The sequence below is a fragment of the Etheostoma spectabile genome, chromosome 8 (assembly GCF_008692095.1).
Source record: "Etheostoma spectabile isolate EspeVRDwgs_2016 chromosome 8, UIUC_Espe_1.0, whole genome shotgun sequence".
NCBI classification, from domain to species: domain Eukaryota; kingdom Metazoa; phylum Chordata; class Actinopteri; order Perciformes; family Percidae; genus Etheostoma; species Etheostoma spectabile.
Genome location: NC_045740.1, coordinates 21,642,789 through 21,871,868, shown reverse-complemented (window position 1 = coordinate 21,871,868; position 229,080 = coordinate 21,642,789). Strand labels below are relative to the sequence as shown.

Below are 229,080 nucleotides of genomic sequence, written 5' to 3'. Positions count from 1 at the left end.
TTGCTATCAGTTTAGAGTATTTGCAGAGAATGCTGCTGGCGTGGGTCCACCCAGTGAACCAAGTGAGTATATAAAAGTATGTGAAGCAACTTACCCACCTGGTCCACCAACCAACCCTAAAGTGACAGACTATTCCAGCAGTACTGTGTCTCTGACCTGGTCAAAACCAATCTATGATGGTGGAGCAGACATCAGTGGATTTGTAATTGAGATGAAGGAATTAGCAGAAGATGAGTGGATCACATGTACACCAAGCACAGGTGTAGAGGGGACAAACTACACTGTGAAGAGACTGCGAGAAAATGCAGAGTACAATTTTCGTATACGTGCGATGAATTCTGCTGGAGTTGGAGATCATGTGGATCTACCTGGGTCTGTGGTAGCTGCTGAAAAACTGGAGGCCCCTGAGATTGAGTTGGACACTACTTTAAGGAAGATTGTCAGTGTTCGAGCCTGTTCCACGTTACGACTCCGTGTCACCATCAGAGGAAGGCCAGAGCCTGAGGTTAGATGGTCAAAGGAAGGTGGCACTGTCAGTGAGCGTGCTCTAATTGAGGTGACAAGCTCCTACACAGAGTTATTGATTGAGAATGTCAACAGAAATGACACAGGAAAGTATGTGTTGATGGCCGAGAACTGCATTGGCTCTAAATCAGCATTCATCAATGTCAGAGTATTGGACTCTCCCAGTGCGCCAACCAACTTAGAGGTAAATGATGCAAAAAGGAACTCCGTGTCCATCTCCTGGGAAGCACCTCTCATTGACGGAGGAGCAAAGATTTTGCATTACATCATAGAAAAGCGAGAGGAGGCCAGGAAGGCATTCACAAGTGTCTGCAGCAACTGTGTGAGAAACTCATACAAGATTGACAATCTCCAGGAAGGGAGCTTCTATTATTTCCGTGTTCTGGCTGTGAATGAGTTTGGCACGGGACTACCAGTAGAGACCACTGAGGCTGTTAAAGTGTCCGAGGCTCCTCTGCCTCCTGGCAAAATCACACTCAGTGATGTTACTTGCAATAGTGCAAGACTCTCTTGGGAGAAGCCTGACAATGATGGAGGAAGTAAAATCACACGTTATATCATAGAAATGCGGGCTAATGGAGATACACATGGACAATGTGTTCAGAGAGTAAAGCCCTGGAAGTAACTATTACCGGGCTGGCAAAGGGAAAGGAGTATTTCTTTAGAGTGAGTGCTGTAAATGAAAAGGGGAAAAGTGAGCCAAAGTTCCTTTTGGCACCTGTTACAGTAAAGGATACTAGTGTTGAGCCCATTATTAACTTGCTTTCCAATGCATTCAGTGTGAAGGCAGGAAATGTTTTAAAGATTGACGTTCCATTCAAGGGTGTACCACCACCAACAGTAGCCTGGAAGAAAGATGGCAACTTGCTGAAAGAAACAAGCAGGGTAAATGTGCACACATCTGACGCATTATCTCAAATCATCATCAAAGATGCAAGTAGAATAGATGTTGGCGTTTATGAGGTGACCCTGACCAACTTGACTGGAACCACATCTGCTGAAATCTTTGTTAATGTTTTTGAAAGACCTGGCCCACCAAGTGATCTCAGTGTGGTTGAAGTGAGTGCTGACTTTATGTCTTTGTTGTGGCAGCCCCCACATTATACTGGCGGATGTCAAATCAGTAATTATGTCGTTGAGAAGAGAGATACAGGCAGCACAATATGGCAGAATGTGTCAGCAACACTCGCAAGAACATCTATCAAGATTTCCCGTCTGACGCAGGGCACTGAATATCAGTTTCGTGTTGCTGCAGAGAATCGCTACGGCAAGAGCCACTTTGTTGAGTCTGAACCTGTTGTTGCACAGTATCCCTTTAAGCCCCCTGGTCCACCAACCAATCTCTGTGTTGTTAGTGCCTCAAAGGCTGTCATGGTGGTGGCATGGAGCAAGCCAGACAGTGACGGTGGCAGCCCTATTATTGGTTATCATATTGAATGCAAAGATCAAAGCAGTATTTTGTGGACAAAGTTAAACAGAAACCCAGTGAATGACATCCAATTCAAGGTAACAAGTGTTGAAGAAGGTCTGATGTATGAGTTCCGGGTCTGTGCTGAGAACATGGCTGGTGTTGGACCGAGCAGTAAGGCTTCTGAGCCTGTAGCAGCAAGAGACCAGTGTGATCCCCCATACAACCTTGCAGTCTCCAATATAACTAACAGCTCAGTTTCCCTCTCCTGGGACAAGCCAGAATATGATGGTGGGGCTAAAATAACAGGGTACATTGTTGAGCGTAAAGAGCTGCCAAATAGTTGCTGGCTTAAGTGCAACTTCACCAACTTACTGGACACCTTCTTGGAAGTGAGTGGCCTAACAGAGGGTGAACAGTATGAATTTCATGTGATTGCAAAGAATGCAGCTGAGATGTTCAGTGCGCCCTCTGAAACCACCGGACCCGTTACAGTACAGCATGATGTGGAGCCACCCAAAATTATCTTGGGGGACAAATTTAGACAGGTGGTTGTTGTCAAAGCAGGAGAAAACCTAAAAATAGATGCTGACATCTCTGGCCGCCCCAACCCTACAGTGCTTTGGTTAAAGAATGGTAGAAATATCGGCACAAAGGGACGGGTTGAGATAAGTGCAACAAAGACGCATACCTCTCTACTTCTCAGAGAATGTGTAAGAAAAGACTCTGGACAGTATATTCTGACCCTACAGAGTGCAGGTGGTTCCACATCTAAGACTATCACCTGCAAGGTCCTGGACAGGCCTTGCCCACCTGCTGGACCTCTAGTAGTGTCTGGACTTTCAGCAGAGAAATGCACCCTGTCATGGGGACCCCCTAATGAGACTGGCGGTGCTGAGATTATGCACTACATTGTTGAAAAGTGCGAAACCAGCCGTGTATCCTGGACCCTGGTGTACGATGAAATGAAGGCTACTACCTGCAAAATAAGCAAGCTACTCAAAGGGAATGAATACCTGTTTAGGGTGAGAGCAGTGAACAAATACGGGGAAGGTGAGACTTTGGAAAGTGAGCCCATCAAGGCCACGGATCCCTTTACTATCCCATCTGCTCCAACTGATGTTGAGGTCACCAGTGCAACCAGCGAGGCTATGACTATCTGCTGGAAGAGACCTGCCTCTGATGGCGGAAGCCGCATCAGCGGTTACATCATTGAGAAGAGAGAGAAGCAGGGTGTCCGCTGGGTTCGTTTTAACAAGAAGCCTGTCTATGACCTACGAGTCAAAGCCTCTGGGCTGCACGAGGGATGCGAGTATGAATTCAGAGTCTTTGCTGAGAATGCTGCTGGACTAAGTGAACCCAGTCTCCCGTGCCCACTCACACTGGCAGAGGATCCGAAGTTTGTCCCTTGCCCTCCTGCAAAACCCATCATAATCGATTCATCCAGGTCCTCCATCACTCTGTCATGGAACAAGCCGCTGTTTGATGGTGGAGCACCAGTAACAGGGTACAAAGTTGAATTCAGAAAATCAACAGAAGAAGACTGGACTGTAGGAGTTCATAACACAGATAAAACAGAGTTTACAGTAACTGGACTCACATCAGGGACGGAATATGTTTTCATCGTCAGATCCATAAACAAGATTGGCAACAGCGAGCCCAGTCCTGAATCCGATCCTGAAGTGGCCATGGAGAGAGAGGAGGAGCCCAGGTTTGATATTAGCGCAGACATGAGGAAGACCCTGCTTGTTAAAGATGGCAGCTCCTTCACCTTGACCGTGCCTTTCACAGGCAAGCCTGTTCCTAGCGTAACATGGGACAAAGCAGATGTAGATCTGAGAGTCAGAGGAATGATCAACAGCAGCAGCTCGGTCACCTCTATCACAGTGGAAGGAGCAACACGCGATGACTCCGGCAAATACATAGTCAAACTGCAAAACGTTGCTGGATCTGCCTCATTGACGCTGAACGTGAGGGTTTTGGATTCACCTGGTCAGCCAACTCACGTAGCAGTTAAAGACGTGACCAAGAACTCTGCCACCGTTACCTGGGACATCCCTGAGAATGAGGGTGGAGCCCCTGTCAAGAACTACCTCGTAGATATAAGGGACATCAGCAGGAAAGGGTGGACAAAACTCACAGACAAATGTCACCGACTGTCCTACAAGGTCTCTGACTTGGAGGAGGGAGGAATCTACTTCTTCCGGGTCACCGGTGAAAACGAGTACGGGATTGGTGTTCCAGCTGAGACCAAGGAGGGAACAAAAATGACAGGTAGGCCACAATCTGTAAAGACTACATGAATACAGAAAGATGAGAGCTGGTATATTTTGTATAAAAATCTGCATTTTTGTGATGGGATTAGAGCATTTAGATATCTTAAGCAGTTGTAAGGTTCTTTCACTTTTTGTAGATTGTTCTATTTCCTGCATAAAGACTAATTCTTTTATTTGTTTTTTTTTTCAGATAGAACCGATTGGGAGACAAATTCAGAAGCTTAGCTCGTCTTCTTACCAGGCTGGAAGTAGCCTCCTCCTGACCATCTGTCAAGATCCTCGATTTCTCACATTCAACCAATGTTGTTCAGAAAAAATCGTAAGCGAATGCTCTGTGAATTAATGCATTACAAGAAGTTTTTTACAGTTTTTTTTTTGATTTATTACATACAGAATCTATTTAAAACGTTTGCATCAGGTTTGTTTACTAATAAGCCATAATAATGATATATTTTGGCATAGAAATTAATATTTATGTTGTTATCTTTTATTTTATATCTATGAATTACGGCCTATTTATAGAAGAAAATACATAGATTTCCTGAGTTGGTTTTTGTGGTTTAAAAATAAAATAACTACAAAAAACAATATGCTGTGTTTTGCAAATCTATAATAAAATAAGGATGTTTAGAACAGTTACTAAAGTCTTGATTTAGATTTTTTATGGGATGATGAAAGGTATCCTAACACTGGATGGCATGAAGAAAAATATAAAAACAGAAAAGCAGAAATAGTTTTACTGTTAAAAATGTAAAATTTGAGGAAGATCACTGGATTTCACTTATTCCCATTTTGATAGGACTACAAGCCAAGTGACATCATTACTGTGTGTTTAGCAATATCCTAAGTGTTACACACTACCTGGATATCCAGCAAAAGAACCCTCCTGGAATAAAGTTCTTAATTTAAGCCTATGAAGAGTACTTCCTATACTTTTTTTTTTACATTTTACTGCCCATTATAAGTTTTACTTTTATTATTTTTTAAGGAAATCTTTTATGGAACCTTTTTATCTTGATGATATACTATGGTAGTTATTATGGGTGGGGAAAAAAATCGATTCTTAGATGCATCGCGATTCTCTCTAAAACGATTCAATGCTCTATTCTGATAAGTTAATATTTGATTATTAAAAATATAGAAATCACAAAACAGAGTGACCGAATGAGGGATAATGGACAAAAACTAGGAGTTTAGGCAAAAGTGCAGAAAAACAAATACAAAAATATCCCAAAGGAAAAAAAGGGGGAAAAAAACATTTTGTATAAATACACATGATCTAATAAGACATACATAAAATTAGGAAAAACACAAAAAGGCTATCATCTATCACATTACATCTGACCACCTCATGTTTCATCTTCTAAGAAGCCCATTGTCCACCTTTAAAGAAGAATTCTAGTCAATTTCAACATGTGATTGTTTTTTTTTGGTTTTTTTAATTTGTAGCGCTGTCAGTAGCAAGACAAATTAAAACAATTGGTGCAGTCTGCACCGTGTTATCCTCCTGCTAGATTTTGCACCCAACAGGCTTAAACAGGGCAAGTTTTAAATGTGTTTTTAGCCTCTAAATATGCTTAAAATGTCATTAAAAGTGCCCACCCATGTGCAGTTATTCCTTCCAAGTGAACACAGTGAATCTGACTGAAGTAGATGTGACAGAAAGGTATGAAAGTTGTGAAAATCGACAAGTGTGGACTTCACCGGACAAAAACGGGAAATAAACAGGAAATAAACAGAGGTATGTGCACTGGCTGAAGGAATAACTGCACATGGCTAGGCACTGATAATGACATTTTGAGCATACATAGTGGCTAAAAACAAGTTAAAAACTTGCCCTGTTTAAGCCTTTTGGGTGCAGAATCTAGCAGGAGGATAACACAGTGTAGACTGCACCGATTGTTTTCATTGGTCTCGCTAATGACAGCACTACAAAAAAAACAGAGCTACTGTACACGTTGAAATTGACTGGAATTCTCCTTTAAGCACAGAACGACTAGCCTCCAAAACAAAAACCTCAGTAGAGAAAACATTTCATTAAAACGGGTGTGTGACAAATACTGTAAATGTCAAAATCTAACAAACTCAGATTTACATGTAGGCTATATTTTTTTTAAATCACGCATGGAAATGTACATAAAAACATTGTTGCATCGAGATGCATCGATAAATCGGCTTAGAAGCAAATCGTTGGCCTTGGAATCGCAAGAAAGAGATTCCCACCCCTGGTAGTTATAGGAAGGGGTGGTGGCACTTTTGGTCATTCCCCCTGAATATCTTGTTTTCTGTCACCTCCTTGTTAAATAGAGGACCCAAATTACTTTTAAAAAGTAGTTCAAGTCATCAGTGGCTCTAAAACTGGGAACAAAAACTAAAGTAAGGAGTCATCATAAGGACTTTATCTTTTATTGTTGGTACATATGAACTGTCAAAAGGCCTAAGCATAACACAGGTTAGTCCTCGATGTCACCTGCTGTCGCCCTTTAGTCATGATAACACATGTTTGCAAGTGCGTCACTATGGAAACAGTTTAGTAGGTAATACAGGAAAGAGAAGGAACCGGAAGTAAGCCATGTAAACCAACTAACTTGTTTGCTGCTTGTTCGTAATAGTTCTGTGGGCAACTCTTACAACAAAAGTACATTTCTGAGTCGACATTTTCAAAATGGGAACTACAGCAAGTCAACTTGGCAAGGACATGCTCTCAGAATATCAAGTAAGTGCCCAAAGCAAAGTCTCCAAAAGCAGATACGTCGTAATGGGTGTTGTTAACTGGGTGGCTAAAGTTGAGAACGGTTGTTTTGGCTACGTAAGTTTAGTTAGTAACCAAGCATAACGTAGCTATCGTAGCCAATTGTTTTAAGACACAAGAAATTTCTAGAACCTTGTCATAAGTATAGTATAATTAACTTTCGGTCTGCAACGTTAGTTGTAGCATTTCCTACAACGTAGCTAGCTAGGGTAACTAAACACAGCGCTAATGGCAGCTAAATTAAATTGTAAACAAGTCATAGCGTCAATCAATATAGTGAAGGCTAACGGAAATGCTCATATCACTTGTAAGACCATAGCTAGATGTGTTAACGTTATAGGAACTCAAAAAAAGTCATTTGCATGTTAATCGGTGACTTGTCATTCTAACAATACTGACTTTTACTTTTAGGAGCTGACATTCTTGACAAAACAAGAAATTCTTCTGTAAGTGATCAGATGTATGTCACATTAACAAACGTGTTACCGGTAAAAGTATTGCGATAAACCTAGCATTGCTGCCGTGAATTAACGTTACGCGCTTTTTTGTCTGTTTAGTGCCCACAAGAGATTCACTGAACTGCTAACAAAGGATGAGAAAGACCTTCCAAATGTCAGAATACCCACGGAGAGGATTCTCACTCTGCCAGAGCTCAAGGTAAAAAAGCGATTTAATAGTCGAAATGTGATGTTATGTTTAGGCGTCGTTCTCATAGCATGACTAGAATTGTCCGCTGCAAAACTGTACTGACCCTTGTACTTGTTACTGTCACAGTCCAACCCTTTCAGGAAAAGAATATGCCATGTATTCTCAACCTCTGAACAGAAAGATGGAAGCCTCACATTTGAGGACTTTCTGGATCTCTTGAGTGCCTTCAGCGACTCTGCTACTCTGGAAATCAAATCCCACTATGCTTTCCGTATATTTGGTAAATAACGTGTTTTTTAAAAAGTGAGCTGGTTATTGATGATAACGGGAAGGCTATTGATCGGTGTAATAAGCATAGTGGTATTTTCAGACTTTGACGATGATGGCACTCTTGATTGCGGTGATCTGGAGAAGCTGGTAAACTGCCTGACCGGTGAGACGGATGAGACGAGACTAACCACCGAAGAAATGAGACAGCTCATCAACAATGTGAGTTCATGGAGGCTTCTGCCCTTTGAAGATTTACACTAGATGGTTAAAACAGCTTGGTGCACAGATGTGTCAGTGTAACGGTTGTTTCCTTTGTATGTTTTTCAGATTCTCGAAGAGTCAGACATCGACAAGGATGGAACCGTGAACCTCTCAGAGTTTCAGCATGTTATTTCAAGGTCACCAGATTTCGTCAGGTGACTAAATCTAATTCTCGCCGATATATGCGCTTCACTCATTAGTTTGGTTCACTCCTAACTGCTTCCTCTTTGATTTCTTCACAGCTCTTTCAAGATTGTGCTGTGAAGACCTACCAGGCTGTTTAAAAGCATCACCCTTTAACTCTCTTATGTTGTTTAATTTTCAGTCAATAATTTTAAATATTTGCCTTAAATTATATCGACCTGTGGATTTTACTGCCTTAACTATTTTATGCATTGTTTGTGAAATATAAAACCTGTGATTTTTTTAAATTTCTATTAGGAAAATTAAAAAACATTTTCAAAAACCGCTCATTCAGAAAGTTTCTTTTTGTTATACACACAAATTAAAATAACTTGTAAATTACAAAATACATTTAATTCAAAGTCTTGTATTTGTTTTGATAATTTACACTTCCTGGAAACTGTCCATTATCCACATTCATAGTATTTTTAAGACTATGCTACTTCCTCCTTGACGCCAGCAGCAAAAGTGTTCCATGCCCCGCACACTACATCAACCACACGCATCTGCTGCTCCCTGAAGAACTCCACCCGCTGGGGCTCATCTGAACTGATAAAAGTCTGGTGTCCAAGTTGGCCATAGTCACCTGAAATTCAGGTAATAGAAGACATGATGGACAGGGTGAATTCAACATCACATACAACATAAGGTGTGCTCTAAGCACACTGATTAATTAATTAAAAAATGTAACGCATTTGCAACAGATTCAAAATCTGTTTAGGTGCCAGTTTATCTCCAAATTTAAACTTACCCCAGCCCCAAGTGTAGAGGTCCCCTGTGGCTGAAATGAGAAAATATGATAGAGGATAGATTTGCCAAGAAAACGTGCATCAATATACACCTATTGTCAAGTGCAGATCCTTACTTGTCACTGCAGCTGTGTGGCGGCAGCCACAGCTGACTGTCCTGATTTCACATGATGGAGTGACATCCAGCAGAGCTGGGAATGCCTGGATCGATATGAATACTTCTTCATGTTTCTCTTCCTCTGGCTCTTCAGTGGGAGTTGTGCTGGCATCTTGGCATGGTGCGCCTGTCCAGTACAGTTAATGATGCAGTACTTGCTACTTACAGTTAAGGGGGTGGTTCATTGATATCCAATAAAGCAAATTTCCCACACTTCAAATGCTATATATAAATTGGGAATTTGTATTTTGAGATATTGACTGTAGTTCACCAAGTTAAACAGAGCTTGATGGCCTTTAGTTTATGGTGCTTAAAGTGTCTAAATACATTGAAAAAATACATTCACAGGGAACCCAATGGTGAACATTTATTTGCCTGTTCAGAGCTTGGCATCCTTTATAGATGCTGTGGAAATGCTCACATTGAAGTGTGGTGCACTGTAACATGCCACACCAAAAACAATGCAGTTCAGTAACAGAAAAGTATTTGGATTGATAGATAGCACTATGGGTAATGATTGTGTTTGTTGATGAAATTTCCCTTACCTGCTAGTTGGCTACTTTGCTGCAGTAGTGTTTTCCTCAGACCTTGTGATGGAAGTCCGAGCTGGCCGCTATTATTCCAGCCCCACACATAAAGATCTCCCCCATCTGAAGAAAATGGTTATTTAAGGTCACTTAATTGACACCTGATTGAGGCCATAACTATTTGTATTCACTGCCAACATCTTGTATGACTTACCACTGACACAGACAGTGTGCCAGCCTCCTGTAGCTATGCAGCTCATGGGCATCCCCCAGAGTGCCTCCACTGCCCTGGGCTCCTCCTCAGAAGTGAGGCCTCCGTGTCCCAGCTGACCGTGGCTGTCAAAGAAGCACACAAGAAAGGTCAAGATATGCATGAGGATGTTAATGCTCAGATTACCAATGAAGACATACGTGTGAGAAGTAGGTCTACCTGCCCAGTCCCCAGGTGTACACAGCTCCGGAGGCAGTGAGAAGGATGGCATGCTCTGCACTCAGTGCCAGACTCTTGGCTCTCAGGTGTGGTGATAAGAGACGGTAGAGGGGCGGTTTCATGGCTATGTAACCCCCAGGGACTAATGGGAGATTCACAGGGGGTCCTGGAAAGCAGCAACAAGTGGACTATTTAGCCACTTATTATATACTTACATAATACTTATTGTAGCTGTCAAAGCAGATACCAGAGCTGTGTGGTTTTAGTTTCATGCTCCATGATGGAGTCTGCTCTTTCTTCTGCAGATCCCAGGACTCAAGTCTGTCGGAGAAAGCGAGGGTCAAGTACGATTCACTGACGATGGCATCTTTACAGCCACGGCTCTCTTTCATAGGCTTGCCACAGGACTCATTGGAGACGAAACCCGCAAGGCACGCACAGCTGTCACCTAGTCACAGACAGAGAGCAAGGTGAATACATGAGTCTTATTCATATAGAGTGACGTCTTCTATTTATGTTACAATAAGAGTGTCCAACCAGATGTGTTGTATATCAGCTAGACTTACCATCCAAATGCAGTGATGCTCTTCTACTCCAACTTGCTCTAATTTGATAACCAGTCGTCAAGCAGCAGTCACTTGTGTCTACCTGGTTGTCAAGCTCTGTCGGAGTACTCACTTTGACTTCATTTACAGCGTCGCTCCACACTCCTTTAATTAATTCCTCGTGGACACATATCTGTCCAAATGCGTTAAAACCAAACCCGAACCACCGCATCGGAAAGGCTTTTACCTCAGTTTGGTTTAACGTGAAAATGCCGAGGAGTTTAAACCATGAACTGTTGAAAGTAGCTAGCATTAGCTCCTGCACTGTTGAGAAGCACCAGACTGCAATGCGCATGCGCTGTAGAATAGTCGCACCATTACTTGACAGTGAAGATGGGTGAACTCAGCAGAGACATGACAATAGTGAGGGCAGTACATAGGGTTTATTTCTTTGCCCATGTGTTCAGTGAACTAGAAAACGACCAACGTACAATTAAGACACTGGGAATGTAGTGGAGTGATAAACAGAGAAGCACACGATGTGAATGTACTTGTTTTGGCCTGTTTAGGGCAACTTTTATAAAAAAAAACGACTAGAGAATGCTTGTATTGCTAAAAGCTGCTGAATCTCAATTCCCACTAAATAGAGTAGTGGAAGTAAGCAATGGAAATGCATTGGAGAATGATATTGACAAAAATAAAAACATTTGAAAATATCAATGAATGGCAATATTAAGTAAAATATATATAAAGTAGCCTGATTGGACATACACATACACTTTTGTTGCTGGTCCATGAACATACAAAATTATAAAGATAAATACAATGAGTGCAAAAGTAATGTAAAACAGCAATCCACTTCTGTGAGTATCTGCTGGCTTTTATGTACTACCCTTCTTTCTTTTCATTAGTTTTTATTGCCTTGCAGTTTTTAGTTAAGACCCATTTCCCGATTTATATATTTTATGTCTTGTACTTTAAACCGTAATACGATATTACTGGAAGCTCTTAAACACTACCAGAAGGCACATTCACACGCTGCGGCTGTGTTTTCAGGGTTCCGTTCCTTTGCCCTTCCCCCCCCCTTCCCTGTTCATAATGATGTTGTACTCCACGGCCTTGTCCAGACAGTTTTGAGCTATCTTTGAAACAGGCTCCGACGTGCCCTCTCCTCCCTTTGCCAACACAGAAAGAATCTCCAGAGCTTCACTCTCCATGAGCGCCTCGGCCAGACTCTTCTCCGCCTGCATCATGTTCTGAACTATGACCACTCCGCGGTGGCGCAGGTCGGATATTTCACAGAGCAAAAGCGACTGTATAATCTCTAGCCAGTGGGTCGTCTGCGAAGAGAGGACAACAGGAAGAAATGTAAGCTAAAATGGAATAATGGATCAACTGTATTATCCCACAGTGCTAAGCTGAAGGCTGTGTGGGGACAGTGACGTGCTGCCGTGCTCTGCTTACCGTTCCTGGGATGCGGGCGCAGAGCTCCGGCTGCTCGGCGGTCAGCATGGCCAGAGTTCCCGCGGCAGCTTTCCGCAGCCTCTCGTCCTCCTCGCCGCTGTAGAGCACGAGCAGCTTCAGACGATCGTTCCCTGTGGCCAGGTACAACTTTTGCACCTGAGGACCAAACAAACACTTTTACTTGTGCTTTTCAACATGTGTGCCATACGATGTGTCACTATGTCATTTTCTATATATAAAAATAGACTTAGAAAGCCCTGCTGTATAAACTGTGTGATTAAAGATAACTCTTAGAAACTGTTTTTACTTTAAATATGGCAATTATTTCTGTTTATTAAGCAGGGGTGTGCAAAAAAAAAAGATTCCCATTTGTATTGCGATTTAAGTTCTACAGATTCCAAATCGAATTATAGAATTCCAAAAATCTATTTATATTTTTTTTGTAATGGCATGTATTCCATCACATGGGAGAAGTATCTATATTTATTTATTTATATATATTTTTTTTTAGAATCGTTTTTGGATCAATAAATTTATTTTGAATCAATCTTGAGCCTAAAAATCAATATTGAATCGTGACATTTTCTGAATCGTCCGCCCCTACTGTTTATTGACATGTATTTCTTTTTATCTACATTTGTGTATGTACTTTGGTTGAGGTTTTATGAGCTGTATTTTCACCTCTATTTTTGTATTTCTTCAATGTAATTTGTTTTTGAAATTCTGTGAAACAAATTAACCTAACTAAAATCACCTATGAACATGTGTCTTACCTCTGTGCTTAAAACCAGATTACACATGCACTCTGTGGCAGAAGCTCGGACCAGGTCGTGCTCCTCAAACATGTAGCCTTCAATTTTTGGGACTGCCTTCTCCTTTATGATCTTTTGTCTGTGAAACAACAAACATATAAGCTAAAACTTTAAATACTGATACAAAACTATACTGTCACAATAAAAGATATATATTTATCTAGAAAAATGACACATTCATCTGTAACTAGATTTATGTTCCCTTTTATAAGGAAAGTAGATTTGCCATGTGTAAAAAAGTAAAACTACAGAATTTAACTTGAACTATTGGTTTCTGCATACTTGAATGTAGGTCATGCCCCTTTCCAATGGACTGTGTTTTGTAATGCATTCTTAGGAAAGACTCCCCCTAGTGGCCAACCTGAGTCTTTCACTGATACCAGCCAGGTTGGTGAGAGCCATGAGTGCCTCGAAGTTCTGCAGCAGGGTGCATTCAAGACTCAGAAGACTGACAAGGGGGCGCACCATCTCATAGATCTGACAACAGAAAGCAGGACAAGGTTCATTAGGATAAGTTCTTTAGGTTTTTTTGGGGGGGGTTTTGTAACTAAAAGAGGCTTTTTCGTCACCCTTTCTCCTGGGAAGGCAATCTCTGGGTTAGATGTGATGGTTATTTTTGCCAGGGCTTGTGCTGCTTTGATTTTACCTCCATCTGTGTTGTCGGATGCCAGTGGGATCAAAGCCTATGGAGAATACAACATAAATCATGTAAACCCCCCTAAAGCAATGTGTTTAGATCAGTGTGCAGGCTAAACTAAGTAGATTAGTCAGGTTGCTCTACCTTTCCTCCACCCTGTGCCACCACTGTGCCTCTGTCTTCCTGTCGTTCCACCAAAGCCAAGAAGACCCTGCCGTGAGAAATGGCATTAACAGAAAATCTACAGAGAGAACAGTGAGTGAAAAAGACTTCCTGCCATTTTCCTACCTGGCGATACAGTCCCGACAAGCGTCAGTGAGGGCAGGACTCTCCTGTTTGACCATACACACCAACGCAGACACCACACCAGCCTCCAGCAGCTTCATCAGTCTTTTCTCCACATAGGAAGGTGCATCCTGAAAAAATGGAAAGACAGACAGATTCATGTAAATAAATCTCTCAAGAAAAAAATATGCATGTCAAAATATTTCCAAGAACACCCAAAGAAACAGGGAAGCAGTAAAGCTGCTGTGCAATATTGAAGTAATATTGTGTGATGTTTGTGTGCTGTAAATGTAGCTTTACATAAAAACATATAAAATGGTACCTTGGGGTGCTCCTCAGGCACATGCTGCTTTGCATACTTGGCCAACTCCACCATCTGAGGGTCTGGCTTCTCCACCTCATAGCTGTTGGTGCAGTTCACTAATGTGGAGCCCACAGCAAAGAGCACCGTCTTATCCTCAGACTGCAGGAACACAAAGAAAAACTGGGCTGTCAAGGTGATCCAAGTCAACACTATAGAAATGTTTGTGTGTATTCTTACAGTGGGGGTTTTGAAGACTAGACAAAAATAAATAAGACAAAGATCACTAAGATGCTCTTCTAAGGGGAATCTGACTTCATAATTGCCCAGTATTTTCCATGTGTCATTAAAACCTCCAATTACAATTAACAGTCAAACCTTTGCTAGCTCAAACATGGCCAGGAGAGCATTCTTGTCTTCAACTAAGTCCTCCTTCACATCAGCATCAAAAGTGAGGTAGGCGAGGCCTTCCACAGACCACCGGCGGGAGGTCGGGGGCAGAGACTCATTACACAGCCACCTAAACGAGAAAAAAAGAAACAGCTTACTTCTTAATTTACATCCAAGGAACCACTCGTCATCTGTTGTTTTTAAAACCAGGTAATGCATCAACGCGGATGAGCCTTAACACGTTTCTCAGGTTTAAGATTCAACACAGGCGAACGTACTTCCTGCACTGCTTGGCGAGCTTTAGCGTGGACCCCTCTGCAAACTGCTTCATGCTGAAGTCCGTCCCTCCTGCTGATCCAAGCTTGCACAAGCCCTGCGTAATAACCATCAGAGCACCATGGATCATTTATTTAGAGAGGTTAATTTCTTCTGTCTGAAATGCATGTACTGTTCTTGCTTTGCTGCAACACTTACCACCAGGGCTCTCACACGTATCCTGTCATTCTCGCTCTTCTTGTAAAGGTCCTTCAGGAGCGCCACGCCGTTGGCTGTGATGAAGGAGGCTCTCTTTGCCTTGCCTGCCGCATGGATAAGAGTCTCCACCGCTACCTGCTGGTGAGTTACATCTTCGGAAGCACACAGAGAGATCACTGCATCCATCATTCCTGACATCTCCAGAGTTCTGTTACCCACGTCGCTCGGCCCTTGGAGGAGCACCGACACCGTCTGGATGGCTCGCAGCTTGCCGGTTATGCCATGTCGGCTAAAATGTTGCCTGCCCAGAAAAAAAAAAAAAAATCAGATTAAAAAAAAAGAAATAGGAAAACACCACTTTTGTGCTCATGGCTACAAGGATTTTTTTTTCATGTTCATAAGTCATTTACTACTACTACTGAACTGCAGATAAGAGGGGCCATCCCCACTTCACTACACATTACATCCTTATCATTCAAATATGCATCTTGCACAGTACTTTGCACTATTACTTTTTGCACTTCACATCCCACTCCGTGTATTTTTGTATATTTGTATTTTGTATATTATGTATTGTCTCTATTGTACAGTATGTGTCTATGTCTATGTATAGAGAGTTAACACCTACTGAAGTCAAATTCCTTGTGTCTGTAGGTATGCTTGGCCCATAAATCTGATTCTGAGTTCACTACTAAGCATTAGTAAGCATTGGAAATTAGTTTTGATGGTAAACTCACTGTACATATTCTTCACATAGCTTGTTGAAAGTCTCCCGCTCTGTGTCGCACTTCAGGTCATCGTAGAGTTTGCTAAGCAAGACAGAGCAGCTCATGTGGGAGTTGTCTGTAAGTGGTGGTCCTTCGGAGAGCTCAGGCACTGTCCCGGCCACCTCCAGGATTTTCTTCAGTCCTGCAGGTGAACAAGGAGTTCATTAATCAGGCTAGAACGATGCAAAATAAAACTTGTGACAGAATATCTTACGTGGGCTTGGGATATCCAAGGCTATGGGAACATTTCATTTGAAAACATAACGTGAACATTTCCTTCCCATGGTTGCGAAACTGTACTGGAAATACTGAAATGGGTAGGTTTGGCAGAAGATTTATGTCTGTTTTGTATCCATCATAGCATAAACATGTGACCCATTCTACATGATGTGCAGGTTTGTTTCATACCCTGGTCTATCACCCATAAAGTGAGTGAGTTATCTGGGTTTTTCAAGGACTTGCGGGGAACTTGTTTGACCAGGAGGTTGATGGCGCTGTCTCTGCCCGGCCCTGACACCTTAGAGGCTGGCATCATTTCCAAGAGGTGGCGTAACATTGAGCGTAGCTCCTTGGAGGGTTCTGTGGTAAATTCACAGTCAGTTACCATTAAAAGAACAGCACAGAAAGCTGATACACACTGTTACAGTGGCTTGAGAAAGTTTACACACCCATGCTGAAGTTGATTAAAAAGAGGAAATAAAAAAAAAACATCTTTTGGAAATTGATCTTAATGCCTTAATTCAAAACATTTAGAAAAATCCACCCTTGTAAGGGCACCAATTTTCTTTGTGACTGAATAATGTATTGTAAATAAATAAATGTTCTACCTTAAAACACAGGGGGCATATGTATACACACCCCTATGTTGAATTCCCATAGAGGCAGGCACATTTATATTTTTAAAGGCCAGTTATTTCATGGATCCAGGATACTATGCATCCTGACAAAGTTCCCTTGGCCTTTGGAATTAAACTAACCCCATGTCATCACATACCCTTCACCATACATAAAGATTGGCATGGTGTTATTTCAGTTAGCTTAATAGCTGGTTTAATTTGCATTGAGAGATGATTTTATGGAAAGTAGGCAGTACAATGCTACAGTATTCATTCACAAAAGAAATTGGTGTCCTTAAAAGGTTGGATTTTCCTATTTTTTTTTAATTAAGGCATTAAGATCAATTTCCAAAAGATGTTGTTTTTTTTATTCCTCTTTTTAAAATCCAACTTTAGCCTGGGTGTGTAAACTTTCTCAAGCCACTGTATGTGCCATGTTTTAAAAAAATAAAATAAAATAGATTTGTTAGTGGTGAACTTTCATGTGTTGCCAACTCCACATATAAACATGATCAGAGGCCAAACTCACCAGGAAGTATGGCTTCATCTTTCCCTCTGATCTCTTTTTTCATGCCCTCCGTCAGAGCCTCAAACATCACCTGCAGCAGGTGGCAGGCAGCCAGAGACACAGCGGAGGCTACAGATCCCATTACTGCACACAGCTGCTCCATTCCCAACTCATTCACTATGGCCATAGTCTGGCAACAAAACAGTGGATGTCAGCAGTTAAAAGCAGTAAAGCAATTCACAAGTGTTATTAGCATGGGAAATATAGTCTCTGACAAACATGGATGTTGATATGTTGCAACATATACTGATAAAGTGTGCTACGGCAGAAATGCATTAAAATTAAAAAGGAACAAAATACAAATATAGAGGGCCAACACTTCCTGTTGTGTCTATGTTTTCCTATGTTTTTCTATGTTTATCTAATTTTTACACGTACTCTGGACTGATGCCCTGTGCATAACCCAACCAGGGTCCTCAGAGCGGAAAGGACAACATCCTCCTGCTTTGACTGAAGAAGTTTCTGAATCAGCTTCACTCCATCGTTGCGGAAGATCTGCTCAGCTCCTGCGTCTTCTCGAGATAATACCACAAGATTCTGAGCAGCCTGAAATTGAATAATGGATCACTGTATTTTGGTGCGTTACAACTTTACAGACAGATACAGATACAATGAATAAAAAATAAATTAAAAAAAAAAAAAAAAAATCACATAAAAAATGACAGCAGTTTGTTATGTTCCTGCCTCATGAGTTGCCCTTACCTTTTGTCGATCCGAGTCTTTTGCGGATGCATCTAAGAGGAGGGAGAACATTTGTTGCACACGAGCATCTGTGGAGTTTAGCTGCACCGACTACACGGTTAGGAGAAGAAATCCTTATTTAGCAACAGTTTCATCAGGGTACGGTTTAAAGTACAAGACATAAAATATATAAAACTGACCCTTAATCCACTTTATTAACAAAACAACAACATATCACCTTATGCTGAATCTGTGCTCCAAGCTGTCTGAGCAGATCCTGGAAGGCTTTGTTTTTGGGCTCCAGCTGGGCACACCTCTGAGCATCCAGAAACGCCTGATCAAGCCGACAGAGTTTCTGGAAAGCCTGAGCTCTCCGGAACCTGGCTTTCACATCACCTGGGTCAGTATCGAGAGCTGAAAAGAGTGACCGACATGACATTCAGTACAACAATAGTACATACTGTACATCTTAATCCACTTTGAGTGACGGTTCCTGCAAAAGTACAGTAAATCGCTTTTACCTAAATGTGAACCATACACACTTAGTGTACTTAACAGCAGCTGTAAATAGTTTATTCTACCAAAGATAAGACAGTTGGTGTGTGTTGAAAGTTATTCTCAATTAAAATCTTCACCCAAGGGTCTATAGAGCATCATGAGTATCTCTGTCATTGAGAAAAAAAAAAAGATGTTGTGTTTGGTTGTATTGATAGCTAGTAGATTGATACTTTATTGACCCCCAATGGTGAAATTCAAGGTCCCAGTGGCTTAAAGACACCACACACAGCATACACATACATCATAAACAGGATGATAAAATAACCAATCCACATGAATAATAAAGATAATAAAAGAATAGATAATAAAAGAAAAATCCACAAATGTACTAAAAGATGAATAAGCATGAGACGCTTGCGGTGACAGGGCAGGGACTCTGACCCTGGGATTCAGTATGCACGGTAAGGAGCTCTATGAGAGTGTGTGTCATGGTGGTGGTGCAAACAAGTCGAATGGTGCGAGGATAAAGTCTAGAAACCAGCATTAAATATGGACAACAAAAGAGAATAATGTAGACATAGTACAATAAAAAAAATATATAGCAGTGCAAGGATAAAGTTAAAAAAAGATATATTTATATAATATATAAAATATGGGCATTAAAAGGGAATAAAGTAGACAGTAGGATAGACATATATCAACAGGATAGATACGTATCACATATATTCAGGTGAAGTGTCTCTTAATTTAAACTAAGATTAAAAGGTGTCTTTGTACTGATCTATGAACTCTACTTTAGCTCACCTTTGGAGGCATCAGCCTCGGCCTTGCTGTACTCCTCCTGTTTCAGGTAGCAGGCAGAGCGGTTTCGGTACAGAACAGCACTGTCTGCTTTGCTGTTACTCAGCTTTAATGCTTTGGTGTAGCAGCAGATAGCGCCGTGCATGTCTCCTGCCTTGAAAAGGGTGTTCCCCTCCTCCTTCAGGGCTGTGGGGTCCTGGGTTAAAGAGAAGGAAAAAAAACATGACAGAAATGCTTCGAGTACATTCTATCTGGAAGAAAATGAAGCTAAAAAGCCTACGTAGCTAATTGCCGTACCTTTTTTTCTTCACTCACACTCATCTTCCAGATGTAATACACAATACAGCGTTACTTAATGTGGAGAATATGTAGTTTTCTTTTAACTCTAGCTAACTCTTGGTCCCTAACACTACTAACTTCTGAATAACATTTCACATCTTTGCTACGCTTCCGGGTGTTCGGAGCACGTTGATGACGTTTGGGTAATGGCCCCGCCCATCCCGACACGCACTATTACCATAAAAGGAACGGCGTCTGTCTCCATCCCTGCCTCATTTGGTTACATTTTCGTTCTGTGGCTTTCTTCAGTCAGAGGCGATTGATGATCTTTGCTTTAGTCCACACAGACACAGAGGGGTTTAAAAAGTTCCTTATGATGAAAGACGAAAGCCAGCAAGTCAAGGTTTTGATGCATTCAGCTGTAGGAAGTATTTTATTGTTGTTAGTGGTCTAAATGCTTATATTTATAGATGGTTAAACCTCAGCCATACTTTACAAGCATATTTTATGAATGTTGTTGGTTATATTTTCTAAAAAGCCTTGCTTCACAAAGGGTTAAAAGGTGTAACTAGTTGCTTTAATACATTTTTTTGTAAAAAATTTAGTAAAGTTTACAGCTTAGCAGCTGACTAAGCTAACATGTTTTGGCTTACCAGATTGTGAAATATTGCTTTGACTGGTTGGCCAAATCCGTTCATAAATAGCCTATTTAACATTGACAACTTCAGATGGATTTAAAACCGTTTTTTTACTTTATAGCAGCAGACATGAAAGTGAGAAACTTATGAGCAACTGGATTACCAACATTTATATCTGCACTGTTAAAGGTGTCCTGCCATACATATTTTATGACTTTGTGGTAATGTCTGAAGTTCTACCATGGACTCTGTAACATTTTTTTGTGGAAAAATATGCCTTGGTTACCTTGTTTCAAGCTATTATAGTGTGGTATTGAAAGCCTGCAGGAAGCTTGATTTGTACAAGTTCTTAATTAATTCAATGAGCTACGCTGCTTTACTCTGATTGGCGAATGTTGGAATTTATAATGTTATATGTGCTTAAACATTGTGTGTGATTTGTATTATACATTATACATTTAAGCCAAAAGGCAAAAGCATTATTTCAACATAAATGATGACATGTTGGTCATGCATTAAGTTTGTTGTTCATGTTTTAAGTTGTTTTGCAATAATTCTGTTCTATACTATAAGATGTTCTGGTACATTCCGTTATAATCCAGCTCTACTAAATATGTCAAAAGCGGGTTTGATGGTTTGGGATGCATCCTGTGTCTGGTTGTGGTTCCTCTTCCCAGCCCAACTAAAGGGCAGCAGGTCATGTTAGCTTTTCTCTGCAGGTCCTGAAAGGGTCATAAACTTTCAGTCACATTCCAATTGGAAAGATAGCGAATAAGCACACAAACATATCACACAACTGTGACCTGGAGATCCCACCCTTAGTGAATAAGGCTAGGGGTGCAAGAGCCAAAGAGCCAGACAAAGAAAGGGGAGAGCTGTGATAGCTTAATGTATGTAACTTTGTCTCTAGGACATATCCTACGTAGTAAAAAGGATTCACACATCAACATCTGAGATTCCGACTATTAATTGACTGAACCCTGAGACCAGAGCGGGATTTAGCTCGAACATTAACAGCTAGCAAATGAGAGCCCGGCTGTCAGCATCCTTTAGTGCAACCAAGGGGTAAGCCTCTCCTCTGTAAGCGTAGCTTCTATGGCGCCATTTTAATGCTACGAAGCCATCACCTGCCGTTAGCATCCCATTCACTGCCATTCATTTTGACGTCACTTTGACAGTGAATAACTTTATATCTGAAGCGTTTAAAGATTCTATTTGTCTGTTGTTTTATTCTAAAGAAACACAACAATGTATATAAGGCTCCATTACCTTGTATCTCACGTTATGGCTCAGTAGCAGATGTTTTTGTAAAAATAGGCTCACAATTGTGTCATAACCAAACGACTTGCTGTCACATAGTCGACAAATCACCGTGTTGTCAGGAGAAGCTCGCAGACAGTTTCGACTCACATTAGCTGTCCATCCATCCATCCATCTTCATCCGCTTTATCCGGTATCGGGTCGCAGGGGCAGCAGCTCCAGTAAGGGACCCCAAACTTCCATTTCCCGAGCCACATCAACCAGCTCCGACTGGGGGATCCCGAGGCGTTCCCAGGCCAGGTTGGAGATATAATCTCTCTACCTAGTCCTGGGTCTTCCCCGGAGCTTCCCCCAGCTGGATGGCCTGGAACACCTCCCTAGGGAGGCGCCCAGGAGGCATCCTCACCAGATGCCTGAACCACCTCAACTGGCTCCTTTCGACGCGAAGGAGCAGCGGCTCTACTCGGAGCTCCTCTCGGATGACTGAGCTTCTCACCCTATCTCTAAGGGAGACGCCAGCCCCCTCCTGAGGAAACCCATTTCGTCCGCTTGTACCCTGGATCTCGTTCTCTCTGTCATGACCCAGCCTTCATGACCATAGGTGAGGGTAGGAACAAATCAATCTCACGCTCAATGGTTCCCTTGCAAACAAGACCCCAAGGTACTTAAAATCCTTCACTTGGGATATGGACTCATTCCCTACCTGAAGAAGGCACTCCATCAGTTTCCTGCTGAAAACCATGGCTTCAGATTTAGAGGTGCTGATCCTCAACCCAGCCGCTTCACACTCGGCTGTGAACCGATCCAGTGAGTGCTGAAGGTCACAGGCCAATGATGCCATTAGCACCACATCATCTGCAAAAAGTAGCAATGAGCCCACCGAACTGCATCCCCTCCTCACCCTGAGTACGTCACGATATCCTGTCCGTAAATATTACAAACAGGATTGGTGACAAAGCGCAACCCTCACCTGGAACAAGTTCGACTTAATGCCGAGAACCCGGACACAGCTCTTGCTTTGGTCATACAGAGATTGGATGGCCCTGAGAAGGGACCCCCTCACTCCATACTCCCGCAGCACCTCCCACAGTGTCTCCACCACCCCGGTCTGCCACTCCTTAGGCACTGTCCCAGACTTCCACGCAATGTTAAAGAGGCGTGTCAGCCAAGACAGAGCCTCTACACCCAGAGCTTTCAACATTTCTGGACGGATTTCATCCATCCCTGGGGCTTTGCCACTGTGGAGTTGTTTGACTACCTTTGCAACTTCCACCAGGGTAATTGACGACAATCCCCATCAACCTCCAGTTCTGACTCTACCACAGAGGACATGCCAGCTGGATTTAGGAGTTCCTCAAAGGGCTCCTTCCACCGCCCTATTACCTCCGCAGTTGAGGTCAACAACGTCCCATCCTTACTGTACACAGCCCGGATGATTCCCCGCTAACCCCTCTGAGTGGCGAGCGGTTTTAGATTAGATTAGTTTAGATTAGATTCAACTTTATTGTCATTACACATGTATAGGTACAATGCAACGAAATGCAGTTAAGAGAGAGCCTCCGGGCCGCAGCTATTCGCACTCTGAAAAGGATTTATGCAGATAGCAAGATAGAATACAAGACATACAAAACATAATGGTACATGTTGATACGTGAAGGAATTTTATGTGGTGACTGGGGAGAATGGGAAAAACAAACAAAAAGAGACCGAGGCAGTCAGACGGAAGCAGGGGGGGATAGGCGAGGGCATGTATGGTGTGGAGTGAGAGTTGTGTGTGTGTGTATGTGTGTGTGTGTAATATGGAGCCTCAGACTGTCCAAGTTGTTAGAAAGTTCAGTTCGTTCGGCCTTGCATGAGGAGATAAGACAATGCACAGGAGTAGATAGCAGTCCAGCTGCAGTCTGTTTACCCGCTCAGGTGAAGGAGGGGGGGCATAGATCACAATTTCAATCCCATTTAGATTGATTCGGCGAAATTTGACCAAATCAATGTCCGTCAATCAATTCCACTCGTCCTCAGCTTCACATGTGCGTCCAACTCATGAAGTGCCCTCTGCGCTTCCCCAGACCGGTCTGAGATGTTACTAGACAGTTCACTGGACTGGGCAGCCCTCAGAGGTAAAACCTTCTTCCTCTCAATCACTCCATGTAGGCACTCTTTAAGTTCCCCAGACAGGTTGTGGGTAAATTTGCTGGCGGCTGTCTTACCAATTTTCTGATAGGTCAGGGAGACTCCAAGTCCGACGATCAGGAGTCCCACCAACAGAATTCCAATTATCCAAATAACGTCTTCCACATTGAGAATGTCCAGACAGACCTCTTGCCAATTCTCCCAGGAATCACGAGCGTAGCCTGCAGGGAATGTCCCACTGAGGCAGATCAGCCCACCCGGTAAGGCATGCTTGGGTGAAAAAATCTTGTCAATAGCGCTGACCAGTTAATCAATTCCATGTTGAATGTTCCAGGAAAACAGCAGGCAGGGAACAAAGAGAAAAAGAAAAAGTTCCATAAAAGAAGGTAGACAACTAGAAAAGGAGCCAAGCTAAGATAAGAGGGGAGAGGAGGAAAAACACGACTGCTCTCGCCAGAAGCAGGAAGAGAATCCAGAAGCACCTTGGTGCCGACCGAAAGTCCTACTCCGTGCTTAGTCCAAACTTCTCCCATACATTAGCTGTTTAGGTTTAATTACTAATGTTAACTAGCATATTAGTTAGCAATAATTAGCCAGTGCCTATGTTATCTCCTTACATACAGTATACCTACGCTTTCTGTCTCTGCTGTTTGGGAATGATTGAGATTTCTCTTGGCACAGCTACCAGAAGACTTACAACTTTCAGACAGGTTGCTAACGTCACATCTACGTCGTCAAGCTCAGTTGGAGGCTGCGCAGTAACGCTCAGCCATCACGGAAATGTGCTTCAATTACGCGTCACTGGTCTCCGTCCAGAACAACACGATCTGTTGGTCCATTTCTTTAACTGTCTATAAGCGCAACAGGGCGAGTTCATGAATAGTAATGAGCTCAGGCAACATGACGTCAGACTGACCAGCTTTTGTAATTGGCCTGATTTCTCCACTTATTTCTTTTCAGTGGCTAGAGTTAAAAGAGGAGGTAGCAGTTTATTTTCACATTCACGACATAACACGAACACATATGGACCTAACATATTTCAAATTATGCAAGTAAAAATGGTTTTGTGTGGCAGGGCAAAAAAAGTATCAGACCGAAGTTATTAAAGTCTCCCGAACCTTCTTTACGTGTGTGAAATGAGTTGTGCTGCTCCTGAGTTTGTGAACAGTGCATTCACAACAATGTCTCCATTTAGGTCAAAACCACAAAGAAAATGTCCTGGTATGGTATTTTCTTCACCTGAGGGACTCACATTACCAAGACAGCCAGGCACTATTGTTGTGTTTCCTCTGTTGCTACGGAGACAAGATGGTTCCCTTCAGGCTTTGTGCTCAGATAGACCTGTTAAGACTCTCAAGTTACCACAGCAGCTTTGTGACTTTAGAAGAATATCCAGCACGGGCAGTTGGTTTATATTTCCTAAGGGCTCGGCTTGTTGACAATATCAACAGGATCTCCACGACAGCACCAGGGACCCAAAGAGAAGAGTCCCCATCTGAAATCCAAATCCAAACAAGCTGTGTAAACATTTCTTTCTAATAACAACTTTGTTTTGTGAATATGCTTTCAGAACAGGATTTTGGTCGAACTTTGTGGTACCAAACCCTTTTTTAAATCTGGAAATAACACTTAATACAGCTCAATCACACACAGAATTTCTAATAGTTTTGTAGATCCCCTGACAAGTTATCAGTCTTATAACTAAAGCAAAACCAAACAATACCATATGTTCCTCATGTCCCGCACAATCTGCTTATTATTTATTTAAGTGTCAGCTAAGCACCTGTTTCCATAAACATAAAAGAGTTGTTGCAGTTGTGACTGCATGCAAAGGATCATTAAGTTTTCCACACGGGGCTTCTTAGGTGTCGTTCACCTGCACAGTGGTGTTGACTTCTCAACACCACCAAAGTTACATTTAAGCATGATTTCATATATCCTTCTATAATATTCATGTATTACATTCACATTATTCATTTACTATGTTTTTGTGTTAAATGACTTCATTCAATTCATTTGTGTACGTGTCCTCCCTGAAAGCAGAGTTGACGGCTGTCTGTTGACTCGTCATCACCCATTGAAGGCCGGTGCCTTGTAATCTGAAAGATACAGATGTCCAGAGCTATGTTTATTGATAAAGGGTGCAGAGCTGGGACATTTTCTTCCTGTATGTGACCAAACAACACCAGGTTGTCTTTTGCAGCTAAGATAAACGACCGCTAGAGACTCTGGGGCATAGGGGACAGACGCAGAAAAGACATACTGTATAACAGCTCCAACTTTAGGGGTCACATAGTCCCTCTCCAATAACGTTATGAAACTGCATGCTGTACAACTTTATATTAACGTAAAAAGCCCACTCTACTCCCAATTTATAAAGATCTGTAGCATGCCAAACACTAAAGAATGGAAAGGAAGTCCATCATGGTTCAAACAAGTTATTATCCCACTCATCTTTGACTGCTGGACATTTTCAGTATACCGTCCATGAAGGCGCAAGTTGTCATTTGCTGTCAATGACAATTATATATAACTGGATCACATAGTTTTGTAAATAGGTTGAACACGGAGCTTTACAAATGTTCACTCCTTGTATATCTATCGTGGGCTAAACTATTTTATATATTTAGCCCACTTTATCCTTATGCTGTCATCTAATTCCTACTTTAACACATCACACAATCACCCTGGGCGTTGTCATTATAATCATATAATAATTCAGTAATTTATAAATCTGTGTTGCATTGCAGACCCTCATCCTCTAGTCTAAATAAAATGAAAAGTCGGTGCATTTATTTTACAATCTGCTGTAGCTATTGGCCAATCACCAACTGATAAGCAGCTCCTCTCTTCCCAGAAGCCTTTGCAGCAGCTCAGTTGTGCTAGCTGCTAGGCTAACTGGTTCAGTCAGTTGGCGATCTGTCAACCTGCAGCTAAAAGCACACACACTGCTGGGCTCTACCTTCCGGATTACACTCATTTGATGGGTAACGTCAGATTTTTGTATTTCGTTTACAAAGAGACAGGGTCCCAAGCTCGTAACGTAACATGAGTGTTAGCCGAGGTTGAGATGGACAGTCAATGGTTAGCCAGGAAATATCAGCCACGTATTGGTTTATTAGTATCCAATACTTGCAACCGTCTGTAACGTTAACGATAAACACCGTCCAGCACAGGCTTCTCACGGATGTCAAAGAACAGGTTTGACTGCTGTTCACCTAGATTTATCATTAATTTACAGCCCTAATATTGACGTTGTCGGACTCTTAAAGCTAGCTCGTAAAACAGTCGAGCTGATGTGGTAACTTGATAAATGAACCTCTAGCTAGCAAGTGGCTAAAGCGCTAGCTTGTTACAGCTGCATATCCGTGATATCTGACGTTAGTTAATGTTAAAGGGTTATTAAAGTTCGGCAGAGCACGTTAATGTGGCTAAAGGGTTACCACGGGTTGCATGTATTACTAGCTGCCGTGTATCTTGAGTTTTCACAGGATAATGTCCAAATTCAGGTATTTTAGTGCTCTTAAGTTTGAAGCACCGCAGTGTTGCTGGCTAGCTGCCCAGCGATAGCTGACTAAAAGTCCAATCCAAGTGAACCGTTAACAGAGGTGCCAGCCGTTGAGTCAATAACCCCAAGAATTCTGGTAAGGGATATTTCATAGTTTAGTGGAATATGAATATTGATAAATATTTCCCCTGATGCTACAATGCCATCATGTGAGCATCTTGAGATCTGGTTCATTTACATTTTGTCACGTACATGTTGAGCTGTAGTCTTCTGTCAGGCACCCCAGCTTACAAAGCCTTTCTTGTTAGATACATGTGGCACATATCATCTAAGAAATATTCGTCTTCCTTCTGACAGTGTGGCTATTTTTCAGTCAGGCTTAGCAAATGTAAGTGGCAGGTCATTATCCCCACTCCCTGTGGTAAATCGCAGATAGTGCCAGCCTGAAAAGTGAGCGGATTATGATCGTGTTGGATTTGCACTCGGAGGTAAACAAGAACACCTATTAATGCTGTGGGGAAACGCAGGCCACTGTGTTCAGCTTGACTTCCCCCTCCCCTGTTGACTTGTCGGATCAAAAAAAAAAGTATCTCACTCTCCCTCACAGTTCCTTTCACTTGCGCTTCTTGTCTGTGACAGTTCCTCTCTGGAAGGCTGAGTACATATATATATATTTTTTTGCATGCTCCATCCATTAATCTCAAATTTTCCTAACAGCTGAAGAAGACCCTTTGATGTTATTTCAACTTGCCACTTGGGATCGAGGACAGCCACACTGCCCATTCTGCCACAGTAGATATGCTGTCACTATGCTACTGAGAGAAGAATGACATTTGTCTCGTTTTAATTCCTGGAGCTGCTTCGGGCAGAGTTGAGGCTTAATTAAAAAGCTGCTGCTCTAAGTCAAGTTGTTCTTTTTCTCGGCCTACTTCTTTGCACTGCCGCAGCCTAAAGTGCAAACTGTTATGGCATCAGAGGCCAACTGAGCAAAAGGGGACTCTGGTTGTTGTGGACGATCACACGGTGCCGTGGGAGTAGGGACTGGACCGGGAAACCAGGCCCAACGTTACACACATCATGCAGGAACACTAGGCTTCCTGTTTGAGCCCCTTCTGTGTGGCATTTGTTTTTTTATTTTCCTGCAGTCTCATCGGTTTGGATGGTTGAGCACAAGGGCTACTTTGAAGGAGCCCACCGGTGGCTGTGGTTTAGCCAAAGCTGACAGACTGTTTGCCAGCTATTGCTGATTTAGTACCCTCGTCCACTGCTGCCACTTGCTGTAGCCCCCTTGGTTGTGGTCTTCAGTATGGTGAGTGGAGGCTGGAGGCATCGCAGGAGTGGAACTGAACCATTCATCCAGGTGTAGCTGGCTATTTTCTTTTTTTTTCTTTCTGCGCGCTGAAGGATTGCATTTCAGTTTTTAAAGACATTTTTCACTCTGTGCTGGAAAAAAAAAAAACTGTCAAGATAATAAAAAAAAAAAATTCAAACCCCAGAAAGACGACCGCTCCAGAAGAGGATGAAGTTGAGGAAACAGGTGACAGTGTGTGGAGGGGCCATATTCTGTGTGGCTGTGTTCTCACTGTATCTGATGTTGGATCGAGTCCAACATGATCCTGCAAGGCGACAGAATGGCGGAAATTTTCCACGGGTAAGAATAATTGCTGTAATGGTGGTGCATCATATCATGTGGGAAAACCATGTTCTGCTGTCATTTCTGTTACACTTATTTTTGCATGATAAATACGTTATTCTACACTTCCATATCCGTAAGACAAGGCTTAATATGTATTCTTTGAACAAATATTTAAATGTTGATGTTGTGTACCTATTGTTGTGTAGATATCTTTAGAGATGATTAATCTTATACTGCTGTATTATTACCTTGGCTGAATCTGAAGATTTTTCATTCCAGATCATCTAATTTCTAGTCTTAAAACTGAAGTTTGTTCACTGTAACAGGGAAGATCGATGATATATGTGTGTCTGCATCGTAGAGCCAAATTTCAGTTCTGCAAAACCGGATAGAGCAGTTGGAGCAGCTCCTGGAGGAAAACCACCAAATCATCAGCCACATAAAGGACTCTGTGATGGAGCTCACAGACACAGGAGCTGTGTCTCCCAGCGGCCACCTGCCATTCAGAAGTGCCAATGGTTCCTGGGTCCTACCGTTCGACGGCCGTCCCACTTTCCTTGCTGTCAAGCCCCAGGATTGCCAAGCTGCTTTAGGCAGCCATGGTCAAGCAGACGTTCAGGTGAGCTTGCTATACTACTAGTCCCCCCCCCCCCCCCCCCATCATAACTTATTTTTGGAGTATGTCTGGTGAGCAAACAATAAGTTTATATTTCATTTTAGATGCTGGATGTGTACTCCATTCTCAAGTTTGACAATCCTGATGGCGGCGTGTGGAAACAGGGCTTTGACATTACTTATGAACCTGATGAGTGGGACAATGAACCGCTGCAAGTGTTTGTGGTCCCCCACTCCCACAATGATCCAGGTGAGTTGAGAGCACAAGACACACAGCAAAACGTTTTGGGAAGTTGTATAGGTCTTGGTGCTTGTCCAAAAGTCTGTATGTCTGAACACGGCACAGCAGGTTAAAAGGATCTCGTCTGTAGACGAGCTACTGTGAGGCCTTACGTGAGTGGGATGCTCTTGATAGGGTTGCAGAAATCATTCAAAACTTGATGCACTCATTCTAATTATTATTAGCATAACGCTGACATGATTGACGGTTTAGCCACAAACAATGGAATTAGGAAGATATTGGCATTGGAAAGCTCTAGCTATATATAGTTTGGGATTGGCTGAGATTTTATTTCCGACTGACATCTCCATTAAACTTTGTTTTTTAGCCTGTCACATGCTTGCTAACTTGACAGTTGTTGATATGTTGACAGCCTGCAGGCACCTGCAAATTCTGTCCTTCAGCAATGTGAATTGGCGTCATTTGGCGCTTCATTTGATTATACTCTGCTGCAGTCTTTGGCTGCAACATTCAGTGTCCAGCATATGGTTAGCTCACACTGAAGGCAGGGGAAAGCAGGTGTACTGGTAATAGGCGCAATTCACTAAATGCAAAGAAGGGTTTTTAAGAGCTTTAGTTAACTGCGGGTTAGCAGCTCAAACAATGAGTAACACTGCAGGAAATAGTCCTGTCGCTCCCAACTGACTATGAGCACTTAACTGTCGCCATTTCTGTGGCATCACTTATAATTCTGCATTACTGCAGCATCAGAATGCAGAACTTTGATCTACATAAAATATATTTGACTACAATATTTGAGATAAATATTTCACAGGAGTCTTTGGTATTCAACGCTGTTACGCACTTAAGGGGCAGAGGAAGTGCTTTTTATCCACTTTCTTTGAGACCCCTCTGCTAAATAGCTTTCTAAGGGGAACGGCTCAACTTAAATAAAATATGAGTTTTATTTTTGAGTCTCTTACCTGCCCTGTCTTCTGGTCAGCTACGTAAAGGGATGGATCGTCCAATTTGTAGCGACCATCTGTTTTGCCAACTGTTTTGCAAATTGCTCAGTTTTACCTTCTTGTCTTGTTAGGTTGGGTGAAGACTTTTGACAAGTACTTCACAGACCAGACGCAACATATTTTGAACAACATGGTGGTGAAGCTGGCGGAGGATCCTCGCAGGAAGTTCATCTGGTCTGAGATTTCGTACTTCTCCAAGTGGTGGGAGAGCGCAGACATACAAAAGCAGGAGGCTATGCGAAAGTGAGTCACAGTTTAAAGAAGCGCTCCGTTTGGACGTTTTATTTAACCTCCTAACTATTGACAACTAGTGGAGATTTCCTGAGTACAGTATTTCACACGCTGGATAGTCTCTGCTGGCAGATTGAGGTTGCTCTAAAAATAGCTGGTTGCCTGGTTAATGTGACTCTCTTTCCTAAGGGTCAGGTTATTGGGACCTTGCTTTCTTAATCCTCTCTGTTCAACAGACTGATCCTTGGAGGACAGCTAGAGATTGTCACAGGAGGCTGGGTTATGACTGATGAAGCCAACGCCCACTACTTTGCCATGATAGACCAGCTCATTGAAGGACATCAGTGGCTGGAGAGAAATCTAGGTACACCATCACAAATGACTCCTTTCTCTTTGCCTCTTTGCTTATATTTAGACAAATAATGCTTAAAGGTTTAAGATGCTCTTCTCTCTGTGAAATGTTAGGCCTTTTGTCATCACCCCAATTATTTTTGCTACTTTTTAAGAGCAGTTCAGTTAAATTAAGGTTTGATGGTGAAATCTGAGCTTGTCATCCCACATGCAGCCCCTCGCTCAGTGGGTGATAAAATATTTTGTGCTGCTCTTACCGCTCCCTGCTGAGGGGAATGTTTTTCTAAAAGATGCATTCCTTCCTTTCTTAGCATAAGCCTGAACAACTTCCTTCCTGCATGCTGTCACAGGTATAACTGCTCGCAGCGGGTGGGCGGTAGACCCTTTCGGTCACAGTGCTACCATGTCCTACATACTGAAGAGGGCCAACCTGACCAGCATGCTCATCCAGAGGATCCACTACTCTATCAAAAAACACTTTGCCTCCACCCGCAACTTGGAGTTTATGTGGAGGCAGGCCTGGGGTGAGTGGACCAGAGCCAGCAATGTCGTCTGATTCATGTGATTATCTTGTCTTTGCTAAGCTCATTGCAGAATGAGTCATGCCAATTGTCATAGCTTTTGAAAGACTTTGTGGCAGAACAACCAGTGCCTAAAAGCCTCAGAAGTGCTCTCTTTGCTATTATTTCTCAGTAAATTGGACATCTGCTGACAATTTACTGTCCGTCTGCACGTAATGGAAAGATCCTCTGATATTACACTGTTAGATATTCTCAATTTGTGGTGCTCAGTTCCTTTGGGGATGTCATTACACTTTTTGCTGCTTTATCCAGAATGACTTTTGACAGTCCCCAGAGTACGCTGTAGGTGGGAACTTCAATTGCCAACAAGTTTATGAGCACTGGTGTCTGTGAATCACAAATACCACCTTAACTCAGGGGAGAACATGCCTTATAAGTGTATTTCATTTTGGTCTTTTGAGGCTGCTGTCAACAATGTGTGTCTCTTAAGCTGGTGTTTTGATTTTTACTTTACTGCTTTGACAGACACTGGATCGAACACAGATATCTTTTGCCACATGATGCCGTTCTACAGCTACGACGTGCCTCACACATGCGGGCCCGACCCAAAAACTGGCCAGTTCGTTTCAAGGGTTCCCGGGGTCGATAAATGTCCCGGAAAGGGCCCCCAAAAGTGGGGTAGAGGCAAGTAGCAGAGAGGTGAGCATGTGGGGGGTTTAAATCTCTATTTTTGGGGAGTTAAGTTGGGTTTTTCCGTATTTCTAGAACAAATTAGGATACCCCCTTTAGAGCTATCTGTTTTAATGGGTGAATGGGGAATTTTGGGAAAAGCCTGACATGGACCCTTTTAATTATTGGAAGGGCACCATTGCTCCTTTAGGGGATCGGGGTTGTGATTTGTTTCAAAGGAAAACAAAAAAAGCCAGAGCGTTTTTTTTCCCGTCCAGAATGGATGACGGTTTAGCCGACCTAATATGTGACCGAGATGCCGGGCGAAATCGCTGTAATTGTTTTTTGCGATATATGTTTTAGGTATAGGAGTGAAAGACAGCGATAGTTTATATGGACGTCAGCCAAATTTATTTTTAAGTATTTTTAAACTTGAAATCATTTTACAAAGCAAAAAAAAGCCAAAAAATTTTTGTATTTCTGGTCTTAAAGGCAGGACAGGTGGTTTCTTTGTCTTGCAAAGAATAAAAAATTTTAAGAGGGGTTGGGCTTTTGGTTTAAATTTTTAAAAATAATAGATCAAATTTAATACAAAAATGTTAGAGCGGGTTTCCCTTTCCTTGTTTGTCCCCCAAAGAGCACTGGCAAAGAATTTTTTTAAAATTAAAAAGTCCCGCTAAGGTGTATCTTGGTTAGTCTTAAAAACCAAAGGGCGGGGTAAAAAAAATCCAAAAAAATTTGTTTTCTACAGTGGGATGTAAAACTTTTAAAAAAAGGGACAGCCTCCCCAAAGTAAGCATGAGGTTTGGGCATTTATGTCTAAATGTTTAACCCTTTTAAAAACACACACAACCCCACACACACACACACCCCAAAAACACACACACACACAAAAACCAAAAAACACCACACACAAAAAACACACAAAACAACAGGGTTGCCCAAAAATCTCAAATTTTCTGGCTAGTCCCCTTTAAAAAAAAACCCAAAAATTGAGTTAAAACCAAAAACAGCCGAGAGGGTGAATGAACGGGGGGGGGGACCAAAGGAAATTAGATAGTGGGTTTAGCTTTTGAGGGGCCAAAAAAAATTTTTAGGGGACATTTTTTCTGGGCTAATGGAAAAACCACCGGGTTATTTGATCCTCCACTTTTCCAAAGGGCCTAGTGATTCCAAAAAAACAGGCGAAAGCAAAGCAGGGCAGATAGGATGCCAAAAAATGTGTCCCCTCAATTTTTTCTCCCCCCCCCCCCCCCCTTCTCTTTCTCTCACCCTTTCTCAATCAGGGCACAGCTGCTCCTGGATCAGTACCGTAAAAAGTCCAAACTCTACCGCAGCAAGGTGCTTCTTGTCCCGCTGGGAGATGACTTCCGCTACGACAAGGCGCTCGAGTGGGATCAGCAGTATACCAATTACCAGAAGCTGTTTGACTACATGAATTCTCACCCAGAGATGCACGTACAAGTGAGAAAATGACTTGTCAACTGTCAAAAAATTGTGTTGCCAAATGTTTTTTTTGGGTGCGTCTTCTTTTACTGTTTTTGTTCTTCTCAGCGTACGCTGTACCAAGAATCTCAATGTACAACCATTCTTGTGATAATAAATCATGCAGTGGTATCTTAACTTGCTGACAGAACAAATCATCTGTCACGACTCGATGTTTGGTTGAGAAGATGCTATGTAAGATGAAAGGCGCCTGCATTCTAATGAGAAATGTGTATTTTCTTTCTCCTTTTCTTCTATATTAACAATGTGTCATCTGGCTGGCTGCTCCACCAGGCTCAGTTTGGGACTCTCACAGACTACTTCAGCGCCGTATACAAAGCACACGGAGTGGCCCAGGGATCCAGACCCGCAGACTACCCAGTGCTTAGTGGAGATTTCTTTGCTTATGCGGACCGGGAAGACCACTACTGGACTGGCTATTTCACCTCTCGGCCCTTTTACAAGAGCCTGGACCGTGTAATAGAGTCACACCTCAGGTGGGATGGATTTAATCAAGCCTAACACCCACAGCCTGCCGTGTATTAGTGATGCTGTACTGTACATGTTTATGTAAGGGAGTTCTACAACAGGCCATGTTTTGCATTGCAAACAAGATGTAGGTGTGGCATACTAGGTGAAAGAGAAGATTTGTATCTGCAAGATCCTGTGTCAAATTAAAGGCACAGTCTTTTTCTTTGATATTATTAAATAATACAAAATTGTAAAAAAAAATATGGATATGAAAACACAACAATAAAGTAAGGCGCAATCCAAATCCAGACACAGGATTCGAACCTGGTATTACTCCCAAATGCATAGCCTTTTTTTGACATAAACTAACACTCAACCACACCTAAATTTAGTAAGATTTTTTTTTTTTTCTCAAACCTATCAATGAAACAAGTCTGTTATAAAATGTTTGCTTTTTCATATAGAGTGTATGTCAAACCTTTTTTTTAGTTTGATGTGTGAACATACCTTTAGTTCATATGGTCGCCCAATTTATTGATTGGGCCTTCCCTCCTGTTTAACTCTGTTATGAACAATCACAAATGAAGCTATTAAAAAGGTCTGCGTATAACAAACAAGTGTATCCATATAAGCAAGTTGCATGAATTCCAGAATTAAATTTCAGTGGTTAAGATTATTTGTAAACTCTCTTAATTAAAAAAAAAAAAAAAAAAAAAGTCTTACATTTAGGGGTTTGTCAATTTCCATTAGGGGGGCAGAGATCCTCTACAGCCTGGCGGTTGCGTATGCTCGGCATGCAGGCATGGAAGGGCGCTACCCGGTCTCAGATTATGCCCTGCTAGTTGATGCGAGACGCTCGGTTGGTCTCTTCCAACATCATGATGCCATCACTGGCACTGCAAAGGAGAATGTTGTCATTGACTACGGCACCAGGTAAGAATCTGGGGGTTTTGAAGAAAAAAAATTGACCGTATGGATTGCATAGATTTTAAAAATGTAAAAATCTGTGCCTCCTCTTAGTAATCTGCTTTCTCTCCGGCTGTTTTTAAAATTAGAAATTGACTGCTGCAGTCAGCCGTTGATTTGTCCTCCTCCTCCTCCCTAGATTACTGCGTTCACTCCTCGGTCTGAAGAGAGTAATCATCAATGCTGCTCATTTCCTGGTGATGAAAAACAAGGACTTTTATCGCTTTTACCAGACGGAGCCCTTCCTGGAGACAGTAAGCGGAAACGTGGAGGGACACGTCCATCACTGTATTATAAACTGTTTGAATACTTGCACAAGGAAGGAACAAAAAAAAAAAAAAACGTTTCTCAGTGTGTTTATATACTTCCTTTTGTAGGATGACAGGCGTGCCACTCAAGACTCCCTGCCTCAGCGCACTTTAATCGAGCTGGACCCAGCAGGGCCGAGGTATTGTCTGCATCCCCTGGCGTCTTTCATCTCCTCTGCCTCATACCCCAGCCACTCCTCGGCCATACTGTGCTTCTGATTGCTTTTTTCCCCTTCTCTCTACCAGGTACCTGGTTCTGTTTAACCCCATCGAGCAGGAGCGCCTGTGTGTGGTGACTGTGTTGGTCAACACGGTCAAGGTGCGGGTGCTTACTGAGGATGGACAGACCCTCCCTGTGCAGCTGAGTGGTCAGTGGGGCTCTGCCAGTCAGATGAGTGCAGAGGTGTTTGAGGTAAGACGCAAGACAAATGAATTCGGCACGAGCACAGCAGCAGTGTCTGCACAGTTCTCCATCATTGTCCACACTGGATCTGTTATAGTCTTGTGCTTAAGTTGGGAGAAAATAAACCTCGCAGGCACACCCAGTTACATTGTGTGTAATGTAGGCACCAGGTTTTGACAAGGAAGTAGAATGCATTCATGAAAAATATCTATTGTTCTGCTTCTAGGAGTGCAGTGCTAAATCAGAGTATTCTTTTTAACTTTCTCAATGTACTATTTTTGTATCTTACTTCGAGAAAGTGAGTAGGCCCACTGTTTTCTATTGTGAAGACCTTTGTCAATGGTCCATGATTTTTGTGAATGAATTCTACAACACCTTTTAATATTTTTGTCCTTTTATCTGGACTTATTGCTCATATTGTGTATTAAATCTGCATTAGTAAAATAAAGCATCCCATTTGCTGCACCAAATCTCTATAAATTAATTTATTGTACCCACACATAATTCTCTCCACCCACAGAAAGTAATGCATTTAAATGTGGCAGAGAATTATAAACATGCACACCACCTTTCATCGCATTTTAATTACAGCACACTGTTGCTTATGTCGAAATGCTTTTAACTTTTAATGACCGGGTTGTGGTCGACACTCCCCATTCAGATTTAATAAGGGAAATGAAGCCAGCACTCTTAAGTTCATTTATTCATATCCAACTGTTGTTCCAACCTCCGTTCAGGCAACATTCATGGTCCGTCTGCCGCCGTTGGGCCTGGCTGTGTTCCATCTTTACGACTCAGCTGACTCGCCCATGTCGCTCCGCTCTGACACCCTGCTCCGGCTGTCTGATCGGGGCGCCACTGCTCGTGCCGCGGACCCGCTTCCTGTCCGCTCCCAGCAGTCTGACCCACAGACCTTCTACATCAGCAGCCAGTCTCTCACTCTGGGCTTCTCTGGAACCACCGGCCTGCTGGAGGTTTGTGTTTTTTCATCAGCTCTTACATCAGTTGACTTTCTAAAAGGACTTGCATGTCTGTTTTTAACTTTGATAATTTTGCAGAAAACAACCTGGAGCTTGATATCTCGACAAACCCTGGCTGGTTGATCAAAGTGAACATAGCATGTCTTGATGCTACACAACCATCCTTTCATCTCTTTTCTAAAAATGATTCTTTATGGCTCTCTCATCTGCAGAGCATCAAGCACAAGGATGATCCTCAGGAAGTGAAGGTTCAGATGCAGTTTGTGGTCTACGGCACCCGTCCCTCGAAAGACAAAAGTGGAGCTTACCTCTTCCTGCCTGATGGAAAAGCAAAGGTATTCTCTCAGTTGTTGTGTTTCAGATGTTTTCTTGCCTCTTCGAAGGCTTTGGTAGAGTCCCCCTTGTGTATTGTGTCTTTGTATCATGCTGGGGTGCTCGGGGCGGGAAGACAGGCAGACTTCTTCTCAAAGCCAACAGAGTGCGAGCGCTTAGCCTCCATCTTGTATTTACTCACTTTTTCTCCTTCAATTTCTCTCTCCGTCATTCTTCCTCTCCAGTTTTTTTAGCACAAATTCTGTTCATGATTCCACTCTCTTGCTTCATGGTTGCAGCCGTACAACCAGAAGGAGCCACCCGTTGTGCGCGTCGTGGAGGGGCCTCTCTTCTCGGAGGTGGTGGCGTACTACCAGCACTTTCAGCAGACCATTCGCATAAACAATGTGCCAGGTATAAATGGAACACAACTGCACAGCGGAATCTGTTCCAATTGCCTTTCAAAAGCTTTTTATCCTTATTTAAAATGCTCCAGATGGTACAATACAACAAGGGCCAATATGTCTGACAATTTAGAATTTAATTAGGTACTTCTTTCCTGTGAGGTACCTATTTTTTTTTTACTTTAAGCAGTTAAATGCAAAATACTATTTGGAGTTAGCTTTTATCATATATTTTTTGTCATTTTTAGATTCACTTCCTTCTGCGGCCTGATCTTTGATTCTCTATGGTTTTGTATTTTCAGGGGTGGAAGGGTTATCTATAGACATCGCTACGACGGTGGACATCAGAGATCAGACCAATAAGGAGCTGGCAATGCGACTGGTCACTGACATCCAGACCGGAGACGTCTTCTACACGGATCTCAATGGCTTCCAGGTCAGTCCCACCCTGGGCATTAGAGAGGAATAACTGGTTTTTCTTTGTACACTGTCAGAATATACCAATACGTATGTCTGTGCGTATTGGCTGACCTTCTTGAAACTGAGTGTAGTGGCATTTTATTCCTCTCAAGAGAACCATCCCTGACCTGAAGACTTCCCATCTTTCCTAGCGCTGTAAGTTTGACATATTGAGTCATCCTGTGTTTGACCTCTTCTTGTAGATCCAGCCTCGCCACCACCACCTCAAGCTTCCCCTGCAGGGCAACTTTTATCCCATGTCCAGCCAGGCGTACATCCAGGACAGCACTCACCGCCTCACGCTGCACACGGCTCAGGCCCTGGGTGTCACCAGCCTGGAGAGTGGTCTGTATTTGTTTTGTATTTATTTATTTATTTATTTTAAAACATTTTATGTAATGTGTAATTTTTCTAATGAAATGTATCTCTGAAGTGCAATCTTCTCTCTTTGTCTACCGTCTCTAGCCCTGTATGGAATAGCATTGAAGCGCTTATCTTTCCCTCTTGTTCCTCGAGAGGTTTTCACAGAGCGAACAGTGCATACTCTCCCAATAATGTAACGAGCTAATCCTGTTGTCATTGTTATGTGAATAATGGAGACGTTTGAAAACGATGAATAGCTCAAAGTGCTTAATCTAGTATGTTTACATAAACACTCATTTTCCACTATTATTCCCAATATGACAAAATTGATACAGGTCATCAATCAAAACATCACATTTCAGGTTGGATATTCTGAGTAAGGCCTTTTTCCAAATATAACATTTTCCTTTTAAGACGTGTGTTATTCGGGTTTGAGAAGCATTCGTTTGAAATGAATACAGTGCATTTGGGATATGCGTATCAATCTGGGTTTTTACCACAGTTATGGCATCTTGCCTGTTTACGGCTTATGGTCAGCGCTGCGCGTTGCTATGGTTGCTGTACACAAACCAACCAGCCAACAGTTTGCAAGGCTGCAGACCTGATGATAAGGAAAAATACAACTACTTTTAAACGTGATCAAAGCCGGGGATATTAACAGGTTGTTGGATATGCGCACACATCGCTACGGCGACCTGTTTGAGAAGCTGGTTGAAGGACTGAAAGAGGGACGCTGTGAAGAACAAGTCGTATTTTGCACAGCAAACCTAACGTTACATCCAATCGGGAATATTAGTGGAATATTCACTTTCATTAGCCATGTAAACAGCTCAGTCGGAATATGGTCTTGTTGTTGTTTTTTTGTTTTTGTTTTTTTACGGAAGAAGGGCAAAAACCGGAATCTGATGTGCATGTAAACGTAGTCAGTGGCTGATGCCTGAAGGTTCGGTACACAGGCGGTGTAATAGATGCCGTCCTCCTCCCTCAGGCCAGCTTGAAGTGATCATGGACCGGCGGCTGATGCAGGATGATAACCGGGGGCTGGGTCAGGGCCTGAAGGACAACAAGAAGACGACCAACCGCTTCCGACTGCTGCTGGAGAGGAGATCCATGGGCAACAAGGTCAGTGACGTGACAGCCAAGGCGCTTATTACAGCTGGGTGAGTGCCCTTGAAGTTCCAGCAGACCACACGTGTCTCTGGGCCTGCTGAATGACTCTCATTCAGCTCTGTGCAATATAAGAGTGCATGTTCATTAACACCTTTTGTTCATATCTTTTGTCAGTACTCATTACCACCCCGTCTGTCTTTTTGTTTTCCTCTCCACTAACGTTGTTTTCCTTTTCCCCCCCCGCTCCATTACCTTCAGCATGATGGCTTCTTTGCCAAATTCTCGTCCTTGTTTCAATCTTACCTCTCCAAAATCTCAAGCGATGGAGTTCCAGAGGTAATGTTGCCTTGGTAACAGTGAGGATGCTTGTTAGTCCACATCATTGTCTTTGTTGTAGCTCCAGTTCCTATTTTTGTTTTGCTCCCCCCCCCCATCCACCTCCTAGCCGTAGCCAAACCGCTCCATCTTTACGACGGCGCCATTGAAAGCATCAAATGAACTCATTGATCAAGTAAATGACTACACCTCGGCAGGGAACGGACAGCCTTGGTAGCAGTTTTATCACCCAGCAAATATTTGTTTAAGTGTCTTTCACATATCTTTTTATATTTTCATGTTTCATGTTCTTAACTTTTGCAGTAGTTTGCTCTATTGATCATTGCTTGGCAAATTCCATACCAGTGAAACGTACTTTAACAATAAATCTCATTCGGATTCTGATGGTACTTGGGAAGAAGTTGCTCTGGCAAAACATTAAACCTCATCAAGCAATGCTCTTAATTTAAAATGACACCCCAGTGCTGTAGCAAGCCTAATATAGATTGATTATTCCTGTGTCAGTCTGGACTAGAATTAGAACTATCCACCTCGTTCTCTGACTGGGTGGATGAGGCCTATTCCTCCGTAGTTTCTCTAGAGTCTCTCTAAACGTTAATCTGTCACTTAACGCCCCGTGGCACAAATCTGTCTCCTCCCTCTCTCCAGATTATGGACAGTGCAACAACCAGCTTCCCGTCCATACTCAGTCACATGACCAACACCTTCCTGAACCACGAGGTCTTGGCTCTGCCCGTCCTGCCCAAAAGACGCGGCGTCCCTCCGCTGCAAACCTTTGCCCCTCTCAAGTCCATCCTCCCCTGCGACTTCCACCTGCTCAACCTGCGCAGCATCCAGAGCCAGGTGACAACCACAACATTTATTTTGGGTGTTTTTGTTGTCTTGACTTTGTAATTGACACAAGTCCCCCCCCCCCCCCCCCCCCCAACTCCCCCAACCCGTGTGAGCAGCAGGACCCCAACTCTCCGTCTCTGTACACAGCCTTGATTCTGCACCGTCTGGCGCTGGACTGTGGCCTGGAGCTCAGAACCTGGGCTTCAACTGCACCACCACTCAAGGACAGGTCAGGGTAGACACCACACACACACACACACACCACACACACACCACAACACACACACACACACACACACACACACACACACACACACACACACAGAATTAAAAAACAAACAGAAGAAACCAGTGGGCTTTATTTTCCACTCAGCTCTTAATCCTTTTTGCATGAGCGGAGATTTGTTAGCTTTTAAAATAGTAACTAAGTACCTCACTTGGATACCACTATGTTTATCAGACAGAGTGATATTTTACATACAAAGCTTTTGATCAGCTTAAAAAAAATGTATAATAAATTTTATATATAGTATATAAAGCGGTTAGCTCCACGTTGAACATTTAATATGTATAATAATATAATAGTATAACACTGCCTGTGGCCGTTCTTCATTAGGAGTACTTTTACTCAATTACTTAAGGTCATTTCGTTGCTAATGCTTCTGTAATTTTACGTAAGTGAAATTTTGATTGCAGGATTTGTACTTGTAATGGAATATTTTTAAGTGTGTTATTGCTACTTTTGCTTATGTAAATGGTCTGAATGCTTGTTCCACTTCGGGATTTGTTTTCTCCTTGCTATAATCTAATGTTGATGGAAACTGAAGTTTCCTCATCCCACTTACGGCAGCTTGTTCAGTTTCTAACGCCCTGGGCCTCTCTCTCTCTCTCTCTCTCTCTCTCTCTCTCTCTCTCCAGCTGAGTGTGTCAGGACTGTTTAAGGACCTGGACCTGCAGCTGCTCCAGCCCATGTCCCTGACGCTGATGCACTCCAGCGCGCCGCTCGCCAACGACTCCTCCATCAGCCTGGATCCCATGGAGATCTCCACCTTCAAGCTCAAACTGCACTAAGAGCCATCCAGACTAAAAGACGCAATAATTAAAAAAACTGAACAGACTCTTTGGACCAAGAACCAGACCCACGTCTGGCAACAGAGGGAGGGGATGGGGGGGGGGGGGGTATGGTACTCTCTGTTTTGTCAAGCAGAACTGCAAGCACTACGGTTCCACTGTAACCGGACCGACTGCCCAGCAGGGGGCAGGAGATCGCGGGGTACTGTGGACGTCTCCGAGAGCAGAGCACCCGGTGGACCTGCAGTCGCCCGGCCCTCTTTTCTCGGAATAAAAAATAAGGTCTCTTTCAAGAACTTGGCCCTTTTCTATTTTTGCTCCATCCGGGGTGAACTACGAATGAAAAAAACCCAAATGCGGGGGGGGGGGGGGGGTGGGGGGTCGGGAGGGTGGGACTTTTCAATTTACAAGCTTTATTTGGGGTCTGGGTTTATATTTGGGTTTTTTTTATAGTGCAAGAGCACCCCCGCGGTTTTTTTTTTTGAATTTTCAAATTATAAAGATTGACAGCTTGAATGCAGAGAGAGAGGAGAATGTTGGTCTCTTTCTCGCTCCGACAGACCCCCTGCGGTCTTTTCCTTTTGTCTTGGTCGGTCGGTCGGTCCTGGTGGGTCTTTTCTTTCGGGCGGTTTTTTGTTGGTGTTTGTTGTGGTTTGGGGGTTTTTTTTTTTTTTTTTTTTTTGGGGGTTTGGTTTTTTGTGTTGGTGGGTTGTTTGTTTGTGGGGTTTTTTTTTTTTTTTGTGGTGGTTGGGGTGTGTGTGTGTGGGGGGGGTGTGTGGGTGTTGTGGGGGGTGTGGGGGTGTGTTGTGTGGGGGTGTTTTGGTGTGTGTGTGGGTTTTGGGTTTTTGTGTGTGTGGTGGGGGTTGTGTGTGTGGTTGGTGTGTGTGTTTGTGTTTTGGGGGGTTTTTTGGTGTGTGGTGTGTGTTTGTGTGGGTGTGGGTGGGTTGGGTTGGGGGTGTGTTGTGTGTGTGTGTTTTGTGTGTGTGTGTGTGTGGGTGGGGGGGGGTGTGTGTGTGTGTGTGTGTGGGGTTTTTGGGTGTGTGTTGTGTGTGTGTTGGTGGGTGGGTTTGTTTGTGGGGGGGGGGTGTTGGGGGGTTTGGGGGGGGGTGTTGGGGGGGGGGGGGGGGGGTTGGGGTGTGGGGTGGGTGTGGGGGGGGTGGGGTGGGGGGGGGGTGTTTTTTTGGGGGGGGGGGTGTGGGGGGGTGGTGGACAGGCACCTTTTGGGCCATTCCTAAATTTTAGGGGGATCAAGATCATTTTTTGGGGCCTGTGACAACGCGGGGGCATACGTCGCAACAAAGGGGCTTTTCCCGTTGAAGTAGGAAAAAAGGAAACTTTAGTTACCCAAAATTTCAAAAAAAGTTTTTTGGCTCCAGATTTTGATTTTTGATCTCTATCTAAATTGCCACAAAAACATTTTTCCTATAAAAAATTTTGAAAAAATGCCCAATTGTCTTTGTAAACAATTGTTTTTGAACAAAACATCAAAACCCTTTCCAAAGTAAGTCACCTGTTATTTCAGAAGCCAAAAAAATATTTGGGAATTTTTGCACTATATCTGCCGAGAACAACCCATCCACTGAACCAGAATGGAATTACACTTTTTTTTTTGTTCTTGCTTCCAGCAGCTGGCCTTTCCAGAAAAAGCGTCCGCGTCACTCTTGATAAACAGCCCTCGCTGTGAGGCAGTTTACTGGAACTACTTTCTACTCCAATAAAAGTACCAATTCCATACTATATACCGGTACTGATTCTAAGTGACAAGTATACAAAAACAGCTCCTTGTGCTGTTGATGTACGAGATGAATGCATTTCACATAGGGAAACTGAAGGTGCTGCTGTGGGTGGTGCTCCAGGAACACCCAGAAAAATAAACCAATCCCTTGCTTTGTCTTTTTTTGTAATTGATAATATCATTCTAATGTCACAGGTTGGTTGCCAATTGCATCATTTTCTGTTTGTATAAAACAGTAAAGTACACTAACTACAAAAAGGTGTAATCTAAAACATAGCACATCTAACTAACTAGTATGGAATTGGGACACAGTAATAGTCGGAGGGACTGCTGTATTTGTATATTTGGTGTGAGCATAGAAATCTCGGCAAGGGATTTCACAAAACCACGACACATCAAACCAAAACTGTACCCTTGTCAATATACCATTTAGGAATTAATTTGTAATTTGGGTGTACTGATCCTTTATGAAGAAGTCGTATTAAACCGTACACGCAGATAACCAACACAGAATAAATAAGTTTCCTCAAATGAGCTGCAGTTTTTAAAAATAAAACCCATTTGAGCTCCACAGTGCTTCTTATCCCGAGGCCTTCTTCCTGGTGCGTATCTGCCTCCACAGCAGCCGTGGTGGATGTTGTCATCCATGGCCAAAGCTATGGCCTGACACCCCCGCAGGCAGCCCACCTGTGTCACACTTTGTACTGCACCAACGCAACCCCCCCCCCCGGGTCCCATCACTGAACCAGTCGTCCGGATCGTACCACAGGAGGTCTGCTGCTTTGTTGCTCTCCTCTGGCCTGGTGTCTGGTCTTCCATAGCTCAATTCATTCCGCTTTCTGCCGCTACTGTGAGCACTGCAGATCCCCCCCCCCTCCTCCTCCTGTTGCTGTAAGACCAGACTTCCCTGCATCTTAAAATGCACTTTCTCCTGTTGTCTAACCTTGGCATAACCTTCTCTCCTGCTGTTTTGGTGTGTCTGAGTCTCTGTATAAATGTCTTTGTCTTTTTTCTTTTTTTTTTTTTGTATGTGATCACAGTTCTAGAACTGGTTTTGTTTGTTCAGAGGTAATATATGAAGGCAAGCTCTCGTCTGGATTTGCTTATTCATGATGGATTAAAGCTACAGTAGAACAGAGGAGATGGGAATTGAATAAAGCTCAAAATGCAAAGATTCTTTCTAAATAGCTGCAATTTCTGAAATTAATTCGACTTCTCTTTTAATGCACTGGTGAAACTGCTCTATTTTGATGCTGTTCTTTGGTCCAAAGAGGTGGCCTGATCCTGGATCAGTAGGGGGCAACATTGAGCCAGCACAGCAGCACAGCTGTCAGACAGACACGTCTCACTTTCAGACTGTCCAGTGCTACACTTATACATACATTGAACAAGGTGTCAGTGCAGAAGCTCACGCTTTATATCACATGTGGTTAACAGCAGCGAGTTTTCATGTTTCCATGTGTACACTTCGGTGAAGGGAAGGGTGGCAGCGGTGAGCCGGCGGTGGATATGATAAATGTTTCTTAGGTCACGGTTAATAAAAATGGATCAGGAACCCAGAGGAAGAAAACAAGTGTGGTGGCAGGGACGCCCGAGGCCTGAGAGGGATCAGTGCATGTGTGGAAGCTGAAAGGATGCTGCTGTGTGTGTGTTGTGTGTGTGTCTGTAGAGGCACCCTGGGGACACACTGCATTTACTCTGCTGGTGCCAACCCTTCTGTGTGGAGAGGAAGGCAGAACCAACAGTCGGCGATATCGCAGAGCGTCAGACTCCCAGCGCAAACACACAAATAATGTTTGACCAGCTGGAATAATGCGACTGGAGCCTCAGTCCAATTTATGGGAATGTGAAATCAGCCAATGGGGTTTGGATTGGTTGGTGTTGTTTTAATTAATCTAATATTTCTTGTTGCCAAGCCTTGTTAGTGGGCAGCCTTGTATAAAACATGACGGCTAATTAACACAAGCTAAAAGGGCATACATAAAAAAACAATATTTGTATATGTATGTATGCATATATATCTATATTTTTTTTAAACTACATGAGCCAATTCACACACATTTATCTTCACACATACTGCATTTATAATGATGCATGCGGGGGGCACTGCATTGTGCAGCCAGTTGTCCCAGCTGATCTAATTATGGGCCCCAGGATGAATGAGCCCTGTTACCTGTTTGTGTCCATGGTGTTACAAAGGGCTGCTAAGGAACAAAGCTGCTACCAGCTTCCCTTCACTGTACATTCATTTCAACTTTAAAGGGCCGCCACATTGAAGCTTGAGAAGTTTCTTAACCCTCATGTTGTCCTCGGGTCAAACTGACCCGTTATCAATGTTGTTTTTGAACTACCCAACTGTAATTACTCAAATTAACATGATTGATTCCACACAACGCTGTTTGGCAAGTACAAATGATGAAATTTGGGGTGTCTTATTCAATTTTACAGCATTTAAAACATTTTAAGTGGTTTTTAAATAGTATTGAGTAAAAGTTGACATTTTCCAGTCTGTGATTATCCATTAACATATTCCTTTAATTTTAGTCTAAAAAAAAAAAAATCCAATTTCTGCTTCTGCTAACTCAAAACATTAGGTATAATTTCCTAAAAATGAGAATTATGGATCATAAGTTCCAAAAACAACAGTAAAACTGACGTTAATAAATTAGTGTTACGTAATGTTAAATGTCAAAAAAAGTGACTAACGTTAAAAAAAAGGGACAAAAACGTAAGAAAAAGTTAAAAACATTGATTAAAAAGCATCAACAAAAGTGCTGATTTTTTGACGGGAAGACAACCCAAGGGTTAACGTGTTTTTGGCAGCACGCTCGTGGTTGCTGGACGGTGGGGAGAGAGCTGGCACCCTGCCAAAGCTACACGCCCGGAGTGGCGGGAACACGCTGCTGCCGCGGGACACAGCCACGAAGAAGGGACGAACCATCTGCTCTCTCGGGTGGCGTTTGATGTCTGGCTGACTTTAAAATGCATAAAAAACCCTCAAAGTTTTCAAATCTGGCAGTTAAGAAACAAACAGTCTACCTATGCAACAGCCAAAGTCTTTTTTTTTTTTTTATTCCAGCATGAAACTGATTTCCACATTAACGTCCATTGTCAGATAAATAAAAAAAGGCTATAAAACAAAGATAGAAAATGTGACACAAGATCTCGTCATTACTCAATCACCGGAACGATTCTGGCCTTTACACCCGAAGGCTTAGACCCAACGTGCATAGCAGTGTGGTAGTCCACGCCGGTGTAGAAGAAAAATAAAGCATGTCATTTTGTTTTTCAACGTAGGCCGCTCGCGATGGAAAGGGAGAGGTTACCCTGATGAAGACGTTCTGGGAGAGAAGCCCCAAAATCAATATATGCTCCGTGGGGAAAATGAAGAGAAAAGGATCTCATTTCTTACCAGCAGCAACCAGCAGGAAAAGTATTGGAAAGGTCAGCCAAACAAAGTGTCTTTTTTTTAATTATTTTTTTTATTTCTTTCAAAAACAGTGTTACTCTACTACGAGTCAATGAGATTTGATCTATGCTCGGGTGGTAATACCCAGCGGGACGTGTCATTATGCCGTACCAGCACACTGCAGAAATCCTCAATTTAAAGTTTTCTTACTATCAATGAACTAATTCACACCACCTGGCCCACAATCTGCCATAGTCTGATAAAAATATAACGCTGATTTATTAGACGTGTGCCTGTGCTGATGGCCAGGTGTTTGTGTTGGGGACAAATCACTCCACTGGCTCAGAGCACCACTCCACGTCGAGCTCCGCCGGTTGTATAACATTCCTCTGTAGTTCTCGCGGCGCTTTGAGAAGTCGGAAACATTAACCATGATGACGTCATCATTTTAGAAGATTCTGATTGGTTATTGGGCTCGACATTTCTTTTTCCAGAAGCTGGGGGTGTGGCGTTTGAAAGATATGGCCATTTACAGGGCAGAGGGGCTCTAATGTAAGAGGCTAGTGAGTTGCATTATGGGAAATGCAGTATTCAGGTTTTGGGGTTTCTGACCTATACTTGGGACTAAAGCCAGGATACCTCGGTCCTCGGTCTCTGCTGCTTTGATTTTGACTGATTTGTCTTGTAAATAACCCTTTTAACAAACTGGGAAATGTCAAACAGGTCAATAAAGTAACAACCAGAACAGTTATGCAACGCCTGAAATTGGCGACAAAGAGTCAAATGCATGATGAATACATCTGACATCAAAATATTGTATCAAATAAGATAAATTAACAAATGCAAATAAATACATGAAAAAAACTAACAATTGACTCTTTAATGCATTCAGATGGGTGCTGATGGGACAGTAAGGCCTGTGTTTTGTGGCTGCTCTGAGCCTTTATGTATCAGCTCCACCCGGTCAGGTCTAAATGCTGAAGAGACCCGGGGAGTCACGGCGTCAGACACAACAACAGCACATTCTGCAGACTCGGCTAGATCGAGCTCTGTGTCTTGATAAAAGCTGTCCTCTCGCCGTGACCGTCCACTTCCTCGCTGTCTGATTCAGACTGGTAGGCCATCACGTCCTCGTCCCCCCACACAGTGGGGATCCCCTTGTAGCATACCCGGGCCTTCCTCTCCTGTCCTTGGCCGAAGCCAAAACCGAAGCCCACCCGCACCCCCCTTGTCTGTGAATACACAGAGGGCAGTTTGGTCCTCCAGCCCAAAAAAGCCCCACCTGAGCGCATCTGCAGCAAGAGGAAGACCCCGACGAAGGCCGCCAGGATGAAGGCACAGCCGAGCACGGCCATGACGACAGGCAGCTGACTGGACGGAGCTACGCCGAGCCCCGGAGGTTCTCCGCCGTCGTCTGCTGCTGCTGCTGGGATCCCCCCCCCCTCTGGCTGCGCTTGCTCACCCTGGACTTCCCCAGCTAACGGGGATTTGCGCTGGACCTGGCTCTGGTGCAGGCAGGAGGTGAGAACCAGGTGGCTGTGGGGCGGGCAGGACAGGCAGTCTGTAGGCCCGCTGCCTGAGCAGGTGAGGCAGGCGGGGTTGCAGGGGAGGCAGGCCTGGACCGAGGACAGGTCCACCCAGTTCTCCAGCGAGAGGTTGAGGAGCTGCGGCCCCGAGGTGAAGCCGGGCGGACATAACTTCACACAACCCTGGAGGAAGAGGGAGAAGCCGGGGCTGCACTCTGGATGGACCGTGGGAGGAAAGCAAAAGTTAAGTCTCATGCATCCACAAATAACTTCACAAGTCCAAAAATATATTTACACTTAACCAGAGATGGGAAGTAACGAAGTACAAATACTTATACAAGTGGATGGAAACTTAGCTAGAGAGAAGTCGTCTCTGTCCGTGTTTTAACAGACGGAGACTTAACCAGAAGTTTAACCAGAATCAGCTTTAATCCAGTCCTGATCTAGTTCTCAACTTTCACATAATTTCACTGGAGTTATCCTTATTATTGTTTACGTCATCAATATCATATTCAATCTAAATGAATGGGAATACATCTACTGTACGTTGCATTTGACGCACGACTAAGAAAACTCAACAGATTCGGCATTCTGCATTAATTCACAGCAAATCATTGAGGCTCGATGGCGCTAACGTTAGCACATAGTATGGATGGCGCTAACGTTAGCACATAGTAGTATGGTTGGTGCTAACGTTAGCACATAGTAGTATGGTTGGTGCTAACGTTAGCACATAGTATGGATGGCGCTAACGTTAGCACATAGTAGTATGGTTGGTGCTAACGTTAGCACATAGTAGTATGGTTGGTGCTAACGTTAGCACATAGTAGTATGGTTGGTGCTAACGTTAGCACATAGTAGTATGGTTGGCGCTAACGTTAGCACATAGTAGTATGGATGGCGCTAACGTTAGCACATAGTAGTATGGTTGGTGCTAACGTTAGCACATAGTAGTATGGAAGGCGACATGATTGAAAATGAAGAAAACAGCAAGACATTCCCATCATCCTCAACCTTATCTGAGAGAGATGTTAGAGACAGTAGGCATCAAGAAGGATTCCTGGCCAATGTGCTGGGGAACTTCTTCATTAATGTCTAGGCATTCATATTTTAATCCTTTATTTTGTTTCCAGAAGCCATATTTGAGCACACACATAAATGTAGATTCATTTTTATGTTAGAGGGAAAGATTAAAAATAAAAACTGGATCTGTGAATTCTCACAGAATCACAACTGAATTCATATCTTGCTAGTGAGTCAGAATCTTATTAACCTGGAGTCCCAGTTTGTTTATAATAACCATATATGTTATGTTTTAGGCCTATTGGCAGACATCCATTTAAAATGTAGCCTTTGCCATATAAAGACATGTCCTCCATGTCCACTGATGTCCCTCAGCGGCTCTCTAGTAACATTTGTGTGCTTCAGGTAGCTTTCGCAAGGCTACTTTTACTTTTATACTTTAAGTACATTTCCAAGCCTGTACTTTGTTACTTTTACTTGAGTAAAGTTTAATCAGTACTTCCACTTTTACCAGAGTATTTTTTAACACAAGTATCTGTACTTCTACTTAAGTACGGAAAGTGAGTACTTTTCCCATCTCTGCACTTTACTTGGAAGTTTACTGGAAAGAACTACAGTGTATAGTTTAGAGCTACGATCAATCTGCTGATTCTTTTCTTGATTCATTGATTAATTATTTTCTCTGTTAAATCTCAGGAAATAGTAAATAAATAGCCATCACAATTTCCCCAAGTCCAAAGTGGTCCAAAGTCGGGGGGAGAGAAAATGACAAGCAGCAAAGGGCCGCAGGTCGGAGTCGAACCCGGCCCGCTGCGTCAAGGAGTAAACCTCTATATACGGGCACATGCTCTACCAACTGTGCAATCCGGGCGCCCAACAATCTCATATTTGAAAATCTGGAGCCATTGTCATCATTTTGCATGAAAAGACAATGTAATCGATTATTTTCTTATTATTTGGAAATAAAGAGTTATGAGAAAGTACAGATAATAATATAACTCAAGTGTTTAGGAGTGACTCTACATAGCAGTTGGGCACGGTCTATAAGCAGAACTATTTTAATGACTGGAAAACTGATATCATTTTAAACCCATGTTAATATTCATGTACTGTATACATTACATTTTCTTTTTTTAGCGTATCTCCTGTGAACTGCCTTAAAAATGGTTCATTTACTACAACAAAATGGAAGTTGTTACAATCACAAACATTACAAAGTCCTTTTTCCAGAACACTTCCAGTTCTCGGGCCCTGTGAAAACAAAGTGTTCCCACTAACTCCCGAAATGTAGATTTTAACTATGGTGTCTGGAATGATTAAGAAAAAAAGCGTCTGAACGCTTGGAAACGAGCTTCCGATCTCATCTGCCTTTCAATGAAGGAGTCATCCTGACAACGTAGCACCTCTCCCGGTTTTTAATCTCCCCTGCTGCTCCTTCCTACCTACAAACACCACACTCTGATTCAAACTAATATGACATATGGCAATGTGCAGATTCATAGTGTGTGGGTAAACAAATGCAAACGAGGCTTGTAAATGGATAATATGTATTCACAGCATTCACTTTTCCCAAGTTGAAATAGCCAACACAGTCTGTCCAAAAGCCTGTTTTGTAACTGTGTGCTAGCGCCAATACAAATGAGCCCGTTCCACATCCGTGGCTCCTGTTTAGAGTTTGTGTGAAGCCTGAAGGATCTCACCGATACAGATCTGCTGGGCATCAAAGGTCTTGCAGCTGTTGTTGGACGGCCGAGGGAAGTCAGATGACGAGGGGCTGACGACGCTGGGTCCAGTGCCCCACAGGAAGAGGGTGAACTGACTTAACACAGCTGTGTGAGAGAGAGAGAGAGAGAGAGAGAGAGAGAATTAAGATGTGAAAGAAAATATCAATATATCACCTCTCAGGAATGGAACAGTGTGAACTGGCTGAGAGGAGAATGTGGGGAAGGAATAAAAGGAAACGAGTGATGAGAGTGGACCATATGCATCGCTGGCGGAGAATCAACACCAGCAGAGGAGGAGATGCCTTCCTATCTCATTTCCCTGGCTGAGAAGAGTAAACAAAGCCACAAGAGAGCTCAGAAACGTACGAGTTCCTGCGTTCTTCTTGGCAACATGCTGCCTTTTGCCTTTCGAAAGAAAACGCAGCCCGACTCCAAGAAGAAAAAGTTTATCATCCGAAAGTTGCCAGAGGAATATTTCGCCGTCCAGCTGCTGCAAAGTTTGGATTCAAATATATTTCTGAGAGGGGAACTGAGCAGAGGCTATTTAGGCAAGCATGGAAATATGAAAAGGGGACTTGAGTCGATGAGGGGGCAGTAAATGCCGGCGTGACTGTAGGTTTGATGTAAAGTGACCAGACTGAACAATTATGGTGACGAGTGGGCTTACCATAGTCATGTCCATTAGCTGCTACGTTTTCGATTTCCAGTGTCCATTCCCCCTGAGGATCCTCCCCCCATGAGTGGGTGGTCATGAAGGCCCAGTCGTTGAATCCCTCTGAAGAGAAGTCATTGGGCCTGCAAGAAAAAGGGAGAGACGAGGTGTTTGTGTTTTGTGTTTTTCGGTATTAAAATGCAGAAAGTGTTTACCAAGGAGTATACTTGTGGGAGTATATATGCAGAGATAAAATTGAGGTACAAGCACATTAGGCTTGTGTGTGTGTGTGTGGTGTGTGTGTGTGTGTGTTCTTATTTAACTATATTTGTGGGGTCCAACACCCGGAATATTTGAGAGGTCCCGACAGCTTTGTGGGGCCAAAATCCTGGACCCCACAACTTCAAAGGGATGTTTGAGGGTTAAGACTTGGTTTTAGGATTAGGTTATGGTTAGGGTGATGGTAAGGGTTAAGGTTAGGCATTTAGTTGTGAGTTATGTATGCATTATGTCATTGACGGGTCCCCACAAAGATAGTGCCACGTGTGTGTGTGTGTGTGTGTGTGTGTGTGTGTGTGTGTGTGTGTGTGTGTGTGTGTGTGTGTGTGGTGAGAGAATGAAACACAGACAAAGAGAGATTCATAACATGGCTTGGCTGTTTGTGTACAGTGGTGTGTTTGACTGTGTACCTGGGAAACAGCAAGGTGGAGCGCGTGCCCAGTGGGCTGATGAGATGAATGGCCAATTTTCCTCTCTGGTTGTGGGAGAGAGTGAGGCGGGCCTGGACGTGTTCCAGAGAGCTGATATACTCGGGTCGTCCCCAGCAGGCATCCACGCTCTTGCTGAACACCAGCTTGTTCCCGATGTCTCTGCAGATTTGACGAGCGGAGGGGAGGGCGGTTAATGTTGTGTGGCTGCAAAAACGGACACAGACAATAGCGCTGTGCTACAAATCTACGCGACCGTCCCGGCTCCGAGGAGAATACGAGAACATCTATCAGGCTGAGATGGGTGAAAGAACAGCAAGTGCTCATAATGAGACTAAACCTCATTGTAGCCCACCCACCCACCCACCCCCACACTTCTAACCTCGGATCTGTGAGCATAGTGTGCACACACTGACGCTGTGGTCCCACTGTGGTCCAGTTCTGTGCCAAAGCCACCATGGCACCTGCATCCAGAAGCCCATAACCGTACGAATGACTCACTGTGGAGAAAAAAAATGGCAGACTGGTGGGTGGTGGCAATGAGATCACACCACAGAAAGAGAAATTACTGTCAGTCAACAATCCCCTTTTGACTGTAATACTATGGCATTATACCTTTCTGCAATTATAATGTAACAATGTAAAACTATTTTAAAGGTGTATGTATTCCCAGTTATTTTCTTATCAGAAGGAAGAAAAAGGGTCATAAGAGGAAATGTCAGAAAAGCTCCATTATGCCTGAGCTAGCTGCAGGGTCTAGCACTGAAAATGACGTTTGCAGTGCACTTTGTGTGGTTGCCAAGGACAAGCTGTGCGTTTGTGTTTGTGAGTTAGATAAGCAGGAGACTTCAGCAGGATAGCTGATGTGGGTTGCTGTCCACAGTTTGTGGACCTTGTGTTGTGTAGCTGCTGTCTGGCTCAGTGTGACCGTCTGCTTTTTGTATAGAAGGAACTCTTTCTTTATATTGCACATTTCAAAATGTCTTTAGTTTTCTGTACTGTTTGATTTTGCCTTACATTTTCACTATTACGAATGTATTACTGTATTGTATATATTACTCATCTTTCTTTATCTTATTTGTACATATTACTCATCTTATCTTTATTTTTTTTAACTTTTATATTATACTTTCTGCATGTGTCCTTATTGTACCGTGGGTCAGAGAGAAACATATTTTCAATTGCTCTGTATATCTGGCACAAATTGCAGAATTAACTATGAAGTTGACTTGACTTGAAAAAATTAAGCCATCATAAAAACCATAAAATGTAAAATGTTCATTTCTTTCTCATCTTTTCTCAAAGAATAACACAGGACAAGTGATTTACAGAAAAGATATGTATGCTGTAGCAGACCAACACACCTATAATCCTGGAATGGAGACAAAATTACCAAAATTGGCCCAATTTTTTTGTGGTCATGCGGGCAGACCTGAGAGCGCACACAGCGGAGATGCTGAGATCTTACACAGAGCAGGGAGTTTATACTTGAATGAGAGGTTGTGATTTAGTGTTATTATTTAGTTTTATTATACTCTATATATTATAAAATGCATGTGTTTACAAAAACAACCTTTTTGGTGCACAAAATGTCCCATTGTGCGCTCAGAATAGAGGGACAAATATCACACCATATAATACCATCTGTGCTTGATTTGGACAAGCCAGTCTCTACCTCTGCGTCCCACTCCGTTGGTCTTCCAGTCTCCGGCGCTGAGGTGTCCCGGCCGGGACGTTCTCACCACCAGGTGCTGCATGTCCCTCCAGGTCAGGTTCATACTGCAGAGATAGAGGAAGGAAAGCAGAGTAACTGCATTGACTTTCTGTCATGTAATAGCCGAAGCTATTAGTTTCTACATTATGCGCATTATGAGAAAAGCCAGGTTTCGCTGACCTCAACTGTACAACAGTACAGAAGAGGAAATGTGAGGAGCTGCGGGATATGGAAAAAGGTCAAGAGTCTGTAGCCACACCTGAAATATGATCCACCTGAGCATATACAGTGAAGACAGCCATACATTTCTAAAATATTATACTGAGATATAGAGGAGGCCCTGAGGGATCTATCAGTGAACTATAACAAAGGTATGGGCTCACATTATGGTCTTAACACGGGTGTAAAGCACCAATATTAAAAGTACATCATAACCTATTGTGATGAAAGGTCAGGGAACACAATAAAAAAAGAGTATACAACACTGTGGAGGACGGTGTCTAGACTTCTCTGTAATGATAGTTTCTAATGAGGTCTGGGATTGGGCTCTGTGGTGATAGGCCTGGCAATGCCAGACTGGGGATTCTGGGATGAGGTCACCTTCCATCACAGTAGAAGCCCAATAAAAATGTGACAAAAAAAAATTAGATTTATCAAGAAGTACAGCAGGGAAGCATTCAGAGGAAAAGCCTTTGAGTCACCAATGTGGAAATATCAAGCCATGAAACACACTGCTTACTGAATGAGACAGATATAGAAACACAGAATTGCACTGTTGCACATCACTCAGCATCAGCATTCACATCTCACATCCTTTCATGTGTTATTAATGGACAAGATTCCCCCCCCCACTGTCACCTCAGCCAAGTATGAAGGGGAAAAAAATAAAATAAACGCCAGAAAGCGTCTGCCTATTAAATGATTCCATCTCTGTGAATTCCAGTGTGGTCTCAGTCTGATAAACTAGCTAGCCTGTTATTACTGCTGCCTGTCAGGAGGGATGCGGAGGGGGTGGATGGGGGGGGGGGGGGGGGGGCTGTCTCTACTGTGGTGTTAAAAGTGAGAGATAGCCTTCGTGGTGTAAAACTTTAGGGGTCTGTCATCCAGTGTCCTTCTCTAATGATATCAGAGGCAACAGTGCTGAGATAAACCAGGGACTTTGAGCGTGTATACCTCAAGTGAAACCGGAGCTGTGAGGTAACGCCGGATTGGATTTTGACACCTGTCAGCTAAACGCTAATGTGGAATGGAAGTGAATTACGCAGAGTGGAGGACGGCTGACTGATAAGAGGGACTTAACACACAGCAAGATATGACTGAAGATAGGAACATAATGGAGAACACATTAGCACTGATGACAGAAACTTGGATTCTGACACCTGGAGTCCTGAGTAAGCGATAACGAGAGACATTCTCCAGTTTAAAATCTTCACTGCCGGCCACACAGATATTCCGATGTCTGTGTGGGCTACAGCTGCTGATTTGTCTGGCTAATTAACTGATTATTGCTGAGGAAAATAATTATGGGCTGGATTCAGGCGAACGCGACTCCCAAAAGCGCACACCCACACACACACACACACACACACACACACCACACACACAACACACACACAACACACACACACACACACACACACACACACACACCACCACAACACACACACACACACACAAAATTAAATTGTCAATCAAATTTAATTTAAAAAGTGTTATGGTTACAGGAGGAGGTTTTGTCGTTCGCAACTCACTTGGCCTCCAGAGCCAGAGCGATGATCCCAGCAGCCAGCGGGGCAGAGGCAGACGTCCCCGTGTGAGAGTCCGTGCATTTTTGCCTCAGGTCTGTGGTCACCTTGGAGACAGCAGAAGTGAGATGAGTGCATAGAAATACAGGTTAGACACAGTTAATATGACACATTGAGTTTCCCACTCTAGCATGAGTGAAGTTCACGGTGAGTGAGGTTAGGCCGGGGAGACCTAGAGACAATGGGAGCTCTGCCTGCATCAATCATCGGAGGAGGAGGAGGTAGGTTCAGTCTCAGGTCTGTGGATCCCTGCCAAAGGGTCACAGCAGGGAATGTCAGCCAAATCAGTACAGTTAGGTTGGGTGGCGATATGACAAAGTATCTTAACACTCAGGGTACACCTCTGCTCTCAAACTCTGCTCAGAAAGCTAATGAGACATGTCTGGGTCACCATGGAGACACGTCCGAAATGACAAGAAGCCAGGGCAAGGCGAGCTATGAAGGTCAGGGAGAGATTCTGGGTTGGCAAGATTTGGCCTGACCAATGACTACAGCCTATGGGCCTGAAAGATTGTGGCACTAAGTGGCCATTAACTGTGGAAAGAAGTCTACGTGTCAGAGGAATGAACAAAGGGAGGTGTCTGCACTGTTAGATATAACAGAAAAAGTCCAAAAGTTCATACAGAAAAAGTCCAAATAATTGATGGTTTCCTCTTCTCCAACGTGAGGATTTCCTGCTTTTCTCAGTTCTCTATCATTCTCAACTGAATATTTTGGGGTTTCAGTTGGTCGGAAAAAACAAGCAATCTGACGACATCACCTAGGAACTCGTGATGGGCATTTTTTTCCACTGTATTCTGACATTTTATATTGAATGATTAATAATAAAAAAAAAAAACATCGACCAATTAACCAATAATGAAAATAATAGCTGGTTGCAGCCCTACATTGACTTCTTTTTGGAATTTTTTCAAAAAACTTTTAACTTTTTAAGTTATAAACCTAGTATTTTCTAAATACCCAGTAACACATTCCCAGCGTCTCAACAGTAAATGAGTTCCCGTTAGAACAAAAACAATACAAAATCTGACAAAGTCAACGTAAATACTAGTTCTGGATCAAAAGAGGCTGTGTGAACTCACTGATACAACAAATGGCAGCTTCTGACTGCTAAAGCAACAATACAAAAAGTTGCTGAAAATATTAAAATGACTTCAATTTCATCAATCTGGCGACTTGTGTTTGCTCGCCTGCAGCATATCTCTGATGTATTTTGGAGGGAATGGCAGATTTATTGTTGTTTCATGTTATTTTATGTCCCTGCGGCAAGTCTTTCTTCAGATAACAAGCACCTTGAGGGAAGAATGTGGCACCTACTGTCAACTTTGCTCACTGTATTTATGTATCAGTCACTCTGATTTTGATGCCTATTTCTTGTTATTTGCAAAAAGACGAGATCCATGTATATGTACATTCGAAGAGTTAATTTTTTGGCAACTTTTGGCAAAGTATGAGGTGTATGTTTATTTTTGCACAGATTTTAAGTACAAAGACAATCCTACACAAAATCTGAGATGTTCAAAGTTTGAGTGTGCATGTACACCTACTATCTGTTTCTCCCCCGGGTTTCCAGAGCTGAAGGTGGTAGCGAGGGTGGAAGAGCAGGGCTCGCTGTACCATGGCACGTTGCCGGACTGTGTGGTGCTGCTGATGGAGAGGGTGTAAATGCTGTTGGTGTAGCCGTCACAGTTACAGCTGTCCTGCTCTCGGCCACCATTACCCGAAGCCCACACAAAGATGGAGCCCTGTCCGTCACGTCCCTGTGGTATAGAGACACACTCACATATACATAGGCGGGCACGGGATAGGTTTAGAGAAAGAGAATTAGCAAGAGGCGGTTGAAGTGTGAAACATTGCCTTTGACAAAGACGTTTGTCTCACTGCTTAAACGCCTTGTCACTTATGTGCTTTCGTTCAGAAGCAGTAAACCGCTGTAGGCACAACTCTTATTAATACATCATAATGCCAGGTGAAGTATTGCTGCAGAACATCCGATAACAAACACAAGAAATGTAATTACAAAATCTACTCAAGCTGAATATAATTCAGGGGCATGATAAATGACAACATGATATCTGGCAGTGAGACTGCCAGACTGTATGTTCCTAAAATACACACTCCGTATGAGATGTACATTTATAGTCTAGTTGGGTTTGAAACTTTCCAGCAGAGAAACAAAGGGTGTCGTTTTTCAACCCAGGAACACCACAAAGATTAGATTGTCCTTTTTGTTCCAAGACACACAAATCCTTTTTTTATGCATTTGTCTCCAGCTGATTAGATTACTGCAACTCCTTAATCGCTGAGATGCCCCAGAAATCGATGGGCCGCATTCAGCTTGTATAAAATACAGCTGCCAAGGTGTTTAGAAGAAGTTGTAGAAGAAGTTTTGCACATTTTCTCAATTGTGGCCTCCTTGTACTAGTAACCTATGGCCTTTAGAATCGATTTTTTCCCAGTTTTACTCCTTATTTTTAAAAAGGCACTAGTTGGTCTGCCCTCTTCCTTCACTGCTGACCTTCTTTCTCCCAATACATGTAGCAGCCCGACGTGTGCAGACCAGCTGTTGTTGCCAGCACCGGGCTGGAGACGGAGACAGAGACAGAGACGGAGGGCAGCAGGGCATCTGCAGTCACGTTTCTGATCAGGGTTCAGACGTGTTTTTAACCAATAGTTTTCCATGACTTTTTGGCAAATTTCCATGACTATGTATTACTGAAAATGTCAGTTGTCATTATACAATAAGAATAAAAATCTATGTTAACGTTTTCCCCTAGAGGTGTAACAATAAAATGAATGACAATGTATGTGGTTCATAGTGGAATTCGTAATATCGCGCCCCGAACAGAACGTTAAGGTTAAGACGATTTTTTTGTTGTTGTTAATCACATATTAGTATGCTTTGTTAAAAAAAATTCCAAGACTTTTCCAAAACTTTCTGGGTCTTTTTTATTTTTCCAAAACCTTTCTAGGCATGGAATTTGCATTTTTCAAATTCCATAACTTTTCCAGTTTTTTCAAAACGTCTGAACCCTGTCTGATGCTCTGGAACAGCCTCTGGATGGAGAACAACCTCAGTGTCCTTTTTATATTCAGTGTTAAAGTCGTACAGACAGAGCAGTCACAGTAGTAGTAGTGTGCACATCCCCTCTGGTGAGCTGCAAGGCAAAAAAGGAACTGGATACACCTGAAAAGAATGGGATGCGGGCATCTGATTCTTTTAAAGTCGTACAGACACACATTTTGAATTGTTTTTTAATTAGTGTAATTTTTACTGTCATGTTTAATTATGCTTTTCTACTTCTAAACAATATATGCAGATGGTACCATTCCTTCTTTGTTAAACCTTATTATCACTTTTGTCTTTACGCAAAGCACTTTTTAAGTGGTTTTGAAAAGTGGAGAGAAAAAAAAAAAAGTATCATCATCATAATTTACTCACAACTTGCATTTCTATTTAGGATTCATTACACCCTGTCATTCACGTTAATTAAAAAAAAAACTCAAACACCATTTTTCATCAAAGTGTAAAAGCATCAGCAGCAGCTAAAAAATAAAACACTTGTCTTCTTCCACATCCAGTTTGAACCAAGTGGGCGACAAAACAATAAACCAAGAAACAAATACTGTTTGGTGAAGAAACAGAAACAAATCTCACACACAGAATAAGGACGCAGCTGATGGTAAGCAAGATTTAACAAGGTGACATACAACAGAAATATACAGTTTTGTCTTCCATCCCTCTCGCTCACCCACAGATACACAAAACTAAACACAAAGGAACATACCAAAAGAAAAAGAAGCATGAATGTTTCGCTACCCGCGTTGTTAAAGTTTTTGTCTTTCTGTTGTGCTCTCTGCCTGCTTGAGTCCGGCCTGGCTGTTAAACTAAATAAAAGTCTTATCACATTATCAGTTTCAGTATTTTGGCTTCACCACCCCAACAAATATAAAGATACTGGAATTTTGGTTCCCTTATCACTGATCCTGCAACACTATTTTCTCTGGCTCTGTTAATCACATTGTAAGCTTCCAAGTGTACAAAGGGACCTAAATTTTATCTGAACAAAGACTTCAAATGAGCTGGTTTTTAAGAGGATTATCTATTTAAGTTTCTTAATGGATTCCTCCATCTCCATCTCACAAATTTACCACAAAAGTTTCCTTCTACCGTATGTGTGATGATGTCTGAATCATACAGTATCACAACACAGGAGGCTTAAAGCCCTTGGTAAAACTCGGGAACCTTCCAGCCCAGTGTAGGACCGGACGCTGCCTTAGCTGCAGGCTGGAGAGGCTAGCTGATAACACTTCGCTGCCCAGAGAACACACGCTAAACCAGAGAGGTCCTGTTGTGCTGCTGTCAGCTATTTCTCCTCACTAACACGCCGTGATTGGTGGAAAATTTCACATTTTGGGATGTGAAGTATGACTCGTTCTATTCCACGGAAAATGTGCGGTTTCATTCACTTATATGCCAATTACTGAGGTCTTCGTATCTATTAACTATTGTTTACTGTAGACTGCTGCTCTGATTCTATTTCCTCCCACTCACATTTATCATTCGGCTGATGCAGCCTGCTGACACATGAGAAATTATAACACCAGCCTTAGATAATTGTCATACTCTTTAATGTCTTACTCTTTCCAACCTTAAAGGGGTAATCAGAGGGTAATTACCAAACTTACCTTGAGTTTGTCCTTATCAAATCCTTAATGTCCTTTGTCTACTTATCTACAGTACAGCTCACAAGATATCTGCCATTTCACAACACACACTAAACTAACAACAATAATTGCTACAATATGATTGTATGGGTAGAAACAGGTTCGCACCTCAGATTTCCTAAAGTTTTCTTTTTGGCATGAGAGAAATTGCTCCATATGTAGCGTAAATGTGTTACACGTACAGTACTCGCGTCTTTGCCGAGGGTTAGATGAGATACCAATACCACTCTCACATCTGTACAGTAAGTATGAGCCAGCAGCCGGGTTAGGTTAAAAGATGAAAATTTGCCATTCTACTAAGGGTTATGAGTCAGAGTATTTCTTGGCTATGATCAGTGACCAGGCTACCATCAGGAGGTCCCTGGTCCTGGTGTTGTGTCTAAGTCTGCTTCCTAATCGATTTGTGCTTTTTCCTTACTTTAGCCTGAGCTCAAACATATCCCTAACACTAAAGACTGTCCTTTTCTGCTATGCTAAACCTCAACTTAACCTTATTTTAACCCTAGGCAGTTATCTCTGTGATGCCTAACCATCATTTATCCTGTGTCCTAACCCTAAGTATGGAGGGCAATGGTGTGAGAAACACTGTTTCAATGAGAAACTGACTTTGACACCAAAATGGCAAGGAAATAGTCTGGCACAGAATGAAATGGCAAATTGTTATTTTTTTCACTGTGTTTTGTGTTCGGATTAGACAAACAAGATATGACATGTAAATTAGTGAGCTTTAAAAGTTTTCTAAACAAAGTATGGCTGGCTTCAGTGTCATTTTTTCCATACAGACATGAGAGCTGTTTCAATCTTTTCATCCATTTTTATGCAAGAAAAGAACGGTTAGCGTATTTCCCCAAATTACACTGATGTGAGTTTGATGGTGATGCTAGAAACAGTGAACAGGGAAGATATTAGTAGATTAAAAGTCAGACTGACTGACCTTGGTGATTCCCTGGAGGAAAGCCTCCTTAGCCAGCTTGGCAGGGCCGTCCAGTGACTTGCCATCGTCCTCTGGGCCCCAGCTGGCACTATAGATGTGGATGTGCTGCGGGTTGAGGCTCAGAGAGTGGGCCTCCACCACGTCTGTCACCTCCCCATCCAACATACGAACTCCTATCAAAGAGAGTGCAGATTAGGCTACCACACTGGAGACGTGAAAAGTGGTGGGGAAAGAGTGACAGAATGACAGATGGAAAAGAGATCGTGAGCGTATATATTTTCGCTTTAAATGGGTGGTGAGGTGTCAAAACCTGAAGGAATGAAAACACAGCATGAGATGACAACCAGAGAAAACTTGTCACAAAAAGACTGAAAGAAATCGGTCGGACCGCAGATTCCCATTTGATCCTCACAAAGAAAAGAAAACAAGAAATAAAAAAACAGTTGAAACAAAAGACTTCAAAGAAAAAAACCACAGACTTCACAGAGTTGCCGTTTTAATGAGTACGCGTACAAAGCTTCGCCCGCAGATGCGGCTCCGATGGATACTCCATTATTTTACCGTCACCCAGCTGTTTGTTGAACCAGGAAAGACTAGCTTCCTAACCCCCACCAAACACACAGAAAGGACATGTTGACAAACCTGACAGACTGCAGGAGAGAAAGAGAGAGAGAGGAGAGAGAGAGAGAGAGAGAGAGAGGCACACATATACACAGGTATATTTGAGCTGAGAGTTTATAGAGCCTTCAACAGACTGGGGTATCCACAGGGTAGCACCGAATGTCACCTTTCATCATACCTGAACGCAACTCTGTCTGAGCCTTTGAAGTCAGCAGCCTCAGATCACTCTTCTGAACATTAATGGCTGTAGAGAGGCGTGAAATGTACAGCCCTCAAATAAGGTCCATTACTGGGAAAGGACCCCCCCGGACCTCAGAGGCAACACAACGACGTCCACATTAAGACTTCAATAATCCATTCTAGATGACCTGCCTGGCCCTGAAGGAACAAACTGAATGCCAAAAGGGATATAGCCAAAACAGTAATGACTCTGTTGGCATGGGGAATTGGTGTACCACAAGTTTGAATACCAAGGAGCATGGAAAAAATTACTGGGCTAAACATGCGGCATAAAAGCCCTATATTTGCTCGGTTGATCATTATGGACGGGCTGCATTGCAGCGGTAACGATAATCGCTGTCGTAACAATTCTCATCAACTTCCTGCGGCTCGACGATTCCTTATTAAGACACTGCTGTGTGAGGTTCCCGCTGCTCCAGCAAGTTCGAGGCAGCAGGTAGGAATGCAGTAATGAGTGTGTTTGTGTGTGCATGTGTGCGTGTGTGTGTGTCGTGTGTGTAGGGAAAACAGATACAGTAGGTGGAAGGAAACGCAGAGTTAGCCAAGCAGGGTCAATTACAGGTAATCACTAATCATTGCTAAGGACACACACATTTAACACAGGACCTCAGGTGCCCAGACAAAGACACACAGACATGCACGCACGCACGCACGCACGCACGCACGCAGGTATTTGGGAGCAAATCCCAGCTGTCTGTAAACAATCCACTGACCCCGGTAACGTGAACAGATTCACAAAGGAGTCGTTTATGAGAACAGGGCCAACGCGCGGCACCGTCGGGAGATGAATGGTAATGAAGACAAAGAAGGAGAGTTATGAGTAACATCTGTGAACGGGACAGCTCAGGGCTCCGCTGAGTCTTGTTGGCTGCCATCATGTCACTGGCAGATTGTTTAGTGACAAACGTTACTAAAAGCCTCCTTGGAATACTCTGCCAAGTGCAAACATTTTTGGGAGACAAAAAAACCCAACACGTTTCAAAATTAATTTACGATTACAGGTTTGATTTGAATGAACCCCTTCGAAGGAATATGTTCTTTCTTAATGCGTATGCGCACATGCTGGTCGCTATATTACTGATCAAACAAGAGCCTGTTCTAAAAGTCTTACTTTGACCTGCTTTTTATGATTATGATGTAAACAGTGGTATGAATAGATGTCCACTGGGGAAGTTCCCTTGGCATCAACATAATACAATAGACGTCACAAAGAACTCAACAAAACACTTGAAAAATTGCCTTTTTATCTAATTGGTGGAAGAAAGAGTTTCAGGCCAGATGCCAAATTAAGGTGGAGTGGGTTATTATATTTGCTCTTTGACAAAAAAAAACAAGGTTCACCCTGTCAACAACTTAGATCTGAAAGTTTCTACGCAAAGCCACTTATTTCCAGAAGGAAAAGCTGAAGGTATTGTTCTCAGTAGCATAAGATCAAGCACAATTCACTGCACGCTCAGGGCAGCACACTTTCACTAAACAGGCAGCCAATCAGTCAGTAAAAGATAGTCAAAGGTCCAGAAAAGAAAAAAAACATTATGGATAGATATATATATATATATATATATATATATATATATATATATATATATATATATATATATATATATATACACACACACACACACACACACACTGTATATATATTACTGGGTCTATAAAAAAAATGTGAAGACGCAGCTAAATCTGTGATTCAGATTTAGGTCCTGGACTAAATAGAGCCTAGCTGAAAGAAATTCATTCCACGTTAATTAGTTTGAATGTGAATATTTCTGTGCATATTATTTCTAATTAAAAATGAGAATTAACTCATTGAAATTAAAAATATTCTTTTTATTGTGATATTATTATATTATTATTATAGTTATAGTGACAGTGGATAGTCAGGAAAGGGGGAGAGAAAGAGAGGGGATGACAAAGCAGCAAAGGGCCACAGGGCGGATTCAAACCTGAGCCGCTGCAAAGGACTCAGCCTACATGGGGCGCACGCTCTTACTGGGTGAGCTAGAGGCTCCAAGAATATTATTTCAATTGAAACATTGTTCCCAATTGAAAATGCCAATCGTCTGCTTCACTCACCTCCAATTTTGGCATTATAGGCCACACCTACACCACACACTCCGTTGTCGGCTGCTGCTGCCACTTCTCCTGCACACCGGGTTCCATGTCTGGGGAAAAAAAGGAGAGAGGAAGATTACAGAGAAACAATTTACACATCAAGGAGGAGCATCACAATAACTCTACCAAATACTGACAGCAGAAAAGCAGCAATTGTTTGTACTGTAACTTCCTGAACTGAGGTGGGCCTTCAAACAATACTGTAGCTGAAGTGATGCTAAAAAATACAGCACAGTCAGAAGAGAAGCATTGACCCAGTGGCCCTTTTGTGACGGATACTTGTGTCTGAGTTTTAACAATAAGAGCCAAAGACCCTGAAATTCCTTTCCCAATGAAAATATCTTTTCATTAGAGGACGTACTTACTCCTTTCATTAGAGTACTTTTCAGAATTCAAGACTTACTTACTCTTTTCATTAGAGTACTTTCAGAATTCAAGACTTACTTATACCAAAGCAGGCAGCAACATAAAATGACTTACAATAAAAAAGTATCAGGGACGCACTAGATATCTTTTTCACACAGGACAAAAAGCACCAACAAGCAAATGCCGGTGTAAAAACTTCACTGTCTGTACTCTATTAGAGTACCACAATTATACATACAAAGGAAAAGGTGCAGTGTGTATTGAGTGAGTGAAATTGTCACTTGGTGATTAGATGAAAAAACAATTTCCCCTACAACTTCAATGAAGCAATATTTTGATTAACGGCTTCATGCGATGAGCGACGGGGCCCTTCAATAATAATCTTCTGCCAGAGTCTGAGCAGTTTGGGTTGTTTCACATGAGAGATTCCCATGGTTGTGTTTCCATCTTATAATTAGTATAGTATATCATAGTTACTGTATATAGTTTGACAGTTGGTAAAAAAGGTAATGTTGCGTACGTCCGTGCACCAATCAGGTTTTAGTAACATTTGTATCATGGACACCCACGCAGGACCCACAGCCCCAATGAAGCAGATTCAATTCTCAATAATAATAATAATAATAATAATAATAATAATAATAATAATAATGACTTTGATTGTTGCTTACTGTTTTGTAAATACATTTTTTTTATTCTAATGAGAAATAAGACAAATGTTCTATATAGCATGTAGAAAGCTTGAGATCTATGAACCTGAGAGGACAATAGTAAATATACATCCACAGTCCTCTTCTGTTAAACATAGACACTTCAGAGAGCCCCTTATTTCACCTCTAGGTTTGACCTCTACTCAATGTCTCAGAGAGAAATATTGGAACTCTTTTCTCCTGTTGTACGCACTACACGGTTACAGGGCACGGCCGCTTTTCAATCTAAAGTAACTGAAGTGAAACCTGAGGGCAAACACCTGTCTCAAACTAACTTCACCTTGACAGTCACTGGCCATCCAAATGAGATATGAGACGTTATCGATGTACATGAATTATTCACAGAGTCCCTCATTAATACCTTCAGGCTTCAACCAGTCTTGAGTTTCAGAAAACAGACAGATTCCCCATGGAGCGTTGTCTAGATGTCAAATCCACCAACACTGCACAAACAAAAAAAAACTCCAACCCTCGCTCCCCCAAAAACGTGCTTTATCAACTACAGATCCGGTCTTATAAAAGACAATGAGAAGTCTAAATTGAAACTTTTATAGCTTTGCATCATTCTAGGCCAAACAAAAAAAAAAAGCCATCGGTAGTGAAATGGATTTCATTTGTTTCATTAACTTCGGGGATTTAAGCGGTGTGCTCAGACTGCAAATGGATGGAGCAGAATGAGCATTTGGCATTTAACACAGGTCATTAAGATTGTCTCCTGATTACAGTGCAGATATCTGATCAGGAGGTGTACAGTACAGTTTTTCACACCCATTTCTGGGATGTGCGGTGTGAATGTTATCAGATCAAAGCTAATTACATCCACAGCTTTTTTTTGGAAAAGCCCCCAAAAAATGACTTCCTTTTTGATCTCCCAACTTCCCCCAATGATGACGCAGAGGACAAAGTCATTTCACAGGGTCAGAGCACAGCTACGCCTCCAGCTGGGATCCTGATTAGACTCTGCGTAGCTCTGTGATATATTACACACCCGCTAATTCTCAGTTTTGTTCGCTTTAAACACATTTTCAGCCGATGATTGCTGCTGTTTTCTTCCCTTTTCTTCTTCTTCTGTCTTTTTTTTTACTAGTTCAAGACTTACAACATCAAACAAGAAAAAAATAATATGGAATAAACAATGTTGCCTCCTAACAAATCATTTATTACATGACCTGTCAAAAACTACAAGCATTAAAGTGATTTTTAAACAAGTAATCAACTGGCCTGACAGGGCATATTTTTCACTGATGGATACGCCCTTACACAAGGACCTTGGCCCAACATATGGCAGTCATACATCACAAATGCAATTAAATGATCATCACTGCTATCAAGAGGTTAAACTACATTGCTTTACTGCTAACTAGCTTGAATAAATGGCAGCAGTTGATAGACAGTTGACGGCTCCCTCAAGAACAATACGTACTCAGGGGTTAAATTGGAACTTATTATGTGGGGAGGCAATTTCTTAGCAGTGGTATGCAGCGGCAGGCAGCAGTTTTTGTGAAAAATCCATCAAACACCATAATGACCCATTAAGCATCAGAGAATCATTGTAATTCACAGGCACAAATCAATCCATTTGTCTGATTATCAAAGAACCCTCTAGCATATTAAAAAGCTGGAGACGTAGTCCACACTTCAGACATTCAGCTCCCAGGTATGCTGATCTCTGTACAGCAGGACATCTCTGCGTGTGAAGTGGCGAGCAGACCTTTAAGGGAGCATCTATTGTTTAATCAAAGCGCTATTAGAGGCACAGACCTGCCTCCTCATTACATCTTAGCTCACCCCTGCGCGCCTAACAATGTCTGACTGACTGGCTACAAGCTTGTCCACAAAAGTCAATCACGTTATTATGTGGCAAAACACTAGAGAGTGGGTGCTGAATGGTGTCTGCCAGTCATTTACAGCCAGAAAAACAAAATGTGTGCAAGTGACTAGTGAGAAGACTGTTTAATGACATAGAGAAAGCTCGGCATGGGTGCTACTCAGGACAGAGCACAATTTCACCCGCTGCATTTTTATATTCAAATGTGCCTGCTTAACATAAAACATAAAAAACAAAAGTAGGAGAGATCTGTATTTGAAGACATACAAAACACTAAGTGCTTCTTCTGTAATTGAATGTAGCAGTGGGTCACTGGTGCACACCATTCTCCATTTTAATGTGTCACGTTCCAGTGCAGGTTTCAATTTCTGAGCTATTTCTCCTCGGAACTTCTACCTTAAAATAATAAATACATCTTTAAGTTAGCACTTGTTGGTTTAATTTGAAGTGTAGGTACATTGTAAAGCAATTTTCATGTCATATTTGCTTTTACAGTGTTGTTAATTTTCTTGAGGTAGAACACTACTGAATAAACTGAGGAAAATGATTCTCATTTGATGATGAGAACACATTCTTTCACTGTATGTTAATACACAAGCCAGGGAGCCTGCGACCATCCACACTGGCCAGAAACACACATAGTCAGCACCATGGCCAGCCAGATGGCTTGGTCCAAAATACTACATGCTTGCAATGTGCAAGCATGTAGTATTCAAATAGCAGCTTCAAATGTTACTCTCAATGTTGTTCAAAATGTTGCCTTTTGAAACAAAGATGCTCTGATTATGTGTCTGGGAAATAAATAGTCTTTTTCTGAATATCAGACCAAGGAGCTGCGGCCACAGATGTGATGCCAGACGGGGGATTTAGCCAAGATGGACAGAGTCAACACAGAGCCAAGGGGCCTGGAAAGACGTTAATTGAGAAGCCGTCCACACCAATATGCAGCTGTTGTGAATACTATCGGCATGTGCACATGCATGTGTGTGCAAATGAGTGATTGGCCTGGATTGAATCCAACTAAACCAGCCAGACAGCTTAATATACCCAGGGAGGATCAGGCGTTCCAGAGCAGACAAAAGGGTTTTAGGGGAAGCCACAGTTCTATCTGTCAAATGTCCATGAAATGAAATGATTTCTGAGACACTTTGCTGAATGCCTCCATTCTTTATCCATTTAAAATAGATTGGAAGAGGTGTCAGACACGACGATTCCCTGGGTCACGCATGAGTGTAGTTTGAAAAGTTAAAGTTTATACAAAAACAAGAAAACACTTTAAAAATAGTGCAGCCCTACGTCGGAGAACAATCACAGTGAATAAATCATTAAAGTGTGAGTACGGAGGATGGCAAAAACAACATGCTTTGTCTAAAAGACCGGCTGTAGAGAACAAATCCAAAATAAAAGGCAGCTGAACTAGAGACTATCTATTCACACAGCCAATGTGACCTGCCGTATCTTATCAGAAGGAGCAAAGGGACAGGGTGAGGTAATGCTTTTATCTCTCCTCCTCAGGACAAGGCACCATATTCGGTCAAGTCATTGCCCTGCCATTCACTGGAGAATGTACACATCACCCAACACAATCTCTCTTGACATGGTGCAATGCAACAAGAGATCATACAGAGTCAATATACTGTACAGTGCAGTTTATTAATGTACAGTATGCAGACAAAGTCAGCAATTATATACTCAAAATTCTACATTGCAAAAACAGCCTCTGCTTATTCGAAGGTGACACACATTTTGTGTCACTTTCAAACAGGAAAACGGGAAAACTATGTACCTTATCTTTTTGAAGTGTGGGTCGAGTTCCAAAACCTAAATTTCCCATAATGCAGCTTGACAGCCTCTTTCATTAGACTCTATCTGCCTCATAAATTCCACTTCTTTCAAACTCAAAACCTCCAGTTTATTACAACTTTTAGAAAGCTCCTCCAGAGCCATGAAAAGTTACTTTATTTTAACAGGCTGAGAAGTAGTAGTCACTGTGATGAATTAACTGAACTCAGATAAAATCGGTGGAGTGCCCATTTGAGCTAAATGAGTAGACCCAAACAATTCAACAACAGTTGCACAGTTCTGTAGGTGTTACTACCAGCAGATGAGTAAGAAAAGCACATTGTTTCTCGAAGCTGAAAGGGCATACGTCCTCATTCAGCACAACAGAGAGACGTGTTCTCTAGCACTGAGAATTTATGTTAACAGATGGTAGATGGATATGATCACACGTACACACTCATATAGTATTTGGGTTGTATAGAGCATGTGTGCTGTATATGCATAATTGGATCTCTCTCTTAGCACAGCTCTGTTGGTTGGTTTATATTTGTTTTTAGAGGGACTAAATAGGGTCGTTTTATTGGAACTGCCAAAAAGATTAGGGTATTTTCTGCTCAGTTGTGGCCTCAGGCAGGTCTGTTCAAATGGTTACACTGGAGTGTGAAGTGGAGATCTCTTTATTGTGTCCTCGAACACAGAGGAGCTGTCTACTGCCTTGTAGAGAAGATAATCACTTTGTTTAAAATTCCAGATTTTCATGTATTGGGTTTGTTGAGAAAACCACCTACATTAAATCATTTTAATTTCTGGCTACTTACATTGATGAGCCCTTTTCTTAATTTTACAATACAATGAGCAGTGGCAAAGAAACACTTTGGAAAAGTTGTCAGTCCATCTTCCGGAAAATATAGATAGACACGGTAACTGTAATAACTATTCATGCCTATAGGCAATCAGAGTTTTAAATCCATCTGACTTACATATTCTTATGTGGGAGTAAACTCATGGGGACATAGAAGGAAAAGAATCTAACTCTACAACGAAGGGGGCCAGAAATCAAAATGCACTTTTTACTGCGAGGCAACAGCTACGCTACTCTGAATACAATTCATCACTCTGCTATATGGAGCAGTATGATATAGAAGGAGGAAATAAACAACGTTAACAGGGCTATTGTGGATAGAATGCCAAATACCCAATCATAAAGTATCTAAAAAGGATAGTTAGGAGAGAGATGTACATTGACTCTGTGTGGGTTACTGAAAACAAACTAAATACAGTCTGTCAATCACTGCAGAATGTTAAAAGTTATAACAGATGGCTTAAAAGTGATCAAAGTAACCTAATTGAAAAAGAAAGTAATTGCTCAACATTGCCTAGCATGTCTGAAGTGGACTATCTTCACGCAGACACTACTGCTTTACCATCCCATTCAACAGTATTCAGTAAGCTAAGCAGGGTAATACTGACTGACTCCAGGTGGTCAGACTGCCACCTCCAATCCACATGGGCATGACCTTGTGGAAATGTTTAGAAAATAATGGCTTTCAATCACACCCAATCCTTTTCTTAAGCAAAGATTTTAGTAGGAAAGCAGACAGGTTTAAGAGTGAGGTCCCTGCCAACATACTCCAAAAAATGTCTGCCTGGCTGTCTGAAAATAAACACGCTGTCCCCGGCAGAATAAACAAGACGAGGGGAGGCAGAATTACATTATTCAGGACTGACAAAGGCTGGCGGGTTTGTAAACAATAATTGATAAACCCAGTGTAAACAGTGGAGGGCATTTATCTACATCGTGTGATGGCCAGAGTAAATAGAGAAAATATATATATATATATATATATATATATATATATATATATATATATATATATATATAATATATATATATATATACACACACACACACACACACATATATACACACACACACACACACACAGTATTGTAAATGTTCATTCATAGGCATTGGGGAACTTTCCATAAGAATGCAATGCTATTAAGCGAACTGAAAAAACACCATGCCTATCTCTATGTATGGTGAAGGCTATGTGATGATGGGGGGCTATTTTAATACCCAAAGCCAAGGGAACTATTAAGATGCATAGTATCCTGGATCCATGAAATAACTGGCCTTTAAAAATAAAAATCTGCCTGCCTCCATGGGAATTTAACATGGACGTGTGTATATTTATTCCCTCTGTATTTAAAAAAAGAACACTTATGTATTTACAATACATTATTCATTCACAAAGAAAATTGGTGTCCTTAAAAGGTTGTATTTGCAGATTTTTTAATTAAGGCATTAACATCAATTTCCAAAAGATGTTTTTTTATTCCTCTTTTAATCAACTTTGGCATGGGTGTGTAAACTTTCTCAAGCCACCGTATGTATGTATGTAGTATGTATGTATGTATGTATGTATGTATGTATGTATGTATGTATGTATGTGCGTATACTGTATATTGTTTTCCTACTGTGCTTTCTCTGTTCACATTGCCAGCAGTCCACCTTAGAGTCTGAGAAAACGTGTGCCAAGAGGTCAAGGCTCAGAATGACAAATGAAGTCTGATAATAAGGCTTACACATGTTTTCTTTTCACCACGGTACACTCACTCTTTACTGTTTACTTGTGTATCTACTGGCTAGAGTGCATGTTATGCATGCATTAGTGGACTGAGAAACAACTGCCTCTATTCAGTACTTCACACACTAAAGTTGGTCTATTTAAAAATGTCTTCTGCTTCTTAAACCACCAAGGACAAACTATAGCTCTTTTGTAAAAAAAAAAAAGCATACTGAATGCTGTTGCTTGAGGAATGCCAATCACACACAATGTTGTGTTCTGAAATATGTCTGCAGCAAAGTCAGTGCAGCGCGGTGCGACCTGCTGTGCCAAACACTGTAACAGAGGCAAAAAAACAGACGACGCAGGAGGAAGCCGTCTTCTTTGATTTGTGCTTTCCTTCAGTCTGATTTGTCCTGTATCACACCCTTGACAACTCAGGTTTATTTCATGCAGTGTGTGTACAGAAGGGTTGTGGATTTGCAGAGCAGAGGACAGGCATTCCCATTTGCATTCACATACTTAAATAGCAAACGTCTCAGACTTTAGAAGCCACTTGTCTGCCAGCGTTTGGTCAACGACACAGTGCCCACAGATAATACTTAATCCCTTTGCCATTTTCTGGTGTTGAATTCAAAGTGGAATGAGACTTATTTTCTATCAACTAAGTACACAAAATACTGCACGATAACACATTTTGAATGTTGTGTTAATAGTGAGGCATATAAACATTTAACCTCGGAGTCTGTAGCGGTCACTTTTTGATTTAAACAATATGGTTAGATAACTAAGTATGAAAGTAAATCAGTTTTATTAGATTTTGAAATTGAAAAGCCATTGAACTTTTAGCAGTGGATATTAATGCACTGAAATCAGGTATCTAAATTTTTTTTGCCTCTACATTTACCATTTAGAATTCAAAATTCATCATTAAAAAATTCAGAATTCAAAAAAAAAAAAAATCAATGTGCCAAATTTAGATGCAAAATACAATGTTTTAAAATTCAGTGTTAACATCCGGGAACCCAAAGAAAAGTAATTTATATTAGGAGTTTGCCGTAGTAGCTTCAGCCAGAAACCATTTTGTCTGCTATTTCATCACTGAATTAACTTTTGAGACATTTTAATGAGAGAAATCAACTGTGTATAGTTTGAATATGAGCAGATACTTAAATTAGTGACCAATTTCACATTTGTTCTATGTTGTCGGACTTGAGAAGCTCCAGCAAGGCGACAGGTGGTTATCTGCCTAACTGGCAAGAAATCGCTGATGAAGGATGAAGATCTTTAAAAAAAATATTGTACTGAGTGCAGTTTTTGGAACAATTTGTTAACATTCACTAATTTTAATGATTATCAATGCTAAAATTTCAAATAGAAAATCTTTACAAAAACATTAAATTTGATTAAATTAAAAGCGTCCTCTGGTGTGAGGGACGTTAGAAGACATCTTTGTTAGCTGGAGTGCTAAACGCGAAGATACTGAGCAGTAGCTGGTGTGCTAACGCGCAGAAATAGCCTTACCCTGAAACGGCTAGGCGGGTAACACTCCAGTCTGTGGAGAGACCGAAGAGTCAAAGCGTGTCAAAGGCAGCTAGCGCTCGACGACGGAGAAGTTAAGCTAGGATAACGCCGGTCTGTAGACAGTTAAACTAGCTAGCATGCACGACAGAGAGATATGCTTCGAAGCGAGAAGAGGTTTTAGAATGGAGTCCACGTTGTAGCGTAAGCTATTTCAAGGTGGATGGACGCACCTGACGCATACACTCGATCACCAGCCAATCAGGATTGGCGTAATGAGATAAATGCTTCTGAGGACTCCGCAGGGAGGCGTATCCCATAGCGAGACATCAAAGCAAATGCTACGAATGAGAACTGTTTGGCACAACAAGGTATTCAGCTCCTCATACTGTATACCAGGCAGCGAGGTGGGACAGGTAAAAAGAAAAAGTGGGATGCCTGTCCAACCTTGACAAATGTCATAAGAAATCAATAATTGAATGGAATGAAATAATGAAAAAGATGTGTCTCTATTGCAGCAACTGGTGCAGGTACATTTAACATTTTTCCCATCCAGTGTATTTCTGCTGAAGAAGCACAACTTTCATGGTCAGAGAAACAAATAGCCATGCGCCAACAATGACAAAGCAATTTGATAAGGCAAGAGAAGCGTGCACACATATCTCTTGGTCTTTCTCAATGCCATCAACCAGATTAACCACCACAGCTCTTCCTTCATCTTCCCAGCCTTAAGTTTAAGTCACTTTAGCATTTGTTTCGGTGGCGATGGGTTGATTTGGACTGAAGGGCACACAAGGATGCGTAGCATGCCAATCATATTCCAAAAAAGGCTGTTGCTACCACTCTTGAGTGAAAAGTCCCTTACAAAAGCTAATAGCTCTCCACAGGGAAGTTAGAGGAACAGAGACAGTATAACAACCTAAAAGAACAAAAATGTAATCACCACATCAAAGCTCGCACCCACATTAAAGAACTGAAAATCGGCACAGTAGTGTGCCGTTCTGATGTGGAATGAATATGATCTGATGTGAATATGGTAGCAGTTATAGACATGGCACAGCAAGGTAATGATCTTTGAGATCTTTTGATGATCAGTTTTATGAGAGAATGTACTGTATAATTGAGTATGACTTAAACTAAACTTTTACTTTTTTAATTGATTTATAGCGATCCGCAAGTTGAAAAATGTTTATTTTTCAATATTTCATTGTTTAGATCAGTGATTGAATTGTATTTATTTAAATCCACACAAAATAATTGGATACAGGATGAAGACATTGTCTCCAGCCTGAATGACATTTCTTCTTTGATGTCCACATACCATCTGAAACTCAAGCTTTCAGGGAAGGGCTCTCCTACCCAAGACCTGACTATAACAATTGAAAACTCTGTGGTAGTCCCCACCCAGACTGCTAGGAACCTGGGTGTGACCCCTGACGACCAGCTCTCCTCCACTGCCAACATTGCTGCAACTACCCGATCGTGTAGATACATCAACATCAGAAGGACACGTCCCCTTCTAACAAAGAAGGCGGCTCAGGTTCTGGTTCAGGCTCTAGCCATCTCACTTCTAGACTACTGGAACTCCCTCCTGGCTGGCCTGCCTGCATGTGACATCCGGCCCCTGCAGCTTACTCAGAACGCAGCAGGTTGACTGGTCTTCTATCACACTACACCGCTCCTCCACTACCTTCACTGGTTACCAGTTGCTGCCTGCATCCGGTTCAAGACACTAGTACTTGCATACAGGGCCACAAAAGGACCAGGCCCAGTTTACATCCAGGACATGGTTAAACCCTACACCCCAGCCTTCCCACTCCACTCTGCATCAGCCAACCTGTTTGCTGCCCCCTCACAGCAAGGGACAACTAAACGAAATCTCAACTGTTTACTGTCCTGGCTCTAAATGGTGTAATGAGCTCCCCATTGACATCAAAGTGGCCAAAAGCCTACACATCTTCCACCGCAGGTTAAAAACACATCTCTGATAATGATGATGATGATGACGAAGATAATGATATTGACCAGATACAGGACTGCCCTCTTGGTGACGGCTTTAGAAATATATAGTGTTCTGATTTAATGACAAGCTGCGGACAGGGGGTGAAATCATTCTTGTTATTCTCTTCTCTAACCTCACCCTCTACGCCCACATCAAACTGACATAATGGTGGAAAAAAACTGAAAACACTGACATGATGAAACACAAATGGATTACCTGCTTGGCCAGACTTCAACCAGCCTTCAACTTAACCTGCACTCCTTTCAACAATATCTGCCAGAGCTGCCAACGCAAGACTACAGAGCATCTAAAAGGATAAACCCAGAGATGAAAATTCAAAAATAAGCCTTGCGTGTCATCAGTACAAATGAACTGGCCTTCATGGCAATGAAAAATGCCCGCCCCCAACAATCCTCTGCTTTTTGTTGTCTTATGAATATATTCATATAATCTCATTGTGAGGGGGTTGTGGGCATTACTCTCTGTTGGCATGTATTACTCTATAGTGATTTACATAACTCATTGGATATAATTTGTCCACAATTCAATCCAAACACTGCAGCTCCAAGCTTTTAGACATACAGACACACCCTTGCTTTTCACACCATGCCCATAAAATGATCCAGTCCGAGATAATTACTTTAGCAATTCCACTGACATGAGTAGTAGTGTATGCAAATCTGTTTTTTTATGTGTGTTTTAATGTGTCCAGTGCAGTTGAGTTCCATGTGTATGAGTCTTTCTGAAGTAAAGGCATGGTGGGGCAGTTGGGGAGGTGAAGTGAACCAGAGGCAGGGAGTAATCCCCTCCAGTAGTGCTTTGTTTCATCAGCTGGACAGAGTGGGATCTACTTTACACTGACAGAAAAGGCTGGGGTCGCTCTGCATGGCTGCTCCGGCTGTCGGCAAGGACAAGAAACAAGGCCTCTGCTCAAAAAAACTGCTGATGCTACTGTAGCCTCTTTTAAGATGAATAAACACTCTTAGAATGACAGAAAAACACAGAAAGTGAGAAAGAAAGTAAGAAAGATAGATAGATAGATAGAACATCTGCAGAGATTCTCATACAAGAGTTTCTATAACCCCATGAAATCTCATTAAAGCTGATTTCGCTTCTCCCTCTGACCGACTGTGCTGTGCTTTGAAACCCCAACTAAGGAACAAAAAACAACAACAAACTACTACAAAAATACTTGGTGGCAGTTGTCCCAGAAAAGAAAAAAAAAGAGAGAAAGAAAGAGAGATTTGAGACAAATCCTGCTGTGCTTTCAGAGGCTGGATGTAGCTTCTCATCTGCTCCTGGGGGATTGGACTAAGGCAGAAGACCATGGTGTTTGGAGAAAGGGGGAAAAGAGAGGAGATGAAGGTTTAGGATTCGCCCTTGCTGGAGCTTTAGTGTTTCATCACTAAATTGGGGCAAACACGTTTCAATGGCTGGAAGGGGAGAGAATGATTTACTGAAGGCATCTGAACAAGTCTTATTAGCAAGAAATAAGGGGCTGGGGAGCTGTATGGGCGGGACCTTGAAATGCCGCTACAGCAGCTCGGCTTGTGTACTGAAGCAAGACAAAACAAGAAAGAAAATAAAGGGAACAATCTTTCAAGACATTGCAGAATGACTGCACCAGTGATTTCAAACTTTATATAATTAGTTTCACAACGTAAATTCTTCAGCCAAAAGCACTGGGCCAAAAGCTGTATAGACTTGGTGCTTTCTCACCACGTCATTCCCTGTCCACTAACATTTAGAGGAGACTAGTGCCAAGTCAAAAACAACAAAGGTTGTTTTGTAAAAAAGAAAAAAAAGAAAATCCCAGGCCAAGTTATTTCTCAGTTCATAAATGCACTCGCTCACTCACACAACTGAAATTGATCAAGTCTGCACATTCTCGCCAAATTTCCATAAAGACTGAAAGCCCGGATGGAATCCTAGTTGTGGTGTTGCCAGATTGCGGCTTTTGCCAAATTACCTGTTCTCATTCCGCTGAGTGTATCTTGGTTGGGGGTCAGCATCTCCATCATTAACGTCATAGCTGGCCTCAGGGTCCTAAGACAAATGGGGACATCAATCATGTCATTTGAACTTCAAGCTCTCATTTAAAATCGTTTAATTTTCCCCTGAAAATGTAATCTGAAATGAGAATGTTTGACTTACGTAATTGCTGACGAGATCTGGGTGGTCTTTCTCAATGCCATCGTCCAGGATAGACACCACCACACCTCTTCCTGTGTAGCCTTGAGCCCAGGCTACTTTGGTATTCAGGTCTTCGTGTGTTGGGTTGGACTGAAAGAGACAAGGGTTTTGTTCAGCTATCAATCTGCTGTGACTGACACTTTTCCAGACGGACCAACAGGAAATGTGTGTGCATTTGTGAGAACAGCTTAAATCAACTGAAAAGACCTACGCACAGAAATGCTCAATACAAAAATAAGCAGCGAGACATTAAAAGGGAAGATCAGAGGTAGTTTACGGACACTTAAAATCTAATTTTCAACGCATCCCCGCGACATGTCTGCCTCCTCGGGCTGAGCTGCTCGGTGTGAGCCTCCTACTGTAGTTAAGCTTTCGTAAAAAAAAAAGAAGACAGACAACCTGTCGCAAGACAGAAATCTTGGTGAGGGCATTTGCCTCTCGCAGAAGAGATAGCAGTCTGTGAAATTTAAGGGGAGGGAGACAAATAGGGGAAGATGGTGTGGTAAAGTGTGATTTGGATGAATAGCATTGGTACAGTGAGAAGTATAAAGAGAAGTGAGCGATAGAGATGAAAGAGATGGTTACAGACAGACATGGTTAGGAATGGAAAAGATATCACAGACAACCTTCTCTGCCCTCGTTTTGTTTTGGATTCCTGCTAATTTTTCTACACAGGGCACGACTCCTACATGTGCACTTCTGCGAGGATGCCGGGATGCTAAGGTCAGTACAGTTCAAGTCCTGAATGTAGGCTTTGAACTTCACTTTCAAAACATATATTTTACACATATTTTAAGTAAATGTTTGCAACTAACAAATAGGGTCGATGTACTAAAAAAACCAAACACTATAAAAGCCCTCTACAGTAAATGTTGAAGACAAAACTTCAGCCCCTTAAACAAAACCTTTTTTTGCTCAAAGCGGCCTAGAGTACTTTATATGGGGGGGGGGGGGGGGGGGAGTCCTCTAAAGATTAGAGGTCTAATGCTGAATGGCAGAGGTGGTTTCACCAGTTCCATTCACTGGTGATTTATGCCTGGGATATTCAATGTTGTCATTAGTCCGTTGTAGTGACAGAGGTTTTGTGCATATAAAAGGGGAAATTGAAGCATCTCCGAGAAAAAGCTGAGAATAACAAAACAGACCGAGCCAGGACGGTTTGCTATCAATGTTTCACAGGGGAGGCAGTTTAGAAGTGGATCTGTCCTGACATTTCATTTCCCATTCAGCCCAGCATCCTGGGATGCATTGTATTATACCTTTTTACCGTGGAAACCCTGAGTTGGAGGTGAAGCTGATGTAAATAAATGGCTACAGGGTTAGTCTAAAAGACAGCAATTCAACTAATCAGACTGACCATGAGGGAATTAATAACTTTGCCACTGCACTAATTAATACATCTTAAATCAGGTATCCTCATAAGCTTCTGCAGAGCTAAAACTATTGACTAATGTCTAGACATGGCTGAACAAGGAGTCTTTCAAGGTTTAATTAAAAATCATTGCAGAGTAGAAACTGAAATATGGACATAACTTTGCTATTACATCTGAATGCAGGCAACCTTTTCGTAGGCTTCAAAATAATATAAAGGCATTCTGAATAGAATACAAAAACATTATAAATCATTACATGTTCTACTGACTGTGCACCTAATTTATTTGGTTGGTAGCATAACACTAATGCTGCTCTAAAACGCTACTGCAAATTACACTATGTGTGCCATTTTACGAATAAAACATATGAATGTTTCAATGCCATAATGCCAGACTCATTGGTTAGGCTTTAAAGATAAAAAAACACCACACACCAGGTACCACTGCTTGGGGAAATCAGGGTCTGTTGGATCTTCATAGATATCCCTCTTCTTCCTTTTTTTCACCACTTGCTGCTCCGCCCACTGGACCTGGGACACGGACACACAGACACCAGACACACACAGACACAACAACACACACACACCACAACACAGACACAGACACAACACACACAGACACAACACACACACAGACACACACGACACACACAGACACACACACAGACACACACAGACACACAGAACACAGACACACAACACACGACACACAGACACACACACAACACACACACACACACACACACACCACACACACCACACACACACACACACACACACACCACACACACACACACACACACAAAATCAAGGTTTACACAGTTATCGCCACATGTTTTTGTGTCATTACTAATTTTAGAAATTGTTGCAATCTCCCACATATTGTAGACATGGGAAAACACGGTCCCAGCTGTGTTCCAAAAGTAATAACTTGAAACAGAGGCAGAGATGTGAAACAAATCTAATTTATTTCATTCCTGAGATGATGAGGAAAAGTGTGCCAGAGAAAGGGCCTTTGAAGTCCTACCGGCTGCTGGGATATGCACCGGATTGGTTGACAGTAAAGGATAATTCCACAAAAAGTAAATAACAGACAGACAGACACACAATTTATATGTTATTTCATAGTTTAGTTTCTAAAAAATTAGTTCTAAACATCCTTGTCTGTCCACTTGCCAGTTGAAATTACTGGTCCACCAAGCGTGTTTGTGTTATTTCATGTCTCTATATAGTTTGACAGGTATGTTGCTTTGTGAGCATAATATGATGATATGAGATACCCATAGAATTTGATATTCATTCAGAGTTTTGCAGATTTATAAGTTTCACTGAGCATTTCATATCCAAGCTGTGAGCTTTTACATAAATGTTAGTAACAGAAGTGTGTGCTAGAACCATCGAGGGTGGCAGTCAGTGGGGAGTTGGGTTGGAGACTGGAAGGTCTCTGGTTCAAGTCCCCATACGGCGTAGCTGGAGAGGTACCAGTTCACCTCCTGGGCACTGCCAAGGTGCTTTTGAGCAAGGCACCGAACCCCCAACTGATCGGGGTGCCTTTCAATGGGCAAGTCCCTCATTCTGACATCTCTCCATTAGTGCATGTGTGTGTACATTTGTGTAATAACAACAGTATGAAAAATGCTGTAATTTCCCCCTGTGGGATTGATAAAGTATATATTAGATCAAATATACAGTATATTATACATTATTAGTGTGAAAGACCTGTGGCATTGCTTTAACAAACTTCACACTTTGTTGCGATTAAATAAAAGGCAGGCAGTTGTAAATTGTAAATTAAGTAGCAGCACTTTCAAATAATAATTGAAAGCTAACTTGGACTGCTACTGCTGTAGTAGAAGGAATTTGCATAGATGGAGAAAAACTAGCAGAAATGCAATGCTGTGTATCGTTATTGTCAGTGATAAATGCATTCTTTGCTGATTTTTGCAGAAGGTGAAAAAACTGATTCCCCGTTTGTGTCAAGAGCACTCAAGTGAAGTGTGTCTAAACTTATGCATTTCCTGTACAATGCTCTGCAGATTCTGACTTGTTATTGAAGCATTTAAATTATTTTAAATTGTTTTTTTCCTTTTCGCTTGTTGCTGTCAGAGTTGTTTTGAGTGGTGAGGCTTTGCTACTTGCTTGATTTTATGCTTTTACAGAAAAAAAGCACGTGGTCTGAATGAGAACATGTTCAGCGCAGCTACTGTGGGTGCTGTAGCTCCTAACCTAGTTGAAAACCTTGCCTCAGAGAATGAAGCCATTAACCTTATTCAAGTGACCCTGGAATAATTAACATTTATTCCATTTCATTACATTTAGAGTACAAGACTCACCTTGTTGACCTGCTGCCCACTGGACACCAAATTACTATCAGAGCTAAATAAACGATAGACGAATCAGATGATCTGGATAAAGCAGCCATCTACTATAGAGTGTTATTTATGTGGCACCTTAATTGAAATGATTAAACGTTAGCACATTCAACTCACAGCGTATTTATACAACGTCACCTTAGGAAAACTGACATTCAGTGTATTGGATGTAATTTAATCCGATCTTTTTAATTATGGAAAAATGTGGATTATTTTGTGTATATATGACTCTGATAAACAGTGACTGAGAAAAACAAGGTTGAATCGATATCTCCCTGAAGACCAAGCCGGTGTTAAAGAGCTAATTTAGAATACAGAGACAGAGTGTAAGCCCCCCCCACTCCCCCGAGATCTGGAACAAGGACAAAGAATAACAAACACAAAGAGATGAGAGACAAGAAGTAGGTCTCAACGTGCTCTAGGTCTGTGATCCGCTTGAGCAATAAACTATTTGCTCCATCTCTCGCAAAGTGTCCTGAGGGCTTTACTGTCTTGTGACTAAGGAGAAGTCATGCTGTTATTGTTTGTAATGCAGAGAGACTGACAGAGAGGCAGCCTGTACTTTGATCTATACATCTGCGCTTCCACAGTTTATTGAGAAAGATGATATGTCTAAGGATAAGTCTGGTGTAATATCATTTTTTTGTTTGTAATTATGAATAAATCCCATGAAAAGAGCAAAACCAACAATGAGTTGATGCAACAGACACTGTCCAAAGCCTGATATAGCGTATGTGCCATTCATCTATATTGTTTTCCAAAGACTCATATGAACACACAGACATCACAGACATCAGTGAGCCACACATTATGATTTTTTCTTGTGAATTACAAGAAATTGAATTACTAAATAATGTTGTTTTTCGGGCCTCTTGAATAATGCAAATAAAACAATCTGAGCGAGACATATCACTCTTGCAGATTTCAGTTAAACTGTTTACAACCCTTGGACATGTGTAACCTGTGAAGAAGGCCACTGCTTTAAACACTCACTATTGCAGCAAATGCATTATTTTCTTCTGTCCCTCCTGTGACTCATGCTGAAATATATAATGTCTTCAGTAGGAACCAGTGGACTTGGGGCACACAGACTAGCTGGGTATTGTGAGACGAAGGAACGCATTATGGTTTTGGTCTTTTCGTGGGATTTGTTGACAATAACAAGAATATAGAATAGCCTTATCCTTTAACAGTAAGGCCCAAGCACATGAAAGTGCTCTGAAACACAGCATGCAGTAAGCTGCGTTGCACTGCGGTTTGTACAAAACCCACAGCAGCCAGCCCGAAACTAAATCAATTCTTTCCCTCATAGAGAAGGTGTGGGGCGTGGAGGGGAGATGACAAATAACCCTCGCAAGCATAATGGTAAAAGCTTATGCAGCTGCCAATGTCATCTTGCCACTGTGTGATTATTCAAAGGGGTTGGTGATAAGCGGCATGTTAGCACCAAGCACAGAGCAGGGGAAAAGAGACAAAGGAAGCAATGTGAGAGACGGCAGCCGGATTACAGAGAGGAAACACTGTAACAAGCTCAAAGCTAAGCATTGACTAATCTAAATCCAACCATTATGTTTTCACTTTCTTTTAAATGTGTTTTCTTTGAACCAGGTGAAGCAGAACCTTTTATTCTCCACTTTTTGAGGGATCACATGGTCACACACACACAGACATATGAATATACAAATGCACATTACACAAACCCACTCACTTGTGCTGTGGTGTTTTTTGGCAGTACTCGTGCTTTGCCTGAGGTTGGTCTGTTTTTGGTTGTGCGGGTGGATAGGTAACCTAGGGACAAACTGTTGCTCTTTAGCCAGAAACTTGACTCCCTGAATAGATGGGAGTTCAAGCAAGTTAGCTCAAACTTCTTCCGTCAAAAATGTTTTTATCTCGCTGGCTCTGTTAGGGCTCCAGGTTTAAATTCAAGACGCCTACTCTCTCATTCGGTATTGCCAAATGGCATAGACATTATAAAAGGCAATCTAGCACACACTCATAGAAGAGTTCATTTTCCATCTACCAGATTAATTTTGCTCCTTGTGAGCCACTTATCAATTTTCCATTGAATGTTTCTTATCAGTCCTGCGGTTTTGCCAACAGTCTGGATTTTATTCCTCACCAATGCATAGAACTGGAAAATCCAGTATAGTACATCATTAAATCCTCTGTCACGGTCTATACTACATCTAATTTGTTACCGATTTTGGAGATCTCAAAGCAAATCTTCTGACCCTTTGAGCGCCACAGTACTTTCCCAGCTCCCAGGCAGACACTTGTGTACCCATATGCCCTCAGAGCCTTCTTTACATCCACTTAGCCTGACCTCTGACACCACTGGCCTCACTGAATGTCACCAGATCTCACAAATGATGCCTTGGGGCTTCAGCGCTTGTCAGACCACATCAGCCCCTTAATCAGCCGGCTTAACTTGGGCTCGGGAAAAGCTAGATTAGTCCCTGGGCTATCCTTGGCAGGCCTACCTTCCTACAGATGGCCCCAGTCTGTTCTCACTTCGCAACGGCCCCCTTTTTAACACCAGTTGGGTACCTCTCAAGATGCTTTTAAATACCGTAGAAGCAATTTTCACTGCTTCCTCAAGTGCTTCCGATGTAAACATGACAGCAGCGTGTTGCCGAGCAAGGTGGAAGCAGCAATAATAAAAACAGAGGCTTTCTGCCGCACTTGTGTGCACACATACCTGTAGTTATCTGCCGCTGATGCCTGGGTTGACAGGTATTCATCTTTTTTCTCACATCAATGGGGAAAATGTTTAAAGCTTGTTTTTTAGTGATGATTTTAACTGACTTAACTAGGGATGTTGCATGATAGTTCCAGTGATCAAACACCCCACCAACATCATGGATGGCAGAGTGAAAGGATCAGCTCATCCAAATAATAAAAAAAACACTGCGAATTAGCATGCAACTGAGGTGAAGAGCATTTTGTTTGTGGCACTCAAAACTGTGTGCTACTGTTTTCAACATTATAAATCTAAAAAACAAATAAAACCATTGACAGTGAGGTTTGTGGAGTATCACTATTTTTGTAACTAGAACCTGTGGGGCATTTGGCCCATTCAGGTCCGAACATTTCCTCCCTCAACAGTTTAGGTAAATAAAGGCAGCCACGGCAATGAACACAGCTTGCAAAAGGTTGAGCTAATTGTAGACTCATACCTGCAAATTCAGAAGGGCTGAAAAAGGTGACACTTCTTTACTACCCCCCTCAACACTACACTTTCAGTTGCCTCTACCATCGGTTTCTTAGCACCAGAGAGCAGGGCAGAAGGCATTTCAGTGGCACCAATATCCGCGTCGGTCCGGTAGTAAACAGTCATTAAGTCAGACTGTACAATGAACACTGTTGACTTTGTGCAATATATCCCATGTGCCATTATTATTACATCTCTGCCTAATTTTTATTTGTGCAATTTTCATGAGTGCAATGTTACTAACTCATGTGCAATTATTGTTTGCTATATCTGACTTATGTGCATTGCCCTTCTACAATACTTTTATACTACCAGTATTTATTTATGCCACAGGAAACTGTATAAGGCATAGTCTATTTCAGTCTTATTTAATGTACAGTGACATTCTTTGTTTGACACTTGTTTATGCTACATCTAAACTTATCTATCTCTGCTCTTGTCTTTGCTGTTTTTTCTTGCAATTTCCCCCACTGTGGGACAAATAAAGGTTTTCTTATCTTATTAGCATTCACATTTAACTAACATTGTGTTGTATCCGTATCCCCAACTATATTTTACTGTGAAGAAGACCACAGTAGATTTTTGAAACTCCCATTTTACATTTTAAAACTCTTTGGCGCTACACGCTTCACGTGGATGCCGTGTTCCCCATTCAAAACGGCGATTTTCGCAGAAAAACAACTACTTTGCAAGTATGTAGACTAAAAAATGTACCATATTACCCTTTATGTTTGTTTTTTAAGTTATCGTACCCCACGCACAAACTGAAGAAGTACAAAGTTTATTTAAAAAGAAAAGAAAGGATTATTTTTATTATTATTTTCCCAGTAGTGTAAGGTGGCTCAGGTTGATGTGCTATGATCTGACATCTGCTGGATTTGATTGTATATGTTCAGTTGTAGAGATGGTCCAATAACATTTTTGCTTCCCGATACCGATCCTGATACTTGCGTATCGGCCGACACAGAGTATTGATCCGATACCAGTGTGTCATATATTTTATTATGTTTTAACAACTGTATACTACTATCCCTGTATGGATGTGATATCATTAATCTTTGTTGTCGGTCTGGCTCAGGTTAGAACTTTCAAGTCGGAACTGTCTTTTATTATCCAGTTTGACAGTCAGTTATAACGGAAAAAGAACATAAACAAACTGTTTTAACGTAGATTTTCTTTAGGGATTTATTGCGTGGTATTGGATCGGTGCAAAAACTACAGTACTTCCCAATGCCAGCGTTTTAGGCAGAATCGGAGGCAATAACGATACTGGTATCGGTATCTGAACATCTCTGTTCAGTTGTAATGAAGTGTGATGTGTTTAATGTGAATGTCAGTGTAGAGAATTTTAACCAAAAGGAACTAACACATTTGTTTCACGAGTTAGAGTTAAGGTTATCTTTCACGAAGGCAGAAGATAAACAACAGGACAGAATATGTTCTTTTTGTCCTAGTCCACTCTCTCTTCTGGCTGGTTTAATTCTCTTTGATTTAAAAAATGAAATCAATATAGTTTTTTGTTTGTTTTTTAAACCTACAATAGAATGACAGTGGATACTGCCCGACAATCTACGTAGGTACAGTGCAAACATAGTATGGATATGGGTCAATATGAAACTGCTAATCTCTTAATAAAAGAAATACTTCCTTCCACTATGTTGGCATTTAAATGCTGACTCAACAACATCTTACACAGAAGTTGAGATTTTGCAGAGCAGGGCTCCAGACTAACTTTTTTTTATTTTTTTTAACTACAACATTTTAGGGGCACAGGCAGAAAATTTAGGGGGGCGCACAACTTAAATCAACCTGCAAAGCAATTTTCACATTTCCCCTGTGTTAACTGGTTTACTGATAAATAATTTGGTAGGGAATACAGAAACTACAATGTGCCGTTTCATTTTAGTTCACAGTCACATTTTAATTGAACGGTGCTTAACAAATGCACATTCAGAAATGTAAAAGTATTATTTTTGTCAGTGTACTGTATTATTGCCTCATACAGGCTCTCCCTTTCTCCTCTATGTCTCTTTTTTAGTTTACACTGAAATAATCATATCTAAGGTGTTTAAACTTCCATGGAACGGGAGTATCTAGGCTTACTGAGTATCTAACACCCAGGGAGCCAGAGAGAGAGGAGCTCACAACACTCACACAAGCACCATTTGTTTTTACGAGGTAAATAGTCATTTCTTTAGCATCCTATGTGTATTTCTTTCTCCATAGAAGCGGTCTCCGCTCTCTGCTGTCACATTTCTACCTCTCTCACCCCAAGTGAGGGAGCAGTACAGCAGCGTGTGGCAAATTTCAGAGCTGACGTTTAAAAATGCAAATAAATCAGTGAATGCACTACAGCACTGCCGAGGTCTATCAACACAGCTCCGCCGACCGAGCGCAAGCCGGGTTGAGACGTAAATAAAGTGAGAGAAAGAGAGGAGGGCTAACGGCACGCTGAGGCTAACTCCTTATCGGCTATTACTACACAGCATTTTCTTTGCCAATGTACTGTCTCAATGTCTTTGGCAAACAAATGGACGATCTTTTGGCTGTGGATCAACACTTGTAAATGTATTATGGATGGCAACATCATGTGCAAACGATAAGTGTGACACCACAAAAGCAAGACCCACGAGTGTAGATGACGTCACCCACATAGTAGGTAGTTGACTAATCACTCACGGATCATCCCCCTCTCACATGCATTGGCCATCTCTGGCAGATTTGCTCTCTCCTCCTTTTTCAACATAAAATAAAAAAATAAAAATGTTATATTTGCAGTTCACACATATGCGAGTAGTTATAAAAATACTCGCTAGTATGCCAGGTATAAATTGGTGGTTGTGCTGTATGCAAATTCAGAACCCGAAATTCAGAATGAAGATGGGACTTAGGGATGGAAAATATTTTTGTTTTTGGATAGCCTAATGAATGCCAATATTCCTCTCTAGCACATTTAATGCAAATAATGATTTTACAAGACAGGAGAAAAAGCAAGGCCAAACATAGAGACCCTCCCAGCTGTTGTATTGTTATGGTGGGTTTATTTAGCAAATTTAGAGCTATGTGGTGCCTCGGATTGGGTCAGAGGGACAGATGGAAGGGCCAGCGAGGACTGAAAAGAATACAGACCTTGATCAGCTGTCATTGATGCTGGCATCCTTTTCTCTTGTGATATACACACTCTGTGTGTGTAATCCAATCTGTCTTTTGGCCTTTTGTTGCCAACATAGAGTGCTGCAACGAGCTGTGTGAGAGGTAACAACTGCCTTACCTGTGGTTCTTGTTGCAGTCTGATGTGCATCCCCCTGTGGCCAGACAAAGCCCTCTTCTCCACGGCATGATGCCTGAAGTGATAATAATCTCCAAAAACCTGCACAAACATAAAGGGAAAGGCAATGAGTTCACCTGCAACAAGGGATGGCCTGGATAACACTCAGTAATCACCAAGGTATTCATGAGCCCTTGGAAAGAGCTGAATAGGGACACATCCATTTGGACATTAAGGTCTAGCATGTTCTGTCCATATTCAAAGCTAAATGGGAGAAAAAAAATCTATTACTGCACTGGCTAGTACAAACCATTAGAAACCATTATTTTATTCTTAGCTGCTGTGAAAGTGCTGTAAATGCCACATGAGAGTTGTTGAACACTTTTTTTTTTTAGTATTTAAATAAGGTGTTACATTTTTCACTAGCCAGTGCTGTGTTAGCCATTTCTTCAGTTAAGGATTTGAATAGAGCACAGAGTCATGTTTCAGATTTGATATAATAAAATAAGCTGTCTATTCCACAGAGCAACATAACCAGAGGAGGTAAGCTGGAAGTGGAACTCTTTGCAGATACTGTAGGAGAAAATGACACATATACACCCACACCCACATATACCACAGAAAAAATCTCAGTTAACACAGTTATCTTCATATGCTATTGTGTCATTACATATTTTCAAAATTTTTGCAATCTCCCACATTGAAAAATTATGTTGATTATGTTGAGGACATCCATTACACAACTGCATATGGATACTATCTATCAAAAATGATTTTAGCCGCATCCATTAGACATTGTGTCACTTCAGCGCAACAGAAGCATTCCTCGTGCCACTTTCATTGTTCCATCATACAGCCGGCTCATTAAAGAGTTTTTAAGGACAAGCAATTGGGTGACAGCTGTCACCAAACTGGCCCAAAGTGCTATATTTGGTCCCCCTTGCTTTCAAGTAGACACAGCAGCCTGCACCTCCCCGAGTCATGGTCAATGACAGTTGACCTGAAAGCTAGATAGAGACTAAATAATACAGACATCCAGAGATAAGTGTGCGGTAAAAAGACAAAAATAACCAAGAAAGGTGGAGGAAGACGAGGAGCAGCCAAGCCACTCTTTACATGGGTATTCACAAGTGAGAAGCCTCCATTCAAAGAGGAAGCATTGCAATCTGTACAGTAGTGCCACTGGGGACTGGCTCACCTTCACAAACCCAGTGGAGCGGAGGAAGAGAGAGAGGGGAGAAAAAGAGGAGGGGTGGATGATGGAGGGAGGCAAGGCGGGCAGGGAGACGCAGGGCTTGACAGGTCGACCAGGCAGGATGGATGTGTGTGAGGACGGAGAAGAGCAGACGCAGCAGGATGGAAGGCTCTCCTGGGGGAGCGGGCTGATTCTGCAGGCTGGCTGGCTGCGAGCAGACCAGACTGGAGGCTGGAGCGCAGAGGCTTAGCATGGCAACACTGGTAGAAAGCTGCCAGCCTAGTGCCAGCCAATCTGACTTCATTTATCAATTATTTCTAATTAAGACATGCTTTTAAATCACTTGCTGTGATAATTTCCACATAAACTGAGTGACCATCCATCTTAAATGACTTAGCGTTGTACAAAAATTATCTGTTATCCCTCGGAGGTCAGCTTGCACACAGTTATGTATAGGAAAGAGAAATAAGGCTGACTTTGTTAGGAAACAGCTCTGCAAAAGGACAATCCTTAAATGAATACAAATGTGGCAAGAGCAGGAAAAAAGGAAGTCATGTGTTCAAATCCAGCATCATTACTTGGCTACCATCTAGCAGATCAATATGCCAAATAGTTACCTCTGATACCGCCTAAAACTCTAGTATCGGTATCGGGAAGTACTGGAGTTTATGCACCGATCAGATACCACATAATAAAGCTCTAAAGAAAATTGACCTTAAAGTAGTTTATTTATGTTCTTTTCCCATTATGACTGACTGTCAAACTGGATAATAAAAGAAAGTTCTACAGTCTTCATTGTTTGTGGTTGTTCATGTTTCACAAAGAGTTTAACCCTGAGCCAGGCCGACAACAAATCACATCATATCACATCCATACAGGGATAGTAGTACACAGTAAACATAAACATAAAATATATGACACGCTGGTATCAGATCAGTACTCGGTATTGACCGATACGCAAGTTCAAGTATCGGAATCAGTATCGGGAAGCAAAAAATGGTATTGGACCATCTCTACCAAATAGGCTGTATAGCAGTTAAGTAATACAGTAAAGGTAATTAATGTATCTTACACCTGGTGCTAACAAGGTGAATTCATGGATACAATCCTACGACATACTGATGTGAAAGATCCTCAATGCTGACCTTACAAGACACCCCGTCTCGAAAATAACTTGTAAAAGGAAATAGCTTCTGAACGATGCAAGATTGAGGCGTGATGAGGGATGTGACCCGAGGAATTAATGAGACCCAGTTTCACATTGATTGCGGAAGGGCAGAAAGCTAATTTGTGCTGCACCGGGGTGGCTTTTCTTTGGGACAGACCTATTCCAAGAGTGCTGATGTCCTCATTTAGACCAAGAGTCTATGGGCCTTGGGAAATTGAAATAGAAAAGTTGGTGTAGCTGCCCATGAGTGCAGCTAAGTCATGCCCATCTCCAGTCTGTACCCAAATTAATCATAGGGTGTGTGCATGTGTGTGTGAGCCAGCTCTGAGTCTGCTTTGGAGGAATACTTCCCTTTACACTCACATCTCATGTGTTACAGTGTTTCGCACCCATCTCCATTTTTTTACCTTTCTGTAACCTTGAGGAAAATCTTTTAACATAATTGTGCTGTTTAGGACTAAAAGACCCAACAATAAAACTACTAATCCAGTCAAGGAAAGGAGGGCTGCAACGATCAATTATAATCCTAATCAATTAACCTACCGATTGTTTTGTCGATTAAGTGGTTAGTCTAGTCTATATGTCAGAAAATATTGAAGAATGCACAAGGTGTCATCCTTACATTGCTTGTGTTGCCTGACCAACAGTCCAAAAGATATTCAGTATACAAGGATATGAATAAATCAACTAATCTTTTAACTCTAAAGGGAAGCGACCGTTATTAGGATGAAGTCAGATAGTCCTGCATTCCGAGCAGTATATAGTCCTTTTACAATAAAAGTCCAAATACCTGTAAATCTAAATGATTTAATATAAGCTCTGTTTTAGCAGACTTTCATTCTGGCTCACAACCGAAAAGCTTTAAAAAAAAAATCTGCAGATTCCATTTGGGTCTGTTAACATCATGTCATGAATCAAGGACAAGCCAAATAAAGCTGATATCCTCTTATGAGTAAGATAGTCATTTATGAATGGCTTTGCTAACTGAAGGCTGAAGTATTTTAGTAAAAATTTATGTTTCTTAGATAGTGAAAACAGTAGATTGTGATAAGATAGTAAAATGTCCTTTGTAAAATCCTGTCAAAGTAGCCCGTAACGTTTTTTAAGATGTAATAGCATAAAGCATAGTAAAATCCTTTTTGCCCCCTTCTTTGAAATACCTGAGCTCCAAGGCCATCCATGAGTGAGATGCTGCTGAAGTCTGTTTTTTTTTGTTGGAGAGTCAAAATTTGACTCAGAATAAATCCTTTTCAATACCAGATGTCAGCAGCATGAGTTATGACATTTTGGTGAACTAGTTTTCACTGATTCAAAGCCCTGATGACACATTAGAAATACATACTTGTGTTACCCTTTTCTTTAACCCAGTAATGCAAAAAGTGGGTATGCGCTATATGCATTGGGTAGGGGCGCCAAAGCAATGGTAAAAAAATAATGATAAAAATTAATTTTTGGGGGGTATTTCATATATGTAGTTGTTGTTGTGCGTTTCTAAAGCGCTGTGAGCGCTGAGCGAGCAGGTAAGAGTAGTGAGTTGTCGTCTATGGAAACAGACGGATAAAGCAGAAAAGCTGTCGGGGGCTGAATATAGAAAAAGAAAGAGGGAAAAGGAGATGCCATGTCAAGGCATGCAACAGAAAACAAGTGGATTGTGAAAGGAAACAGGTAGGATTTAAAGTGTGATATCTGTGCTTGGAGGCTTGCAAACATTCATGTTAACAGTAGTGCTGTCAAAAGATTAAATATTTAATTGAGATTAATTGCACTAAGGTCATAGTTAACTCGCAATTAATCACACAATTTTATCTATTCTAAATGTCCCTTGATTTCTTTTTTCCCTATTATTTTTTCTCATCTTAATGCTCTTATCAACATGGAAATGTGGATTGGCTTGCTTTGTGCAACTGTTTTTTTTATAGAAAAGAACGTTGGCATACAAGTACACCTGTATGCTTACAACTGTAGTGTTAAATTTCACACTAACATTCTCACTTGAATCTCTCACACAATGTAACGCTGTCCATCAATAAAAAGGTGAATCAAATATTCAATCATGAGGTGTTTTAGACTGGACGTGCTGCGATGATAGCTCAGTTCACAACCACAAAACACACAGATCACGTTGGTCTTGTCAGTGGAACATTTGGCAACTTAAAAAAAAATAAACTTTTCATTCAGAGTCTTATTGGCATCCATTTTGGCGTCTCACGCTCGCCATCCACTCCAAATGTAAAGTTATGACGAGCAAGTTTGTGTGGCGTGCCTGTTGTTTTGTTTCCGGTCTAGTTAGATCCGGTGTGGTGATGTAGTTTTTCTATCGTTACTAGTTGTTTTCCAGGCCAAAAAGAACGTTGGTCTTGCAATAAAACAATGTATGCCGTTAAAATGGGTTGGCAATAACGCGTTTAACTGACAGCACTAGTTAACAGGCTAGCTAGTCTTTGCTAACACTGGGAATGTAGCAGCCAAAGGGGGGTTTACGGCTAGTTTAGAATGTGCAAAAAACGATGTTGCTGAGCTGAAAACTGTAAAATATATATATATAAAAACAACATTGTTGCTGCATACCCCTCTGACACTGTTAGTTGCACCCTTTCTTTAACCTAATTAACACTGTATTACATGCATTAAAACTAAATGATTGTCATACTGCTTATAGTTCTATAATAAACCCACTGTATTGATTGGTGTCATAAATTCAATTTATGATGTTAGTGAATTAAAACATATACAGAGGAAAATGAAACCATCCACAGGTGACATGGAGCCGGTGTCCCAGGACCAGCCAAAAAGCAAAAATGTTACTCCAGGTACCGGGAGGAGTGGATTGGGAAACAGTCATGGATCATTGTCGTCTAACGAGCTCTAAACAAAGCCTTTTGCAAAGTCTGCAGGAGAAAATTTGGTCCCTTAAATCTGTCTTATTATGTAATTTAGTGTTTAGCTCCTTAAATCCCCTGTACGGCCACAAGAAGAACTTGAATTCTCTCACGGTTTTTAAAATAAAATAATATATCAACTGAGAACTGTCTAAAATTGAGTTCATCTGATGTAAATGTCAAAAATTTCAGGTTTGTGATTTGAACAGCTTGGAACTTACAAGTGCGTGTGGGAGTCTACGTGTTGTCAGAGTGAATGCAACAGACGGTAAGATCGCTTCTCAAAAGCCTTTCATCAGTCCGAGAGTTGTGTGAAGCATCAAAGAGGCATCAACATTTCTTCAGGCCACTTAGTGTTTCATTTTAGATTTTTTCCACTAATAATGCTTTGCCTATCTTATTTTCTCTACCTACCAATCACCGTTGGACAATAAAAGTTAAAAGACAGTTTACAACAGCATTTTCCAAAGTAGAGGACATAGTACATTTTGCTACACTCAACCAGGGAATTCAAGCCATCTGCTGACAGCGTTATCAGTCAGAGTGGTTGTTAGACTTCAAGGTGACTGAAAGTAATGTCATGGTGTGTCTCCTACATCCCATATTCTGCTGTATCCTGTCCTGGGCTCGTCTATGGTGGCTGCCTTGGTTCTCCATCCGCCAGTTGTTAAGTCAATATTGGCCACGAGGGATTGGCTTCAGATCAGTGGTGCCGAAAACAAAAATGTAGCAAGCTTTCACTGGGCTGTAACCTGATGTTATTTTACATTGCAGTGTGTGTGCATACACGTGTTTAGGCAACTCTCCAATGTCACCTACTGATTTGAAATGAGGGAAAGTTTTCTTTTCATTCTCATCAGACTAGTGGAGATAAAATTACGAACCGCACTTGTTGAGAAATGTGCCTGAGAATTTGTTCCTTGCCAGACACGCTGTGTTTGTCTCAAGTGATAGGCGATGGAAAAGGTACATCATAAAATATAATTTTTCTTATCACTGCACTGAAGTTCTGCAGAGAGAGTTAAAAAAATTCCAATGTTTGGAAATGTGGTGGTGTAGAGGCAGCAGAGAATGAGAGTATGTGTGTGGATTCCAGCAGGCTAATGCACTGATACAGTGTGTATCGGCGTGCGTGCGTGCGTGCATTCAGCATGGGTACTGAATACAAATATTCAGTATACAGCATGGGAGCTTAGAGGTCCACTACACTGATATTGACTATGCCAGACTTTCACATTAAATGTATTCCCCTAAGCTTGAGAAAAGTGCACAGAGGCAAATCCACCTTATTGGAACTGCCGTCAATCAGCCCCATCTTTCAGGGATAAAACACTAGCATCAATGGTTAGCTAGCGGCACAGCAATAATAGTAAATCACTCTAAATTGTGTGACGAATTAAGAACAAAGTAACATTTTAAAGTTGTGTTGAGCAATAGTTCAACAGCCCGTGGTATGTTGTGATTATATCACAGCTAAGGGTCACTGCTTTATTAACCCCAACTCCCTCATCTGCTCGCCCTAATCTGTCTTATTATGGTATTTAGTATTTAGCATGGAAAAATATTCCTCTCTGTCTGCTCTTTCTTGGATTCCCCGATACGGCTGTGAGACAAACTTGAATTCTTTGACTGTTTTCCAAAATAAAATATAGAGTCCGACCGATTTATTGGCGGACAGATGTTATTGGTTGATTATTGATTGATCGGTATCGACATTTAAAATGGACAGTTTTTTTTTTTTTTTTTTTAAATACTCATTCATCAGAATAATTTAGAATGACATAAATGATTCTGATAAATGAATATTTAAAAAAAGTAAAATAAAAACGGGCGGTCAACTGTGTTATGAGCTCTGGCGTTGCATAGTTTGTCCACCAGAGGGCGCTCTACAACGTCCCTGTTGGCAACTTTGATTTTTTTTTTTGTTATTGTGTTTTTGTTAAAAGGATTGTAAGTTTCATATCTTAAGTTTGTATTTTTATACATTTTAATTATCAGAACTTTGATATATTTTGATGGTCCTCTGTTCTGTTGTGACAATAAAACAAAATTATATTATTTTAGTGAGAACTCATAAATAACTACAAATAACTAATGTTAGGGAAATCTGTAATGTTTAAATATACAGTATATTGGCCAGTATATTGGAATATTGGATTTTTAAATGAGTTTTAAATAACCAAATATTTGTATTGTATCAGCCTTAAAAATTCTTTATTAGTTTAGCTATAAAAAAATAACTTATGAACTGAGGTTAATCAGATCTAAATGTCAAGAATTTAAATCTTGTAATTTGAACTAATGTTGAACTTACAAGCGTGCGCGCTCCCCCCTACAGATGTTGGAGTCTAAACAGTCAGCACCTTTATTCACTGCCTGTGATATACGATTCCACTAACCTTGATGGAAAGTGCTAGAGGGCTCATGAATGTTTGAGACACAAACAGCAATGCACACAATGCTCTTCTGCTCCTCTGTACAGTAGAGAGGCACTCAGAGGCAGCTTCTGATGCACATCTGAGATAGAAATGTCAGCGGCACAGCAGAGCTCATTGATTGCTACACAGCCCGCCGAGCCTTTTTCCTCTTTTGCCTTTCCTTTTATATGTTCTCTTTACATGCATTTATCTTGCTTATTCACACAACACATACAGCGCAAAATCCCTTTAGTAATGGGTGCTTCCTCTGTTGCAGCTTACAGTTTACATACACAGCACATGTGCTGTTGTGCCTTGGTACGGTGCGGTATATTTGCTGTGAAGTTAATAAAACCTTTGTGTTATTACAGTCTCCACTGAGCCGCTGGGCTGCCATCTTTTGGTCGTCTAATTTTTGGTCTAATTATAGCTGAAACTCTGGGGTTCCGCTAAGTGGGAGAAAGTCATTATTTTACTCTGAAATAGAGGCTAATTGAGTGTTTTCAAATGAAGGGTAATTATTTGTTTCCATCTTAGCGTGGCTCTTGCATATTGCCCGCCTCGTCTGCATTCCCCAGCTCAGGGGATTTGTTGTCTTGGGAAAAGCTGGGCCACAGAACTGTTTTTGCTAATTATGTGGCTGTATAGCAACTATTTAACAAAATGCCTATGAAGACCATCCCTCCAGTAGTGGTAAAGTAACAAGACAGAGGTGTGAAAACTGATTTGGGCCAATGAATAAATGTTCTTGAATAAATATAAAGAAGAGTTATTAAAGCAATTGTGGGGAAAGCACAAAGATCTTAAGTCTGAATCATGTTGTGCCCGTCTAGACCTATATTCCAATTCCGTGAGAGTAGAACACATGGAATATGAAAGATAGGAGAGAAATATAAGTGAGGCAGAAGAGACAAAAGAGAATAGATGAGTGAATAAGGTAGAAAAACAAAGATAGGAATGGCTACAAAAGGCATGCATCACACCAGACCCTAAGGGAGCCCCTACTGATGCATGACCTTTGACTAAAATTAATATAAAACTAAATTCAAACAGTTCTGTCACAGTAAATGACTACTGCCTTGTAATTCTAATCACTGACGGTATCATCCTCTATGATGCTATGCCTGATTAAACATGTTGGATCTACACTGTATCTCTTATGCCTTGATGCAATGGTTTTAGAATCAGATTAGACCAGAAAATGAAATGGGAGTTTATGAATCTCATGCATTTGCCGTGGACAGAAAAAATGTGGACAAAGTAGCATCCCTGATTCCTGATAATGTATTTCTGTGGTGTTATTTTTCAGAGAAGAGATAAGTGACAGAGCAGGGAGAGCAGGCTAATCATATATATATTACCATATGCACGCATGCACGCACGCACGCACGGGAGAGTGTGTGTGAGAGAGACCTTTTAAATTTTTCAGATTACTTCTTTCTCTTTTTTAATTTAAAATGTATCCCACTGGGCTGATTCTTCAGTCTCAACCCCTCTCCTGGTTCTAGAAATGTGCTAACCAAATTAGTAAACACCCAACACTAACTATGCTTCACCGGAGCCATGCATATCCATGGAGTCAAGGGAGAGTTGAATCCATTGCCTTTTTGCAGTGATCAGCACAGCAGTGGGGCTGGTTTCACCTTGGAATGGTGATATTAGTAACCAAGCGGTTAACCTGCTCTGAGATTTTAGAGCACTGGTCTGTCAAACCTATGGGTGAGGGAAGCTAGGCATCTCTCCACGTAATGCTGCTTTTTCAATTCACTGAGCAAGAAATAAAGAGAGCGAGCAACAGAGGGGAGAAAAAAAAGAAGAGAGCGGATGAGGAATAGACTAACAGATTTAGATGCATTGGTAAACAGAGTATTTGCAAAAACTGGGACCACAAGGGGCCTCTTCCTCTTGCCATGAGGAAAAGCAGGAGAAGACTTGATGATGTATGAAAACAACTTCAGCAGAAAGCAAAGGATTGAGATCAAACTGGGTTAATTTCCAAGCCGCCGGGAGACGGGTAGAGTAAACAGACATTTTGAACAGAACAGCATCAGTACACTTTGGAAGAAGCCACGAAAGCAACGTGCCACCATGGTGAGTGCATCTGACAAAGAACTTAGGCAATGAAGCAGGGCGTTATGCAAATGAGAACATGAAGACACATGAAGACAACAACAACAAAAAACCAGGAGAGTGAATTAATAATAAATCATTGCGACCGGAAATTTTGTGAAATATTGAGTATGTTCCAGTGTTTAGTATTCTAAAGGTGTCGTGCTGGTTAAGCACAACCTGAGAGCTTTTGGCCTTTAGTTTATGCCTGGAGGCGGCATGTCGCCTTGATTGCTATGCCATAACATTTTTAAAGCAATTCTGATCTGACATGAATACCACACACAACCTGCACTTGACTGTCATGTAAAAAAAACAATGTCTCTCTCTTTTTTCTCCTCCTCCACTCATTTATGTCAATAGCGCCCTTGTGCTACATGACTCTGTTTTTACTTGTTGTCAACAAGTCATGAAAGGGCACACTCTCTTAAGGACTAAAAAGCTTGCTACTTGTTAAAACAGTAACTACAGTCCATGAAAAACTGATGTGAAGAGCACTCAATGTGCTGTCCTATTGATTGTTCATAGACTTAGATCAGTCAATCTATCAATGGCTGCAAGCGGGGAAATGTGCAGTATGTGCCCTTTACTTAAAGGGCTCAGCTGATGAAAGTTGGAAGTAGAGCTGGGCAATATATCAATATTATATTGATATTGCGATATGAGACTAGATATTGTCTTAGATTTTGGATATATCGTAATATGGCATAAGTTTAGTCTTTTCCTGGTTTTAAAGGCTGAATTAGAGTAAAGTGATGTCATTTTCTGCATTTTCATACCAGACTGTTCTAACAATTCTATTATTTGCCTTTACCCACTTAGTTATTGTATCCACATTACTGATGATTACTTATCAAAAATCTCATTGTGTAAATATTTTGTGAAAGCACCAGTAGTCAACGCTACAATATTGTTGCGGTTACAATATCGAGGTATTTGGTCAAACATATCGTGATATTTGATTTTCCCCGTATTGCCCGGACTCAGTTGGAAGCACCTTCAGGCATACAGCAAGAAGATGGAACAATACTGCATTCAAAAAACGACATGTTAGAAATCGCCTCACACTCTCACTTAAACATCACAGAGCAATGAAGAAACACCTGTGCGCACATGCACTCACCAAACACACACCGACTCACTCACACCTCTATATCTCGGTCTTCTGCTGCCTCTGTGTGCGAGGAGGTCAATAAAAAAAGACAACTTCAGGCTCTAGCTGTCCCCTCAGGCTCCTTCCTTTGACAGTGGCCTGTTTAAGAGCGCCGGGATTCTGTGAGGCTGCTGGATTATTCATTTGCAGAGTGTAACTCAGACCACTGCTCTTTTCCATATCACCTATGCTGAATTCTGTTGTGCCAGAACAGCCCCGTTCAGGCTTCATCAACCTAGTTTTCAACAACTTAAGTAAATAAGTTTCACTTCCATTTCCATGCAGCACTCGTCAGTTAATTACTTTTATTCTATGTGTCTTTTCCTCACCCACCCCACCCAGCGAGGCTTCAGCTGGTTCCATCTAATAAAACTGACACGTTCAGTGCTTACATTTTATCCTTCTCCTCATGTTAAGAGCCTTATTAAAATCATTCATGTCTTCCTATCTGCTCAGTATAAATGCGGAAAAAACCTGACAGACTCAGGCTGTATGCGAACGTATTACAAATGATCAGAATTATCTACGGTATACTGTGCTGTATGCATTTTTGGACATTGTGAATTCAGTTTGTAGCATTTTACTGAGGTGATGTGATGTTTATTCCTTTTCCTGCCCAGTTCAGCATTTTGATGATTCACCATTCGCTGCAGAGGGTTGAAAGGGGCAGTGGGTTAGATGGGTCATTGGCAATCCAGCAATGCAATGCAATTTTGTTGTCAGGATTGAGCTGTCTGCCCAGATAGGGTCAACAGCCCTATGTGCAAGGCACACCTCTATTACTTAGTCTTTTTGTTATTTTATTAGCTGGAAGCCCATACCATATAAAACGCCACACCAAGCTCATTTTTATTAATGTGCCTGCTTCCTTTAATAATACGTTCTTCAACCTTCATCTAAGAAAATATGCCTTTTTATTCAGATTCTTCTTTGAAAAGAACATAAACTAGCAAAACGATATTTTATTTTTATTTTTTTGAGCCCGTGCATTCTCTAGAGTTGAGTGGACCAGACCAGCAAAGTCTCCTCAAGGGCGTCAGTGTTAAATGATTTCTTTGAACAAGTACTTCTGTCTAAATATATGATACGTATACTGTATGAGATCAAAGAATAACTATAGAGGAGAACTATCTTGACCAATCATTGAGTACCAACCTTCAGCTTTTCAGTTTTGATGCCAAGTGCTATGCACACAATTTAGTCAGCCCTCAAAAACTACCATAGATTTATACATATGTTCATGCTAGAGGTAGAATACTTAAGAGCATTCACTAATTAATTCATTTGTTACATTTATTCTCCTAAAAGAAAGAGAATACTACATATATATCATATTTATATTTCAGTCTGATGTTTACCTTTTAAATCTAATATTTAAGACTTTGGGCAAAGACGTGAATTTTGCCTGAACCATATAAAGTGATTTCTCTGCATCTAGATGTGAGGAAAACAAGATCAAAGTAGCATCTACTTCCACAGATCTATGTCGGAATACATAGTATTTCAATTATATTGTGGTTTGAATTGAAAGAATTGTATTATGTCATACAGTCAAATAACAACCTATTCTTACAATGCTTGCGTACACCAGAAAAAAGATCAAAAAGAAAGACTCAAGCTGCCTCTGTTTGCCAAGAGGGGCCCAGAACGTGCAGCGCCCATGGAACTAGGGGAGCAAGCCAACTACAAGTGGAAGGGCGTGACTTTGAACCAGGTCTCGTTCAAATTCATGAAACATTAAGCCCTTTCCTTGAACTTAAGAAGCACAGACAGTTAAGGACATTGAAACATAGAGTTTAAGAAGCAGGGTCTCTTGTACTGAGAATGGGAGTGTGAGCTTTGCATAGCTTCATGAGCGCCTGAAATAACCTCTGTAAGGGAGCTGGCTTCGTGCCGAAACCTGATGTGATGGGTGAAGCAGGTAAAAGGGCTGGACTACTATGAGTCACTGCACAAATGCTTCAGAAACAAAAGGCAAGACAAGTACAGAATCATATCATCTGTGTAAGCATGTGTACTCGTACTATGATTTATTAATAACATCAAATTAAACTTGTAATCAATATGTGGTCATTAAATAATCTCATCACTTCTGCCCGCTGCGTCGAGGAGTAAACCTCTATATATGGGCGCCCGCTCTACCAACTGAGCTATTTGGGTGCCCTGGGAAGAACATTTCAAACTAAAAAAAAGTGTCACAAGGAAAATCACTGCTGTGTGCATAACGAATCTTGTAAAGAGGTAACAATTAAGGACTGTTGCGCAGTGTGATTGAAAGTTTGCTGTCACTTACTTTAAGGCAGGCGAGAAAGTAAGAAAATACCCGTACGTGCTACCTAGACATACTTCTTATATTTATAGCTTTCCTTATGCATTAGTAAACTCTTGACTTCCACCCACGTTCCACTCCAGAGTTGATTATTTGATCACTTCATTTAATAATTTCACTGTGTTTTTGTTAGCAGGGGCTAACACGACGGTGCTGTTGAGACAGTGGGCAGAATATTTAACGACTAAACATAAATTAAGATATTAAAGTGGTTTTTTTCCCCATGACATTCAGCCAAGCATGGGAAAGCATTGTTATGGTGCTATTCAAAGCAAAACATCCCTTCGCTGCAAAGGGCATGGCATTTACAACCATTTCATCTCAACACAACACAGTGTGATCAGTAGCAGCGAGGATTTACAGACCAAACGTCTATTATCATTTTACAATAAAACCCAAACAGGAGGCGAGAAGATAAAACTAATTGGAAGGTGATTTAGAAAACAATTATTTGTGAGAGGGGACAATAGAGTTCAGGCATGGGAGGTTTTTATTTATGGTGTAAGAGTTTAAAGACATCATATTGTAGCAGGCTTATATAACTAATGCAGTGTGGAGCGTATGCATTTGTGTGGCAGCACTGAAAATGTGAGAGAACACAGCACTTATTATAAAGGACTCTTGTGCAAGGTCCCATAATAGCCTTCATAACAATGATAAATGGCTGAAGCATTCTACAGCAGCTACATCATGCAACTACCACTTTTAAGACTTTTTTCTATTACGCTTAGGAAGGGAGCATAGGGAGAAGACTTTCTGCAAAACAAAACAACAGATTAACATCCTAGGAAGATGGAACCTTAATATATATATTTTTTACCTCTTTTTGTTTTCCAATTTCCTGCCAAGCATCTGTAACACTAGAGCCACAGACATTTTGTAAAGGCTGGATCGAGGCAGCCTGCTGTGCCGCGCCGTTTAATTTTCAATCCTCCTATAACACAAAACAACAACTGAGCTGGCAGAAGAATGCCATTAGGTTTACAATATGATGAACCTGAGGAAAAATTGTTTCAGTCATTCGTTTAATGCCTCTATGGTGCCTTAAAATGAATAGCTTGATAAGGAATCTTCTCAATTGTCATCCCTCAACAACATTTACTCCACCTGTACACAGCTTTAGAGAGGCGACACATCGTGAAAAGCCTGCTATGACTGTAGGGACTGTTTGCCTGATTAATAAATGTGCATCATGCAAGCTTTAATATGGGTTCAGCCGTGCCATTACACATTGTTACTAAATGTTTATGGCATGCATGCATATACTTTTGTCTGGCTAAGTGGAACTACTGCACTGCTGCAATGTGTTGTTTAAAAAATTCAGAGTTCTGTATTACAACACTCCCAATTCGCTCCCATGTACAACATGTGAGATTGGATAGCCTGCAGCCTCCATTGCAGAACTAATGCAGCACAGATGGAGGACAGATGCATGATGGAGGGGGTATAGCTTTACAACAGCCACAAGTGTATACAAAAAATCATCATAAATATTGCAGTCATCTTCCCCATTACAGTATAACGTAGTCTAGACATTTATAGTGCTCCCTATTCTATCTAAACTCTTAATGGGGAGATTAAGGTACTTGGTGCATTACTCCTTATTATGACCATGAAGTATACATCAATAAATGCTTGCCCAGTCTCTGGAATAAAAGCGTAAATCAAGATGTGTGGACATTGTATCAGTTAATGAAAACAGTTTAAAAATAAAATTATGGACAGACCTCTGCACGCAGGAGAGAAAGTAGATTTGGAGTTAAAAGGGTTAGGATTATCATGGGCTAAAGTATTCATGTGAATGAACAAAAGGTACTGCATTGGATAAACTATTACCCAATGGAACCCATTTTCCACAGCCTAAATCACTGTATATCTCAGACAAACTCTTTATCAAGAGCTAAGAGCCAGAAGGTTGTAAGTGCCATTTGAACAAAAAGCCCGTGGTATGTTCTGGGTCAGCTGCTCCATTCTTTCATGTCAGTTTTATTTTAGCGAATACAATTTGAAGAACTTCTGCATCGTTTAAATTTGAGACTGAACTGCTCATGCGGCCCGGCACCTCTGTCTTTGCCCACAAAGGATTGGAAAAGAGAATGAAAATGGAGAGGAACACTGCGAAATTATTCTGCATTCATCCTCTACCTTGAACAGTCATTCTTTGAAACCCGTACCCGCAAAGTCCCACTGCTGAAAAAAACTGAATTCAAGCCACAGTACACTGTGAATGTCTCATGCCTATTTCTCACATACCAGCGATCATGGATCAGTTTTAATACATCAAAATACTTAAAGAGGTCATGTTGCCTTATGTTGAAGTGGAAATGCCTTTGAAATAGGTCTTTCAACAAGACAATGACCCAAAACACACCAATAAGCGAGCAAAGTCTTGGTTCCAGATGAACCAGATTGATGTGATGGAGTGGCCAGCCCAATCCCCGGACCTCAATCCCATAGAACACTTGTGGAGTGAGATAAAAGGTTTTCTGAGGCAAAACCCAGTAATGCAGAGGAATTGTGGAATGTAGCTCAATCGTCCTGGGCTGGAATACCTGTTCACAGGCGCCAGAAGTTGGTCGACTCCATGCAACACATATGTGAAGCAGTTCTCAGAAACAATGGTTATGCAACTAAATATTAGTGCAGTGCTTCAAAGTAAAGCAAACCTTTGAGACATTTCAGTTCACACAGTAAATGTTTTGAGTTTGTAAAGAAAAATGCAAACACTTTTTTGAACAGCCTAATATTCTTTTTTCTTCACTTTCTGAAAAGGTAGAACACAAACCTGATCCCTTTTGGTCGTGTTTTGATTTGGAATTGAATGTGCAGTGTTCCCAATGCATTGATATTATGGAATAATAAAAGCTATTCTAAGGATTTTGAGCATTAATAAAAAAAAATGAAAACACAGTGCTGTTATTCTGAACACAACTGTAGAGATTTTAGAGAGTAACTTTAATCCACATTATGGTTCCATATTACGGTATTCATGAGGGAAATATAAAGATCTATTCTTTGCTTTTATCTTTTAATTAAATAATGCATGATTGACTGTGAAAAACCTCCAGGAAGAAGCCACCTGAATCAAACAGTGCCTGAGTCCGGGAGGTTCAGCTGCCTTGTTATTTCACCATCACTCTCTGTCTTGTCTCAGCTAAATCGCATCAGCCTGCAATTGACCAAGAGTCACGCTTCAGAGGCGAGCCTGATATCTCCAGCCTCGCAGACCTTTTACTTCTCCATTCCGCTTTCCTCATAAGGTCATATTTTTACTTTTACGGCAGCACAAAGTACACTTTGCTCTGCACAACTTTTTTCTCTGGTATCATATCTGGTTTTCCTTTAGTATAAAGAGAAAAAAAGAGAGGGAATAAGCTCATGGACCATGGTCTTGGCCTGTGTAAGACAATACATCATTGTAGAGTTGTATGTGCCAGTTGACAAACTTTACTCATGAATGATGAATTAATAATGAATCCCTAAAACAGGGAACATTTGTATGGTCCAAAAAAAGAGGTTTATTTCCATTCTCTTAAAGACCTTCTGAAGTAAAATGAGAAAAGAAAATGGCATGCTGGTTCTTGATTGCTGCACTGGTCTCATGTGGAACATCACAGTCGTCAAAAAACAGAAATAGCACGTGCATTGAAAATCCATAATTGTAATGCCCTGACATGCAGTGAGATGCATCATTTGGCAGATCTTTTATTATGTAGAGAGACGGATGTGCATGTACCATAGAAGGTTTTCCAAGGCAATATAAGAGCAAGTATATAGGATTTGCTTCAATTCACAGCCAGTGCTCTCAGTATGTTTCTGAACTCGGGGCAAAATACATTTAACTCCAGTATTTCATTACAGCTGGTGTGGTATGGCTGGGCGATATGGAGAAAATCAAAGATCACAATATTTTTTACCAAATACTTAGGCATTGATATTGTGGCGATAATGTATGGTTGACATTTGGTGCTTTCACAAAATATTTTTTACAATTGGATTTTTTTATATATATAATCATCAGTACTGTGGATTTAATGACTTTTTATAACAGTCTGGTAAATTCAGAAAATAACATAATTTTACTGTAATGCAGCTTGTAAAACCAAGAAAAAAAACACTTGTGTCATATTAAGATATTACAATATCAAAAATCTAAGACGGTATCTGGTCTCATATCCCAATATCAATATAATATTGATATATTGCCCAGCCCTATGGTGTGGTATCAATATCTCCACAAATTAAAAGAGTTATAAATGCAATTTATAACATTTAACCGTAGACCCAGGCTGAACATCTGCCCATAACTCTTTTTCATCCAAATGAACTCTGTGTACTAAGCTCGGATTTACATTTCATGTGGTCTTAAAATATTCATGCCAAATTGACTGGCTGCACGTACAAAAAAGAAAAATCCAATGCACTACCCAGGCATCCAAACAGGATGATATTTTATTTGAAATTTTTGCATTTCATTGTTAAATTTCATATCCTGAGTTATCCAAAATATGTAATTTTGTGATAGAGTGTGGGCACACAGCAGATAAAAAAAAATCTAAATTACTTCTTAATAACCTTTCTTGTGTCCTCAGTCATAGTCAAATTAAATTGTTGTTGGTACACTTGTCATTGTGTAGTGGAGCTGGGATAAAAAAGAGCCGAATGTAATACTTTCTGAGCACTAATCTGATACCTCACTCGCCCCTCTGGGTAATCATTTCTCCCCTCACCTGCAACGGCATTGTTTTATTTCTAATTCTTATTTTCATGTACGCCCTTCTTGATACCCCCTCATATTAAATTTCTAATATTCTCAAAGCCAGGATCAGGGAAGAGAAATGTCATCTGACTGTACTGTGTTAGTACAGTCTGTACGCAGAAGTGAGTAACTCTTTGCTAGCATGGCTTGAACAGTCCTGTTGTTTGGTATGCAGTATGCCTAGGTTACTCCCTATGTGTAGAGCCTAAGGCTGACTCAAGGTCTGTGCATTGGTCTTTTTTTAACCAGTGGGCAGGATAATGGATGAGCTCCCAGGACTACAGTAGAACTGCAGAGAAAGACACTTTTTTCAGACATTAAAAAAATGCTCAGTATGTGTGGGCTGCACTCTCTATATATATATATATATTTTTTTTTTTTTTAATTAATTGTCATTGCGACATTAAGGCAGCAACATATTGCAAAAGACACCCAAGAGATTTTTTTGTGTTAGTTAAAAGAAAATATGCAATGTAACTGTTTTTTTTAGTGGTGTCCTTCATATTCAATTCAGTGTTCATTGAGTTCACTAAAAGAATGTTGGAAATTAATTCCCTTCATTTGTTTTAAATTCAACAAGAGATTTGTTGTATGTTAGCAGAAGACTGAAAGCAGAAGAACTGAGTACACTGTTTATTTATTACAAGTAATGTTGTTATTGCATCGTTCAACAACATTATCACATATTTTCCTCATATCGTGCAGCCCTAGTGTGTAGATTGCTTACCCGACATTGATTTAATTTAATTACTCAAGCTGGCAATTTGCTTTCAGAGGGCTTATTCTTATTTTTAGGAGTCTGAGTTTTCTTGAATTCAATTTTGGGAAACACAAATTGATTCAGTAACAATTAAACAAAATAGTTTATTCTACACGGATTACAAATCAGTAAAAGAAATGAGCAACAACTTCTACTGCCCAAACAGGGTTCGGCACACATTTTACTCTGAGCAGTAACATTACTAGCACTGTGCCCAAACAGCAGCAACCTTAGTACAAGTTATATTACTATAATTAGAGTTTTAGCATTGTATATTTTATATGGCAAAAGAGTGAGTAGTTTCATTTCATGTTGATCTTTGCAATTCAAAGTGTTTCATATTGATTGTTGCTAAAACCAGAGTAATTTGATTATTTCTTTTAGCAGATCAATGCATTAAACTGACATCATTTATAATTAAAGCATCGATGCAATGAGCATCCAGAGAAATTCAGAGGCAGTGCTTCCCAAAGTGTTTTGCAGTGATATTGTCTGTGGAGACTCTGACATGATGGAGTTCACAAGCCTGAGCCACTGAACCAAAACAAACCTGACTGCACGTTATGCAGCCGACCTTTAAAGTGTCTGACTATTCTGTGATTTGTGGCTGAATGCTGAATGCCCGGTACAGGCATACACCCTGAAAGTTGCATTTGCTCAGAGTAAAAATATGCAACAGCCAAAGATTTGTGTGAATGTCACATTCAAGACCTGCACACGCATAGATTAGCTCGTATTTATACTTCTAATAGTCTGCTCACATACACAAAGCCCCTCTCCATTGCAAAGGCTCTTTCAGAAACATTCAATGAGGCGACCCAACAAGAAATAAGATCATGATTAGCTGGTGTAGTAAAATAGTAGTAATACCTTTCTGACACGAAAAGACGGTGCCAGAGAAGGGTTGATTCAACATGGGGTGTGGCCTTGACCAGCTGCTTCTTTGCTTGTTTGAAAGCTGTTATGTCTCTGTCTCATAGGGGGGCCAAATTCTCTGGCCGGGCAAAGCAGAGAAAGGAGAGGTAACCTTGCTCCTTATGACCTCATAAGGGGCAAGATTCCAGATTGGCCCATCTGAGCTTTCATTTTCTCAAAGGCAGAGCAGGACACCCAGGGCTCGGTTTACACCTATCGCCATTTCTAGCCACTGGGGGACCATAGGCAGGCTGGGGGAACTCATATTAATGTTAAAAACCTCAAAATAGTCTTGGGAAGGAACTTGTTTTGGTGGAACATTTGAACCCCGCAAAAGAAAAAGCCACATAAATTATTGTATGTTATTATTGTTATTATCTGTTCACACAATACAGTGATGTAAGCTATTTAGATTAGCTGGGTACATGATTAAATTCTCATACCAGTGTAATGTTATTGCAGTGTGTACTTTGTATATAGCAATGCCCACCAATCGGCCCCAAAATGTCCCAGTTAGAGAGTGAATGCCATACATATATTCTTTGTAAATCTTTACAATCATTACTCGAAAGAACCAAGCCGGCCTGGCTTATTGAACGATCTAAATTATCTTCAAAACCTGCCATCCTCAGCATGTAGCTCGCTAGCTCAAACTATGTAGTTTCCCATATCAAAAGGGATTTTTAGAATGGCAACACTAAGAGGGGCTAAGCACCTGGATGTCAGGCTTTATCCAGGAAATATACTTCAGTTGATCCAGACCATCTAAAAAAGGTAACTCAGTCTTACCCTACCTCTTCAAATCAACAAGACAAACTAAAACCTCTTAACTTATCATACTGGTGAAAAAACACCATTCTAACCTTCACAACAAAACAACACTAGGCTTATATTGTATTTGTTATCAGGCTCTTTTATTGTATTCCATTAGAATTTTTTTCAATGGAGGTGAATAATACATGTGATGCACACGTAGAAATGTATAATTGAGTAAATGTAAATTGAGAAAGTGAAAGAGTTCTTCAATAGCTTGATACTTATATGACTCCCAAGATCATGAGAATAGTGTAAGAGCTCTTGGACAACTGGATCCATTGTAATGCAAAAAAAAAAAAATAATAATTTATAAGGTGCTGTAGGTAGGATTGCCAAGATCCAGAACTTAGTCAAAAAATTAGAACACTGACAACTTCTCAGTCCCTCCCCCAAACGGTCTTCCAAGATCCTTCACACAAAAGGGAGAATGAATGCGTATGCATGAGCAGTGATTGACAGGCAGTTAGAAAAATTCTAAATTACCTGCTTCATGCAGTTCTACTCGGGCTGCTGATTTTCTTGAGCCAATATTTGGAGCCGATACTGCTTTTGCGACCTCATTTTAAATCATAAAAATGTAAACCCTGCCACACTGGATTTGTTTTCAGAATCTTTCTTTAAAAATAAGAAACAAATACACAGATCAGGGTCACTTCTGCAATCATCTTACATTCATTTCACCCAAATTATGTGTGAAATGTGCATCATGTGGATCAGTGTACTGCGTATGGTTAACTGTGCAAGGGTAAAAGGCTTTCATCAACATCCACAACACAGCCTTGATGATGCGTTGCTTGCTGACGTGTTATAAGACAGATATAGTCAGGTCATCAGTAAATGTCCTTTGTCAACACGTAATAATAAGTAAATAATTTAAGAAAACAATAAACCTGAAAAGTAGCCATTCATAAAGTGCTCTATTTGTAATTTAAGACTGCCATGGTGCTAGTGTAGTAGGGCAGTGCATGGTCTGCACAAGAACTGGAGCGTCTCCAGCAGCACAGAGCTGCCTGTGGACACCGGTCTGTAAATAATGCCGGGAAAAAACTATTGGCTAACGCAGCCGCCGCGTATCGGCCGATGCCGATACACGTAAAAATACAAATATCGGGCCGATAACTCGCCAGGCCAATAAAATCGGTCTATCGCTAGTCTTTTTTTTTTAGCAAATATGACAGAAAGTTAGTTTTATAAGTCTTACCTACTGCACCTTTAATGTGTGCAATCAGAATTATAGCAGCCAAAGAAGAACACAAACTTGAAAGTGGTGGCTATTGTATCTGCAGTCGAGGCTGAATTACACTGTTGATACATTATTCCCTTTTGTACAAAAGTCAATGCCTTATAAAAGGAAAGTTCCATCTTCAATTTACTCTAAGCCATCCTAAGTCAATAATGGGCAGATTATAAATGTGAGTAGTCTTGAAAAAGACCTCCCTAAAGAAAAGAGACCTGAATGGAGGCAGACAATGCACACGCATGGCTGGCTCCATATCTCAGAGAAACAGAGAGCAGCCTGATAGACTTTATCCTTTTCCACACACTTGATCTATACTGTCTGCTCTTAAAGTCATCCAACCATCATTTACCACGAAAACAACGACCCTCTTTCTAACCGTCCTTCTCTTCCAGTAAAAAACTTGACTGCAAACTTGTTTCCAATGCACCGTTAGTAGAAGGCACAACTCAAATTTTATTGGTCAAAGATTTGTCAAAGCAGCCTTTTGAGTCTGTTTTGAGTAATGCTTTCTGCAAATCTCTGGCACCGCATCAAGCCATTTCTACAAGACATTTTTGGAAACAGCTCAAAGGTCTGCTGCTGCAAGCTCCATATAATGAAGTGGCGTATTTAAATGAGAGACAGCTCTGGGACGAGGAGGCAAACTTCACTCAGATCAGCAAACACTGAAACAAAATGGAATCTAGAGGGCGAAGAAAGGGAGAAGACAACAGAAAGAGGGGGAGAGCACAAAGGAAAGAAAGTAGGGATGCGGGTATAAAACACCACATATACCTGTAACAAAAAAAAAGAGACTAAGCTGGGTCCAAATTGATTTGACATACTTAAACAAATTGATTGAATGCCATGTTACAGTATTTAAAGAGAGAAGAGTTACAATAAACACAGGTAGATAAATCATGTTTAAGTACAAATACCAATTGAAAGAGGATTACTTTTTTTAAATGCTAAGAGGCCTTGAGAACTGTGTGTGTCATAAATGTGTAGTATTGCCAACAGAAATGACCCCGCAATCTCCCAACACTGAGTCAATCTACAGCAAATAAAATGCTGGCAAATTTCTCCATGGCAACCTAATGCCAGAACAGGCTGTAGATTGACGAGCCGGCGGGAAGACATTCACAAATGCTGTACAGTTTGGTGGTAAGACGCTCACGACCCCCCCCCCCCCACACACACACACAAAAGAAAATTTCTTTTAACGCCACTACTCTTTTTAATACGCAATTAACGCGTTGTGTGATGTGGGCCTCAGGTATCTATATTTTGGGAAATCAGGAAGCGATGCAGCAGTAACTTATTATCCACTCTAGGGTCAGACTCCGTAAAAAGTAGCTTCAAAGCTGTCAACAACCGGAGCTAAGCTTGTGGGCTCTGATAATTGGCATGAGTCAATTATTAAAATTGTTTAATGAAAATCAACTCCAGGGTTTGGAAGAAGGAAATAACAGAGATTATAATAACCTTAGTCCAGAGATTTAACGGGGCCGGACAAGGGTCTCAGAGTTAGGAAAGGGGGGCCGTCAATATGTATTTGGAAGGTGATGAAATACTTGAAATGATCAGCATTATTTTGCAAAACTGTAAGCAAATATTATCAGCTCAAGGCTTAAACGCCATGCTCAGCCATTAAATTCAAAATATGAATATGGGCGCTTGTTTACATTGGGGAACTAACAATGGGGGATTAATCACTTCTGCATTATCCAAAAAGATACATTTCAATCATCCAACATGAAGATTTATTGCAGTAACAAAATGTTTACTTATGAACAAAATAAATAATGAACAAAAAGGAAAAAAAGACAAAGAAAACCTTCTGAAAATGACTTGGGACATTAGTCTGACAGAGAAAAAAACAATGAGAAAGAATCTTCTCTTTCTTTAAATAATCTCCTGATAGCATTATAAAGTATTAGGACCTCTGGAGACGCTTTCTATTGGGATTCGTTAGTGCCGACGGCAAGACTTCACAGCTTTTATTCAGAGAGGCACTCCTTATTTTTTCCTCAAAGTCTTGGGGGAATGGAAGACAGCAAATACTGCAGGTGCAGGGATTGCTGCAGAACAGTCTGGCATGGGTTTATGAGTAAAACTAGAATGCCGAAGAGGGACGATAGAAACGTCTCAGAACAGGTATGCACTGGAGGGAAAACAACAGGCAGAGACGGGGGGATAGACTATTACCTTAAAATGAGGACAAAAACCTCAGCAAGCCAAACAAATGAACAGCCACATTTACACAAGAACACACTCAAAGCAAAAATAAGAAAAGAAGCAATGACACTATCTGATACAATCAGCCCGACGGAGCTCGCTTTACAAATAAAACTTGAATCTGAAGTAATTAAACTGTCCTTGCCCGGAAAGCAATTCCTACCCATGTGCATTCTTGAAAGCATCAGTGTCATTTCTGAAACAATAAAATATTAACTCAATCCTGAAGTGCTGCGACCAGCTCACGCAGCCAGATAAGACCAGAGAGAGAGAGAGAGAGAGAGAGAGAGAGAGAGAGAGAGAGAGAGAGAGAGAGAGAGAGAGAGAGAGAGAGAGATGTATTTCATGTGTTTATTTTGTTACATTTCATGCCAATACACCTCATTTGAATTGAATTAAATCAACAAAGACACAGTAAAGGCCAGGTATCATGTGCAGAGTAATGGACAATAGCCTTGTGGCTCATTGCATTCTACCTAGCACAGAGCGGGTGTGTGTTTGGGGCTGTGATAGTATGAAATTGGAATACTGGTCTGAAAAAGAGAGAAACTGCAGCAGGACTATTGAATTATTTCTAAGGAATATTATAGAAAAAATCAGCCAGCACAGGATGACTGCAATCAAACATCACCTCTGCAACACAAGCGCCCGTGGAGTATCTTTTCCGGCAACTTTTGAAAAGTGTCATGGCCGCTGGAACAGACAGTGGGAAGTCGGATAACTTGTGTATTGTTTATTTCAGATTACACTATAGCCAATTTCGAGCTATAAATAGAAAGAGATGGAGATATGGACAAATGGAGATATGGAGGGAGAGAGAGAGGCACTGGCATAAGGCATCTACTCCACAGAGCGGGGTGATTCAGTCTGTCAACACCCACAGAGCCTGCCCATCCTCATTAAAACAATGAGTCTGACTCGGCTCACTAAGAACGCAACGTGACATTTAGCTCTTTACCATGGTCTGGAACTCCCACGCAGACACAAAAGCCTTATCAGAAGAAAAAAGCACACGCTATTGAACCGATTACAGAAAAACAGACAGAACAGGCCTCCGTGACAACATGTAAAATGCTGATGCACACTGGGAAGTCTCCATGACATTTACACTTTAACCCTGGTGTTGATGCAGACATGCAAAACATACACTCACTCAGAAACACAAGCTTTCCTCCCCTAACGCCCACTCAAAAAAAAAGTAAGCTGAAACATTATAAGTGAATCTGCAAATGCATAAAGACGCGCCAAGACAATAAGGCATTTCTGAGCACTGCAGCGGACAAATCAACAGCTACGTGATGATCCTGTAATCACATTAGTGATAAAAATTCCATTACCTCGTGATTATACATCAGAGTTCTTGCTCTCTCCATGTACTCTGTAGAACAACCACCAAAGATGATGAAAAAATGAGTAAGCTGTTTCCCTTATAGGCCCCCAGCCATACAACGCCTTGTTTAACCCATACCCACACTGTACTGTCACAGCATGGGCACGGTGCATAGCCTCTAGATCATCCTTCTCTCATTGCACCCACTCAGGGACTGGAGACTACACTAAAACATATTTGGGTGCCTCTGGGAAACAATGACTGAAGATGTACTCACACAAAATCTAATTTCAGACAGTGGATCGTACTAAATTTTACTTTCAGTCATCCTGCACTGATGCTTTTTGGTTCGTAATATCATACTCTCTTAGCCATCTTCCTTTCTGTGCCTCCCACACGCACTCACAGCCATCCTGCTATCACCACAAGTCTTACTTTTACACTTCATATTTTTCCAATGGGAAATTGTCAATTATCTCAATTATTTCTACCCTATTTCCTACTCTCATAAATTCCTAGTACCCATCCATCATCCTCTTTAAACTGCTATATATTCTGTTGGAATATCTGCTTCTCACATCAAAACTGCAAAAAAGCACACCTGTAAAGGAGACATTCACCTTGTGGGCTGTGGTACAAGGCACCCAGAATCACAGAAAGGTATTGTTGGTTAGCTGGAATGAGGTGATTAGTTTTTTTTTGTAGGACCCACTTTGGGGCTTTACTCCCATTTGGGGACCTGAGCATCTTAATGTCAGATGCACTAAAATGACAAGCTGCCATCTGGCATTAGAGAGTCAGTGACAGCCGTCTTAAAAGACTCGTTCCTGTGACTGCTTCTAGCTCTACTCCTTTGACTCAATCCCAAATTAAACAGAAGGGGAAAACCAAACCATACATCTCCACGTGAATCTAGTGGTTTAACGGACAGAACAGAGTCTGGAGAGGTCTTTGTGGTTTGGGTGAAATGAGGGAAGGAGAGATAAACAGAAGAAAGAAAGTTTTTTTTAGGGTAAGTGATCCCATAAGGGGAGTGTAAAAAAGAAGTGCCTCATTCAGAAGAAGAGAGACACCCCCTCTCCTCCACACGTGATGACAACCACACAAAAGCATTTTTAAGCATTAAATAAATTGTATTTAATATTTAATCCTTGTCTCCTATATAAGTGCATTGCATTTTTTAACGACGGTATTGAAACGGATACGTTGCTATTTTTAAGACCCAGCGGTATACCGTATTACCGCCCAACCCTACTACACACCATTGTGTCCTTGAGTGATTGTCTACTCTAGAATATGTATGTGTGCTTTGTGAGAAGAATATTTAACAATCCATTTTATCCAGTTCACTAATACTAGAGATTGATTCTCCATCTAGAATTCTCAGAGGCAACTAAGAGTAAAGGTAAAAGGGGCCATTACACCCAATGAGCCCAGACTGCTGTAAACCCATGTGACAATTGTTCTCTATGATGACATCAGGTGGACTAAAAACATCTGGCTTTGCACTCCAGACAAAGCTTTATCTGACAAAACAAAGAAAGCAAAGATAAGCCAGAATTGATTTTGCAAACCCTCTCTTTCAGAAAATCCTCTTTATGATGTAGGGGAGAAGCGGGGTGGCAACACGCAGAACCACCTACGCATATTCCTCCGAAGTAATCCAGAAGGCTGTTCACTGGCGTGTGCAGCACTCAGACAGCTTCACAAAGACGCATGCAAATGAAGTGAAGTCTCAAGAGGAGTAACAGGGGTAGAGGGGACCAAATAGCGACTCATCTGCTGAGCACAAATATGGAAAAGCTTAGCATTGGAAGCATTTTAAAATCCAAGGGACTTAACACACCACTGAAAGAACAATGAGTCACTACTACTTCCCCCTCACCTTCTTCTTCTTCTTCACCTCTTCTGACAGTTATTTTTCTTTGGCCTATCTGCAAATTGTATGACACAACGGCTCACTTCATTAAAATGACTTGGCGATACCAAAAACAGAAGCTACAGGGGTGGCAGTAAAACTAAATTACCTACATCATAATTAAATAGAACAACCTTCCTTGAGACCCTGAAATAACAATCTTGTTATTCCTGTCTATTCCAGACACTCCTCCGTAAACACAACCAGTTTGCCAGTGTGTGTGGAAGTGTTGTGTGCCCCACTTAAACTACAAGAAGTGGAGGAGGCCACACTTTTCGCAGTATGCTGCAAAAACAGGATTGCCTGGAGGGGTCATGTCTGGCTCTCTGATGCTCAGCTTTGATGTACAACGGTTTTGAAACATTAGTGTTCACCTACAAGCCGTAGCTGTGTATGGGCACAGCCTCACATGCAGTGATATAGTTAACTATGACAGACGCCTCTTCCATGTGTACAAACTCATTCATGCACGCGCACATACTGTAAGTAGGACTTACATTGCCGTGGTTGATGAAACCGTGTTGCCTGGCGATGCGGTCGGCTTCCTCTGGACCCCCATTGATCTGGACAGCCCAGGTGTTGGTGTAGACCTCTGCAGCTTCAATCCACTTCAGTTCTGCTATCAGGAGGACAAGGGCTGTCCATAAGTGCAGCAGGACCACCCTGGCATCCATGAAAAGGAGAACACTTCACAGGGCAGTCTATCCGTCCGTCTGTCACTGCTTCCCAGGCAGAGTGGTGCTGCTCTACCTTACAGCAGCAAAGTAGAACAGTGTCCTGGAGAGGAGAGGACAGAGCCAGCTATAAACACAAACATGGCCTTCTTAACTGGGTCACTCGGGCCTAAATTACCTACTGCAGATACCATTCAGAAAACAAAACCAGAACTGCAGCAAAAAATAAACAGCACACCCACAGACCTTATCACAACTCACTGACCATTGTCAAACTCAGTCAGAGGAAAAAAACAAAAAAACATTTTCATAAATGTGCGAGGGATAAATATTAGGTCAAAACAGACAAGGGTTCTGCCAAAAACAGAATTATTCTTCAATCCTCCCTCATCTTTTTCAGACCTGAAATGGTAATGTATGATAATGATATACAGTGGGCATGCAATACAGGACGAGCTCCAAGCATACCAGGAGCAAGACAGCAGACATTACAACGCTCGCTCAGAAACTCCTCTTAGTTTTAGGAGATTACAAAATTTAAATTCAACCAACCACTTAATACATATCAGAATGTACTATAGGCTACTCATTTTAATTGAAAAGTATAACAACAAGCATGATAACCATTATTTAAGCCTGTGTTCAAAGGAATAAAGATTTTCAGGCTGGGGTACTGTGCTGGCTCTTTGAATAGAGGCGAGAACACCTGTAAGTCACATATGAAAAGGAAAAGCTGTGTGGTAAGTTAACTGACTCGGAGTGAGAATCAGTCCATCCTAAGAACGATGAAGAGGTGGGAAGTGATGCAGGTTTAAATTTTGTTTTGTTCCCCCAAAAGATGACCCACCAACGCTGCATTAAAAAAGGGGCCCTTTGTGGTCAAAACCCGCTACCTTAAAAACTGTTGGGGTTACGATGACTTTCTGTTTGGGTTTTTTTAGGTTCAAAATGTTTCTAATTTCCCCTTTTTAGCAAGTAAAAGGGGGAAGTTGGGGGTGGGGGGAAAACCCCTTAGAAAAACATTGACTGGTGTACTAATCGCAACAGCAGAATGTTTTAGTCAGTATTCTTATTTTTAACCTGGCAATGAGCCAAAAGTCGAATTTTTCGACCAAGGGGAAATAACAATGAAATTCTCCCCCTGAAAGATGATCTTTTTTTTTTTGGCAAATGACTTTTTTATTTGCGTCCACCTTATTCTTTTGGGTTCAAAAGTTTCGGGAGGTGGGCATTTGCCCGATCTTTGCTCAGCAGTTTGTGGCTTCCAAGGAGATAAACCTTTTTGAATCTAATGACCACATGGCCTTTCCTCTATGACAACCCTCAGGACAAATTAACATTTTTATTACCCCCTTACGGATCTAGCCGAATCATCCATGGTGTGATGAACATTGCAGGCTTTAATGGGCTGCAGACTTTCAGTTAATGTTAATGGATTTCTTAAAAACAATAGGAGCCTATGTCTTCTGCAAGGTAAGGCAAACTGCAGCGAGCAGACTGTACGGCTGTGTTTGTTTTAACCTCGCCCTGGGTTTAAAAAAGTGAAAAAAAAATTTTACAGTGCATTCCAAAGTGGTGTTTTTTTTTTGGGCAGAGGGGGAATTTCCCCTTGCCCAAGTCTGTTCACCTACCGACAGCACTTTTAATATAGATGGCACATAACAACACACAAAAAAACAGCACAGAGACAGTCCAGCCATACTGGGGAACAGTTCAGGAATATGATGACACGTGACTGTCCAAATATGTCTTAAGATGATACTAGCTAACAATTGTACAATAGGACTAACAACATCTTATCCTTTTGATACTCTCAGGAAGGTGCGGTGTATCACATATGTTAAAGCTTGGATCATGACAAAAATAAAATCTCCTTTTAGTGAGTGCTTCCATATTGGTCTCCCGCAGTGAAAATGGGTTCCGTCAAATTACTGGCTCTTTCTCGAGGTCTTGGTTTTTTAACATTAATATGAGTTCCCTAAGCCTGCCTATGGTTCCCCCCGTGGCTGGAAATGGCGATAGTTGTAAACCGAGCCCTGGCACATACTAAGGAAAGCTCATTGTGAGACTGGCTCTAGTGGCTGTACTTCAGATACAGTATTAGGGGACCACTAAGATCTATATAAAAGCGGCTGTGGCTCAGTGGTAGAGCGGTTGCCCGCCAATCGGAAGGTTGGTGGTTCGATTCCTTGCCCTGCAGTCCCATGTCGAAGTGTCCTTGGGCAAGACACTGAACCCCGAGTTGCCCCCGCTGCTGCGTATCGGTGTGTGAATGTGTATAAGTGTTTATCTGATGAGCAGGTGGCACCTTGTACGGCAGCCTCGGCCACAGTGTATGAATGTGTGGGAATGGTGAATGTATCCTGTTGATGTAAAAGCGCTTTGAGTAGTCAATAAGATACATAACATTTACATTTACATAAAAGCATCCAAAAGGACATTTAAGATCCCCCGTAAATTCATTGTCCAAAACAGGAAGAGATTTCAGTATCTTTTACCAAAACAGAGGATGCCCTCGCCCTGCATTCAGCCTCAGCTGTTCAACAGTTGCCCCCTGCTTCCAGGGAGCTACGCATATCCAAACTATTCAAATAAAAGAAGCTCACTTAACACATTTCTGGCTTCACAGTTACATTTAGGAGTGGGTGTGATTGGAGTGCAGCAGGATTGGTGATGAAAACATGACCAAGGGCTGTCACTCTTCCTGTGGTGTAATTCTTCTGAGCTCATTAGATGCTATGCTGGAGTCACAAAAACAGGAGCAGGGGGTCTGCTGTCAGAGAGAGGGCTGGAAGAGGGAGAAGATGGGGAGAGAGCGAGAGAGAGAGAAAAGCAGAAGGAAGGGTGTACTCCTCCCCCACACAGCATTGCAGGAAAAAAAAAAAACAACAACGCCCAAAACACCTCTCAAAACAGCCTGGAGAGGAGTTAACAAGAGGCTGCTACGCTTACAATATACATCAAAGGCCTTAAACTGAGATGCAACTTCAACCTTCAAACCACAGGAGAACCTAAGACTTCAGGATCTAAACTACAGTGAAAACAGAAAACCAGTTGCATAGCCTCTTTCGAGATTACCAGCACACTTGTGTAAGTGCACCAATGGATGTACAGGGGTGGATAAGTGACCTGTGGTATGCTAAAAAAAACACGACAGCTTTGAATCATTAATTGAGCACCGTCTGTTTCAAGCGCTTGACACTCCTTCAAATTTAGCTCAGTATCTCGTGGAGGGGAGGATGGTGAGAAATGTTGCTCAATAGGTCCAATTACAGAACCGAACAGCAGCAGCAACGACAACGACAACAGGTAGTTCCTATCAAAAACACTTTGTTTACACGTTCTGTCAAGACAATTCACAATGAGCAATCCCCTCCTCTGCCTTAGCATTGACAGCTGAGGTGCACTTCATTCATTTTGATATACAATAATATTAGTATGGTAAAATGAATACTGTACCAGTATGTTGCCAATGTAGTTAACAATATGTTGTCTTTTGCTGATCTTTCAGGCTGTGTTATAGCTATAGTATACAATGGCCTAAACAGTATTGTGAGCTACAGCCTGACACACACATCAGTAAGATCTATCTTAGTGGCCAATACTCCCTTATCAGATTATTTTGGACGGCAGTTCTAAGTATATTTTAGCAGGTTTGATCTTTAAGTTTACATTTAAAAGCTGTTTATAATAATGCCATAATTACATTTCAAGTTTACGGTTCATTAGCTTCATATCTTGTGTCTCCTGTTATTGCCATCTTAAAAAATAAAGCATATACTTTTGTTCAACTGTAAAATATGTGGCCTCATGGAACATCTTTGCCACAACTCTTTATTAGCCAAAATTGTGAGATCCTTGACAAAAACAATGTACACCAGCCAGCTCTTGTAAAAAACAGCTCAAACATCCATCTTGGTATTGGCCTCAGAAATCCAGCATTGGTCAGTTGTAGCAGAGTGAAATGATTAATGAATGGCTGACTATCTACTTGGCCATAATTTCCACCGCTGATTAAAACACCAACAGTATAACTGATAATATCACCACATTATTAGTATTATGGCACTGAGTCCAACACATTATAATATTTATATAGCCCGAATCTAGATCTACCTCTTATAACGTGAAGAGTTGGAATAAAGAGAACTGGGATGGAGACTGGAAAGTTGTCAATTAAATTTCCCTACCCGTCTGGAAAATGTGTTTGACCAGAAAAACACTTCCCTAGCTGTACCAGCAACACTGCTTAGTAAAGTTTTCTGCTTAGTAAACAGCAGCAGAAGCCCACGGTTACATGAACATGCAGCCTATGCATTCAGGTAACTTCCACTACGTTAGAATCACTCCGGAAAGACGTAATAAACTTCATGTGACAAGATAACACATCTACTCTTGATGGGGATGAACAGGTGATTTCCATTGGTAATGACAAGTACGCTAAGCCTGTGACAGACCATATGCAGCACCCCAGCTCTATTTCAGGCTGCCCATCCGCCAAATCAACACCCACCATGTGCTCTGGGCTGCTCTCTTACAGAAAGCCAAGGCACAGAAGAGAACTGCAGCATTGGTGAAGTACCCCTGACAGCCAAGCATTCTTTCCTGATAGGGAAAAGTGCTCCACGTTAAGAGTGCGATTGGAAAACCACGACCATTGGCACAGGCCCGGTGTGCTCCATCAGGACAGCGGGACACAGCTGGAAGTGAGCTGTACAACAGTAATCTGAGACACACTTTGAAGTGAGTGATCCATCTTCGCTCCCACTGGCTACGAGCTACGGAGATGAAAAAGCCTGATAAAATGTTGTCGAGGGCAGCAGCAATGTGTCTAGGAGAAAGAATCAATTCTGTAAGTAATGTCCCACAGAGACATCCAACCCAATTTTTAACAGCCATCTGAACCTTGGCATTGTTCCCTGTGTCAAACTTCTTCTCATCCACAACACGCTGCCCTAGTTTATAGGTGAGTTATATTGTTGACAAGTTTGTCCTCCTACTTCTTTCTCCTCCACTGCATTCCTGTTTTAGGCTTCTTATAAAAATGTGTGCTCTAAGAGCTCAGTTCACAGCTGAAGAATTGCCAGTATTGTTAAACCCAGCGCTGGTGATGAATCAACAGAGCTGGAGAGGTGGTGTTCAAGACAAAGTGTGTATGTGAAGCACTCAGTTTGACTTCCTCTGGCAAAAATAAACATAATGGACCCAGGACGAACCATTTTAATAGCTTAGATCTCGTAACAGGCCTTGGCGAGAGTTAGGCAAAACAAAGAGAGGCACAAAAGATTAGTTCTATAAGGTAATCTTTGATGCAGCGAGGTAGTGTAATCCGATTTTGGGGGGGGGAGCTTGGAGCTGTGCTGTTTCTTTCGAAAGCTGGTGGCCTCGACTTCCTCACTTGCTGAGATCTCAGATATCAGGGTTTTTTTTGCACTTAAGATAAAAAAATAACACTGATAACCAGAGTACAAGGCTCCTACCTTGTACTCTGGTTATCAGTGTTACTTACTTTAAGTTGAGTTGTTCAGCATGTTGGTTCAAATTGACCTCACTTTAATATGAATAGGCACACTTAGCAGCTGCCTATGTGAAGAGGAAGAGTTAGCAAAATTAGTCTAAATCTATGCATTGCCAAACAGGACTGACTGAAATATATCAAAACAATGCACACACATACACAGACAGCCTAAAAGTACTTGATGGGGGCTCTAACCCGTCTCTGGTTTAGCCTATTAGCCTATTAAGGCTCCAGGGTGAATAAGTAAGACAAAAAGAAAATGTATTGCGTGTTTGCGCAAGAGAGACAGCCAGGAGGGAGGAAAGCAGAACATAAAGCTGAATTAACAGAGTCAAATGAGACGTGCTGTGGAAAACTACACAGTGAGAACAACAAACATGCGGTAATCTTACCAAAAATAAAACTTCAGACGGGAAGCGCTGCGGAACAAAGCTGGTCAAGTCATGTCTCCTTCACCTGGCAGCTAGCTGTACTGGATTAAGCCTGTTACCTCACTGGGGAAGGATTCACCTGACTGGGAAGACTGGGAAGAGAGATGTCGACAGCGCTGGCAGACACTTTATGCTAAAATAGCCTTTATAGTTTCCGCGAATACTCCCATTGTACCCACCCACTCTGTCACAGCTCCCCTCCCTGCTTTGAAAACATCCAACTCGTGGCTTTTACCACGAAACTAAGCAGAAACGAGACGTCATGCCTCCTCACTCTCTTCTTCCTCCGGCTGGAGACTGTCCTTTCTCATGAGGCTTGACTTTCAACTTTACATCTAACCTGAGGATGTACGTCCTCTACTTGGTCCAGGAGATGAATAGTAATGCGACCCGAACACGCCCATCCTCCTCCAAAAGTGCTGAATTCAACTATGCAGCCTTGATGTTGTCCGCCAACTACTTGCCCCACCACCACCACTATGGTTATATTTTGCCAGTTAACGTTAACTTCAACCGTCGCACCCAGTTATTTCTTTAACGCTTTCTAACGGGTTGAGTTTTTTCACATAGCTTGTTTTGCTGGAAATTAATTTACAAACGCAAAGTAAACACACGGAAAGAAAAAAAGTAAGAATAAGGGACTAGCTACTTGACAATACAATGTAACGGTTCACTACTGGATGGAGATAACAACAAACTGCCACAAAAATCCTTTCTCCAGGAAATACGTCACGTTTAGAGCCGACTGGACTGTCGCGTATGCTTGATTTGTAAAACCGTCGTCGTTGAAAAGGGCGGGTGACCGTGTTATGTAGCCCGAAGAAGGAATCAACTTACCTAAGGTCACCTCTATCCATTTTTTCTTTGACATTAACATTTTACCTTCTTAAGTAGGTAGAATACATTAATATGTGGTATATATTAAATATTAATTATGATTTATAACAGTAAAAGAGTATACTTTTATATAAGGAAATTATATTTGACGACAAATCCTCGATTAATGGTTGTCTAACGGTAAGTCAACGCCTTTTTTGTAAGAATTGTGGTTATTTGCGTTTGTTCCAACCGCTGTCATGGTTATTTTATAGTTCAAAAGGATGTTTGGCCTACGCCTGTACACAAAACACACGTCCTTGTTTTTCTGATTGCTTGCATGTATTTGTACCGCTGTGTGTGGTCGCCATCTTCTGGATATCTACTCAACTTACACACATGAATCAAAAGCACACCGTACGGTAGAGGGAGCCATTACACATAGCTCTAATGTTACTCCGTATGGTTGTGTCTACCCGTTACAGTCCGGCATAAAACCTAGCTCGCTTTCGTCAACTCCTCCTTTAGCACGGACCAAAGATATCCCGGAGTAAGGACAGCACGCATGTGCCGTAAACCCGGATGTAGATATTTTTGCACGCGTCTATTCCTATTCCCCATCTCGCTACACTGTGACACATTTGCTCTAATTATGAATTCTATCTCTTTGCACCAAAGCTTTGCCATTCCAAACCAGTTAACCAAATCGGGTTAACCAGCCGTGACAGGTGTCGAGCTACGTTGATGTCACATCTGAGTAAAAGCTCCACAACAATCTGTTTCCGAAGAGCTGCACTTTTACGGTGAGATCGCTAACTAGCTCAGTGGGTAAAATAACGGGTAGTATTGTTTAAACATTAACGTTTAGAAGACATGTGTCCACTTAAAGCTCCATTTTTTTTTACGTTAAGTGCTCCTGAAGTCAGGACAACAGAGGTAGGCTACTGTAGCGTAGGCTACCAATGTGTCTTCATTTTGTCCCGTCATCTTGCGTTGCAGGACACCTCCTGTAACTTACAGGATGGACTTTCGCGGCAGGAGGCATGAGCGAGGCAGCAACTGGACTGACCCGGAGATAGTGGAGCTGCTCCAACTGTGGTCCGATGACTCGGTCCAGAATGAACTGGAGAGCTCATTGCGCAACCAGCGTGTATTTGACCGCATAGCCCACATCTTACGCGAAAAGGGCATTTACCGTACCGGTGACCAGTGCAGGGAGAAAATCAAAAAGATGAAGCTGGAGTACCGCCGCATTAAGGACAATCACAAAATGAGGTCTTGGAAGTTCTATGATGTGATGGACAGGGTGCTGGCGAACCGGCCAGCTATCACCTACTCCTCCTTGGGTGGAGCTGTCATAGCTCAACAGGTGTTTCAGTGCCCAGGTGGGCCTGAGGCATACCTGCAAGGAGTTCCAGCCGGCACCTTTGGTCCTGCCTCCTCAGGTGGGTTTCTGTTTGGTCAGCCTCCAAAACCTGGAGATCCACTGGATATTAAATGTGAAGATGTTGAGGAGAGCCTTCTGAATTCAGGTGTCGCTCCCCCCGAGATGTACTATGAATCTGGAGATGAACAGGAAACTGATGGCCAGTCTCTACTGGGGCCAGATACTCCTCTGGGTCATGTTGAGAGCTCAGCAAATGCAAGAATCTCACCTTCAGGTTGTCAATCCAAATATTAGAATCATTATCATCATTATTACGGTCATTAACATGAGTTTAGAAAATGATTACTGAAAAGTGATTTCTCTTTTTCATATCCCCAGGTTTTAGTGACATGAACATTGCCAGTTCCGCCACAGCTGTCACCCACGCTTTTGGTGGTCCTGGGCCACAGGACATATCAGAGGGGCCCAGTAAGAAGGCTTGTCGTCCCCCAAGCGTGAGACAGAGGAAGCGTCGCCTGGGTGGCAAGACATCATGGAGCTATGGGGGTGCTAGATGCGGTGGCCAAAGAAGCCTGGATAAAGCCTTGGCCAGCTTTCTGAAATGGCAGCAGTCAGCAGAGGAGCGCCTCCTCTCCCTGGAGGAGGCGCGGCTGGAGAGAGAGCTGCAGGCGGAGGAGCGCTGGGAACAGCGGGAGGAGAGAAGGGCGGAACAGGAGCGCCAGCATGAGCTCCGTCTGTTCAGCATGCTCACAGGGGTGTTGGTCGCTGTCAGACAGGGCACTCCGACCGCCGCGACAACACCGACTGACCCCTCCATTTCACCCCTAGCTCATCTGTCAGCATCCCTGATAACCACGGCCACCCCCTCTGTCTCGTCATCTTTATCTCAGCCCCCTTCAGAGGCTTCCGCTACACAGGCTTTTTCCACTCAGGAGACAATAGAGTCCACAACGCCTGCATCTGTCAAGGCCCGCAAAATGTCTCAGAGCGTTTTGGCAGCACTGAAAGGTGCCGAAACTCCTGGCCCTAGCGCGTACCTGTCCAACCGTGGCAACAGTATCCGACAAACTCAAGGCATTCTCCAGGAGGGCTATGCCCAATATTTAATGGACAAACACCATGACACAAAGAACCCTGATGTGAGTCTGTGTCGTGAAAAAATACATTTGTCAGACATCTCTGATGTGGCAAAAAATGATACCATAACAATTTCTTATAAGCTCTTTTTCTTGCTTCCAGGGTATAATCAACATGGGTACCAGTGAGAACAAATTATGCTATGATGTTCTTGGTCAACGGGTAAGCTCAGCAGTGCACTCACATCCTGGTAATCTAAATTATTCCACCTGCATTCACAAATACATTTCCTTTTCCTTTCTGCTACAGCTGACCAAGCCTGACATGCCACATTTTGACCCATCCTTGTTGCAGTATTCAGACTGGAAGGGACACGCATTGTAAGAGATTCACGTGGACCTTTATTTTTATCTAGATGAGCGGCTCGTGGTAATGTTACATTTCAACAAGAAGTAAGTAGCAGTAAAGTAAACCCCTGTTATATCCTTTTCCTTCTTGCTCTCTTTCAGCCTGAGAGAGGAGGTTGCAAAGTTCCTGACTCACTACTGCTGTTCTCCAAACCCATTGAAAGCTAACAATGTGAGTAAAGGTTATTGTTTTTAATGCTGGAAGGGATGTAGCACAAGCAATATGATCCGTCTGTGTAAGACAACTACGGCAGTCAATTGAATATACTTTATAATATAGTATTTCATAGTAAATATTGTATATGAAGGGAATAACAATATATTCTGCCTTGTATCGTGTTAAAAACCCAAGGGAGTTTGTGGGAAGCATACACTTTAAATAAGTGCTTTGTCATATTTATATTCTGTAAGACTACAGTAGTTACAGTACGTTCTTTCCATAATATGTCAGAGGGAAATATTGTACAACATTTATACTAAGACTGTTAATAGTGGGCACTTTGCATAATACGATTATACACCCAGCCCACTGTACAAAAGGTAAATATATTATTCTCTGTAAAGATTAAACTCTGGGGCACTTTATCTGAATAACCTGAACAGCACTACAGTTCTACCTGTACATTAATCTATTGTCACTCATTTTAAATTCGAAAAGGATATTCTTCAAAATTGCTGCACTATCAACTCTAAATTAATATTTATTTTCTTTTACATAGATACAAATTGACTGCAGGACTTTATTTTTTTCTTTTTAAAAATTCTTTTTTCTTTTCCATTGCACTGACAAACAGCACAGACTGCAGGACTTTTGATTAAGTATTGTAACATTGTGGTCTTCCTAATTATACATTTTTCATATTCTTGCAATATAAAGCACCACAATGCATAAAGCATCAAGGGAAAAGAAGGACGGGCGGACTCCGATGGACTTGCAGCCTTTTGTTTTTTCAACGGACTAGCTTTTTGACACAGCTGCGTTTCTGATTTAAAAGGGACATAGACAAAAGGCAAACACAAATGTAATCAACAAAGAACAGGTTGGAATAAATTAATTTTTGAACCACGCCCCCACGTTATGTTATATAAAGGTTTAATGGGAATTCAGGAGTTATTGGCTGTTGAGGAGAGATGAATGGATGTAAAGGGGAGAGGTGAAGGTAGAAGAAGGGCGTACTGAAGACTGGGCCCCCTGTTGAAGATCTCTGGACTCCAAAACAACCTGGAGTTGAGTTTTCATTAAAACAAAATTATTAAATTAATTACGACTGAATACCAAATTAATCAGCGCACACAAGGCCATGCGGCCGGTTGTTGACAAGCATTTAGAAAGCTACTTTTTTAATGGGAGTCTGACCATAGAGTGGAAGTAAAGAGGCTACTGCTGCATCGCTTCCTGATTTCCCAAAATATAGATACCCGAGGCACACATCACACAACGCTTGGGCATTAAATGCTCGTCAAAAAGAGTAGTGGCGTTAAAAGAAATTTGCTTTAACTCGTGTGGTGGTGTGTGTGTGTGGTGTGTGTGTGTGTGTGTGTGTGTGTGTGTGTGTGTGTGTGTGTGTGTGGTGTGTGTGGTGTGTGTGTGTGTGTGTGTGTGTGTGTGTGTGTGTGTGTGTGTGTGTGTGTGTGTGTGTGTGTGTTCATTTATCTGATTAACGCCGTAATGATTATGAAGATGCTAAATGCGGCAACTGAACTTACACAGCTTGTTTGTTGCGGGTAACCAACTTAAATTCAGATGTCGTTAATGTCTGTTTTAGAAAGTGAATTTGCAGCATATTTATCAGGCCTCCTTCTGTGCCTTAATTGGGTCTTTCATAACACGGTGGCTGTGTCTTTGTTCAGGTTGTGGTGATGAATGGCTGTGGTTCCCTCTTCTCGTGTATTGCAGCAGTAATTTGTGACCCTAAAGGTAGGTTTAGAATGCTCTGACACACACAGTACAGCCATATCTCTAGTGTATGAATACAAACATGTGCACAGTGACAGCAGAATTTTTTTGTATTTGTTTTTTCAAAGTGATCATCAAATAAAAATATAACAGAACAAGACGTTGTAGCATAATCATTTAAACATTAATCTTTTTTATTATTATTTGATGCAGGCAGCTGCATAAATTGCTTCTTTAGTGCTACTAGAAACAAGGCCTCGTTTTAGGCAATGTAATATATTTGTTTAGCTCAATAAGTGCTTTGAAAGTCACATGCCTGAAAAGCAGCCCATGTTGGTCTTTTCTCAGAGCTGATCTCACTTGGTATCACAAGATATGATAGATCAGTCCTGACAGCAGACCTGAATATTCTTATCAATAAAAAGAACGCCTCCAAAGCTGTGGAGCGTGTGGATTTACTGCACCGCGTTGAACTAGAGATGTTATCTCCTAGTTCAAAATTGTAAAACCCTTACTAAAGAAATTCAGCGTAGATGGTAATGCACTGACCAGCCATAAGACACCTCAAAAGTAGTCAAACCTACATAGTGGCTTATATGGGTTAGCTTGCTGGATGTGTCAATTCCATGTGCTCATTGTGTTCTTCATGTTGTAGATGCCATTCTCATTCCCACTCCTTTCTACGGCGTTATCACTGAGGATCTACATTTGTATAGTGATGTAAAGCTCTTCCATGTTCCTCTTGACTGTGAGGTAGGAATACAGAGTCCGGTGGTAATGTGCTTGTGTTTAAATATGTAATTCTATATGTACTTGATGTGCCTTGCTGATCGTATACATTAAATATCAGTGTCTCCCACACAGACTGATTTGTGGCGGTGCACCACATTGCCACACATTGCGTTTTGTTGTTGTTGTTATTATTATTATTATCGCTATTTAAAACACGCATTTGTTCAGCTGCATTTCCTTTCCCTTCTCTCTCTCCTTCTCTGTCTACACACACACACACACACACACACACACACACACACACACACACACACACACACACACACACACACACACACACACACACACACACACACAGCCCCTCCCCTCCATGCACACAGCGTCTGTCTCACAGTGTTGCCAACATAGCGTCTTTCTCGCTAGGTTTAGCAACTTTTCCTTCCCCCTTCGCAACTTTTTTTTCACAAAAGCGACTAGCAACAAATCTGGCAACTTTCTGTATTTATAAAAAAAAAAGTCACCAGTATTATCCAGCGAGCACGGAAGATATTTCTCTCCTGTGGCTGCCAAAACAATCCCCTCTCTCGGAATCTGTTTTGTAAGGAGCAGCCCCTCCCCTCCCCGTGTGCGTAGGCAGGTAGAAAGGGGAGAAGGGACGGGGGGGCGGTGTAGGTAGGAGAGACAGCTAGACGCGACGTGAGAAAGACACAGCTGAGGTGGCCTGGCCCTGGAAAGCCAGCCTTCTTTGAGAATTCTTTATAGAACTTGTGATTATTTGGCTAAAGATTTCTATTTCTTTCTATCTACCTTGCTGACACAGCCGCTAAGCTTTATGCAAATGATTTTGTAATGATGTCACAAATATGCAAAGGAGCGTACAACGTCATCCTGCCCCACCCCGCGCCACAGATTGCTTTCTTATCTGTGGGAAACACTGAATATAATATATATTTATATGAACATTGCATTCACCTTTTAAATGCATCATGTGACCTCACGCAGCATTGTCAGTTGTCCAATTTGAATGTTTTTGTTTCATCTCTTTTTATTTTAAGGCTGATGGCAAGGACAGTCGACCCTTCCACCTCACCGAAGGCAAACTAGAAGAAGGTCTGAAAAGGGCTAAACAAGAAGTAATTAATGGATACATTTATTCTTAAGCACTTGACATTAATGAATATTTTAAGAAAGACCGAACCACTCCACAAATGCTTGGCTAATTTTCTTAGTTCAGATAAACGTCTTGGATGCTCTCTTTTTCTCAGTGATTTGTTTTTCCGCCTATTTCTAAAGACTGTGAAGACACATTTTCAGTGATTTAGAAACTGGCCATCTCTTTTTAGGGTGTGATCATCCGAGCTGTAATACTGATGAACCCCCACAACCCTCTGGCTGAGATCTACACCGCGGATGAGATGATTGCCTTCTTGGAGTTTGCCAAAAGGTGTGTTTGCCCCACTATTACCTCACGCTGTGGCCTAACACTGTAATCCTCCCAGCAGTGCTGGGGCTCCTTTAAGCACATTGCCAAAGCAATGCGTACAGTTCCTCGTGTGATCTCTTTTATGTTACGGCCCGAGAGCTCTGTCCCGTGTGTGGAATATCAAGCGCTCTTGATTAAGCTTTATCACCTCTCTTAACCGCTAGCATATTGTCAAGTGCAGCCATGTGCCAAGGATTCTCCTGCATCATCTATTGTTTTCTAAATGATCTTGCCAGAGTAACTCCCTCCACAGAGCTGTTGTAACCATAAACCACACTGACGGAGGGCGCTGAAGGGACCATTTTACATTTATGTTGCATTTCCTTTGTCATTAACAATCATTGACAATATTAAACCATGTTTTAATAATGATGGACTGTTTATATTTATATTCTCTTTCTCTCTGTGATCTCCTGCTTTAGAAATGAGCTCCACTGTATCGTGGATGAAGTGTACATGCTGACGGTCTTTGATGAATCTGTTGCCTTTAACAGTGTCCTCAGTTTAGACAGGTACTGCATGAACCTAGCCTCTGCTTGATTACTCTATTAGCCTTTTAGTCATAACAACTGAGGCTGAAGACAGCATCTTTTTTTTTTCAGGTTGCCTGACCCACAGAGGACACATGTAATGTGGGGGATGAGCAAGGTACGTACTGTACAACATTGTGAAGACAGGACACTTTTTACATCACGGCTCACAGAACAGTGAAGTCTCAGCTTTTCCTAAGTGGGCGTTTGCTTTCACCGTTCTTCTTCATTTGCGTCCTCTTGTCGTTTCCAGGACTTTGCAATGGCAGGAATCAGAATAGGCACTCTGTATACCGAGAACCGAGACCTTGTGGAGGCGTTGGCCCAGCTGGGCGCATTCCACGGTGTCTCTGGAAACAGCCAGCACCAGGTAGCACAGCTGCTTCAGGACAGAGGTACGGATCCAAGCTTCACATGTGCTTTTGCAAACACAATGTATTGAAAAAACAATCCTCACATCAACCCTTTTTTTGGTGAAAACCAGTCAAGATTAAATGCATAAATTCAAATTATTTTGGATGGAACATTTTGCTTTGTAGCAGTTTCCCTGTTACTGAGAGATGGCACCCCCTTTTTTTTTTGCCTTACTCTGAAAGAACTTGAAACATTTCATTTACACTTACCTATTGTCACTTCACGCTCTCGTGTTCCAGAGTGGATCAGTGAGGAGTTTTTGCCCGAGAACAGGCGCAGACTGAAAGCTGCTCACAGTTACGTGACAGGAGAGCTGCGGAGTATGGGCATCCCCTACCTGGACAGACATGCCGCTCTGTACGTCTGGGCTGACCTCAGAAAGGTACCAAGATCAAAGTCACGCTAAGTAGTGGGGCTAATATTTCTGTTCTCCCTCTCACTAATTTCAAAAGAACTACACGTTATTTTTATTATTAAAAATGTCTGGAAAACATTGTGTTCCTGTGGGCTTAATGTGTCACTTCCGTCCCTGCGTTTTGGTAGTTTCTCCGAGAGCCGTCGTTTGAGGAGGAGTTGTCCCTGTGGAAGGGTTTCCTCAGACACAAGGTGGTGGTGAGCTGTGGTCAGGCCTTCTCCTGCTCCACGCCCGGCTGGTTCCGCATAGTCTTCGCAGACCAACAGCACCACCTTCAGCTCGGTCAGTCTCTAGTGTAAAATGCCCACTCAATTGTTCAGCTATTCCCTGTCTTATATTATACATGTTGACAACTTGATATATCTATTTTTCAAGCTTTTAAAATAGTGAGTTATGTTTTTTTCCCCCCTCTAATTCCCATTTTCTGCCTTAAACTAGGCATTGATTAGATCATATCTATTATTTCCTTTGTTCAGTCAATGGTTTGTTTTATTCCAGTTTATCCCCTGCTTTGTGTCTTAAGCTAGGTAAGGATTGGATAATAGTTACTGACTTGTTCTGTCAACGTGTTGTGTTATTTCAGGCCTGAAGCGGATTAGGGAGGCCTTGAAAGAAATTGAAGAAAGAAGCACCAGCCCCGATTCACGCTCTATCAAAGAAGCCAGTGAGGAGGGCGATAAATCCGAGAAAGAGGACAGCGACGATTCAGACAATGCTGCGGTTGTCAATTCAACGTCATCACCCAAGAGTAAGTCATCCAACCAGCTGATGGAGAAGGATTGCCCTGTTCCTGACACAGGCCCGCTGGCCACCGCAGACTTAGTGTTGCTGGACTGCCAAGCATCCAAGCCTGACAGTCTGGGTTCTCTGATTGGCACACTCAGGCACCAGATCCACTCCTCCGATTGGCTGGAGAAAAACACTCCAGAGCTGACTGCTGCGGAGGACCCAGAGATTCTTGATGTATTCAAGGCCCTGCTGCAAAGAGCCAGAAAGTAAGCTTAGGATGAAGTGGCCCTAAATGTAGCTGCCACATGTCAAGAGGCAGTACTTCAGCATCCTTCTTAGTCTCTGTTTTTATTGTAAAAATATTGATACAAACACCTGACACAAGGTCAAATCTGATGGCTGTTTCTGAGTAACCAGGAACCATTTGCTGTGAGATGGCTAAAGAGAAGAGAAGAAGGAAAGGAAAGCAGGTTAGACCATGATGAAAGGACAGCAGCCCTTTTCTTTCTGCATCTCGAGGCCTTATTTTCAATCTGCTAAGGGAGATGGCCTTGTTTTTTTTAATTTGAAAATATGTATTTTTATTTACTGCAACTCTAAGTGAATGCCAAATATAATCAACCAAAAGTCCCGTTCTATTCTTCTCTTAAATATTCTAATCTGATTTGTACGTCTTTTATTATTTGCTCATATGCACTTTATTTGATCAGAATGTATTGCACTTCTGTAAAGTTAATGATCTGTGAATAAAGAAATTTATTCTTTATTTGACTAATCTTTCTTTTAGAGTGAGATCTGAATGGTCCCGTAATAAATATCTTGACTTTCAAATTTTTATGTTTTAATTTTAAGATATCCTCTATGTTATTTTGTACGAAACACGCCCTGAAGGCATTTCATTTTTTAACATTTCCTTTTGGGTGGGCTGTGGGGACGTTCCGTTGCTACAAAGGGAAGCGAAGGGGGGGTATGACGAAGAGGAGAGATAATTTGAGTTTCAAGACACCCTCACCCTCAACCACATCACATGCCCCTGCTGTGAAAAAACAAGAGTGGGTTTTCCTTAAATGTGTTGTCATGCATAATCGCCCGTTGACACCCACCACACACACACACACACACACACACACACACACACATTTCTACATTTGACATAAACACGTCTGTGTGGTTTACAGAGTATATCTCAAATATCAAGGGATTTTAGATGTTTCTAAATGTCCTTTTAATGTCAAGTTATTCTTTATTTCCTCAATGCTTTATGTTACCTACGCAAACTTATGCTTCCTCAAATACCGAATGGCCATTATTTCACTTTCACTTTGTCTACAGTGAGAGTTGGTGGGTCACAGTGGAGAATTCACGGGGAAATTCAGCCGCTGACTGGGGGGAGTTTCCATTGCAGCGGAGGTGGAGAAACACAAGGGTTTGATATGCGAGTGAGGGCTTGTGGTCCTCAGCAGTACAAGCATCGTGTTCAAAGCGTTTGTACAGTAGTGTTTGTACAGCAGTAAACAGAAGTTGTTTCTGTAGTATACACTTTGTTTTACCTGGACACAGACTCATTTCACAGATTTGTTCCTGACACCTTCTATGTTCTACCACAACAAAGGTAAGAGTACTGTAATTACAATTCCCCATTCTTAAGTGGATGTATATGAACTAAATGAGGAGGTTAGTCTAAGAGATTTTCCTACTGTTAATCAACTTTAATGCACTAATTACACATCATTTTTCTTCCTGTCTTCTGTTTTCCCTGCCTTCTGTTTTCTCTCTCGCTCGCTCGCTCTCCCTCAGTGGTGTAGAAATATGCAGTTGCTGGAGTTGGAGGACTCGGGCAGTCGCTTCAGGTTTTCTCAGTCCTGTGTGGGGTTGGCAGGTAGCCTGTGTGTGTGCTATGCAGTCTGGACACCATTGTGGCTGAAGGAGAGGGGACTCTGGACAGAGTGGAATAACACTGAAAGTGACCAGATAAACCTTAAAGGTGAGCAACAAGCGACGTTTACATAATCATCTGTCTGAAGCTGTCACTTACACGTTAAGGTACAGTGTAACGTGGAATCACATGTATTTGATTCATATTGAACGAGGCATAAACATGTCTTTGCTGGGTTAATAAGGTACTGATTTTGAAAAAAAAAAAAAAAAAATACCCCACCACTGAATCTGTAGATGGGATCAACATCAGGGGGAGCGTTTGAAAAAAAACACAGGGTTGCACAGCAGCGTCTCAGCAGTAGGAAACAAGTTTGAGCTCGCTCCTGTACCAGAGAACGGCATTCTTTGCATCTGCTGAAGTTTTGGCTTGGCACATTCGGCTGGAGGTAAATGAGCGGGAATCTTGTTCAGCTGGTCTCTACACTTTTTTTTTTTTTTCTCTCAAAGAAATAAGTTCCCCTGTCCGTTTGTCCATCATTGGAAGCGATTGTCAAACTATAAAGGCCTTATTTAATAACACATTTAATGATTATAAAAAAATAAATAAATCATAAGGAAACGTAACGAAACGAAATGTTTTTATTACAATTATTATTATATATATTTTTTTATTTGTTTTTATTTTTTTAGATATTCAATTGTTTCAAAAAATTAACCAAAAAAACCCACCACCCAACTGAATCAAAGTGCTGGTAATTATTCCATCTGTCAGTTTGTTGTATTCCAATGTGTCAGTTTTTTGTTGTGCCCACACGCTTTCAGAATAAATGTAATCTAGTGGGAGCTCAATATACATGAAAACTAGCGAAAAGTCCATGAACTCTTGATTTGACTTTTTTGGTTTCAGTTGTGGGCAGGGACATGTGATCATCATCATCATTTTAGGGAATTTGACATTGTCTCAACACGTTTCACTTCATCACGCTGCGTATTTACAGCAGAGACTAGTCCTGAACCATTAATCCTTCTCAAATCAAATTAGCGATTTAAAACAATGCCATCAGCTAATCGTGAAGACCGCGATTATTCCAATAAGTAATATTTGGTCTAATTTTACATTTTTTATTTGTCTTTTCATAATTTTATTTCCTTTTTTTTTCACAAGATAAATGCTGAAATAATGTTTTGTTTGTATTATTTTACTGAACATGATCGTAGAAGGTGCAATATGTAGCAAAAACAAAATTGCTGATTGAATCACAATCCCAATATCTGGCAGAAAAATGGCAATTTGATTTTTTTTATTTTACTCAAATCGCAGACTTGCCTTTTATGCTTTGCAAAGGGGATTAATGAGTACTGAAATCATTCAACAGTCTTCCAAAGTACTCAGAATCAGCTTTATTTGCCAGGTATGAGGACACATACGAGGAATTTTTCTTTGGAGCATTGTTGCTCACAATGTGCTTACACATACAAAAACAACCAAATAATATATACACACTAATATATGCACACTAATATATACATACTCTAAACAGAAACAATATAGAGGCATGATTGCATCCCTTGCTCTGCCTTTTTATGGAATGGGTGTAGACATAAAGTTGTTTTACATAAATGGGTGTTAGTATATCATATTCTTTGAGCTGTAGCTGGGTGTATTAGGCAAGTTTAGAATTGAACATAGTTCACCAAGTTGAATAGAGGAACAATATGTTTCTTTCACACAGTCACAGCTGCAAGTTTATCTAATCTTACTCTGCAAGAGCTTGCCTCGCCTCAAACTTTTCTCCCTTTCTCAAGGTTTCACATATTCACATGATAACTAGTTCACAGTATAACTTTGCTCAGTTCCCACAAGCCCTAGTAGAAAGGAATGTAACAATGGAAAAAATTAAAGTTGATATCAATCAGTCTCGTTTACATTTCCTGCTCTGAACTGTGTGTATGTTGTTGTGTCTTCCAGCCGTGGAAGCAGAGAGAGTCTTTGGAGTAATTTCCTTCCTCATGGCTGTGAGCACTGGTCTTTTGTGTCTGGTGTTTGCCCTCTGCTGGACGCCTCGGACGGTGCGCTCCTACTCAAACACTCGCTCTCTCCTCATGGCAGGACAGGCCCTCTACCCCTCCACGCTGCTGCTGCTCACTATGGCCTCCACAGGTAACACCGCCGCACTGCTCACAACACTTATGTAAACCACACAGCATGTTTTTGTGTTTTAATTTATTAATAATTAGATTGATGTTGTTCTGTGAGTTTAAAATAATATTTACCATCCATGTAAAGTAGTAAAAAATGGGCCCATTTCTACAGCAATTAACCTCCAAATAGCCTTAGCTTTGTGTAGTTCATGTCAAACCCACACCTCCAGAAATTCTTTTATGTGCTAGTCATTTACATACCCTGCACGGCAGCGGTTTTTAAAGAGACTTTTTTTTTAACTTTCCTTGGAATTGCAGTTCATTATCATACAAACTCTTTTCTAAAGCTCCAGGCACGTAATAATTGACCCTAATGACTCTTTTTTTTTTTTTTCTGTTCCTCGCAATGATACTTGATTCGACCCGTGTTTTTTTTCATTCTATCTACAGGTTTTTTCTTCCTCCTCAGCTGGGGTCTTTTCACCCATCAGCACCGGGAAGAAATCCGTCAAGACTTCTCCAGCCTCGGCTCCTCCTATTGGCTAGGGGCTGTAGGTTGGTTCCTGCTGTTGGTCGTGGAGATGATAGTGTTTATAGCTGAGAAAGCTGTTGTGCCTGACATCCTGCCAGACTTAGAGACCGCTATGGAGTCGTGGCGGATTTCCTCTCAACTTAAGGCCGCTAAACGCTCTTTCAGCGATAGTTATTACCCTGGTAACAGGAAAAGCAACATGAATCCCAAGGGCCTTAAGTGGATTTCAGAAATCGGGACATGACAGAGGAACTGGATTTGAATGTGTAAGTTACACATTAAAGCACACAGATGGAATGAATTTCTAGTTACTTAATAGATCTTTACAACCAAAATGAATATTGATTAACTGTGTTGGGAGTTAAGTGTTTGCCAGAGGAATTAAAGTCTGAGTCCTGGAAGCCAATGGGACTAAAGGCTCGGAAATGGAATAAAAACACACTAAAGACCAACAATACTGGCTGGGAAACTGGGCACCAAATGTAATATGAGAACTGTTCTCTTACAAAATCCATGCGTAGACTGGTGTTTGAAAAGTTTTCATTAGTCTTTGTCCAGGTTTGCTCCTGGGCCCGGAACAGATCCCGTTGTGGAGGATTTTCAGTTGAATTTTATGTCAACAAGACACTAACTTTGAATGAAAGTTTCAGTAGGAGCTGCGATGGACTGTAGTTGCCGAAAGGTAAAATAGCACCATCGCGTCATACCTCGACAAAATCAAAATAGGTTATATTTAAATGATGTCAAATACACATTGTGTTTCTTTGTGGTTTTCCTACAAAATGTTTCCTGTTTGCTGATGATGAGTAATACAGAATGGTCCTTTATTTGGTAACACTTTACTTGAAGTTTTCTACATAAGAGTGACATGACACATGAACTCTAACCCTAACCATTTTTACTCGTTTACCCTAACCCCAACTTGTCAAGACAAAACCGAACGACACTTACTAAAAGAAGCGTTATGTCATTAATGTTTGACTAAAATGTTTTAAGACACGTTCATGAGTGTCATGTCACTCTTATGTACTCTAAAGTGTAGCCCCTTATTTTTTATTACTAATGTAATATGATATGATAAATAGTATTTTCAGCAAGGCGTAGTTTGACTATGCTTTGATGTGATGTCCACACCTTTTCCACGGCAAAATAAAAGTTTTAAAAGTTTATTACGTGTCTGTTTTAAAGTATGATCAGAGAGTGGAACAAACAGTATAAATTAAAATAAATAAAGAAATTAAACATATGGTTTAACATGAGGGTTAGCTGTTAGGACAGTTGGCCTTACTTTACATCAGCCCACCAGGAGTTGCATGTGTAGTGAAGCACAGTTTTTGCCAGCCAGGCCTACATCTGTCTCCTTTGTTGAAACACCGACCTCATGCATTCCCATCGTACAGTTCCTAGCTCTGCGGATCATTTGGACCACCCAACAACAGACTGCATCCAAAGTCGTTATTTACTTTTCTCTCACCCATTCCCCGGGGGAGAGGAAGCACTCCCATGCTGGACTGCCTATGTTTATGTTCTCAACCTGCCAAAGTGGGGGAGAATTAAGTGTCTCTGGCTCTGTTAATTGGGCGTTAATCAGGTGTTGCTCTAATTAAAAGGCAGTTCCGCCCTGTTGGGCCCTGGTAATGAGTTTGTTATTAAATCCACAGAGGATTTTTGTCTCTTTTTCAATTTACCAACAGGCTAGTGCTTAATTGCTGTGTAAATGAGGTAAATGTCCTTGAAGGTCGTCTTGCATCAGCACGCGATCCATGAACAGAACCGTTCTAAAGAGCTTCCCCACCAAGCTCCAAATCCATTCACTCCATTGTGTCCACCTGTGCTTTCTCGGCAGTGACTGTTATTTTAGTTGAATTCTCAATCTTACGAAAACAAAACAAGTCAACCCTCATTCGCTAAATCAAGAGAGCGTACGCCCCTTTCTTTTATAAAATAAAAGTACTTTTAAAATGGATTTCCTTTTCATCTAAAGTTGTCTTTATTCCCCCCTGTTGAGTGCTGTCTGGACCATTGAATGCATGGTCTTTCATGGCTGCCGTTATGTCTCATAAACAAATCCACCACTTTTCACCTTTTCACCACCACAAACGCTGCTCTTTCACCTTCCCGAGAATAACAGACCAAAGGTTGAAAATGCCTTCAGAGGAAGACAGGCCAAATCAATGTGGAGATAGAAAGAAAGAAATAGTGTGACGTTTAGGCACAAAGGATGAAATGACAGATGAATGGTAGAAGATGTTACACACAGATAGACAGGTGGCCTGATAGACACAGAGAGATTGTGGCTACTGATTGTTGAAGGGCATTTTGCTACAAAGACATCAATCAGAAGATGGCACCAAGATTGAGCAGGCCACCGGCATTTCCTACCCGTGGCCGGCAGAATGTGTACAACACAACCTGGGATAAACCACTGCTCTTCATATCAATTAGAGACCAATTATACAGCCGTGTCCTACTAATTATGCTGCACTGCCATTACCCCATCCCCCTAGTATAAACTGCGTGTTTCTCTTTGCTCCTGTGTGTTTGTGCTTGTGTTCTTTGAGATAAATATATAAACCTACTGGCTGCCTGGGCGAAGCATCCTTAATCAGACTTCCAGGGCTGTACGTTTTTGTACTTTAGAGGTGAAGAAAGCAAGCTGTTGTTTTCAGCTTTACCTTTTGGTGGTGCTGGTGTAACACTGATTGCTTTGCCTCTTTCAAAAAAAACCTGGTGGAATGTGGGAGACATTGTTCCCATATGATGAGTAATAAAATCACACAAAAAAACCCGTGCACGTATGTATATGTGTGTGTGGTGTGTGTGTGTGTGTGTGTGTGTGTGTGCGTTTGATTTTTAGTTGCAAGGTAGACAAAGTATGATTAATATTCTCAAGCATATTTCAGAAGATTTTGATCCAGAATGCGCCGGACTACTTAATAAGTCAAGTTTTATTTGGCTTGATCTGGGAGCATGATGAATTATGAAATAAAGCGAGAACTCCATGCTTTTTGCAGTTTTATCTCTCCATGGTTTACATAATTCAGTCAAAACATGTGTAACTTTCCTGACTGGTTAATGCTGTTGGGTTCAAAGTCAAGACGCTGAGGAAATATGCTGAAAGACTAGACAGCAGGGGAGAAGAAGACACGAAGATGAGAGGAAGAGAGAACAAAGGGAGAGAGATGTCACAAAGCAGTTTTTGCGCTGACCCTGAATTCTGGTTTTGTGCTGTGAGATTTTAAGAGTTTGACGTTCTGATGAAGTCAAAATTTGAGTTTGACCACTGCAGTATTGTGGCCTCCACTGCATTGTCATCAGTATAAGTGGGCACTCTTTGAAAATGGAAAAGTCAGGAAATTTGATATCTGCAGTTCTACAATCTCAGGAAAAAGCAGACAGAGGGAGGGAGACACAGAGAGGCTGCCGGGAGAGTATACCTTGTGTCCTTCAGTCGTCTTTCTTGCGGGGACCCGGTTCATTTCGCCTGTGGAATCGGCAATGAGCCGTTGCTCTTTGTGACTGACGTCCCACCCAGACCACCCGGCTGATTACATTTGTTCAGCAAAACTGAGTGCAACGAAGACAGACAGAAAGAGGAGAGGCAGAGCAGAGTTTCTTGATTATCCTGCACCCACATTCATCCATTTGAATTGAGAGTGCATGTGTTCTTGTATAGTGGAAAGTCTCTCTGTTGTCTCTGTTACTAACACTGTTTTCGTGTCTTTGAGTTTGAATCCGTGTGTCTGTACCATATCTGCCCGCCAGTACCGTTGTTCGTAAGTGGTGTCGTCTCGGACATCTCAGTCCAGACAATGAAGCTGTGGTCCCATTCTCGTCCCTCTATTCATCCCCGGCCAACTGTAGCCGCTCCCTTCTCTTATCTCTGTGTGACCAAGGAAATTAAATTACAAATATAATCACTTGGCGCCAGTTTCTTTAGCAGTGTGCCTCTGCTTTGCATATAGAGTGTGCTTGCTTTGGGGACATGTGCAAAGTTACTTATTGGCCTATTTACGATAATGGGCTCTGCTCTACTAGTGGAGTCACACACACCTTTTCACAATGACAGTGAATGGCACGAGGAAGTGAAGCGAGGCTCAGGAAAAGAAAAAGAGTATAAAAGACAGACATGAAGACATGGTTGCAGCCACTGTGGTAAAAGAGTTTGGCATTGGTGATGAGGACACCTGTTAAAATGAGTAGACATGCATGCATGTGCATTTTATAGACTTTTTTCATAGTATGAATGAAAAATACACTTTTTAGGCATGCTAACAATGTGGCTGTTTGGAAATGTTTGCCTGTAAGATGAAAGGATTGCCAGGAAAATTTGTACCGACATTATTTATACCACATTACCAAGGCCTTAATGGGCTTAAGTGCCACTTTTACCATATATTAACACATAAAGCAATTGGTGATAAAAATACATACACACAAATCTGCACACAGACAATGAAAAAAATAAAGAAATTGGCCAAAGCCATTATTTACAAAGTATCATTATGTACTACATTATCCTACATTGACGCTATTTTTCACATTAGATCAATCCCACACACACTAACAACACAATAATAATGGACATTACAATGGACATTTATATCAAAGACTTTACAACATCACCATCATTTGCATAATTTGGGTTAGTGACCTAATACCGGCAAAACTAATAACTAACTAACCTCAGCTGTACTTTGTGTTAAGTGCTAATTAGCACATGTTAGCATGATAACACACAAAACTAAGATTGTGAACATGCTAAAAGAAATTATGCTAAACATCAGCTATGCTTAAGTACTACCTTACAGAGCCACTGGATTGACTGTGGAGTCTTTTTGCTAAATATACTGAAATGCAATGGTTAGCCTTAATAGATGTGTCAAAAACGTGTCCAAAATCTCAATTTAGTATTTCACTATAGAACAAAGTCTATAGTGACAGTGTTTTCAGATGCGCCATGATTCACTCACTCACTGATGCCAACTGCCGTTGTGTAGACAGCTTCCTCTAAAGCTCAAATCTATTCCACACACGTTAGACCATCTGACTGGATAAACAGTCCCCATCTCTCTCTCTTCCCCTTGTCTCTGTCTCTCCTGCAGGTCTTTCACAGAAAGAGAAGGGATGGAAACTTATGTATATTAGAATGATGTGTCTCCCATGGGAGCCAAAAGGGAAAGTTGGTAAAGAGTGAGGGGAGTATGAATAGAATAATAGCATTTTTATCATCGTTATTATGAGAAGGCCATCACAGGCCTCCCATGCATATTCCCTATTCAGTCAGGAATGTATTTGTTTATGCAGAGACTGTTATGCTTGCTGTTACAGGCAGACCAGCAAATGCAAAAACTGTATCAATGCCGTCGGATCTACCCGGTCCCAAAGCACTCACCGAGCTGGTGGATGGTGTATTTATTTGTGATCTTTATGTATTCTGTGCCAGTTACTCTCCCCTCCAACAGGGACCACGTGTTTGTCAGTCCCTTCCTGAGGTAGCTCTGTGTTCTGCTGCATTGAACAAACGCCATACGCCCCTGAGTTAGGCTACAACTGCTTGATTCTTTCACAGCATAGTCCAATCCAAGGACAGCATATGTGAATGTGAATACTGAAAAGAGATGGGACTTTCCAAACTATTCTTCTCAAACAATTACTGCATTTGTCTGCTCCTGCGCTCATGAAGCCTGTAGCTATCATCATCCTCACCACCAGCAGGTTACCACGAGAGAGCGGGGTGGTAAAATAATGGCTCCCCCGCTGGATCGTGTAAATCATTGCGAGGACTGGCTTATAAATGCTCCACCACCCAGGTTCTGGCTCCATTTGTAATTTCTCTCTCCAACTGGACTGGCTGCCAAATGACAACAACCTGCCTCCCCAAAGCCCCCACCTAGCCACAGCATCCTCCACCGCTCCTTCTCTTCATCTCCTATAATTACTGTACTCTATAAGTCGGCTTTAAGACCAGTCACTCTAAATCAGCCTTGAATCACTGTGTGTTACTGTGTCCATTGTACCCTTGTCTGAGCTGTGCAGAGCTAGTGCAGAAAAGGGCACAACTGTCCTGGCATTTCCTATAATGGACTTTGTAGTTAAAAGACGGGGAAATAATAAGCAGATCTACGTGTGGGCAAAGAGCTCATTGTGTTTGGTGGAAAGTTACGACCACGGACAGTTGGGGGTTAGAGTTGACAGACAACACCGCTACTCTTTTCACACTCCTTGACACATAATGGGACCAATGTTTCTCTCTGCATCTCTCCCTGGAGGCCATGATTTGCTCATTACATTGATAGAGCGGGACTGAGGGAGGGAGTGGGGAAGTGAAAGATTGAGAATGACCAATCAAGAGACAAATGGTGGGAAATTTAGTGCAGAGAATTCACTATTACTCTCATTTCATTTGAGAACTGTAAGGTTGTTGGCCACTTATTAAGGTGTTTTAACAACTTGCCAAGAAACCCTCCCTTTGAGGATGCACGTTTGAAATGTCGAGGAGTTGTTTGCAAGCTACTATCCCTCAGCTGACACACCTTCTGTGTAAACTAGCACCAGACAGTTTAGGAAAAGAAGACTAAGACATGGTTAAACACCAGACAAATCCAGTGAGTGGATGTTTATGTGACTAGAGGTCCCCTGGCATCAAAAGGACTGCTCCTCGATCTGGGAAATCTACATTTAATTAACACAGAATTAAAGAGCATTGTTATTTTGATTAAAGACACTGGTCTTGATTCCCCACTCTACTCTTGTGCTCCTGAATCCCGCTCAGGGTTTAATTTCATTTGGTATACTGCGAGTGGATCAACATCCATCTGTACTGCTCAAGCTTTTCCGCTGTGGTGTAGTCTAAAAGGGGCGCAGGTATACGCAGACACGCTAAAAAAGCTCCAGGATTTCCATATACTTACTTAAAAATGCCCAATGACACGCAGCAACATACTTTCCATTATTTGGTTGATATATTTTTTATATATTTTGAATTGTCATCTGTGTTTTTCTTTGTCACATAGTCTAAAGAAAGACAATTTCACTGTAAATTGGTGCATAAAGGTGTATCCCAAATACAGGAAATGAAGTCGTTGATGCTCAAAACCTCCCTGGGGGAGGACACCCAGGCCCTAACTATGAACTACGAATCAGATTCTGGCCATTATACAGTACAGCATACCCACTACAATACATTATACTAAGCCACTGCTTTTCATAAGGCCATACTGTAAACTCAAACACAATCACATTATTTATTCACCGCAATCTCTGCATTGACCTCTACGTGACCTAGCTTGCTATGATGACAGTTTTTTTTTTTTTAAACGTTCACACTTGCTATAGCTTAAGTTGTTCTACACATTGTCTAACTCACCAGAACAGAGGAGATGAATGGAACTGGTCCAAAACCAAAATAACTCTGCAACGCCTCAGGGAGAGTTATAATGCAGTCCCAAGACTACACTATCCAATAAAATGAATATTTGGATAGCTGGACATGGAAGATATTGTGGTGTCAGGCTGTCGGGAGCTTATGGGGGATCTTATTTGTAGAAGATGTGATGTTGTGGTGTGTTCTACTCTCTGTTAAAGCTCCATCCGTCAGGATGAGCCGACAACAAACGCAGCCAAGTCATACAGGGTCACGCGAGGCCTCAAGACAGCATCACTCAACCCAGCTGTCCCCTGGCTGTCACTGTGTGATTATAGGCACGCAAAGCCGTGGTACATGGGGACGGAGAGCCAGTAATTAATCACCTCATTGGAATAATCACATAATTGATTATTAACAAAAGCTGAGGTGAGGGCGAGAGGAGAGGGGCGAGTTGAGGGAAACAAGACTTTGAGAGGGAGAGACATGGGGAGATGAATGACTGGGGATGTGAGTAGTGGGGTAAGGGGTTCGTTCTGGCAGGTAGCTTGACGAATAGCGTTGCATTGAAGTCTGCCTCTTTGAGTATTAATCTGCCAAATCATGTCTCTGGATGAGAGATGGAAGAGGTGGACAGTGGGAGGCCACTCACTAAAAAAATGGCTGAAGAAGTTGTTGGAACGTGCTATGAAAATGCAATTAAAAATTTGCATACGGAATGCTCACTATGTTGCATAACACTCAGTGGAAATATAAGATTGAAATGCCCTCTTTACCCTGAATACAATCGCAAAGATGCCTACATTCTTTATGACATTTAGAAATGTCATGCTGCAATTTCAGCCTGGCCTATTCAAATGTGGACAATGCTGACATTTTATTCCCTGTGAGGAAGATACCAATGCTTCTGTGGAATTCATTCAATGTCCATCTCTGCTATTGACACTTTTCGTTAAGCTGCCAGGTGACTTGAACTGCCAGGGTGTTGTTTTTGGGACTGTTGGCTTACATAGTTCTGCCTGGAAGGCTTGATCTCTTGCCCCCTTTCCTTGTCACAGCCTCCAATCAGCTTTAAGCCCTTTTGTGTTCTCCACTGTGAGCTAAGCCTGTTATCCTGTGCAACTCCTTTATACAAGATCACTACTATACATCCCTTCTCTGTCTTTCACCTCTTACGCCTTCCCTCTTGTTCCCTTCTCTCTGCCTGTCTGTCTCTTTGTTCTACACATACATACACAAAAGTAATGATTCTGAAGTTTCTCAAGGATGGATTAGTAGGATGACTTTATACTTACTTGGTCTAGCTCCTGAGTGTTACCAACACACCAGCATGGACTCACAAAAACAGACACACAGCCTCTCCCAACCCCCCTTCCACATAACACATGTTCTGCTCCTGGCATATTCCTTCACATCCCTGCCAATGCGCGCACACACACACACACACACACACACACACACACACACACACACACACACACACACACACACACGCGCACACACACACACACACACACACACACACACGCACACACACAAACATATTAAAAAAAACACCTCCTGCATAGTGCGAGGTGTCAGTTCACTGGTGCATTGCAAACTCCTGTATGTCCTCCTAAACTGCAGCCTCTAGTCCCCCAGGGTTTGCTCCTCACATTCATAACACTCTGCTCCATACCAGGTGGCTGTCTCCACATGTTCTCTTCCCCATAAATCAGACTGTCTTTGAGTTGATCAATAACAAGTCAATTAGCAGGCGCAGAGAGATGAGGGTCTCAGGGGGTCACTGCTTGTTTGTCAGGCAGACATCTGCAGCTAGGTGTGTCGTTTACCTTGGAAACGGGTGGCTACTTGGCTACCATAAATCTAAATATCAGCTATTAATAGGCTTGGAACATCTTGCTACAATTCATCATTTGCTTGTTCTTGGATAGGTAACGTATCAAGCATTGTGTACTTCAAATCTCCCAGGTGTGTCTGATGGATTTGGGTAGGCCCAGAAAACAGCACCTCTACCCCACTAACTTTGCTGTGTATATGTGCTTCAGCATGTCTTTTTTTTTGGAGGGGGGGCTTTTACTTGTATTTGATAGTGACAGTGGATAGACACTAGAGGGGGAAAGAAAGAGAGGGGATGACAAGCAGCAAAGGGCCACAGGTCGGATTTGAACCCGGGCCGCTGCCAAGGACTGCCAAGGGGCACATGCTCTTACTGGGCGAGCTAGAGGCCGCCCCCTGCTTCAGCATTATTTGTGATCAATTATATTTGTCACAAAGAAACCAACAGAAATAAAAACTACCATTCCTGTCTAAGGTCCCACTTGACTCAGTCTATATTGACAATGTTTCATGTAGGGGATTGTTCCGGTACCGCTGGATGTTCCGCCGTGTGTTCTTCCGGATGTGCCTCATTTTTGGCCAGATGTCTCACATATTTTTCTTTCTTTGTGTTGGCATTCTATGAGGACTATGGTTAACTGCTCCTCAGATCTCTGTGTGGTAAATCCAGACAGCTAGCTAGGCTATCTTAGGTTGACCAAACGTCGTCTTTTGCCCGGACATGTCCACTTTTTACGTACTGTTCAGGACGTCCGGGGGGAGGTTATAAATTCATGAAAACGTCATTCATGAAAATGTCTGGTTTTCACTGGTGGGACCATTAAGCATGTAGTTAAATTGACTGGCGCTTTGCCCACAATACTACGGTACTTTGTTGCGAGTGCACCGTGTGCAAAGCTAGCACGTACGTTTCAGTGTCTAATAAAGGTGCTGGAGATCTCAAAGCTCACACGGACACCAAAAAAACCTTATCTCATTACACTGAAAAGGTTTTAAGAGATATTTAGTTGAAGCTGGATTTTGAAGCTGAATAGAACAGAATAGGTCATATTTAGAACACTGTTTCATATTTATTTATTTATTTGAAAAGAGCTATTATTTTGTTACAGGTTGTTACAGATTTTAACATATTACACGAGTTATTTCTGTACCAGTGAGGCATAACAAAGCATGTTCATTGACCTCTGAGGAGACTGTCTGGATTTGTGTCTCGAGGCTAGCCGAGTGTCCTCTTTTTTGGAAATCAAAATATGGTCACCCTAGACTATCTGTCCAATCTGAGTGTTCTGTTGCATCACTAAAACAACCTTTGAACATACACGAGGCTTTTACTTTCCGAGGCTAAATTGCAGAGGCACCATTGTTCCGTCGACGATAGTAATTGGCTTAAAGAAATGCCAATAAACCAGAGCACGTTCCTCTCCGATGCCGGATCAGCCAGACCCTTCCTGCGCAGCACTGTGGAGGAAGGTCTGCCAATGTGAGATTACACTTGACCACATGCACCCAATATAAGCCTGCCAGTATTCATCCTGCTCCCCTGTTAAGCTGGCAAGAGTGGGAGAGACCCAACTGTTGTTTGGTTCCCACTGACTGTGTATCTAATGACTTGGTTAGCAAATTCAACGCAACCGCAGCAAGCTCCTGTGGCGAATACACCAGATTAATCCCCTGGATAATTAACAAACAAGAATGATTTTGAGCAAATACTCCCCATACCTACTGAGACATTACATCAAACGTTGATGTCTGATTAAAAATAATTTCATAATTGTATCGAACACCTCAACACTTCTGACAGTCACACACACAAACAAATCAACAAAGACTCTAAATTCTTTTGGTGTAAAACATTTGTCAGACATTTAATTTGTCAGTGTGATTAGGAAATGCATTTATTTTGTAATCTGTTGTGTCTCTGCACTGGTAGCCTTTTTCCATAAGTTAAACAGCATCTATCTTTCTGTCAGAGAGAGGCCACCTGGCTGAGGTGAGCCTGCAGATTGATGTGAGGGAGATAAAGGTGACACAGAAGTGTTTCCAGCTGAGGATCAATGTATTGTGGTAAAAAAAAAAAATGCTTTTTTGGGGTAGGCTGTTGGATTCTGTACATGTATACTGTACATGTTTGCAACTGTGCTTTGGGGTCGAGCTTGTTTTTTTTTGTATGTTTTTTTTCTCCAAAAATCAGCTGCCTGCATCAGGTGTCAGGAGTTGACTGTTGGGATCCCACCAAAGGAAGGGTATAAATACAGGACGTGTTGAGACAGACAGGAGCAATCCCGCTGCATGAAGCCACAACTCCTGGTAACAGATGCTCCAAGCTGTGACAGACTCTTGCATAGACAGTACACGTAGTGTGCACGGGGCCTGGCTCCAGGGCTTCCCTTGTGCTCCCATGCAAAGAGTAGCCCCAGGGGAGCTGACGCCAGCTGAGACTGAAAAACAAGGTAAGAGCCCAGCTGACACACATGCATTCAGGCTCAGCTGTTTGTCTCAAAGGAGAGTTCAGCATGTCAAGTACGCAGAGAGCTAGGAAATGAAGGAGTACTGGCAGATATCAGCCTCCCAGGGAGAAAACGCAGAGAGAAGACCGAAAGATGGGTAGACAAAAGAGACTAGAGTGTGTGCACCATAGGTGTGCAACGGTAAGACTGTTTTACTGATTTATTGTCTGAAATTGAAATGGAGCCTAGATAATATGGTGGGAGATGAAATATGGTGTGTCAATGCAGCATTGATCTTACTTGTGCTAATAGCATCAAGAGCACTTGCCTGTTGAAATACAACTCTTTGATGTAACAATGTTGTGTTTGGAATAATTATTTATGATCTTTATTCAATATGATGGTTTCTTGTTTAGTAAGCTTCCTGTATTTTAAATTTCTTTCCCGCTGCATTTAAAATGCCAGTCATAGGCTCCCGGGACTCCAATTCTCTTTCCAGCCAAGAAAATGACTAATATAAATGATTGACAGCATTGCAGCGATAAGGTTGCCCATTTAGCAAACTCGCTGTGTCAAAGGAAAAAATCCACAATGGCTCCCTGAGCGATGGGATTGGAGATGAGAGAAATGAAGATTTTTGCGCTGTATCGATCCCCCAATGCTTGTCTCATGCATTTTACACAAGATCAAAATGCCACTTCTGTTATAATACAGCACTCTGGGATGGGGCTCACTACTCTCTGTTCAGTTGGATTTCAGGGAACTTGGTGCATTAATTCAACAGGAATCAAGTAAAGCTTTTAGATGGTGTCATGGGCTTAACGCTGAGAAGGCATCGGGGATATCCAAGCATTTGAACCTTCAAATCTGTTCTCCTGCATCCACAGCCATGTATCTCACGGACAGCTGAAATTATTTTCTCACTTTTGTGATGCTCTCTCCTCTCCTCTCCTCCCCTCTCCTCCCCTCTCCTCCAGGATCTAATTTCTAAGTCGCGTAATGGCGGAGGAGAGCCTGGAGACAGATGGCCCCAGATCCTCCATGCCGGCTGAGCTCCACCATCCCCACTCTGAGTACTCTAAGTGGAAGTTTAAACTGTTCCGGGTGAAGTCCATGGAAAAGGCCCCTTTGCCCAGTGAAGCACAGCCTGAGAAAGGAGCCTTGTTAGGGATCTCACATCATGCAGCTCCAAATATAGAGTCAGGTAATGCTGTAAGTCCAGGGAGTGTTATGAAATTGTGCCTCGGGGGAAAAAGCAAGGAAAATGTGGAGGGCCCCGGCTGGAGGGTAGATATGAAGCTACAGGAGATGGACACCCACATGAACAACCTCAGGTGATAAAATGTCACTATACTATATTACTGTAAATTCCCTATATAACACGAATTTTATTTAAAGCATTTGACTTTTTTTTTGTCTATGAAGGTGCTTGTGCCGTCTCTGTGGAATGACCCTGAGAAAAGTCAAAGGACCAGTGCACGATGTTGGCGGGGATCTGGATGAGATCAGCAAAGGTGCCTGCGTAAAATGGGCTGCAAGTTTACAAGCTGGCCAGAGGTCATCCTCAAAGTCTTCAAAGTGGACGTGACAGAGGACACAGAGTCTGTCCAACCTCTTCTCTTCTGCCATCGTTGCTGGGTGGTTGCCATGCGCGGAGGCGGCTTCTGCAGCTTCTCCAGAACGAGAGTCCCGGAATGGAAACCCCACACTTCCCCCTGTCATATTTGCTCACCCAGGAAACCTTCATTCCAGCGGACTAGAAGGAAGAGGCGAAAAGCCATTCCCAAAGCCCAGAGCCTGGCAAAAAGGACCAGGTGGGACCACAGCGACATCATTGCCGTGGGTGAGAGGAGGGCTCTGAGACCATTCGGAGACCATCATCATGCTCCTGTGCTCCAGGCATGTAGGAAAACCAGCATCCAGAGAGAGCAATGGGTGAGGAACATCACCCACTGCCAGAAGGACCATGTGAATACCAAGCTGATCTCTGAGAAGCTTCCCGTGGACTTCCTCTTTTCTTTCACCTGCCTGGTGTGTGACCACCTGCTCTCTGATCCAGTCCAGTCCCCCTGTGGGCACCTCTTCTGCCGCAGCTGTATTCTAAAATATAACCACGTTCTGGGACTCACTGCCCGGCCTGCAACTTGTCCTGCGCCCCTGATGATCTCAGCCCACCCACCAAAGCCTTCTTATCAGCCCTACATTCCCTGCCTCTGCTCTGCCCTAGGAGTGGCTGTGGCAAGCAAGTAAGGCTAGACTCATTCAAAGCTCATTGTCTGGGCCATGAGCTGGATGGGCAGGACACAAAGCAGCAGTCATCAGAAATTGACAACTCCCTGCAAGCCAATAAAGGGGGAAGACCCCGTCAGCACCTGCTGTCGCTTACCCGTCGTGCCCAGAAGCATCGGCTGAGGGATATGAAGAACCAGGTGAGGGCGTTTGCAGACAAAGAGGAAGGTGGCGACCTGAAGTCTGTGTGTCAGGCTCTGTTTCTGCTTGCACTGAGGTCTGCGAATGAACACCGGCAAGCAGATGAGCTAGAGGCACTGATGCAAGGTAATAAGCTATTTTCATTTTTTAGTTTAATCAACATATAACCCTCCGTAGCCAAGAAAAAGGGACACAAACAAATAAAAATGATGATAGTGTTTGCTCATTAATATTTCTACCTGCCTCTGAAGTCATCTCATAAATAGCAATGAATTGAAAAGTTCACTATTGAAGAGGAAGAGGTTTTGTCTGATTTTGATTGAAAAAACATTTCATTATTGCCCATCTCTGTTTATTGAACAACCGCTGCTGCACGCTCAACACCTCCCTGATTCTCTCCCACACACATTCCCTGCCTGCTTGTCCGTCAGTCTCTCAGTCTCACACTCCCTTTAATGCACAATAACAACTCTTGTGAAGGGGCTGTTAGAATCAAAACAACATCAGCAGCTCTTATGTCTGCAAATTACACAGACAGCACCATCCTCCTCTCTGGGGAATAGAAGCCAGCTGGTGTCTGTTTTCATCTGCAGCCAATACATCACTTTTGCCAGCTTCACTGACTCACCCTCTGTCCCCTTATAACATTTGGAAATTAGGAAATATTGGATTCTGTAATCATGGGCTTGTGGGCTTTTGACAATGATACATTCACATTTGGGTGGTAAATTTGTGATTTTCTCAGTCTCGTAGTATAAATGACTCTAAATGCGAGATATCAAATGAGGAAATGTTGGATACTGCAGTTCCTTTTAAGCACTAGAAATGGGCTTCCAGTTTGGGATTAAATAACTCTTTCCATGTCTAAATCCTATCCTCTCGCCTTCTTTTTTCTTTTTCTTTTTCTTTTTACTTTGCCTGCTTCTGTCTCTCTCTAAAACTTTTTCTCATTCCATTTCTCTCTCTCTCTCTGCAGGCAGAGGCATTGGGTTGCATCCTGCTGTGTGTCTGGCCATTCGGGTCAACACTTTCCTGAGCTGCAGCCAGTATCACAAGATGTACCGGACTGTTAAAGCCACCAGTGGCCGCCAGATCTTTCAGCCCCTGCACACCCTGCGAGCTGCAGAGAAGGAGCTTCTCCCTGGCTTTCACGAGTTTGAATGGCAGCCCGCTCTCAAGAATGTGTCTACATCTTGCAATGTTGGCATTATTAATGGAGTCTCTGGATGGGCTTCCTCGGTGGATGACTTCCCAGCTGACACCATCACTCGGCGGTTTCGTTACGATGTGGCACTGGTGTCCGCGTTAAAGGATCTGGAGGAGGACATCATGGAAGGGCTGAGAGAGAGTGGGATGGAAGACAGTGCTTGCACCTCAGGCTTCAGTGTCATGATCAAGGAATCCTGTGATGGCATGGGCGATGTCAGCGAGAAGCACGGTGGAGGACCAGCTGTTCCTGAGAAGGCTGTACGTTTTTCTATCACTATTATGTCTGTCTCTGTCATGGCAGAGGAGGAGGAGAAAGAGGTAACCATCTTCACTGAGCCAAAACCAAACTCAGAACTGTCCTGTAAGCCCCTTTGCCTGATGTTTGTAGATGAGTCAGACCATGAGACGCTGACAGCTGTCCTGGGGCCTATAGTTGCAGAGCGTAATGCAATGAAAGAGAGCAGGCTCATCATATCCATGGGTGGACTACCTCGCTCCTTTCGCTTTCACTTCAGAGGCACGGGATATGATGAGAAGATGGTGCGTGAGATGGAGGGCCTCGAGGCCTCAGGATCCTCCTATGTGTGCACTCTTTGTGACTCCACTCGGGCAGAGGCCTCTGAAAACATGGTGCTACATTCCGTCACCCGCAGTCATGAAGAGAACCTAGATCGGTACGAAATATGGAGAACCAACCCTTTTTCTGAGTCTGTAGATGAGCTGCGAGACAGAGTCAAGGGGGTCTCTGCCAAGCCCTTCATGGAGACCCATTCCACGCTGGATGCATTGCACTGTGACATTGGCAATGCCACTGAGTTCTACAAAATCTTCCAGGATGAGATCGGAGAGGTGTACAAAAAGGTCAACCCCAGTCGGGAGGAACGGCGCAGCTGGAGGGCCGCCCTGGATAAACAGCTGAGGAAGAAGTTGAAGCTGAGACCGGTGATGAGGATGAATGGCAACTATGCCCGGCGGCTAATGACCCAAGAGGCTGTGGAGGTGGTGTGTGAGCTGGTGCCCTCAGAGGAGAGGAGGGAGGCCCTGAGGGAGCTTATAAGGCTCTACCTCCAGATGAAGCCTGTGTGGCGCTCCTCCTGCCCGGCCAAGGAGTGCCCCGACCAGCTGTGTCGCTACAGCTTCAACTCCCAGCGCTTTGCTGACATTCTCTCCACTACATTTAAATATAGGTATGATGGAAAGATAACCAATTACCTGCACAAGACCCTGGCGCATGTGCCAGAAATCATAGAGAGAGATGGATCCATAGGAGCTTGGGCCAGCGAAGGGAACGAGTCGGCCAACAAACTGTTCAGGCGTTTCCGGAAGATGAACGCACGCCAGTCGAAGGCCTTTGAGCTGGAGGATGTGTTGAAACATCACTGGCTCTACACGTCCAAGCTCTTGCAGAAGTTTATGGAAGCTCACAAGGACTCTGCCAAAGCTCTGCAAGCTACCATTGACCCAGTACAGAGCCAGGATTATGAGGACATGTCTCTGGAAATGAATGACTTTTGATTTTGATTTTACAGCAATGTGAACCTTGAGTAACATTGCATTGCTTTCAAGATAGTTGTATAATATTTTCATTGCCTCCATCAAATATGGACTTGTTTACAAAAGTACTTTCTATATTCATTCATTGTAATTTAAAATAATGGGGAATGGAGCTTATGGACTTAAAGCCATGATTTTCTACATTTTTGTTTTAGATTATGTTGCAATTGAAGTGTCTTTGGGCAAAGTTAAACCCTCATCTTTTATTGTTGTAACTTTACAAAATGCATTTCCCATTGAATAACAAATTTCTTGCACAACAGAATAAATTCTAAAATTTGATGGACAAGAAAATTATTCTCACACCACATTTTTACTTGTACTTGTGCTGCCTTGTTGTTGTTGCTTTGTTAGCTGTTGGTCACCACAGTGCAAAGATGGGGACACAGACGAACACAGAACACAGGTTTATATTTCACCTGCTCTTTGCAGGAAAGTTCTTATTTTTTATCTTCACCATCTGTGAAATATGGCACAGTTTATTGTATTGCAAGGATATGACACATTTACGAATTTAATGGAGAGAATATCTATGGAAACAGATGAAAGTGCTGTAAGTCATTGCGTGAAATTGTGTTAAGAAGACCACATTTGTGGCGACTGTATTAATATATCATTTGAGCTGAAACAAAATGCAATCACAGAGACCCAAATGTGTTTTGTTTCATGAGTGCCCTCTGAAAAAGATTACTTTATTGTTTTATCGTGGGATCCCTGAGGGCCAGAATGGATGCCAGGTCACTTTGAACCAATTTTTATCTCTTTTAGTTTTTGCACAGTGGAGGATAGATGATTCAAATTCGAATTCTTCACATAAAATAAAGCATATACTGACCTTTTTGTTGATACCATAAAAATACAGTATGGTCCATTACGAAGCCTAATTCCCCGTGGACTCTCCAGCAGGCAGGGATTTGTCTGTAGTTCTGTTTATAACCTGGCTCTTTTTCTGCTGATATTTCTTCATTGCCACGGGTTGACAGAGGAGAGGGATGAGCGGGAGCTAGAAACTGATTTGTTGGCGACTTTATTTGTTTGATTGATTGATTACATTATCTTTATTTGTGCCCTCACCATTTTGAATTGTGACAGGCAATTTTGTTTTCCTGTTTGACTGAAAGTTTGATTTTATTTTACTGTCATAGTTTAACCAAGTGACAGCTGTGAAATATTCACATTTCATTCCATAGTTGTCTTTTTGTCTCCTACAATGCTATCACATTTTAGAGTGCAACTTGTCTTTTTATTTGTTTTGTTGCCATAATGAATTGCATTTCCAAAGTAATGGATGATGGATGACTCACAGAATTTTTTTTTTAACCCTGGATTTCCTCATTTTCTGTTTCCACATTACACTAAATATCCAGTAAACTGTTTGCTGGGGTTGCTGAAGACTTTCAGTGGGGATTTTTTTCTGCTGTATTTTCACTGAAGCAGTCAACTTACCATCCTTTTGACCAGTTACCTGAGTTAAAGTTACCTTTTTTTGCCTTGTTTCCTCTAAAGAATAAATAAAGACATAATGTGACTTGATCTTCTGGTTGTTTCTTATTTAACTTTATTTTACATTGCGTTTGTGTTCTAACATTGAAGAATTCATAGTTTGATCCTGCAAGACAGCACTCGTAACTGCTTATTTTTACTGTGTAAAAAATACAAAATAGCAATGAACTGTCATACAGCGAATGAAAACACACACTAGAAACACTGCATGGAGATGTGCTCAAACATTGAGATTGTGAAAGCTCTTTAAAAGGATATGGAGCAATAAAGAGCTTTAGGTTCAGGATGTTTATTCAGGTTGCCTTTTAATTAATTACTGATGTTACTGATTACAGATTTGTACATAAATGTCATTTTGGTATTTTTATTATTATTTATTTATTGATCATGATTAAAAAAAACTATTTAGGTAGATTTGGCTTTGGTTGCCAATGTTAGGAAGTGTTAATTCAATTCCATTATTTTCATTATTATTATTTTGGTCCATGATGGAATACTACTGCAAACTTAAAAACTAGAAACATTGATATGTCAAGATTTTCTGACTCATAAAAAGTTTTAAGAAACACATTAGAAATAAACAGGTATGAGGGCAGAATCTTGTTTATTGTTGTTTTAATTTAGAACAGATCAGCATATTGGGTATTTTTCATTCAGTAATCATCATTTGAATGGTAAAAAGAAATCTAACAAGAATTCAGCTCCATTTGGCCATGGAAGGAAGTGTTAAGAAATAAAGATGAATACAAAATTACAATCAACTGTTATACAGATGGCAAAACACAAACTAGAAACGTTTCAGACACAGACTTGCTAAAATATTCCATGACAATTATAATAAGGATGCACTTGTATTGTTTATTATCTTCACAAAATGTTAGACTGAACATGCTGAATACACACAGGATTCTTTTTTTGAAGATCATTTTTGGGGATTTTCCACCTTTATTTGATAGGACAGCTAAGTGAGAAAGGGGGAAGACATGCAGGAAATCATCACAGCTCAGATTCAAACCCTGGACCTCTGCATCAAGGCATAAACCTCAAAGTACACGTGCACCTGCTCTACCCACTGATCCAACCAGGCCACACACACACACAGCGTTTTTAACAGTGATCGAGCCACATCATAAACTGGATTCAGTCGAAAAGCCTCCTGAAAAAGCTTTTTTTGGCAGGGGACATCTTGATTGTCGGAGGAGTTTTCCTGTCCTTAACTTTCATGGCGATACGCTTCAGAGACATGACCTGTCGAGGTGGGGTCATCTCCTGGTAGGGCAGGCCTCCGTGGTCATGGCAGAAGTACTTTTTGCTTCCCTGAGAGAGCCGGAGCAGCAGGGTCTCAGACAGCTCCATGCACTGGGCATGGACCCAGTGTCCCCCTTCCCCTCTGGAGCAGAAGATCATGGCTGGCCGGTGGAGCTCAGTGGAGTAGTAGGGCTCCCACGTGTTGGGGTCCACCTGACAGCCCAGGCAGCATTTGATCCAGTAGCTGGTTTGGGATTCGTCCTCCTCATCCTCCTCATTGTAATTACCCTCTTCTCCATCACTGCTGTCCTCCAGTTCATGCGGCTCACGACCAAAGTAGAGCTCCTCAGAGTCTTCGAGAGGAGTGGAAGTCATCGAATTCTGTTGGCTCCTGGCTGCAGCCCTGGGTCACATCCTTCTCTTTGGAGTCTCCCTCGGTCTGGAAGCTCACCTGATAGAAGTAATGCATGTCCGCTTGGGACGGCCTTCCCTCAGTAGGTACAGCAAGTAGGATGCTTCCCTCCCCAGCACTGCCTCCAAACCAAGTCCGACTATGGATGATATCTGGGATCCACTTAGGTGCCTCTAAGGTCTCAAAGTGGATCCCTTTCTCATTCAGAATCACAGTGCTGCACTCCATCCTCTTCTGAGAGTCTGACTGATACCCACCTAAGATGATATATCTGTGGCTAGGACCTGTACGGCTGATTATGGCACTGGAGATGGATATGCCAGTTTCGAGAGTCTCACAGGAAAGCAAGGGGCTGCCCTGCAGGAGCTCAACACGCAGGCGGACGAGTCGAGGGAGGCGGGAGTCAGAGGTGAGCGAGTGACCCCCGAGGAAGTAGACACAGTCCTCTCTGGCAAGGGCCAAATGGAAAGACTGTCCGTCGCTGAGCTCAGGTAAAGTGTGTGCAGAGGAGCAACCAAACTCCAAGTCAAACAGGAACACCTGGGGGGGACAGTCGACCACGCTATTCCAGCTCTCTGTGGTCCGCTCTCCCGCAGGCATGTAGGATCTCCCACCAAACAATACACAAGCTGTCTTCCCATGGCTTTGAACCATGCTCATGGTGTGGCCGTATCTCGCCCCTGGCACTTCTCCCACTAGTTCTTTCTCTTTGCAGCACAGGGTCAGTTTACGATTGCAGCCCCGGCTATCCATGGTCAGCAGGTACAGACTCGATGAGATCTCGTTATTTGGGGTGCGACCACCGTGGATGAGATAACTCTCCGGAAGCCCGTCGTAGGGGTCGAGGCGGCAAACAGCTGGGCAACGTAATGGAGGAAGGTAGCATGAGTCATTGGAGAAAGAGATGGCCCTCAACTTCATCTCACCACATTTAATGCGAACGCCAAACACGCCCGTAGGACATGAGCGCTTTGGCCAACCTTTCTGGCCAAACAGGAGAACTTCCCCATCGAGCTGCAGCAGAGAGAAGCCGGGCTGGATAAGGCCTGCACAGTTCACTGGAGTTAATGGTTGCAGGGTCATTTTCCGCCAGCTGCCTGCGTCAAAACACAGGAACACAAACATATGTCAGTCAGCTGTTGATTGTTTTCATTCAGGGAGGCAGCGTTTTTGCTTCCTGTTTATACAGTAACACCTGGAGGATCATAATCCACATAATCCAGACCCCAAACAGGGGCATGCAGCCTCTCTGCAAGACACTCTCTTTTTAAATTGCCGAGGATGGAGTACATAAGTGCTACATGTATACAGTAATACAATAAAGGAATGGTAATTATGGTAAAAAACTAAAACTAATACTATTACTTATTATTATTTTAATATTAAAAAAATAGTTATAATTAAAAAATCTAGATTTTAAACTAGACTTTTCTAAGACTCATTTTGCCAGGATGGGACATTTTGGGGATGGAAAGCACAATAACCGTGACACACCTACCAACACTACCAATGCTGAGGTTAACATACAGCTTACAGTGTGCTGGATGATGCTGCTGTTGCTAGTGTTTGGCAACACAAAGTAGCACAGCGTGACTGAGTCTTCAAGTCAAACATCAGCAACAGTCATGCGTCCATAAGTAAGGAAAGATTACTTCTTCATGGGTTGTCATTATTATTTTCAACCACGCACAAAACCTCATATTTAAATTTTCTATCTTTGAATCACAACCTCACAGGGTGTACTTTAATGCAGCATGAGACACAAACAAACACTGTCTGTCACTTTCTGGGAATGTCACAGTACTCATTAATACACATTTTCTGGTGTCAATACTGTTACAAAATGATTGGACGGCGGCCCTGTGTTCATTAGCTATTGGTAATGGGGATTCTACATTTTTAAATGAAGATAAATAAAAACTAAATGACCAATTTAATGAATGATATAATATCTCTTAATAATGAATTCGATTTTAGAGTTAAGATACGTTATTTGTCCACAATTACTTCAAATGACTTGTATAACAATAGAATGTCATTTTTCATTTTTTTCTACTAAAAATTTGCTACTAAAAATGTGTCATTTTTAGTAGCTTTAACAGCAATATTGATACTGCTGTGGACAGTGTAAGTGACTTCAACACAGACAGTGTCACTGTACAAGAGTAACAGTAGCATGACATTGATTTAACAAGCCTGAGAACTTTTCAGAATCATAGTTTTTTTTAGTTTGCTTACCTTACGGCCAGGGCCAGGATGCCGCGCTCAATTTAGTGTGAATCTGAAGATAAACCTAAAAGGGACTTTATGTAGCCAAACTTTGACAAAGGCAGACGGAGAGATGGAGAGACAGAGAGAGAGAGAGAGAGAGTTTGTGAAGCTTCGTTGATTCACAAACACTTCCAGATCTTGAGGTTAACAGTCTGTGACTGCTGCTCACTGGCAGGTGTGCTGCCTGAATGCATTTAGTGTATCACTTCAAAGGTATCACTGGATATCAGTTATAGCAGAGAAGCTACAACAGCCTCTCGTCTGTTTAAACAAACCTAACCGCTTTAATTCCTTAAAATACCTTTAAAAATATAGTGTCTGTTTTATTTGCTCTCCAGAGAATCCAAAAGAAAATAGGACATGCTGCTTTGCTCTGGTTTAACACATTTTAAGAAATTGCATTCATTCACATTAAATAAATAAATTGTGTTACACACGTCCAAAACTAGCTTCAATTGTGTAATACCTAAATATTGAAACTAACGTTCATAAAGAAATCATGCTGGAAACGTGACCTGCATTGTGGAGGAAATGCAGGATGACAAAATGTCAGTAGTAAGTAGTTCAACGTCGTGACTATTACTTTTTTTTTTTATTGGTGTAACAAGACACACCTCTAGTGTGAATCTTTTGGCAAGAGGTTGGAAGCAGACAATAGAGATGGATGGAAAACCACTGTGTGTGTGTGTCTGTGTGTGTGTGTGTGTGTGTGGTGTGTGTGTGTGTGTTTTGTGTGTGTTTGTTCTCTGTGAAATTAAGTCTATCAGACAAACTTTAACTTGTTATAGCTGTTAATGTTATTTCTGGAAGAAAACACTCTATAATAGCAATGTTTGGGGGAAATACCCTTATTCATATTTAATCTTGGTTACTACATTAACAGATGCAAATAGCATTTTAATTGCGTTTAGTTTACTGATATGCTTTCAACATTATTTTGGAAATTGAGCATTTGAAATTCCTTAAATCATTTAATTTATGACCTGTGGCCAAACCATTTTCCAATTCCCAGATAATGAACTTCATGTAAATGATTGAAATGATGTTTCTAGTTAATTCACCAATGCTAGGGCTGTTAATTCACACAATTAATCTGGAGCTGACTACATGTGGTAATCACTTCTTCTTTTTTTTACTATGATGCAGCATATGACCCCCCCACCCTCCCCACCCCCCACCATCACCACGTTGTATTCAGAAAAATAAGTCAAGAGCAACCATTTCAATTGTGAAAATAGAAGTATTTATTGAAGCCTTGCTTCATGAGAGAATGTTTCCTCTCAAACGTACAGCCTTCACATTTTGACCTTTGCGACTGTAGCATCAATTAAAATCTTTGTTTTTTGGATATGACGTGCTTCCTTTCCCTTTATTTTCCTTGTGCTTTGCCTCTTCCTGTTTCCTCATGCTTATTCTTTTTAAATAAAATGATCTGATCTTTTATAGTCTGCCAGACTGCTCTCATAGCTTGTTAAAAAAAAGCCCAATACACAGTTTAACAAATATAGCTATTAGTTGGCAGACTATACATAAACACACTCCTTCAACACTGAATGACATGCTGTACGCAGGGAGTGTGAGTCATTTTTTCACGCATTATCATACTATGATGCTGTTTTGTGAAGGGAGGGTAAAAGACACATAATTCTTCAACAATGATGAATACATCCTAGCAGCTGGTTAGGTGTATATGTCTCCACTTTAAAGATTCAACCTACTGTAGGTAAAAGCAGATCCCCTATGTGAGTGACACACACATGCCTAAACACAGAGAGAAAAACTGAGCTGGAAGCAGATGTCAACCCACTTATTAGCATAATGTTTTTGTGCACTGAGCGGCTGAGAGAAAACTTGAGGAGTGTGCAAAACAAAGGCAGAAACCACAAGTGCCTGGAAGACCGTTACAGCATGAAAACACAAAACAGCAGAGCACCTGTGTGTCTAAACTGATGCTTACAGCGCTGAGTGGAAGAGAAAAAATTATTTACTAGAGAGGATATAACACATGATTTCAGATATTAGTGGAATATGCAGAAGTGGATTTTTTTTTTTTTCAATATTGTTTTTTAGAACTGTTCCATCCATATGAATTTGGCCATGGATAAATAAAGCTCTCTAGTCACCTCAAGGCATGGGCACAAAGCGCAGTTGAAAAGTACTGTCTGCTATGTAGCCACAGCTGTGATGGTTGCAGAGAGTGAGTAGGAGGCACAGCAGTGTGTGGCAGACCCCAGGCCATGCAAGGATATGTACATAATTGATAGAACAAAGTAATTAGAATATATGGTAGCACCTGTTTCTGTCCCTTGTAATGTATCACTACCTGACTGTTGCTACCCTGAAGCCTGGCTTTGACGGATGGCGCGGTGACAGCTCTGATGTTCTGACGATCATTGTGCAGTGCTGTTTATCACTTTTTAATGTTACGGTAATTGCTCCCCTCGTGGTGATTGGTACTGAGTGCTGGCGTTGCACTTCCACCTCACGCTGGTTGATTTTTGCTGCTGCACGGTAGTTATCACATGGCGAGAGGTGCCCTGTTAGCTCACAGTTCAGTTTTTACACTCAGAATCACTGTTTTCCCTCTGCAACACTCTCGTCTCGCACATGAATCTCAACCCTGTCTCCTAATTGTTTACAATGCTGCTGTATTAACTATGGACGCTACAGCTCCCTGAGCTCCATGGAGCATTTTGGCATCTTTCAGTTTGTTGTTCTGGTTTTATGGCCTGCTGCAACTTTAATGTTTTAGTTCACTCTCATCAACATTGTTTCCAGTCCCAGCAGGCAGCTGTTTCCAGTGAAATGTTTCTGATGAAGCAGGGCGCCTGGGTAGCTCACCTGGTTAAAGGTGCGCCCATGTATAGAGGTTTTCTCTCCCTTTGCTGCATGTCATTCCCCCTCTCTCTCCCCTTTCCCATACACTGTCCCATGCAATTAAAGGCATAAAAACACCCCAAAAAATAGTCTTAGTAAAAAATAAATAAAAAAAGCCTTGTACCAAAAAACAGACAGACACAGTTGTGTGACTAGCTGGTGACAGCAGTTTTTTACTGCATTTAGCAGTGAAAAAAAGGGTGTTTCCCAGAGTTAAAAGAAGAGTGAATATTCATCAGGTGACCAGAAACACAACTCCAATTCATTGTAATTCTGCTGTGTTGGCTGAATGTGTTAAAGCGCCCATGTTATGCTCATTTTCAGGTTCATAATTGCGTTTTGAGAACCAGAATAGGTTTACATGGTTTCATTTTCCAAAAACACCATATCTATGTTGTACTGCACATTGCTGCAGCTACAGAGTGAGACATCTCACTTCTGTACTATCTTTGTTGGGAGTCACACATGCGCAGTAGCTAGTAAGATCACACCAGCTAGACAACTCTGTCTCCAACTTTGGGATTAGCTAGGAGACTTCTTCTAGACGAGGGCCACTTGTGGAATACTTGCAGAAAAGGGACACGGAAGTAGTTCTTTTGGAGATTATGGTAAACTAATGTGTGTTGTAGCAGTGTTTTGCCATTGAGAATGAGCTAGCATGCTAGCGCTAGCATGTGCTACGGTTAGCTACCTCATCTCGGCTAGTGACGTAGGAAGCCGTGCAGATTTTGAACAGTTCACCTGGAGACTGAAGCAAGAGGACATTCAAAAACCTGTATCTCACTCAAAACAGCATGGATAGTTTTTTTTTTACCAAGTTTGTATGCGTGTGAAAGCACCCGAGACACAAAATAACACCCCAAATCCCAGAAAAAAGTGTTTTTTTCTTAATATAAGCACTTTAATAAGCAACTGCTTGCTTACATGTAAAATCCATATCAACATTATAAGGAACTGTCTTAGTATTGTGTGTGCAGGTTATTGTTCTGCCCCCGATTCCAGTAAATCAATTTATGCTGGTTTACATTTTGAAAAATAAAAGTCAGGGCTGACTCGAAGCATGACATGGGACATATTGACTTTTTCAATGTACTGTATAAGCCTGACTTAAGTGTTTTAGTAGCCTAAAGCTAATGTGTGGAACACACAAATCCAAAGCTCTTACATTAAAGTCTCATGCCTTGTACTAGCTCTGGAACGTGCATTGTAAGTACACATGCAGTCCTCATTCTATTACTTCTGTCTGACTTCATGGATTGGAAAAATGTGTTGCCAATTAAGGCAATCCGTGTAGTCCTTGTAGTTTCCTCAAAAACATATTTGGCAAAACATATCACTAGGATATAAGGACATTTTGTAAGAAACAGAGTCGTTGAATACACAGTATCCCTTCCATGCTCAGTGTTCTTCTGCTTCAAATCCCTCTTCTTTCATCTTGTTCCTATTGTTCTTGGTTTCCCTGCTCCACTTAATGTGTTTCTCCTCTGTTGTCCTCTCTCGGTGTAAGTAAGCAGCAATGTTTGGCTGCCTTGCTGTGGCAGAATGCCAGGGATGCAGTCACTGCCTCAGATACTCTGGCACCAGACCAGATGCTGGTGGAAACCTTGGAGTCTTTCTGCGGCTCCTCAGTGCTCTTCCATGGTTGGCTTCGTTTATTGTAGCTGTCTTCAGGACAGTGTCACAGTTCATGGGTTGTGACTGTTATATGTTGAGCAGGCAACCCAAAGCCATGCTTTAAGCTGATACACTTAGATCTGTCCTCACCCTGCCTCTCCATTCTCCCAACAGGGGATGCGGTGAGTAGACACACAACGGCGGCCCTGCAACTTAACCCGCTCCCAAGGGAGATGGAGGGATCAAGAGACAGTGGAGGAAAAGAGCAGTCAGAGCACAGAGGGAGCGAGATGTGACAACAGCATGACAGCTCGCCGGCTGGATCTAACCTGTGGATCAGGTCAGGGTCAGGGGCTCGTTGATTCCCCGCTGTACCCTGTAAGCTTGATGGATTGAAGCTTTGAATATGAAAAACCTGCATAACAGTTGTCGATCAAACTAAAACCCCTCGCTGAATAACCCCTCCTCTCCTTTACCTGTCCCAGAGGTTTCCTCCTTTATCTGTGTCTGTCTCCTCCAGTTTATGTCCGCAGTCCTCCCCATTGCAGCGAGTCTCGATTTTCTTTAAGCAAATGGCCTGACTGTTTCAGTGCAGGGGAGTTTACTTCAGATATGTACACTGAAGCATGAACAGGACCTCAGGCAATGCCAGCTATTGATTTTACCATGATTGTGATTAGAGGGCTCCCTGTTGCAATCGATACCATACATCAGTGAACTGCACAGTGAAACTGATGTTCCCAGATAGGATCCCATATTTGGTTTGCAATTAATCATGCTGTTGATTATTTTTTAAGATTAAAAAGGCAGTTGAGTGAGCACAAGATCCCTTAGCATAAAAAACTGTTGAGCATGAGAGGCTCTCGACTGTCCAAACATGTCGGACAATAGATGTTACAACTACAGTCAATAACTCCACTTGATCATGATGATTACATTTTATAGGCTGCTAGACATTGTACACTGTACGATAGGAGTAATGATGAAAGATATTCCTCTCACACTGCTCTCATTTACTGAGTGTCTTATTATCTTAGTGTAATGAATGATGGCGCTCTGGTTTGATGGATCGCAGCTGTGGGAATGAATGCTACAGCGCTGGAGGTGTGGATTTACAGGGTTTAATAGAGTTGCTATTTATTAGGTAAATCATTTCAACCTAATTGATTAGATGCATTGAAAATATGTGGTAACAGTTGTTTTTTTTCTTTCTTTGTCAGATGTGTTTGGGAATACGGGCCAGTCTAACATTAAATGTATGAAGCTTTTGAATTTGGTAGAATAAAACTGTTCCTCTGTTTGAAAACTGGCCTATTTTATAGTTATATTGTATTATTTTCAAAGCTGAACAAAACAATGTTTTCATATTTGTAATGGATCAAATCATTAGGCATAACGTGGAAAGTGTCCCTCATAGTGACAGACAATTATCAGCTGAATATGCAGTTGCCTTCAGCTCTACGGTGCTGATGATGCCATAATTATTTTGGACCTCCATTCTTTAAATATACATCTACAAATGGACGCATTGTCATGCATATCATGCTTCATGATCCCTACAGAATAAATCAACATTTCATCTAGTGCCACCTGTAGGCCACCATTTCAATCAGACATAAACAGACCAATGTAAAGCTGATGACAGTCAACATCAGCGTCATGGTGTGTTGCTAATGTTTGCATGCTAAGGAGCCGTCGGCGTTGATTTTGGCTGATTTGATGTGTTGAATCGGTGGGTGGGCAGTCAAACTCAATGACTAATCTGATTGGTGGAGTGCTAACCCGGAAATGACGAGCGGGATGATCTTTTAAACGGACCTTTGTCGATCTGAAATGAAGACAGATTCAACAACTGCATAGCCCATTTCTTGCTTAAAATGTTTTCAGAAACCCGTTTTGGTATACAATTTTATTAAAATGCAAAATTGTATTCTGAGCCCCTGTTATGGTCGGTTTTGAAATTCCGGAGAAGCCAGACCCAGGTGACGCGTTCGTCCAATCAGCTGCCGGTTTTCATTTATCGGGCAACAACACCGATTAGCGCCGCCTGCTGTTATGGAGAAGTATAACGTCTCGCGCATGTGCAGAACGCACGCTCAAAAAATCTTTTTCAGGTTTTTCTTTGTTGATGTCAGACTTTCAATTTGATCTCTAAGAAGGTGCAGAAACCCTGAATATTATTCTTTATTATAACAAAGCCAAGTTTTAGTCACATTTATTTTTACCTTTAATAATTAAATACAGTTAATCAGATACTTTAAGATATATATGTGCCATATTTATTTATTTAGATATATATATATATATATATATATATATATATACATTCTAAAAGGTTACTTTAACTTCTACCAAAGTCATTTTATAATAAGATACTTGCACTTTTACTCAAGTGTTGCTTTCATACACTTTATACTAGACTAAACCTAAATGGTGACAATGGTGAATATTATACCCGTTAAATCTCAGCGGGTCATCATTGTCATTGCAGGCGTTGGTTGACGTTAGCATTTAGCTCGAAGCACACCCGTGCACAGCCTAACACAGCTGCTAGTTTGACTGAAGACGCACTCTGGTCAAAATCACATACTAATCATTCATATCCGTACCAAGGATGATGTAAAATTGAGTATGTAGAGCATTCCAACTGCAGTATGCTAGCATTTATAATAGAGGAGGAAGAATATCTAAGTATGTGACATAAGATTACTGGACATGCTTAAATGTCCCAAAATGCAGTGTCTAATGGCAGACTGCAGGGGAGATGGTAAGGAGCGGATCGGCCATCTGGCAATTCTGGCAAATGCCAGAGGGGTCGGACATTTTTTTTTTAATGCGGCCGGTCCGATTTTTTTGTTTGTTTTGTTATCCCTTGTGTTGTCTTCTCGTCAAAATTGAAAATCAACACTTTTGTTGACACTTTTTATCAACGTTTTAAACTTTTTCTCACGTTTTTGTCTCTTTTTTTCAAAATTTTTGACTTTTTTTTCTTCAATGTTTGTCACTTGTTTTGACATTTAACACTGCACAACACTAACTAATTAACTTTAGTTTTACAGTCTTTTTGGGATTTTATGGTCAATAAACCTAATTTTTGGGAAATTATACCTAACGTTTGAGTTAGAAAAGCAGAAATTAAGAATTATTTAGACTGAAATGAAAGGAATGGATGTTGATGGCTAATCACAGACTGGAACATGTCAACTTTTACTCAATACTATTTCAAAACCACTTTAATTTTTTTTCAAATGTTCTAAAATTGAATAAGACTCCCCAAAATGAGTGAAAGTAGAGATTTGTTGTGTGGAATCAATCATGTTATTTTGGGTAATTGGGTAGTTAAAAAGAATATTGATATAGGAAAACGGGTCAATTTGACCCGAGGTCAACATGGGGGTTAAATATACAAATAAATTGTCTTTACAGGTCAACAGCGCAGGACGGGTTTTTATTGCTTGAACGATTTCACTTGCTGCCGGAGCTTCGACTGCTGTCTGTCCGTCCGGCCATCTGACGGCATCAGTATTAAAGACAGAGACAGTTTCATTACCCGTTAAAAACATCTCATTGTTGAGTTAAATGTTTTGGCACAGTTCACAAAACCCTGAACAAGCAGCGTCGTTCTGCTCCGTCTTTCTGCTGCGCCCCCTTTACGTCGTGTTTAGTTTTACACTATGTAGGTTAAACTCTGCCATTAATCTGCGGTTCTCATGTATGCATGAATTGCGTTGGTCTGTTACACTGTGGGCCAAATTCAATATCACTGATCATTTTTGATCAATAGACTGTAGTAAACATTACACTTCACAATGTTTTGTTTCCATAACATGATTGTGTTATGGTACAATTTAGCAGTAATTGCAGTAGCCTATGTAAGTCAATCCTATATTTTAAAATTTTGGGATTAAAATGTGCTCTTTGGGAAAAAAAACTGAACATAAACCCTGTTCATGCTAATTAAACAACTGGACTTTGGAACAAGTGTTGTTGTATCCGGCCCATGTCCCAGATGGGAAAACCCCCTTACTGGACTACTGAATATAATAATACTCCATTATATTTTGCATTTTAAATTGTTACCTGCCACCAAACTTTTATGATTTCCTTGTCATAACTGTAGACGTTTTTACCATAAATTGGTGCCTAAAAATGTATCAGAATGCAGAAATTGAAAATTCCTGGGTGAGAACCCCCAGCACCCCCCTGCTTTATGTTCCCCCAAAGGCCAATTCTGAGCAAGGAAAAACCCTGAAGTGTACTCACAGATAGACATAAAAACACGTTTAGATTGTAGTTAGAGAGTTGAAATGAAACAAAGACGGGGGACCAGACAGACAATATGTACAGTGTCAACAGAGAGAAACAGACTGACAGTTACAACAAATAACAACATACTGTAGAGAATGACAGTAACAGCATACAAACGGCATAAATAGGCAGTATGTGTCAATTTGTCATAAACATGTGCTCTTTAAAAATTAGTAAGCATTGTTTACCAGTTACTTACATTAACTGTTTAAAAATGTGTTACATAAGGTACTGCTTATTTTATTTCATCATCTGTACACAAATGTAATTAGTGAATGCACGTGTGCGTGGGTGAGGCCGCATGGGCGTGGTAATGTGGGCCGGTGTGGCTACAGTGCCACGGCTGAATTTTTGTCCCAGTCCGCCCCTGGGGATGGTTAAAATAATAAATCGGACACAACCTTAGTCTTGGTAGAGTTTTTCTTCAGGAACGAAACAGTTATTGAGGTCAGCTATTAGCTCCTCTTTGAGGAATTTACTTTTGACCGTTTTCTTTTTCTCTATTTTGTCATAATTGAGATTGTAGTGAGGCATTCTTTGAGAAGAGCATAATAATGGCTTCTTTCAGGACACAATGGGAGGTCTATAATACAGCACAATAGACCATATTTACAAAAATATAGCAATTAATATATAGTACAATTCATATAAATTAATAAAAGGTCAGCTAACCTTCATCTGTTATATACAAACAGGAGTGCCAATGTCTCCACAGTCGTTTGCAAACCTGACAAAGCTGATATCAGTGTGAGCTAAAGCATTTAATGACATTCTTTTTATTTGAAAATAAGGTTGTTTAATTGTGCGTATGGTTCTTCATTAAAATCCATTTATCCTCATTTTTTGCCGTTTATGCTGGAATTAGAGAGGTAGAATTTTGCCATGCTGTATTGATATGAGGCTCTGAGACGGTCACAATGCTATTTCACGGAGAACGGTTCTTTTAATCCGACAGTAAATTACATTCCCTGAGTTTGTACATCTTAAAGAAAGGAAAACTCAATATTTCATAATCCATAAAAGTATCAGAACAGTTCCTCAGGGCACTTTTGAAAAAAAAGTAAAGTATGTGTCAACTTTTAATTTAGTAGGACATACAGTGCAGCTCATCAGTTTAGGAAACCATGCTGAAGTTGACTAAAAAGAGGGATACATTTAAAAGAACAAACATTTTAAGATGAATTTATTTACAAAACGTTATTCATTCACAAAGAAAATTGGTGTTCTCAAAGGTTGATTTTTTTCCCTATTTATTTTAATGAAGGCATTAAGATTAAATTCCAAAAGATGATTTTTTCCAATTCCTCTCTTTAGTCAACTTTAGCATGGGTTCATAAACTTATGAGCAGCACTGTAGTCTAGATAATATTAAATGCATATTATATGTGTGATTAAGGAATCTATTTCCATTTGTATGCAAAATCAACATGTTGCACAGCTCTTTCACATAATGTAGACTTGCTCGATCAACGTGTCTGATTTGATGTTGACTATGTGACACACTGGAGTGGCAGATAAGGATTGTGTAGTGGTGGGAGTCGTCTCCGTAATCTCTGCCAAATGGTGCAGAAGTGATTTGGCTATTGACTCTGTTTCCACTCAGAGATGCTGACATAATGGAATGGCTTACTGTGAACTCCCACCTTGATTAGCATGTGTAATTATAAATGTGCTGCCGTAAGCGTAAAAATCGGACTGAAAGGAGGCGTTCTGGAAAACGGCTGCACTCTTTGACACTGAAGCAGTCTGTAATTGCCTCAACCACACGATCAATGGGGGCTCAGCATTTGGCATCTGGATGAATCAGCCTGTCGGGATTATTTGGGGAGACTCAAGCCAAGTTTCAGTAAAAAAAAAAAAATATATATATATATATATACATTCAAGTTATGAATCTGTTGGTAGATTTCTTAGGCTCTACCTAGGCCATACTGCTGACAGACATGGATGTGTTTACATGGGTGACACTTAGAAAACTAAAATTAGCTTCCAGAACGCGGATATTCCATTTATTGTGACATGTTGGATGACAACCAGCGCTAAGTGAGGGATACCCCATAATAGTCCAACATGTCGGAGTTAGACCCTTTTCCCTCCACCCCCATGACACTGTTAATTCCTATCAATTCCTCCCCCATCAATTTACCACATCCCCTTCTGCGGTTGTGGGTGCCAAACATGTAATGCATATAAGTGAATTAGAAAATGTCAGGAGCTGATTGTCTGGTCCGACTCATGGAAACCATAAATGATTAAAATGACAGCCGAGTTTGGCATCAGAATTCACAAACATCAGAATGAATTATTGTAGCGTACTGTATGTGTCTGTGCTCGTCTCTGCATCTCAGTGTTTGCTTCGGCTCTGAGGAAGCAGCAGCAGCATAGAAGCCATTTCTAGAGAAGACAGTTCATCAAGAGGAGTGACAAGGAAGAGTAACAATACACTTCATACTTCAAGGTGAAAAGGCACATATACTCTGAGGTTATCATGACACAAACCACCGATGCATATATCCATCCATCAATCCAAGCACAGCAGCCCCAAATGTCCTTTTCCCTGCTAATATCCCCCAATGCTTCCTGGAGATCTCCATGTTGTAGCAGGGAGATGAACTGCTGGCTTTCCCGCATCATCTGTGATGCCTTTCATATGCCTGCCATCACGCCATCCATCCATGTCTGGGGTCCTTTCCCTTGAGCTGTTGATGTGGCCTTTTGTATTCTCCTGTAATGCAACTGTGTCTGTATTCTGTGCACTTTGCCACGGTGAATATCTGTATTTGACACAACTAATAAGGCTTTTCATTGTGATGGAATTCTCTCTCAGAGCAGCCGTGCTGGCTGAAGCCTGTGTTGTCTCTTAGTGAGATGGAGCTGTTTGCCTGAGCTGTGGGTGGAGCTGAGAGACAAGCTGCGTCAAACAAAAGTGCTGTGTTTGGCAGGCTCTCCGAGCACTCTCAGCCACTTTCCATTCCTAAAGGTTATAAAATGTACTGCTTGCGATGTCCACTGGCACTGGTTGAGAATTTCAGAAGGTAAAATAATTACTTTGTGAAATTATCATTTCCATGCATGATTTCCTGGTGATACAATTCAATTACACTGACAAGCAACCCTTTCATACGCAACTGGAGCCTGATTTTAATTGAACAGCGAGTCAGCCCTCATTTTCACTAATTTGATTGTCACACTCTTGAATTGCGTTTGATGATCTCAGCAAACAAAGCCAATAAGATAATCATTTGCAGTGTAATGCTGTACTTATTTTAATCTTAAGGAAAACAACGGATTTGGCATGCAGGTAAGAGAAGCTGTCATTCCAAATCAGGCCGAGCCAGTGGAGCATCCAACACAAGGATGGGAAAGCTGGAAAACGACTTAATGGTTTTGTCTTTCCACATTTCACCATGTGCCTGTCTAAACGCAATTAAGTGTCCTCTGGCGGCGGCGTTCGTTACTATGCCGATGTACCTAGAGTGAGTTGAGGTGAAAACATATACATTTCTCTGCACACATTGTGCTTTCATGTGTCCTGACAGGCAAGAGAAGAAGATAACAGGATGACTTGTCCTTTGTTTGTCATTCTAGTAGGTTGTAGTTGGGGGTGTCCTACCAGGGAGGTGAGGATGATGATGCACCAACTCACCTGACTCAGCTGTAAGTGACCCTCGCCGCCAGAGGCCGAGGACAGAGACAAAATGTCACAGCACAACGGATAGCAACAATGAAACCTGGCAGTCACAAAAGCTCATGTTGAAACGATGAGATTAGAAAGTCTCAAACCACACATTTTGTGAAGACTGGATACATTTTGCGTTGCCACTTTCTGAAAAAAAAAAAAAAAGGAAGAGTGAGTAAGTGGGTACCTCAAAACGATCTACGTTTATGTGAAACAGAAATTTGATAAAGAGAAGTAAAAAAATATATTTTGAATTGAAAAATATTTTGAATAAAATAAATGGCACTACTCTTCTATGTGAGACATGCAGACATTTTGTGAACAACCATTTATTGCTACATTTGATGGACATATGGTAAGGGAATCTAGGTGGGGACTATAAAGTCATTAAACATCTAGGGAAAAGGCCTTTAATAAAGTAACATCTAAAGTATATGCGTGTGTGTGTGCGTGTGTGTGTGTGTGTGTGTGTGTGTGTGTGTGTGTGTGTGTGTGTGTGTGTTCGTCTAGTAGCACACTGGATGAACATGCAGCACTGTAATCAATTTCATGTTGCTACAGTCTGTGTCTCTGTGCTTTTCTGGGAAAACAAATGGCTTACAAAAGCTGTAAACCTGGGAGGTGATGTCAAATTTTATGTGTTAGCTAATTCAATGTAGATTAGATCTGTTTGTTAGTGCCTCTTTAATAATAATGAACCTGCAGTAACTATATTAGTGTTATTTAGTACTGTTCCCTTAGTGGTTGTGTATGTTTCTGTTTTCCTGTATTTTTCTATTTATTTGTGTATGCTTCTGTACTGTGATGATTTAGTTTTCGTTCTGTATCCTGGTTCATGAGTTGGTCCGTGTTTCCTCCCTTGTCTTGTCTAGTCGTACTTCCTGTCTTGTGTGTTTCCCATAAGTGTCTGAATGTTCGGTTTCCTGTTTTATTTTGAAGTCTGTTTTCCTCCCTAGTTTTGTCTGGGTTTACTACCTGCCTTGTGTTTTCCCGCCTCTGTGATTGTCTGCCCCGCCCAGATGCGTTTCACCTGTTCCTGAACCTAGTGTCACCTGTCTCTCTTTACCTCATTACCTCTTGTATTTAGTCTTTGTGGGCCCCTTGTCTTGTGTCAAATCAGTGTACTTTCCAGTGTGTCAGTTTTCAGTCTTGTTCCATGCTGTCTCCTTGTCCTTGGTGTTGTCTGTGTTTTTTGTTAAAAAAAATCTTCAGCAACGGAACTTCCGCCTGCTCGCTGTGTTTGGGTCCACCGTTCCCTGCGTATCATGACACTTAGCTGGCTATATGTTGCAAAGGCTCTCTGTTATGTGTCATCATTTTCACATCTCACTCTTTGATGCTGATGTTTTATGGGCCTGAAAGTGTGCTTGCCTGTATACAGTATGTGTCACTCGCCAATGTGAGTCAAGTGCAGTTTGAGTCGCACATGCGTCACTTTGCGACAAGTAGCATACAAGATGCTAACGAAAGACTTCTGTAATATCAATACAGTAAAAATGTACCTACTTACCAATTTCGTTCAAACACAACAAAGGCTGTCAGTTGAATGGTGTTTTGAGCTAACATTAGCAGTCAAACAACCATAGCTGAAACATTTTTAAAATGACTATTAGCTTAGCTACAAGCTAGCAATCAAACACAACAAAGGCTGTCACTGGAATGGTGTTTTGAGCTAATGTTAGCAATCAATCATAGATAGCTAAAACGTTTTTGAAATGATTCCCATTTTCTGTTTGAAATGAGAAGTTAATTACTTCATGGATTTCACAAATTTCAGTGTGACATGTTGTGCGCAACTCATAGTTGCACTCGACCATAGCCGGTCTGACTCGACTCTCATCGGGTATGACATGTTATGCCGTAAACCGTTTAAAGCTGCGCATGCGCAACTCCAATCTGCACTCGACTCACATCGGGGAGTGACATCATGTATTTGTGTTATTCAATGCAAAAAATGGAAAAAGAAATGGACTGTTTGTGCTAAAAAGAAAAACTAAGCTTGCATGACAGGATTTGACAAGAGTTGAAAATGCAGAAAATGGTTGGTTTCCTTTATGTTTAAACATTAAGAATGTGTTTGCATTGGCGTACTCAGTCTGAAGCAACGCTAATTTAATATCTGCTCCCGTCATCTCACATTAAATTGGTGAATGGCACTGTGGAGCAAGACCAAAAGGGCAAGACCTTTTCAGGGTTATGTTAAACCTTCGAAGCAGTTAGAAAATCACACCTCCATTGACTCATTTCTTTAGCAACATTTTGTATTATGATTGAGTATAATATCTCTTTATGACTTACATCTGGATTGCATGAAGACACTTGCTGAAGGTCATCTGTGTACCTGACATGAATTCATACTGCTAATGAAAGCAGCCCATTTTATTGAGGACTATGCCACTGACTGTCCATTTTAATATACAAGATTTTCTCCTGGTGTTTCTCTGACATGCATTAGCGTGTAACTGTTTGTTTATGGATGAGAAAGTGAGTTACATAGATAAATAGGCTTTAGTGCTGTATGGGTCCTAAAGCACCCCCCCCCCCCCAACCCCCAGGTGGTGCCACTGCCTGTGGTGGCAGAGAAGTAAGGGCCATGACCACAGCTTTCAGTTGGTGCTACCCCTGACAGAGAGATGTGGATTGAGATAAAAGGGGCACCCCCAGTCCTTGTCTACCCCCTCTGCTGTGTGCAGGTGCTCTTAGTGGGGCACCAACAGTAACACCCAGGTGATGAGGCTGAGAGAGAGAGCAAATCCAACAGAAGACAGACCCAAGGCCTCCATCTGGCACAGCTGCTCCTAGTTTAGCACCCTTTGTTCTTTTACTGTTCTGAACCAAATTTACTTAATTTTAATTACCTCATGTACTGTATATTGGTCCCTCTAGACCACTGTCAAGATGATTGACCCATACTCACACAAACATGACATTTTTAAACTTTGAAACTGTTGAATGCCAAAAACATAATCAAAATGATAAAATAAAGTTGCAGTAGAAAAGCACAACTGTGTAAGTCAATAACAACCGATGCATTATATACGTGAAAAATAATCAAACGTCTTTGCAGTTTATTTTCTGGCAATGCAGTTGCAGGGTTTGGATATAATTAGCACCATTTCCATGATGGGCTGAAATTGCTGGAATGGTTTTGTACATTTCCTACCACTGAGAAACACTGGGCCTTGGACTATCACAATACTATATTTACCACCGTGATCCAACAAGCAACACAGCCATTTAGCCAGTTATGCTTGATGTACTGCCAAGCAGACAGCAGCTGGAGAGTACGCAGTTGAAATTGTACAGGCAACATTTGGCATTCACAGGACATTGACGACAAAATATATTTTTTCACTTAGCCAGATGGGTAATAGATGAGGAACATGGTGATAGGTAAGATAGTGATGTTTCTGATGACATCCAGAACATAAACACGTAGACTGAGGACAGAAGAGGGGACTGTTAGTTACCTGATTGGTGTTATTTCAGGCTTGGACGCAGGACAGACTACTTTGTCTGTTTCATGGGCAGATTGAAACTAGAGTGACAGATGATTCACTTAATCTTCTCTCTACTGTTATGTGCCTAATGCTATCCCAGATCCTTTGTTGATGTACTATATAATAACACAAACAAACTAGTATAAATACTGCCAAGGTCCACTTGTGATGATAAAAAAGAGAATTAATAAGCCCTTTAACTCAAGCAAAAATAGCAGTACCACAATGAAAAATAGTCCATTACAGAAATATTACACTCAGAATTTTACTTACGCAAAAATACACACATGTTGTCAGCTAAATGTGCCTAAATTAAAAAATACTCATAGTGTTACATTATTATTATGTTGCTGTATTATTGTGCCAGAGGCATTTTAACAGTGCAGTTGTTTGAGGTGGAGCTAATGTCAAATATTCTAGTATTCCAGTGTCAAGCAATGCATTCCGTTTCATATGCTTATAGTTTTTCAAAATCTTAATGTTAACTTGTCAAACATGATGGCGTGAAAAGCAAATTATTTCCAACTGAAATGTAATGACTTATAATGTAGCATAAAAGAGAAATAATTATGTTGTATACTACCTCAGAATTATATCTAAAGCATACTATTTGAGTATGTACTGCTACTTTCAACCACTTTAGATCGAACAAATCGATTATAAGCTAATGTGTATAATTTCTAGCTCCAGAACTGTAGGAATAAAATAACCCCAGTACAAAAAAATATATTTTTTTATAAGTTGCATGTATCATTTTATCAGGTCTGATGTGTACATGAAAATGATAAAACAACTTATAGTTCATGAGTGTAGAGCACATAGAATCCACAATTTTAGAGGAACGTTTTTCCCCTACGTTGGACCAGATACAGAGCTCAGGGTCTGGCTTACCATGTTTACAGCCTTGAGCTCCAGCTTACGTTAGCAAACACTCTTCCAATACACTGCAGTCCCTCTTGTCCCCTGTAAGCCAAAAATATTTTATGGATGATGATCATTTTAATAGTTCCCAAGATAATGTGTCAGCTGTAAAACGATGACAGATATCTCAAGAATCATCCTGTGGCAATTTTCCTCTTCTAGAGATACCCTGATGCCAAATGAAAGAACATGTTTGCTTTGTGCAGAGAGAGAGAGACGGACTACTGTGAGGTATAAACAGTACTGTGGAGTGCACAGTCAAAGCATGCCATTTGTAATGCTCTTTTTTTTCTTCCCCTGGCCTATTTAAGATAGGGATAAAAAATTGGTGCCATTAATATTTTATTATTTTACCCTTGCCCAATATGTCTCCATGGACTGCTTGCACCCAGGGTATAATCAGCGGAGGTAGTGGGAATTTGTTTCCCTCTGGCCAGAAGGTATATTTCTCCTCCTGTGGGTGTCACTGTTACCACATCTGAGGCACTGAGCCTCATCCAATTGTCCCACTGCACTAATGAGTTATGGTGGCGACTGCACACAGACCACCACATTTCTGCAACACTGAACACATTCAGACAAATGGCCTGGACACACATACGCTCCATATACATGTGTGAGCATACACACTCTCTCAGTGTGCATGGAGCTCTACACTCAGAGCATGAGAATCTGATAAGGCGGAACTTCGACTTTGCTTCCACTTATTAGACAAAAAGAATAAGACAACCAAGTAATTGATCTAATAAGTTGCAATTGTAAGTACATTTCATAGCTTTAAAGACAGAGGAGAAGCCCCGCTGGTGTAAGTGAGCTTTGCATCAGTGTCACAGTGGACCTTTCTGGCCTGTCATGTTACTCAAAAGCTTTAGATAAATGGACTGTGGTGGCTGTGATTCCCCGATACGTCATTTCACTTTTGTTGATAAGGTTTGTGCAATTTCATATCCTCGCCACTGGCTCTCCCTCAAAACAAATCTTTTTGGAGCAGGCAGCTCTAATTTATGTTGAAACTCAATGATGCGGTTACAAAAATGTATAATAACGCATCATATCATCGTATGAATACACACAGAGAGAGAGAAAGAGAAATGTGTGGATCTGTAGAACAATATTGTTTGTACTGTAGTTACCCTCACTGTCCCTTTGTGGCAGACAGTCACCTTGCCAATACTCGGGATGGAACCAGCTGTCAGGGCTTACCTTGGGCCCCAGACAGAGCCCTCTGTGTTTGAGGCTAAATTTTGTGGCGGATCAGTGGGATTTAAGGGGACAAACGGGCTGCTGCTGTACACTTCCATGTATGCTGCCGGAAACTCAATTTGGTTGTACTGCTCCACATCTCTACTTTTACATGCTTGAATCCTGACGAGGACAGGGACAGTAGGGAGATGGCAGAGAAGCAACACAGGGAGGGTATTTCAAGTTCAGGCTTTAGTTATTTATTCAGCACATTTCAGGTGGTAGAAAAAACCCAAAACGTTTCTTTTTTTGCTATTGCCAGATGATTTATATGGTTGAATTTTAGTGAGATATGAAATTTTCTTTTTTTTCAGTCTGTATTAACTGTAATGAACTTGACCTTTGCAGCATAAGGTTTGGTCATTAACGTGGATCAAGTGGGATTAGAGAGCAGTTGTTGCAATGACATATGACATGACCTTTTCTTGACCTTGTGCAGCCATGCATGACTGTATTTTTCAGAGCAGTACACTTCATATCAGAGATGGGAGGCAAAGCTGCATCCACTATCAGTTTTTTTTTTTCTCCTCATCTGAAATGCGGTTAAAACAAGAACTGGGACTAAACCATTTTCCCACCAAAATTACTATAGGCATTTATAGGCAACAGACTCATTTCCCATTGCCTGTAGACGTGTATGACCTTCTGTTAGTTTTTTCTGGTGTTTCACGTTCAATTCCACTAAAGACAAAAGTCAGATGTTAGGGTTTCACGTATTACTCTTTTCGGCAGGATGTCGGTTACCTAACACTTCCTTTGTGTTGGAATTCTAAACTCCGGTCCGATTTATAAGGACTAAGATGAACTGGTCCTCAGACTGCTGCAGGGTAAATCCAGACAGCTAGCTAGACTATCTGTCCAATCTGACTTAAACAACCTTTGAACATACACGTTCCAACGAGGCACAGTGGCTCTGCCCGATTATTAGCGCCGCCCAAGACGATTGTGATAGGTTTAAATAAATGGCAATAACCCAGAGCACGTTTTTCTCCCATCCCGGAATACTGTGTGGATTTGCCAGACCCCCCTCCGCAGCGCTGAGGAGGAAGGTCTGACAAAGTTAGACTATAGCCATGTTTTAGTGTGGCTAAAAATCACACAAATTACAACACAAAACAGTCAAGTCTTTTTAAATTTTCAAAAGTACAGCAGTTCACAGTTGGATTGTGCGCACACACACTCACACAAAATCACACTCGCACCAAATCACGATCACACACACACAGACCCAATCCCAAAATGAGCCCTGATGTCTAAGGACTAAAGACTCACAGATCTCAGGTGCTGAGTGAGTGTGTGTGAGGCCACATGCGCTCAGATAGATATGAATGGGATTGGGACAGCACTTCATGAGATCACATGTTACCTTGGCGACGGTTAATAACAAAGATATTGGTGACACTTGCCGGTTTGGGCATTTTCATTTTAAGTTTGTTGCTTTCCACACGACCAAGGCACAGGAGACGGCTGCCTGATTCCAATTTTTTTTTTTTTTCACAAGCTGGACAACAGGTCCGTTCTGATCCGTGGTTGTGCTGTTGTTTACTTTTTGTAATTTTCGGATTTACCTATAAGTCTCCGCGGTAAACGTCACAACGCTTTAATCTGTGGGTAATTCCCTTTGGTGAAGTCTGAATTGATGCAGACTCACCGAAAGGGCTCGGTAAGTGTGAACTCACACCCATTGAAATTCGACATTGGGACAACCCTAAGCCCTTACGAATTTTGCGAGAGCGCACACCAAATTCCATGAGTCTGTGAGTCCGGACTTTGGGATTGGAACACACACACACACACACACACACACACACACACACACACACACACACACACACACACACACACACACACACATAAACACACTAATGAAAGAAAGATTAATTGTTCCTTTAATTTAGATGCCATCTGCATCGGTTTGGATAAGTGGTGTCACAATTTCAAATTTAAATTGAAAGTTGTTCAAAATGAGCTTTGGATTTTGACAAAATCAGAAGCAGGATCAGTGATTCCACCCAGTATCTTTTTCATTCTCCACCCCCGCCTACTTGCAGACAGTGTAGCTCACTGGCTGGTAGCATGCAGCTAAAGACACAGGGTAACGTTAACTTACCAATAGCTTGCAGCTGCACCTTTCCAGACACCATGGCCACTGCCAAACTCTGAGATAACGTAGAAACAACAGAACTGGAACATCCTCCTGCTTCCATGAAGTCACCGGCGTGGCAACATTTCGTCTTCCCTGAAAGGGAGTTATGGAAACAAACAACAAAGGTAAAGCATGTGGGCCAGGGTGCATTCAGATGGATCACTGTAAATCACTGCTTTCAATTGCACTTCGTTAATTTTGAAACTCAAACGGTTGTAAGGTACCCTTCTGCCATCTAGTGGCTTTTACTGTGGCATTGCTTTAAATAAATGTATAACTCAAAGATGTATTAAAAATTGTGACCATAAAAATCAAAAGCAGCATTGACGGTAAAACAAGCTACAGAATATTTTGCTCTATATTAACAGGTGCAATATTTGAAAATCGATAATTAAGGTATTATTTTTTAAACTGCATTTATATCTGCATTGGTGTTGAAACCTAGAGACTTTCAAACATCAAAATGTAATTTATTAATATGTATTTGTGTCTGTTTTGGCCACCACAAACAAACACAACTTAGGCCAAATGAGACGTCAACATACCAAACTCGAGGCAGAATTAAGTAATGCAAAGTTTATTTACAACTAAGGTTAATTAAACCCAAACTATGGGAGTCTGGAGGTCTGGCCAAAAAGAACTAAAGAAGGGAAGAAGCCTGGGCCAACCCCTAATGAATATGTGATAATGAATAACAGAAAGACAATAAAACTAGCTAATCAAAAGGACAGAGTTGATCTGCGCTGCTTCAGTCTTCTCTTTTCCCCAGCATTCCCAGCCTCTTATATCCAGGGGGCGGGGCCATCCTCCAGACAATCAGGAAGACCTGAGACAAACAGAGAAGAGAGAGCAAAAAAACAAAGCGCGGGGAGCACATAACAGCGTCAAAATGACCTATAACCATCTTTTCTTATTCTATTTTGCCTGGAAAAGCTTTCAACACGCTTGCATGTCACGTGAAAAAATAGACGTTGGTCCTATTTCTAGCATGCACGCGTTTTCGGCGTGCATGGCAGTGTGCAAGCTCTAATCCGTTAACATGGGAGTCAAAAGAAAACCGGACACGCCACACAGGCAGTGTGCAGGAGCCCTTAATCCTCGGCCTTTCTCCCTGGTGACGCTTTTGCATGCTCAGGACAATCAACACTTCTGTTCTGTTGGAGCAAAATGAGAAGCGAGGGATCCTTGATATGATGCTGAGGCACCTCCAGGTCCACTCATCTCTCTCTTCCCCTAGAGGCCACATGCAGGGTGCAGTGCAAGGCACAACAAGAGGACATGTATGGTGTGTTTGGAGGTCAACCATTCCTTTCCTTTTTTTAATACCTGTCTGGCTATCTTGAACTTACAATATTTATGAAGCCTGTATCTGTTGCAGACAGAATATAAAATGCAATAAATGCTACTCTATTTCCTCTGGACTAATTAGGCCTGGAGTCATGGCTATCAGTGTGACCCTGGTGAATGAGACTCCTAGGCCTGGCCACCACGCTAAGGACAAAAGGAAATTGTGAAATGCAACGCTCCTTGCATAATGGGTCCCCTTCACCAGGACCTTTTTAGCACAGGCCTTTACCGTGGCCTATAGAGAAAGTGAAAAAAGCAATTTTATGTTTGGTTTACGGTGGAAGTCTAAGGGCTGAGCGATATGTATCACCAGAGTAACATTATGCGCTCTGAAACCTCATAGCGGCTGTAGCGGACAGGAAATGAGACAGGGTTTTTCATTTCCTTGTTGCTATCTTCACTCACAAACTAAATGAGGACCCCTTTGCCACCAGGCCCCGATTACATCTACCTACTATTCACATTGCAAAAGGAAGACGGCAGTTCTGTAATCAGGCATGTAATCTACATCAATTTCATATTCATGGTAAATGCTAAAAAGCAACAGGGTCAAGAGCTTGGGGGAAAGAAAGAGGGCTGGTAAGATAATTGATTTCACTTTCTGGACAGTCTTGGAACTGGTGGGATGTGAGAAGGATAGTGTGATTGACACGTCGCTAAGCTGTGAAGATGCATGCTGAATGATGGATAGATGTCATAGCTAAAGTAACAAGCAAAGCTGTCGGATTTTATCGTCTTATTATGTTGTTGCGGCTGGTAGAGGGGCAAAGTTCACATCTCTCTCAAGCAATTTCCTGCTTTCACCGCTTGCACCTCCTCTGTTTTCTGTTTTCTTTGGTTTCAATGCATGCATATATTTTCTCAGTTTTCATCAACTTTTTTAGGCATGCAAGCAGTACATGCTGTTTTTATGTGTGTGTGTGTGTTTGTGGGGGGGGGGGGGGGGGGGTTGTCCTTTACATTAAAAACTGCGCCTGTCATGTGCTTTGCAGTTCTTTCATATTCACTCTTTGTTTCTCATTTCTTTGCCTGCTTTTACTTCCACTCGCTCTTTATAACTGCAGAATTCCTCTCCCAAGACGCCTCCCACATGCCCTCTCCCATTTGTCTCTCTGATTAATATAAAACCTGCGTCCACTTGCCCCACTATTTCTCTGGGAAACCAAAACAGTTGGTGACTATTTGATTGCCCTTGGCATTCACGGATGCTGGGGGGAATGGAGGAGGAAAAGCAAAAGCATTTGATCTATTCATCCATCCGCATGGAAATCAATAGGCTCTGTCTCTCAGACACACCTCCAGTGTCCAAGCTCACTTCTTTTTTTTTTTTTTTTTTTTTTTTTTACCATAGAGGATCTGCCCATCGTCTGAGTCAGCTGCACCAATGTAAAGTGGACACAGCCAGGGGTGTTGTGTCCCACTGCTGCAACAAACAGTCATCTGCATAGATTCAAATAAAATGACACATTTACAGATTGAAGAGTTTTATTCCTTAGAAAATCCTAAATCTCAGTGCTCACTGCTGTGATACAACATTGGAACAAGTATGAGTATGGTCTGTGGAGGAGGAACTGAGACGGACAGCTTTTTTAGGTACACAGTACCGCAGGTGTGTCGCTGCAACACACCGCATGCTTTTGTTGCTCTCCAAATGAGCCTCGTGGCTTTGCCCCAGGCTTCATTGCCTGCTTGTTAACCTTTTAGATGGCAATGAAAAGGTTGCTCTGCTCGTTGTTTTTGTGCCCTCTGATTTATAAGTTTACTCTCCTGTATTTTTATTTGCAAAGGCGAAGCAGGTGCTCTTACTGTGGCATCTGCTTGTGCTGTAAGCTATCAAAAGGAAGTGACTGTCATCTTGTCATAGCAGCACATGCCGTGATGTTGCTCAGCAGTATATTTTGTGGATGATATCTTGAAAGATATATTATGCAAACGTGATCTACTGGTGTTATGGGGCTAGTTTGGTTGCATTTGCACTCTCGATGGAGTGCTATGCAGCATGTTAATGTTAATGATACTTTTTAAATGACATGATATGTAACGATTCTTAAATTTTTATGAATTTACATATTAACCACTTATTGAATGAGTGAAGTCTGATTAGGCCAAGTGACACAAAATTACACACTACATGTTATGACTTAAATCACTATTTGGTTGAGGATGGTGGATTATAGTGATTATTTATGTAACCACCAAAGTAAAAAGTAGCTTGTTTGATTTTAAGGACTGTAACTTTAATGTTTCGGTTCATGACTCTCATCCCGTGTTGATCCAGCTGCAGCAGTCAGCTGTTCTTCGCAAACAAGCTCGGATAAAGCCACTACTACCAGTACCAAACCGTTTTTTTCTTAAGTTTTTGAAATGTGATGTAATGTAATGTAATGTACCCGCTGATAACGGTCAACCTTTACCGCTGATGAGCACCTCTTTATAGACCAGGTAGAGATGGGAAGTACAAATATTTTGTTACTGTACTCAAGTGTGATGGTTTGGGGTTTGGTTTTGGGATATTCCCCTCTTTTGGTCTTGTCTCCTTGTGTTTGTAGCTTAGTTCCTCCCCGGTCTTGTGTGGTTATCTCTGTCTTGCGTTTCCCCGGTAAGTGTCTGTTTGTTCTGCTCCCTGTTTTGTTTTGATAGTATGGTTTCCTGTCTTGTCTAGTCTTGTCCAGCTTTGCTTTGTGCCCGTCTAATTGTCCTGCCCCGCCCTAATGTGATTCACCTGTTCCTCGTTATCTCGTTACCTCTTGTATTTAACCCTTGTGTTCCCTTTGTCCCTTGTCAGATCCTTTTGTCTTGTACGTGTGAAGCATGTGTTCCTGTCGGTTCGCTGTCCTGCCGTCGTGCTCTGTGTTTTCCCTACCGTTTTTCCCGTTGGATTTTTCCCCGTGAGTTTTTTGCTTCCCTGTATTCCTGATTATTCCCTTTGGATTTTTTCCTGTGTGTTTTCCAGCCCTTGTGCTCCTGCTTTTGGTTTTTCCCTGCTCCCTGTATTTTTGTCGTTTTGCTTGGACTTTGTGGCTCTGTTTTTTGTTAAATAAGCTTGTTCCGCACTGCCCTACTCTGCATTTGGGTTTTACTTCATGTCATACTGCCACACTCAAGTAGATTTAAAAAAAAAAATTTTTGGATAATTTTACTATTTATTTTTGTGCCGACTTTTTACTTTTACTCCTTACATGAATATCGGTACTTTCTACTCTACTCACAAAATTGTCTCGTTACTTTAGTTTCAAATACTTTCACTGGAGTTACCGTTATTTTTTGTATCATCAATACCAAAGTCAATCTAATTGGATGGAAATATACGTTGCACTTGATGCATCACTACAAGTCGGCTCAACAGATTCTTTGGCATTCATTCGCCGCAAATCATTGCGGCTTGATGGCGGTAACGTACATAGTAGTATGGACAGCAGTATGATTTAAAGTGAAGTACACGGACATCACTGAGATTTGGCAGACAAGCAGCAAGACATTCCCAATCATCCTCATCTGAGAGAGATGTTTGAGACAGTAGGCATCAAGAAGGACTCCTGGTCAATGTGCTGCGTAACTTCTTAATTACTGTCTGTTTAGTCATTTATATTTTATCCTTTATTTTCTTTCAAAAATCCATATTTAAGCACACACACATACATGTAGATTCCTTCAAATGATAAGGGAAAGATTAAAAACAGAATCACAACGGAATTCATATCTAGGCGCTACTCAGTCAGAATCTTATTGACCTGGAGTCCCAGTCTCTGTCCCAATAATCATATATGGGATGTTTTGGGCCTATTAAAATCTAGCCAATGGCATATAAAGAGCCTTTTTCTCCATGTCATCTGAAGTTTCTCAGCGCGCACTCTAGTAACATTCATGTGGTCCAGGTAGCTTTGCATAAAAAATGGTTGTCATTCACAAGGCTACTTTTATACTTTAAGTAAATTTAACTGTACTTTGTTACGTTTACCTGAGTAATAAGTTAAATCAGTACTTCTACATTTACCAGAGTATTTTTAACACAAGTATCTGTACTTCTACTTGAGTATGGGAAGGGAGTACTTTTGCCATCTCTGACTGTTGCCAGTAGCGCTGCGAGCCACCCTTGTTCCCTTCACCCTGAGGGTGGATTCAAAAATGGTCCGACAGTGTCTATGATCAGAACTCCGTCCATGGCACTAGGCTGTTATACTTAGCAAGAGTCTGTTTTACAGAAATAGCAGACCGCAGAATGCCGTGATTGACTTATCAGAATCAAATAGTGAGCCAAGCGGTGTATTAATTCTGTATTTAGTTATTACCAAATGCTCTGAAGACCCTCCTACTAGAAATCTGCTGTAGGGGAGTTTGAATGTCCCATTACAGTATTGAACAGATTGCTCATACCCCATGTAAAAACAATAAATTTGCCCTGATTAGTTTTTCAGAGGTGGCATTAACAAGACCATACTTCTCATTTCTAATCATTTATGTTGCTGCTTCAGGACAACTGACGCAACAGTCACCGCTTGGCACTAGCGTGCAGCATAAAGGACATAACAGAAGCAGAACGTTGGTATTCTGCAGGAAGAGAGGGACGTAAAGTGAAATGCTGATTGAAAAGTGGAGAAAATCAATCAAGCGAGTCTGTCTGATTGACAGCTTGCCAAGGTGCTTTCTGTGGAGGTGTCAAGAACAGCACAATTGCTCTCCCAGGTCCTTTCTGCTTCCCCCTCTCTCTCACTGTCTCATCCATCACTTGCCTTTTCACCCATCATCACACTGTCGTCTCCTCCTAAATGTCTCACCAAACTCCCCCAATATCTCTCTCACGTTTCACTCCATTGTTCCTCCTCTTCAACTTTCCCTCACGAATGCTCCTGTTTTCTCTCCCAGTCACTCCCTCATTTTCTCCGCGGAGATGCCAAACATTTAAGGCTGCAAACTGACACGTCTTTAATCTTGTTGTTCTGTAACCTTCAGGGGGGCAAGAAAGTGCTGCTCCACTTGGGGCCACCTTTAAAAAAACTACACCAATCCATCCTTTATACGCACACTTTCCCATTACTCAACTCTGTAGAGTTGCCTGTTTGTGTTATTTTTATTATGGTCTCAGATACATTACAGCGGCAGAATGGATAAAAACAGAAAAGAGGAGGAGGTGTGTATAGTATAGCTATACAATATCAATAGTATAGCTGAAATACGCAGGGTGTGGCAACATTAATGGCACCACTTCTACAAAGTAATTCTGTCACTAATGGTGGCATTGAAAAAAACCTCTTTGTGCTTTTTCTCTTTGTGATTTGGGCTCAGTCGTCTCCTAAAGGAGGCAAAGTGTTCAGTTTCAATCACTTCTAACATGCCGCTTCTAACTTTTTGAGTGACTATCTGAACCCTCATTTTTGTAAAGGTGGCGGAGAAACCCCTCCTGGGTACTGTTTCAGGATTTCATATCACTGGGGGGGAGCCATTTTTGCTTTTTGATAACACCTTGGCTACTGTGACATCACAGACACGCTTTTTAACCCTTGTGTTGTCTTCTCGTCAACATTGAAAATCCACACTTTAGTTGAGGCATTTTATCGATGTTTTTCACTTTTTGACGTTTTCAACACTAACACTAACTTATTAACTTTACTTTTACAGTTATTTTTGGAATTTATGGTCAATAAACCTCATTTATACCTAATGTTTGCGTTAGAAAAGTAGAAATTAGGTAATATCTAGACTAAAATTAAAGGAATATATGTTGAAGGATAATCACAGACTGGAATATGTCAACGTTTACTCAATATTATTTCAAAACCACTTAGATTTTAAGACACCCCACAGTTAATGAAATTAGAGATTTGTACTTGCCAAAGAGCGTGTGGAATCAATCATGTTATTTTGGTTGATCAAAAAGAACATTAATATAGGAAATTGGGTCAATTTGACCCAAGGACAACATGAGGGTTAAATCTGTGAACGTTCCGTCAATGATAAAGGGTGGATTCTGATTCAGGTGTTATGATAAATATACTTTTGTATGTCTTGTATTTGTATCTTACCTGTAGATAACTGTTTCCCTTACTGTTTCCATACAGGAAACAAAAACACACAAAATTGCATAAGTTGAAGATTTTCTCACTATTGATGGACCAGACGCTAAGATGTCTTTATTTTTGAAATGATCATTTAGATACAATAGATACTGTCTCCAATATAACTGGTTACTATAGTTACAGTTTTACACCTTACTTGCTGAACAACCTAAGTTTCTGAATTTGCAATAGTGAATAGGTTTTGTGTGAAAGTAACACTGCCTGATGCAGCTGTTTGGTCAATTTAGGAGAAATGTAGCACTTTATTATTTGATGAAGTTGATGTACAGTACTTGCACGATTCTTGCCATTATTTATGTCCTATTTACATTGTTGAATGTCCTTATTGTAAGACACTTACAAACAAACATGTTAGCTAAATAAATATAACAATGTTAAACAAGGAAACCTTTAGAGTGATACAAAATTAAAAAGAAAAGACTACACAGCTGTGTCAGCAGCTCTGTGAGGCTGCGCTCTGAGCTACAAGCTAAATCCCCCATCCTGTCTCAAAATTCCTCCCTCTATTCAGTGGAGGAACGTTGCACCTACTGGATAAAACATTGTCACTGAACATAATCCAGGCAGGAATTACGATTCTAATGCTTCCAAAGGTATACGGCAAAACAAGGGAAGGCTACATAGAGTATTTTTTTTGTGCTTGTAAAAGTCCCAGACATTTGACTTTAAAAAGCTTTTGCAAGCAATGTTACTTTTTAGCTTTCAGGTTTGGAGTTATGTGCTATTGTACACTCATTTAATTTATGAAACAAATAACAGTGCAGAAAACATTTTTACCTTTGGTCAAGCATCAGTTGAAGCTGTCTGGAAAGTGTTTGATTTTTCAGTCATTAAATATTTTATTTCTGCTTTTTCAAACCATTTTAGTTATAGCTTGAATTGAATGGTGATATTTTTGTACAATTTTTGCATAATTTGTACAAAATTGCAACCTATAATATTCCACATCTACATCCATTTACAGCTATTTTAAACGTCAATGGGGGCATGTTTCTCTCAGTCCTTGAAAATGTGTTGAAGGTAAGTCGAAGCATCTGCTTTGTGTCAGTTACCTCCAAAAGTGACTCCACTGTGAGCAGGGATGGGGATCTGGGAACCAAGCCCTGTTGAAATGACTTGTCAGTCAGTCTGCACTTCTGTATTAAAAAGTGCAGAGAAGACATATTGACTCAACCATCCCTGAGTGCCCTTGCTGGCTGGCTTCTAGACAGAGGGAGCCTTGATGCTAATTATAATGGGAAGACAAAGTCTCCCCAGCGGGCAAGTAAAGAGAAATATAGTAGGATCAACAAAATGATGAATCATGCCTTTTAGTTCCGCAGCTATAAGGAGTTTATTAGTTGATCACTCACTGCTCAGAGCATGCAGTCATTTGTAAAATTATGAACTGTGTTGGTTCAACAATACCAACTCGAGCACTTGTATTGTTTTCTTAGGGCAGAGGACAATGTGTGTTTTGTTGGATGATGACTAGGACAGGAGCACTAGAGCAGGGACACTTGGACATATTTGTAATGCAAATGTAACCAGCAGGTAAATTCCACCTTGTCATGCTAACTCACCTGTTCTCTTCCAACAAACCAATGCGGCGAGTCTCCAGATCAGTCCCTCTGTCATAAAGACCGGTAGTAAACCCTGTATGTTGACTTTGCACCATTTCCTGTTTCTCCCTGTGAGGTAGGCTATGTACGCTCCAGTCAGGGATGGCGTTTGTTTTTATATGTCATTTAAACTCATAAATCACATGTATTCCAGACTGAGGTCACTTGAATCTCTCTCTTTCTCACCCAGTAACCCTGTCTTTCTGCTTGGGCAGCACTGGTTGAAGCCAGAAAATATTGTACTCAAGTTAATAACATAATTAATTAGACTGGTTAGACTGTTTAGCTCTGTTTCAGGCTGAGGCTGGTCCTCATCCTCAACTGGTCCTCATCCTTCAGTTGCAGAAATTACTTTCTAATACTGGATGGAAGCAGCAAACATTTAGTGTAAGCGTAAAAAAATTGAATTGAAAAAGTTTATTTGAGTCACAGCTGCTACATATAATGAGAATATTTATTTTTAATAGACAGACTCTTGCTAGCTGTTTCCACCTGCTTCTGGTCTTAATGCTAAGCTAAGCTAACCACCGCCTGGTTCTAAATGTCCAGACATGAGAGTGGTTTTGATCTTCTATCAAACTCTCAGATAAGCAAAGTGTCGAACTTATTGTTTGATAACATCTTATCATATGAGCTTTTTTCTAATCATTATAGAATTACTCCGTCTTAATGACTTTATCAAAAACATGTATAAGTGTAAAGTTTATGCTCTAGGGACGTCACATTCCACCCAAGTAGCTTTGCTGTGTTACTTGAAATCCTGGTTATAGAAGCAAATGTCTCAGGTATCAGGTAATTCTGGAGATGGTGGCTCCCTTCACACCAAGGGATGCTTTAATAAATCACTTACTAGAATCTCCAAGTATTTCCAACAAATATGACTGGTGATCATTCTATCGGATTTGGTGGAGCAGAAAATGTGAACTAGATGCCTGATTTGTATAGCTGCCAAACAGTGCATTACCTTGGTCCCAGAAAAAAAAATCACCCACTCATATCAGTGCAAAATCTTACTCGCCTACGTATGAAATCGGAAATGCAAGTGTCTGGAAATTCCACACTTCATTTGACTGATTCTTTAATATAAGGTACATGTTATAGATGAATAGCCTCTACAACTATATTTAATAATCTAACAATGGTGTTTCAGAATCAGCCATTGCTTTACTATGTTCCACTAATCAATTTACAGACATGTTATAAAATGTTTGATTCAATACATATAAGATAGAAGATAGAAAGATAGAAGATAGAAGTTGCAGCACAGATGAAGAGCACAGAGACATGAGAAAAACTTGAAGATGGTTGTTGGACCAGATAAAAACTGGAATGAAAGACGAAGGAAACAAACAGATGAATCAATGAAAAAGCAAGGGAATAGAAGAGGAAGAGACCTGTGATGTGAAAAGAGGAAGAAGGAAATCAATACGACTGGTCTTGCCATTAGAGACTCCCAACTTGAATGTGGTATGATGGTTGAATAGTAGTTGAATCACTACATCCTCTCCTGTCTTATCATCTCCAGAGTCCAATATGCGTCCATTTAGAGTAGCATTCCCTGGCCGAATCCTGGCCAGCCCGATGAAAGTAAGTACTTCAATGCAGAAAGGTATGATTGTTGAGGCAGAAGATTAGAAAGAAAGTGTTGAGGGTGAAGAAGTCTGGGGCACAGATGAGAGTGCAGGCATAGCGGGAAAAAGGTGCAGAAAGAAGAAAGGAAGAAATATGTAATAGAAATGAAAGGGCACTCCTGCTGTTGATAATTGGAGTAGTGATGTGCCAACACAGTCTGAGAGGTTTTCCACCTAAGGGTACTGTACCACAGGGGCCCAGACACTGAAACCACATTACAGCCCTCCTGTGTGCGCTAGCCACTTTCCTCCTCTGGCTGGGGCTCGACAAGGAGGAGAGAGCAGAAAAGAATACTTGAACGAAAAGGGACTTTTCTGCTCTTTTCTGTCCCATTTTCTGCAAGACATCCACCCAGAGTCCAGTGTGACCAGTGCTGGAGGTATTTTCTGGGTTACTCAATTGAGTTTGAGATATTATCAGTGCTCAGTTCTCAAAAGGACTTGACAAATCAAGAATTTTAGATCATCCATGTTTGCTATGCTCTCTTATTTATGAGCTTAATGATAATTATGTTTCTTTATTTCAGAAGGTCAGAACTAGATTAAGTAAATTGATTTTTTCCATGTATTAATCACTATTAACTAGGGATGATCAGGCTCTACAGAAAGACACTGCAAGCCTAAACAATGTTGCCTCAAAATAAGTTTACTCTTAAATCTCTGTGGGAGACTGTGTTCCCAAGAAAAAAGACCCTATCAGTTGTTTTAAGAAAGCCAAAACAATAGAAACATAAAACCTTTTTATTGTAACCCTACTTAAACTCATTGTTAGTTTCATTTTAACCATAGCATGGTCGTTCCCAAACCACAATCAAGTGTTTATACCTGTAACCATGGCGACAGAGATGTCTACCTTCTCTCAGCATAATAAAACTAGGTGGAATTTGGCTTCTGGTGCTCAAAGCGCCAAAAATCCATCCATCTTCATCCACTTATCTGGTATCGGGTCGCGGGGGCAGCAGCTCCAGCAGGGGACCCCAAACCTCCCGAATCCCGAGCCACATTAACCAGCTCCAACAGGGGCATCCTGAGGCGTTCCCAGGCCAGGTTGGAGATGTAATCCCTCCACCTAGTCTTGGGTCTTCCCTGAGGCCTCCTACCAGCTGGCCAGCAGAGCCAAATGCAATGTTTCTTTCCAGAAATCATGGCCTGCTTACTTAAGATAATCAACAGACCTGACCGTGAGCACGTAGGAACTATTTTCTTTCTACCGAAATACAACCGCCAACCTTATCGCCCCACGGAACAAAGCGTACTCATGGAGGAGAGGCTCGTGCTCGTGTCAGCGTGAGATTTAAAGGTTAATGGGGTCCTCCTCGACTGAGCTGTAGCGTAAGTTATAGCTCAGGTGAGCTAGTAGTATCGATCTTTTCAACTTACTAATAAGCACGAGCCTCTCATCCATGGGTACGCTTCCTTCTGCACGTGTAGACGGCCGTCAGATGTAGTTTGGTAAAACAAAAAATAGTTCCCTCATTAAACTGCTTACAACCAGGGCTGTGGATTATTATGAGCAACCGGGTCATGATTTCTGGAAAGAGTTTTTCAAATGTATTTCTTTTTTTCTTTTTTTTGGGCTTTGAGCACCACAAGTCAAGGGCCATCTAGTTCCGTTATAATTGAGAAAAGGCAGATATGTAGACAATGTCCCTAATAACACTAGGCACATTACACCAAAATAATCTACACTGATAAGTAGCACTACAGATAGAAGGAAAAACATGTTTTTTTTTATTTTGGGGAAAGCTCTCCCTGTAACCTAATCGACTCAAGATGATCAAACAGCTGTATTTTCCCAATAGTTGATCAAATAGTGATTTGTATTTCTTTTGGAAGGCACAAACACTTTCTTCCTGTCTGTGGGGGCGTCGGATCAGAAAATGATCATGTGTCAGTCTATAGGACAAAATGAAATAATGGTATTTTTTAATTTGGAGGTCTCGTTGAAATCTTGCTCTCTCACATATACACACAATGCAAATTTCTGAAAGAGCACTCAAGCGTATGAAAAAAATGCTCATAGATTGATCTGTTGTTTGTTACGCTCAGCAGGTTCTGGTCAGACCTCCCTGTTCTGTTGCAAATATGTCCCAATCTTCTCATCATCATTATGACTCACTGTCAATTTTGGTCCATAATTTTCTGAACTTATTGTGAGCAATTACATTATATGTGATGACAGCAAACATTCAAAACACAACATGTGAGTGGGTTAGGCGTGACATCTGTATAATTAACTTATTGTTGCACTATTGTGGGAGGCACAAATAGTGTCAGCGTTACATCACTCCGGGACATTCTATAGGAGTCACAAATGAATTGATGTTCTATTCAGACAATCTTTTTCAGTTATATTTGCAAAAAAATGTAATGTAATGTTGATTCTCTCTGCTGTCAATCCTGATCTGTATCCTGCAGACACAAGTCACAGCCTGATTAGTTATAATCTTTTCAAAGTGCTGCATAGTGCAAACTGAGGCTAAAGGGCCTTTATGAAAATATGTTGATACTATTTAAACAATTAGAAAAAACATGTTTGACAGGTTAATTGGTGTGCATTTACCGATTTTTCTTTTAGCAATTATGGCAATCTTTCGGCCTGTTTACAACCTGCGTGATTATCTGACTGCTCATTAAGGTTGGGCATCGTTTTGATCTGATTCTTCTTTCATGATTCCGATTCTTTGAGGGGTGGGGTTGAAACTTTACTATGTAAAATAAAGCCGCACTTTAGAGTGTTGCATGCTGCGCTCCACGGCTGCAACACAACAGGTGCCTGGGAGTATGGTGGCCGCTACGGAAGCATTCAATTTGTAACCGAAAATGTGATACAAAACCAAATTTTTCATAGAATCGCCCCCCCCCCCAAAAAAAAACCTGATTCCTTTGGAATCGGAATTTCTGAAGTGATTTCAAGTTGGAACTGGTTCTCGATGCCCAATCCTATAGATCATATTCATTACCATGTTGGACCTACAGTGGGGCTCAAAAGTTTGGGCACCCCAGGTAAACATTTGTATTAATGTGCCTAAAGAAGCCAAGAAAAGATGGAAAAATTTACAAAAGGCATCAAATGACAGATACATTTTGTGACATATTATACATTCGTATAATATGTCACAAAAAGTTAGATTTTATTTCCATCATTTACCCTTTCAAAATAACAGAAAACAAAAAAATGGCGTCTGCAAAGGTATGGGCACCCTGCAGAGTTTATAGCATGCACCGCCCCCTTTGGAAAGCTGAGACCTGACAGTGTCATGGATTGTTCTCAATCATCATCTGGAAAGACCAGGTGATGTCAATATTAAGGTTTTAAATGCCCAGACTCATCTGACCTCGCCCCAACAATCAGCATCACGGCTTCTTCTAAGCAGCTGTCTAGAAAACTGAAACTGAAAATAGTCAACGCTCAAAAAGAAGGAGAAGGCAATGAGAAGATAGCAAAGCGTTTTCAGATGCCAATATCCTCTGTTTGGAATGTAATTAAGAAATGGCAGTCATCAGGAACAGTGGAAGTTAAAGCAAGATCTGGAAGACCAAGAAAAATATCAGACAGAACAGCTTGTAGGATTGTGAGAAAAGCAAGTCCAAACCCACGTTTAACTGCACGTTCCATCCAGAAAGACCTGGCAGACACTGGAGTTGTGGTACACTATCCCACTATAAAGAGATACTTCTACAAATATGGTCTTCATGGAAGAGTCATCAGAAGAAAACCTCCTCTACGTCCTCCCCCCAAAAATCAGCATTTGAACGTTTGTAAATGAACATATAGACAAGCCTGATGCATTGTGGAAACAAGTTCTGTGGAACGATGAGGTTAAAATAGAACTTTTTGGCCGGAATGAGCAAAGGTACTTTGGAGAAGAAAGGGCACAGAATTTAATGAAAAGAACCTCTGTCCAACTGTTGAGCATGGGGGGGATCAATCATGCTTTGGGGTTATATTGCAGCCAGTGGCACAGGGAACATTTCACAAATAGAAGGAAAAATTTATTCTATAAAATTTCAGCTAATTTTGGACTCTGACTTGATGCCATCTGTGAAAAAGCTGAAGTTAAAGAGAGGATGGCTTCTACAAATGGATAATGATCCTAAACACACCTCAAAATCCACGGTGAATTACATCAAGAGGCGTAAACCGAAGGTTTTGCCATGGCCTTCACAATCTGCTGACCTCAACATAATTGAAAATCTATGGATAGACCTTAAAAGAGCAGTGCGTAACGGACAGCCCATAAATCTCAAAGAACTGGAAGAATGGGTTAAGATACCTCAAACAAGAATTAAAGACTCTTGGCTGGCTACAAGAAGCGTTTCCAAGCTGTGATACTTGCCAAATTTTTTTGTTTTCTGTTATTTTGAAAGTGTAAATGATGGAAATAAAATCTAACTTTTAGTAACATATAATATGAATGTCTAATCTGTCATTTGATGCCTTTTGGACATTTTTCCATCTTTTCTTGGCTTCTTTATGCACATTGATAAACATTTTCACCTGGGATGCCCAAACTTTCGAGCGCCACTGTATTGTCAGCAATGTCACCATGTTTCAACATCTCAGCAATTACTTGAGTGGGCTACATTGTTTTGCCAAAAAACTAAATCCAGGTCATAAGAACTGTAGCTTTTTCTTTAATAACATCAACTCCATCACAGCTTTCCTTTGATGGTTTCCTTTATTGTTGTTGCATAATATCCCTTGAATGTGGAGTTACAGTCAGGACCTGTTCAAAGACTTGGACAGCCTCTCTTCATCTCCATTACAGATACATGCTAAATGCATGTTTCAAGCAGCAGCATCACCTAATTAACATGATGTATTTAATTTCAGTTTGCAAAATTGGGGGCTCCTATATATTTTGCCGCTCCATACTTGTGTAACAGCAAAATGTTCCACTCTGGGTAACAACAAAGAAAGAATCAGTGCATCGGAGTTCATACATTGGACACCGATCCGCAGAGCAATAAGTAACGCTCCACCGTGTAGCTTACAGCTATCCTGTTTATCTATTTCATTGTAAAAGTATTTTACCATCATCCTATGTAAACATGATCCAAATGTCACAGTATTGATGTTGTGTTTGTACATCCTCACAACAGTGCTGTTATTGACAGTTTTTCATCGAGAACTTGTGACATCTTGACTTGGTGTGCATTTACTTCATAGAGTTGTTGTTGTAACAACGTTTTTTGATTCTCATAACATGTTCAGGAATTGTGGAAGGACCTAAGGCTACACATTTCATTTCCTTTTGAATTACCTTTTCCCAAACAGCTGTTTTTATTGGTTTGGTCCCATTTGACACCTCTGTAAACCTGTGTCTGAATGCTCTGGGACCAATAGGAATCCCTTAAGGGTCTCAGTGGAACTCTGATAGTTTCACATAGTTTTGCAATATTTTGACATGTTTTTAAGGGTAGATGGGTTATCGGAACTTGTTCTGTAAAAACAAATAATTTTCCATAAAAGCAGTTGGGAAAATTTTAAGGCATGGTTTAAACGTTTTGCTCTTGCTATTATATTTTTCCAGGTTTCTCATGAGGACCTTGGGTCTGAATCAAAACTACCTCTGGTCTGGTCTCACATATTACTATGTCAGGTCTTGACTAAGCACTGTGTCCATTTTGTTTTGGTGGCCTAGTTGTTCTTGCTCATCCCCGTATCTTTTCCCTTGAAGGTAACAATGTAAATCAAACAAAACAGTAGAAGATGCCGAACACATTATGGTTCCCCCGGGAGAACACACAACTCTGAAATAACAGATTTTTTTGAGAATCAAACGGTAACATTACTACTTTCTGGGCACACCTGTGATAGCTGAAGGGCTAGAAAGCAGCAGTGTTTTTGCTCTAATTACAGAATGCCTGTGGTGAAATTGCTGGATTTAACTAATTTGAGAATATGGCTGCATGTCTATGCATGACTTTACTGTGAATGACCTCTATCACACACACACACACACACACTATAGTTCTGAGGGTTTACTTTAGTTTTTTTAATGGTATGCTACATTGCACCTTTAAATCCATTATTTGACAGCTATTTACTAATTGGTTTTCATAAAAGATTTATAAAAAACCTATGATGAGCATTTCAAACAAAATGCTATATTTACATACATAGGCGTCCTTGAGTGCCGAGAAAGGCGCCTTTAAAAATAAAATGTATTATTATACGTTCTGCATAATGGGTATTTTTTAATTTTTATATTTTTTACAATATTGCATCAAAAAGGAATAGCAATTTTTAACCCTCTAGTTATCATCAGAGCACTCATGAGTTTTCGCTGTTTTAATTCTTCAGTATGTGCGTTTAGTAAGTATGTTTGGTCCAAATCACTGACTGCTTTTGGTGTCCAGTAGCCTGGGTTTTATTTTTAGATGTTTTTTTATGCTCTAGTCCAGTCTGTGAAATTATTACATAAACCAACCCAACCAATAGTTAAGTCGTCATGAGTTACCTCCAGGGTAGTAAACAACCTGAGAACAGACATGTGCGCCATGCTCAACTCGACTTAGAGGATGACCAGGATTTGTGTTGAAATTTTAATTTATACACACATGCCATCCCAGCAATGACTATACCACTCATTATTTACCTTCTATCAAACGATCATTCAGGATTGCCTTGAATGATCTGGGTTATTTTAATAGTTTGAATCAGAATTTTAATAGTTTGAATCAGGCCAAATGAAAAAAACAAGAAAAAGACTGAGACTTCACTCATATTACGACTTTTTTTGCGTGACCTTGCTGTTGGGAGACCTCTGTTACACTGAGACACATGCTTTCCACACTAAACTAGACAAATAATATTAGTTAGATATGAGAAATATAGAAGAGCAAACCTCAATCTATTTTCCCTGACAGATAGCAAGAGGACACAGTGAGGTTTCAACAGCCCGCCAATTGCTGAAAAACTACTGATGATATTATCTTTTTCATTATTTTCCAAAAATCCCTTTCTCCACCTTTTGTGCCACTCATTCAAACCTTGTGCCTTACCGAGTAATTCACTGACCGTCATTTCTTTGCCTCTGTAACAACTCATCAATAGTCCTGTTTGGCACAAATTGAAGTCAGAATTGAAAAGAATTGAAAGAGTGACTCTTTCAGGTTCTTTGAAATGAGGATTTGAAGGATAAGCAGCGTGCCCCCTCTCTCTGTACTCTGTGTTATTGCAGAAAGAGAGAGAGAGAGAGTGGTGAAACAGTGTATGCTAACAAGTCCGAACCTGTCCAGAAGGCTGATCCATCCCAGAATCACTGACATTAAGATCACATTGGGGGGACATAATGTAATTTATCTGCCTCATCAGCTAATGCAGCACAAATCCATTTTCGCCCAAACAGGAAGGGCCACATACATTACCTTGATGACCATGCAGAGTCAAGGGGGAACGACTAATGAGACTAAATGTAATTACTGTCCACCGTCCGATTTGAAAACAAACTAAACCTTCCTGCACTCCCATTTGGGGCTCCAAACACAGGGACGAGACTAAACCTCCTTCACATCACCACTCAGTGTTGCGATGGGCTTTCCTGTCACTACTTAGATCGGTGTTCAGGTTCCATGATTCCTATTAGCTGATGACTCCGCCGCTATAGTCTTCCCGACATCCAGTGATTAAAAATTAAAAGAATTACAGGAGGTGTTGAGTTATTGGCTTTCTAACAGTATCCCACAGAAACTTTCCAGTCAGATTGCTGAACTGCTTAGATCTGACTCCCCCTACCCCCCCCCCCCCCAACCTTTTTCACCCCCCTGTTAGCCTGTTTCCCTGGAAAACAATGTATTTCGCTTTCTCAAGTTTCTGCAGTGCACTGAAACCGAAAAAACCTGTGTTGTCTGTGTCTCTTTCTCTCACACACCCACCTCCGCCTGTCTACCCTTTACATTCTCCTCATACAAGGTGACTTCCACACTTCTCTTGGATTATAATGTGCCATGGAGGTTGGAGTACTGAGGTGTGAGACGTGTGTGCTCCACTTTCTCTCCCCTTGTCCCCGCCTGTCTCTCTCGTTCTCTTATTACAGGCTCTAAACCTTTGGTGAAATTAGGTATCCTAAAGTAAACCTGTTGTCAGGCCAACACTTCTGAGCCACGCAGCAGTCTGCCTAATGCAATGTTTGCAAAGGGAGATGAAAAAATCTAAAGATATGAAAGTTGTTAAGTAAGGAGTTTAAGATCCTAAAGGAATTGACATGAAAAAACCTTCTCTCAGTCTAAGACACACAAGACAAGAGTCTCATTTTTTTAGGGAGACACGTTTACCCTCTAGTTTTTCACAGAGAATGTTTATCCAGAGTGTGATTTATTAATTAATTACATTTTTAAAAATGTGTATGTACTTAGGCTATGTTATCCCCCACTTAACGTATTGAGGAGGAGAAAGTGGAGTCGATGATCGTGTGGGAGTATGAATAATTAACAGGAAAACAACAAATTAAAAAAAAGGTGGTTAATCTTATCGTATCCAACAGCTGCGTTGATACCCAGACACCCCCACACCCTTGCCTGGTAAAGAAAAACCCCTGTCCGTGCAGTTAAGCTGCTTATAAATATTTGTAATTAAAATCAGAGGGGGAAAGCAAGCCGAGTGGCATCTTTATCACTGGAGACACTGCTGCTGCAGGTGTCGTTGATGCCCAGGAAGGAGTTTTCATCTGACAGTGCAGGAGAGCAGAGACTCCAATCTGCTTGTCCCACTCAGCAGCTCCCTCCCTGTGCAACCTCAAATGTTCAAGGGTTCATTACATTTTTTGTTTTTGCATTTTCATCTATTTCTACCAGACCTTTGAAATCTTGTCAGCCCAAATCTTTAAATTATTCATACATACATATGCACTTAAAAAGAAAGCACTCATCCTATTTTAGGATACGACAAAACTTAGATTTTGCATGCGTATGCCCAATTCTGTGTCCAGCTTTATGTAATTGCACTCATTTTTAAATACAAGGCATGATAGCATTTTTAAAGCGGCACTGATCAATATTTTTGAAACATTTGTGTAAACATAGTGAAGTATTTAGCAGCTGTCTGTCAGCAACAGACACTTCTTCAGAAATTGATGGAGACCAAACTTGAGCTAAAATGTAAAGTATACAATTTATATTCTTCGGAAAAAAACGCAACTCCAAATTAAAATGTCTGGATGCTGAATAAACTGAGCTGTGTGACCAGCTTCCTAGTGCTACTGTTTTCTCCACTACACCTGTTTGTGGATGTGTCGTTCATTGATATTAAAAACAATCGTTTACCTTGTTAATCCGAAGGTTGGCTTTTTATTAAAAACTTGCAATACTAAACTATTCAAACCACTGCACATGGTTACATGTTGTCTCCGTGCTACGTTGATCATTGATCAAAATGTAATTGAACAACAGAAAATCTAAGCAATTGCTTATGTTTGTATTTCTATGGAAGAGGAATTCTATTTATTGGTTGAATATAAATATATTTTACAGCTTAGATAAAAAGGCAAGATGACTCAGTGAGATGAATGAAATGCATGGTCTTTCAAACATCGAATTTAAAGCCAGTGATATTGATTCATAATTTCAAGACACTGCAATGACAAATAAAGGCACAGCCGGGAAATTAGCAAAGAGATTGTGTTACATGGTTGTTTGTGTTATGTTTTGCTACCAAAACAGAGAAAGAGGGAGAAAGAGATTGGGAGGGAGGGAGGGAGGGAGGGAAGAGGCATAAATATCACCACTCCAGAGGCTAGTCCCTGGCTCTGCTCGAGCATTTCACCTGCCACAAACATTTTTTGAAATCAGCAAGTCATGCCTCAGCCTGGCCAACCAGTCCCATGTTTGGACATAATAGAGTCGAGCTACTGTTTATGTCTTTCGCTTGGCTGACTATTTTCTCCTTGAATAAGTTCAATTTTTTTTAGGTTTAGAAAGCATGCTCTGTTGAGGAGTGTGAGCTACAAAACAAAGCACAGAATGTTTTTTTTTCTTTCTTTTTCCTTTCAGATGGATATCTAGCAAATACTACAAGAAATGTTGTGCTTTTGAAACATCAGTGATAAGTGCTCAAGAAAGCGTGCAGTGGACTAGATGACTGGATACATGTATTATTGCTGCTGCAATATATTATGCCTGTAGGTACACTCCACATTTGAAACATTGCCGTCAACAGGAAAGCCTTTCCTGCTTGTCAGCCGTGATTAATGCAAAGTCCCTCGAAAACAGTGGAAATACTGAAACTTATCAGAGAAAAGGTTACCGAAAACACAATTGCAGTAAATGAGGACATCACTGAATTTCATTCAGTTTTCCCCATCTGTCCCTAATCATCCTAAATGCTTTGTCTCATAAGAATTATGAGACCTTTCTCTCATGAGGAAATTGCTTTTACAGCAACCTCATCCTGCTCTTCAGACTCCTTAGCAGCTGCCCATAGTGTGTGGATCTGTGTGTGTCTGTGAGCTACAGGAGTGCTGACACAACGGAATACTGTGCCACTCCTCCTGGACCTAACACAAGGTGATAGCACTTCCTCACACAAACTCCTTCTCCTTCATTTTGTTTTTGTCATCCCCGCGCACCTATTCATGTCATTTCATGTTGGAGACTGAAGTGTAAGAGGTAGCTGGTTTGCTATTTGTCTTATCTGATAAGGCTGCTGTTATTAATACTGGCGCCGCCTGCATTGTTTGGTTGTGACACAGGGCTTGATTGATATTGTGTCAACGCCAGGGGAAAGTGTCCCCAGTGCCAAATGAATGTGTTACTCCCAAAATACAGGAAATGGAAGATGAAAATCCTAACCTATTATGATGGGGAACATTAGCAGAACAGCACAGGGCTGCCATCCGTCTGTGAAGTGACCTTTCAGGAAAAATGTGGTTAGTGTCTATCATTAACCCCCATCCCTCTTTCTCTCCCCCTCTCCCCATCCTGCCTTCTTATTTCTTCTTTCACTTTCTGCATTACATTTTCTTTTTTTTTTGTACTGAAGTGTGTGGCGCAGTGTTCTTTATGTGAACAACTCAGAGGTGTGACCCTAAGGGGAATGATTGAAAGACACTTGTCTGAAAGAGACATAAAATCAAATAAAGACTACAAGCCCAGGGAGTGTGCTGGGAGATTGGGAGACCTACTGTAAATGAACTGAAAAGGGCTGCAACAGAAAGAAAGGAGGCAGTGAGGTGCAGACTGCTGTTTTTCTTGTTTTGACCAAACAGCTCAGCTGAGAGTTATAATCCATTGAGCACTGCATTTCTACAGGACATTGTCAGAGTGACAATCTACAAAAAGGGATCAAAACCACGGCAGCAGATGTTTTTGTGGATGCATGCATTCTTCCTCCTTGTCAAAACCTGCCGCCTTCATTGCCCACAATTCCTGCTGGCCTCAAGCAAAGAGGAGGAGCAGGCTACATAGGTCTCACTTCTATCTATCTCCACACCCCCAGATTTATTTTTCACTTTCAAACTTGTCGTCTCCAGCCCCTACCGCACTGCTGACTCATGTGACATCACTTGAGGCAATTTATTAAAATTCACGCAGCCACGTCGGAAGGAACAAAATAATTTGTTGAATATTTTTTTACTAATGCAGTGGTGCTTGGACGTTAATGTGGATAACTTAACCAAAAACCGTTCTAATATGTAATCTAAAAGGAAACACAGAAAATTATCACCCAGCCCTGCATTTCCCCTCAGCTCTACGCAGCATTTTACCCTTTTTGAAGAAAAAGGTTAGCAACTGCTGGAGTTGCTGAAGACCAAACCAAAGATGAAAGGAGAGTAAATACTTGACTTACAGTAATTAGATGGCCAGCAAAATGACTCAAAATGTTTACAAATCTTGCTCAGTGTATGCTGCATGTGTAATGTTGTCCATTGTAACATTAAAAGGTAATGATATATTAATTTTAGTTGTATTAACAGATTGATCAGCTGCCAAAAAGTAAGCAAAAACACTGTTAAGTGTTGTCATACACAACTGACAACGGCTATACAGTACTATACCTTTGACTAAAATTTCCGTGTGTTTGTGTGTACACATGGCCACTTATGAGGGAACTCTGAGTTCTGCTGCAGTGCGTGTGTGAGAGAGAGAGAGAGAGAGAGAGAGAGAGAGAGAGAGAGCCAGAACACCGAGTGGGCCACAGGCAGAGCTATCGATCGGTTTCGCCAGGGTTCAGGGATATAGATGAGTTACAAAACCACCATTAATTACAAATCACTTCTGCCATGAAAGTCGATTAGAGCGAAAAGCAGGGAAAAAAAAGGTCTGTATCAAATGAAGAAAAGGGATCAGGTGTGCACATTTCTCATCCAAAGATGTCTTTGGCTTGGCAGGCCCTGCTTACTTTGCCCTTCATCTCCTGAGCTTTTATGCTTTTACAAGTCTCGTTTAATTAAACTTGTATGTTCCCCTGCGATTATTTGGGGCCGTGTTCATCAGTAATTAGATGTGTGGACAAATTACTGCATTTGCATGTTTTATCCATATTCAATATGCATGTTCCTTATCCTTGAGAACACAATCAATACTACTGGACATGATAAATTATGGTCCATAATCGGGCATATATTCAGCATGTGTTTAGCCGTATGCAATGTGCATATAAAGCGGTGGGGCGCCGTGATACAGTCATGAGCAGGTGCAGGGTTTACGATGATCCACAGGCAGGTTCACAGACGGTCCCTGTCAGCGCCACTTGACAAAGTCCCTGCTGTCTCAGACAGGTTGCAGTAAAGCCGTGCTTTGCATTAAAATTGCAAGCAACACTCTCTCTGCCCGACTCTTTCTTTCTACAAGGCAAAACAAAGTGTTCTTGTACATTTAACTACATATTGCCCGCCTAATTTTCTCCAGGTCTCACCCACTCTGTGTGTTCCCGCTCTGTCCTGCCCTATGCCTTTTAACGCAGCTCTGTACCTGTCTCTGATCCTCCACTGTTTAGTATTTTTGGAAATAGACTGCAGTCTGTGATTAATGTTTGCTGTGTAGCTGTGTATGTAAGCAATCCCAATTCATCCGTGAAGTCTACTCTTCCTGGGTCTGACAGGCATGCCTGGGCACACAGGGCTCCGCAGTGTCTTCTACTCTATAAAGCTGATTTCAAATACAGACATTTCAGAGGAGATGCACTGCAGTGGCATGAAGCAAGCCGGCTAAACAGATCAACAGTTCTCTCTCTCTCTCTCTCTCTCTCTCTCTCTCTCTCTCTCGCGCTGAGCCTCCGCTTGCGTTCCCTCTGTTTTATTGTGACAAGACATAGCGAGTCATGGCTTGAATACCAACGCGATAATTTCTTGACAGTCTCCCTTTATTTGTCTGCTATCGCCCTGATAAGATGATTTTCACTCTCAGGGTTTGTTTTGTCTTGGCAGAGATGGCCTGGGTGAGTGAGCTTGTCCTCTCTCTCTCTCTCTCATTTTGTCTTTCCATCAGTTGTGTCTCTGCTATATTCCAGACCACTCTGCACACACATTGGCGCGCGCGTGTGTGTGTGTGTGTGTGTGTGTGTGTGTGTGTGTGTGTGTGTGTGTGTGTGTGGGAGAGTCACAGAGCACAAGATGATTATGGGACGATGCCACGCAGAGGAGAAATGTGTCCAGCCAAGCTCACACAGAAGAGAGTATTAGGACATAATGGTGTGTGAATGCTTGGATACATTTGTGAAGATGTGGTACTTCATCATATAATAAAAGAGAGTAAAAGTCTTTCCGTCCATTATTCTGTCAGTTTTCCTTTGTTTTCTTTCGTATTAACACACCCCTGAGGGACATCTGGAGGCTGTTATTTTCTTGCTGTCTAGTGTCATCACTTGTGTGTAATAGGAAATAATAATTAAAGTACCAAAGACAATTGGCTGCAATCAGAAACTGCATTCAAAACTAACACACTCGAGAGAGTTTGGGTAGAAACTCAAAGATGACTCATAGGGAAATTAAACTGGGTCAGGAAATTAATCTGTATAAGCTTATATCAAAAGTATGGCCATGTTATGTTGCCAAAGCCCCCTCTGGTCACAGCAATGTGTGTCAAGCAGAATAAAACACTATAAAACACTACAGGTTAGCAGTAGCCAGAAAACGGGATATATTTTTCTCCATAAGCCCACACAATAGTCCATTAAATTATTGTGGGTCACAAAACAAACCAGGCTCCCAGAGAAGTTTGAAAGCCACTCTAGTGGGGTGGATAGGAATCTGAAGCCCACTTGATAACAGTGCCAGACACATTACACACAGGGCTGCAGAATGGGACTGAGACTGGAAATGTTGGCACACAAACCAGTACTCAGAACAAAGCCTATCTGTCCACAGAACTAGCTTTCCCCTCATGTCTCCTTCCAAGGCTGGAACGGGAGTTAATTGTTCCCATGATGGTGTCAGGTGGCAGAGTTGATCAATGTTAAAGGATCATTCCCTGTGACATTACCGTGAGAAGGACGGACAAACTGTGTGAGAAAAGGTACTCGTACGTGACCTCTGACAAGGTGAAAGGACCACCTTTGATTGCTTTGCTCTGTTGGAATCGCAAAATCAATAATGCAGCATTGCTCATATACACATCAGCCTTCCTATTACAGACTAAACAGATCAACGACCCCACTTCACCATGCACTTGACTCACCTTGGTTTTATTTATTACAATTTCTTTCTAACAAGACTTTACGGTTTAAATGTTAATGATTGTCTGCAGAGCAGAAAGTTGTTTTCCAAGTTCAACATACAGCGTTAGAATCAGCACCGCTGACAGTAGGTTGAAGAGTTGGGGCCATCACAGTTGGGATCAATCTGAAATCAACTTGCTTATCTATTCTTATCTTTGTCTCGGGGGCAATCATTACATTGGTAAGACATACTTAAAAGAAGGCTTTCAGTAATTCAAATACATGCATAAATCTGGATTCTTCCTAATTTCATACTTCTTCCTTACTGATAATTGGATCATCACTCACCAGCCCTGGATGATATTATGATGATTCTTATATGGATTCAAACGTATTTGGCCAAATACAATGACTTCAGCAAAGATTTTTTAAAATAATTTAGTGCTATTGATAGATTCCCTAAACATTTCAAATATGTTAAATATTCATTTAGAACTGTAAAATAATATGAGTAGTAGTAATATGAGTATGTTTCTGCCCCTGGTTCCTGATTATTCTCTGTGTTGTGCAAACTAACTTCTGATTCTACACCTGTCCTTCAGCAATCACAGGTAAGTTTCCCGCCTTAATTCATCACCTGTCCAAGAAATCTGCCTACTGAACTGATGTGTGTACCCCAAATGAAAGAGAAAGTGAACAACATTAAATATGCAGTTGTGAAATTCTCCAGTGGGGTCAGTTAAGGAATGTTCACCTTCCTTCTTACCTACAGATGATATTTTAGTGTAACTGAACATGTTTGTCTGTTAGTGATACTACAGTGTAGATGGTGATTCAATTGTTGTAAAAATATGAATGATGATAAAAGAAATGTCAATCTTTTTGTCATAGGCTACTTTGGTTTAAAAGTGCAGAGACACAACCCCACAGCCCAGTAAATCTGTAACAATGACAATGAAAAACATGTTTGTGTAGAGTATATAAAACAATACATGAAGGAAACACATTAATGAGATCCTTCAATGGTGTACCATCTGCTGTGTTTCACCCTGTTGTCTAGAGAGTGTGTGGACTTAAAAAGAAAACCTGTTGCAATTATTATTATATTAAGACATTGAGGATAACCCTCATACTGTGTTTGACCTGTTTTGATGTGAACACTGTATTTCACAGAACAGGTGGCAAGAATAATTCAGTCACGTAAAGAGATTTTGTAGGCTATGTGATGTACTGTACCCTGTGCTAAACATGTGATCTGCAGATTAAGAAAACGTAGCTCTGGCTTTTAATGCATGTTCCGTATCAAATTACAATGTGAGATTTTTTTATCCACGCATTTAAATGCATCCTGGTTTTAAATAAAGTAACTGCAAACTGTTCTTCCCACTGCATTTATGGTCCATAAAAAATGAAAGTAAACTGAGATGCAAAATTGCAGACTACCAGCCAGTTATCAAACAGATTGCTCAAGTCTCATCTACACCATTAAGCTCAGTTGGAGGCTGCACAGTAGATAGATAGATAGATAGATGATAGATAGATAGATAGATAGATAGATAGATAGATAGATAGATAGATATTCATTGATCCCAAAAAAATAGGAAATTACGGTGTTACAGCAGCACACGTACATCAGTCACACATCACAGAATATAAATATAAATGAGATACTAGGAAAAAAATATACGTACATATGTACAACACTTAAAGACTAAAAATAAATGAAAATAAAGTGACTCAAACACACAAAATACACATACAATCAGGAGCTGCTGCAACAGGCTGCCGCACGACACGGCGCCATATTGCGCCATTCTACGCTCAGCTATCACCGGGAAAGTAAATGATTTGATTGCATTCCTCCTTCTGTTTTTGCACAAGGAATCAGATAAGAGACTTGTGCAAGACATGTGCAAATACTGTCTTGACCTGTGTAATAACCTGTGCAAATCCACATTTGATGGCTAAAGGCATATTGACAAAAATCCTCTCCCAAAACACAATGGAATGAACAATACTGCAGAGTGAGACCTGGCACTGCAGAAAGAGTGCCTGGCATTCCTCGTTCATCATGTTGATTGGAGGGATCAATTCACATTTGCTTTCCACAGCTTCCCTCATTCATTTTCAGGGTTTTGCTGTGTGGCAGACCTTTTAAGTTTATTCATTTGCAACATGCCTATATGGAGACATTAAAAGCCACTGGTCAGTGGTGCAAACACATTGAGGCTTTGATTGAATCTTAATTTTTTTAGAATACACAAAAAGGGACATTAACAGAGCCTGGGTGTCTTCAAACCTATGCTGCAGTACCCCTCAGACCTTTCGGAGGGCAGTGTAGCTCTATGAGAGAACATGGCGCCACCAATGAGGGGGGGGAAAAAGATTGGTTTCTCTGAATTCTATCCCTCATTAGGTTCTGTGCAGTGCCTGAATTACTTGCTGCATCTATCCATTAAAGTCCTTCTTTCTGTATACTGCTCACATTAAAGACAGGTACGGTGCCTCGTTGGAGGAATGCAGGGTGAAATCTGACCTCATTCCCAGTTCCATTTTTCCGTGTCTCCTTGCTGTGGAAGCATTCATCGGTTGTTTTTGTGTGATTGAAATGTTATATTCATATAGTCTCAGAAAGTTCTTGCAGCAATAGCCTGACGGACTGACTGGATGGCACTTTTTTTTTTTTTTTTTTAACACTGACTCCGTTTGTGTTCACATTACATTGTTGGGACTGTTCAGCACAACACTGGCAAATCGGGGCGACACATTCTGAATCCAAATTGCCAGATATTCACTTGCAAATGTTGTGAACAGCTTGTTAACTTATTCATTTTGCAGGAGGCTATGAAAGTTGACAGAGCGAGCTGAAGTTCATGTCTCCAGGCCTTTCCCTTGTCCACTTGGCTCCTTGCTTTGTCAAGGAGACTTAATTCATCATGATGAGCAATCATCTGCAGGGTTAAGGTGCCACGAGTGCACTGACCTTTTTCTTGGCCGTTGACTCTGAGCTGTCTATAACCTAAAACCTAAAACTTAACCCCTGAGCCCTTTGTCAGATGACCAATTCCCCTGTTGATGTGGATTGATCAGTTCTTTTATAGTTTAAAGTAATTTCTAATTTGTAAACAAATGCAAGTCCAATCTTTGTCTTGTGGATGATCGACAAACCATCCCTGCCCAAAGATATTAAAAACAAGCAGAAAGAAGAATGAGGGGAAAAAACAATAAACAAGACAAGAACCAAGCCAAATTAAGCAGGTAACCATATTTGGCACCATACACCTGATTATGCATTTGGGCCTCTTCTGTTTCTTTGTCATCCCTTGGTTGAGATAACAGCTGGGCTCCACAATAAAGTAAACTCCAACTGATTTTAATTGTGGAGAGTTATTTAGCTGGCGGTCCCCCTTCAGGAGAGCGAACAAAAGGCCTGCCTGTCGTCCCTCTTCGCCTCCCTTGCAGTTGATAATCGATGGAAGGACAGAGCTGCCAGCTATTGACTGAGGAGAGATGAATGACCCTGCTCCCAAAGGGTTCATTTGAATTTTGACAGGCAGGATTCAGAAGTCCAAGCCTTCCTTTGATGGTGCCAGGAAGCCTGCTTTTCACTGACACACTGAAGTTAATACCAAGTGCTGATACAGGGTTAGGAAAGGACGGAAATACTTTAAGCTGCGGACTGTTAGAGATCATGTGTAGTCAGTTTAAATACTACATTCATTGAATACTACTTTTTCAGCTTTCTTGTATCCATTCTACAAGGGAGCTAAATCAATGATGAATTGAAGTTGCAGCACACCGCAAAGCACATGGAATAAATGTCAACACAGGGAAAAAAGGACTCTCACCTGGCCACAGATGGAATGTCAAAAAACCTCCATACAAATGTCGTTATTTCTTCTTTTTTGCACGCTTCTGCTCCAATCTCCCGTTTCTGTTGTGACGTTATGTATCATCTTCAAATGTCTGTTGCATTCAACACACATAGACAAGCATTTTACCCTTTTTTAATGCAGTTTGACCTTTGTAGAATCAAGATGTAAGCTTTCAAAACATGTGTTTTTACACATTTGTGCATCATTTGTCTTAGCAGCAACATGGCCAGAATGGTCTGGGATGCCTATTGGCTTCAATCAGCAGCACTCAGTCTCTTGTGTCTGATGTTCTATGTTTGGCTCCCAAGTGAGGATCTTGTTAATACTGCAGCAAGCTGTTGACTGGCAGATACACCTGCTTGTCACGGATGATCACCCTATCCCGGGCAAACAAACTAATCTGCCTGTAGACCCAGTAATCATGCAATAGTACATATAAGACTCTACAGCATGAAAACCCAGTTAGGATTAAAAGGATTTTCCTTTACCACATATTCCTGTGCTAAGTACTTAAACAGAATAGCTGTCAAGTTCATATAACACATCAAAAAAATAATGGGATGGGGAAATCCCTGGGACATAGCTTTCTCTGTCTAACAAAATTCACAGCTCTCATTGTGTCACATATCATTTGTGAAAATGAGAAACCATAATAATCTTCACTTTTGTTTTTTTGATTTGGATTACTGGTTAAAATATTTAATTGGGAAAGTGTAAAAAATGCAACAAAAGCCTTAAAGCAACACCAAGGGGGTAAGCCAGCCTCAACAAAGCGTAGCTCCTATGGAGCCATTTTGGTGCTATTAAGCCATCGCCTGCCGTTAGCATTCCATTGACTTTGACAGCTAGTAACTTTACATCTGTGTTTAAAGACTCTATTTGTCCGTTGTTTATTTCTAAAGAAACACGACAATGTATAAAAGACTCCATTACCTTGTATCTCACGTTATGGCTCCGTAATAGACGTTTTTGTAAAAATAGGCTAACGATTGTGTTACAACTACGCAGCTTACTGTCGCACAGTTGAGGAATCACCGTATAGTACAGGATAAGCTTGCAGGCAGTTTCAACTTACATTAGCTGTTTAGGTTTAATTACTAATGTTAAATAGCATTTTAAATAGTAATAATTAACCTGTGCCTAAGTTATGGGAATGATTTAGATTTCTCTTGGCACAACTTTCAGACAGGTTGCCCACGTCACATCTACATCGTCAAGCTCAGTTGGAGGCTGCGCAGTAACGCTTAGCCATCACCGGGAAAGTGCTTATATTAGGCTTCACTGGTCTCAGTTAAAAACAACGGCATCACATTGTCCATTAGAGAACTTTTCCACATTGGACACCCTACGGGTTGGAAGCGGAATTGTCCCATCATGTCCCATTGGAACTACAGATCAGCTACTCGAGCTGGCAAACTTGTATAGTGCGGTTATAGAAAGAGATTTTTACAGTTTCTACAATATGGTTGAACCTGCATTATGGGGTTTTTGGCTAATTAGTTGAAACAAGCTGTAAACACTGCATTGGCATATGATATTATGCTCCTAGTGCTTATTCACGCATCCGTAATCATCACTAAGAATGACCTCTAAAAAAGTACTGTTCCATTGTGATATAAAAATATTGATGTGCAGCTTTAGGGTAAGGGAAAGATAGAGTTTATGCCAAAGAAATTATGGGTTAGGGAAAGATCGTGGTTACGGTTAGTTAAAAGGCAAATGCTAATTGCAGGCCTGGAATGCTCTGGTCTCCTGCCAGTCAGAAGTGCTACATGACCCTCAACCTGCCTGCCCACTCTAATTTTCAATCCCTTTTCACTCCCAACTTGTTAAATACTGACGCTTGGTCAGTGACTCTCAGCAAAAATCACCCAGTGGCGTCTGTATGGAACACACTGGGCTTAGCAGCAGCTTGACCATGGCGGTGTAAGATGACGTCATATTAAGGGCAACAACGGTAGCGAGTTGTATGAAAGACAGAAAATATGCGTAAGGAGGCTGGTTGGGGTGGTGGATGGGTCAAACAACACAAGACTTGGGGGCCCAAACCAGACAGTCAAAAAGGGATGCCAGGAACCAAGCATGTCTAAATATGATGCCAAAGGGCTAGACTTCAGTCCTGAGAGCTTCAAAAAGTGATGCAGAAGTCTCGACCCAGAGCGTCAAAAAGTGAGTCCCAAGAGTACTGACCATGCACGTCTAAATTTGATGCTAAAGGAGACTTTTGGTCAATAAGCACCTGACTAAGCGTCGCTTTTTGATGCAATGGGAGTGAGAATGTGTTGTGTTGAACTTTCTGCATAAGGAGAACGTTACTTCTTGCATTGGAACAATTGTAAAGTGCATATTTGTCCAATATGTACAAAATTGCCAGAGATACTGGGCTCTAAACTAAATTCTTACATCTGGAAATTAGGTTGTAAAAAGTATCTGAACTTACAATAACTTTTGCTTACTGAGAAACTAACCTAGTGTAAATTCTGATGGAAAAGGGAGAAAACCGTCTGAGTTACCTTGCTTGAGATGTGTCAAGTTGAAAGATACACATCCTTCCATTGGACATCCTGCGGATCCTAATGGGTTGCCTGCTCCCAAGAGATGATCCACAGTTAAAAGAAAAATATGCTGGAGTTTAATTACTCAGGGAGTCAATGAACAAATTTAATTAAGCATGAACAACAAGCAGCCACACTGTTGTGGTCCCTCCTTGCTCAACAACTGGTATGGTCTTAGTCAAAGAAATGCTTCCTGTTGGCACTTTAAATCACACACTGTTTGCCAGATGGTTGTGGCCATCTAAGAGAAGAAATTACTTTAAATAGTCCTCTTGGTTAAAATGGATTCCTGTAGTTTTAGTATGGATCCCAATCTGTTTTCAAGCTTAGTTGAGAAAAGTAACGTTAACATCCGAGTTTAAGAGCACAACCAAGAACTACAGTTCTGCATTTACTCCACATCTTTCAGTATGGCTTCACTTGAATGCTTCATGCTGTGTTTGTGTGTGTGTGTGTGTGTGTGTGTGTGTGCGTGCATTATGATAACCTTTATGAGCCAATGGACCAGCTGACACTCTAAATTTTCATATACTGAACATCTATGCAGCCTATATATAAAACATGTCCTACTGTTAGAGACTTTGTGTTACTGAGTTTGAGCTGGTGTTTGGTTTAGGTGCATGTTTTCATAATCAGACACACCGATGTGCTTTGTTGAAAATGAATAACAAATAGATCATGTATATTCAGCTTTTCAACCTCGCCATGGGAATCATGTTAGAAGATGATTCTGCACACACACACAAACACGCACAGCATCTTGCCTGGGTAATAATGCTTATCAAGCATATGTAATTGCAAGCCTAAACCAAATTTCTCTGGGTGATTCTAATTGGTTTTGTCACTTGTGAGCGATAGCTGACTAATTTTCTTCCATCAGTACTGACAGTGTCACTCTAACCTACTCCAAGACATGTTGCTGTGCTTAGCGTTGCAAAAACAACACTCAGAAGCCAAGATACCAAAGCAAAAGGTCTCCAATGTATTTTCAAAGGAAACAATATCTTACTATGCATATTTTTCCCTGAAGCAATGTGTGTCCTCTGCTTGTTGTTTTTGTGACAGTTTGTGAAAATGTGAGAGGCGTAATCATGCTGCAGTGTGCTATTTTTTCAAGGTTGGGTGAGTAAGAATTCAGAGCTGCTGCCAGACACTTAGTTCCATATACCCAAAAAACTTGGTAAAACAAAACCTTTTTAGATAGACGAGGTCTCATCTTCTTTTACAGCAAATGGACTGTCTTCTCTTTCATCTCTAATGCAGGAGGCAAATAGCCATTAATCACAGTTCACAGTGTCTTCCTGCGTTGCATTTGAATTGGCTGCCGAAAGCATGCATGCATGAAATAGCTTTTACACTGATTCAGTTACAGTATACAGTAAGGGTGCAAAGGTGAACACATGTTTCAAGCATGGCAGATTTAGACAAGCAGGCAGACAGACAGACATCAAGACATTAAAAAGACAAAGATGTTGTGTAGGCTACTATATCTAGGGAAACAAACAACATTTAAATTAAAATCTTAGGGCATGTAGAGCACAGGAATGTTCACAGTAGTCCATTATTGCATGCAACCCAAGACACAATTTTTTTGTCATGATCCATTTTAAGGGAAATAATTATGAGGCTAATGCAACTTAATCCCTGCATTTGCATCCTCCTCTGAGAAAGAGGCACATGCCAGCCAACATGCAGTTAGGGCTGTAGCCTCATTACATGCAAAGTGCGTAACATTAATTGAGTTGGAGGAAGAAAGAGCTATACCTAGAAGCAAAGACGGGATAATATTTGGGGCTTATTTGAGCCAAAGCAACTGGGATTACTGGTGGAAAAATCATTCTGAGTGCTCATGAGCTGTGCTTTGAAGCTATTTACCTTCTATAGATCTGTATAATAATTTATTTAATTAAGTTATGTCTGTGTGGCTCAGTTAGAATTTTACGTGTGCAGTTTTTGCAGAATTTCTATCTTAACTTTCTGTCTTGGGTGTGGTTGGCGCCTGTGGTGAGCATTTTCACGGTCACGATTGCCGGAGAGTGAACTCATACTGACTTTGGTGATCCCTGCAGATTTAAAAGATGGTAGACTTACCTCTTGATACATTTTGATACATACTGTTTTAACCTTTCAAACAGTGTTTATAACTTTCAAACTCCCATAGCTGAATCACACTATATGCTTTTCACTTCTCGACTCCAATGTTGGGGTGTGATTCACTCGTCTCTTTGAAATGTATTTACTTTAAGGCTTGGACTGTTTATCCATCCCTTTATACTCACTTCCATATATCCATTTCAGCCTCTGATCAAAACTGCTCCTTTTTTGGCTCTAAAGTCACCCTCTAACCCCTCCATGAAAAATGAATACCATTATGCAACTTTGGAATATCATGGGTAATTGCTTTTTGAAAGCTCCCCCTATTTTCTTTCTGTTGTTGATAAACATGTAATGGGCTTATTTTTTTAAACCCATGTGACCTAAGCCGTGTGACCTTCATCTGTAGTTTTCAATAGCTGACTATAGAGGGCAGAGAAATCCCTGTGGAACTCCTTTAGGGCTCAAGAGTGCCAGATGCACACTGGCAAAGAGCTACCCAAATCAGGCCGACCAGGAAACTGTGCTAAGAGAGCAGATGTATCAGTTTGTGGTAATGTTTGCTCTGCATGTGAGTGTGTGTGTGTGTGTGGTGTGTGTGTGTGTGTGTGTGTGGTATGTGTGTATGTGTGTCTTTGTGGGAGTGCAAAAAAGACTGTTAACTTGTCATACCCAATTGTGAATGGTTATACTGCACTGTCATACAGCACCTTTGACTACAATTTCCACCTATGGGTTATCGTGTGTGTATGTGTGCCTGTGTGTGTGTGTGTATATGTGTGTGTATGTGTGCCTTTGTGTGTGTGTATATGTGTGTTTGTGTGTGTATATGTGTGTGTGTTTGTGTGAGTGTGTGTATGTGTGTGTGTGTGTGTGTGTGTGTGTGTGTGGGGGGGGTATGTACTTAAATATGGCGGTTAGGTTGGAAGGAGCAGAAAGTGTTGCTGGGTTACTAATATTGTTCCCATCCCAATTTGCTTCTTTTGCACGTTCATTACTACTGCAATTAGACAGTTGGTGTGTATAGGAGGCATGGGTAAATGAATTAGGCAGGAGCATGTTATTGAGTGGGAGTGGATCCGGGAAAGTGGAGCAGTCTCTAAACCTTATAATGAGGGAGAAATGTTGCTGAAGACAGGGCTCTGTTAATGGAAATTGAACTTGATTATAGGATAGCAGACACACACGCAGCAGAGCCCTCGTCCTCTGAATCCTGGTCTATTTACAGTTTGTCATCAAAGCATTGGCGAGTACCATCTGCATATGCTCGAGTTTCATTATCTGACATAGCTAATGATGCTAATCCTTTAAACTACTGTATATTACAGTCCTTTAGTTCGGCAGAGGAGACAATGCAACATGCATTCAGGATGGCTTGTTGTAGTCTTAAGGTCTAATTCGTTTGATGGGGACTATCAAAATAGTGAAATAGAGTTGAAAAGCTGAAGTGAGAAAGGGGGGGGAGTCTTTTGAAATGAAATGATTCCAACTGGTAGAAGAGGCTCTTATGTGAAATTAAATCAGCCACATGGGTGGGAGGAAATGCAATTAATGACCTTTGAGTGAGGTTAAAAGTTAAAAGTGCGCCATCTCAGTTCATTAATGTGTTGATGGACAGACTTTGAAGTAAGCGGTTTTATCATTGCATAAGCTTTAAAGCCCATGTTGCAAGTTAAACACCACTGTTGATTATTGGGTACAAAAAGCACTCAAGATATGTATATCATTTTTAAAAATGTCTCCAAATAGTTTTAAAAGTTTTGGTCATTTTTAGTATTCGCGGGTTTATGGAGTCAATTCGGCGATGACGTCACTCGAGGGAGCAAATTCTCAGCCTGGCACTAGAACCACGGAGACTGACTGGGATGAGGAAGAGGAGGAAAGGCCAGCAGCAAAATAATTAAGAACCTGACAGACGTGAGAGGGCAAATGAGGAATTGTCAAGATTGTGGGGAAGTCTCCTTCATTTATCTCCTTCATTTATCTCCTTTATTTAGCAACGCAGCAGTGCATACGATGACTTTACTTTTTACTGTCAGTGAATAGCAGCGAGTGAACGTCAACGTTTTCTCTCAATCTAGTGACAGGGATCATGTCGTTAGTTCGGATAAGTACTGGTACATTTATCTAGATATAGGAATAGAAGGCATCCCCGAGTGTTATTTCTAAGTGTTTACCTCTTCCTCCGGTGAAAACGTGTCGCTGTTTGGCCGGTGTTTGTGTGTGTGGCGGCGAAGCTGCGGTGGAGAGCGGGTGCTGTAGGCGAGTAGCATACGGTCGGATAGCTCATGCCGAGCACACTCAGGCTACTCTTCATTTATCTTTAACGTCATAATTGTAAATAATGTCCAGGATCTCCGGGGAAAGAAACGATATGCGTGTGTCCGTTTCAAACACCACTGCAGGTTGATTGTGGGCGACAACGCCGTCGTGGTTAGCTTACCGAAACTCTACTGCCGTAGTTGCTGGCTAGCTACGCGACGTTAGCTTTATCCGCTAGCATCCGTACAGGCTAACTATAGCCAGTTAGCTTTGTGTGTAACGTAACAAAAACCCACCCATCTCGTAGGAGCGATGCTTACTATTCCATTCAATACAATTATGGTACAAAAGGCGCACTAATGCCACATGTATGATGTTGACAACATGGACGCATACATAGGCAACACCAAAGGCAGTCGTAATATTTACCTAGCAGGCTAGGCTAACGCTGTTGTGCTAACATCCGGCGGCGTAGCGTTAGCTAGCTATAAACTTGTGAAAAGCCAAACAACATCCCCCGTCTAAGCCGTGTTTCACTTTCAGATCTTTGAGTTCTTGGTTACGTCCGTCTTTGAAAAATCTGCCCGCCTAACACGGACAAATTGTACCGACCTTCCTACCGAGCTAGCTAACCTACAGCTAGCTAGCTCGCTAGCTATACCGGTATGCTAGCTATAGCTGTCTATCTCTCGCTCTCTCTCTAAATAGATCTATCAATACTGTCTATATGTCTAGCTATATATATATATATATATAGGCTATCTATGTATATGTATGTATTATCTATAATCTGTTGCTGAAAACTCTTTCTTTCACTGTTGTCTTCTATCTCTCGTAACTCTCAATGGTCTCTCTAAGCTGGCTGGCCTATCGTCTCCCTTGCGTGACGTCATGCAATGCATTGTGGGAGAAAAGCAAACCACTAAAATATGACCTACTTTTTCGTGTTATTTTATGTTTTGTGATACTTTTCAATATCATATACAGTGGATAACTGTTTGAATGTTTATTACCAACAATCAATAAGTGCGAATTCGTTGGAAAATTAAACCTGCAACATGGGCTTTAATGTCATTCATGTTATTGTGTCAACAATCAAACAGTCTCATCAGACCAAGATGTATTTTTACCCATGAGTTTAATATAAAATAATACCCTGGTTTGCTTGGTTGAGCACATACAGTTTATGCTCATAGGTTTTTGGTTCACTGTGATCATTTCTCATGGCTGTGAAGCAACCCTTTCCTAACATCATTACACTGTGATAAATTACATTTCGAAGCTTCAACAGTCTGAGTTAGCCAAATTGTGTGGGTATCTTTCAAAGTGAACCACGGCAGAACTCCAAACTCGTTGCTGGCACTCAACACTACACAAGCGCATTGTTGGATCTGTGGTTTGTTGTCTTCCACAAAACAAGAGAATTGAAACAACAAATAAACAAATGGATAACAAGACTAAGAGTCTGGGCTAATATATTAAATACATGCTTCATCGATGCACTGCTCCAATCCCAATTAAGACCATTTAATGCATGTCACCATCCAGCCACAGTAACGTGACAGCTGCCGGGACATTGAAGCCCATCTGTATTTCCCCGTTCTGAAAGCCTGTGGCTGCAGATGGGGAAAGAGACCAAATCATACTCTTGGCTATTTAATATTATCGCTGTCATGTGTTTGTGCGATTACTTTTATCAAAAGTAATCTTATCCTGTGACCAATGTAGCAAGATGAATTTAGGCGAAAAGGGGAAGCAAAAATCCTATTACAAGAATTAATTGTGAGTTTTCTGGAGGAGGACATCTGAGTGCTTGATGCAAAACTTTGTGTGTGTGTGTGTGTGTGTGTGTGCGTGTGCATATGTGTGTGCATATGTGTGTGTGTGTGTGTGTGTGTGTTTGTGTGTGCGCGTAGGAGGAAGAGTGAGAGAGGGAAACAGAGAGAGGTGATGGTGTGAATGCTGACTGTCACTGTATCTTAAGTGTCAATTTCCATGGTTTCTCTCAGTTGGTTCCCCTTCAGCAAAGTTACAGTGTCTCTGTTAGGATGAAACGGACTGTCACAAGCTGTTCAGTGATACAACACAGGTTAATTTGGGTCCAGGACAATGTCTCGGGCCATCATACAGAAGGACGCACACATTCCTAAGGCTGCACAAATAGAGGGGTTTCATATTTTTCCATTCCCACAGCTGGGTGAACAAAACTAATTTTGTTGCATGTGTAGTGAACCATAGTGAGGTGTTGTGAACGCAACTCTGGTACTCCAGCAAAACTCCTCCCTTAACTCCTCCCCCTGTCCAGGTGCATTACAAAACGACTCCGCTGGGTCAGTCTAGCCTTTTGCTGGTCCCCTACTGATGGTTGCTTGGTGAAGCTGGAGAGCAGGGTCCCCATATTTAGTCTTTCCTGGAGGTTTAAAGTTGTCCCCCTCAACTAACATGTACCTTTTTGTGTTTTAGGTTCACCTGTTGCTGTACTGCTTTACTTTTGATAGGGTTGCCTTTTCGTTTCTTTAGTTTAGTTCATTGATTTTGTGTACTTTGAATATATTCCTGTTTTTTGCTTGAGTGTCCAGTATGTTCTGAGATTGTTTGGGTACTAACGGGTTTGTTTTTTGTTCATTTTAGATTCTTTTTTTTTTTTTTTAGTTGTGTCTTTCATTTGTCCCCTTGCTTTTTTTTGGTGTGGCCTAGGTGTCTTCAGTTGGCTGGCTAAGCACCGTGTTGAAACCTCGCTCTTGTTGCATGCAAGTAGGCCCTGGGATTCTTCTTAGTGCATGATTTGTTGTAGTGTTGGCCTCCCAGACTATCCGTAGTCTGCCCCCACTGAAGCCCCAGCCCATTGATCTGAGTTTATTAGATTTCATTAGAGTTGCAGTATTGTTACAAATATCGTCTTTTTAGATCACTGTTAATAAAAACATTTGTATTGTTTTACCTTCTGTCTCTGCCTCATCAGTTTTGACCCTATGCTCTTTTTAGAATTTGGTTTTAATATCCTGGGGTGCCCAGTCCCCAGGTGGTATTGTTGGTTCCTAAGTTAGTTCCTCCCCTTATCTTTAGCTCCCCTTTTAGTATTCCTAATTAAATATTCCACTCCTCGACACAATTGGTGTTGTCAGGATTACTGAAGGTGTCAGACATGCTAGGCGTGGAGAAGTTGAAATGGGCCGACAACGCCACCTTGGTTTGACTAGGCCAGTCAGAGGGGTAACAAAGTTTATTTTAAAAGGAAAAACTAAAAGTTCCTCCTTAGAAGAAATTGAAATCAAGAAACAGCCAACTAAATTCCTGCTAAAATAGGGTAGCAGAATGGGAGTGGGAGGTTAAAATGTCAGTCCATAGGTTTCTGCTGGCGACAACTTTGTCTTGCCTGGCTACTCTCCTTTGGCAAAGCCTGTAGAGGAGAACTTGGGGCCAGTCACACGTCCTTTAAACTACCACAGCTTTGTACACTAGACTACACACTTAAGAGACTTATGTGGGAGGGAGAAGTTTCACCTTCTCCCAACTGTGGCCGCTAGCTGGCGTTTCTCCTCAGTGTATTCTCAGACCTCCTCCGGGCCAGGGACGTCGTCTGTCTGTCCCCGTTGTGCTGTGTCCTCTCTGTTGTGCCGAGAGCCTCTGTTCGCCCTGTTGTGCTGACCACCCCTCAGTCATGCTCCTTTTATCTAAAAGTCAATCCCTTTTCTGGTCCCCCAGGTGCTAATCCTTAACTCACAAAAAGCATGTCTGATGGTAGCAGTAAAACCGTTTTAAAAAACACATCTCGAAATAAAAGCTAAAAAAACAGCAAATCCAAAATAAAAGCATGCTTAAATAAAATCAATTTGTGCCCCGTGACAAAGGCAGAGACTGGTAGTTTTGTTTGGTTTTTCCCTTCCACAACACCATTTATGCGTGTTGTTAGGGTTTCTTTTGCAGGACTGCACCAGGTGTTGGGCAGCTCATGGCACAGTCAGTTGTCTCTTACCCCTTTTGTTTCATCAAGGAGTAGATCACCCAGTTGATCAATCAGCTGCAAGCTGAGAACCACCAGATGCCTCGAGAAAAGGACGTCAACCAGCCTGGGCCAAGCACAGCATCAACCAGTTCTTCAGCTGCTGCCTGGTAACTGAGAGACTGATCTATCGTCCCAGGGACAGGAAGTTCCCACTGTTTTGGGGCAGGACAGGATTAGGCCTTGGGGAGTGGATCGAAGATGTTCATGAATGCATACTAGCTTGCCACCTGTCTCCAGCGGACCAAGTCACTTCATCTACGATCACCTGGAGGGAGGAAATTAAATATCATTCTCCAGGGGACAGGGAAGATCCAAACAACGTCCTGTCTATATTTAAATAAAAATGGGTGTACTAAATCATGTGTCTCTGCAAGAAGACTTCTTTTCAAGGAAACGACAAGACTGTGAAACATTGCAAGAGTTTGCCCATGCATTGTTTGATGGAAAAGGTTGTACAGAGATCTCCTCATGGTTCTCTCAATAGGGAGGTGTTGTTGACAGATCAATTTGTTGAGCATGTGTCTGATTGTTCCCTTTGCAGAGAGCTTAGTTAGTCCGGGGTCACCCTACCGCCACCTTGATAGATGGCCGCACTGAGGGCATTAGATGGGAACAAGGGATGCCTGGGGGCAGAAGCTGTTCTGTTCCAGTGCATTTGGATGCCAGCATGATGTGCAAGGCAATCAGCTCAACCACCAGGGGCCAGTTATCCCATCCTTCAGTTGTGAAGGAAATGTTCAGGAACCAGCAAGTGCAGCTGACCCACATTACTAAGAGCCTTACCGCCATTACAGAGGACCCTAGAATTCAATCAGTGCTTAGTGGATACTGGCTCAAGGGTGTCAACAATGACAGAGAGTTTCTTTTTGTAGCATTTTGAACTCTGGGGCCCAGAAAAACTCCACTTCTGTAATTGGCTACGATTAAGTGCTACTTACGGGTTATCAATACCATATGTGGGCTATCTAGAATTGGATGCGCAGCTTTGTGGCAAAACTATCACCAGGCGGAGGGTGTTGGTTGTTCAAGATACTCCACATAGGGAGCCCTCAGTCCCAGGTGTACTGGGAATGAACATCATCAAAGAATGTTACTGGGAGTTGTTTGTGCAACATGGGCCTGCTCTATTTAACCTACCGTCTGTGTTACAGACTCCCAAGCCCATTCAGCAGGCCCTTTAGCAGTGTCGTCGCGTTCAAACTAAAGCCCTTCCTGCACTGCAGGTTGTGTAAAGGTAAAAGGGGGTAGGGTTTGCCAAGTCCCAGGTTCACCTGAGTAAAGGCACTGTGTATATCCAAATTGTCAACGATGGGACCCAGGAAGCCCTGTACACTCCTACGTACTGTGAGTCCTACCTTAGGACTCACAGCATAACAGCTACAGTCTTTTCACAGACTACCAGATGTTTAGTGCAGGATAAGATCAATCCAGTTGACTTAGCAGCACTCACTCAAGAAGAGCAGTGTCAAGTTGGGGGGCTACCGCAGAAATGTATAGTGGGGTATTTTCAGCCTGTGAGGGAGATGTAGGTTGCACTAATCTTATTTGTCATATCCCATTCCTAGATGATTTGCCAGTGCACCAGCGATATTGGTGTATTCCACCTATGGAGTACAAGGTGGCAAAGGCCCACATTCGCCAACTACTGGATGCATAGGTCATCAGAGAACGTACTAGCCCCTTTGCCTCTCGCATTATGCTTGTGAAAAAGAAAGATGGCAGCCTTCGTTTGTTTGTGGACTACCAACTTTTGAACATCAAGACTCACAAGGATGCTCCCTTGCCCCGTATTGAAGAATCCCTTGATGCTTTATCAGGGGCTCACTGGTTCCCCACTTTGGACCTGACTGCTGGATAAAACCAGGTACTGTACCTGTCACTGAGAAAGACAAGGCAAAGACAGCCTTCTGCAACCCATTTGGGTTGTTCAAGTGGAATCGGATGGCTTTCGGTTTGCAACGCCCCAATACTTTCCAGAGATTGATGGAAAGGATCTTTAGGGACCAGCATGGTCAACTGTTGCATTTGGATGATGTTGTTTTTTCTGCTTCTGTGACAGAACATATTCAACGCCTGGATGCTGTGCTGGGTTGCCTGCAAAAGAAAGGCCTTGAAGTTGGATAAGTGCTCGTTCTTCAGGCCAGAAGTGAACATCCTGTCACCGGTCACGTCATTTCCAGCAAAGGAGTAGCCACTGATCCTGTCAAAATTGTAGCCGTGTTAGGGTGGCCAAGGCCTAATCATGTGTCAGAGCTGTGTTCATATCTAGGATTCGGCAGCAGCTATTACAGACACTTTGTAGAGGGGTTTGCCAAGGTGGCAGCCCCTTTGCATCGCCTGGTTGTGCAACTCGCTTGCACCAAAGAGCAGAAACCATCAAAAGCAAGCCTGCATGCTGTATGGACAAAGGAATGCGAGCAGGGCTTTCAGGGCCTAAAAAGGTTGGTGTCTGTGCCAGTCCTGGCCTACGCCAACTTCTCATCACCCTTCATCTTGGAAGTGGATGCCAGCTACACCCAACTGGATGCTCTCCCAAGAACAAGAGGGTAAGGGCAGAACCATTGCATATGCTAGTTGTGGCCTTAAGCCCACAGAATGCAACGTGATGAATTACAGGTTCATGAAACTAGAATTTCTCAACCTTAAATGGGCTATGACAGAAAATCATCACGTACAAGCCTGGTCGAAGCAACAAGAATGCAGATGGACTTTCCAGGCAGCATTCCCCAAACAGCCAAACATCAGAACATGTGGCTCCAGGCATGTCAGTCCCAGAATTGCTACAACATGTGGCTGAGGAGAACCAGGTGACTCAAGCCACTGTCACAGCTTTACTAAGCCACTCTACCCCTGAATTGCATGATTTACAGGAAGCAGATCCAATCATCAAAGAGTTCCTGATCTTTTGGGCCAGAAATGCAATACCTCAGCCAGGCGAAAGTCCCGTAAATCCAAGATCTAGTGATACCACATCAAGTACCAGTGAGGCCTCCCTGAGAAGGACCATCCGTTCAAATGCAGGCAAACATCCAAATCTTTACCACCTCCCATAGGATGCTGGGAGTAGCGCTATTAGGGCTACAAACTCTCTAAGGCCTGTGTTTAGGCCTCAGCAGTAAGTGCCAATTGATGGGCCGATGATTGAAAACTTGGGGGTAGATTCTAGTGAACCACAGTGAGGTGCTGTAAACGCAACTCCGGCAGTCCAGCAAAACTCCTCCCTTAGCTCCTCCCCCTGACCAGGTGCATTTTAAAAGGACTCTGCTGACTTAGTCTAGCCCAATGCTGGTTCCTGGTGGTGGCTGCCTGCTGAGGGTGGTGAGTAGTCATTCCTGGGGATTTAATGTTGTTTCCCTCAACTTACCTTTTTGTATTTTAGGTTCACCTGTTACTGTTCTAGTTTACTTTTTTTTTTGTTAGGTTGCGTTTTTGTTTCTTTTGTTTAATTAAGTTTGTTTACTTTGATTATAGTCCTGTTATTTTGCTTGAGTGTATGTTCTGATTGTTTAGTTACCAATGTTTTTTTGTTTTTTTTGTCTTTCTTTTGTCCCTTTGCTTCTTTGGTGTGGCCTGGGTGTCTTCAGGTGCATGGCTAGGCACCGTGTCAGAGCTTCGCTCCTGTTGCATGCAAGTAGGCCCTGGGATTCTTGTTAGTGCATTTTTTGTTGTAGTGTTGCCCTCCCAGACTAGGGAGACAGGGTATTCTTTCCTGTAGTCTGCCCCCACTGAAGCCCCAGCCCACTGATTTTAGTTCATTAGATGTATTTCATTAGAGTTGTAGTATTTTTATATTTGTCTTCTTTTTTGATAATTGTTGTTAATAAAAAAAAACATTTGTATTGTTCTGTCCCTGCCTCATCAGTTTTGACCCTGTGCCCTTATTATAAATTAGTTTTCATAAGTCCTGATAAGTCCATAAGTCCTGAGGTGGTGTTGTTGTTGTTTCTCCCCCTTTAGTTCCACATTTTAGTATTCTTATTTAAATATTCCACTCCTCGCCACACATGCAAAGTATTGAACAATACATACATATACATTAAAATGTATAGGTGTATCTCACCTAGATATCCCTGAAGGCGTTGGGAGCTATTGTGCAAGCACAGTGTTCATTTGTGTATTGATTTATTTACAGAACGTGTGTCTTATCTACATTCATTTTCCACTGCTGTCAATGAACAGGAACATTTGCTTTAGCATGCACTGAAACAGCCTCAGGGATGTTGTGATTTATGTATCCCACTTAGTTTAGGCGCATCTACAATCTCTAGACATGCTTTTTGAGCGGTGCAATCATATCATTCAACTTCATGTCTTCGTTTACTAATATATCATATGAACATGCTCCTTTATAGGTGCTTTGGGACTGCAGCCATCCATTTTGAGCCAGGGTTAAGAGGTTTGATAATACAAACTTGTGAAAGTTGGCAGTCTTACAAACTGGGCGTGGTGGTGGTGCCACAGACAATGCGGGTGGAATGAAACACTTTTCCGTGAGTTTGATGGCATGCATCATTGAAGATGACAAAATGTAACAATTGTTTAGAGGACCTTATTAAATATGTATGAAACTGGGTTTTCAAGGAGGGCATAGACAGCAAAATCCATCATAGCATTGTAAAATGCAGAAATGCTATTAAAGTATGAATATTTAGAATCATGTTTTTCTGCTGCCGTGCAGAGTGCTACAGACAGAACATTGAAAACATGTTTTTAATATTACATGTGACTTCCAAAGCAAAGCTATTTTTCTTCTTTGGGTTTGAATACATTAATCATAAGCACTCTCCCCTGATCTGAAGAATTTCACTAGAAGCAGTGTCTCGTTGTAGGGTGACCACCTGCTAATAAGCCCAAGGGGGACAAGTGGTATGTTTCTGAGGGACAATGTGGGACACTCGGCCTGGCGAAGCGGTGCCCCCCCCCCCCCCCCCCCCACGGGCAGGCTCCTAATACTGGTTTACCCATTTCTAGCACTTGCATAGTATATTAATAATGCCCTATGCCCCTGAACATGTGTAACTGCTGATGTAAGCTCATGAATAGAACCAATGTGTATTTTTTTCTAAATAAAGATTAATATTTTGAAATCTCATACAATTATAATATAATTGACAGATGCACTTCCACTTACGATTTACTTTAGCTATTTAATTTTATTTTTCATTACAATTTATTCACTTTAAATACATTATAATAAAATTATATGACTAACAGGAATTGGTAGTTGCTCAACACCACAGGAACAGTTTAAACTAAAGAGTCTTCCCATCTTCCTTGTACCCACCTTCTCTTTCTAACTGATGGTGGGGGGGTTTTCAGACTGCTCAGACTCGGGCTCTTTCTCCAGTTTTGAATTGGAAAGCGCGTTCCTAAAAGTCCCTTCCCAGTGTCTGGTATGCACGTGCCTGCGCTGTCATGACAACGAATCGGAGGATTTTAACTATTTGGCTGATTTAAGACTTATTCTGGACATTCTGGCTGATAGTGACGTTTAGAAGTCAGAGAGACTAAATCCGTTCAGATCACAGATCACTCCAGTGTGTTGTTAATTAAATCAGATCATCAGATCGCATGTAGAGCACTTTGAGAGCTACAATTAAAACTAGAGACTGTTCCAGCTGATATGTGGTCTGATTATATTTTATTAAATCGGAATCGCACCACAGTGTTAAAGTCACTTCCCGTTCTGGAATCGGCTGGAAACTGCCCGACTTTACCGCAGCTTTTAGTGTCCCCCCCCCCACCACCCCCGGCTGCTGCCGCCTGCTCTCGTCTACTTTACAGGCGCAGTTCATGTCCAACGAGCCTAATGTTCGTTTGGCTGCCTCGGGCTCCAAGATATAGAGAGACCAACTTTTTTTTTTTGAGCAGCATTGATTATGCGTGACACGGTCTCAATTTGCGGGACGCGTGAATTGGGCTTCAAACGCTGTGCGCGCACGCGCTACGCGGGACGGGTGGTCACCCTAGTCTCGTGGTGCCAAATAGCTTCTGGATAAATAGATTGTCATAATACCTTCACTCGTGGTGCAAACTCTTAAAAATACTGTGCTAGAACTTGTCAACAAACATGAACAAATTGACATTGGAACAGAGTGGGAACAATAGTGTTTACAACTGCTCAATTAGAGAGATTAGACAACCTCTCCAAGGTCACCAAAACAAAGGCACGTTCATGTAGTATAATCCCTCTAAGTCAACTATTAATTACTTCATGAATGTCTGAGGACTATAGGGCATTGTCATGGGCCAGGGCCCACGGAAAAGTCATTAAGGTTGTAGCAAAACCAAACCATTCTCTCAAAATCTTACCAGATTAACAGTCTGAAACACATCCTGTAAGCTTATTGCTATGTACCACTCATTCTGTTTACTTTGCCTCCTAGTTAAGACCGTTTTTTATAATTGCAGTGAAGGTTTCTGTATTGATGAAACTGTATGATTACACCACGTTCTTTACCAATCAAGGCCATACTATCACCAACATCACAGCTTTCCAGCAACAAATATACATCACCTGGCACAATGATTCTGTTGTAAAGCACAGCTAGTGTTTCTCTGTTGTGAGCCTGCCAGCACGCTGTGTTGTTGTGAGTGGGGAGCTCACACTGCTGCGCCGCCTGGCTGTCTTTGGGTTATGTGAGTAGGTATGGGGGCGTATTTGCAGAGAGAGGGAAAATGAAAGATAGGAGCCACAGCTAGAGAGCTGTCCCTGAGTGATGCTGCTCTGCTTCCAGCAGCACCCTGTCAACTCCAAATGAGAAATTTCAGACATCCAGTGAGGTAGCTCTTGAAAGTGGAAATGTTTTCCCACTACTGCTGTCTTTTTTTTTGGACAATAACTTTAAAAGTTAGTTGGCTGACCTTCAAAGTGAAGGAAAGATAATGGATTCTATTCATCTCGAGGCATGTGTTAAGTTGATTGGTAGATGAAACAGGCTGAAAATGAACGCTGTTTCAAGATGAAATAGGCCATGTCGGCAACCTGTCATTTGACTTATGTGCTTTCCACTTGAACTGTGGCCTGTATTTCTTAACGATGTGTTTATGTGGGAAGACACATGTGGATAGATCATGGATCATAGAATGAGAATGGCTGACTTAATGATATGATCAGAGGGAACACCAACGCCTCTTTGTTAATCATGGCTTGTAGAAAAAGTAGTCCTCAAAGCCTGACAACATTTGTGTGCGTACTGAACTCAACGTCTGTGAATAATATCCTGTAATCACAGTTCATTATCAAAGGGCTCCACAACGTACAGTACATTTTATAAAATAACACATGAACAGGATAAAAGGGATGCCTCTTAACCAAAGACCCTCACTGAGACCAAGAGAAACAGAACTCCAAAGCAAAATTAGTAAAAAAAAAAATTCAAATTAATTACCTTTTGGCAAGAACCTGAACGAGTGAAAAATCATTAGTCTAATGTTGATCCATGATGCTGAGTCATTCCTGGTAGTTCAAATAAGCCTGGATTTTAAAACAGGGAAAGGGAAGTTTGGGGTTCCCTGCTGGAGCTGCTGCCCCCACAAACCGATACCGGATAGGCGGATGAAGATGGATGGATGGATGGATTTTAAAACATGTTTTCCCTCTTTAAGAGTCTATTTGATCAAATTGAATTTGAGCTAACTTCTAATTGAAAAATTCACATCATTGACAACATTGCTTTGGGAGACAAAAAGTGTTGTTTGGACAGATGTTTTTTTAAAAGCTCAACTTTGTCCTCAACACTTCCACCGTAAAACTGCTAATTCAAGCTTGTCAGTCTTTAAGTCCAGTTGTAATAATTAACATAATTTGGGTGTTTGTTTTGTTTTTTCTCAGAAACTACAAATCTAGTAAAATTGAACTGACTTCATATTTTCTTGGGCTGTTGCTCCTCTGTAGTGAGAGAGAAGGTCCCACTTATGTTCAGTATGTGTAGTTTCTCTTAGTATTATTGGTATTAGTATTACCACCAACAGCTTCTAGCTTACCTCTTGAGTCATTGGTGTGCACGTACGACGTCTATTCTGAACTGCTGAGCAGACCGTTCTTGTGGAAAGGGTCAACTGTCCGAATAACCTGAGACCATTAAAACAAAGCAGTGTCTAAACTCCTGAATTGACTGATTCAGGTCAGATAGTGTATCATGCCACTGACTTACTGTTGAGACAAGTCTGGGGTATGGGAATTCTTAAGCCAGGTGCTATATTGTGGACGCTTTACACTCCAGCTTTTAGGCAGTGTGGTGTTCAGTAGGTCAGATCAGTGCTGACAGCAGGTATATACTCTGTCTAATGGAACTTTGCAGTGTGAGTCTGCAGTTACCGGCTGTCATCCATCACCCAGGACTCAGCTATGTGCAATATATAATCACAAAATTGACATAAAATAGTTTCCTTAGTGAGAACTTTTACTAAAAGGATGAAAATAAATGAAAATATAACAAGTTACAAATAAGCACACCCAGAGGAAATATATCTTTGTAGAATCTGAGTACAAATCCTTTTTAAGTCACAGTTAAATACATAATTCCCTGAGATGTAATCCTCACTTTCTCAACTACTGCCAAACAAAAAGGAACTTAAACTCAACAAACATACAAAACTGTGGAATATGAAAGATACAGATAACAAAATATAAAAGAAGAATACCATGTGTGTACAATGTGAATATCTTGAGACTCTGTACTTACTGTAACATGTTAGCAAATTGTTACAGCCAAATTTTATTGACACCCTAAAGATAGTGAGAAATAATCACAAGAGTGACAGGGTGGTGTTTCCTCATAGGGACATTTTTACTTAAACAAGGATAATATTACAATTATTTTCTTACAGTAATTATCCTTTAGCTTGTTTCCCCATTGTTTGGCAAAGACATCACATTGCAATCACTACAAACTGTAAAAAAAACTGAATGTGCTGGGCTTGTCATGCAGACATAAAAAATTAACATCCTGTCCACCAATTAGAGTGAGAAATTTGATAAAATGAGTGTAATTAGTTGATCTTACTCAGGAGACCCTGTACTCCAGGGTGACATTACCATGCGCCAGGAATTTGCATTATGATCGATTAAACATATATTTTATAAAATCACAACAGAGTAGATGCGCTTCCAAAAACGAATATTCTAACATACTGTACATACGCATTTCCTTTTTAGAAGGAATGAACAAACATAAGAGCTTAAGCTTCGGTGTGTTTGCTGTCGCTTTTTGTAAAGCCTGCATTCAGCTACCTGTTATAGTGTGTGTAAACAGTGAAAAGGCTGGGAAGGATTTCATATGCTATTGAAAGCATACCTGAGAGGCATGCTTTTGTAGGACTTTGGTAACTTGAGCTGGGCAATTCTCCACTTCTCTGTGCTCTAAAATTGGATCAATAGCATTTAAACCCTGACTGCTGGGATTGGACGACTCTTGGAGTGAAATGTCATGCATCTATAGTCTCTTTTATTAAATTCAGGATAAATGGAATGTGTTCGACCAGTATTTTTCACGTTTTTTTTTCTTCTCTGAATCATAACACACACACCTACCTTCATCTTATAAAACAAAGTGCACTACAGCTCGCACACCACGGGAGAAACAAAACATTCAACTTCAGAAAAAAACATTTTAAATAAAAACACAACCCAGGGTGTTATCGACCTATGTTAGAGCACATAAAAGGATGTATGAAAGGAAGTGAATTAACCCACTGCTACAGGTTAGAAAAATAATTTTCACCTTGCATACAATATGCTAAAAACAGTGGAGATAGATAGATAGGATAGATAGATAGATAGATAGATAGATAGATAGATAGATAAGATAGACAGGGATCTTTGTATTGACTCAAGTATTTTCATCTATAGTTGAAGTGGATTCTAATCATTTTATACCTAATTATAATCATAGTAAAGAGAATTCATGTTCTTTTAGGATTTTTTCTTTCTTCTTTTTTTTCCTTGATTAGATAGAAATAGAGAAATAGTGGACAGACATGAAAGGGGGAAAGAGATGGGGGTTAACACACAGCAAAGAGCCACAAGCTTGATTCGAACCCAGGCCACTGCAGGACTCAACTAACACTGGACAAGCGCACTAACTAAGTGAGCTATAGGTTGCCCCAGATTTCATGTTGTCCATTCAGTCATTTAGTAAAGAAAACACAGCTTTTATTTTAACATATCAATTTTTGACAAGGCAGGGCAGCTCCAAAACGTGTTTGAAAACTATCATATGGACTTAATTACCTGATTCAAAC

General features: G+C 41.4%; 10 protein-coding genes across 11 annotated transcripts; 6 read left to right on the top strand and 4 right to left on the bottom strand.

The window, feature by feature from the left end:
• The first annotated feature begins 880 nt into the window (after positions 1-880).
• On the top strand, positions 881-4,558 carry LOC116694127 (titin). The gene is made up of 2 exons (XM_032523618.1): positions 881-4,207; positions 4,400-4,558. Exons 1-2 carry the CDS (start codon positions 1,120-1,122, stop codon positions 4,432-4,434), a joined length of 3,123 nt encoding a protein of 1,040 aa, XP_032379509.1. The 5' UTR covers positions 881-1,119; the 3' UTR covers positions 4,435-4,558.
• Positions 4,559-6,711: 2,153 nt separating this feature from the next.
• On the top strand, positions 6,712-8,607 carry cib1 (calcium and integrin binding 1 (calmyrin)). The gene is made up of 7 exons (XM_032523633.1): positions 6,712-6,925; positions 7,373-7,407; positions 7,519-7,618; positions 7,736-7,889; positions 7,980-8,098; positions 8,207-8,295; positions 8,383-8,607. Exons 1-7 carry the CDS (start codon positions 6,875-6,877, stop codon positions 8,402-8,404), a joined length of 570 nt encoding a protein of 189 aa, XP_032379524.1. The 5' UTR covers positions 6,712-6,874; the 3' UTR covers positions 8,405-8,607.
• rccd1 (RCC1 domain containing 1) lies at positions 8,380-11,066 on the bottom strand. 2 transcript variants are annotated; one of them, XM_032523627.1, is made up of 8 exons: positions 10,753-11,066; positions 10,434-10,610; positions 10,187-10,352; positions 9,971-10,092; positions 9,775-9,879; positions 9,189-9,356; positions 9,075-9,104; positions 8,380-8,909 (listed from the first exon to the last, which is right to left on the bottom strand). In XM_032523627.1, exons 1-8 carry the CDS (start codon positions 11,042-11,044, stop codon positions 8,758-8,760), a joined length of 1,212 nt encoding a protein of 403 aa, XP_032379518.1. In that variant the 5' UTR covers positions 11,045-11,066; the 3' UTR covers positions 8,380-8,757. The 2 variants fall into 2 exon arrangements, with proteins under 2 accessions (XP_032379518.1, XP_032379517.1); XM_032523626.1 differs by having other exon boundaries at positions 10,434-10,634; positions 10,753-11,063.
• Positions 11,067-11,163: 97 nt separating this feature from the next.
• unc45a (unc-45 myosin chaperone A) lies at positions 11,164-19,566 on the bottom strand. Its single transcript, XM_032523619.1, has 19 exons — positions 19,543-19,566; positions 19,249-19,441; positions 18,185-18,360; positions 17,968-18,057; positions 17,644-17,811; positions 17,227-17,395; positions 16,270-16,440; positions 15,832-16,003; positions 15,095-15,395; positions 14,899-14,993; positions 14,609-14,750; positions 14,252-14,392; positions 13,933-14,060; positions 13,789-13,855; positions 13,577-13,690; positions 13,369-13,484; positions 12,969-13,086; positions 12,196-12,351; positions 11,164-12,071 (listed from the first exon to the last, which is right to left on the bottom strand). Exons 1-19 carry the CDS (start codon positions 19,564-19,566, stop codon positions 11,784-11,786), a joined length of 2,829 nt encoding a protein of 942 aa, XP_032379510.1. The 3' UTR covers positions 11,164-11,783.
• Positions 19,567-26,413: 6,847 nt separating this feature from the next.
• On the top strand, positions 26,414-42,192 carry man2a2 (mannosidase, alpha, class 2A, member 2). The gene is given in 25 exon segments (XM_032523614.1): positions 26,414-26,539; positions 28,557-28,711; positions 29,058-29,315; positions 29,417-29,561; positions 30,628-30,799; positions 31,024-31,151; positions 31,489-31,662; positions 32,185-32,319; positions 32,322-32,358; positions 33,615-33,792; positions 34,108-34,310; positions 35,035-35,217; positions 35,390-35,504; positions 35,628-35,698; positions 35,805-35,970; positions 36,699-36,935; positions 37,154-37,276; positions 37,553-37,667; positions 37,960-38,093; positions 38,320-38,461; positions 39,468-39,601; positions 40,574-40,768; positions 40,876-40,945; positions 40,948-40,988; positions 41,678-42,192. Coding segments are annotated over 25 exon segments (3,468 nt in total). The 5' UTR covers positions 26,414-26,535; the 3' UTR covers positions 41,831-42,192.
• A 4,424-nt stretch (positions 42,193-46,616) lies between these two features.
• furinb (furin (paired basic amino acid cleaving enzyme) b) lies at positions 46,617-122,488 on the bottom strand. Its single transcript, XM_032523620.1, has 16 exons — positions 121,748-122,488; positions 115,661-115,940; positions 87,962-88,060; positions 79,543-79,638; positions 77,697-77,825; positions 77,512-77,588; positions 64,725-64,813; positions 61,788-61,960; positions 57,673-57,885; positions 56,072-56,172; positions 54,282-54,385; positions 52,989-53,106; positions 52,589-52,768; positions 51,915-52,042; positions 51,224-51,352; positions 46,617-48,715 (listed from the first exon to the last, which is right to left on the bottom strand). The coding sequence occupies exons 2-16, from the start codon at positions 115,835-115,837 to the stop codon at positions 48,012-48,014; spliced, it is 2,517 nt and encodes an 838-aa protein (XP_032379511.1). The 5' UTR covers positions 115,838-115,940; positions 121,748-122,488; the 3' UTR covers positions 46,617-48,011.
• A 479-nt stretch (positions 122,489-122,967) lies between these two features.
• Positions 122,968-132,437, top strand: accs (1-aminocyclopropane-1-carboxylate synthase homolog (Arabidopsis)(non-functional)). The gene is made up of 17 exons (XM_032523616.1): positions 122,968-123,198; positions 123,273-123,405; positions 123,602-124,263; positions 124,368-125,128; positions 125,229-125,288; positions 125,376-125,446; positions 125,576-125,645; positions 127,325-127,391; positions 128,026-128,123; positions 129,158-129,235; positions 129,446-129,546; positions 130,008-130,097; positions 130,188-130,233; positions 130,369-130,510; positions 130,769-130,911; positions 131,073-131,226; positions 131,528-132,437. Exons 1-17 carry the CDS (start codon positions 123,168-123,170, stop codon positions 131,941-131,943), a joined length of 3,123 nt encoding a protein of 1,040 aa, XP_032379507.1. The 5' UTR covers positions 122,968-123,167; the 3' UTR covers positions 131,944-132,437.
• Positions 132,438-132,949: 512 nt separating this feature from the next.
• On the top strand, positions 132,950-137,394 carry si:ch211-256a21.4 (uncharacterized). The gene is made up of 4 exons (XM_032523632.1): positions 132,950-133,285; positions 133,471-133,657; positions 135,521-135,712; positions 136,144-137,394. The coding sequence occupies exons 2-4, from the start codon at positions 133,483-133,485 to the stop codon at positions 136,467-136,469; spliced, it is 693 nt and encodes a 230-aa protein (XP_032379523.1). The 5' UTR covers positions 132,950-133,285; positions 133,471-133,482; the 3' UTR covers positions 136,470-137,394.
• A 10,338-nt stretch (positions 137,395-147,732) lies between these two features.
• rag1 (recombination activating 1) lies at positions 147,733-154,474 on the top strand. The gene is given in 6 exon segments (XM_032523615.1): positions 147,733-147,880; positions 148,870-149,211; positions 149,303-149,391; positions 149,394-149,999; positions 150,002-150,433; positions 151,284-154,474. Coding segments are annotated over 5 exon segments (3,210 nt in total). The 5' UTR covers positions 147,733-147,880; positions 148,870-148,876; the 3' UTR covers positions 153,032-154,474.
• Positions 154,475-155,683: 1,209 nt separating this feature from the next.
• On the bottom strand, positions 155,684-158,612 carry rag2 (recombination activating gene 2). Its single transcript, XM_032523623.1, is given in 3 exon segments — positions 155,684-156,190; positions 156,192-157,330; positions 158,472-158,612. Coding segments are annotated over 2 exon segments (1,602 nt in total). The 5' UTR covers positions 157,317-157,330; positions 158,472-158,612; the 3' UTR covers positions 155,684-155,713.
• Positions 158,613-229,080: the final 70,468 nt, after the last annotated feature.

Bases quoted from the DNA above. Each gene is read 5' to 3' on its own strand.
- cib1 (XM_032523633.1), top strand. From the start codon at position 6,875: ATGGGAACTACAGCAAGTCAACTTGGCAAGGACATGCTCTCAGAATAT. The intron at 7,408-7,518 runs GTAAGTGATCAG...TTGTCTGTTTAG, and splicing joins ACAAAACAAGAAATTCTTCT to TGCCCACAAGAGATTCACTG. The intron at 7,890-7,979 runs GTAAATAACGTG...TGGTATTTTCAG, and splicing joins CTATGCTTTCCGTATATTTG to ACTTTGACGATGATGGCACT.
- unc45a (XM_032523619.1), bottom strand. From the start codon at position 19,566: ATGAGTGTGAGTGAAGAAAAAAAG. The intron at 18,361-19,248 runs GTGAGCTAAAGT...CACTCTTTTCAG, and splicing joins CGAGGCTGATGCCTCCAAAG to CTCTCGATACTGACCCAGGT. The intron at 13,691-13,788 runs GTAGAGCAACCT...TATTCTCCATAG, and splicing joins TGGCACAGGGTGGAGGAAAG to GCTTTGATCCCACTGGCATC.
- rccd1 (XM_032523626.1), bottom strand. From the start codon at position 11,044: ATGCTAGCTACTTTCAACAGTTCATGGTTTAAACTCCTCGGCATTTTC. The intron at 9,105-9,188 runs GTAAGGATCTGC...TTCTCATTTCAG, and splicing joins CCACACAGCTGCAGTGACAA to CCACAGGGGACCTCTACACT. The intron at 8,910-9,074 runs GTAAGTTTAAAT...CCTGAATTTCAG, and splicing joins CCTCTACACTTGGGGCTGGG to GTGACTATGGCCAACTTGGA.
- si:ch211-256a21.4 (XM_032523632.1), top strand. From the start codon at position 133,483: ATGCAGTTGCTGGAGTTGGAGGACTCGGGCAGTCGCTTCAGGTTTTCT. The intron at 133,658-135,520 runs GTGAGCAACAAG...TGTGTCTTCCAG, and splicing joins TGACCAGATAAACCTTAAAG to CCGTGGAAGCAGAGAGAGTC. The intron at 135,713-136,143 runs GTAACACCGCCG...TTCTATCTACAG, and splicing joins GCTCACTATGGCCTCCACAG to GTTTTTTCTTCCTCCTCAGC.
- LOC116694127 (XM_032523618.1), top strand. From the start codon at position 1,120: ATGTGTTCAGAGAGTAAAGCCCTGGAAGTAACTATTACCGGGCTGGCA. The intron at 4,208-4,399 runs GTAGGCCACAAT...TTTTTTTTTCAG, and splicing joins GGAGGGAACAAAAATGACAG to ATAGAACCGATTGGGAGACA.
- furinb (XM_032523620.1), bottom strand. From the start codon at position 115,837: ATGGATGCCAGGGTGGTCCTGCTGCACTTATGGACAGCCCTTGTCCTC. The intron at 56,173-57,672 runs GTAGGTGTACAT...GCTGTCTCCAAG, and splicing joins ACCCGGGGGAGAAACAGATA to GTGACCACAGACCTGAGGCA. The intron at 54,386-56,071 runs GTGAGTTGCGAA...CTATCTCTGCAG, and splicing joins GCTCTGGCTCTGGAGGCCAA to TATGAACCTGACCTGGAGGG.
- accs (XM_032523616.1), top strand. From the start codon at position 123,168: ATGTGCCGTAAACCCGGATGTAGATATTTTT. The intron at 125,289-125,375 runs GTAAGCTCAGCA...TTTCTGCTACAG, and splicing joins ATGATGTTCTTGGTCAACGG to CTGACCAAGCCTGACATGCC. The intron at 129,236-129,445 runs GTAATTAATGGA...ATCTCTTTTTAG, and splicing joins TGAAAAGGGCTAAACAAGAA to GGTGTGATCATCCGAGCTGT.